The sequence below is a fragment of the Astatotilapia calliptera genome, chromosome 12 (genome assembly GCF_964374335.1).
Source record: "Astatotilapia calliptera chromosome 12, fAstCal68.1, whole genome shotgun sequence".
Lineage (NCBI taxonomy): Eukaryota > Metazoa > Chordata > Actinopteri > Cichliformes > Cichlidae > Astatotilapia > Astatotilapia calliptera.
In genome coordinates, this window is record NC_137433.1 from 2471371 (window position 1) to 2759728 (window position 288358).

The 288358-nt window shown below is 42.4% G+C and overlaps 4 protein-coding genes and 4 long non-coding RNA genes across 9 annotated transcripts in view; 3 read left to right on the forward strand and 5 right to left on the reverse strand.

Annotated features, from left to right (window-relative positions):
* The window catches only part of olfml2a (olfactomedin-like 2A), a 22094-nt gene extending 18831 nt beyond the window's left edge, over window positions 1-3263 (reverse strand). The window contains exon 1 of the mRNA XM_026187912.2: window positions 2979-3263. Coding sequence (XP_026043697.1) covers window positions 2979-3047 — 69 coding nt within the window. The 5' untranslated portion in view covers window positions 3048-3263. The remainder of the gene's footprint in view (window positions 1-2978) is intronic.
* Window positions 3264-9730: 6467 nt separating this feature from the next.
* On the forward strand, window positions 9731-133362 carry nr6a1a (nuclear receptor subfamily 6, group A, member 1a). Of its 2 annotated transcripts, XM_026186086.2 has the most exons (11): window positions 9731-10060; window positions 39708-39752; window positions 78675-78698; window positions 117132-117362; window positions 119809-119864; window positions 120764-120924; window positions 121570-121800; window positions 123042-123296; window positions 126716-126837; window positions 126918-127070; window positions 128203-133362. In XM_026186086.2, the coding sequence occupies exons 1-11, from the start codon at window positions 9994-9996 to the stop codon at window positions 128331-128333; spliced, it is 1476 nt and encodes a 491-aa protein (XP_026041871.1). In that variant the 5' UTR covers window positions 9731-9993; the 3' UTR covers window positions 128334-133362. The 2 variants fall into 2 exon arrangements, with proteins under 2 accessions (XP_026041871.1, XP_026041872.1); XM_026186087.2 differs by lacking the exons at window positions 9731-10060; window positions 39708-39752; window positions 78675-78698 and adding an exon at window positions 92576-92765.
* Window positions 47690-58969, reverse strand: LOC113032940 (uncharacterized). Its single transcript, XR_003273968.2, has 2 exons — window positions 58487-58969; window positions 47690-49926 (listed from the first exon to the last, which is right to left on the reverse strand). It is a non-coding gene; the product is annotated as an uncharacterized LOC113032940 (long non-coding RNA).
* LOC145432158 (uncharacterized) lies at window positions 73718-84278 on the reverse strand. Its single transcript, XR_013912437.1, has 2 exons — window positions 83715-84278; window positions 73718-81990 (listed from the first exon to the last, which is right to left on the reverse strand). It is a non-coding gene; the product is annotated as an uncharacterized LOC145432158 (long non-coding RNA).
* LOC145432157 (uncharacterized) lies at window positions 88374-108573 on the reverse strand. Its single transcript, XR_013912436.1, has 3 exons — window positions 108228-108573; window positions 102269-102444; window positions 88374-88534 (listed from the first exon to the last, which is right to left on the reverse strand). It is a non-coding gene; the product is annotated as an uncharacterized LOC145432157 (long non-coding RNA).
* Window positions 133363-175428: 42066 nt separating the features above from the next.
* LOC113033212 (nuclear receptor subfamily 5 group A member 2-like) lies at window positions 175429-194352 on the forward strand. Its single transcript, XM_026186750.2, has 7 exons — window positions 175429-175705; window positions 177108-177226; window positions 177565-177706; window positions 178245-178900; window positions 185812-185931; window positions 186765-186912; window positions 191097-194352. The coding sequence occupies exons 1-7, from the start codon at window positions 175684-175686 to the stop codon at window positions 191348-191350; spliced, it is 1461 nt and encodes a 486-aa protein (XP_026042535.2). The 5' UTR covers window positions 175429-175683; the 3' UTR covers window positions 191351-194352.
* On the reverse strand, window positions 194280-253575 carry adgrd2 (adhesion G protein-coupled receptor D2). The gene is made up of 25 exons (XM_026186752.2): window positions 253127-253575; window positions 252888-252945; window positions 252572-252796; window positions 251860-252489; window positions 250291-250413; window positions 244593-244687; window positions 243304-243585; window positions 239970-240081; window positions 235874-236008; window positions 235642-235750; window positions 225716-225821; window positions 225575-225630; window positions 225300-225426; window positions 225048-225151; window positions 224716-224818; window positions 220906-221059; window positions 218051-218184; window positions 216612-216727; window positions 214556-214676; window positions 206766-206807; window positions 206596-206649; window positions 206355-206502; window positions 198811-198869; window positions 198694-198724; window positions 194280-196399 (listed from the first exon to the last, which is right to left on the reverse strand). Exons 1-25 carry the CDS (start codon window positions 253169-253171, stop codon window positions 196392-196394), a joined length of 3177 nt encoding a protein of 1058 aa, XP_026042537.1. The 5' UTR covers window positions 253172-253575; the 3' UTR covers window positions 194280-196391.
* On the forward strand, window positions 245446-246280 carry LOC145432159 (uncharacterized). Its single transcript, XR_013912438.1, has 2 exons — window positions 245446-246026; window positions 246130-246280. It is a non-coding gene; the product is annotated as an uncharacterized LOC145432159 (long non-coding RNA).
* Window positions 253576-288358: the final 34783 nt, after the last annotated feature.

Sequence of the window (288358 nt, forward strand, 5' to 3'; positions counted from 1 at the left end):
GCAGGTCATGTACTAATCACAACGTTGCTGGTTCAGTACTTAGCTGCCCAAATGTGCATGCCAAATATCCTTGGGCAAGATACCAAGTTTCTCCCCGATGCATCCATCATAGTGTGAATGTTAGAAAGCACAGAAACAGTGCTTGTATGAATGGATGCATATTGCTATATAAGAATCAGTGCACTTACAATTTAATAACCTTACTTAGAGGATAAATCATAAAAATAAGTGCTACAAAAATCAAGGCGATGCTAAAAAAAACCTGCAATTCCTAAAGTGACCACTTGAGGCAGAGTGCATCCATCCATTCTCTTCCACCTATCAGTTTTTAGGACCGTGCAAACATTGGGTGGACATTCAAGTTCCACACAGAAAGGCACTGGTCAGACCAGCGCAAACTGGGTTTTTTTTTTTTTTGGGGGGGGGGGGGGGGAGAACAAAAAAAGTTCAGTATTAACAAACAGAGTGAAGTTACAAGAGGAAGAGGAAGAGGTGGGAACTTCTATATATGTGCCTGACCCCGTTGCATATATATTTCCAGGAGTTCCTTTCTCAAGGGGCAAAATATAGAGAGGGGAATATTTAAATCAAGTATGCAGTCTCATTTATTAACATTTGCATCACAGAATTTACTGCTAATTGCACCATAAAACAGCATGTCTTGCTTGTGCTTGATATTGGAATGAACTGACTGCACCTGTGTTAAGGAAATAGTGCAACGTCTGTAAATCGCCTGTAAAACTAACCCCACCTATTTGGGGGTTGGACTCACACACTATTTTGTGTATTTTAGCACTTATTAGTAGGTATCTGAGCATGTCTGAGGTACTCACACAGTCTATAAATGAATCTTGTTAATTAAGTGGAACAAACTCCCAGAAAGCCTCAGATCAGCTGAAACACTCAGTTTATTTAAATCCAGGTTGAAGACTCACCTGTTCTCAGCTGCATTTGAATAAAGCACCAAATCCACACTTTAAGCTTAAATTTCAAAACTTACATTTAACTACTGATTTTATCTACTGTTCTGATTTTATCTGTTTTGATTTTATATACTGTTGTTTGTTTGTTTGTTAATTAGTTAGTTAGTTTATTTGCTTGTTTTATTCAATTTTAAATCATGCTTTTTATTTGTTCTTGTTTCTAATGTCTCTGTAAAGCACTTTGAATCACCTTGTTGTTGAATTGTGCTATACAAATAAACTTGCCTTGCCTTGCCTAAGTGTTCTAGTGTTAGCTGATAACTTAGTAATCCATTCACATTTCTGGCTACAAAGAGCCACGGCCACAAAAACTCCAGGTTTGGAGGAGGTGAAGAAGGAAGTTCAAAAGCCAGTGTAATGTCACAGCACTACAGCGACCAGTTCCACTGTTACATCCAGTCGATCTTATCTTAAATGTTTATCATAAGTGGACAACACATTTTAAAGCCTCAACACCAACATTTTTTAAAATGTTTTCTGAACAAGCCTCGGGACATTTTTTTTCCAAGCCAGAAATTCCAATATTTAGATGCAGGGGACTAATAAAATACCAGAATTTCATTCACTAAAACTGAAGCACAGACTTGTTGGATGGTCAGTTCCATTAAAATGCTCCAAAGCACAAACATACGAGAGAAGACTGGCGGAGTGACTGAAATGATCCAAAGTAAGATTTAGCAGCGTTCACCTACAGATGCCTGTTGACACACCTCTCTATCAAAGTGACAATTTCCCTAACTTTGAGCCTTTGTATTAAAAAAGTGAGAAATGTCCCAGGCGTCAGACGTGTTCATGTGGTCAGTTCTGGTAGTCTATGGGGACTGGCTTACTTTTGGAACTAAACTCAAGTCCATTAGAGGAGCAGCGGGTTTGTGCTCTTCCTTATTGGCTGTTTTTCAGCCCCAGTGATTGCTCATTGGTTACTGACTTTTCACCAAGTACTGTGGGTTGTATCAGCTGTTACCTAATTTATACATTTTGCCACAAGTAAACAGACACCTGCTTATTCCACCTATATGTACTGTTGAAAGTTCCAAAATGAGTCCGCTGCTTTGGAGTTTCCACTCATCGAGTTGCAGGCATTTCTTCAGCTTTAAGGTCAACATGAAAGATTCAGACGTTATGCTTCAAATGTTAGACGAGTTCTTCGGTCAGCTGGGAAGAAAAACATGTTTATGTTCTGACTTTGTGTATTGAAATGGTGCAAAGGGACACAAAGTTGAAAGCACTGATGGCAACATTATCACTCCTCTTCACTGGAACTCAGGAAAGTGTTGCCAGTACTGCTACTCCCAGTGTTACACCCTGAACTGCTGCTATGCATGTACCACTTGTACTAATAATGGGTTTTACTCTTCACTGACCTACACTGGTGCTAAAGGGGCCACCCTGATAGAATCAGCAGCAGACGATTGTTGACAGTCTCTCTCACACACACACACACAGACAATCTAGCCTCTGGTCCACAGGCATATTGAACATATGCTATATCTTCTGGCAGGTGTGTGTGTGTGTGTGTGTGTGTGTGTGTGTGTGTGTGTGTGTGTGTGTGTGTGTGTGTGTGTGTGTGTGTGTGTATAGCTGGATTAAGCTGAGGGAGAGTGAGGGCTTACTGTAGTCCAGCAGCTGTACAAACACGGCAGCCAGATATTACCGTTCCCTCACTGAGTGCCATCTCTCCCACACTCTGCTGCCACAGTCCTGAGCGCACTGGAGGTGTCATTACAGGCACCTATGGTTACTGTTGTCGCACAAAAGCCCTCATTGGGAGGATTACCTCGAGTCACAAACAATGACACAGAACCCGAACCATCTGCACCTTAGACAGGAAATTTAAAGCCCCGGCTCGAGGGAGGTGTTCGGAGCCACTTATTTGTCTGTCTGAGAGCCTCCGTGAAATGGATCACAGTCAGAGGTGCGCATGAGTGAGCGCTGTTAGAGTTTGATTTGAAAACGCGCAGAAAAGTCCCACAAAGTAAAGTGGTCTGTTCTTACCTTGCTCTGTGAGGACGCATTTTTACACAGAATCAGCAGACAGGCCAGCAGCTTCGTATAGCTCCACATTTTCTCTCGTGCGTCAGTTTGTGCGCAATAAATTTAGAAATCCAAAGCGGGAGGTGCTGCGGGCATTCCAGAGCGCTGCGCCTATTTCAGCTCCATTTCCACTTTGCACAGAACACGTACAGTATGCGTGAGCCTGTGCGTGTGGATGTATGGATGGCTGGATGTTGGTGCGCACTCTGTGTTCAGCCAGGCGCGTAGTGTGCATCATCCGTCATCCGCTATCTTCCGCGGATGGGAGGGGTTTACACGCTAATACCCATAATGTGTGTGTGTGGTTGTGTGTGTTCACTGTGTAGAGGACGGATAGCTTCGGTTTAAAAATATGTGCTTAAAGAAAAAAAGTAGAAAGATTATTATCCATAGTCACTAAATTAAACTACTTTATAAGTGACTGTGATCTGGATTTGTAGCTTTCCATCCGTGCATTTAACTGTTCTCCGACACTGCGTCGCTCTTTGCAAGTTTAAAGGCGGTGATGAAAGTCGCATAGATTTTCACAAGACTAAGCTCTAGTATACACTTGAATGCCTGTGGCGCCACCGTCTGGACATTGATCCGCCGCATTGTTGAGTACTTCTGTGACTGTCGGGGTGACAGTCCCTACCTACCCGTGGTCTTGTAGCTCACCATCTTCAGAGGATTTTTTGTTAAGCCAATTAAATGAATCGTTCAAGCATACAACACATTTTGTGTGAAAACATATCAGGAAACCTCTGGGATGATTTTGTGCTGCTGACATGAAGCAAAAGACAAAGTTCTCAGACGAGCTTCAGTCTGGACGCTTCTGAGGCTGACGGTAGTTCACCTGCCTGATGCTTCAGCCTCCCGTGGAGGAGCAGTCAGCAGAGACATCTGCAGGACATGAGGGAAACAGCATGTTTAACAATAGCTGTAGATAGAGCCAATGCAGACTACTGATCCTTATTTAGGTTTCCTTTGAAAACAGCAGAAATGTCCCACTCTGTTTGAGGGGCAGGAAAACGAACTGTATGCACGTTTTTGTGTGTCTAACACAATTATTACAGCTTGTATTTTCAAATTACACTCAACAAAAATATAAACGCAACACCTTTGTTACTGCTCCCATTTCCCATGGGATGGACGTAGAGACCTAAAATTCATTCCAGATACACAATATAACCATCCCTCCCAAACAGTGGTCACAAATCAGTCCAAATGTGTGGTAGTGGGCACATCTGCTATATTGAGATAATCCATCCCACCTCACAGGTGTGCCACATCAGGATGCTGATCTGACATCATGAGTAGTGCACAGGTGTACCTCAGACTGCCCACAACAAAAGGCCACCCTGGAATGTGCAGTTTTTTGCGCTATTGGGGGTCTGGGGACCCAGAACCGGTCAGTATCTGGTGTGACCACCATTTGCCTCATGCAGTGCAACACATCGTCGCATGGAGTCTATCAGATTGTCAATTGTGGCCTGTGGAATGTTGGTCCACTCCACTTCAATGGCTGTGCGAGGTTGTTGGATATTCGTGGGAACTGGTACACGCTGTCGTATACGCCGGTCAAGCACATCCCGAACATGCTCAATGGGTGACATGTCCGGTGAGTATGCTGGCCATGCAAGAACTGGGACATTCTCAGCTGCCATCTGCCCTGAACAATGTGAACCATGATTCATCCGTGAAGCGCACACCTCTCCAACGTGCCAGACGCCATCGAATGTGAGCATTTGCCCACACAAGTCTGTTACGGCGACGAGCTGGAGTCAGGTCAAGACCCCGATGAGGACGACGGGCATGCAGTTGAGCGTCCCTGAGACGGTTTCTGACAGTTTGTGCAGAAATTGTTTGGTTTTGCAAACCAAATGTTCCAGCAGCTGTCTGGGTGGCTGGTCTCAGACGATCTTGGAGGTGAACCTGCTGGATGTGGAGGTCCTGGGCTGGTGTGGTTACACGAGGTCTGCGGTTGTGAGGCCGGTTGGATGTGCTGCCATATTCTCTGAAACGCCTGTGGAGACGGCTTATGGTTGAGAAATGAACATTCAATGCACGGGCGACAGATCTGGTTGACATTCCTGCTGTCAGCATGCCAGTTGCACGCTGCCTCATTGCTTGTGGCATCTGTGGCATTTTGCTGTGAGACAAAACTGCACATTCCAGGGTGGCCTTTTGTTGTGGGCAGTCTGAGGTACACCTGTGCACTACTCATGATGTCAGATCAGCATCCTGATGTGGCACACCTGTGAGGTGGGATGGATTATCTCAATATAGCAGATGTGCCCACTACCACACATTTGGACTGATTTGTGACCACTGTTTGGGAGGGATGGTTATATTGTGTATCTGGAATGAATTTTAGGTCTCTACGTCCATCCCATGGGGAATGGGAGCAGTAACAAAGGTGTTGCGTTTATATTTTTGTTGAGTGTAGTTGTTAGACTTTTTTTTTTCATGTCAGTTTACTTTCTGTTTCCAGAGCAGGTTTGCTGATTTCAGTGTAGTTTTTAAACGTTTCACTGTTAGCTTTAGTCTTTTTAATTATGATTGTATACGTCAGAGGCAAGATTAAGGACATCAGTGCAAGTAATGCAATGAAAATCATCTCTTTCAAAGCCACTGACTCACACACATCTCAATAAACACCTCCATCAAAGCCTAATCACTAACAGATATCATAACCTCCTTTTTTGTTTTTATTTTTTATTTTTGTTGCTTTCCAAGTTCAAAAAAATGTTTGTTTACTTTTTTTTCAAGACTCAAGTTTTTATTTTTATTGCAGTGAAAAAAAGTGTCCTTCACATCTAGCTTTGGTTAACTATGAGAAACTTGGTGTCTACATTTTTCCCGTCTGAGATCAGGTTGAAAAAACCTTAAAGAAAAACAAGTCTGTTCTCTGTTTAAAAGAACCTTTAAAGCCAGGAAGTATCCTGGGTACACAGATGAGTATGAGTACCAGTGCAGAAAAGGAAATGATAAAAGAAGATAAACAGGACCCACAGAATTCCAATATCCACTCGCCACTGGTTTCCTTGAAAACTTGGAAGAGTGTAATCAATCTTTCCCCCCATTTTAATTCAGTTTTAAGTTAATGTAAATTCTTTTGTGGGTTCTAAAATAATGAATTGTTCCAAAAGTGTTTGTTGAAACATTGTAATAAAGTACTACTGAGCACATCTTATTCCACACTATTGTTTCATGCTTGTTTTTGACAAACCTTGATCTGTTACCTGGAGGACTCTGATAGAAATCCTGTTGTGTGTGTGTGTGTGTGTGTGTGTGTGTGTGTGTGTGTGTGTGTGTGTGTGTGTGTGTGTGTGTGTGTGTGTGTGTGTGTGTGTGTCATATAAAACCCCTGATGATCAAAGCGGCTGAAACAATAGGAAACTAACACTGCACGGGGATTATCAAAAACAAGGCACAAAACCTGAATACTACTGTGCATCTAATCACACTCAATTCAGTTCACAACAGACTGTGTGTCAGGTGCAGCAATATTAGAGAGAAAACCCAAAGTGATGCGATCCTGTCTGAGCAGCACTTGATGGCGAGTGGAAGGCAAAGCTTTTTTATAAAAGAACCAAAAGTACAGACCAAAGTTACTGACATGTAGGAGTGGCAGTGGATTTATCACATCTGTTTCTACATCGTGATATTTTCAATTTAAGGTTAGTGGGACTTATAAAACATTATAAACATTAGAAAACAGGGTGCTGGCACTCAAAAAAAAAACCCACATATGAGGAGAATAACTTCCACTGGAAAAAAAAAGACAACAACAGCTCTGAGAAAGACAACAAACTTTAAGCTGTTTTTAATCCGTTTTGATTGGTGAAATGTGAAAATGCTCTTTATACATTTATACTTTTGTTGTCCCTCTTCCAACTGTTAAGGACACATTTTTTCTTTCAAACTGCAGTGGCTTTGCGCTATTATCACATAAACAGAGACTTTAAATGGTTGGTTGTAATAACATTGTTTTTGAGTCAGGTTAAATACGCCAAGTGACATACGTTTTAACGAGCTGCCAACAAAAACACGTCGGGTAATATTAAATGTTATTAATTAATTATTAAATAAAGCGTAGGTTAATTATTCGCATGAAGAAACGTTTCTCTGGTACGGTGGCTGGGAGCCTTTCAGCTAGCAAACCGCTTTTTCACACACAGAGACTTTGTAGAGAGACCATCAGAGGGCGCTGTAACCCCCAAATTATTCCTCGCCCTACCGTCTCCGCAGGATGGCAGCAGACCTTTAACTGGTGGGCAGGTCACTTTGCTCCTCCAAACAACAAAAGCGCTAGTGTTTAATTACAACAACGCGTAGTACACTCAGAGAAACGTAGCCAAGGTTAGAAAAGTGCAAACATATCTTTCTTAAATTGCAGATGCAAAGCCGGAGACACATTTGGATCAGTGAACTCACCACACACTAGGACAGTTTATTGTGAGCGCACAGTGTCCTCAACACGTTTTGTTTTTCAATTTTCGTGTAGCTAGCTAGCTAGCAGCAGAAGCTGATTAAAGCCCCGTTTTTAGTGTGAAATAGACCCGAGAGTCCCTACCCGAAGTCTGCTCTGCACAGGCCCGTCCACCCAGCCGCCTCCTCGGTCATGCTGGTTGTCACGGTTGCTACAGAAACGCTAAACTACTGTGAACCGATTACATTAAGCTCGCACTGCAGTGACTCGTGGCCACTATGAATGTTGGCGTTTTTAATAATTACCAAGCTGTATGATGCTGCATTAGTGCACCTTACAGCCGAGGGCACAGTGACTTTATTGGGCGAGCCTGGACCTTCGAGGCCCGCCCGAAACCCGACGCTGACTCAGCGAATGTGAAACATCTGTCTCTGGTTACTAACCGAACAGCTGTCCGGTAACTATGATTAGCATTATCATGCTAGTTTTCGTCTTGTCGTGGTAAACGCTGGCCTTCAATTTTACCAGACACCAGAAAAGGGCGGTTACGAAACTTCATGTCCCACAATTCCTTCAGACCAATAAGGCACGCTTGTTACGTAATATCTGTTGTGTGTTTGTGCTGCTTTCGTGTTATGTCGGAAAAACCACAATGCAAAATATTAAATAAACAAATCAGCAACAATGCTGAACAATCTAACGCTGAATAGTAATGAAAATAAAACGATTTATCTGTTTTCAATTAGCCTTAAAATAGATTTAATAATAAAGAGATCTCACCTCATACTGTGCTTTGGTATGTGTGAGAAAACAGTGATGTCTAATGTTTTCATTATGAAATAAACACACATAAGTAATTCATTTTGATTTGTTCAAAGGTCTAACAAAAACTGAGTTTATTTGAATTATTTAATGAGCATAGTGAAGATGATTTATTTCAGTTATTTAATTATTTGCTTAGGAAAGCAACTTTTGGGGCGTATTCTATCAAATCTGTGTCAGGCTTATGTTCTGGATGTTTTTCAAATTAGTAAAATGACCAGGAAGTATCTAAGTAACTTGACAAAAGCTGGTCAAATTCTCTAAGTGCCTGGAAAAGTTGATTTAGTGCTTCCTTTCTTGTGTTATTTTAGCAAGGATACACAGGACAACCCTTTACAAGAGAAGGAGATAATGCACTTGTGGCCTTTTCAGTCATATGTGCTGGGTTTCCTGTCACATAAGAAACAGGATTGTAATCTTGAACAGCCAGTTCATTTCACTTTTGTAACTGCTAGCCAATATGTCAGTGTTTTCACAGTTTGAATTTTCATTTTTTTGTAACTCTTTCCAATAAATATTTCTGAAATACTCAGAATGTTTTTGAGACCCTAAATACAAATCGATTACAGAACTGGTTAAAAAAAGATTGAAGAAGCACATAATGTGTTAGTAACTGTGCTTGGGCAACCGGACAGATGGACCTGGAGTAACACATCAATGTTTAAGTTGAGTCAAGCCTAACTACAGACAATCCAGCAACAGTCAGTTATCAATCACTTGGTTTCTCTGAGAATTATACTTCAAGGAGTTTAATCAGACATTCCTCCTCCTATCAGACGCACATTTTGGAAGCTGGTAGGTGAAAAATTCATTTTCTTGTAGTGAAGGTTGTCAGTCATCCAGGTCATCGTAGTCAAAGGAGCTTGCAAAGAAAAGAAGTCCAGACGCTTTTCTTTGCAACCACCTTTGACCATTTTCTTGTAGGTTTTACTTTCTGATAACTATGACATGACCTACTCTGCTCAGTTCCAACTCCACTCCTGAACTTTACTAGGATAGCTTAGCTATTTATCTTATACTGGGCCTTAGTACAGCATCCTCTCTTAATCAAGCTGTTTATTTCCTTTCCTCCTTCCTAATGATTGGCTGGCCCTAAAAATAAAACTTGTGGTAAGTGGGCTTCTGTTTACAGTTGGAGCTGTTTGCCTGAGAGGCCCATATTAGGGAGACCTGCTATCATCATAAAGTGTCTAAATTAGAAATAAAACTGCCTGAAACTGAGTGTTTAGAGCAGTGTGAAGTCTGAGTTTTTGCTTCTCAGATCTGCACTGACTTCATCACTTGAGCATCTGAAACTACACCACTAATGTAAAGAAATAATAAATCATAGATATGAAAAAATATTGTGTCGTTATTATGTGAAAGGATTTCAGTCATAAATATAAGATGATGTGACGTTTTGCATAGAAGCCTTTGTCCAAGACTCCCATCACCACTAATTGATTTAAGAAGCTGCCGTCCACCACCCTCCTCGACATCCTCAAACGCACCATCGGTGGGGGGTGTGGATCCAGCTATTCCTTGCTGACTGGAAGCAGGAGGGTCAAAGCATGGGTCCGCGGTTCGAGTACTGAGTCAGTCAAGCTAAACACGGCGACCAAAGCAGCGCCAGCTTCACTTTAGACCGAAGCGCCAGTGCTGTCATCCTGCCCCTTCACCCCCACGCGCGTGGTTCTTTCTCCGCGGCGCGAAGGGGCGACGTCGGACTCGAGCTGACTCGGGTTCAGTCCATGCAGGAGGATGGAGATACAGAAGAGGGCGACTGGGTTCGACTACCCGGAGAGAAACGACGCCAAGCCAGTAAACGGTAGGCAAACCTGGCGTGGAACAGCCTCCTTCGCGTCCGCACACGAGCACACGTAGCCCGGCTGCTGCTGTCCCGGGCACCGCTGCTCACCTCAAAACATGAGCGCGTGGCTGTGGCTGTGTGATCAGCGCCTCATCACTGCTGCTGCACGAGCCTTTCACGTGCACCGCAGCCTTTCTGAAGCGGCGCTGATGAAAACGCGCAAGTTTAAAAAAGGAGCAGCGGGACAGCCGCGTGATTTTATTTTTATTAGACTCGGAGACGTTGGTAACGAAGTTAGCAGTGTAGCACGGATGAGTTTGTTTCACTGGTGGATATGACTTAATCGTGTGTGTGTGTGTGTGTGTGTGTGTGTGTGTGAGACACACAGAGAGAGATGGCGCTGGGCTCGCTGGGAACTGAGGTCGGAATGTTTTTATTTGGAGGTGGTCAGTCAGGCTCGGGAAGATCGTAAAAGGTGAACTTTTGAACTTGGAGAATGCCCCGAAGCCTTTAGTCCTTTAAGTCCTCAAAATCCGGCACTTCACAGGATGGCAAGAAGGCCATAACAGAGGATGCAGAGGTCCACCCCCCTACTGCACCGGTCCCGCTGACTTTTGTTTACAGTGGCACGGTGCTGCTGGAAAGGCTTCTTATTCAGTGTGCCTGATACTCGTTTCTAATATTCTGTGATGCTGACCAGCTCCAGGCTCACACTAAGCCCACAATGCCTTGCAGCAGACTGTCCCAGGCGCCAGTCCCATATCGTGCCCCCGTGCGGGTGGCTGAAGATTTATTGACATTTCCAAGATTAAAATTCCTTTAACCCTGCCAGCCCTGAGGACCTCAACGTGACTTATGGATATCGGGGTGGACTTTGTGTTCTGATCCACTTAATAAGTCTCATTATGAAGATTTAAGACTGTTTAAGAAGCACGTTAGATTGAAATGTCCCCCTAAGAATTTCCCTTAGATTTCTTAATTTAATAGTAAAATTAATGCATAAATTTTTTAGGCTTAGTTTCATTTTAATACTGAAATTATTTCGTGAATGTACCCACAATTATTTATTAATTTTGATTAAACATGAATAATTTAATATTTTTTAAAGTATGTTTTGTGGTGGTGACTGCTGCGTGAGTCGTTTCAGGCGTTGTCTTTGTTTCACTGAAACACATCCTCTGTGGGTTCCAGCAATAATCAACAGAATAATCAATAATGACGACAACAGCCTGAGCAGTTCTACAGATTAAATCATTTTAATTTTTCAATCGTAGCATAAAAACACGAGTAAAGAAATACACCCCAAAAAATAAAAAGTATTTCGTAAAACGTTTTGAAATCATTTTAGGCTCGTTGATAATTCTCTAAATAATGTTTTCCCTGCATATTGTTAGAATATGTCTCGTCAAAATGTTTATTTCTTCATCATGTCTTAATTCATTAATACCTGGTCTTAAAATTCAGGATATGGCAGGAATTTCTAAACGCCACACATGACTGAAGGAAACTAATAAACACTTCAAATGCACAGATAACCGATTATTCCACGTTTCTGTGGTGGTCAAACACAAAAGTTGATGATTAAAAATGAACGTTCAGGCTTCAGCTGTCGTTCACACTGTAACACCAAGCTGTGAAACAAACAATACTTAATATTACCCATGAGTCAGTATCTTTAAAAAGACTGATAGCAGCTGATTCAATGGTCAGTGTTATCTTTGCAAACAAAACGGCTTATTTATCATTTCTAATTGTTTGCAGAGTAGAAAACAGTAGGTAAACAGAAATGACAAACAGGAGGAAATACATGAAAACAAAGTAACAGGCTGAGTATTTGTAACAGGATTTTACTTTGAATGGTTTTGGCCTGATGTCACTCAGCATCAGCTCGTATGTCCACACATCCCTACTTTCTCGTTTCATTTGAGATTTGATCTTGAAAGTGACCACTTTGATACTTTTTCATCAAAAGATGTTTAGCAGAGTGAATATTGTTGTTTACTTTAATGTGAGTTTATTTAGTAAAGTAATAGAAACCACTTTGAGATTTTAATCGAGTACTTCCAGCTCTTCACTGCAGTTTGTTGCTTTTCTGTGTCATATGGAACAGTAAGCAGCGCATGTGCCCCCCCCCCCCCCCCCCCCCCACACACACACACACACACACACACACACACGGGAAGATAGGTTTGATGCATGGGTGAAGTAGACTGGCATGAACTGGTTGAAACAAAGTGCTTTGTCAGCCCCTGCTCTGCTGGTACATTTGTTGTTGTGTGTGTTTTTCCCTTGGGGCAGAGTGAAGGGGGTAGCTGGCAGTGGGTGGGACAGGGACAGGATACAAACACCACCCCCGCCATCCCACCCCCGATTCTTGAATGAGCCAGGAGTACAGTAGAGGCATGTGGGGGTGGAGTGGAGTGTGGGGGTGACAGGAATGTAGATGTGATCCATCATGTTGTGTTTTTTTCTTAAGAACACTTCCTCTGCTGCCACAATATCAGTGTTAGCATCAGCAGCCACACACACACACACACACACACACACACACACACACACACACACACACACACACACACACACACACACACACGTTTTCATTCAAGTTAATCAAGAGAAGAAACAAAAATCATTGCAGCGCCTTCAGCATCATAGTGATTCTTGTCTTTCAGTCAAGCCTTTTTTGAACACACTCCCCACCAGGTGGTGTCGCGCTTGTTTTGTTGTTTAAAGAAAGGAAAAAAAGATAAATGTATCAGAGAGTGATAATACAAAACCAATATCATGTATGTTTCCGTTTCTAATGAAAAGCTCATTTTCCTCTGTGGTCTCTGTGGATGACAGACTTCACTGTGCTGTAAACTGAAGCTCAGCTTTCATGAAGCAGGACAATAATTTTCTCTGTTCGACTCGTGAAAAGCCTCGAGTGCACTTTTACTCTGTGGCTGTGAGTATTTTAACATTAGATGGTGAGCGTCCATATGGACGTCTGTTTTGTGACGTGTGGACTCGCCCATATTGACTTAACATCACAGCACACCGTCTGCACTCCAGGCGGTGGTTTATAAAGTGTAGCAAGAATGACTGCTTGGCTGTGGGTGTCTGCAGTGGAGTGTAACCAAAGCATCAGGTCTCTCACAGGTTCAACTCTGTAAGTCTTAACAAACGAAGATGTATTATCAGAAGATCCTGTAAGTGCTGCAATAAATGCACATCGCTGCAGCGAAAAACAAACAAATAAAGCAGGTGGCTTTATAATGTGACCCTGGTATAGATCAGCTTCATCACACAGGCCTGTGGTCAGTGAGTAGACAGATTTCTAAAATGATGGAGTAATACAAAAACCTACAAAAATGTCCTGTTGCAATTACATTACAAGTACATGTTTGGTTTTTAAAGTATATATTTGTTATTAAACATTCAGAATCTGTATTTATATTTATATATTTTTATTTTCTTTATATATCTGCAGCTGTGATCACTGTGATAGTGCCCTCAGTCGTGTCCAACGTAGAAATATCTCTAGATTTTCAGGTTTTCCTGTCTCGCTGCTGCGTCTCTCCTGATAATATGATAAGACTTTAGTAACAACATCAGGATCTGTTTGCTCTTTCATGATTATCCCACATACTGAGAGGACATCTGGCCTGATTGGTTTAACCTTCTATTTAGATGTCAGAGGTCATTACAGCTAATCTCAATTTGATTCTTGACCCAAGACAGCGTGCGTGGAGTACAATCTGATTACATCTTCTGCAAAATGTTTAGTATAACTCAGATACTTTTTTCACCCTTACAGGGAAACATTCACCTCCCTGATTTCATGTTAAGATGAGAGAAACTATTAAAGAGAAGTTAGTCGAGTATGAGCGGTGAAAACTGAGTCCTCATCAGTTCCAGAGGTCTAAATGCTGCAGTTCCTTCATGCTGATGGTGCTGTTTCCAGGCAACACATATTGCGGGTCAGCTGGTGATGGATGGGATGAAAGACAAATAATGGGGAGATTAATTAACACCATTTCAAAGGAACTAAAAGAACATGTTGGATGGATTAATTCAATTTTTAATAATGTTCTGGTTTGTTGTTCCAAAATGTTCCCCTGCAACAAGTGAAATATTTTAGTTTGGTGCTCAATTATTTCCATTTGCTTTCAGGCCCTTAAAAACATCTTGTCTCATAAAATCTTGATAAATATTTTTCCAGTTCCCTGTGATGGTCTAAGCCTTTTCCACTTCACTATGCTATTTTCAGTTCACAAACACTTCCAGGGTTTTCTTCGCCCTGAGCTCTGAATCTTCTCCTAAAGTTCTGCTTGTTGTTTTCTTCTTGTGTGTGCTGTGATGGACATGTTGGGGGAGGTGGCGGATGAGAGCTATGGGAACGGCAACCAGGGATGTTGCTCTTGAAGCATTAATGGCCCTGGTCTCTGCTGACCTCACCGTAACCCAGGAAAGTATTTACAACCTTCACTTGATCCATGAGGTATGGGGCTGGGACTGCTCTCTCACAGAAGTTTGCTGCCTTGATCCTGGCATAGGCTGAGCATCTAACAGCTGCTAATGAGCTGTGGGGGAGGATGACGAGGGAGGACATAGCATGCTGCTGTGAACCATATTTTGAGAGGGAATGTATTACAGTAAGTACAATTGGTCTGAGGCTGTTGGCAGTGCTTTTGCCAAGCTTCTGTTGTTTTTGACACGAAGCCTGGGCCAAAGGCTGTAAATGGCTTCAATTTGAGTTTGAATTTGGGTGGAAGATGAGTTTATAGGCAGCTGTAAAACACTGACCTTGGTATGCAGAGTAGGGATCCTGTAAAGCTGCAGTACTGAAGGATGCAGTTGTCTGGGAAGTTATAAAAGAGCAGCTGAGGAACTGCAATATTTCCATTTTAAAGGGGAAAAATAGGGGCTTCTGTTGCCACTCACTGCAGCTAGGTGTCACTTACTGGGATATCTGAATCAAAGATTTGCCTAAAGCAGCCGGTGACACCCTGGAAGTCTTTAGGGAAATATGGGTATTTCCTAACTGGTTGGCAGGTGTTTGCTGGAGGTTGCAAGCTGTCACTGGGTGAAACTAGTTGCAAACAGTGTGCTGCAAAAACCTTGTGTTCTCATTTCCAGCAGGTTGCTGTTTTCATCCGTAGTTCATATAATAGATCACAACTTGTCTACAAATGCTTGCTAATAAATCAGGGAGCATTAGTGAAAGTTTTTTTTTTTTTTTTTTTTAGTGTACAGATTTCTAGAGAGGTCCTCACAAACTGTGGGATAAAGTTTCTGTCCCAACTAAGTAGCAGAGGCATTACAGAATTAATAAGAGGCTTTGGTAAGGTCAGCTATGAGCTAGAGCTGGGCGATATATCGAGTTTTTAAAAAATATCGATATATTTTTATACGAGATATAAGATCTGACAATATCCTTTATATCGATATAGTCTATGTTACGTTATAATTATACTTGTGGAGCCGCAAGTTTGCCTCTCTTTCGTCCACTTTCGTCTTTACGCAACGTTACTTGGCCTCGCCTCTCCTTCACTGAACACAACTCCCCCTCCTCCCCCATCGCTTCACCTGCAGGAAGCGACAAGATGGACACGGCAAATCTCCGTTAACGAGTTACTGCGCATCGCCCCGTGCGTGGGGCGGGACGGCGTCAATGTGTTAGCTAGCTAACCACGCTAACGAGCTAACCACGCTAACGCCATGCAGCCCAGAGGTGCTGCACGGACTGAAATCCTTTCATTTTCTCAAAAGTTGACAGCGCGAACCGATTTTATGTGGAACACGGCGCTCAGGAATCTGTCACAAATGTTTGAGTACGACTTTGGTAAGCTACGGTGCTGCACCGCTTGATGGATTGTCGGAGCATTACGGCTGAGCCTCGCGGAGTGATACGTACTGTGCTTCAACGTAATATTACCCTACTGTGTATAAGGACCATAAATGGCACCTGTTAAGAGACGTGGTTGCGAAGCGGATTACAAACTCCAGGCTGTCAGTCACGCAGTACAAGTTGGGAACAGAGCAGCTGTGAAATCTGTCTTTGTTATTGTGCTCAGCGTCTTTTAGTTTACATTTTGACTGCACCATTGTGAGCTTTTTGTTATGCACAAAAACAACCTTGTTTTCTTTTATTTATGGAGCATTATTATTTAATAAATGCTCATAATTTATTTTTGAGTAAATTTTATGTACATCTGCTCTATGTTAATAAAAGTGCCTGTGTGACATCTGGGACACAGCTTTGACTAAGAACTCTCTTCTTGTTCTTACTTTATGGCTTTAAAAAAAAAAAAATCGAGATATATATCTTATATCGCCATCCAGCTAAAAAATATCGAGATATGAATTTTGGGTCATATCGCCCAGCCCTACTATGAGCTATATTTACCTGACAGCAAGAAAAAGAAACATAAGGTTTTCCACATTATCCTGTTACAGGAATTCTAGGTTCCAACACAAAGGTCCATGCAGCAGGTTAGGCAGCACTGTCTTTGTCAGGAGAAGAAGAGGGAGAACGGTTTTCCCCACAAACAAAGCAGAGCTGAGTTTAGTGTCTCTAACAAGTCTTCAGGCATCCCACCAGAAAAATCTAAGAACCCTTCTTTACAGTTGTTTCAGGAGGAGTCTGGTTTCACAACACAGGTGCAGCACAAAATACACCTGAGGGAAAATGTTCCAGCCTCCAGAAAGTTCTACAGAATTCCAGCTGCAGCTTGGGTAATTGAAAGATCAACAAATGGTGAAGCCTAGTTATGCTAGTCCTAAAAAAAGATGGATCAGTGTTCAACTTTTAGCCGTTTTCCACTAGTACCCACTGGGCTTAGCTCCGCTGACTCGACTTGACTTTTAGGTTTTTCCATTAGGTGGAAGTACCTGATACCAGGTATGTTTTTAATACCTACTCTGCCAGAATCCCAAGCCATCTGATTGGCCAGTTAGTGGTGTCACTCTTGAGTCCTGCACAAAAATTAAAACCAGCATTTTTGAAACCCAGCAAGAAGTGAAATGGCTCTCCAAAACCAACACTGTGGTCCAGCGACGGTGTGCAGTCCTGTACCAACAGTTTAGAAGCAGGTATCTCATCGCCTTGATGTCCACCATTGTTGTGTGGTTTGTGTTGCATTGACATTTTGGGACGTTCAGCTGAATCTGATTAGCCGAGTGGGTACTAGTGAAAAAAATTGGAATTAGTCTTCAAGTTTGATCCCTTACCTGATACCTCGCATTGACGAACTCTTGGAAAGGGTGATGAGAAGCTGTGGCCCCAGCACCAGAGACAAGGAAGGTGACAGCCTTCAAACTCCTTTTTGGACTGTTTCAGTTCAAGTTGCAGCAACCTTTCAGCATCTCATGGACCAGGTGTTGATGGATCTGTGTGTTCTCCACCTCAGATTTGCTGGCTTCACGAGCAGTCCTAATGAATGTAATCAGACACAGAGCCAGGTGGAGTACCTTGAATATGAGGTTGGACATGGACAAGTCAAGACTTTAAGTGGAGAAAGTGGAAGTCATTCATGCATACCCAGTGCCCACAACAAAGAGGAAGGTGCTGGCTTTTGTAGAACTAGTGGGGTGGAACACTAAGTTTATTCCCTACTTTGCAGAAAGGGCAGCACCTCCCTGGGATCGAACCACCAAGTTTTTGATTAGTACCTGACCTGAGACTCCTAAACTGCAGCCACCCCGTTCTCTTCTTTTTTTTTCTGAACAGCTCAGTAGTCCCCCCCCATGCTGGGAGTACTGGTCATAGGTGACTGGCAGTGGAACCATAGTCGGGTGAAGCTGAGCACAGGACACTGATTGTTTCACAGTCAACAGACAAGATACACACAGAGCTCTGTGCACATCGTCAGGAAAATGCTAAACGGTGACTCTTCTCATTACTTCAGCACACATGCAGTAAATGCTGCCTGTTTGGACACTTCAAGCTGGTGGTTATGAACGGACTCAAGAATGCGTACACTGTAGTAATGGAAATATTCTGAATGCAGTAACTTCCTGCTTTGCTTGTGTGAAACATTAAAGCAGTATTCAAATCAAATCAAATCACTTTTATTGTCACGTCACATGTGCAGGTACATTGGTACAGCACATGTGAGTGAAATTCTTGTGTGCGAGCTTCACAAGCAACAGAGTTGTGCACATGCAGAACGTACATGTATTCACATGCAGAACGTACATAAAATATGTAAGTTATTTCTTGTTAGATATTATTTTCACTCCTGAAATAGATGAATGTACTGCATTTTTTTCTAACTTAAAAGTGAACTAATGAAGAAAAACTTCAGACTCTTTGGCAGGACATTAACTCCGCTGCTACAGAAGTTTTATTTATTCAGCACAAAGTAAGAAAAGGCTGAAAAAGGCCAGTTTCCCAGCTAAAACTTTTTTTGTCATTTTAACATTAATTACGAGGACATATTATAGCCTGCACCAAATCCTGATTAATCTTGTTCCTGTTTGGTGTAAGGCCTTTCTTGAGAATACTGTAAAATGTTCTTAATGAAGAAGCAAAGTTTTAGCTTTTTCATTCCTGTTTTAAGCTCATTTATATTGCTGTTCAGCCTGTTTTTGTACCTGTAAATCAGCTAATGCCGATGGATTGGAATGGGACACATGAGCAAACTTAACAGTTGCAGGTTTTGGTTTTGTTCAGGGGTGGGCGTCGGCGTTGCAGCAGTGGTGGTGTTGAAATGTTCTGTCAGTTAACTGACAGACGACCACCGCAGCCAACTAACATGATGTTTATAGGTTTAGTTTCGTGCTGGTGTAACCGGACAATATCGCCTCATTTTTAGTGTAAAAATGTGAAAGTGCGACACATGTGGAGCATCCGTACAGTGCACACTGAACCTTGTGGCTCCATAAGCAGACTCAACTGTTTCTGCTGTTTTGTGAGATGATTATTATCAGATGGCTGCTGCAGGGCTTAGTTCGCACAGTGCTTGTACACTCACCGGCTGTATGAGGCAGTAAAACTCTAACCCCTGGTATGATGAAAGGGAAGTTGCTCCTTTGAGCATGTCAGCCCGCAGTGATGGTGCTCCCCCCCCCCGCCCTCTGACCACAGCCTGACCCCCAGCGTGACTGCCGTCGGGATTACCACAGATAAACACAACGGTCACCAGCTTCACGTGGATGAATGCTCTATGAAACATTTATCCCACTGTTTCATGTCTAAAGTGGGTAATCAATTCAGTCTAATTATATATTGATGAATAATAATAAAAATAATATCAAATGATAACATGTATTGAAATAAGTGGAAAAATACACACTGTTCAAAATAAGCAAGCCTGTTTCTGCACGTCTGTTCTCACCTCGACTTGAATGCTGCATTCGTTGCCTCCTGTGCAGACGACCTGTCGAACAGAACCAGTCTGCTTTTTCTTCTCAGACCTTTGACATCAGATGTTCTTTTATCAGCCAGTTCTCTTAGAGATGCTTTTGTGGGGAAGATCTGACTATATCCTCTGTTTCTGAAACACTCGGACCAGCCCGTGTGGCACCAGTAACCATGCCACCTTTACTGTCACCTTTCTCCCCAATTCTGAAGTTCTTTTTGAATTTCAGCAACCCCGTGTCTGTCTTTGTTCTTTAAACTGGGGTCCTCTACCAGAGGCCTGGGAGCTTGAGCGTCCTGCACAGCATCTTTGCTGTTCCTGGACAGAGATCTCGGTTGTCCTCTCTGGGATCTGCTGGACCCACTCTCCGAGTTTGGGAGTCACTATCCCAAGAGCTCCTATCCCCCCTTCAGCTTACACATCTTCTCTAGCTCCTCTCTCAGCACTTTGTGTTTCTCCAACTTCTCATGTTCCCTCTTCCTGAAATTGCCATCACTTGGTAAAAGTACGTCTATTACTACAACCTTCCTCCTCTGCTTGTCTACTAATACTGTGTGGGGTTGATTAGTCATCACCGCTTTGTCCATCTGTACCTGGAGGTACTACAGGACCTTAGCTGGTCACTCTCAACCATCCAAGTGGGCACTTTGACCTCAGGACATCAAGACCATACTCAGCACAGATGTTCCTCTATGCTATGCCAGCCACTCAGCTACAGCGTTATATGTCTGCCCTACCTACCAGCTTCTTGCACCCTGCTGTGATGAGCTGCATTTTCTCAGGGCCATCTTTGGTCTTGCATGGTGTGGTAGACCCCAGCCTCTATCAGTCTTGTGCTTAGAGGTTTTTCCTGTGCAGCCATGATTAGTGCCTCCAGCGTGGCTGGTGCATGCCGTGCAAAGGCCTGTGCTTCTGTGGCGACTGGCGCTCTTCTTTTTCGAGTTTCAGTGGCCCGAGTTATTCACCAAACTGTTGTGGTCATCTTCCCGATGTGCTTCTGGATCTTTGTTGTTTCATTCTGGATCGTGCTTCTGACACTCACTGGTCCTTCCTGGGTTTAGCATAGAGGCTGTTGAGCTCGGAGTGAGACCCTTCATACCTGATAAAGAGCTTTCTTATGTGTTTTAAGGCAATAAGATTACAGATATACAGCAACTATGTATATTAAAAAATCTATGTCAGTACGAAAGAGCTTACATAATATCACACCTACACAAAATGCTATTATGGTCTGCTCTACACATGAAAAGTCAAACATTTGTGGAAACTCCTAAAATATCTGGATCTTAACAGATCTATAGCCTGTGCAGCGCTCTTCTAGCTTTCAAAGCAGAGACCGTGTTACATTAAAATGCTGCTGGTATCTTCAAACTATGCAGTCAGGCACGGAGGAGAATCTGCTCTCCATCATTTCAGCCAAAGCATGTGCTGAGAAGTTGAGGGGCACTGGGACAGCAGCATCACACGGTCACGGAGAAGCAGCAGAGAGGACAGAGTAGATGCTCCTGTGTGCTGTGTTACACAACAAGGTCAAGGGTCATGGGTAGAGGTCAAAGGGATGACCGCCAAGCAGCCTGTGAAGGCAGCCCTTGAGTTCCTTCACAATCTGTCAAATCTAATGGAGCACTGAGCGCTCGGGCTGTCAGACTGAAAGTCAGATTACTGATTGTTTTTTGAAAGGCTGTGTTTGATTAAGAGTTGTACCTGTGGGGAGAAGTACGAGGGACTCTTGGATCAGGTTTTTATTTAATAAACTTGGAAAAAGCTGTTGAAAGCATCCTATTTATAACTCTGTCTGCCTTCACTCTTTATTTACCCGGAGTTAATAGAGGCCGCCTGGTCTTCTTTGGTAGGTTTAGTTCATTTATTTTATATTTACTGTGGAATGCAACAACGGTTTAAAGTGAAAAACACGATTCTTCAAGATTATAATGAAGTGAAAACTGATATTCAGCATCAACAAAATATCAGTAACAATCTGTGTGAAATATGAACTCTAATAACTGTGTGCAAAGTTTGTGAGCCTTGTGCTGTCCGTTTTCCATATATTGTCACTTTTATACAGAAACTGTCTGCTCCGCTCATATGGCCACAGCGTTTTAATTTTGAACTTCTTTAGGTGGCTGTAGCTGCCTTAGACTGTCCTTCGCTGCTGTTTGTGGGGGAAGTGATTGGTTGAAGCTGGGTGTCGGTGGGCAACCTGATGTCAACGAAGCCCCAAGTAGATGAGCACACGGGTCTTCCTGGAACTCCTGGCGAGCCCGCTGTTTCTGCTGGTGTTTGCCACATGATTCTTGGTGAATTATGAAGCTGTTGGTAACAGAAATGTCCAGGAAATAATGGTAAACTGTAATGTGCCGCCTCCTGGTTTTCCTGTGGACTGAGTGGCTCCTCAGCATCAGGCCTGATGTGTCCACTCCTCCCATGTAGTGGTTTGCTCAAGACAAACTTTATCCTTCATCCATGTCACTTTCCTTCTGTCTTTCACTTTTTCTGTCAATTGACAGTAAAAATGGTTCTTCACACCTGCCGCTCGCTGCTCTGTGTGTAGGGCTGCCACCATTAGTCGACTAGTCACGATTACGTCGACTATCAAAATCGTCAACGACTAAGTCGACGACTTTGAAGCTTTGTAAGATCCCAAAAGACGCAGGAATAAGTAGCAGGATTTAAGAGTGTAATAACAGACTGAAACAGAAGATGGCAGCACTGCATGTACAAGGATGCCAGCTGCCGTTAAACCCCGAAGAAGAAGCAGCAGTGTCCGGTATCGTAGCTGTGTCCAAATTCAGGAACCGCATCCTCCTGTGCCCACATTTGTAGGCCGATTACGTTACAGCTACACGACAAAGCCTGTCCAAATTCGAAGACTCCGACAAATGTGCCCTTCATTCCCCAGATTTGAAAGATGGGTCGGGTGTATACTTCGTGGTCCAAAGCTATCCCAGAATTCATAGCGCAGCCCAGCGCAGTTTCCAACAATGGCGGCAGCTAGTTAGTTTTAATATTACTCTTATTATTCTTTCTGGGTCACAAAATAAACGTTTAATATATTTTCAGGGAGAATGTAGCTGTGTAAACCTCAAATATCTGCTCAGTTTATCAGGACACCACATATTTTCAAAAGCGCTCCGACGTTTTCGGAGACGTCTGTTAGCCACTAGCTCGATAGCGAGCCGGAGGCTAGGCTAACTAGAGCCGTGAGAACACCGGACTCCCGGCAGATCGTTTTCAAACCCACCGCCGTCTTTCGCTACTCAGGTTAAACATGATATATGAGTCACTTAGATAACTTAACAATGTTATTGTTTGGCTTTTTTTAGTATTTTATTTGTTCCTGAGTAAATCGGTTTGGCTGAGATTAAAGTTATAGTTTTTACACAGCTGAATGAACGTCAAGCAGACAGCTGATTATCAGAAGTGTGAGATGCTCCAGAATTTACTCCGGTGTCCTGTTATATTTTAGATAGCAAGGAGTTTATTAAACTTCACCGAAACAATCTGCAAATTTCATTAAAATTTAATAAACTATCATCTTGTCTTTATTTTTAGTTAGCACAGACCTTAAACACTTAAAGCTGTAAGCTAATGATAGTTATATAAGAGCAGATGCTGCTGGTGCAATAAGCTGTAAGTTTTACGTCCAATGGATGATGATCTGATTAGTCAACTAATCGCAAAAATAATCGGTGACTAGTCGACTATCAGAATGATCGTTTGTGGCAGCCCTACCTGTGTGTCATTCATTCTTACCTGTGAGTGGACTATGGTGGCAGATGCATTGCTATGATGTTCTGTAAAGCTTGTCATTTGTGTGAACTGCACATGGTAAAATGTAGGCAGGGCTTATTTTTCTGTCTGTGTTCAGACAGCAGTAGCTTGTGAATGCTTTGTACTACCGTAATATGCCGAATATCCCTGTAAAGCTTCACTTCTTTCTGAAACTTCTTTTCTCTAGCACAAACGGTGACTGAGTTATGGTCATTTAAAGAGTGCTTGTAAAATGGGCCCTCCAGTGGGCCCATGGTAACAATGAACTTTTCCCAAGGACCAGCAACGTCAGCAAGATCTCTGCTTGGGTACAAGCAGGTCATGTGCTCACAGCAAATTATTTTGACTTCTATTTTACAAATCTGTAGCTCTATACGTCCCCCCCCCCCCCCCCCCAACCGTTATACAACATATAACATGGCTTCATTTTTGTTCTACAGTTTTGTGCAAAAAAGTAAAAACACTAAAAAAAAAGGCTTCACCGTTTCCGTGTCTTTTGCCTAATCTCAAGTTTTGTTTTTTTTGGGGTTTTTTTTGGTTTTTTTACTACAAAAAAAATGGAGATTTCTGAAGGAACTTTTATATTAACAACAACATCATTGGACTACAGTCTCTATTTCTACGTTTGTTTGCTGCTGTTGCTCTTAACCAGATTGACATCACAAGAAGATCAGTCTTCAACAGAGCTCGACAGACCACGTGACTTTCAGCAAAATCAAAACACTGCATCAAGCGCTAGTATTTCCAGCACCGGTAATCATTAATTCTGCGGTTTTAATCCCTACTTTCATTTTATTTGCCCCAAAAACAGTGATGTACAAAACGACAGAGAACACGGCAGGTCCGCACAAAGACAGACATAACGAGGAGGTAAAAAAAAAAGAGGAAAAAAATCAAAGGAGTGAAAGGGTCAGATCCACACGAGCACAGAGTGGGGTAAGGACATTAGTGTGCTGCCCAACTTTCATCACGCACATATTTATTATTATATGGTTCTAAGTTTTAGGGCATATGTTTAGTAACTTCAGATCCTGCAACAAGCCCAGGTCCAGTTTACTTTGGTGATTTGGACGATTCCATCTCACAGCTGCTGTTACAGGCCAACGCATCTACAGGGAGTGCAGAATTATTAGGCAAATGAGTATTTTGTCCACATCATCCTCTTCATGCATGTTGTCTTACTCCAAGCTGTATAGGCTAGAAAGCCTACTACCAATTAAGCATATTAGGTGATGTGCATCTCTGTAATGAGAAGGGGTGTGGTCTAATGACATCAACACCCTATATCAGGTGTGCATAATTATTAGGCAACGTCCTTTCCTTTGGCAAAATGGGTCAAAAGAAGGACTTGACAGGCTCAGAAAAGTCAAAAATAGTGAGATATCTTGCAGAGGGATGCAGCAGTCTCAAAATTGCAAAGCTTCTGAAGCGTGATCATCGAACAATCAAGCGTTTCATTCAAAATAGTCAACAGGGTCGCAAGAAGCGTGTGGAAAAACCAAGGCGCAAAATAACTGCCCATGAACTGAGAAAAGTCAAGCGTGCAGCTGCCAAGATGCCACTTGCCACCAGTTTGGCCATATTTCAGAGCTGCAACATCACTGGAGTGCCCAAAAGCACAAGGTGTGCAATACTCAGAGACATGGCCAAGGTAAGAAAGGCTGAAAGACGACCACCACTGAACAAGACACACAAGCTGAAACGTCAAGACTGGGCCAAGAAACATCTCAAGACTGGTTTTTCTAAGGTTTTATGGACTGATGAAATGAGAGTGAGTCTTGATGGGCCAGATGGATGGGCCCGTGGCTGGATTGGTAAAGGGCAGAGAGCTCCAGTCCGACTCAGACGCCAGCAAGGTGGAGGTGGAGTACTGGTTTGGGCTGGTATCATCAAAGATGAGCTTGTGGGGCCTTTTCGGGTTGAGGATGGAGTCAAGCTCAACTCCCAGTCCTACTGCCAGTTTCTGGAAGACACCTTCTTCAAGCAGTGGTACAGGAAGAAGTCTGCATCCTTCAAGAAAAACATGATTTTCATGCAGGACAATGCTCCATCACACGCGTCCAAGTACTCCACAGCGTGGCTGCAAGAAAGGGTATAAAAGAAGAAAAACTAATGACATGGCCTCCTTGTTCACCTGATCTGAACCCCATTGAGAACCTGTGGTCCATCATCAAATGTGAGATTTACAAGGAGGGAAAACAGTACACCTCTCTGAACAGTGTCTGGGAGGCTGTGGTTGCTGCTGCACGCAATGTTGATGGTGAACAGATCAAAACACTGACAGAATCCATGGATGGCAGGCTTTTGAGTGTCCTTGCAAAGAAAGGTGGCTATATTGGTCGCTGATTTGTTTTTGTTTTGTTTTTGAATGTCAGAAATGTATATTTGTGAATGTGGAGATGTTATATTGGTTTGACTGGTAAAAATAAATAATTGAAATGGGTATATATTTGTTTTCTGTTAAGTTGCCTAATAATTATGCACAGTAATAGTCACCTGCACACACAGATATCCCCCTAAAATAGCTCAAACTAAAAACAAACTAAAAACTACTTCCACAAACATTCAGCTTTGATGTTAATGAGTTTTTTGGGTTCACTGAGAACATGGTTGTTGTTCAATAATAAAATTATTCCTCAAAAATACAACTTGCCTAATAATTCTGCACTCCCTGTATTTGTCGTTTCAGGTTGTAGTGTTACACAACATTTTCAGATCTAATAGAAATAAAATGAGTGTTTCGTAATTCATTCAATTTGTCTTTATTTAGAACTGACATTATTGTTTCATTCTATTATAGAATCTTACAGGAAAGAGGCAACATTGTAAAAATCCATCGTGCTTTATTAGCTGCTTCAGTGAAAAACAAATCAACAATGCAAAAAAAAAAAAAAACATTGCAAAACAGCATACTGGAAAACAGTTATTCATCACTTGATTGCTTCAATACAACCCTTCGGCACATATATGCAGACGTTTCGTGACTGTTTTGATCTCGCTCTCTCTCTCTTAACCGATCAAACTGGCTGTGGTAGCAGCTTTCAACTCGGTATGACCCAGGTTGACAGAGGGGCCCAGTCTGGATCGCATTCCTGCATTTTGTAGGCTGGTTTTCCTACAAAACACAACAAACATTAGCCTGCAAAGCCACAGTGAACAAAGCAGCAAAGCGCAACGAATTCAATTCAAATCAATATAAGACTTATTTGTAACCTACATCAATAATTATGTTATGATAAATTACGTAATAACTACAACAGCAGACTGACCTTTGTGGAAATGCTTGGAGCAGACTAACATGTGAGCTGGAGTGTTCTGGGACGTTATATTTGGTCTTCGAATGGCAGCAATTCAGGCCATCCGTCACCTCTTTGTTACTTCGGAAACACGGCTCGAACAATTTCTCTTCAATGACGTAATCTGATAACAACTGGTCTCTTTACCCGTCAGCTTCCCGTAGCTGTCATGCGACCGGCTATTGCAGCTAATAATACAATAGCTTCTTGCCAATTTTTCTGTTTCTTTTTATTGCTGTGTGACTGTTTTCTTGTGAAAGCCTGCGAGCACTAGTACCGCTTGCCACTCGTTCCCAGAATCCTTTGCGGTTTTGACGTCACATTTTCGAGCTCTATCCGGTTGTTCAGTCTGACGTCACTAGCCGTGTCTGGGCCTAAACTCTGCTGCAGGTCCATATATCAAACGATCACTATGGCATTACTGAGAGTTGAAAAACTGTCTAAAGTCTTTCATCTTTAATAAAATGATCAGCGTTCTCCTCTACCAGGTGTAACAATTGAGTTTAACATCCAGGCATCCATGAAAACGGAATTTATGACATTTAACGGAGTTAGAAGTTAGCAGGAAGTTAGCTCGCTAGCTTCTATCTAAATACAATATAGCATGTCCTGACTGCGGGGTTTTGGAAACAAATTAAAACGTACAGCTCTGCTATCACTTCCAACATAAATGAAGACAGAAAACTAAACAGCAGTGACGTTTGTAGGGTTACTGAAGTTGGGCTAGCTGGTATATAACGATGTGCTACGTGACCACTAGCGACACAGCTATGTTAGCATAATATAAACAAGCTAACTTTTTTCCACTCGATAAAAGTTAACGTGAGTGTTCTCGGTGGTCAGGAACAAATGTAATCGCATGGCAGGATGCTGTAAAAGGACCAAACTTCAGCCAGGAGAACAACTGATCCATCCACAATACGAGGTTAGTCATTCATATACTGCTGCATGGGCTGGGCTGTAGTTACATCCTAAGGTTTTAAAAACTGAGCTTAAATAAATGATTAGCGGTAATAAAAGCCGAGGGAGGTCAACAGGGATCACTGACTGTTTTAGGAGCTTTTTGAGATCAAATAGAAGAAAATACAAAACATTAAACATGTTAACAACACAAAAGCCATATTAAACGCAGACTACTTTAGGCCCGGAAGTAGGATTCGTCACATCATCACTGAACAACCGGATTGTTGTATTTATGTAGATGACTGGGGAGATGCTGGGAAGCAATCATTTTGCACAAGCTTAAGTGTTCATTAAGGTGTTTGTCACATAGATACAAAATAAGCTCCGAGATTAAGCAGGTGTTAAACACAGGGTGCTTAGTTTATGTAAAACATGCAGTTTGTTGCTGTTTTGGTTTACGTGCTGAAAATGGTTTTATTTGTGTATATTCATGTGTTAGACTTGTACATAGTTAAACATGTATGGATCAAATAATGTTGAATTCTGGATTTGTAAGCAATGAAATTTGAAATAAGGGGGTAGGAACAGGACAAGCTCCTGTTCGAGCAGATGCATTCTGTACACATAGACATGAAAACGTGATGATTTTGAACGTTTGTTTTTTCTCTTGTTGTTTCAGTTATATTTGCATGCTTGAAATAAAAATCTATCTATATAAATTTTAAATTTCATTATTCTTATTATTTTTTTAATTCCAGTTCCAACAGTAAATAGTTTTGTCACTTGTCATTAAGTGTGATTAAAGTAGTAGTAGTAGTAGTAATAATAATAATAATAATAATAAATTTTATTTATGAGCGCCTTTCAAGTCACCCAAGGACACTTTACAATAGGATAAAACACCTAGTAAAACAATGGCAGAATAAGAACAATAAAATAAAAGCACAAGATAAAATGAACAAACAGTGGATTCACAGTGAATATGCAGATTTGAACAGATGAGTTTTGAGTTGGGATTTAAACTGGGGGAGAGAACCAGTGTTTCTTATTTCAGGGGGCAGAGAGCTCCACAGCCTGGGAGCAGAGCAGCTGAAAGCTCTGCTTCCCATGGTGCCAAAGTAAGTATCCACAGCTGGCCTGTGCAACAACCGATGCAGAGCCCATTAAAGATACTTGAAGCACTATTTTCGTAATTCTACTGTTTCAGTAACCCGGCCTTTTCACTGTTACTTTTGCAAACATTATGATGAACCTGGAGAAGTGTTTACCTTTGCTGACCGAGGCTAAAACGGCTTCATTTGATCCTACTTTGCTTTCTGCAGGGATAGGTTTGAGGGGTCATGCTTCTTTCTGATGCTGATGTTTATGGACTAGAATTTACATACATACCTGCACTCTGGATGTGTCGGGATGATACTTCAGTCTGAAGCCTGGAACACCTGGGGATCGAACCACAGACCTTCCACACCTCCCATCATGTACATTCTGCTTGTTCATTAGTGCTGCACGGTCGAATGATGCTCTCCTGTCTCCTTTTAGCCAGCAGGCATGTGGATATGAAGTTTATGACTATTCTGAATCTGCCTTATGATTCCTAAAAAGTAGCGCATGTAGACCTGCAAGCTGAATGTTTGTACTCTTAATTTCTTCCATCTTTTTAAGTTCATGATATGTTTGATGAAACGCTTGTTTTAACATGTTTACTACAGGTTTTCTATTAAGTTTACAAACACAGATTCAACAGGCTGTGCACGCACTGGAAGTACCTTTGACCCAGTGAATGTACAGTTAGACTTAATTAGCGGCCAGCTGGATAGGATGATTCCAGTAAGCAGCACGGCTAAAGCCAGGTGGTCGTATAACAGTGACAGCGTCTCCCCTCTCCGCTTGGTTATAACCCATCTGCTCCTTCAAGGCTATCTAAGGCAAGCTGAAACTCCTTACTGTTATGCATGGGTGTCTCTGCTGGAGGTGGGGTGGGAGATCAAGTGGTGCCCATGGGGTAAAGCAATCCTCTCTACTCTGACCTCTCAGCAAGCGCAGGATTCATTATGTCCTGCTGTTGTGGAGTGAAAACAATGGTCTATCTGTGGTCGGCACTTCCTCTCATCCATCTTCTAGTCAGGGTGGGTGATTGATTAAGCAGAGAGCCGACGTCACACAACCCACAACTGTATTGTTCATGTACATACCAAACGAGACAGTCATAACCTCGTCATAGCAACATGCTATTATAATCTTTGAGTTTCTGTAAATGTCCTGTAATCTTAGTTGTAGCGTCCTCAGTAAGTAAACCCATCACGCTCAGCCTGCAAGAGATACTGAGAGAAAGCAAGTTTTCATGAAATGGGTAAAATTACTGTCTGATATCTGTCAGCAGGATAATATGCAAGTAATACAGTTTTAATCTGCTGACAATTTAGAGTCAGTGTTGGAGTTGGGATACCTGTGTATATGGGATTTTCACCTCTTTGGAGTGTCCACGTTCCATAACATGTAGAAGTACATGTATGTAAGTGCACACTTGATTAAACGGGGAGCATCTTCTCATTTCTGAAACTACATTTGTTTAACATTTGGCTAAAATGCAGCCTAACCTCGAGTGTTCCTCCAGCAGCCTGGTAGATCTTTATGGCGTTATTTCCGTGCTTCTATTCTGAGCGCACGGAAAAAACATTTTGCAAGTACAAATGTTGCATTTTGAGGAGAAAATTATTTAGAGTGAAGAAAAGTTTAATTTGAGCGAACAAAATTCATTGCTGCGTGCAGGAAATGTTCAGTGTTTGCTGTTATCCACACAGTAACAGCCCCTCTCGCTCAGTTGTTGGCATTTGCCCTCAATAGAATAGAATAAGATGAACAGAACAACATACAAATGGTAAATGGCCTGTATTTATATAGCGCTTTACTAGTCCCTAAGGACCCCAAAGCGCTTTACATATCCAGTCATCCACCCATTCACACACACATTCACACACTGGTGATGAAGCTACATTTAGCCACAGCCACCCTGGGGCGCACTGACAGAGGCGAGGCTGCCGGACACTGGCGCCACCGGGCCCTCTGACCACCACCATACAATACAAGTACTAATAAGTAAGTAATTAATAAGTACTAATAAAATACTTTATTACATAGGAAAAAGTGCACTTGGTGCTGTTGCACATGGAGGAGACAATCATCCATTTTTATTTATTTATTTTTTCAAATTGCACAGAAAAACCAAACCAGTAGGACCACACATCATATTTATCAGGATCTCATGATATGTTTAATGGGCCGATGTGGTTGTGTTTGCAGTGATGCTAAAGAGCAACACATACTTAAATTCTAGTTCATTACTGCCGTCCCTGACCTAAAGTAACAGTTGTTACCACTGGAAATAATCTTCCTGTTTCGCTGCCTTTGAATGTAAAGTCACACTTGCTGACTTAATCAGGTGTGTTTGTTAGTAGCAGCCAGGTGATCAATCTTAAGGCCGTACTTTGTTTTCATAGGACTGCATAGAGTGATCCTCGATAAGCACGGTGCGTCTAAAATAGCTGTTAGGTAACAGTTGAGGTTTGTTTGAAATACCGACCAATGCCTGCCAATTAAAGAAAAAATGCCGCCATCTATCCTCCCTTTCTGTGATCACACAAAGAGTTAGGAATGAGCAGGCCATGTGTGCTGATGTAACCTTCCAGTGTTTTGTATGCATATGACAAACCATATATTTCAGTCTCCTGTCAAGTTGAAGGTTAACACTGTTTGCTGGCAAAACACTGAAATATTGACCAAAATCTTCTTTGCACTTGATGCAGTACCTGCAATAAAAACCCACAACGTTGACTTTAGGGCATCAAAAACTGAAAAAATTAGCCTTTTATGAGAAAATAAGTAGATGACAAGTGTAAAACACATTAAAAGGAAGGATGGAAACACTGGGAACCTAAGGCACTTAAAGAAGTGGCAAACAATGTGCTGTGAACTGTGTGTTATAGTGGCATGTGGGTCATTCAGAAAGCTGTGGATACTGTTGTTTGCACGTGTCTGATGAGACGTCTTCACACAGGGACTGACTTGGAGTGATGTGATGACATGATAGGAAAAAGTGACAATCAATGACTTGAAGCGATGATGGACAAATAACCGCGAGTGGGTCCCAACTCCAGCCTTTCAGCTCCTAGTGGAGCGACTAAGATGACTGTCAGTGACAACAAAGAATACAACTCATAGAAATATAAGGGTAAGTACTTTGGAAGGTTACCTAGGCAACTGGAGCTTGTAATGTCAACAAGGCTTAAATGTAACTTGACTGACCGTACAGTGGCCAGGAGACGCTGAATGACTTCATATTAGAGATGAGACATTCCCCAAGCCTTTTTACTGCGGTATTCTCATATAACAAAGTGTTTGCCTTTAAATATTAACATTAAAGTTGAACTGCCTGAGCGTCACGACAGACGGCGATCTGATAAAAGTGGTCAGTTTTGTCTTTATCAGCAGGAGGCTGCTGCAGTCAAAAGGGGGCAGGGATTATCCTGTTAATGGGCTTATTCGCGGTATTCAAAGAAACACTTGTGACCTCGCTCATGTGGCCAATGACGGGTTGCTCTGACATTATATACTCTCCCACTTTTCTACATGCCTGTCAGTCTTTCCCGTCTTTGCAATGTTCAGTCTTTTAAAGCGGCCGTTCCAGTTTAGCATGATGTCCCAGAATGCTGCTGGGTGGGTTTTTAGCAATGAAATCAGAATGTCGCTAGTCTGGTTGGCATGGCAGGTAGACACTAAACTACTCGGATAACAAACTGGCGTTGCCCTCCGCTGGCCATGTGGAACCCTAGCCCATCTGGGACAGAGGAGCTGGGATGCTGATGGACTGATAGAGTTGCTGCATGAGTGCTGTGAAACCCCGGGCAGTGTAGTGGCTTCAGGTTGAGGATTTCTGTAGGTTTAGGGGACTGGTGTATATTTAATATGGAGGAAATGTAAATCTTTGTGGTGTCATGAACAAACATGCCCAGCCTTCTCAGGATGGAACAGAGCTTATCTTGTATTGTAATAGACGTTTACAGTCCTGGCTTGGAATAGTGCTTGCTCACTGCAATACATAAGCAGTGAAATCATTACAAAGTGAGGCTTTCTTCTTTGTAACCACACTTTAGATTTTTGAGCCGTTTAGCCAGTAACTTAGATTACATGCAAGTAAGACTGGACAAAAAGACTGACGTATGTTACACTCAGTCATTGCTTGTTCTTATTTAGAGGTGTCAGGCTGGTATAACATTCATATATTTTAGCCTGTTGTTGTTTGCAAATGCAGAAAAATACATTTGCTCAATACAGCTCATAGCTGCCCGTTCTGATAGGCTGATGCAGTATTGAGCCACTTGTTATAAACCTTGCATTGAGCATGTCTCCATCCACAGGGGGACAGGAGGCCGTATGTTACTTTGATAGCGAGCTGATTAGCCCTGAAGTTGCAGAGGTTGCAGAGGTGAAAGGTTAAAGATGCAGCCTTTCATTGTCCGCACACAATGGGCCACGGCGGCGCAGGCTCTGCTGCATTGGCTGCTGCTGGAAGCCTTTCCAGCCTCAGGCTATCACGGTCAATAAGCCGTCATGAGGATTAGCAACAGAGACCACACACTGGAGAGCTCTGCTGCTGGTCTGTTATCGACAGACACGACAACCGAAACACGACTTGATCCCAGTTAGCGCTGGGCCAGATCATACCATTCACAGTAATACCGGTATAATGTTGGGCAACGATAACAAAATGAAATATGGCGATAGAATATGGGTAAAACGTGGCGGAAAAAGCATGGCGCCGATGGCGAATGAGAAGAGCGAAAGCGGATCGTTGAATGAAACAGATGAATCTGAACTGGTTTGTAAAAATGCTGCAGCTTCACTGGTGTGGATCTGGTTCAGCTTTCGTCCGTCAGATACACAACAAAGCACTATTTTTGGTAGCGCATGCTAGCGGGCCGTCGTTATTACCGTGTTGTTTGGAAAATACGACACACTTAAAATCAATCCTTTGATTGTTCTGAAAGTCGACAGAGCCCCTTATAATCCCGTGCGCCTTATGTATGAACTCTGGTTGTGTTTACTGACCTCGAAACGATTTTATGTGCACGGCGCTCGAAAATCTGTCAAATGTTTCAGTACGACTTTGCTGAGCTACGAAGCCGCACCGCTTGATGGATTGTCGGAGCATTACGGCTATCATAGGCGGAGCCTGGCGGAGTGATACGTACTGTTCTTCAACATAATATTACCGTATTGTGTGTGTATAAGCTCTTTTTAAGTTTTGTTGATGTTATACATGGTTATGCTGAGGATATGTCGGCCAGTTTCCACTGGAAATGCCTTTTGGTTAAACTGTCAGCGAGGAGTTTGCACTGTTACATTTTTATATAACTTTAATGCAAAAAACAGCTGCTTGTTTCAGTGAAAATACATTGATGGGGATTTTTGCACTACTAAAGTTGTGGAGTTGTAAAGTATTTTGTCTCGTGTCAATTATATCGTCAGTTATATCGTTATCACAAATTTTCAAATGTATATCGTGATAAATATTTTTGCTCTACTCCCAGTCACATAAACGTTGTTAAGAGCTGACGAGAGAGCAGAAAGAAAATTGGAAAATGATGTGTGGCAGGACCGCTGTGCTCTCAGCGTGGCCTCTTACACACACTGGCCGGATATTGAAAGAAGACTTTCCTGCAGCACATGGTAGTGTTTTAGATTTTAAATGTGTTGTTCTTGCTTCCAAACACCCACCATCTCCAATAATCTCATTCAAATCTGTAGTGTCTTATACTCAGACCTCTCGTACGGTCTGAGTATGAGTCTAATGGAAACAGAGTAGTAGTCAGCTATGCTTAGGGTTCCAGAAACAATGGTTATTCAGAAAGCAGTGAATACTGTGCCCTAAGACACGTCTTCACACAGGAATGGACTTGCAGCGATGTGCTGGGTGGACACCATAGAGGAGAAAAATCTAATTTAAAAAAATGAACGACTTCACGGTGGTGCTGGGTCCCAGGTTAATCTTTTCAGCTTCAAGGTGAGCGCCTAAACTGACTGTCAGTGACAATGAAGAATACACTGCTGTGTATGTAAAGAGGGATGAGTACTTTAAAAGGTTGCCTAGGCAACAGGAGCTCGGATTGTCAACAGTGGTTGTAGTGATGAACGATAGTCTGTGGACCACGCCGGCGCTCCAATCAGTGTTAGTTTTGCTCATCCCCCATTATTCATCATTATAATAATAATATGTTGATACGACACTCAAATCTTGCTTGTTATAGTTTTCATGTTGAATCTCCACACGTGACAGATGTGATGAGTGTGGCTGCATCTGCAGAGACTCACTGGGTGATTTTGTGGCCGTGTGTGATGAGGGCACGATGAAGTGCAGGAGACACAGGTGGGAATCTTTTGGAAGAAACAAACAAAAAAGCGACAAACCCTTTACTGTGGTATTCTCATATAACAGAGGGGGTGTTTTTAACCCTTTTAAAGCCGGTCGGAGCGGGCACGCTCCGTTTTGCTAACTATTTTTAAATCCCGGTAGCACTGCAACCACATAAGCTAGCGCCATAATTTTTTTTGCATATGAAACCGGAGGAGTTGTACTTACATCTTATGCCATCAGCTTGCCCTAAGTCAGTTTCCTTCCACATAAAGCTTTGAAAAACTGCATAAAAAGCGCTTGCAGGAACAAAAACATAATATTCCAGAAACACGCTTTGCCGATCCGATCAGCACGAACTCTCGCATGTCCTCCATGTCCTGCCCGAAACCGGAAGTGACGTCATTTTGCGGAAATGTAGTTTTTTGCCTTCAGGGCCTCATGAGCCTATACTGGTGTTTTTAAAAGTTATGTTTGACTTTATGACTTTCTGTGTCGTTTCTGGGATGCTGAGGACTCATATTGCACTGCTGGAAATAGTTTATTTTGATGCACATGCTGTTATTTTGCAAATTTGCATCATAATATTTATTTTCGTTTTTCCTGCAGTATATGAAAATTGGTGTATTTCAAAAATAAAACTATAAAGACACTCAAAATAAATTTCCTGTGGTGGGAAACTATTTTGTGCAACTTTTTTGTATTTACAGTTTTGAGGGATAAGCCTCTTAAATTTCTCTAACTAGAAATATATGTTAAAAAACAAAAACGATTTTCAATTTTTTTGTAGTTTATTGCACGTTTTTGAAATTTATGTAATTACTATGCACTTAATGCATGCATATTATTAAAATTTGGGCTATAATGGTTGTATTGATGTATAGCAACTTGAAATGCTCCCAAAAAAGACTCTACAGCCTGTAAAAATATAATATAAGCTCTGGCGGACTATGGCAGGTCTTAAAGGGTTAATTATTAACGTTGGTTTCTAACTGTAATAGGTCTCCTGCTTTTGTTACAATCTTATGGACGACACCAGTGGACGTGGAAACATTTGGCACTGACGCTGTGTCTGGATACAGCTTCACAGAGCTATAGTCGTGTTAATTGCTGTGAGCCTCACAAATGGAATCCCACTGACGCCCATTGTTGTGTGTGGGGGTGTGTGAGGAGTTAACACAAAGCACTTTTAACCAGGCTACTGTTAACCATCTTTAATAGATAGATGGTTTTTATTACTCATGTATGTTTTTGAAGTTTTGGATGCCAAAATACATTTTGTGTCAACGAAACTGTAAATGATAAATATATTTGTCCACAGTTCCATTCTCTGATTCGTGCTGATGTGGAGACAACATTTCAAAGCCTGAACCCTAAAGAGCAGTAATAAAAAAAACGTGACTTTTTTTAACAGGTTATCAGCGACTCGTTAATGATGAGGCTTATCTTAGGTACATCTGCCATACCTACACATGCCTCTTATAACTAAACTGTAATTGTAAGAGATGTAAGATAAAGACAGTTGGTGCAGTCACATAAAAGTAGGTTGTGGTCCTTCAGTCGACAAGTTCCAAATGCTTTGAGTCACATGGCAGATATAATGGCTGGAGGTGAACTTCTCTGCAGTTCGAGGTGACATCCAAACTTCTTGTCTCACTTCAAAGCTGCAGCTCCTCAGAACTGTGTGGAGGTGGGGAACTTGTTACATGGATGTTACATATGTAACGTATGTTTGTTCGGCTGACTGAGGCACGCGTGTGTTCGTGTGTGTGCTCCAGGGAGAACATATGCCCTGGTGTTGGAGGGGGGTTGGGAAGGAGGGGTCAGGTGCAGGCAGCTGGCGTGTGTCGGGTCAAGGGTCTACAGCTGTTGATAGCAGGGTGGTACACTGACACAGATGGGGGGGGGTTATGCACCAACATTCTGCACCAGTCTGGATGTGACTGATGGAGCTCGCTCGGTGCTATGTAAGTGAGAACCAGTCACTTGGTGGTTGCACAGATGGCCAGGCTGCTGCAGGAGGTGAGACGGGGAAAAAATGTGGGTCTAATAAAGCTGAGACAGCAAGTGGGTAACTAATATGAAGCAAACAGACTGTCGTGGGGTTAGGGGAGCCCGATGATGTGTCAGGCTGTGCATAAAAGATCCATAAAAATGTTTTCCCACTGTGTGGTCCAGCGCGGTCAGCTTTTACTGTTGCTACTAGTTTGGTGGAGACTTCGAGTCTTTGCGTACAACAGTTCTTCATACATGGACGCGGTGACACGTGAAGGAAACGTGCTGTAAAGTGCTTCCTACAGAAGCAGCATCAGATAGGAAGGTAGGGAGTATTCCCTGATCAGGGTTAGGGTTTGTTTCATAACTAATGACTGAAGCCTGGTCTCACAATAACCAAGTTAGCAAGTCAAAATGAATGATAGTGAAAACAAACGTGCACGAATGAACACACATAAGATAAGAAGGTAAGCTGTATTAAAACTACTCATGTTGTGTTAAGTGTTGGGGATTGATCAGAGTTATAATAATATTTTGGTTTATTTTTACTTTTTATAATGAAACTTTTTTAGCTTTAATGTTCTTAATGATATGGATGTTAGAGGTGAATGTGCGTGGCATTAAAGTTCAGATGTTGCAGCGCTCTGTGATGGCAGGTGACTCACAGGAAAGCACCCAAACTTCATCAGGTTGCTTGTGAAAACTAAATTGACCAAACTGAGATCAAACCAGAGAAATTTCCTCCACATTTTCATGCTAACACATTCCCCACATCACTACAGCTCCACCACCAGTCTGTAGTGCTGATACAAAGCAGGATGGATCCCCGCTTGGAGGATGTTTATGACCAATTCTGATGGTAACTGTCGGATTTTTTTTTTTCCCAGTAGAAATTGAGATGTCAGACTGGGCAACATGTTTCCAGTCTTCTATTGTCCAGCTTTGGTGAGCTTGTGCGAACTGTAGCCTGAGTGTGAACAATGATGGTGAGGTGGCTGTGGTCTGCTCTTAGGTCCACTCGGTTGCTGTTGTGTCACACCTCTTTGACACCACACACACACAGTGTAAGGTCTGAGTGGGTCTGCCCTTTATTACTCCATGTAACTGAGAGTGCTCTTTCTGTTTCAGATTTGTGAGTACTCTGTACTGCCTCAGTTACTTTGTTTTGTTGATTTTTATTTTGGTTCACTATTTTTTGACGTCTAGTTTTAGTTGACTTGGACGCCTTGTTGGTGATCATCGACTGCATGTAGCTTTCCAGTCTTACAGTGGGAGCCCCTTAAAACTGCATTCATCTTAAAGGCCAGCAGGGGGAGACTCCTCGAGCTGCCAGATGTATTAAAGAAGGGCCCTGCTTTTCCCCTGCCGGATGACCTCGCGTAACACTTTCCTGAGGAGTGCACGATCTTCATCATTAGTTTAAATGCAACATTATGCTTATATTGTAAAGTCTCAGTGGAGCCAACAGGTTGAATAAAGCAGTATATGCATTACTATATGATACTGCAACCTGTGCTGCTCCCCACATGCTACTTAGTTTACAATCACCAAGAGGATCAGAACGAGTTTCCTTAGAGGCTTCACGCTGAGTCTTTTATAATACAGCCTGTTGTGGTGGGATTTGTCACAGGGGTGAGCATGAGTCACCAACCAGAAGGAAATAAGAGATCATCTCAATCTATTTACATAAAAAACAACATAAAATGAAGGAGATCGATGCTGAGTTTGCTAAAGTAAGACATGAATTTTAGTGATGAGGTTACAGGTGAAAAGATGTTTAAGACACTGGACTGAAACATTCACACATCATGATGCGTGAATGACGTCACTGTCATTATATTAATGCTGCTATCCTGTATATATTGTACATACTATTGTTTGAGTACTTACGATTGTTTTTTTTGTACTTTTTATATTTTACATTTATATTTATTATTGAAACTTGCACCAAGGGAGTGGCACTCCAATTTCGTTGTACTCTGTACAATGACAATAAAGGCTATTCTATTCTATTCTATTCTATTCTATTCTATTCTATTCTATGCAAGTCTCCTTTTCCACTGTGAGATCTACGATCAGAAGATGGATAAGCTATCTTTAGAAAAGCATAATAGTCTTAAGCTGTGGTGTTTAAGCAATATTCTGTTGGCACTCAAAGGTGTGTGAAACCTGTACCACTGATATCAAACAGGATGGATCCACACTTTTATGTTGTTCATGTGAAATTATGTCTGATTGTTGCAGTATCAGACCTGGCAACATTTTGTGGTGAGCTTGTGCGACAGTTTCTTATGCTTAGCTGCCTGGTGTGTTCTTCTGATGTTGGGGGGGTTTCTCTGCATGCATCCTCATCAAGCCGTGTTCATATCTGCATAGGACACACTGTGATGGGACTTTGTGGCCACACTCCCCTGGCTTACAGACAATCTAGTTCAGGTAGACTACTCTCTCCTCTGGGCTCAGCATGTCTGCTCTGCTCACTGTTGTTCGCACTGGGCTGTAGCCTCCAGACTTCCAGCTTAAATGAATGGACTGGCCTTAAATGGCCTATGTGCTCTACCTGAGCACTCAAAGGGCTTTATGTAACTTGCCTCATTCGCCCAAGCTTTCTGTCTAACATTCACACACATTGGACATGTCCAGTACACCAGAGAGCAACGTGGGCTTGGTATATTTGGCGTGCAAACCAGAGCAGCTGTTAATAGACGACCTGCTCAGCTACCCTGAGCAGTAGCGTTGGTCAGTGTGGATGTGTGGGCTACAGGCACAACGCAAGTCTGACTGACTGAACTGCCAAACTAAAAGAAGCCAAACTTTGTGCTATAACTTTTGTGTCTTACAGCAGTTAATTGCACGTTGGAGTTTGAATCCTTTTTGTTAATATTATCATAATTGCCAGTACTCTGTAACAATTGGAGCACTAACCTCGCACCTCTTTTCTGCAGGTTTTTACAGCGATCATCAGCTTGAAACTGAGCACAACAACATGGGTAAGTTCATAAACCTGCACTTACCTCAGATTTCAATCTTACTTATCTTCCCTTACTTTTCTGTTTAAGTACTAATGAAAAATATTTAGTTACATTTGCCCCCAGTATCTGTTTACTCCAAAATACATGAACTTTTCTCTGGTCCAACAACGCTGAACCTCACTTTTAGTTTCTGATCTTGAAAATGATCTTTGGACAAAGATCTCCCTCTAGTGGTAAAGTGAAATGTGAAATTAATAAATGGGTTCTAGTTTCCAATCAAAACCACAAGAGGGGGGTATAAACCCAACGACAGCCGCTTCCATCCACACGAGCATGGAGAGAGAAATCCAACAAGTGGAAATGAAATGTCTAAACACATTTACACGTTTCATAAAGCAACGAGTCTTGATGGTCTGCTTCAGCGATGTGATCTCAGAGAACTTCAATAAATGAAAGTAATCGACGTCTTTGTTGTCTTCAACATCTCTGCGCGGTGGACGCAGTGCCGAGATGCAACACGAGCTGTAGAAATGTGTCGGGAAGACGTGACTCCTGGTTTCAGGGGAAGCTGGATGCAGGGGGACAGGGTGAGGCAGTGGTCCAATGTTAAGGTCCAGGTTCAGATGAAGTTCACTCAGGACTCCCCTGGCTGCCATTGCAGCGCCAGGTGGCACCATGGAGAGGGTCATAGGTCATGCACAGTTCAAAAAGCGCTGACCTCACCGTGACTCCACGCTGACCTGTTTGTGTGCAGCTCTGCTCTCATAGTTCCTCCATAAACCTGCAAGTGTGTGTGTGTGTGTGTGTGTGTGTGTGTGTGGGGAGGAGGGGTCACTAAGAAGTAGAAGGAAGCCGAGAGGAACTATTAAACCTGCGCACACACTGAATGGTGGGCATTGTCAGCGTGCTGCAGGAGAAGGCGTGGATTTATGAGCCCAGGCATGATTGGGTTGTAAACTTGACGAGGTGGGTTCGCTCTGTTAGCTCTATTCTCATCCCAGGATGCTGCAGTGCACGCACTGGGCAAGGGTGACGCAGAGGTCAAGGGGGGCTGCAGAAAGCCTCCTCCGGCTTGTAAATGCTGTGACAGGGCTGGGAATTCACAGACCTCCATTCAGTGACCAAAAAAAGCCAGGTCAGGGACCGAATAGCTGCGCTCGCAGCAGCTGTTTCCAACACGAGCCCAGTACATGAAGTCCTAATATCAACTCTGTTATCTCAGAAATGTTTTTTCTTCACTAGAATCTTAATCTCTGAAGGTGAATCGTGTTGTGGTCATGAAGCAGCAGATGGTCATTTATTGGAGATGGATTTGTGCACCACGGGGCTGTAAACCCACGACAGTGTGCTGTCCTGGCCACAGATGTTCAGAGCTCTTTGGGGAAGCGTAAAGAGATGAAGTCCATTTAAAAAAAGAAAGAGCTGCACACTTCATCACTCACACGTTCATCTCCATCAGCTGGAAGTTAACTGTTTAAAAGCCAAATTCATGCAGATCTCTTGAATTCGTGCGGCAGTGACATTTGATTTGATTCTGGGAATAACTGAGCGTGTCGGAGATGAACCTCGGGCCAAAAACACCGAGTGTGTTTGGATTAATAGAAGGTCATTCTGTCTTGAACAGGGAGCCAAAGTATTACTGGGAATAATATTTTCACATGCTGCATTTGAATGTCCTGAACTAGTTCTACTGAAAGTCCAGTGCAGTGTTACAATAATCTCACCTGCTTGTCATGAATGCAGGTCAGAGTCAGGTTTTTTAACTTGATATATTTTTCAAGTAATAGAAAGGAGGTCTGGTGGCCTTATTAATACGATCATCAGAACTTGAATCACAGAAATGGAAGTTAAATCTGATCAAATTTAGACAAAGAGAAAGTCTTTGACACATCTGCAGTTAATGTGAGTGCAGCTCATTGTGAACAGAGGTTAGAAGATCAGAGTAGAATGTAGCTCTGTATCATCTACATAAGAGCAGCAGGACACATTATGACTCTTCATATTATTACCAAAATACTACATCAAGGTTAAAGAGTAGTAGACCAAGGACAGACCCTTGAGGAACCCCTGACTGAAGCCTGTGCAGGTCTAAAGTCATCGATCGAAATATTAAAAGTTCGACCCTTTAGCTGTGATGTAATCCAACCAGGAAGCTGACCTGTTAAAGCAACTCATGAAGTCTTTGAATTAAAATGAAAGGGATCAAATAAAACCAGGACTGTGAGTCACTGCTGGTCCTCGGTGACTTTAGTAAGAGCTGTTACTGAAACCTTATTGGTCCTTATCATTACAGACTGTGAGAAGTTCTTCATACAGCTGTTTGTAAATGTGTTTTTTTCCAAATATTGAGCTGAGAAAACGGTTTAGAAACATCTGTAAATACTCATTTCCAATTTCATTGTACTACTGTACTATGTATGACTGTGCAATGACAATAAAGAGTTATCTTATCTTATCTTATCTTATCATGGCTCTGGAGTAGTGGAGTGATTACAGCACTTTTGAGAGAAACAGAGCTGGGTGGATGGGATCTAGATTTGTAGGTTAGCAGGTATGTGGACTCACAGCAGTAGTTTGATAAGAATGTGAAGCAGTGCTGGATAAACTAGAACAGCACACATGACCTCTAACACTACAACATTTGTTGTGGAAGAAAGAAGCGAATTCGTGACATTTATTTATTGAAAGAATTTTGGCGAATGTGGTTTTGGAGCCATTAAGTCGTTTAAAGATGGATAAAAATAAACGACTGAATTAGACTCGTTATTGTTAATCAGCTGGAAGCTGATTGGGTGATGGGCCATTTCTATAGGTTTCAAAATGAATTTGTAGTTTATGTATATTTTCCATTTTAAACATAGTTAATTTCGTGTTTTGAGCTCCACCTCCAGTCGCCCTGTGCTGACCCGGTCCTCATTCTTCTCTGACCCCCTCCCCTTCAGTGACCAATGGCTTATCAGTGTCCTTTGGTGATGGTCTGTGGTTTCGTGGTTAATCATTACCAGGTGGGGACGAGACTTTCTCTTCTCAACTTTGTCCCTGAGCAGTTGGACTGACTGGATCTGTGCACACAGTTTCCCACTCAGTCCTGTAACTGTTCTACTCAAACTAGAAACAAAGCAAAATAATGTAATATATGTATTTCATGTCCGTCTTAGTGCATGTGGACTGGTGGTATATAAAGAAAAAGAGGCCATGAAATAGTTTAAGAACATTTATTTCCTTTTGCATTTATCAGACTGGACCTGGTTGACCGCGAGCAGAAACTGATACATTTAGTTTGTTTATTGGTTTTGTTCCTTCAGTTATTATATCGAAGTTCATTCCCATAAATTGGTGTGACAAATAAATGGTTTACAAAGTCACTCTGTGTTTACTCATATGGAATATTTTTACCTCACGTTTGTTAATGAATCCGTGACCTCTGCAGTGGTGCACATTACAAATGATGACATGTAGGGCGGTTTCATGATATTTATAATATTCCAATAGTTGTTGCTTTGGCTCAGCTGTTGGAGGACAGTCCTGCGTGCAGTCCTTTCACTTCGTTGTTCTCATTGTTCGCTCTGATGTGCTAAAATATTTGCAAACAGTTACAGTGTGACAGTGAAATGAACGGTCATAGAATAGCAGAATACTGTGTGTTTACATTTGCTGCGGCCTTTATCTTCCTGGTGCTGCTGCCCATGCACGGGCAGTGTGGGAGCTGATCATCAGTAGTCTGGTATCAAGGACTGTTAGCAAATGAGAAGACGTGGAATACATTTCTGGAGTTGTCATCTGACAAAATAAACTCTTTACACAACGTCAAAGCTGCTTTTCATCTTTCTGTTTTACTAATAGTCACTACACAAAAAGTGTCACGAGTTAAAGGCTCTGAGGGAGCTGCAGACCAGCGCTGTGTTGCTGTTTCGGACGATGAGATGTGAGAACTTCAAAGCCGATGCAAGAGATGCGCCAAAGCAGCTGACCTGTAATGTAAACGTGCCTCGTGAATGCGACACTGCACGGCACACACCATAAGGGGGCAGTAGATCCCTGCTGGACTCCCACGTGACGTATGATCCCACGTGCCACCTGGACCCAGTGAACTCAGCACCCATATGGAAGTACTTGGCCTGTGCCCAGCACATGCTTCTCCTTTGTCCTCACATAACTGGGCTAACTTCATATGGCTGTGTCCAGAAGTCATTCAGGATCACCAGGTTTAGATTTTCCTGCGTGCTACGGAGCAGAGCAGTCAAACACTTGCCCTGCTTCAGATGCCTCCTCTTTATTCCCTTCAGCTCACATAAAGTGGATTTCACCGTTGGCGGGGCTCTGCTGCTGCCCTCTGTGCTTTCTCATCGTTTTAGCCTTTAATAATTTACGTTGAGCCTAGATTTCGTTCGCTGTGCCTTTTTTCTTCCTTCGCTTGATGCGAGCTGCGTTGGCGTTGGACTGCAGGTCAGCCTGCGGAGTGTTTCCAGGTCAGGGAGAAGTGGGTCACGCAGTTCCCAGTGTCAGTGCCTGTAACTTCACAGTGTATGATGACAAAGCCCGACACCACAGGGATAAACAAGCACAGTTTGTGTGGCCCTGATATAAGTAGCAAACGTGTCCATCCGCCGCGTGCAGGCCTCTGTAGATAGTCATTTCATTTACTCATTTATTTGTACATGAATCCCTCATTGAATGCCAGCACAGTTTACCTGGAGCTTTAGAATTGCAGCAGGCTTATCGTGGCTCCAGTTTATAGACGACGAGTGTTTTCTGCTGCAGCCGAATCCCAGATAAGAGGATTTCTTTAAAAAGGTCGACATTTAGATTTATCCTCTCTACGTTCATCTTCAGTTGTTTTTGTGCTCAGATCAAAGTATTTAACTTTTCAGTTCTTTCTTTCATAACATATCGTAATATTTTAAACACGGATATGTGCACAGAGTTTATGTTCCCTGATAATACACAGATATGTACACAAAATGGATCTGTGGCCCTCTGCTGCTTAGTAAACCAGTAAAGACCCAGGCTGCTCCTCAATGCCCCCCCAACACTTTCCCACTGTAAATGTAAAACACACACACACACACACACACACACACACACACACACACACACACACACACACACACACACTTTGGGGTCTACTCTGGCTGGAAAAACATCAGTGTGTTTGAAATTTCCCAGCATGTTAACATAACCTTACAGTTACAGCATTCCCACATGTCTGCGTCTCCTCCAGTGACATATGGAAATAAGGCTCAACCCTTAAAAAAGTGTATATATTTAATCATATTTAAGGTGATTATAAACTGAAGTCATAATATATTTGGGTGCTGGTTGTGTAATTACAAAAGCCCCCCACAGCAGCCATGTCCGTTCTGTCCCTGACAGGCTCGCTTCCAGCCTTGGAATTCCTGGAATGTCGTGAAGTATGACTGACTTTGTAGCTCGTTGTATTTCCAGCCTGGCTAAAGGAAACGAGGCGACATTAACAAACAGGAGCAGAAGTATCGCTGAGGCTTTCAGTTAGTAATGGAAAACTCGGGTTGTGGAATTCGGCGTCTGGATCGTGGTGGGAGGACCGCTTTAGGCGACACTCCGAGCCCCCTGCCTACGCTGTGACTGCCCGCACCGAGGGAACAGTCGCCACAACATAACAGTAATGCTAAATAAATGCAAAGCGGCGTCCTCGATGTTCACACAGAGCCAGGATTCAGGGAATCGCCAAACAATCAGATGAAGCCTGGAAAAAAGAAAAACCTGCTGTTAGTCATTGTCAGTGATGCATCAGTCACACGATACAGTGACACCAACAATAAACCAATGATACGATCGTACAGGGAGTGGCTATAATTCTTCCCTTCAATGACATGCTGTATTCTACGATATATTAATGTTCTTAGATTATCCCATGTCCGAGTCTTTGCTCGTGTCACTCTGCTCATTTATGGAAAACCAAGTTTCAGTAAAATTCCTTCTTCCTCACTTTTCTGAGCATTTATTCTCTGATGTTAAGAATTCTCCCCTCACATGTGAGCACGATTAAAACCCAGTGTTTGTACTCGCAGGTGCTGGGACTGTGACAGGCCCACTGTGGGGAAAACCGTCTTAAAATCTTGTCTGTTTGTGGGTTTTTTGTTATGCGTCTTTTCAGACTGTGATCCATTTGTAGAATGAAAGCATTGCTCAGAGGCCTGGAACAAACCTTCGCTTGCTCCCTGTGATCAACTTACATTTTGAATTTAATTGCCATAAAAAAGACAAAAAAGTAGTTTTGTAGATGCATTTGACTTTGATTTTCCCTTAAACCCCCCATCAAACCTCTGTTCATATCAGAACTTTTCTGCTTCAGTGAGACACCCTGATATGTATGCATAAATATATATGTATGATATGTATGCATAAAAAAGAATCTAGTAATGTTAAGTTATTATAGTGATAATAACTGATTCATTACTGCAGTAAGTCTAATAGCAGATGTTGTAACAACACACGGTGGATTTTTATGACTGTGATAAAAGTCAAAATGTGATATTGTGACAGTCCTTTTGTTAGAGATGTGCTGTTGTGTGGTGACAGTAATTGTACACTAACGGCTGCACAACAACAGTGGATAACAACGCATACAAACAGCCATGTGACGTGCTCGTTGTGCAGACGGTGCAGTATACATGCGGACATTCTTAATCCTGGCTTGGTATGCTTTCAGAATTGCGCAACAATTTAAACTAAGTGATGCACTACACATGTAATATGTGCATGAAGTTCTAGAACAAAGGTGTATGTGTTGTGTATACTGACTTCATCTGCCAAGGCAGCATTTGAAGAACTTGCTGCTGGGATCCAGCCACACAGAGTTTCAGGATTTATTAGTCCGGCTAATAAAAGGTTCTGAAATGGCATGTTTAAAATGACCGTACTCATCATTAGAGTCCTTGTTGCTCTGAATAGGTCTTATGAACAGAGGGCTGCTGGGTAATCAGCAGCTCAGGGTGTGTCGTGTCTCCGTTTAGCCAAAGAGCTCGTTCCTGTCATTACTGTGGAAGCGTCACAGCTGGATGTTATTTAAACCTGGGTGAAAATCATGACAAATCGTGGCTCTACACACCGCCAGCTGTTAACAGTAAACTGGTATATGTTTGAAAAGGTGTTCACAGGGCAGGGTCAGTGATGGCTATTTAAAATAAATCTTATGTACAGATGCATGCAGGGCTTCTGTGTGTGCATTCCAGTACATCCATTACTCCCATGTTACTGGGACTTAAAGTAGCATCTGCTGCTGCTTTGGCAATCTCAGACTTCATGTGTGTCACAATTACTTCTATGAACAATTATATTGCACAACATGAGCTCCCCTCCACAGGAGCCCTGCCCCGGTCACATTCATGGCTTTATTAACTGATCCGTTCCTTTGTTTGATGAACCCACCTTCTCTTCTGTCTTTTTCTTGGAGGCCTTCTACAAAAAAGCTTCTTCTTTAAACCCAGTCGTGGTGTTTGGGTAACGGGGTGTTTGAACCGCAGTCTGCATTCATTGATCAGTGAGTTATTCTGCTGCAAACCCACCGACAGCAATGAATGTTTATTGCAGCCTTTAAGAGTGAGCTCCTCCAGGGGTGCAGCTCCTCTGAGGTCTGTGCAGGAGACTCGATGGTGATCGGCTTGATCCAGAGTCCGTGTGCAGATGTGCAGACTGTTGTTTTGTTTCTTAAATGTTGCAGTTAATAAGAGCAGAACTAAAATGCATCATGGTAGAAAATCCAGAGTCATTTGTGCTGTGGTGTCCCTCAAGGTACAGTCAACGGTCGATGGTTTTCAGTCAGAGCTCAAACTCACCGACAGCGTTGAATGTTCCCCACGGGCACCAGAGAGTGACAACATTTGAATGTGTGTTGAGTTGTACAGTTGTACGAACCTGCAGATAGGACTGTCACGATACTTCGAACTTGATACTAATATTCAGTAAATACTTGATACGTGATGACATTTTTATTATCACAGACGGGGAAATGACAAACTTAAGAGATCATTTTCAAAATATAGATTAGAGTAACACTTGTCTGTCCAGATCTATTGAGCCACAGCTTTGTCATCATATTTTCATCCTGATCAAATACAGTCGCTCGCTGTTTCTGTCTGGTCCTCCGTAGCATTTTCTCTCTTTCAGTCGAGGACTTGAAGAGATGAATAACATTTTTAGACATGAATAGTTGTGAATTAACGCCGCCTTCAACTGAATAAGCTGAATTTATCTGAATCAATGTTGCTTTTTTGACTGTTAATGTTACAGAGTGTCAGTCTTTCAGTTTGTTTTGCTAATAGTCAGCAGAATACTTGAGAAGCTAGTTGCAATGTGTCAGCAAAATTAGCGTGTGTGCTGTTTCTTTGGTTAACTCTATCAATAAACATTGAGTTTATTAGCATTGCTTTCTTTTAAATGTTACTATATGCTAGCATTGCAGAAACGATAGCCATGAAGTTAGCTACTGTACTGTACTTCATTAGCCTGTGGTTGCTAGCTGAGTAGGTAAAATCATTGATAACAGATCTTCTGGGGAAACATTGTTTACCTGGGATGATATCGTTAGCTCATCAGACGGTGTATGTTGGGTCGTAGCTACTGCTAGCTCTGTAGATAATATTAGCTAATGAGTGAACAATTTCTAGCTAAATAAAAAGGCTGGAGTATCTGGTTATTACAAAGCTTATAGCTAACATAATTAGAATATGCGGCTTATCTCATCCGATTTAGGTCTTTGACAGACCTGACCTCACTGTAGTGGTTTCTTACAGTGGGCAGTTCTGCATTTATCTGATATTTATTTGTTTCAGCCTCGGATGATCCCGGAGACATTGTGTGGTTTATCTTCGTGCTATTTTGTCTGTGCTAAATGACTATAACTCGTATTTGCCAGGTAGAAACAGACCAGCTAGAGTCCAACCCTGACTCAGTGACAGGATGGACTTCTCCATCTCCATGTTTTGGTCTCGCACTCAGACTGCAACGCCCTGCGATGTCCCAGCAGCCAGAGGTTTGATCCTGGGACGTACACCTCCTGCCACAGCTCTGCACTGCTGCTGATGCATGAAATCCTGCAGCAAACTGTGGCCATGACAAACCTGCACGGGACTCACTCAGTGGGTTATGTGGACACAGACTAACTGCGTTTGTGTTAACAGGTCAAAAAATGAATCCGTTTAAATCTGCAGGGTGCTGCTGCGAGCCCCTCTCATCAGCGGTGTTACTTTTGCACGGACAGAAAGAGCAGAGCTGGCAGCAGCGCCGGAAGCTTCCATGCAAAGACCAGCCTGTGCGTTTGCTCCACCTCAGCTGGAGTCCCTCTTTAAAGGGTTAATATTGTAATAATATATGAAATGTTGCTGCCAATGACCTATCTCAAGAATCCTATACTACTTATTGAAATAATTTTAGTTTTAATAATAAACATCAGCAGCTGTACGGGTGTGCAAACATGCTGTTCTTTAAAGGGTTAAAATCCCAAAAGTATCATTAAATCCGAGTCGTTTTTAAAAAACTGATATTTTCACAGCTTTTTTGGGGAAGTTGCCGTTTTGTGGTCACGAGTGTCAGATGTCTTTTTTATTTTGACGTTAGATTATTTGCTGCAATCATACAGCAGTTTAAGGGAAGGTGTCTGTCGAAGCGCTCGAATTAAACTACCTCAAACTCTGAGCAGCTGGATAGTTACTGTCTGCTTATTGCAGCTCTTTAATGAGACATGCAGTACATGTTAAATTATTACCTGTCGGGTAGTAAAGAGCTTTTGAAAAATCCATATTTGTCTCACACAGAGACACGTCTTCCCTAAAACTGCTCTAACGTCAGGTGTGCCAGTCGTTTCTGTGTTATGTGGTTATAAAGGTGAGAAATATTAACTTTGAAGGTAATTTCCCACAAAAACGACAAGCTGTGCTGTTTCACAAGCCTCGGTGTCTGTCAGTGTGCGCTGCTGTGTTTGTCTTGGCCTGCGTGGAGCACCTCCATGCCAAAGCACGTTACCACCCTTGTTGGCGTGCAACCTCGAGTGACGAGAAGCCGGCAGGAGCGAGCGAGGAGAGGCGGTGATGCAAAGGTTGTGGTTTCCTTTAATAGCCCCGCAGACACGATGAGCGCCATCGTCTTCGTTTTCACTAAACTACCGAGAAAACTGGAGTGTCTGCGCTGAGCCGGCGCTGCTGTCACGTTCAGCCTGAAGCAGAAAAGAACACAAAAGGAAGCCGGGGTAAAAAATCAGACAAGTTGCAACTGAAAAGACAAAAGATAAGAGTCAGTCAGGCTGGTGGAAGGAGGCGAATGAGCGTGATCAGAGAATGCTGCCGTGCCCCACAGCTGAAACTAGTGCACTGCAGTGTTGAGCTAGTTAGAAATTACTGTTCCCTTTACCCTGCGCTGAACCTCAGCTACTGCTCTGGGAGTGCGCCTTCCTGTGTTCGCCTCTTTGAGGTTGGAAAATCATGCAGTCATGTTTTATTAATGCTCTCTGTGTGTCTGTCTCGCGCTCCGTCTTTCTCTCCCGTTTTGACTGCTTCCCCACAAAAGTGAAGAAGAGATTTGGAACAGCGTGTTTTATTTGTTCTGCATCCTCTTTTCACGTTGAATCGAGCCGCTTTATGTAGGTTGAGGTTTTGATTTGGAGGGGAACTGAAACCGGTTAGCGAGGTCGGGAATATATGATGCAACTCATTGTGCAGAGATTTGTTGCAGTTGTGCAGGATTAGTGTTGAGATGGTGGATGTGCACATTCTCCTGCTTTCTGCATAATGAATGATCACTTTGGGAAGAGAGGCACGATTCACTCTCTGCCACTTTGACACAGTTCACTGACCGTGGACGAGACATCACTGGAATTGAGTGTTGTCGCCCAAAATCATCGGAAACCTGGAATTCTGAAGATTATTTGTCCGTCAGAATTAAATAAAAGGGCCAACATGGCGTCACTCTGATAAATAGGTAAATACTTGTCTTTATTGGACCGTAGCCTGTGAGTCACTTGGTATTCCCACGTGAATTTATGAGCCGTGGTCAGGCAGACGAAACGGTTTCTTTTCACTGAATAAATTCTCCCTTGTCTACCTAATTTCCTGCAGTGTGTTTGCTCTCAGACGAGGTGGGAAGTAATAATTTTTCAGGCCCCTTGGCTCTGGCTTCAATGGCTTCCCCTCCTTGGCATTTGGACTTTTTGGCTGCGAGCCCGAGATGCACAAAAGCTTTCCCCCACTCGACTCCCACTTCCTGTGTGTTAAGGGGCTACGCATCCACGCCATCACCTCAAACCGATGACTTATTGAACAGTTTTAGGTGTGGTTGCACTTCCTTTTTTCCTTTGAATAACACTCCTACTGGTGTGGGTATTATCATAACTGAAAAAGTTTGCATAACTGACAAACTTTAAAAAGGTTTAGGATGTAAAAATAGCCGAGGGCGAGCATGAGAGGCTGACGGGGCCAGAGGGAAGAGTGCAACAGTGTGACTGAACCAGTGTGAACCCTGCGTCGTCAGCACATTCCTGGGGTTGGACAATGAGAAGCACACTGTGTACTGAGTGGCGCTGCCTGCATAGCTGGCTGCTGTGCAGCCAGGAGTACGTGCTGCCTGAAGTGAGGCCAATGCAACACAGATGCACAAAATTCTGCAAAATGCTCGATGAGCTGGGGAAAAGTGACCAGGGTGACTGTGGCACTGTCCCTTTGGTACCGTTAACCCTGCTGAAAAAGCCCGATGACCTAAACACTTGCTTAAATTGAAAAACGTGGTCTGTGTGGAAATCTGTTCTTAGAGTAGAACAACAGGCCGTGATTTTTATTGGACTCGTTCGATTTAAGGTAACTGATCCTGGATTAGAGGCTGAATGATTCCAAACTCCTGGAAACTCGCAGTATAAAATCTTCTTGTGCCCTTTTCACAAATGCAAGGACCCATAAAACCGAACGTATTTAGGAAACGTGTAGTATCGGTTCCTGCCGCTGACCATCCAAAACTGTCCTAACATGTGCGCGTTTCCTCTGACAGTACAAATGTTATGCACCTAGTGTAACTGTAGCCACAGTTAACCCAACACTCCCAGCACAGCTCCAGTGCTTGTTCAAAAATAGGCTACTCAGGCTGGGAGCCTGCCAGCATATGCTCTCACACACTTTCCCATTCCATCAAGCCTCTTGACAATGATCATTATACAGTCCACCGGCGCTGGGAGACATCTCCTAATGGAAGAGCACGAGGAGATTAAATCGCTAAAATCACTTGGGCTGCGAATGATCCTCTTGGTGGGCAAACTCAATCAAACCCAACAAATATGCCTTAATTGCTGTGTCAGTCGCAAAATAGGCTTAAAGTCAGATTGGACGTTTTAATATCTGCTCGATTAAGAAGTTTTATAATGAGATGCTGCAGTGCAGCGGGGTCACTCTGTATCACATTTAGCTGTCACGCGTTTCCAAAACGAGCTGTAATGCTGGCTTCATGCCGTGCATTCGGGATGATGTCACTGGATTGCTCTTATATTGAAAACCGACGGTTCAAGTTGCTTTGATTGGTAAGAAAAATGAGCAAATGACATTTTAAACATTATTTTTGGTATTAATTTGTCTGCTGGCAGCATCGCATTCAAAACACAGGTGCACAAACGATGCCAGAGAGTCTGTGTACAGCGTCTTATTAATGCATTTGGTTTTCGAATATCACATTTAACATGTTTGGGACGTCACAGTGAAGTTCAGTTTGAGTTGAGTCGGTCAGATCACAGTCGTCTCTGCACTACAGCATACCAACATCTACAAGCACTAATCTAAACTTTGTTATGTTGTTTTGGAAAAATGCAAACGTGTCGAGGTGGTGAGACACTCTGCAGCCTCGACTCTAGAAAAGCACACAAAGATGTCGTCATTTTGCATAATATTTAAACATTGATCGTCTGTGACAAAGGTTGGTGCTGCGTCTCAAAGCTCTGGGCTCGGCCGATTTCATGGTTCAGTGTTTGTCTACAAGTACAGGTTCTCAAAATATTTTCTGTGCATATTTCTGAGGATCTAGCAGACGTTTACAGTCGTTCAAAAGCATACTTGCTGAACTTGCAGCGTCCATGCCAGGCCCGCTCCAGTGCAGGGACTTCCTCAGGCGGAGTGCCAAGCCTTTCCAGAAACTCCCTGCCTCCACGTGCCATGGATCATCTCGTCATGGCTCCAGGGGTTTCAGCGCCTATTCCTGCTGCCAGTCCCTTCCTCGGCATTAACCCGTGACTCTTTCTTACCTCTCCCCCCATCTCCTTGTCAGTTCCTCGTCGCAGCAGGCTTGCATCCTCCCCTTTTCCCTGCTGATTGGCGTGCTTCTGTTTTCCCTCTCTCTGCCTCTGCACCTTTGAACCCGGCGTCGATGCACTTGATCGCGTCACGTCAGTCTGGCTGCGGCTGACTTATCCACTTCTGCAGCACGCCTGAGAGAACTGCACTGTATGTCACACTGCTCTCTCTTCTCCAAAGCTGTGTCGGCTCATTTCGGTCGTGAGCACCGAGGCTGATGAATATGTATCTGCGGCTCCTTCTCGCAGCAGTTTTGAGGATCTCTAACAAAGCGGGATGAGAGAGCCCTTTGTGGCTGTCTGCTGGATTTAACCGTGACATTTCTCTGTTGCCTGCTGCCACTTTTTATCTTCGACAGACTCTATTCCCAGGTCGCGCTCGCGCCCCCCTTTGAACGCTGCATTGTCAAAACTCAGACCCACAATCCGCATTTCAGCTATGATGTATATCGTTATTAGCGTCTCTTTGAGCCTTAGTTGAGTCAGAAATGTTTCACTAACAACACTGAAAGAAACCCAAAAAGCTCACTTATGGTACATAATCCATGTTTTTTAATATGTGGAGTCGCCGCAGTGCAGTGGCGGGAACTCGAGGATCAGCGTTTCCTCTGCACTCCAATTCGCTGCAGTAAATCGCAGCGAGCGGTGAACCAGGCCGTCGCCATCTTCGTCATTGTCATCGTCGTCGTCTTAAACCACCTTCTGCACCCACCCCACCCACAAACAGCGGCTCAGAGCGAGGCGAGCCAAAATTGTGATTTCATATTTGTGTTATCAGTGGGAGGCAGCAGGGGAATGACCTGGATACTGCTCAACCTTTACTCCCGCCCGTGCCGCCTTACAGCCAGGCGCTGGATGGAGCTCGCCCCGTGAGCAGAGCTGCTGTGGGACGCAGTGAAACACCTCGTTGTCACACCAGTGATGAGGGCGTCTTTACTCTGCCGTCCCTCTTTCCTGCACCACCCCGTCCTCCATGTTTAGCGCCGTTCTTCCTAAGCTAAACCGAGCCACCGCGCTCCGTCTGTATTTTGTCTTCGTTTTATTTCTATGAAGCCACGTTACCCGAACATCACAAAGCATTGCGCCCCGTCCCAGCAGGGGATTGTGGGGACACTGTGCCCTCAATGCGCTGCTCTGCGCTTTGTGCTCTGTTGACCCGATCAGCTCCGCCTAAGCCTGAGTTAAGCTCATCTTTTTTGTCCTACTGTATTTATGAAAGACGGGCGAGCGTCGAGCAGATATCGACGTTCGTCGGACGCTGCGGTATAACTCGGGGACGTCTGAGTTGGAACGCCGCAGAGGTCGGAGTCGGCTGATCCTCTGCGGTTTGACGGCAGAGTTGCCGAGGCCGCTGCTTTTCGGATAGTCGCTCGGGGACTTAACCTCCTCCTTTGGCACCTTCCCCCTCTCCCTGTGTCTCGCTCTCTCTAGCAGAGGAAAATCTCTGCTGAATTTGTGTCTCCTTTCAGATTTCTAAGAGGCGTTAAACCTTTCTGGATTAAAGAAGCTAATCTGACAGGCAGAAGATTGTATTAGCCTGAGTGTTGGCAGAGCTTTTAATTTCTCCTCTCCTTTCATCCCCCCCATCCCGACTGCCTCTCCTGCTGACCTGCTCGATGGTATTATTGTGTTTTTCCTTTTGAATTACAGCAAAAACATCCACATCTTCCCGCTAGTCACGCTCCTCTTTCCGTCTCGCACGCTCTCTATCCCACTCCTCCTTCCATATCTCGCCTTCCTACCTCTCTTTCTCTCCGGCTCTTCCAGCAGTGACAGCATACTTGCGTGAACCCATGATTTATCATTTGCTAATCCGTGCTGATTATGGAGCTTTCCACGCGGCCCTTATCTGTTGCTGAGCTCGCTTTTCACTCCGTAGCTGCCAATTATCTTTGAGGCAGCCTGCAAACAGACCTGTCTCTGTCAGCCAGCTGCACAAGCGCCACCGAGGCCTCTTACTCTGTATACACAAGTGTGCGTGCACCGGAGCGCTGCCGACAGCCTCCCTGGGCACATGTATTTTTGGTGCTTATTGAAATGTCAGCACTGAAAAAGCTCAATAAGGTCTCGCCAAGCCCCACTGCAGAGGGGAGGGACGGGAAGCTTGGAAAAGTAACCTCCATCGTGCACACTCAAAGCTGGAGCCCGAGACAAAGCCACTGCACCCTGAAGTTTGCGTGTTAGTGTATCAGCATCAAGGTCAGGAGGGATTCGTGCGAGCTGCCACCTACGCAGTCAGGATGGGAGAGCTGGGACGGCGATGCCTCGTCGTGACTCGCCCAACACTTCCTCTAGCTGAGCGGCGGCACGGCCAGCGTTGGCATTTGACAGCACGAGGTCATCGAGGGGAGCGAGGCCTTGCCCGCGGGGAGGGTATGCAGATCACGGCGGTGCTCAGCTGACGCGGCGTCCAACCGTCAGCGTAATGGGAAGTGACATGCACATCAGAGCAATGTGGGTCAGAGCTCCAGACGACCAGCCCACGGCCTGTATCTGCTCTGCCTGTCTAATCTGCTGCAGCTCGACCAGACGAGGCTCCCTAATCGACCTTGATATTCAGTGAGCACGCATTACCATCTCCCCTTGTGCTTCAAACACACTCACGCACACACGAAGGGACCATCTGAGACTTTTAAAAGAGTCAAATGTAGCGGGGTGCCGCGGTACGACGATAATTAATTGTCAGGGAGGAAGGAAACAAGCAAGCGCGGCACGCTTGGCCTCGGGCTCTGCAGCCGTACGCGACAGAGTCTGTTTGGACTCCACGATGTTCACGAACTCACCGAACGTGCGTTTATCCCACAGTCTCTGCTGCTGTTCCTTTGATGTGTTTAATCTCCACTTTTAAAATATTTATCTGAGAGGCGGGATTCAAATGCCGGGCCTGCAGTTTTTCTGCAGTGTGATGTGGACTGAGCTGTGTGTTTTCCTCCAGTGGCTGAAAATGGGTCGAATGGACACACAGCTTAACAGGATTCCCATGACACGGTTGGCGTCTGAAGGGAGGAAGAGGAAGGGAAAGGAAAGGCCAGGGAGGGGGCGTCAGTAGGAAGCAGCGGTGTGGGGAGGGGAAAATAGCAAACTTTTTTTGTGAGTGTTTGCTGAGCACCTGTGTACAGAAAACAACTCCATCCTAGCTGGAGGGTAATGACACATGTGTTGAGGGGGGGGCGGGCTTGAAGTGTTTTGACATTTTCAGCTCAAACAGGATTTTTTTTAAGCAGAGGGAAAAGGCCCAGAGGAGTTCAGCCTGCGCAAATCTGCCTCTGCCTCATCAAAGGCTGTAATTTCCTGTTCATTTCGGGCCCCCTTCCCCCAACCCCGAGCTCTCGTCTGCTAATCCCACCTCTGCAAAATGCCCCCACTGTCCCCCCCAATCCCGGGGCCCTCCTGCTGGTGTCCTGCCTGCCTACGCTTCAGCCTGCTCCGCTCCGGGCTGGGGTCTGGGGAGGCTATACGCTTTGTGTCAGCAGGCTTGTGGCAGAGCGTCAACAAATCCTCATTGTCCCGCGCGGGAGTGGTGACAGAGGAGGTGGATGGGAGGGGTGGAGGAGGCATCGCTGTCTGGTTTCTATTCAAAGCCACATATACACACATGTGTGTATGTATATCGCACACACGGGCCTGCGAGGGCACAGAGGGGTTTACACAGCTCCAAGCTTGGGACCAAAGTCCATCCAGAGCACAGGTCGCACTTACACAACCGCTGCCTTCCTGAACTGATCAGCCAATCAACAAGTGATAACCGGACTCGAAGCACCAAGAATCCTAAAAAACACAAAGAATCCCTCGAGTTCACGTTATCAGTCTGTCAGCACAGGACTCTGTAACATGCGATCCTGTAACAGTCAACAAAGTCCTCGCATGCAGACAAAACCCTTGTGTTAGCAGCTGCATGTGGGCCGAAGAGTGTAGTTTCCACTCAAAGCTCGTGTTGATTGGAGGCTACAGAGTGTACAACATCAGCTGCCGGTGGTGAGGGCTGAGATGTGTATCTGGCTAACAAGACTCTACATGTAGAGGCATTTCACAGAACGACTCTGTGCTCGTCCACTTCTGTATTTGAAATTAATCTTTTCCAGACCGCGACTGTTTTGTTGTCACCGTCGGTTTTAGCCCTAAAGCGATTACACTCGTCTGTAACAGCTGCTTTTTCTTTGTCATCACCAGCCCACACTTTATTTTAGCGTCTGTATGTGCGAGCTGGTGTTAAGCCCGTGTGAGGGCTGTGGATGTGTTTTCCTGCAGCAGCCATGATGCACATCTGTGATCCGGGGAGATGTTTTTGTCAGTTGTTGCTACCCCTCACGCACGTAGCTTTTTTTTTTTTTTTTTTTTTTTGCAGTGGATTAAAAGCTTTGGACAAAAGCAGACCGGGACAAAAAAAAACTGGGACGGCCTGCATTTCCTGTTACCAAATGCATTCCAAAACCAGCGACCCCCACGCGAGCTGGCGGGGGAACCAACGAAAAAGGGAATAGAAAAAACCAGCCTGTGTGAAATCGCAGTTTCTTTTATCCTTCCTCTTTTGTCAGCATCTATATTAAACCACCTCCTACATTTACTCTTCCTTTGCTGCCTTTCTTAACTTATTGACATTTTGAATTGGACAGCGTCAGTATTTCTTCTACACAAAGAGAACATTTAACTGTGACAGCACGGCAAATTATTTTTAGCTCATTCAACTGATGCATCCTCTGCCTGCTGAATGAGCAAAGCATTCTGGGGGTTTCTCAAAGCGGGAGAATTGCAAGGTGAGCACGCCGAGAGGCGGTCATGAAGCAAAGCGTGGACACCCCCTTAACCCCGACCACTCTAACCCTCGTGCTAAAGCCGGGGTGTCACCTCCCTTCCCCTCACGGAGCAGCAGCAGCAGCTGGCTGACCCGTCCCTCCACTGCAGCCTCTAATGGCTGACCTGCCCTGTCTGGCCGGCCTCTGCTTGCTTTTGTGCGCCGTCTGCCTCAGTTCCTCCCCACTCAAACACTGCTGACGAGCCCCGTATTCCCACAGAGCAAGCTGAGGTGAAGAAAAAGGAATATCCAGACAGACAGACACGCAGACGCTTCACAATTTGCACACTTTGTCCCGCACACATAATCCCTCTGCCCCCCCTAACACACACACACACACACACACACACACACACACACACACACACACACACACACACACACACACACACACACACACACAGCCTCTGTCTGCTTTCACAGTTTTGGACGAACCGTACCAAGCACCAGGTAAAGAGTGCTGCTTTAGCTGGAAATGAAAACATTTCTTTCTCTTGTTTTTACTAGTTTAACAATTGTTTAAATAAAATAGCAGCTGTTAGTTTGAGTGAGATTTTGAATGGACTCATGCTCCAATTTGAAAGTACAGCAGAAAGAGTGAAAACATGCTTGAATCCGTCACGCTGGAATTGAAAAAGACAGACGAAGAGTTCAAATACTTACGTCAAGTGCGACCAAAAGTTCAGCGGCAGCGTGAAACTGTGGCGACGTTAGGAGGGAAAAATCAAACGCGAGAGCAAAAAGCTTCCATATGTGAGGAGAAAGCTCGTTTAGACGGGCTGAGAATTCACTGCTGAAATGAGTTGAACGGGTTCCTCTCGCTCACTGTCTGCATGTCTCTCCCACACACACACACACACACTCCTGACACGCAGTCTTTCAGCGTGATCTCTCTGCCTCTAGTGGGAACTCAGCCAGTAGTTTGCAAATACAAGTGCCTTACAAATCTCTCCCCCTCTCTCACCCTCCCTACCTCCCGTTCCTTCCGTGCTTTTACACAGATAAACAAGCACATGCATTCCCACATGCATGCACCCCCACTTCCTTCACACACACACGCGCACACACAAGTCTGGCGACGACACAAGTTATTGAACTGCTCCACATTTTCTTGCATGCACTATATATGAGGCGGTTGACGGACAGCAGCACATAGTCATGTGTGCAGCCAGGGCTGCTGCGATTGGCTGGAGGCCTGGGAGCCGAGGGGGGGAGGCGGAGGATGGCTGCGATTGGTCCGAGCTCAAACCATTGAAAGCAGAAGATTTTCTCTGTTGAATGGCTGCTGCTCTGGGTGGAGCCTGAGTGACACTGCTTGGGGAAAAAACCTGCATCCGGAGAGTTTTGTGCCTTTACTGGAGTGTTAACAGCTGTGGATGAATGCTGTGGAAGTGTGTGTGCCACAGCTGGGACACTCAAACAAGGTGGTTTTGGACAGAAAAGACACGTCTGAAATGATTAATCAAACATTAGATAGTGCTCAGTTTAATTCACATGTTTTCTTTTGCATTAGTAAGCTTTCTAAACATGCATCTCATTCATTTTACCATATTTGAAAATGTGCTTTTACTTATTTGTTTTTACTGATCAAAGAAGGAAACAAAGCTGCCACATTAACGATTGGCTTTGGTCAACGCAATGTTAAGAATACATCGTTGATGGATAATGCTGGGGCTGCACCGGTATGTCTAATATCAGAAACGGTCAGTATTGACTTGGATTTTATTTATATGGTTTTTACACGGCTCGAGGTTCTGTGCTGAAGAGCTGAAAGTCATCACATTAAAGAGGGTTTGTTTCTTTAAGTGGGTTCAAATAGAACAAAAACAAATACAGGAAAAAGATGAGCATCAACACTTTTGTTATTGTTATTCCAGGTCAATGCACATCAAAGTAATAATATTTATCTGGCTGTCTTTCATTTACAGATGCAATGCTGTTGTATTTTTGAACCCTGACAAAAACAACAGAAGGAGGTCATGACGTATGATATTAATGAGCCCGATAATCCAGTGGCTCCCACATAAACAGGAAGATTAGGAGTTGTAAAGCCACCAGTCTCAAATGTGTGTGGTTATGTTGTAGTGTAGGTAGCTGTAGTGAGCCATCATGTGGAATGGCGCTGTGCTCTGGTGCGGCATTTATCAAACTGGCGGCTGCAGACTTATCAACATATGCGTCCTGCTGCCTTCAGATGGCTGCAGGGATTTTCTGAGCTGCAAAATTTTTAATGCACCATAACCAGCTGTGGTCATCACATACTCCAGAAATCACTGGCTGATGAATTCATACTGATTTACTATCATTCCTGCTTTGAGAACATTGAAAGTTTTGATGACAATTTCCAAACATCTTTTGGCAGAGGCATATTTTCTAGCATTAGGTCATTTACAGATTAAGCTTTATTCTGTTATTTCTGCTCCAACTGTTCAACTGAGATCATCAGAGTGGAAGCAAAGTCACATTGTCCCAGAGCCACAATATCTGTTTTCTCACAAGCACCAATTAAGATGACCTTCATTTGAATTACTTTGCACCTGTTTGTGCCTCTTCCCTCACCTGCACGCCGAGCTTGGAGCATCAGAGCGTCACACACGTGACTGCATCCAGTTTCAGGAATATCCTAAACTGTTACAGTGCTGCGTGTACTGGTCTTTGACTAAACACTAGCACAGCAGGAATCCATCCATTCCACGTATCCTTATCAGAGTCTCCACAGTAGGAATTTAAAACGCAATGTAGGTAACAAAGTCAAAGGTGTAAAACTATGTAGTGTTTCAGAATTGCATTCAAACTCTTTAGAACACTGAATGTAAATGGACGAGTTCTTATATCGACCTTTTCTACTATATCCGAGCACTCAAAGCGCTTTACATCACTGCATGTGTTTTGTAACATCTGTCATTGTTAGTGGAAAAACTTACCCCATGACTTACCCCAAGCAGACATATTGAAACTGTCGGTTTGTATCCTATGTGTGATTTTTGATCATACGTAACGAAGGAAAAATCTCTCGTAAAACCTTGTCATCCTGTGGATGAACTCCAGTTCTACTATTTATGTATATATGTATATACAGTGGGGCAAAAAAGTATTTAGTCAGCCACCGATTGTGCAAGTTCCCCCACCTAAAATGATGACAGAGGTCAGTAATTTGCACCAGAGGTACACTTCAACTGTGAGAGACAGAATGTGGAAAAAAATCCATGAATCCACATGGTAGGATTTGTAAAGAATTTATTGGTAAATTAGGGTGGAAAATAAGTATTTGGTCACCTCAAACAAGGAACATCTCTGGCTCTCACAGACCTGTAACGTCTTCTGTAAGAAGCTTTTCTGTCCCCACTCGTTACCTGTATGAATGGCACCTGTTTGAACTCATCATCTGTATAAAAGACACCTGTCCACAGCCTCAAACAGTCAGACTCCAAACTCCGCCATGGCCAAGACCAAAGAGCTTTCGAAGGACACCAGGAAAAGTATTGTAGACCTGCACCAGACTGGGAAGAGTGAATCTACAATAGGCAAGCAGCTTGGTGTGAAAAAATCAACTGTGGGAGCAATCATCAGAAAATGGAAGACATACAAGACCACTGATAATCTCCCTCGATCTGGGGCTCCACGCAAGATCTCATCCCGTGGGGTCAAAATGATCATGAGAACGGTGAGCAAAGATCCCAGAACCACACGGGGGGACCTGGTGAATGACCTGCAGAGAGCTGGGACCAAAGTAACAAAGGTCACCATCAGTAACACACTACAACGGCAGGGAATCAAATCCCGCAGTGCCAGACGTGTTCCGCTGCTGAAGCCAGTGCATGTCCAGGCCCGTCTGAAGTTTGCCAGAGAGCACATGGATGATACAGCAGAGGATTGGGAGAATGTCATGTGGTCAGACGAAACCAAAGTAGAACTTTTTGGTATAAACTCAACTCGTCGTGTTTGGAGGAAGAAGAATACTGAATTGCATCCCAAGAACACCATACCTACTGTGAAGCATGGGGGTGGAAACATCATGCTATGGGGCTGTTTTTCTGCCAAGGGGACAGGACGACTGATCCGTGTTAAGGACAGAATGAATGGGGCCATGTATCGTGAGATTTTGAGCCAAAACCTCCTTCCATCAGTGAGAACTTTGAAGATGAAACGAGGCTGGGTCTTCCAACATGACAATGATCCAAAACACACCGCCCGGGCAACAAAGGAGTGGCTCCGTAAGAAGCATTTGAAAGTCCTGGAGTGGCCTAGCCAGTCTCCAGACCTCAACCCCATAGAAAATCTGTGGCGGGAGTTGAAAGTCCGTGTTGCTCGGCGACAGCCCCAAAACATCACTGCTCTCGAGAAGATCTGCATGGAGGAATGGGCCAAAATACCAGCTACTGTGTGTGCAAACCTGGTAAAGACCTATAGTAAACGTTTGACCTCTGTTATTGCCAACAAAGGTTATGTTACAAAGTATTGAGTTGTATTTTTGTTATTGACCAAATACTTATTTTCCACCCTGATTTATGAATAAATTCTTTACAAATCCTACCATGTGGATTCATGGATTTTTTTTTCACATTCTGTCTCTCACAGTTGAAGTGTACCTCTGGTGCAAATTACTGACCTCTGTCATCATTTTAGGTGGGGGAACTTGCACAATCGGTGGCTGACTAAATACTTTTTTGCCCCACTGTATTAGGGGTGCAACGATACACAAAATTCACGGTTGGGTTCGGTTCGATACTTTTGTGTCACGGTTCGATATTTTCTCGATACAAAAAAAATGTTCATGCCTTTTTAAATTGTCATTTATTAAATTTTCACGGCACATTCTGCACCACATCTCTGTGCGTTCATCATTTGTTTGAAGCCAGCTCACCTCCTGCAACTACTTTTCTGAGAATACGCGCTTCTTTTGTGGTTCGGACTCCTTCTGACATTTGTTTGGAGGTGGAGGAACACCAAAGTAATTGCTTAAAGGAGCTTCTTCAACATCTTTAAGAGTTCTAAACAAATGTCTGTCCTCCTCCTGAAAATCTTATGTATGCAAACACCCGTTGCAACTTCTTATCTTGTGCGTGTTTTTTATTTTGACAGCGAATGCGCACCTGCGGACCACTTATGTGCACCCCTGGTTATTTAGCTCGTCATATTGCAGCCACAGAAATTATTTTGTCCATGAAACCATAAAGCTGCACTTTCTTTTTGCCTTATAGTCTGATTTGTCATAACTTCTCTGTTTTGTGGTAAGCTTTTCTTTGGCTGTCACTTCTTCACCCTGACCTGTCTTATTTGGCTCAGCAGAACTAAAATATATATCCTGCTGCTTTTACAGACGCACTCACATAAGCTCAGCGATTCTCTGCGCGATCAACCTCTCACATGTTTAAGCTGCGGGAGATTTCACTTGTCATGTTTGCATAGTAAGCTAACGATTAATAAGACGATGTCAGAGGAATTGGTGCACAAATTATCATCACTCACAGATCAGTGCTGTCGCTCTCTATACACAGTTCGCACGATTGCAAAGTGAAAGCAAAAAACAAGCGCAAATGCAAATGCCAATGACATAATTACCCAGCTACATTTCTGAAAGAATGCAAAAGCATTGACATATATTTTTCCTACAATAGCCGGACGGGAAGGGAAGAGATAGATTTTGGTAGCCCGACTGAAAAAATCGCTAGCCCCGGGACGTCGGGCTAGCGATTTTGCGAGCCCTGTGTCTGATTGAGGAATCACTCATCTTTGGAAAAGAGAGTTTATTACAGAGAAATGTCTCTTTCCAAAATAAAAGCTATACTATCTGCTTCTTCTGGGCTATATTCTCAGCAGCATAAGGAGAATCATGTGCTAACAGCTGTCTAAATGACTCGGCTAAAGTTAGTAGCATGCTTGTTGTTTTTGTCTTTGCACTAGGATGATGTCGGAGTAAATGTGCAGTCATATTCGTTGTGTTCCCGCTAGTGCTTTCAGGTTAATCTCGTTGAAATGACCTTAACGCCACAACACGGCAAATCTCCGTTAACGAGCTACCGCCGATCGCCCCGTGCGTGGGGCTGGACGGCCAACACGTTAACGAGCTAACTGCGCTAACACACTAGTTCCCACCCATGTAATTGAGCATTGCATGGCACATCCAACATACTGTTTTACTTTAGTCCATGACGCGCTTACCTTCAGGGTCATACATCACATGAAAACCAAAATAGTTCCAAACGCCAGATCTGAATGAGGTTCAATTTGCCATGTTGCAAGGAGAGCTTAACTTCTGTCTCGCTAGCTTGCCCTGCGCTCAGTGAATCTGTGTTCAACTACTCTGCCTAGGCTGCACTGTCGAGCGCAGATTCACTGAGCGCTCAACACAGACAGCATCGTCAGAAGGAAAGTTGATAAAATAAATTAAAAATTTTGTATTGTTCGATACATATGCGTACCGAACCGAAAGCACTGTATCGAACGGTTCAATATCGATACGAGTATCGTTGCACCCCTAATAAATAAATAAATAATAAATATATATATATTTATTATTTATTTATTTATAAATATATATATATTTATTTATTTATTAAATATAAAAAAAAAACACCAACCGGACATAGTGGTGGTAGACAAACAGAAGAAGACGGCCGTAGTGATCGATGTAGCGGTTCCGAATGACAGCAATATCAGGAAGAAGGAACACGAGAAGCTGGAGAAATACCAAGGGCTCAGAGAAGAGCTCGAGAGGATGTGGAGGGTGAAGGTAACGGTGGTCCCCGTGGTAATCGGAGCACTAGGTGCGGTGACTCCCAAGCTAGGCGAGTGGCTCCAGCAGATCCCGGGAACAACATCGGAGATCTCTGTCCTGAAGAGCACAGTCCTGGGAACAGCTAAGATACTGCAGGACCCTCAAGCTCCCAGGCCTCTGGTAGAGGACCCGAGCTTGAATTATAGAGCACCCGCAGGGGCGAGATGGGAATTTTCTTTTTGAATTTATATAATGTGTATAAATATAGTTGCTTTAGTAAACCAGCCTTATAAACACTGAAGCACGCAGCATGAAAGATAACGGGCCTTTCTTAAACTCTTTCTGAAGCTGGATGTTGTGTGTTTGTGGCTGTTTTGACTTTTTAAATCAGGAATGATTTCGCTCGAACAAACGTGCCGGATACACAAACTCTTATCAAGGTTTTGCTGTTACTCAGAGTGAGAAGGACATTTGTTTGAGTGGCAGATTCATTTGTTGTAATGAACTCAGTTCTTTCATTGTTTTCACCATTTCTTTCTTTCTTTTCTTTTTTTTTTGCTGACTACATTTTTACAGCTGGAGCAGAGTTTTTGAAGTTGTTCTTTTTTTGTGGATGTTTGCGTAAATTAAAATTTCATGCTATGCACTTATTATGGTTTGAAAAGGATTGGGATGAGTTCATTGCCAAAATGCTCGCTGTAGTGGAGGTGGTTAAGGAAGATCTGGAGTTTATTTAGCCTGAGCTGGTTTTTGCCCATACAGCATTTGGTATCCTGAGGTTTTTGAGAAAATGTGAGTTTTTGCAAGAAGGAACAGAGCTCGGTTTGTTACGGAGCTGGATTTCCTGAAAGCAGTTTCTTTGAAGGACATGACAGATTTCTCCGTTTGTCTCTCCTGGTGACTCTGTGGTTTCAGTCTTTGGCACATTTGTGTGGCTGTGTTTCACCATCTGATGGATGTTGTTCTGTGACGTGAAGCTTGGTGATTGGTGTGTTTTCTGAATCTCGCTTTGGCCACACAGAAGGGAGAAGACAAGAGGAGAGTGTTTGACTCTCTAAGTTTGGGTTTGGGCAGGCTGTAGTGATGTTAGGAAAGGTCAGATCCTTATTTAGGCACAGGTGGGTCGTATTGGGGTCTTCAATGTTCCAGCTAGCTGAAGTAAGTTTGCCACTATCCATCCATCCATCCATCCATTCGCTTCTCCTTTTCAGGGTCGCGGGGGGTGCTGGAGCCTATCCCAGCTGTCATAGGGTGAGAGGCGGGGTACACCCTGGACAGGTCGCCAGTCTGTCGCAGGGCCGACACACAGGGACAGACAACCATTCACACTCACATTCACACCTAGTGGCAATTTGAATTATCCAATTAACCTATCCCCACAAGCTGCATGTCTTTGGACGGTGGGAGGAAGCCGGAGTACCCGGAGGGAACCCACGCAAACACGGGGAGAACATGCAAACTCCACACAGAAAGACCCCGGCCTGATGGTGGAATTGAACTCAGGACCTTCTTGCTGTGCGGCAACAGTGCTAACCACCGTGCCCAAGTTTGCCACTATTTCACCCAAAGCAAAGAAACCATCTCTGAGGTAGCCGTCACATTAACTTGTCCAAACTCTTCTTTTAGCGTCTGCTCTGTGTGTTTGTGGCTCATTTTGATTTCTCTTATATTTTTAAATCTTAGCTGGTAGATCTGTTTGCATTATTTCTTCCACTTTATTTTTGGTTCATTTAGTTGATGTTTGAGTTTATGTTTAGAGTGAGGACACCACATCCCTCAGCCGTGTCGCTGGATTCAGTTCCCCTCCTTTTGTTTACTTTGGTAAACGGCCCTGCTGACGTGTTTGTTCGTGGTTATTTATTCATTTTTTCCATTTAGCAGACTCTATAGGTATATTTATGAAATGCATTTTTGCATCGATGTGTCCTCGCTCTCGTAGCAAAGCAAGTGTGCGTGTGTGTACGTGTGTTTTCGCCTTCCTCCTGAGTGATGACGGCATAGCGCGGCCTGGAGCGCAGCCAAGTGCTTTCATTCACACATGATTAGATCACTCTGACCTGGATAACACGCAGAGCTCCACACTCGGCAACACGCTGCTGCATAAGCCTTTTGTTTGGCTTTAACAAAATACCTCCCCGGCTTCACTCGCCTCCCAGTCACACCCGAGTGATATTAAAGCGTCAGGACGACAGAGTCGATCCACCGATCCACTTCCCTGTCATCTAAATAACGTGCGTGCCGTTTCCTCACCTGAGCTGCGTCCTTACCCGGCCGTACGTAGACCCCAGAGATTCTGTTTTTACTTGGGTCATGTTACGTTTGAGTCACAAAACACAGCTTTGTTGTCATTCTTGTGTCTTGTTGTTTTGTTGTTGGCTTGATGCTGTCTGGAGATGTTAGGATGCGTCACTGTGCTAGAAGTTTTTGAAGCGTCTCGAATAGGGCTGCCACAAACCATTATTGTGATAGTCGAATCATTAAAATTTAATAAACTATCATCTTGTCTTTATTTTTAGTTAGCACAGACCTTAAACACTTAAAGCTGTAAGCTAATGATAGTTATATAAGAGCAGATGCTGCTGGTGCAATAAGCTGTACGTGTTACGTCCATGATCTGACTAGTCGACTTTCACATAATGGTTTGTGGCAGCCCTAATAGACAGATATAGATATAGACAGATATTGTTGTGATTGATAAGTTGTTAGTCCTGTACAGGCTCTTGGTAAATGCATTGAGGAAATCAATGACTGGTTGTGCCACAATTTTCTCCAGCTAAACAAAAACAAAACTGAGGTAATAGTCTTTGGCGCCAAAGAAAAACGATTACAGGTCACCAGAGAACTTCAATCTATACATCTAAAAACCACAAACCAGGCGAGAAATTTGGGTGTAGTGATGGATGCAGACCTAAACTTAGAAAAACACATTAAGACAATAACAAAGTCAGCTTACTATCACCTCAAGAATATTTCAAGGATAAAAGATCTGATGTCTCAACAGGACCTGGAAAAACTAGTCCATGCATTCATCTTTAGTAGGCTTGATTACTGTAACAGCATCTTTACAGGTCTACCTAAAAAATCAGTCAGACAACTACAGCTCATTCAGAACTCTGCTGCTCGAGTCCTCACTAAGACCAAAAAAGTGGACCACATCAGTCCAGCTCTGAGGTCCTTACACTGGCTGCCTGTCCGTCAGAGGATAGACTTTAAAGTTCTGATGCTGGCCTATAAAGCTCTGAATGGTTTAGGACCAAAATACATCAGTGACCTCCTGACCCAGTATGAACCTTCCAGATCCCTCAGGTCATCTGGATCCGGTCTTTTATCAGTTCCCAGAGTCAGAACCAGACACGGAGAAGCTGCATTCAGCTTTTATGCTCCTTATATCTGGAACAAACTCCCAGAAAGCCTCAGATCAGCTGAAACACTCAGTTTATTTAAATCCAGGTTGAAGACTCACCTGTTCTCAGCTGCATTTGAATAAAGCACCAAATCCACACTTTAAGCTTAAATTTCAAAACTTACATTTAACTACTGATTTTATCTACTGTTCTGATTTTATCTGTTTTGATTTTATATACTGTTGTTTGTTTGTTTGTTTGTTTGTTAATTAGTTAGTTTATTTGCTTGTTTTAATCAATTTTAAATCATGCTTTTTATTTGTTCTTGTTTCTAATGTCTCTGTAAAGCACTTTGAATCACCTTGTTGTTGAATTGTGCTGTACAAATAAACTTGCCTTGCCTTAGTCGTTAGTGCTCGAGTGTGCAGTTTCACAGCATCAAGGTAGTGCTGGTGAAAACTCATCCTGAGACTTCATGACGGGACTTCAGTGAGTGATGCTGGCTGGTTCACGTGTTCTGTGCTGTCCATGGCTCTAAGATACAAAGTTTCTTCCGTTCAGACCAAAGTGTGCTGCTCTGTTCACTGAGTAGGAGGCAGAGGACAGTTAGTGAATGGACTAATACACTCTTTTCTATGAAATTAACAACTTTCTGGTAATTTCAGAGTTGGAATAGCCTTGAATTCAAAAACACGTGCATGGCTTTAAGAGGAAAGCTTTTATTCAGAGCATCAGTACGAGCCAGAATATCCTTCAGCTGTGCTAACAGGCTGGATAAGCCTTTAACACGAACACGTCAGGTTGGGTTAAAAGATGTGCTGCTAGAATACAGTCGAGACATGCGCTGAAAATGTATTCAAAAAATACTTTAATCTTTAAGTTTTATGAGTGTTTGTTTTCATTAATAGCTGATATTTACATTTGTGATAAACTTGATGTTTAATAGAAATGTTTCTTTCTTCAAAAGTGATTTTAAAGCTTTGAGTGGTATGGATATTCAAACTGTTGTCCTGCACTCACACGTAGAGAGTCGGGAAGCTACAGCGTACCACGAGAACAGACACGTGGATGCTTTAAAAAATATTTTCTTCTGCTTATCTTTCAGAATTTAACATATGATAGTAATGATTATTTAATACATTATAATAGTTGCTCTGGTCATTTTGGTAAATGCCATTTAACACAGTAGAGACACAACAGAGAGACGTGCGGCACTTTGCGGACGAGCTATTTCAGCCGCTCCTTTGATCGTCACCTTCAGTCTGAAACGGTGGAAGTGTGTCGTCATGACAGCGTCTCTTATCTTTTCCATTCTTTCTTGGCTTCAGTTTCCAGTGTTTGTGCTAAGCTAGCTTAAAAACATCCTGCTGAAAGTTTTAAAGTTATGCTAATGGTATGAAAACTGCAATTTCACAGTGACGTTTTCCTTTTTTATACGTGACAACGGCTCAGTTTGCATCTCCTCCTTTAGCAGTCGACACTACGCCTTCACATTAGCATGTTTTTCTGTATCGAACACAGCATCTTTTTAAGGGATCAGTTAATTACCCTGCCGGGCCTGTCTCTGAAACACCTCTTTGTTGTGCTAATACGCTCTCTATGATAGCATCGCCATCCTTAACCTTCTCCATGTGTACAGATAACCCAGAGGGGGTGGAGTGGAATATGTAGGGTGCTGGGAGTTGGGTAGTGGGGGTCGGAGGGGCGTCGTTGCAGCACGTCCTCCAGCTGTGCCTGTGCGATGACAAGCCCGTCCTCAGCCAGACTAAACAGAACACGCAGCTTCACCTGCAGGGCTTCCTCGATGCCTTTTCCTTTCCTTTTTGTGCTTCCTCTTGTCTTGTGACTTTGGTGAGGATTTGGGGCGATGCGGGATCACAGGCACACGTCTGCATTGCAAGCTGTAGTTAAAGCAGCTGCTGTTCCCTGCTGCAGTGCGATTGGTAGGTTGGTCTCTCACCAATGTGCACTGGCCTGGCTGAATGCACTGAACCAGGTTTTTTGTGCCCATAGCAGTTTCAAGGGAGTCATGCTTGATCTTTCTGGGCCACATGGAAACTAGGTCAGTGTGCTGCGCTGTCAGTCATGTCTCACTCGTGTGTGTGTGTGTGTGTGTGTGTGTGTGTGTGTGTGTGTGTGTGTGTGTGTGTGTGTGTGTGTGTGTGTGTGTGCAGAATAAAACTGTAAAATAGGGCTTTTACATAAGGATGGGATGGCTTCCACAGATATGCAGTGTTGCTATTATGGAGATTCTCTCAAACTGCAGCACAACTTCCTCAGCCCCCTCCGTACGCTGCCACATAGGGAGTGAGCAAGATAGAAAGAAACAGAGGGTGGGGGGGGGGATGAAATTCTCCTGCTTGGTTCAGATCCCTAAGAATGCTTGGGAAAGCAGGATCTTATTATCACAGCAAATTTGCAATGTGCAGAGTGGAGGAGATTAGATGCGTCTTGCCTTTGAAGTGTATTTTCCAACCATTGTGTGATGGCAAATTCCATCAAGTGTTGGAGGCAGCCATGATAAGAGGCACGGGTTATGAATGCTGCGCCATTAAAAGCTGTCATTTGAGCAATAAGATGAAACACTCCCAAACTCCTGCTAAATGGAAAAAAATCTCGCCTCATTTGGGCTCTGTCATTCATAACTGTCTCAGATACTAAAATAACAAGGTGCCTCGATGGCCTGGATGAATGTGTCAGAGTGTGTGGACTGTGGATTATAGTGTATATAAATGAGTGGGTATTGGCTTGTGAATAGGGGATATTTTCCTCTCAATCAACTCTGTTTATTTATTTATTTGTTTACAAAGGACTGACTGAGGGCTTATGTTTCCAGAGATCCTACTGGACTTTGATCAGGCTGCCTTGGTATGACCTCAACTCTTTGACCTTCACTTTGAGCACTGCGGCGTCTGGGAGTTTGGTGTCAGGACATGCCCAGAGTCACCAAAATAAGTTCCTTCCTCCCAGACGCACTCCTTTGCTCCTCAGGGGCTGCAGAGTGAAACGCTGCCTGAAGAAACCTGCCTTAGGAGTGATATCAGCCCGGGCCTCAGATACTGTTGCAGCCTCAGACCAAACACAAACAGCACAGAGCTGCAGGAGGTGTCTGAACATGCACGTGTACATACTTCCAGCACAGTTGGTCTACTTTGTCTTTGACATCAAAATTGTGGCGTTCTGAGTTTGCAAAGTGCAGAATAATAATTGATTAAATCCTTTTATTGTTCATTCTTTCAGCTTTTAGCGCTCGCTGGTGGTGATCCTTCAGCTTATTAGTGGCTGTGAACGATGGATAACTTCTGATTCCCCTGGAAACAAATCTTTTGTATGATTGAAATATTTGATCCAAACTGAAATCTCACAGGAACTGAATGATCAAGTTTTTACAGTTAAGTCTAAGATTTGTTGGGCAAAAACATATATTTTAAAAAATGTTCCTCTGTGTACAACCCCAGTAGGTTTTAAAACAAAGAATTTTAAAACAAAAGTTGAGCATCAACATTTTAGGAATTACAGCTGTTTTCGTGAGGCTCAAAAATTAGACAACGTGGCCAAGTGAGGCCTGTCTCCTGATTATTCCAGGACACTTTGGGCAGATGACACATCTGGAGCTGATGCCATGATCCAACTCACGTTCATTATGTTGCCACTGACATCACTGACAATATGATGTCCAAAGAGATGTTGGGGCAACTAAAGGAGGCTGTTATTTAGCTTAAAACCCAAATCAACCTCAGAGAGGCAGAGACAAATCCAAAATCTGCTACCTTCTTTAAAAAGAGGTTTGGAGCGGATAACTGTGCAGCACTGAAAGCTCTGGAAGACCACAGGAAAAACTAAGAAAAACCCCTTTACAACATTTAGCCAAGTCAAGTACAACAACTGCATCTGCTGTGCAACCAGCTCCCAGTTTGGACTCGTTAGACTACTTTCCTTTATGATAAAGCATATAATGGATCAGGTGGCTCATCGTCCTTCCTTAGTTACGCTGCTGGACGCCTAGTAGGGGTGGGGAAAAATCGATACTGTGTAGCATCGTGATATTTTGTTTGCTAATAATGTATCGATACAGGGACAGCAGAAATCGATATTTTGTTACAAAAAAGGGTTTTTGTGCTCTGACTTCAGAGCATGTTGATCCTTTTTCTGAGCAAGAATCCTGACATTCCTTCACTGTCCAAATGTGTTTAACATGTTTTTTGGCAGCAATAAACATGACAGTTTACTTATTTTAATTTAAGACACGTTTTATTTTAATTAAGTTTAAAACTTTTTTATTTAATGTAAAATTATATTTTGTTTTAATTTACTTTCAAATTCTTCAGTTGCTGAAGGGGCTGCATAGTTTCCATAAATTGCATAGTTCAGAATAGCTGTAATTGTACCAGATGGTTGCATTCAGTTAAGTTGGACTAGACTGTAATACAAACCGTTCAGTTTGTCAACAATAAAACTGAACTGAGAGAAAGACTGAGTGTGAGACTTTGATATTAGATAAAATGAATATTGATAAAGTTTACCTTTATGTACAGAATCTGAATATCGCAAAATATTTAAAAAAATTGCAATAATATCGTATCGTGGGATGTATGGTGATTCCCACCTCTAATGCCTAGCCTGCTGGATGCTTCCCATGAAGCATTCAAAAAGTGCTTTGAGGGCTCAGGTAGAGTAGAAGAGCACGATACTCACCATCTTCAAGTCTGACGTGAACAATTCAGCGTCACGTGTGATGTCAGAGGACTTCACACACACTCAAATAACAACGTTTAAAAATCAGTGGTGGATGAAAACTAGGATTGAGAATTCATAAGAATTTAGCAATTCCATTATCGATATCACTTCGTTATCAGTTAGGTTCCTTATCGATTCTCATTGGCTCTTCTATGAGCATCACCAAGTATCATGTCAATTCATTGCCTGCTGTATGGCCAAAGCTTTGTTCATGTTGAGGTCATTACTCAAAGAAGTCAGAATTACACATGTTACACAGAACACTTTCCCTAAAAGTAATGCAGTGTGCTACTTAATTACTTCCAAGAGAAAGTAATTGATTATATCACTCGTTATTTTACTGTCATGTTTCTCTTCATAGAACATAAAGCCGACAGCTTGAAAACCAGCACAGACTTTACAACGACCCCCACAGCGCTGTTCTACTCTGAGCGCTCAAAGCTTTAGACAACTTTATACAGTCACACAAGCACTTTTTCTGAGCTGTTAAGTGCTTAACTATCTAACATTCATACACATGGGTTAGTGCCTTGCCCAAGGATATTTGGCATGCAGACTGGAGCAGCCTGCGATCGACCCACCAACCTTCCACTTCGTAGCTGACCTGCTCTGCCTCTGAGCTACAATCACTCCATGATTCTACTTTAGAATCATGAACAGGTAGAAACACATGATGTTTTCATACCTGTTGAAGTTCAGGATCTGGCTGCCTGGCTGAGGTCGGGGTTCACTCTGGGTTCTTGTTTAGCTTAGCGTTAGCATGCTCTCTGTGCAGGTGCTTGCAAAGAGCCAAAGTTGTGTTAGCAACATATTGCAGTTTATTGTCTCGGATGCTTGGATTCTGTTTTTTATGTAACAAAAATAAAAGTAACGTGCACGTGCATGCTTTACACCGCGTTCCAAATTATTATGCAAATTATATTTTTCTCAGATTTTCCTAAATAGTCGATTCAAATGACAGTCGGCATAGTTTTGCAGTCATCAGCCATTAGAGTATAATTCATATGTTACTCATCAAAGCTGCCAATGAAAACAGTATGTTTGTCAAAAATAAAAAACTTAAAACGCTCTGTTCCAAATTATTACACACACAGAGTTACAAAACGTTTTATAGGTTGTAGAGAATTGAAAATGGTCATTTGTTAAATTTGCAGCATTAGGGGAACATAGTCACTGAAATCAAAAACATCTAAACAGGTCAACTTGCATATTAACACAGGACCCCTTTTACAATTCTTGCATCCATGGAACTTGTGAGTCTTTGGAAAGTTTCTGCTTGAATGTCTTTGCAGGATGTCAGAATAGCCTCCCGGAGCTGCTGTTTGGATGTGAACGGCCTCCCACCCTCTTATTTGTTTGCTTGAGGATGCTCCAAAGGTTCCCAATAGGATTGAGGTCAGGGAAGAATGGGGACCACACCATGAGTTCCTCTCCTTTTATGCCGATAGCAGCCAATGATGCAGAGGTGTTCCTTGTAGCATGAGGTGGTGCATTGTCTTGCATGAAGATTGTTGTGTTGCAGAAGGCACAGTTCTTCTCTTTCTACCATGGAAGAAAGTGGTCAGTCAGAAACTCCACATACCTTGCAGAGGTCATTTTTACACCTTCAGGGACCCAAAGAGGCCAACGAGCTCTCTCCCCGTGATTCTGGCTCAAACATGACTCCACCACCTCACTGCTGATGTTGCCGCCTTGTTGGGACATGGTGGCCGTCCACCAACCATCCACCACTGCATCCATCTGGACCATCCAGGGCTGCGCTGCACTCATCAGTGAACAACACTGTTTGAAAATGAGTCTTCTTGTAGTTCTGGTTAGAGGTGGTTTATGCACAACTGCAGGTCTCTGGAGGATCCTACAGCTTGATGTTTGCAGCAGCTTCACATATGTGTTTGCTGCTTTGTGATGGCCTTTTAGCAGCTGCTCTCTTAATCGGATGTATTTGTCTGAAACCTTCATCATTGTGCCTTTACCTGCACGAACCCGTGTGTGCTCTGACTCAGCCACAAATCTCTTACATTATGGTGATCACGCTTAAGTTTTCGTGAAATATCTGAGGTTTTCATTACATGTCCAAGGCATTCAACTATTTCATGCTTTTCAGCAGCAGAGATCATTTTTCATTCCTATATTGCTTGAAAACGGTGACCTGCTTAATAATGTGGAACATCCTTCTTTAGTAGTTTGTCCTTTAATTGGACTCACCTGGCAAACTAATGCTACAGGTGTCCGAGATTGTTTTCAGTGATACAAAGAGTCCCGAGACACAATTTCATCCATGGGTTTAATTGAAAAACAACTTATTTCATCTGTATGACACTTAAACACAATAATAATTAGGAACGCGGTGTAGACTGTGACGCTGTTCCTGCAACACACAACTGAAATCAGCTGATTGTAGCGCAGCTGCAAGAACTGATAGGCAGGCTCAATAGACAGGTTGACTAACAATTGTAGGGAATTGGACTCCCACTTAATTCCCATTCCTAATGAAAGCCAGTGTTGAAATCTTTTATTTAAATTGTCGTATCTGTGGAGGAGGTCAGGAGAGAGGTGCAGCAGGGAGTGTCTGCAGCCCTGTCACAGTGTGGGGTTTCAGTTCTGTGTGAAGATCCTCTGTCACTAAGTTGCAAAGATTGTTTAACATTTGCTTTAAAAAAATCTATTTTTGCACATCAAAATCCATGTTTGTGCTGTTTCTTCACATACTGTGTGTATGTATAATGTGTGCTGCAGCAACAGTCTAGGGTCCTCCCCCTACTCTGGCTGTGAGCTGCACATGTGTGACACACTGTGTCTCTTCATTGAAAGTTCAAATTGACTTGATCAAAGTAACCCGATACTATGAAGACTACGTATGTTGGTGTGGCCTCAACCGAAGCCTCAGAAAAGAGTACTCCCCCACATACTTGTGCTAAAATATTGAGGTGGTTTTTGGGGAAACCTTCCCACCGAGCTCAGCTTCGGTATTTTTAGACTAAGTAGAGGTCTGAGAAACAACACTCGCGATCCCCCACCCTTCTCCTTTTTCCCGTTTCTCGTCTCTGGAGGGACTCGTCTGTTCCCTGCTGGATGTTTTTCTTTCTAAGCGGATGAATATGAGGATGATGTATAGAGTTTCCTCAACCATGTGGTGTAAATACGGTGTCTGCATCATTAAAGGCTTTATGAACTGTTTTCTGTTTTAATGTCTCCACACTGACAGCTAACGGATTTGTCCCAGGTGTCTCCATCGCTGCTCCCATATGTGTGCGTATGGAAAAATGGCCCGTTCCTTCTGTTTTCTTGTTGAAGTGGAACTATCGCAGTGCTGTATGCACATCCGAGGGCCCGCATGCACAGAATAATTCATTTGATGCTTTGATACGCGATAATGGACCCAGTAAGGTATTATTCATACGCCCCAGATCTCTTTGGAGAGTATGGCTTCTACAAAGTGTCCCGCTATCTTCCTGAGTGCCCCCCTCCCCTCTTTTAAGACTCTCTCGTCATTTATTATTTAAATCCCTCCATAATTCATCCAGCGCCCGCCAATACCCCCTTCTTTGCTCATTCTTCATTTAGTGCAAATTAGCACGAGCTCTGAATGTGCATTTGTGGAAAAGCAAACGGAAAGAAATGGCAGCGGGTCGGTCCGGTGGATACAACTCGATGCTTATTTCCTCAGTCCTGCCTGTGATGTGATGCCATGTGACATATTGAGTCTAATTTGTAGCCTAAAGAAGCAAACAGCTGTGGCCTATTTTGTTTAGCTGTTGTTCGGGTGATGTCACCGTTTGTGCCCCGTAAGGCTGCCTTGCTTTTGGCAGTTGGTGTGAAGATGTCAGGAGAATTTTGTTAAGCTGCTGATGAAGAGGACAGGGGTTGTGTAGCCTTTAGATAAATCTGATAAGTCAACCAAGGCGGTTGTGTGCAGTTTGGAAGACATCTATTAACCAGTGTCACAGATTCACACACACATTGTTGCTATATTTTCCTATGTTGGACCGTTGGGACGTTCATAGAAGCCACAACAGTTTTAGCCCAGGAGGTTGCTGCCGGCATATAAACGTGGATGACCACGAAACTGAAGCTAACCCGAGCCAGCCTTCACATCTGTGACCCCGATGCTGTTGTCGTTTACTTTCACTAAACAAACGAATCACTCAAAACTCCTGCAGCTGTTTAGCACCCACAATACTTCCTGTTTAGAACGTTCTAGGTAGCGTGTATAATGAGCTCATCAGCAAAACTAGAAACACTTTTGGACACTGCTGTCATTTTGCAGTTAATTTCTGGTGGAGCGACATCAGAGACTGCGCTGCATGCAGTGGTGAACTCACGATATACTGTATATTTTTGGTCTCCACCTAACCGGTTGCAGCAGATGGTTGCCCCTCTCTGTTGAGGAGAGCTCTTCCTGTTAAAACGGAGTTCTTCCTCCCCACAGTGCCCGAGTGCTCCTCATTAAGGAGCGTCTGATTGTTGGGTCTTTGCTCTAATGTTGCGGGTGAGGTGGCTGTAGTGCTGCTCGATATAACGATATATATCGGGTGTCGATATAAAAACATCTGTCGTTTCATTTCACGCTATCGTTTGTTTTGTGGTGTCCCAAAATAAACTGTTTACAGCAATATTTTTTCATGGTTCTGATGTCACTATAGTGACTTTATTAATTTCTTAAAGTTCTCTCTTTGTCTTATTTTTTAATATAACCACACTACGGACAGAGACGCGGCTGTTTTTATGCGTTGTGGTTAGCAACAACGACGGCAAAACCATCGCGTGTCCGCTGGTTTCGTTTCCACATAAACCTTTCACAATAAAGTTCAAGATCCTGTTGAGACTTTTCAAAATAAACTGAATCACGTGAAAGAGGCAGAGTATTTACGGATGAGAATTAAAAAAGAGCCGCCAGGTGCTAAAAAAGAAACCTTAGACTCAAACGTTAGAACAGGCTTTTCCCCGCAGCACGCCGTGTAAGAAATGCTCGCAAAGAAAACGGCGCCGTTACAACTTATGTCTAAAAATGTATCGTTTCATGCATCGTTAAAACAGCGGTCCCCAACCCCCGGGCCTCGGACCGGTACCGGTCCGTGAGTCGTTTGGTACCGGGCCGCGAGAGTTGAGGCTCAGGTGTGAAATGTCTGGTTTTCAGGGTTTTTATCGGTTTTCAGCGTTATTTTGTTATCGTTTTTATCGTTTACTCTGGTTTCCTGGGTCTTTCACGTGTGTTATGAATAAATCTTCTTTTTTTCGGTACCGGTACTAGTTTTATTTTGTTGTATTTATCCGCGACACCTTAAAGGCCGGTCCGTGAAAATATTGTCGGGCATAAACTGGTCCGTGGCGCAAAAAAGGTTGGAGACCGCTGTGTTAAAACCCTCGACTCCAGGTACGCGACGCCCAGCTGGAAACACTTCACCAAGTCGAGCTGCCCGAGATTCACAGAATTTACAGAAAATGTTACATTCTTGTGATTTATATGGTTATCGGACGATAGATGTCTAATATCAGGATATGAGATTTTGGTCATATCGCACAGCCCTAGGTGACTGTTGCTGTAAATTATAAAATTGTATTTAAAAGTTGAAATGAACACTGAGCAGTATCAGAGCCAGGGCTGCACATCAGTTGATTATTGAAGAATGTGAATAATAGTTTAAGGGGATCTTAAACGTGGCATTACAGCGTTTAACTGATTGTGTTTCATTTGCTCGCAGAGAAATGAAGAGTCTGTTTTGTTGTAGTAGTTTCATTTTAAAGGAAAGAGACAATATCGATCAAAAATCCAGAATTTAAAAAAACTTCTGGCAAACTTTAAATCATTATTTCCGTCTCTGCACTGAAGCACATATGTGACTTAACTGCACAGCAGCGAACTGCTGAACTGGGTTCAATATTCATACCTGCTCCTTCCTCCTGTGCAGGTCTCAGCACGTCAGCCTGCGTCCCTGCTTAGACATAACATTACTGCTGAAAAAGCCGACAGTCTCACTGCCTAAATATGCACTGACGGTCTATATCTGTTGATCATGCATATTGATAAGAGTTTTGTTTTCTGTGTCCACAGATGCAGTCGGGGAAAATAACCTGGGTAAGTGGAACATTTTGGGAGAATTCAGATACGCTGTACTGAAAGTTACTGTAAAGATAACACGTCAAATATCAAACGACTGAAATACTGTGGTTGGTTTTTCCACTCCTACTGCCAGTGTTATTACTACAGCCAGCATTAATGCTGGTACTAGTATTGATACGTGGCATTAATTCACCTTATACAGCACACATCGTGTTGGACCGTGTAGCTGCCTTAAATAATAATTTTCAATAAAGTCGTCCAGTTACACTCTTTTCTAGCCTTTGGCATCACGTCTGCCCGGTGACACATTCACCGGCTCACACTCTTCTGTTAGTATTATTGGACATTAACTCAGCTCAGACTCAGGTACCTGGTCCATGCTTGATGGGGGCTCACTTTGCTGAGATGTCCAACACTGATCAGTGTAGAGCTCTGTCACTTTCTCTCTTTGGTTATTTATTTGAGAAAAGATCACATTTAATTTTGAAGTGAACATTTCCTTAATGAGAGATGTGAGTTTGCTGTTTTTGAACGACGTCACTTTGGACTACAAAAAGAGAGGCTGATGCAGAATGTAGAGTTTTTAACAACACATGGATTTCTAAATATGTGTTTATTTAAATCAGAGGTAAATGTGCTCAGTTATGGGAGAGCAGCCATGTTTAAAAATTACGATTTGAATGGTCATTATGAGACATGCACAGAAACGCTGGCTGATGCAGAACAGGAAGAGACGTCTGAGCTTTTGACCGAGCGTTACATCCAAGAATGGAGCAGCCACAAAAACAATAAAACATTTTGTAAATGGGAGTTAATCAAAGAGTCGGCCACGCTTATATAGCCTGTGCAAAATAAACATTTGAGAATATGCCATGCAAACTGTAATAAGACGTAGACGGGACTGTGGGAAATGTGGAGCTTAGTCGAAAAACAATGTGGACAAATTTGACTTGTTCTCCTTGACTGTGGACGAGAGCTGAGATGCTGGTGACGCAGCCCAGGTCACCTCTGCATGTCAGATATCGAAGAGTTTAACGTTACAGAAGAGCTAGCAGCAATGCTCCGAAAGGAGGATGACAAGGAGTGATTTGGGAATAAAGGAAAACTGCAGATGAAGAATTTGAACTGCAAGCAAACTAGCATAGCGCTTTGTATAAAAATAGGATTCGTTTTTGTTTAAATGTTAAATAATGATAACGTGATGGCCTGTTTCACATTTTCATCGCCTAATTGTAACGTCTACTCTTCTGCTTCTACTAAGCAGTTTATAAAGAGATAAACGGAATGGAGTCCAGCTGATTGGTGCCACAACTGTACCAATCAGGTCCAAACTGATCCAAAGCAAAGGCCAGCATAGGTGGGGTGGGGGGCGGAGACCAGTGTCAGGGGTGAATTGTGACAGAAGGATGGCAGCAAGAGTGAAGGAGAAACCTGCTGTGATAGATGGTCCTAACAAAGACACGGAGCTGCCTGGGAGGAGGTCCATGCTCATGGATTGGTGTGGTACAAGAGGAGGCTGGAGATGACGTAAGTGGACGTACTGTATTTTCCGGACCATAAGGCGCGCTGTCGATGAACGGGTCTGTTCATACATAAGGCACCCTGGATTAAAAGGCGCATGAAGTGAAACCAAACAGTCAGATAAGTCAAACACTGCTCAACTCATTCTTCTTGCTTCCTCCACTTCCGTACCATCGATTCATTAATGTTGAGCTAGCGAGCTAACTTCCTGCTAACTTCTACCTCCGTTGAATTTAATAAATCTGTTTTCATGGATGCCTGGATGTTAAACTTCATTGTTACACCTGGTAAAGCAGCAACGCTGATCATTTTATTACAGATGGAAGACTTTAGACAGTTTGTAACTCTCAGTGATGCTGCAGCGTTCGTTTGACTTTAGGACCTGAAGCAGACGGAGTTTAGGACCCAGACTCCTGACTACAGCAGCCGTAATGCTCCGACTATCCAGCATGCGGTGCGGCTTCCTAGCTTAGCAAAGTCGTACCAAAATAGTTTTGGACAGATTTCTGAGCGCCGTGTAGCACATAAAATCAGCTCAGTGAGCACAACCAGAATTCATACATACGGAGCACCGGATTATAAGGTACACAAGCTCATATGTATAAGGTACACTGTCGATTTGTGAGAGAATTAAAGGCTTTCAAGTTCACCTTATAGCGCGGAAAATACAGTACATAGAAAATAAACAAATAAAAAAGAAATACATATAGAAAATGAATCAAAGACAATAAAAACTCACATAATGTAAAATACATATACATACTCCCATTAAGCTGTGTCTAAAAATACATAAAATAAAAAAGCAAAATTCAATTGTAGTAATAATGTCAAGTACAGTTTTATGTGAAATGCAGATGTTTATTGACAGCTATAGTGTAAAGTACCAGGAAATAGACCTGCTCAAAGCTCAGTTACCTGAGTGGTTACTATCCTCTGTGGGTCACATATGCTGTGGGTTTGGCCATTACTTCATTTAACTAACTCAGACTTTTAAAACCATCTTTGCATGAGATGATTCACATTCATCAGCACTCAGTGGTGACACGTACAACATGGGACATCTGTGATCGTAAATCCACAGAAGGTTATGCACATTATGTAATGTGTGGTGTGTCAGAGCTGCAGGTACAGCTATTTAAATATTAAAAGCGTCACTTCAGACCTCTTCTGTGCAAGTAGGCAGCAAAGTGGAGCTAACTTTGGCATCTGGAGGAGCAGCATTAGCACAAAGCAGCTGAATATTCGGTTAGTTGGGTAGATGAGTTCAGCTTTCCATATGTAAGAGCACAGTCTTGGTACTGATCAGCCGTCCATGTGCTCATGAACAGCTGATTATATCCCTGAACTAAGAAGCATGCTGATGATGACATGTGTCCAGTGTCTAAAGGACTTTAGAGTTGGTCACTGCTATACTTGTGTGTAGTTTGCTAGTAACAGCACCTACTTCCAGCACGCTGTGTCCACACTGCTGCTGTTTAGGAAACATCCACTGGTTTGTAGTTGCAGGTTGGCTTTGGTTAGGTTTCTCAGATTAGATCATGGTTCTAGCTCAAATCCAGCCTTTCAATTACATTATCCATTTCTTAGAAAGCATGTCTGCCAAAAAAAGCACAAGAACAACAATGTTTACTGCCGGTACCAGTTCCCATCACGTCCCCTGAGAGCTGCATGCAGGGCTCCTAAAGGCCGAGGTGAGGCGCAGCCAGCCCGTTGCCTCTTTGTCTCCACGCTGAATCCAGCGAGACCGGCGTCTCCTGGTGTCTCTGCCTTTCTGATTAGAGATCTCCTTGGGGAGTAATGACAGAATTGTGCTCCTGTCAGTTCCTGCTGCTCAGAGTGGGCTAATAGTCATGTTAGCGCATGCAGCATGTCATTAGCTTTGCCCTAGTAGCCCAACGAGGGGCGAGTCTGTCATTTTGAGGCTAAATCACAGGGCGGGTAGGCCTGAGATCACAGTCACAGCGGTTCTCTGTAGCTCCAGTGTTTCCGCCCACCCTCCTCTGCCTCGCTTAATATGCACCGACTTACACATACTGTATTAACTCTGAGGAATTACTGCGACGTGGGCTGGAGAAGGCAAATGGAAGTCAAAGAGAGCCACTCTGATGGCTGCTGATACAGCGATCATTCAATCAAAATCCTAATTTGAAACACACTGCTTATTTCTGACTGTGATTGGATGATTCATGGTTATCACTCGGATGATTAGCAGGCTTGCGTAGCATCTATCAGAGCATGGGCTAATCTGCTTTGATTATTAGCCTCTAAGCCTTCCTTCCACGCTGGGCTTGTCGGGTACGGAGTGATGAGAAATTGCGCTCTCCTCGTGTTTGTATTAATCTATCTGCGCTCACTCGCTAAACTGATAATTGCACGGCCCAGGCTTCAGATCAGCCCCTCCCCCGAGGAATGTTTTCCTGTAGCCTTAAACATGCAAACATTCCTTTGCACTCGTGTGTAACGTTCCAGCGTATCAATCAGTTTTTACAGAGTAGATAAAATTTGCACATTCTTACCGTGACAAACAAAATCTCCACCCCTGTTGGGTTACATTAGTTTCAGGTGTTTGGGTTTGTTCTGCCCGAGGGATGCTAGTCTGGTTTGGCTCTTCCCCTCTGCGGTTTCTACTGACCATCAGTGGACGTGTGCACCGTCAAACCTGAAGAAAGTCTGCTGACGCTTCAGCGTGCAAATCAGCCGTCTGCATGGAGCGTCTGTTACATGTATGTATGCCATGGCAGAATGCTTCTATGCACAATAAAAACTTCTGCACATTTTCCAGCTCATTGGTCACAGTGGGCTTTTAATGCTAAGCACAACTTGCCCCGCAGCTGAAACTTTATGGGGAATAAGCTGAGCATGATATATTTAAAAAAACGTTGAAGCCCGTGGCTCCATAAGAAGATAAGAAGTGGATCTGTTTTTTGATCCACGTGAGGCAGATCTTAGCAAAGCCGTGGGTTGATCCGTGAGTCTGTGGGACGAGCTGATAATTGCGAGCGAGCGTGACCGTGTTATACAACACGCGCGCATCTTCACTCGGCGCCGTGACCTTCTCCGCTGAGATTTGCGTCCGCCTAACTGCCCTTTTGCTGGGGCATGTTGTGTAAGTGAAGGGGCCACGACGTGAATAACATTGGTATTTGTGCAACATCCTGTGTGCTGAGTGGAGAACTAACTGGAGCAGGAGAATGGCGCTGTTCGGCGAGGTTCACGGCTGTTATTCCTACAGGCCATGAGCGTGAAAGCAGCTAATGACATCTGACAGTTCTGGAGCAAGAAGAGGAGGGCTGGACAGAAGGGGGTGGGGGGAGGTTGGGGGGGTTAAGAGATAGAGGGGGTGGCTGTGGGAGAGTATGGGGGGGTGAGAGAAATAAGGGATGAGCTCGGTGTGGACAAAGCAGGGATGAGGGATACGGGAGGGGAAGGGCTAAAGAGGCGAAACTGTTGGGACCTATTGTTAGCCACTGTAGAGGACGGCCTCCCAGTGCCGCCACTGTGGGCTTTTACCTCTATCAGCATGAGATGTCCAAATATTCTGCCCAGATGTCGTCCAGACCTCAGAGCTGAAGGTTGCCAGTCTTTAAATCTTCGATGTCCACATCCAGACTCCTCCCTGAGTTCATGCAATGGCTGCCATTTTGAAATGTGCCTTTGAGGGAATTCCAGAAACGCTCTCAAAGCATCCAACACGCTTACGTCCTCGCAGATATGTTTAGCCCCCCGCCTCCTCCAAAAATACCCCCCAAAAATCACCAAAGTGAGTTACCAAACCCCCAAAACAGACAAAAGATTGGGTGTAGAGGTGGGGGGTGAGGATTGGGGCGTGACAGATGGAGGGAAGAGGGAGACGAGTTGGGATCCCACTGTAACGTGACAGACCCCGGTCCCACCCGAGCTTCAGCACCACTGCTTTTGAAGAAGGCGTAGCAGGCGTCCTGCTGCCAGACTCACCTGTGAACCCGACATCTTATTGTCTCGTCCTCCTTCAAAATAAAGGCGTGAGGTTTACGTCTGCTCGCCGCTTCGTGGCATTCAGACAGACACGTGTCTGCGTTCGAGTTGCACAGCGGGTGTTGGGTGCCCCCAGCTGTTTTGTACAGTGAAGTCTGGGGTGGGGTCTCCACTCGAAACCCCGACTGTAGGTTGTACGTTTGGGCTTGTCTGCATTGGTTTGAGCTGTGTGAGTATTTTTATTTTGCTAAACTTTCACAAAGCTGCTACAGAGAACTGTGAAAATCATTTTCAGTCTCCAAAGCAAACGAATTATGTAAACGGGCTTTTGACAGCCTCGTACAAATATCTGTACTTTGATCCAAAGCAGTCGTCCACCAGTGGAAAAGAAAGCGCTTCTGGTAAGAGAAAGCAAACATCAAAGGTGGCGCTGGCTGTTTGGCTGTGGATGAGACGAGCAGCAGGCGAAGCAGCCCTCAGCACCCTCGAAGCTGCTGGCCCACATCTATACATTGTGATGGCTGCGGTCACACGCTGCTCTGCAGATTGTTGATATCTGTGAGTGAACAAGTCACCTCATGCTGCTGACTTATCGGGCTCTTTGTCTCCTGAGCTCAGAGGGGCTCTGGGTCTGTGTGTGACCACCCTCTGCTGGGGGATTGTGGTACAGCACCTCCATCACCACTATAGCCTGACGATGATGTGATGGTGCGACAGAATGTTTTGTTTTAACGAGGTAACATCTTTCAGTGCTTTGGTGAAATGATACACACGTGTGCTTTGTTTCCCACTGGGCTTAAAGGCAGCATGAAACCAAAGTTTGGCACTAAGCTGGGATTGAACACTTCATGCAGCTGCTTGCATGAACGCTGTCCTTCAAAATATTCCACAGTGTATTAACAACGGGAACAAGTGACTGTGTGGTTACCAAGGTTACTGCTGTAATGTAAAACAACATCATTCAACATCATTGGCATCGTCACTGCTTGTGTCTTAAGGCAAGTGATCACATTAGTTACTCCTGATGTATATGTATGTAAACATGATGGCAGAACAAAATCAGAAGAAGAGAATCTGTAATAACTGCTCACAGCATGGTGATATCACATGTGCTTTACAGCAGAACACACAGCAGCTGAGTTTCACACCGGGAAGGATTAACATGTAATTTTAATGACTTTGCTATCAAATTATTGCCAACTCATCAAAACAGAGAGAGAGAGGGCGTCAGTCAAACAGGGGTGTGTTGTCACTTCTGGGAAACTCACTGTGGAAAAATCAACAGGGCATGGGGGGGGGGGGGGGGAGTCCCTCCTCCTCCTCCTGTCCTCAAGCTTGTGACGAAGCCATGATTTCACCTTTGACCTTTTGTCATGCTGACTTGGCCCACTGTTCCCACAGCTTGAGCATGAAAACTGGTCAATATTCATTGTTTCAAAAGCTAAATGAAGGAAGAGCAGACTGGTGATTAGGTTTTTGGTTTCACGTGACATAAAAAGACTGAGTGAGCACTCGCTGTGAGTGCCTTTGATTTTTTTAATTTAAACTTTACAGAGTTAAAAATGTTACAGAAACTCTAAGTGTCCCGTGACAAACACTTAAGGTCACCTGAAGGAACAGAAACGGATGCAGCACTCTGTCAAAATATAAGCTAATAAATATAAAGAGTCACATGTCGTGTTAATAGGCTTGTTCAAAGGGCAGGCAGTTCAGAAAGCAGTTTCATTTCATGGTGTACTTTTGTTTTAATTATATAAAAAATTAAAACGTCAAAGATGAAGCAGCTTGAATCAGTCTGCAGAAATGCTGAGTGCCTTGCTGGGTTACATGCAGTCCGCTGTTCCTCTGCACGTCTGTCTTTAGCCACGTGCAGCTGTCCTGTCAATATGTTAACATCTGCAGTCCCACCTGACAGCCGTGCCGACACAGTGATGGCACCAAAGGAAACCACGAAGCTTCATATTTATGAGTCATCCTGGGTAATGATTAAGATCAGCCTCCATCAACATGACTGCGTCTTTTTGAAATTCTGGGTTACTTTGTTCTAGTAAGCTGACTTTTAGCAGAAAGTAGAATTACATGAATGAACAGCTTCTCGTATAAAGTAGCTGTTAGACATTGAACTTTGATGTTTTAACCTTCCATGTGTTTAATGACAGGTTGGCATAATGATGGAAACGCCTACTTTGACTTCCCGGTGCAAGAATATCTGAATATGTGTGTGAAACAGAGGTGTTGCACTTCACCTTGCTTGAACGTTAAAGGCTCCTCCTGTGTGTAACGGGCACATTGCAGCTCTGAGTTTGAGACCATTAAATGCCAACATCAGGGTTTTGTCTCTGACAGTTCAACAGCTTGTTGTGCAGTTGCTGGTGCATCCATCCAGCAGTCCTACAGAGAGATTTCTATTAAAGCAGAGCTACAGAGAGACCACAGGCCAGTGTTAGTGGGGTATTTTAATCGGGATCAAAGGAATTCTGGGAAACTGGTCACAGATGAGGTAGCGGATGAGGAGAGTATTAAAACACTCGATCTTCAGGTGGGCAGGAAGAAGATCTGCACTGAAGGTTACGCTGTTGTTTGACATGCAGCCTCATTTGGACTTGTTAGAGTGAGTGTTAGTGTTACAGCCAGTAATATTACTGTTAGATGGATGTGTGAAAGGCTGTGAGATACTGAGCTCAAATCACACTGGGATTCTTTGTTTTCCTGCTGGCTGCAGGCAGATGTTACGCAACCTGCTGGCTTTTTCTTTCATTGTCTTATTGTTTCTTTTGCCACATTTTTGATTCATTATTTGCTTTGTTTTTATATGAATTTACTTAATTTATATTTCATTTACTACTAAAAACTGACCCGTGGTTTAGACGTTTTAATGCAAGGAAGCAAACTAAAGCTAAGCAGAGCGTGGTGACTGCACAGGAATGGACGCACAGCGATGTGGCAACCAGAGCTCGAGGAATGTCAGCAACCTGGAGCAACGACTGGAAAAACACCGAGTTACTCAGAGTGGGAAAGGCCCAAGTTAATGTTATGTGGAAATGTAAAATAATCCAGAGAAAGTGGCTGCTAAACATTTATCGCAGGCAGAGCTGACCTGAAGATGGTCTTTAAGCGAATAGTCTGGACGTCATCATCTGTCATTTTCCTGTGATTTGAAGTCAAATATTTAAAATGTGACTTTCAGCTTTCATTCACAGTGTTAACAAGAATATTCCCGTTTATGAATGACAGCTATTTTTATACATCGTCAGTCGTTTTCAGAAGCCCAAACATAACTGGGAGAACTGGTTGCAGCTCTGGGGCTGGCCCTGCTTTGTTGTTTAATGCTTTACATTATGGGACTTGATTTTCTTCCCCACGTTGCTTCCATAAACAGATCCCATGAGATGGTTTATATTAGCATCAACATACACTGATCGATGCAAACAACATAAAATTAGCATGTTTCGTATTTTGCGAGCTGCATTCTGCGCTTTATTCAAATTGAATGTGATGAGCCCCACGCTGTCCAAACCCCGGACTACACTCTGACCAGCAGATGATTCGACCTGTTTTTATATGGCTGAAATGTTTAGAAATGGATGTAAAATAAATTGCAAACATAACTCAATTCATGACGACTGGCTTGTGTGATTGGCTGTTTTTGGGCTCGCTCAGTGAAATCTGGAGACCAGGTCACCTCAGTTTTACCGTTTCTGCCTTTGGAGCGTCCAGCGAGAGAGCAGCCGCATGGATCCACTCATCACCCAGTGATTACCCCCCACACTGGTATTAATCATGAATATAAGCGTCTATTCCACTGGCTTCCAAGGTTTTTCAGCCTCCTATAGAAAATGAACTCCTTGTTATCACATGGAGATCTGACTGACCGAAGGTTACACTGAGACTGATTCATATTTAATAAGAAAGCCAACAAACCATCAGCAGTTCGGCTCGTCTGTCAGTACAATATTACAGTATTAGTAGTGTTAGAAACCCAGATGTTGATGATCTGAACATCAGGAAACGTTGGCTGTAATCTGACACTGTCCTTATAGAACAGTAAACCTGAGGTGACCTGTTTTTAAACGTTATTATTGAATACATCGAGACGAAGCGCTGTTATTCAGCCTTTTGTGTTAGGTGTGTGGGTCCAAAATAAAATTGTGTGTAACTCATGAAAATCCCACCCTTGATGTGGTCTCATTCATGTGCGACCAAAAGACGCATGGATTTACCAAAACACAAGAGAAGGCTTTTATTTGGCCTCTGAACATTCATCATTGAGAACAACTTTGCTCTTAGGAGGAGTTTGTGAGGGTTTCTGTGCTGGCCTTTGGCAGGGGGAGGCGGCTCGTTCCAGGTTTCAGTCCGTAGATCAGCACCTCAAAGCTCTGAAGGGAAAAGAATGAAAGCTAAGTGTTAACAACAGTCAGAAATAAAGAGCTGTGGGTTTACCCGTCTGTGTTTCAGTGTAGAGCTCAAATGCTAGAATGGATGGATGCTGCCGATTGCTTTGGGAAATGGTGTGTATGTTTGCAGGAGAGCGAGAGCCGTGCCGCCTGTTTTTCTTGAAGCTCTTTGTCTGAAGAGTGGAGAGGTTTGTGACAGTGTGGAGAGGGGGAAGGGAGCTCAACCAGAGCAATGCCCTTTGTTACCCAAATGTTCAGGGAAATCCAGCAAACAAGCCACAAAACGGCTCTTTCCAGCTGACTTTGTAGCACATCAGCGTTTAGGAACAGAACTTTGATTTGTTTTCAAAATGTTATGCAAACATACAGCATTTTAGCCTCTCATGAAACATGCAGTTGTGATACTAAGAACTTGTCTTTTTCATCATGTGAAAATCATGCATAACCCATGCATAGTGTTTGATGATTTGATTGTTTCCCCTGGTCTCAGAGCTGTGAGAGGAAGCCTGATATCGACATCCTTTGACCCTACACTGCAAGCTTCCACACATTCACTGGCTGCTGACTGCATTGACCCGACATGAAGTTAAAGTTAAAGGGATTTCATACAGTGACAGCATAGCCAACAGCCCAGGGCCAGGATAGAGAACAGGCCTCCCATCTTCTCACATACATCTTATATACATACTCTGACTTTAGCTGTAGTAAGTTGAAGCGTGAGTCTATTACATGTCACATCGTTTTATAGTATTTATGGCACAGTGTGTGATGACAACACTTTGTGTCCTAATGCCGCAGACAAAAGCAGGAAGATCTTTGATTTTAGCTATGCTGTTATGCAGCCGTAGCCAAGGTAACTGCCTCCTCTGAGTTAGGTGTGTAACCTGGCAACAGCTCTGACATGTAACAGTAAGTGTACTGTGATAATGAAGCACCATTATGACAGCGCTGTGATCCTGTGAACACATTTATTGAAGTGTTGCTGAAGATGATAGTTTTCCTTCATCCAGCTGCTGCCCAACCTGTGCATTGTTGCCTTTGCAACCGTGGCTGCTCGTTCACGTCGTATATCGCTTCAGTTTTATCTTCATAGTGCACATAAGCAGCTGACTTGGCAAGAGTGGGAAGGAAAAACTCCAAAACAGACTCATTAAAGGAAGTGTTTGAGGCTGCTGAACAAAAGAGTACAGGCAGTGCAGGACTTAACAACGTGAGACTTAAACTGTATTTGCAACAACATAAATACTAAATACTCTGTAATAGTGGATTCACAAAAGCTCTTTAAGAGCACGTCTGTGTAAAGACCCAGATTGTTATCAAAGAAAGTTGATAACACTAAATAAATCACTAAACCCTTCCTCAGATCACCTGTTCAAGTTTGTAGCTGCACCCATGCACTGTCAGTTTAACACAGGCTCAAAGGTAAAGTTAAATAAGTGCACATGCAGACAAACCCTTCTTACTACACTTATTATGTACCGCAACTTTAACCTCGACTCAGATCCAGACATGGGAGACAGGGGCGTGTTTGCTATTTGCCCTATGAGCAACAGACATGTTGCGTTTGTGTCTCAGCAGTGAGCCTGTGAGGTGTTCAGTAGGCAAAGAGTGAAACTGCATCACGGATGCATCACAAAAGCTACACAACTGTCAGAGATGCACATGTGATACAGGCACTTCTAATGTTTTGCATGTCTGTGTTCGTTTGGCTGTGCAGTCAGTCTGTGCTCGGTTCCACTCGGTGTGATTTGAGTTATATATTTAATAAAAATGTGAGCGTGGCGCACGTTCAGTGCCAAGCAGCATAGATATGTGTGGTCTGTGTCAAAGACAGTCTGGACCTCTGAGGGGCAGAAAAACCAGAAACTGTTAAATAAAAAATAAATAAATAAGATCTAAAAACACATTTTTGCTGATTATTATTTATCTGTTTAAGAAAAGAGATTTTATAGAAGAATGATCATCAGCTGTACACACACACACACACACACACAGTCTCCCAGGCCCATCCCAGGTAGCGCCTCCCTCCCCGTGACCACAGATAGGGCGCTCGGCGCTGTTTTGTCTCCCATTGACTTCAAGGTTAAAGGCAACAGGGGTCATTATGCTGTGGGAGGATAACTGCTAAGGTCAAGGGTGACACGTGGTACATCCCTCCCCCACTGCACGGCGCAGGTTTGATTTGTCATCAGTATCGAGCTGATTCCACTTGGAGTAAAAATATTGTGTACCAACACAGCAACACAGCCTGTGTCTGTTAGCATTAAAGTTCTTCTTCCTGCCGAGGAGACGCTGTGTGCTGCTGTGTTTCCTGTGCGTAACCTTTGAAAATGTCTCTTAAGCAGGACTATAAAAGTAAATAAAGGGTTGCTATGAGAACAAAGGTTTTATCTTGTCAGCTCCACAAAATCTGCACGTGTAAAATTTGCAGGTTAAGGATGGTTTTCTCTACGTTTGTCCCCTGGTGAAGAATTTTAATCCTCGAACGTGCATGGACAAATATACTGGTCAGGTGCACAGCTATGTTTGATATCCAGCAGACGACACACTTTTAGGTTTTCTCTCTCTCTTCTTGACAGATTCAGTTAGATTTTGGGTTTGTTGCCCAACCACTGTTACTGTAACACACAGATATTCTTACACATTATCAAACTGTGTAGTGATTCAGTTGATGGAACCATGAATTCTGCTCTCTGAAGGGAGAAGTTTGGGCGTCAGTTCCGCTCGTTCACCTCTGACTAACTGAAGCGTTTGGAGCGCTGGTATCAGTGTCTGGACTTGAATCAGACTGAGATGCTTTGCGATGAATTTTACAGGCCCTCCAGCTGCATCAGTCACAGTTACTTTTTCACACCTTAGAATAACTTAAAATAAAAACTGCATTTTGTTTTTACTCTGGTTATTTCTAACGTTACAATTTGTTTGATGATCTGAAACATTTAGGTTCAACAAATATGCAGAGAAATAAATCATCACGAGGCAAATGCTCCTTTTTGGTTCACAGATCAGCAGATTCTGAAATACTCAGAGCAACAATTAAGTAACACGTTGTGATGCTTGAACTTCAGCAGGTCATCCAGAGAAGAAGAGCTCAGCCCACAGTGGATTTTGGGGCTGATAACAGGGAAGGATGCGTTAGGGCTCCTGTGATATTGGGCGTATACTTCATGAGAGCAGTGGTCCTATTATTAGGATATCTATAGAAGATTTGGAGAGGAAAATGCAAGAATGAAAAAACATCTGTAAATGTTTTACTTTTTCCCAAATGAATTAAATTCTAAAAACAAATTTTAAATGATCGATTACTGTCGCCCGTGCTTTCTCTTTGGACAGCTCCAGTTAATCTAACTGGTTTTCAGTGCTGCTAACATGGTTTGGTTGACTTCTAATGGTAAGGAAGGCCAACATGGAGCTGGGATGTTGCAGCTCTCACCAGGGTGTTTGTTTAAACTCCTGCTGACCCTGCTAAATGACTCATAATCAGATAATAAATATTTCCACCGTGTTGTGAAATCAGTAAGCAGAACCTGGCTCCTGGTTACCATCCTTACTCTAATCCACGCAGCATTAGTGAGGTTTAGAGGTCGGACGGGCAGCTTCAGCATGAAAACATGTGGAAGGTGGGAACGTGCAGGAGCACAAAGTGTCTCCGTGCGCTGCTGTTTGGCTTCCTGCTGTGCTCACTTTGTAACCAAGCAAGGTGTGAATCTTTAACCTGCTTCCCCTGTTTCGCTGAGCGCTTCAGTTAGTTAATGTCATTGTGTTTTGCCAGCTTGAACCTGTGTTTATGCTAGGGCATGCACGTCCTCCTCCCAAGTGCCAGAGGGGAGTTAAAGGGGAGGCTAATTTGGGTGTGAGGGCTGGGAAGAAAGGGCGGGGGCAGCATTGTTGAACGCCAGTGAAAATAGGACTATCATTTCCACTCAGATAACCCCTGGCTGTCATTGGACCACAAGCCAAGCGGTGACCCCGGGGGCTTGAACTCTTGCCGGTCATGTGACCAGGCAGTAAAGTGACCAGTGCTGATCTCTCTGCGGTCAGAGAGGGGCAGGCTGTCGAGGAAAGAGGTTGGTGGGGGAGAGAACAGAGGAGCCGGGCAAAGAAACCGAGAGCAATGTGGAGAGCAGGCCCAGTGGCTTTTTCCTTTAGCAGAGTCCATGCTTGAATGGGGTCCAGGCAGACTGGGAGAAGCATGAAATGGATACATGGGAAGGTAAGCAAGGATCACTTTCTTTTCTGAATGCGTCCCACGTACAAGTAGTGCAACTACATCTGAGTGGAACTGAGAATATATTTGAAATGTATGAATGAAACTCAAACTGCAGCACTGTTGATCGTCACTGTTGGTTTCTGTCTAATATTTCGAGTCTGAATGAACAGTGTGATGCGTACTGCTTGTGTGCAGGTTGGCAGGATAAGGCCTTTATGCTGTAATTAGTTAATGATTTTCAGGCCGGGCTAATGAGCAGAGAAAGCCCAGCTTGTCAGAGCCTCGCTGGCTTCCAGCACTTTGTTTATGTGCTGCTTGTGACGTAGCTGCAGCTGCACGGTGCCCCTCCATATGTGCTGCTCACTTGATATGTTTTTCTTCCTTTTGGCTGTTTTATGCAAATGGTGTTGTGTGCTGGGACAAGAGGAAATGTCAAAAACAACAAACTGGTTTTTGGCACTTTCCACACTTTAATTCCGCCCACCACACCACCGCTGCTCCTCCCTTCCTCCTTCCCTTCCTTGTATCACAGGAATTTGGAATGGGGTCCATTCTCACTCTTAATATCAGCCCCACGTGAGAGGGTGTCTTTTTGGGCTTCGGTCACATAACGTTTCAGCTCAGCTTGGGACAAATTGGACGGAGGTCCACAGACACAGCGCTTTCTGGCCCTTCGATCGATGTTTTCCTTTAAGGACTTTGGTTTGGCATGTGGAGGGAGCATGCTACTGTACTGATCCCCTCCCCCTCCTTTAATCCCCTCAGCCTGGTTGGTTTGTGCTCAAGCTGAATTAGGGTTAAATAGCACTGCTGCACCTCAACACCAACACCTTCTGTTTGGCAGTAGTTCTGTGTGTGAGGAGGATTGTATTAAGCCCAAACTAATCATGAAGGAGAAAGCAAGCATAAGAGGTTGTTTATGTGGATGAAGGGGGCAGAGGCTGTGTGAAGATCAATAGTAACAGTGGGGGGAGGTCAGGGACTGCTGTGACTCTGTAATGCTCATCTATAACACGGCTAAAGACGCTTCTCAATGCAACCACTGCTTTTCCCCTAATTTCACTGTGAGATATCCGCCGTCTCTCCCTGGCCACGTGAAGCCAAACGCCAGCTCCATCACGCTGTGCATCTTTGCTTTCTTGTTGTTTTGCAAGGGTGTGTTATTTCAACTGCCCCTGCACCCTTCCCCCAGGACAAACACAGACACACACTCCAACAGGATAAAACTTATCTGATGATTTGCAAATGCAGTTTTTGCCTCTGGGATTATTTACAGAGAGCGATGTGTTTACTTCAAACGAGGCAAAACTGGCAACTGATTTTTAATGCAGGCAAATTTACAATGTTTTGGCCCCTTTTCTGTGTTATATGGGAGCGGGAGGTCATCCTACTGTGTTTAGGAGGTCCCGTATTTTAATACACAGCAGATTTAGCACTTTTATGCAATTGTGTATCGCAGGGCATGGGCTGTGAAACTTCCCACATGGTTTGCATCAGCATGAACTGGCAAGTTAGACCTGTCATTAAAAAAAAGAAGCTCAGGGCCAAACAAGCTGAGCTTCAATGCTCTGCAACACAAATGAGAGAGGAACAAGGTGCATCTGAGACTCCAACAAATCATTCCTCCGGTGCATTTCTGGATACTTTTCCACAAAACCTTTTAGAAAAATGTATCAAATTATCACAAGTGTTAGCAAATTCCTGAGATGGCACAAACTGTCCAGACATGAGGGAATATAGGAAGAAGTGGGAAAAGCACGAGGAATAAATGTGTTTTTAAATAACAAGTCTTAGCAGTTTATGGACTCACATGTAGAACAGGTCACCAGGTTATCAACATCATCACGTCTAAACGCTGGGCTCAGTCTGCGTGGCTCAGCGGTCACATGGTGGATGTTTCCATGTACTTAGCAGCAACATTTGAACATCGGTCGCACATTTAATGGCAACAAAGATAACAATGTTTGTTTCCAACACACAGCTCCTTTTACATAAAAAAAGAAAATAAGAGCGGCTGAGGGAAATATTCAGTCGGACACGAGTTTCCTGGTTATTCTGTGCGGTTCATGACTGTAATAACTGGGAGCTTGTAAGACTTCCAATGATTCCTCCTTCTGTGAGAAAGCAGCCCGTCAGTGTTGTTTTTGTGCAGCATTAAGCAGCTGCATAATAAAGGACTTGATAGTGAAACACTGTTGATATTTACCTGATGTTTCATTAATACAGAGATAAAATAAGACGTCTGTATTCCTGGTGTTACAGTTTTTCTGTTAGAATCTTTCAAACAGGTCAAACTTTCTTAATATTCACCATATTACAGGGTTAGGATTGTTTGTGAATATGTAATTAAAAACAATTTTTCTGTTAAGTTAAATTCTTAAAGCTCGTTAAACCATAGAAGGCTTATCAGTAGTTCAGTTGGTAAGCTTAAGTAGAGTATTGCCAGCCTTTTACTAACATGCATATATGTTTTAAAAAACATAACACCAGCACACTTTACACGGAGACACAAGACCTTATGTGGAATTAACATTTGCCAAATAAACATTTCAAATCTCTTTCAGATGAAAACAAAGCCGAGACAATGAGTCAGACTCCTGTGGTCTCTTCCCCACAGAATGTAACAGAGTGGCATTACATGCTCCTGACATTAGCATTACATTAATATGGAGCCTAACTTTGGTGTGGTATTACTCAATGCTAATGACGTAACCTCTGAGTGTGGGTGTATATTATCAAGACAGCAATGTCAACAGGTCAGTATTGTTCTCGCTGATGAGCTCAATCTGCAACTGCATGCACATCGCTTTCAAGATTAGCATCACAGTGTCGGCCGCCAGGAATGTCAGATCAGAGTCCCAAAGGGTCTTGGCATGCCTTTAACCTCTGTGAATGTGGTCATGTACATTCCTGTCATAGTCGCGGGACACATCCTCCCCTCCTTCGAGCCCCAGGTAGGAGAGATAAGCTCGAGAAGAAAAAGAGATACGAAGAGGAAAATGAGAGGCTGAGGGACGGGAGAGAGGGAGGGCGGCGGAAAAGTACAGCAGATTCCTGCAACCCCCGATCCCTGTCTCAGCTGGGCATGATTGTGATGGAAAGCCTGAGACAAAAACCTGAAGAGAAAACCCTTCATTGGCAGGCACTGCTCTGTCAGCCTCTCAAAAGGCTGCTTTACACTATACATCAGCCTTTGTGTCTGTGGGATGTGGACAAAAGGGAGATTTGGCCACGATACATCTCTGTTCCCAGCATGATGCAGCTCAAAGAGGGTCAAACCTGGGGACCTTCCTGCAGGAATCCACCATTCTTACTGAAAAAGCCCCGTTCGTGCACATTCAGCTCATTCGCTCAGACTCTTTATATTTATTACAGTGGACGTTTCCTGGAACTCACGGGGAGCAGTGAGGAGATGCAGGTGATGCTTGTTTAACACTGAACAGGGCTACAATGTTTGACTTGCATCTCCTGGTTTGCGTTAAAGTTTGGAATGAAACCCAGGCTGACCCCTGGGAAACAATGCAGCCTTTAATGAGCCCTGGGGGGTTGGGGGTGACTGTGTTTGACACAGAGCATTGGGGGTTCTTGTAACCAAGAAGAGAGAGGGTGGAGTTCAAGATGAAGCAGTGCTTTTATGACTCCTTATCGTCACCTCGGGGGGAAATTTATCGTCACCTCGCCTTTTATGACCTTGTGATAACCTGAACATTTCTGAAAAGAGCCTTTGAGAGGATGAGAAATATTGCACTTCAACTGCAGAAGGCTTTAATCTCATGCAAAACCTCACTGTTACACCAATACGTCTCTGCTGTGTCACTTTTCTCCACAACGGTTTGTCTAATCAAGCCTCGAACACAAAACGGTTATCAAGCTGTCGTTGTGTACATGTGTGGAGATGATGGCAGCTTCTATTGGAGTTAAAGTCCAGCGTGATGTTTGCTAGCGTGCCAGCATTAGTGTCAAACTCAAAAGTATGTTCTACACACTGCGTTTCCCACACTGCAACCGCAAGCCACAGCTTTTCCCTGCCCCTCCCTCTGCTGGCCCAGTCTCTTAACATGCACCAGGAGCACTTAACAGTAGGATCGTGTTGCATTATAAGCAAAAGATAAAAAAGCACATTTTCACAAACACGTGTATACATTTTTTGTCAGCTTATTATTGTAGGTTTTCAATTTAGTCGTGCTAAATAAATCATAAAGTTAAAAAGTCCATCCACCCGTTATAAATGACTTTGGCCCATCTGCGGCTCGTGGACACACTTGTTGAATCGCTGTCACTTCACACTTATATCATTCCTCCGTAGAGCACCTACACCTTTACCCAAAATCTTAAAATGACTTCTGAGAACTATGAAAATATTCCTACAGGACAAAAGCACTTTTAGTTTGATTGTTTATCAGAACGAGATTAAAAGCTGAGGTCAGATTATCTAAGCACTGTCTGATTTTCTGAAACGCTCTTGTTAAGAATTTTTAGTAGATCTGGACTAAAACTAGGGCTGCCACAAACCATTATTGTGATAGTCGACTAGTCAGATCATCATCCATTGGACGTAAAACGTACAGCTTATTGCACCAGCAGCATCTGCTCTTATATAACTATCATTAGCTTACAGCTTTAAGTGTTTAAGGTCTGTGCTAACTAAAAATAAAGACAAGATGATAGTTTATTAAATTTTAATGACATTTGCAGATTGTTTCGGTGAAGTTTAATAAACTCCTTGCTATCTAAAATATAACAGGACACCGGAGTAAATTCCGAGCATCTCACACTTCTGATAATCAGCTGTCTGCTTGACGTTTATTCAGCTGTGTAAAAACTATAACTTTAATCTCAGCCAAACTGATTTACTCAGGAACAAATAAAATACTAAAAAAAGCCAAACAATAACATTTTTAAGTTATCTAAGTGACTCATATATCATGTTTAATGAAAGACGGCGGTGGGTTTGAAAACGATTTGCCGGGAGTCCGGTGTTCTCACGGCGCTAGTGAGCCTAGCCCCCGGCTCGCTATCGAGCTAGTGGGTAACAGACGTCTCCGAAAACGTCGGAGCGCTTTTGAAAATATGTGGTGTCCTGATAAACTGAGCAGATATTTGAGGTTTACACAGCTACATTCTCGCCTGAAAATATGTTAAACGTTTATTTTGTGACCCAGAAAGAATAATAAGAGTAATATTAAAACTAACTAGCTGCCGCCATTGTTGGAAACTGAGCAGGGTCGCGCTATGAATTCTGGGATAGGTTGGGCCACGAAGCAACCCATCCTTCAAATCTGGGGAAATAAAGGACGCATTTGTCGGCCGCATTTGTCGGAGTCTTCGAATGTGGACAGTCTTCGTCGTGTTGCTGTAACGTAATCGGCCTACAAAAGTAGGCACAGGAGGATGCAGTTCCTGAATTTGGACACAGCTACGATACCGGACACTGCAGCTTCTTCTTCGGGGTTTAACGGCAGCTGGCATCCTTGTACATGCAGTGCTGCCATCTTCTGTTTCAGTCCGTTATTACACTCTTAAATCCTGCTACTTATTCCTGCGTCTTTTGGGATCTTACAAAGCTTCAAATGACGCGTCGACTATTAAATCAGTCGTCGACGATTTTGATAGTTGACGTAATCGTGACTAGTTGACTAATCGTGGCAGCCCTAAATAAAAACCAAATAAACAGACAGCGAGCCACCAAGATAAAGCTAACATCAGTTTCTCTTGAGCCGAACATGGATAATCCACATAAATGAAAATTCATCAACCAAAGTAACATTTTGCTTGCTGAAAAATTCCTTGTCACAGTCAAAAGATATGAAATCCCTAATAAAGTTCAAAAATGGTCCTCAGACATTCAAAAACATTTTGTTTGTCCTTCACTCTATCTTCTAATAAAACACCTGGCATAATACTCAACGATATTATCTTTTTAGTTTATCTTTTTCTTTTTTCTTATTTTTACTTGAATGTTTTTTTCCTGGAAAGCAATCGGAAACTGTAAGAAAATTTTTTTTTTTTTTTGCGTCTATAAAGAAACACTGAACACATTTGGTTGGTAATGTGAGCGAGCTTTATGATAGAAGACGTCAGTTTTACTGTTATGTGCATGCACTTACAGGCATTTTTGGTTTTACATGCTTTTACTTTGAAAGGCGGATTTTTTTCAGTACCTGTTGCTTTTATGTCTGTTTTCGCTTTCAGTTGAGACCTGAGCCATGAGGGAAGAGTTCAGTCGCATGTCAGAAATGTCAGGGTCAACTATTATATTTAGAAAGTCATGAATATTTAACTTCAGTCATCTGCTGGCAGAAGGAGGAGGAGCCATATGATGTGACATGCGAGATCAATTGTGTGAAGGTGTGAATCGCTCTGTTTTATATGGCGGCCATGCACTTGAAAGAGGGTGAGAGATTTGGCAAATAAGCCTGAATGAAGGCAGCTAATAGCTATTGTGTTCCTAGCTCAGTGAAGGAAGTTGGGTGTTTCACGTGGGGTGGCCAGTGAAATATGTGGTTTCAATGTGTTCTCTTAACGGGCGCTCGGGCTGACAAATGGCTGGCCGAGGAGGTGACGACACATACGTTACACTGTGAGGTATTTGATCTGCCACATTTTATGGCGCCACAGTACAGTAGAAGGATTTATTTTCTTTTTCTTTGGGCTGAATTTGTGCTGCTGCTGTTAGAAGAACAACAGTTCGTTGGGTCTTTATTCTTCACGAAGGTGTCGCTCTGCGGCGCTCATCAGCTGTGAAGCTCTTTCTATTCAGACTGAAGTTTGCCTGAACCGCCCATCACTTCACACCTGAGTCATCTCAGCAAAGTTTATTCAGTTTTTCTATGCAGACGCTTCAAACATCGTAGTAAGATTTCATATAGTCGTTCAGTAATCCAAGTTTCAGTGTGGAACACACACTTGTTTTTTGTGTGTGTCGATACCGAGCAGCAGAATAAGTTCACTGTGAGAGACTAGAGTCATCGTTTTATGTGTAACATCACACCAAAAAACTAACAAATAGATTTAGCCAAGAATTTATTTATATATATATATATATATATATATACATACATACATACATACATACATACATACATACATACAGTGGGGCAAAAAAGTATTTAGTCAGCCACTGATTGTGCAAGTTCCCCCACTTAAAATGATGACAGAGGTCAGTAATTTGCACCAGAGGTACACTTCAACTGTGAGAGACAGAATGTGAAAAAAAAATCCATGAATCCACATGGTAGGATTTGTAAAGAATTTATTGGTAAATCAGGGTGGAAAATAAGTATTTGGTCACCTCAAACAAGGAAAATCTCTGGCTCTCACAGACCTGTAACGTCTTCTGTAAGAAGCTTTTCTGTCCCCCACTCGTTACCTGTATGAATGGCACCTGTTTGAACTCATCATCTGTATAAAAGACACCTGTCCACAGCCTCAAACAGTCAGACTCCAAACTCCGCCATGGCCAAGACCAAAGAGCTTTCGAAGGACACCAGGAAAAGTATTGTAGACCTGCACCAGACTGGGAAGAGTGAATCTACAATAGGCAAGCAGCTTGGTGTGAAAAAATCAACTGTGGGAGCAATCATCAGAAAATGGAAGACATACAAGACCACTGATAATCTCCCTCGATCTGGGGCTCCACGCAAGATCTCATCCCGTGGGGTCAAAATGATCATGAGAACGGTGAGCAAAGATCCCAGAACCACACGGGGGGACCTGGTGAATGACCTGCAGAGAGCTGGGACCAAAGTAACAAAGGTCACCATCAGTAACACACTACAACGGCAGGGAATCAAATCCCGCAGTGCCAGACGTGTTCCGCTGCTGAAGCCAGTGCATGTCCAGGCCCGTCTGAAGTTTGCCAGAGAGCACATGGATGATACAGCAGAGGATTGGGAGAATGTCATGTGGTCAGATGAAACCAAAGTAGAACTTTTTGGTATAAACTCAACTCGTCGTGTTTGGAGGAAGAAGAATACTGAGTTGCATCCCAAGAACACCATACCTACTGTGAAGCATGGGGGTGGAAACATCATGCTATGGGGCCGTTTTTCTGCCAAGGGGACAGGACGACTGATCCGTGTTAAGGACAGAATGAATGGGGCCATGTATCGTGAGATTTTGAGCCAAAACCTCCTTCCATCAGTGAGAACTTTGAAGATGAAACGAGGCTGGGTCTTCCAACATGACAATGATCCAAAACACACCGCCCGGGCAACAAAGGAGTGGCTCCGTAAGAAGCATTTGAAAGTCCTGGAGTGGCCTAGCCAGTCTCCAGACCTCAACCCCATAGAAAATCTGTGGCGGGAGTTGAAAGTCCGTGTTGCTCGGCGACAGCCCCAAAACATCACTGCTCTCGAGAAGATCTGCATGGAGGAATGGGCCAAAATACCAGCTACTGTGTGTGCAAACCTGGTAAAGACCTATAGTAAACGTTTGACCTCTGTTATTGCCAACAAAGGTTATGTTACAAAGTATTGAGTTGTATTTTTGTTATTGACCAAATACTTATTTTCCACCCTGATTTACCAATAAATTCTTTACAAATCCTACCATGTGGATTCATGGATTTTTTTTTTCACATTCTGTCTCTCACAGTTGAAGTGTACCTCTGGTGGAAATTACTGACCTCTGTCATCATTTTAGGTGGGGGAACTTGCACAATCGGTGGCTGACTAAATACTTTTTTGCCCCACTGTGTGTGTGTGTATATATATATATATATATATATATATATATATATATATATATATATATATATATATATATATATATATATATATATATTAAAAAAAATAAATAAATAAAAATCTGGTTTTTGTAAATTCAAAGAAAATATTTGTATTCTAAATAGGAAAAACATGAACTTTCCTGTCATTTATATATTTCCTCACTAATTTGGTGGAGATGAGTTTAGACTTTTCTAAATAGGAAAAGCTGCAAAACCTGGATATTGTCCAGGTTTTGCAGCACCATTCAAAGTTCAAACTTTCGTGACATTTTCAAACACTTCCAGCTGGCCACATGTAGCGCTGTTCGATATAATGATATGTGTCAGATGACGATATGTAGACATCTATTGTTTCATACTATGCTATTGTTTGTGATCGACACTATTCTCAAACATCAAATTTCTGAATATGCATCAAACAAATCACCTCAGATAAAAACATGAGGTAACTATAAATGGCACTTACAATCGACGCCCAGCTGAAAACACGTCACACAAGTCGAGTTGCCTGAGATTCACTGCATTTACAGAAAAGAAACTATTTTGTGATGTATATGTTATCGGGATAAGAAATGTCATATCGCGATATGACATTATGGTCATATCGCGCAGCCCTGGCCACATGGGAGTCTTTGTTGTGCTGGTTCTGGCCCCCGTGCCTTATGTTAGACACCTTTAGTGTAAGCTTTTACCCTTTAATTTGTATATTTGCTAGTATTTTGTTATCATAAACTATCCGTCATCGATATTCATCCGAGTCTTAACTTCCTGGTAGTACCTGGGAGAATGGTTGGTTGCAGTGAGTTTGTGTTCCTGGCTCACACTGTGCTCACTGTCCTGGAAACACTTTGGAACGCTGTGGGCTTCCGACTCGGACAGCAGTGTTTTGGTTACTTCTGTCACATTTTCTGCTGCTTTCCTGCCTCCATGTTTCCGCCCTCCACACCATGTTTCCTTACAGAAGTAATGTAAAGCCCTTTGTTTAGATCCTGATCTGCTAACATCGTCATGGTGATACAAACAGGATAGGCAGGTACGCACGTTTAATGAATCCAGTGTTCATTTTATGTACGCACTCGATTTTTTTGCACTTATAATAATGAGTAAGACTGTTTGAGATTAAGAGTAAGGAGATGTTAGGACAGCATGTTTGCTCTGAGTGTGTCCATATTGTGTTAGCTTGTCACCTTGCAACAGGTGCACTGCTGCTGACAACATAGAACTGAAGTGAAAAGATCCGCCCTGTGTCACAGCACATGTACATTTGGTGCATCACTCTTGAACATCCACTTACTTAACAGCCAGTTTGTGCCTGACGGCTTTAAATGAACCTCTTTATAAACCAGTGCTCCATCCAGTAACACTCAGCAGCTCACCCAGTCACTGTGCTCGTCTCCCCATAAAGAGAGTTAATGAAACTGAGGAGCGGCTACATTCACTTGGAGTAATAGTAGACGTTTTGATTTGAGCTGTTAGGAAAAGAAAAAAAATTATAATCAGTTTTTTGAAGATTATCAAGTTTTAATGAATTAGCAGTTAAAAGTTGTTTTATTCTGTTTTTGCACTGATTATCTGAAAGTATGAACATTTTGCAGTTCATTCAGGTTCACTGGCACTTATGTGTTAATGCTTTAATATGTTGAACGTCAGTGAAAGGTCACAGTGTCTGTTATGAACCTGAATTGCAGGACTTTTCATGTAAAGCCTATAACAGGATTATTGTTTGTTAATGTTAATATTTCAGAGCCAGTGTTTCTGTTTCTGTGCTGTTTCTTCCTCTTTATCTTTGAGGTCAGTTATGATCATATCATAGCTTCCCATTTCAAAACTTTTCAACCAATCAGATCCAGAGGATCCAAATGTGTTAGTCTGCAAAAGCAACTAAAAGTACAGCAAAACTATAGTAGTAAAACAAACAAACAGTGAACAGTTTACCCTGCCTGGGATAGGGTTACCGGGGCCCCGCCCTGGAGCCAGGCCCGGGGAGGGTGCCCGAGGTCGAGCGTCTGGTGGCCGGGCCTTAGTCCATGGGGCCCGGCCAGGCACAGCCCGAAGAGGAGACATGGGCCCATCCTCCCGCAGGCCCACCACCCGCAGGAGGCGCCATAGGGGTCGCGTGCATTGTGTGCCGGGTGGCGGCCAGGAGCGGAGGCCCTGGCGGACTGATCCCCGGCTGCCAAGACTGGCAATTGGGACATGGAATGTCACCTCTCTGGTGGGGAAGGAGCCTGAGTTAGTGCGTGAGGTTGAGAGGTACCGGCTAGATATAGTCGGGCTCACCTCTACGCATGGCTTGGGCTCTGGAACCAGTCTCCTGGAGAGGGGCTGGACTCTGTCTCAGTCTGGAGTTGCCCCTGGTGAGAGGCGGCAGGCTGGGGTGGGTATTCTAATATCCCCTCGGCTTGCTGCCGGTACGTTGGGGTTTTTCCCGGTGGATGAGAGGGTTTGTTCCCTGCGCCTTAGGGTCGGGGAACGGGTCCTGACTGTCATCTGCGCTTATGCGCCGAGTGGCAGTTCGGAGTATCCAGCCTTCTTCGAGTCCCTGGGGGGGTGCTGGAAGGTGCTCCACCTGGAGACTCTGTTATCCTGCTGGGAGACTTCAATGCTCACGTGGGTAACGACAGCGAGACCTGGAGGGGCATGATTGGGAGGAATGGCCTCCCTTATCTGAACCCGAGCGGTGCTTTGTTATTAGAGATGGACCGATCCGATATTACGTATCGGTATCGGTCCGATACTGACCTAAATTACTGGATCGGATATCGGAGAAAAATAAAAAATGTAATCCGATCCATTAAATATCACGAAAGCACCTCACAAAACTTGCAACACGCCGTAACTCACCTCAGAACGTTAGCACTCGGAGCAGTATGCATCACGTGATAGAGCGGCTGTGGCATGCGGGACCTGTCGGTGGTCTGGATAGCATTTGGAGCTTCGCTAGCAACCCGGCATTTCATCTCCGACAAAGTTATCCCCGAGAGAAGTAAAGCAAGTGTGTAAGTCCATCTCTGAATGTTTGTAAAGCATTCCTGCGTTAAGCTTAACAAGCGATATATGGAGCGACTGCCTCTCGCTCTCCGGCTGCTACTTCAATCATGAAACTGCTTAACGATCAGCTGATCGGCTTTTCTGTCGCGAGTCCGTCTCTCTTGTTTGCTTTTGGCCCACTTTGCACCAGAAAGAGGAAACCAGCGGCTGAACAACAGCAGCACGTTTAAGCTTGATAAGCTGTTGTTAGAATGTATTTAATATTACTTTCTACTCAAGGATCTTTTTCTACGTAGCTGACGGCTGGTAACTGTGCAGGGGCGGATCTAGCAAAGTTTAGCCAGGGGGGCCGATAGGGCATGAACAGGGAAAAGGGGCACAAAGACACACTTTTCTTTATTCTCATTTAAAATGTCTAGCTTTTAATAAATAATTATCCGAATCTTACACCCAAAGTTTTAATTTGATGTAAAAGGAATAGAAGTCCATTACTGTATATAGTAACTATTAAGTCTACGGTAATATATATACCCTAGTAAGCTATAGTACTTTTTCCTTTGGGAAGGTACCATCTGTGCAGTCTGCAATTTTGCTGAAGAAAGATGTTGAATCTATTTAATATTTCTTGAAAAATAATTGATTTCTGTGCATTTTTTTTCACACTGCATCAAATTAAGGTTGATTACGTCGATTAAGCATCATGAGGTGGAGCGTGAGGGGTGGTTCCCTATTTTTTATTTATTTATTTTTGTTGTTGCTGGGAGTTGGAACCCTATTAGTTAGGTTGCTTAATATTTACGCTAAGTACTCTTTAAAATACCAGAATAGGGAGGATGGTGTAGGTTTAAGTTTATTAGATTGATCAGTATTGCTGAACTATGAAATATTTTTTTTTGCATACAGGTATAACAGAATAGCTTTAGTGTAGTTGTTGTTTTAAACTTGAGTATGAACTTATACAAAATTCAGCAAGATATTTAAAAAAAAAAACAGTTTTGTTGATTAAAAAACACTATATCGGATTCATATCGGTATCGGCAGATATCCAAATTTATGATATCGGTATCGGTATCGGACATAAAAAAGTGGTATCGTGCCATCTCTATTTGTTATTGGACTTCTGTGCTAATCACAGTTTGGCCATAACGAACACCCTGTTCGAACATAAGAGTGTCCATAAGTGCACGTGGCACCAGGACGCTCTAGGCCGTAGGTCGATGATCGATTTTGTAATCGTATCACCAGACTTGCGACCATATGTTCTGGACACTCGGGTAAAGAGAGGGGCTGAGCTGTCAAATGATCACCACCTGGTGGTGAGTTGGATCAGGTGGCGGGGGAGGACGCTGGACAGACCTGGTGCACCTAAACGTGTAGTGAGGGTGTGCTGGGAACGTCTAGCAGAGGCCCCAGTCCGCGAGATCTTCAACACACACCTCTGGCAGAGCTTCAACAGCATTCCAAGGGAGACTGGGGACATTGAGTCCGAATGGACCATGTTCAGCGTCTCCATTGCCGAAGCTGCTGCATTGAGCTGCGGCCGCAAGGTGGTAATCCCCGAACCAAATGGTGGACACCAGAGGTGAAGGGAGCCACCAGGCTGAAGAAGGAGTCCTATCGGGCTTGGTTAGCCTGTGGGACTCCGGAGGCAGCCGACAGGTATCGACAGGCCAAGCGGAATGCGGCTCGGGCAGTGGCTGAAGCAAAAACTCGGGTGTGGGAGGAGTTCGGAGAGGCCATGGAAAAAGACTTTCGGACTGCCTCGAAGAGATTCTTGCAAACCGTCAGGCGCCTCAGGAGGGGAAAACGGTGCTCTACCTGCACTGTGTATAGTGCTGGCGGAGCACTGCTGACTTCGACTGAGAAAATTGTTAGGCGGTCGAAGGAATACTTCGAGGACCTCCTTAATCCCACTGACACGTCTTCCGAGGAGGAAGCAGAGTCTGGGGATGAGTGGAATGACCCGCCAATTTCCAGGGGCGAGGTCACTGAGGCAGTTAAACAACTCCTTGGTGGCAGAGCCCCTGGTGTTGATGAGGTCCACGCCGAGTTCCTGAAGGCTCTGGACGTTGTTGGGCTGTCCTGGTTGACACGCCTCTGCAATGTTGCGTGGAGATCAGGGGCAGTACCTGTGGACTGGCAGACCGGGGTGGTGGTCCCCATCTTTAAGAAGAGGGACCAGAGGGTGTGTTCCAACTACAGGGGGATCACACTCCTCAGCCTCCCTGGGAAAGTCTATGCCAGGGTGCTGGAATGGAGAGTTCGTCTGCTAGTCGAACCTCGGATACAGGAGGAACAATGCGGTTTTTGTCCTGGTCGCGGAACACTGGACCAGCTCTTTATCCTCTCGAGGATACTTGAGGGTGCATGGGAGTTTGCCCAACCAGTCTACATGTGTTTTGTGGACTTGGAGAAGGCATTCGACCGTGTCCCTCGGGGTGTCCTGTGGGAGGTGTTGTGGGAGTATGGGGTGTTTGGCCCATTGCTACGGCCCATTCGATCCCTATACAACCGTTGTAAGAGCTTGGTTCGCATTGCCGGCAATAAGTCGGACTCGTTCCCGGTGGGTGATGGGCTCCGCCAGGGCTGCCCTTTGTCTCCGGTTCTGTTCATATGGACAGGATTTCTAGGCGCAGCCAAGTGGCGGAGGGCTTTCGCTTTGGTGGCCTCAGAATCTCATCTCTGATTTTTGCGGATGATGTGGTTCTGTTGGCTTCATCGGGTGAGGGCCTCCAGCTCGCACTGGAACGGTTTGCGGCCGAGTGTGAAGCAGCGGGAATGAGGATCAGCACCTCCAAATCTGAGGCCATGGTTCTCAGCCGGAAAAGGGTGGAGTGCCCACTCCGGGTCGGGGATGAGTTCCTGCCCCAAGTGGAGGAGTTCAAGTATCTCGGGGTCTTGTTCGCGAGTGATGGGAGAAGGGAGCCAGAGATCGACAGACGGATTGGGGCTGCAGCTGCAGTAATGCGGACGCTGCACCGGTCCGTCGTGGTGAAGAGGGAGCTGAGTGTAAAAGAGAAGCTCTCAATTTACTGGTCGATCTACGTCCCTACCCTCACCTATGGCCACGAGCTGTGGGTAGTGACCGAAAGAATGAGATCGTGGATACAAGCGGCAGAAATGAGCTTCCTCTGAAGGGTGGCTGGCCTCTCCCTTAGAGATAGGGTGAGAAGTTCGGCCATCCGGGAGGGGCTCAGAGTAGAGCAGCTGCTGCTCCACATCGAAAGGAGCCAGCTGAGGTGGTTCGGGCGTCTGACAAGGATGCCCCCTGGGCGCCTCCTGGGTGAGGTGTTCCAGGCATGTCCCACCGGGAGGAGGCCCCGGGGCAGACCCAGGACACGCTGGACAGATTATATCTCTCGGCTGGCCTGGGAACGCCTTGGTGTTCCCCCGGATAAGCTGGAGGAGGTGGCTGGGGAGAGGGAGGTCTGGGCCTCGTTGCTTAGGCTGCTGCCCCTGCGACCCGGCCTCGGATAAAGCGGATGAAGATGGATGGATGGGATGGATGTATGAAAGCAAATGATGTGTGGAGCCAGTTATACAGTGTGTTTGAACATTTTTCATTTTTAATGGTTTGGAAACGTAAAAATGCTCAAAATAAAGTTTTAAAGGTCAGATCTGAATCGGTAATATTAAGGACAATGATGAAGATTATCATTTGTTTTTATCATTTTATACTCAGGAACATAAGCTCAAAAACTGAATCGAATAAAACATTAGCATTGCATTAATCATGTTTCACTTACATTGCTCTTAAGAAAATGATCAAACGAGGCAGCGCCAGGCGATGCTTCTCTAACTGCTGGGCTTCCTCTCAGACTCGACTTAACCTGTGTACCGTAGAGAGTTAATAAGCAGAAGAGTTCAATTCTAATCCCAGGACGGGCTCGCCGTGTGACGGCCCATTGTCTCGTACAGTATAGCTGCCCCTGCAGTCTTCAGCAGGCAGCAAACTTAAACCTCACACCATTTAAATGGTAATCTGTCTCTGGGCTTTAGAAGTCCTCTATTCACCATCCTGGGAGAGGCTTTATGCCACACACCCCCACCCCCCTCTGCCTCCTTCTAATTACTTTTAGTACATGAGCCCGGCAGCCTGCTTATCCAGGCCCCTCCCCTCTCTGGGAGGCTTAGCTCTCACCTCAGTCACATATCTCTTTCTGATGAGCTGCCCTTTCAAATTATACACGCACAAAAGTTTAATCCCGCTCATTTGAATAATAAAGATTATGTTACTGTGGTCTGTTTGTTGTCAAAACACTGAGCCTTCTAATCAGGAAGGCATGACTGGGTCAACCATTTACAACAGCCACAGTATCAGGTTTCCCCAAGTGTGTGTGTGTGTGTGTGTGTGTGTGTGTGTGTGTGTGTGTGTGTGGGATTCTTCTGCTGATTTAGCCACACACACACACACAACAGGTTCAAAAGTCATGTTCTTCAGTGTGTGATTTTTGTCTAGCGCACAGGTGGGTCTAATGTTCAGACTCACCAGGTGAACCTTCCCAGGATGAAGTAGAAACTTTATTAAATCACTACCAGCTCATTTTGTCGTTATTCCAAAGTCGGTTGATTCTTTTGCTTAAATGCAGGCTGATTCTGGCAAACTGTTTATTTAAAGACAGGATGTGAAACTGTGTTCGAGGCAGCGTATAACAATAATAGTTTCATTTAAAAATGCCTGAATGACTTCAGTTAAGAAATACTGAGGGTTTAACTTTAACTGCACTATTTTATAGTTAGAAGGATTCAGATGGTGAGTACAGGACATAAAGATACATCAACAAGCTCTAGAAGCCTTCATGCAGTCAGTCTCAGGAAACATGTCTGTCACCATTGTTGGCTTTCCCGCCACAGAGTCCCACCTGTGTGCGGTGCATTAGACATTAGTTATCTGCATTAGACACGAGTCTTACATTAATAAGATCTACAGGTTAATCTTCACGCTCAGCAGGCAGCATTAACCTACCGAGCAGCAGCCTCCTTCTGACTTGTTGGTAATGGCTGTAGCCCTTTGTCATCACAGCCACTGGTACCAGCAGAACAAACAGACAAAAAAAAGAAAACCTAAAACTCATTTTTAAAACACAGCATACAAACAAACATTAGAAGGTTGTATCACAACTCAGAGAATACTGTAAACCTGCAGATTGGCTGGCAGGCAGCGCCTTCGTTCTTAATAGGACTGGTGTTACACGAAGTCTATGACAAAATGACCCTGCACTAGAGCTGGGCGATACAAGATTTGTTCATATCACGATATGTTTTTTTCATTTCAGGCGATAACGATATCTATCACGATATAAGCCAAATAACTATATTTGTAAGATTTAAATGTGCCGTTGCTCACAAGTAAAATGTGAAATAATCAGCAGCTTGTTTTTATTTAAATATTTATTTCCCATAATAAGTTCAACAGGGTAGATGTACTTAAGGAACATGAGACTTTTTCAGATAGATAAAGGCAAATATTGCAAACTACACAAAAGGCAGCCGCTAAAGCGTTTAAGTTTCAAAATAGAACAAACGAAACAGACTAAATTCCACTTAGAAACAAAATATTAATTCTAAAAATAAATCTTAGTTTGTTTTACAGAAGAACAGACAAAACTGACTAACTTTTGTCAATATCAAATAAACTGAGAACTAAAAGGAAATTCTCAATCTCTCCTTGTTGTATAGCTGAGCTTTTCAAACAGTTTTAACAGTTACGTTAGTCTGACAAAAGCCGAATGACGAATTAGCGCTTCCAGTCAGAGACTGAGCTGCACCGCTTTATTGTATTTCCAGACCTGCTTTACAGTGCACGCTACTCTGTTTTTTGTCAGACTTGAAATAGCCGAAATACCTTCACACTACGGAGCTTCTATGGCTCTTCTGTTTGACAATCTCTCCGGCGTTTGAGCCGTCATCTGTTTTCTCTTCGGTAACCTTCGGTCACGCTCTCGGTGGATTTTTCTCTAGTCGGCACACTCATTTCCTCCATTACCCGGGCGGCACGGCGTCTGGCTGCTTCCCAAATACACATGTGCGGCTTGGCACTTGTGCTGTACGTAACAAGTCACGTGACATGACGCTCCGGCTGTGATTGGTTCGGCTCTGCGCTAGTTAATTTGGATTGGCTGTTCTTCTTCTTCTTCTTCTTCTTTTTTTTAAGAGGACAAGAGAGATGAGGTCTATCGCAATATTTAACTTTTCTATTGAGAAAAAGTTATTTCGCAATACGTATCGTTATCGTTCTATCGCCCAGCTCTACCCTGCACCCATTTAATGGATGATGTTAGTTAACATTCAAATTCAAATTCAAATTTTATTTGTCACGTACACAGTCATACACAGTACGATATGTAGTGAAATGCTTGGACAACTGCTCGTGACCTAAAGAAAACAAAAAAGGAAAAGGCTATGAATAAGATAGGAAATAAATATGAAAAATTAAAAAGGGTAAATTTAACTAGGAAGGAATAAAATATAAATTAAGGTTAAAAATTAAATAACTGTACAACACAAATTAGAATGAAGGGTAAATTTAACTGGGAAAGAATAAGATAAAATATATAAATTAAAGTTGAAAATAAAATAACTGTACAACAAAATACACAATATAGAACTATATAAGAATGTATGAAGAAATATAAATAAATATATACACAATAACAGCAGCATATACACAATAACAGCAGCGTGATTTAAGTAATGAAGTGAAACAATGTCCAGAAAGTCCAGTGTGTGTGTAAGAACTGTATGTGTGGGTCAGTACTGTGTGGTGGTGTGATTGAGAGACCGTATCGCCTGCGGGAAGAAGCTCCTCCTCAGTCTCTCTGTGTTGGTCTTCAGGGAGCGGAATCGCTTTCCTGACCTCAACAGAGAGAACAGTCTGTTGTTGGGATGGCTGAGGTCCTTCACCATCTTCCTGGCCTTGGTCCAGCACCGCCTGCTGTAGATTGAGTGCAGGTCAGGGAGCTCGGAGCGGATGGTGCGCTCAGCTGACCGCACAACCCTCTGTAGAGCTCGTCTGTCCTGCATGGTGCTGTTCCCGAACCAGGTTAAGATGTTTCCCGTCAGGATGCTCTCTATGGTGCAGGAGTAAAAGTTCCTGAGCACCTTGGAGGGCAGTTGGAAGTCTCTCAAGCGTCTGAGGTGGTAGAGACGCTGTCGGGCCTTTTTCACCACGGTGTTGATGTGACAGGACCATGACAGGTCCTGCGTGATGTGAACTCCGAGGTATTTGAAGCTGTCCACTCTCTCCACTGGGCACTCGTTGATGACGGGGGTCTGGTAGTTCCTCTCCTGCTTAGTGCTGAAGTCCACTATCAGCTCCTTTGTCTTACTGACGTTTAGAAGGAGGTTGTTCCTCTGGCACCAGTTCTCCAGATTCCTAATCTCCTTCAGGTAGGCCGTCTCGTTGTTATCAGAGATCAGGCCCACCACGACGGTGTCGTCAGCAAACTTGATGATGGTGGTGGAGATGGTAGTGGCCACACAGTCATATGTGTACAAAGAGTACAGCAGGGGGCTCAGAACACACCCCTGGGGGGCTCCAGTGCTGAGAGTGGTGGAGGCTGAGACATGTCCGCCCATCCTTACTGCCTGTGGTCTGCCAGTTAGGAAGTTGGAGATCCACAGACACATAGATGAGCTGAGTCCCAGATGCTCCAGCTTGGTGGTGAGTGTGGAGGGAATTATGGTGTTAAATGCAGAGCTGTAGTCTATGAAGAGCATTTTAACATAATTCCCCCTTCTAGTGTCCAAGTGAGTGAGTGATGTGTGGAGGAGATGAGAGATGGCATCGTCTGTGGAACGATTTGGACGGTAAGCGAACTGTAGTGGGTCCAGTGTGTCTGGTAGTGAAGAAATGATGAAGTCTCTGACCAGGCGTTCAAAGCACTTCATCACTACTGAGGTGAGGGCTACAGCGCGATAGTCATTGAGAGAAGCAGGGTGGGGTTTCTTCGGGACAGGAACAATGATGGACTCTTTGAAGCATGTGGGGATCACCGACTGAGATAAAGAGATGTTGAATATCTCAGTGAACACAGGAGCTAGCTGGTATGCGCAGTCTCTGAGGATACGACCTGGGATGCCGTCTGGTCCTGCTGCTTTCCTGGTGTTCACTCTCTTGAAGGCTCTCCTTACTTCATGCTCGGAGATGACGAGCACGTTTCCGGTGCTGGCAGTATCTTCCTGTCTGCAGCCGTTAGCGCCGCTAACACTAGCATTGTTGGAGTCCTTAGCTGCACCCTCGAAGCGAGCATAGAAAGTGTTCAGCTCGTCTGCCAGAGTCACGGCCGCGTTCGTCATACCGGTTGTTGGTGCTTTATAGTCCGTTATTGTCCTTAGTCCCCGCCACAGGCTCCTAGAGTCACTCTGTTGGAGTTGTGACTCTAGTTTCCTCCCGTAGCGCTGCTTCGCCTCTTTCACTGCCCTCCGCACGTTATATGACGCGGCTTTGTACGGGTCCATGTCCCCCGTCATGAGTCCCGTGTTGTAGGCAGCGGTGCGGGATCTCAGAGCGTCGCGGATGGTTTTATCCACCCACGGCTTCTGGTTGGGAAACGTTGTGATAGTCTTTGTCTCCACGGTATCATCCGCTAGTTTCCCGATGAATCCCACAACCGCTTCCGTAAACACGTTGACATCATCATCGGAGCTGTTTCTGAACACCCAGTCGAGTGCGTCCTCTAACGCGGCCACCGATTGATCCGTCCAGCGCGCGACCTTCCTCTGAATCGGAACTTCCTGTTTCAGCCTTTGTTTGTATTTTGGGATGAGGAAGATGGCGGCGTGATCAGATTTGCCAAAAGGAGGGCGGGATTGTGCCTTGTAGCCGTCCTTGACCGTAGTGTAGCAGTGGTCCAGTGTCCTTTCACCTCTGGTGGGGCAGGAGATGTGTTGATAAAAGTTCGGCGCTGCGCGTTTGAGGTTGGCGCTATTAAAGTCCCCCGTCACAATAAGCGCAGCGTCCCGGTGTTGTGTCTGGTGCTGTGTGAGTGCCTCATGCAGCTCGCATAAGGCGGTGACCGTGTCCGCTTGTGGTGGAATATAAACGGCACTTACAATGACCGATGTAAATTCCCGAGGTAGATAAAAAGGACGGCACATGATGGACAGTAGTTCCAGATTTGGTGTGCAGGAGCGTGTGAGAGGAACAACGTTCGCACTGTTGCACCAGTTGTTGTTCACCATTAAACACACGCCGCCTCCCCTTGACTTCCCCGAGTCCCGTGTCCTGTCCATGCGGTGAACCGAGAAGAACTCGGCCGGCTGGATGGCGTGGTCCGGCACCGCTGGGTTCAGCCATGTCTCGGTGAAGCAGAGGAGATTGCAGTCCCGAATGTCTCTCTGGAACTTTACCCTGGCCCTGAGGTCGTCAAGCTTGTTCTCCAGTGACTGGACGTTGGCGAGCAGGATGCTAGGCAGAGGTGTGCGGTGTGCACGAGCTCTCAGCCTGTTCCTGACGCCGGCTCGCTTCCCTCTAGGCCGCCGCCGCTTCCCTTTGTTCTCCCTCAAGATCTCACTCGGCCAGCTCGGATCCGGAGTTAAAAACTTCGAATTGTGAGTACATTGTAAACCAATAGAAACAAGAGTGTCACTGTCATACCTAATGTACCCAATGGTGGTGATTTTGCCGATTTAGAAACGCTGAAAACTAACTTAAAAAACAAAGACAAAGAAAAAGTGGTCGGAGCAGTCGTGACGGCAGCCGACCTCACCGGCGCCATCTTTTTCTTCCTGATAAGTTTATGGTTTCAGTCGCTAATTTAAAGTCTTATTAAATATCAGACAGTGGTTTGAAAATCTCTGCACACCCGAATGAATGACGGGCGCATCGGACCAAGATCTGTTTTTATCTAATAGTTAGAATCTGTTTTTATTGAGTCACAACATTTCGGCCCAAATAACCTTCCAGTATCATCCATCCCTCTTCCGCTTATCCCGAACGTGGTTGTGGGGGCAGCAGCCTAAGCAGAGAGCCCAGATCTCCCTCTCCCAGCCACCTCCTCCAGCGTGTCCTGGGTCTGTCCCGCCCAGGACGCATCCTTGTCAGCTCACCTCAGCTGGCTCCTTTCGATGTGGAGGAGCAGCAGCTCTACTCTGAGCCCCTCCCGGAAGGCTGAACTCCTCACCCTATCTCTAAGGGAGAGGCCAGCCGGCCTTCGGAGGAAGCTTCCGCCGCTGTTATCTTTAATATCGTTGTTTTGGTCACTACCCAAAGCTCATGATAGGTGAGGGTAGAGACTGCAGCTGCAGCACCACTCCGTCTGTCGGTCTCCCGCTCCTCTCTCTCCTCACTTGTGAACAACCACCAGATACTTAAACTCCTCAACTTGGGCCGGAACTCGTCCATGACCCAGACTGGGTGACCCTCCTGTTTCTGGGTGAGGACCACGGCTCAGGTGCCAGAGGTCACCTACTAATCAGAAGGTTGATGGTTCGATCCCTGTCTGTTCCTGTGTATGTGATAAATATCCTTGGGCAAGATGAAAACCTCCTTTAGAAAATATTTGCAAAATTAGAATTAAAGATGATATTTTCCAAATCTGTGTTCAGACTGTAAATGCTCAGCACAGACACTGAGCACTGCAGTGGAGAAACGGAGGCCCGACCCTGCACATGTGGACGAACAGGGCGAGATAAAACAGACAAAACAATAAATACCCAAACCTCAGGTGGATGATCAATGATGGGAGCTTCCATCCCCGTCCTGCAGAACTGATCCTGCAAATTCCTGAAACAGAACCAACTTGGAGTAAGACGGGTGGCATTTTGTGACGTTTGATCTGTCAGAGGGTGACCAACTTCCTGGTACAACATCACAACGAGAACTTTTTCAAAATTACTTTCTGTTCAAAGTTGATGCTAAAGTTTTATACTTGTCAGATCCAAATAATCCCAAAGATGAAAGAGAAAAATAAATGAATAAGAAATCAAATTCGGTTTTTCCTGTTATGAAAAACAGGTTGATTGTCTGGATTTTTAGCAGGTGTAGCTCCTGTGGGTGCAGCGATTGTTCGACTGTTCGAGAAGCCTGACGTCAAACTGCATTATGTTAAAAACTAAACTTCACACACGGTGCTTGATGCTGGTCTGTTTTCAGCTCAGAATAAACGTGTGCGCTTGTTAAGCTAGAAATGAAGTCAAATGATTAGTCTTTGCCTTGAGACGTGGCAGTTAGTACAAGGGATGAACTGACAGCTGTTATTTTACAAGAATCTGTTTCAAAAGTTATTAATTATTAAATTAGTAACATTATTCCTAATTCATTTTTAGAAATCCATTTACTTCTCTTTTTTTGTTGCATTTTTAAAAGATTGTCAAAATCATTTTTTTAATTCTGAGAATTTAAAAACATTTTCCACTAAGTTTTCAAATTTAGAATAATGTTATTGTCAAAATACAAAAGAAAGTATTTGTCGCACAATTAACAGTAAGTAACAAAATGACTCGTATTTCGATGTGCGTGGCTCTCCTGGTCCTTCATGGAGGAGGGTGGAGAACAGCTTTTTGGGGGTGTGTGTGTGTGTGTGTGTCTGTGTGTGTGCGTGTGTGTGTCTGTGTGTGTGCGTGTGTGTGTCTGTGTGCGCGTGTGTGTCTGTGTGTGCGCGTGTGTGTCTGTGTGTGTGCGTGTGTCTGTGTGTGTGCGTGTGTCTGTGTGTGTGCGTGTGTGTGTGTGTGTGTGTGTGTGTGTGTGTGTGTGTGTGTGTGTGTGTGTGTGTGTGATGAGGCTTAACTCTGCGAGCAGCCGAGAACACGCGCTGTAACTTAAGCTTCATTATGTGCGTTCTGTGGCCTGGAGGTAGATGGAGGATTAAGGGAAGATTTTCAGCAGCTTCCTCAAATTGCTGTCTTTCCAGTTTGAGAGTAGCTCTGTGATTAACAAAGTGTAGCTTCACAAGGATGGTCCTGTGTTGGCTCTTTCATCCTCTTCCCCTCCTTCATGCTGTATTCCTCGTTTCCCTCACTCCTGGTCAGCCAGCTGCCACACCAGGCTTACAAACACTCATTGGTATCATTTTAACTTTGATTTTACATCATTTTATCCAGAACATCAAATACGTGTGAGCCCTTTCCCCACAGGTTCCTACCACCTCCCTTCCTAACTGCTTTTCATTGTTTGAAGCAATCAGCTGAAACTGCGCTCTTTAAGGAAACAGAATGAAGGTTAATGATTGAGGGGCCGCCTGTGTGGAACATCTGTGCTAACACTAAGGATGCAACAGGTGCTGGGTACAGTAATACTGTCACATATTGTTACCTGAAGCAGGTTTTGTGAAATGTGTTATTTTAGCGTCAGGTGTCTTGTAAGAGAAGCGTTTTTATCAGACACTGCTGTGGGGAAGAGGAGAGAAAGGACGCGCTGCAAACAAACCAGCTGTGTCCTCATTCAGACCTGCAGACGTTTCTCTCATCGTACTGCCTGTTATACCTCCACTTTCACTAAATGAGAGTTGGAGCTTAAGAATCCTTTGGATTATCCGGTGCCTGGCTAGCACTTAAGCCCCAGCCACCCTCGTGATTTCAATTAAAAATGTGTGCCTTCAGCAAGGTTTTTGCTCCCACTCCCTTTTTTAAGCTTTAGATGAATTACTGTAAAGACGCTGATGGAAATGGCTCTAAACCCTCTCCTGTGCCCACTCTCCTTCCATCTGCAGATGATCCAACTGACCAGCGTACTTGCCTTATCTGTGGAGATCGCGCCACAGGCCTGCACTATGGCATCATCTCCTGCGAGGGCTGCAAGGGCTTCTTCAAGCGCAGCATCTGCAACAAGCGCGTGTACCGCTGCAGCCGGGACAAAAACTGCGAGATGTCACGCAAGCAGCGCAACCGCTGCCAGTACTGCCGCCTGCTTAAGTGCCTTCAGATGGGAATGAACCGTAAAGGTAAAGTAGATGTTTCAAGCCACCAGAAACAGACGTTTGTTTGGTAATAAATGTCTGACTCATCGAGTTGCGGTAACAATGAAGCATCAATGACAAAAGAATCAGTACCCAGACCAGAAAAGAGTCAGAGGTACTACGGTTGAAGGTCGTGTCTGGAGAGTGACTGGCCTCTTAAATGAAACGTCTTCACAAACTTTCAGTCACCTTGTTTTTCTGCTTTTAACAGTTTTTCAGCACAGTGCACTGTCAGTATGACTCTGAAACCAACGGTAGGTGAACTGATCATCTTGTTACAGGGTAAACGGTTCTTGTATAACGCTTTTCTGCTCAGAGGACTCAAAGCAATTTTGCCTCATTCACACGAGTTTTTTCTATCCTCTGTTTCATACTCTGATGCATCCATCGGAGTGTCTTGACCAACGATATTTGGCATGCAGACTTTGGCGAGCACGCGGGGATCGAACCACCAAACTTCCAATTAGTAGGTGACCGGCTGTACTTCCTGAGCTGCAGGCAACCTTTGATTTAAGCATTCATGTGGACTTCACTGTGCCACTTAAACACTGTTGAAGATGCAGCACTTCCCCTGAATGTCCACAGCAAGCCTGAGTCAATGAGGCGTTTAAACCATCCACACCTAAAGGATGGACGGACAGATGCTGTTCCCTGGCTCGAGCCTATCCCAACCATCATGGGGGAGTTTGGGATTGGCCACATGAATGCTTAAATGAAAGGTTTCCTGTAAGTAGAGCCGGTCACCTATTAACTGGAAGTTTGGTAGTTCGATCCCACCGCTCTGTCACAGCGCTGACAGACCGGTGGGACTGTGGTGGCGTGGGTGAAGGTGTGTTATTAACCCTCTGGGGTCGATGGACACGCCGGTGCCCGCAAGTCATGTGACCGGTTTAAGATGACATAGTAACAAGATGCGACTCTGCTGAGTCTCTGTTTAACTTATGGTTAAAGTTAAACTACATGGCAGTTTTTACATGTTGCTGATAGGCCAGGTTACACCAGAGTTATGATAAAACATCCACACACTGCTTTTTTCTAAATACTATATGTTTAGTGCAGGAAGGAACAGTGAACATGGCCGCGCTAACAACAACACACCAAGGAAAAATGCCTCCCCTTTCCTATTGGTGGAAAAATGCACCAATCCAAAAACGATATGGCTGAATGTGACCTTTGTTGTTTAGGAAGAGGTCAAAGTTGTGGGAGAGAGTCGGGATATCGATGGGAGAGATTTGAGATGTTTAGCGTGTCTGGAGTGTGTAGTTAGTGTGTAGTTGTTTTGTTCTGTCCACCGCTGAGTGTCACAGTCAAAGGCTGCAGTGTAAACGCTGCGTCCAGGTGGAAGACGCCTCCTGCTGTCTCGTGGTGGACACAAACTATTTTTTGGAGTTGCACAATCATTTGTGTGGCGTCTTACTGTGACACCTAACACTTCCTAATTTTTCAACTTCAAGTTATGTTTCTTGACTGATTTTTAGATCATTGTGTGAATGCAGTAAGTCACCATGAATAAAGAACTTTATTTATTCAAGACGAGCTAAACGGTTTTTAAAGGTGAAATACAAAGTAGTCAAAAACAGCCTGAAAGATGAGGTTTAAGTTTTTGGTAAAACTGTGTTCACAGTGCAGATTTGTGTAAATGTAAGCACGTAACAGAACCTCACGTGGAGTAGCTTCTAGATCCACCTGCTTATTTATGAAAAGGTTCTACAGTACAAAGTATATGGGTAAATGAGGAGGTTACAGACTGTGTGTATATGAACCGTGTATAGATCCGCCCCTGTAATTTAGATGTGTCAAAATCAGGTTTTTAAGATGCTGAGTGGCCAGAGCTGCTTCTGTCGGGACTTTGCTCCGTTTATCTGTGAGCCAAACAAACAGCTGCTCGCAAAGTCTCTGAAAACCTGGAAACGCTTGAATGTGTCAATTCTACCAATAAATCTGTTTCTCCCTCCTGGACACACACACACACACACACACACACACACACACACACACACACACACACACACACACACACACACACACACACACTCACACACACACACACACAATCTAAGCTGCAGTTTTCCTTCCACAGACATGTGCTGCCCCCATGTGGCTAAAACTTGTAAGTGACTGTCCTCATGGCCTTATTCTTCAAGTGCCTGTCTTAGAATGGAGATGAGACTGGGACTCACCCAGTCAGACACTAATCACAGCGATTTTATCTACACTGCAGAAACACTCACACACACTAAGACTATGAGATGAAATGTACTTTGCTTGTAAGTGTACCAAAACAATATGACTGCCCGCCAGCAGCAGCTGTGTTTGGAGCTGGATGGTGGGACAGTTTTGCCTGATGTGCTTTAGCCACTAGGGAGAGCTGTGACACCGATCATGTTTGGTTAACGGAACAAATGACTTTTCCCTGTTTTTTGACATGTAGCAATCAGAGAGGACGGCATGCCTGGAGGGAGGAACAAAAGCATTGGACCTGTGCAGGTAAATGGACTGAAGGATTGTGTTGTTTGTGGTGCGCACTGACCTTTCCCCACCTCCCAGCCAGCCTGAGCATCATCGCTGTGGCTCAGCCTCTGAGGAATTGTGCTTACAGTAAACCCACTCAGATCACAAGCCATTAAATAACACAGAGCTGGAGTGCTGCAGTGCTACTCTTCGGGATGCTCATAATGAGAGCGAGCCCTGACCTTGTTATATCATCTGTATAATTGTGTAGCAGCTGATTAGTCCCCATTCAGCGGTGCCTTTATTATTAACGTGAAGCGAGGGAACAAATGGTCAGAAAAATGTGTGACATGAGGATAAGTACCACTGAGCCGCTATTCACGGGGAGGGAGGCGCTCGATTCATTCGGGCTCAATTGAACGAGTCAAAACAGAGAAACACGGCTTCCATTAAGAACCAGCGCCCTTAATGAAAGCAGGAGCTTTCTGTCATGAATATGGAATGAAAACGCCTGTTACAGTGTTTGGGATGAACTGATAGAAATGAAAGTGACTTGACCTCCCTCAGACATGAGACGTGGTATGTGCAGGCGTGCTGAAGCCTTTCAGAATGGCTTTTGTCTGCGTTTTCTGCTCGTGCTGACCTGCACAGATCTTATTATTTTACGTGTGTGAATCATCCAATCAAACGCGCACACACACACGCGCCTCTTTTCTTTCTGTGTCATTATGTGATTGTGTCCTTGCTCCTCAGCATTTTAATGAAAAGCCGTGTGCTGTTAGTTGGTGCTAATCAATTGAACTGATGCACATGCATGGATGTGCTGTAAGCTCCAAACCTCCCTGTGTGTGTGTGTGTGTGTGTGTGTGTGTGTGTGTGTGTGTGTGTGTGTGTGTGTGTGTGTGTGTGTGTGTGTGTGTGTGTGTGTGTTCTAGATAACAGAGGAGGAGATCGAGCGGATCATGTCGGGCCAGGAGTTCAAGGAGGACGCCCCGGAGCACACCTGGGGCAACAACGGCGACAGCGACCACAGCTCGCCAAGCAACGGCGCCTCGGAGGGCAACCAGCCGTCACCTGCCTCCACTCTGTCGTCCAAGTGAGTCGTCGATCTCATCCGCTCAGCTACGCGCCTCTGACACTCGCCCCATCTTTGAGATAATGAGCCGGCCCTGACAGTCTAACACCTCGTTCCCATCTCACCCAGACTTTAGTTAAAGTATTCATCGGCCAAAGAATGCCTGAATATGCAGCCACTCAGGCTCGCTGATCGCAACCAAACACAAAGAGCTCACCGCACTATCTGCTGTTCTTGCTTGGAGACGAGCATATTGTCTATCTGCACTCATCAAGGACAAATATTGTCTAGGTACTTGCATGATGGCATTTATTTTAGTCTCAGTTTGTGTAAACATCAGGTTTTATCTCAGCAGCCTGAAAACTATTCAGGGGATGGCTTTTCTTTTTTTATGAGATGGAATTAAACCTTGCCAGAAATGAACAGCAAATAGAAAGCCTGCGTCGCATGCGCTCGTGCACATGCCCAGAATGCAAAGTTTAGTCTGCAAGTTTGTGAAAAAATGCAAAGAGTTTGATTGGGGATGAAGCTCAGCACATCAGGGTGAGGTTAAAGGAGGGTTTGCCTGAGAAATGCAAACCCCGACGTGTGAGCCAGTGTGTTTTTGTCCCCGCAATACTAATAAAATCTGCATTACTGTAACCTTTGACCTTTGTGTGCTTCCAGTCGCTCCGCTGAAATGAACGGCTACACGGCAGCCCTGCGGGACCAGTACATTAACACCTCCATGCCCACGCATTACCAGCTCTTGCCTCACCTGTTCAGCTACGCCGCCCAGTCTGGCCTGCTGGCCTCTCAGCCCCGCAACCTCTACCCACAGCCCCACCCTCTGGTGCAGCAGCTGGTGGCTGCTGAAGAGCTGGCCCCCCTGACCACTCCAATGCTTATAGAAGAAGAGTGAGTTCATACTCAGCATCGTGCGTTGTGTAGAGGCGCGGCCAAATGAAAGGAGTGCAGCTGGTTTCAGAAAGCAAAATTCTCAGTTAGATACTCATTTTGTAGCAAACAGTCCTTCCCAGTAAACCAAACTTGTTAGTCTTTTTCTAATTGTATGTCGTGAACGTTGCCATTTACCTCGGTAAGTGAGATGCAGGTGTGTTGGAATAGGAATTAGGCTCTTGAACCTCTATGTTAATATTTTGAGAGCCTGGCGCTCTCACAAGCGCTCCAACAGGAGGATATTCTCTGAATATCAAGTTCATCATGTTTTTGGTCGTTGATGCTGACTGTGTGAGGTTTCTTCATCATTTCTTCCACTTCCACATACACTGAAGCATCCCCACAGCATTCATTCCCACCATCAGTGTTCTTAGGGTTGCCTTTTCTTCCTGTGTACAAACACTAGCAGTGTCGCGGTGACCAAACAACTCTGGTTTAGTGTTATTTGACCAAAGGACAAAGAATTGTCCTCAGCATTCTTGCCTTGAAGGAGTCTCTTCTGCTAACGTGGAGCTACTCCTGTGAGCTCGTTGCTTCATTAGTTTCTCCCCTCCAAGTCTAAAGTGATTTGTTTTTGGCTTGATGCATTTTCATGTGGCAGCTCAAACTGCTGCCAACGTTTCTATACTACGTGTAAACTGGAAGATAAAACACGGCAGCGTTTGTGCTGTGGCTCAATGAAAAGCTCTGTTGCTCAGTGGGATAATAATACTGACCATGATCAGCGTTTTATCCCAAACTAGAATTAGTTTGAAATGCTCTGTTGACATTTCTTTCTCAAAATTAGAAAGGTTTGTGATTTTGAAAGTGCAGGAACTTTCTGATCACATCTTGATTTTTTCAGCATTACATTATTTTAAAGATTCTTTTAAATACATTTTGTGTGATTGTTTATTTTTTCCTCATTATTTTACATTTATTCCTCAGATAAATTCAGGGAAATGCTTTAGGAAATGGCCTGAAGTCAGCTGCTCTCTGTTGGTAACAGAGGTTAGAATTAGCTGAAGGCTAAGCAGATCTGCTCTGTGAAATGAGGAGAATATAGAGGGACAGGAAGTCAGACGGTGAGGGACGTGAAGGCTGCTGAAAGCTGTTTGTTGTGGAGTGGGATGCTGATTTGAGCCACGTCAGGCCCATTTTGACATGATGAGAGTTTTCCTGCCCACCACACATCTGTCTCGTTGTTGTTTGCTCACTAGGTACAAGGTAACACAAGTGGAGCTGTTTGCTCTGCTGTGCCGTCTGGCAGACGAGCTGCTCTTCCGCCAGATCTCCTGGATCAAGAAGCTGCCCTTCTTCTGTGAGCTCTCCATAGAGGACTACACCTGCCTGCTCAGCTCCACCTGGCAGGAGCTCATCCTGCTCTCCTGCCTCACTATCTACAGTGGCCAGATCTTTGGAGAGCTGGCCGACATCACAGCAAAGTACACGCCATCTGACGACGAGCTTCAGGGGTGAGTGGCGAGTGCTTAAAGAGCAAAAGGAGAGAACAATTGGGGTGTTTTGTTTATGAGCTTTAGAATAACTTGAATTATTGAGGAGCCAAAAAGCACCCACATTTACTCCATTTAGTTTATAACTATTACATACCTCCCCTGAGTTTCTTAGAGGTGCACAGAAGAAACGATATGATAGACACTGTGACGTCGTCCACTGGTTTCTGAGCTCTAGTTTGTTTTACCATCATCACTGTGGTTTAAAAAACAAGCAGACAACAATTACTTGTCACGAGGACGGGCAGGTCTGCTTGCTCATTGGCTAATCAATGTCATTAGCCAATGAGCAAGCAGAACCAAGTTGAACCCTCCTTGTTGAAGCATAGAATTACTTATATTTCCAAAAGAGACATTATTTTTGTATTCAATAAAGGCCAAAAAAACTCATCAGGAAAGTGTTTACAGAGGTCAAGTCTTTTTGCAGCTACAGCTATTGCCATCTGGTGGCCGTTATGGCATTTCTGCATTAACGTCCTTTTACCAAACTAGAACCTGCAGTCAGCTGTGCTTCACTTAGGGGAGACCGGGGATAGTTGTAACGTGGGTCAGTTGTAACACTTCCAATTTCTCCAATCAGGGCTAAGTTTCAAATGATGTGACTCATCCTGTGCATGCCCAACTCAGTTCTGCTATCACATGTGAAAAATCAGCACATTTTGCCAAACACAGACAATTTAACACGAAAAAAAGTAATTTGTATGCCAAAAAGTACGTTTTTCTACTTTATTTCAATTTCTAATAGCATTATCTGCTTTGCAGCTAAACTCATCAAACTTAAATTATGTTATTTGTTTGTCTATGGGGATATATTCTGTGTAGGTCTTTAGTGCTAATGTTTTAGCCGTTGGCTGTAATGTTAGCTAGTTCATGGCTATAGGAGTCTGGGTCAGTTGTAACAGCAACAGTCTGGGTTAGTTGTAACAATAATGCAGATGTTACCACACTATTACTTTAACTTACATTAAACAAGTTGGGGCAACGACATCAGCAGAGAGAGGTTCACTGGTTGCTTTTGTATATGCGGTTAATGCCATTGGCAACACAATTCCTCCACTGTTTGTGTTCCCACACATACATTATGCAGACCACTGTGTCAGAGATGGACCAGTAGGAAGTACTGGTAGTGGAAATAAATCAGGATGGGTGCAAGAAACAGATTTCCTCATCTTTCTGAAGCACTTTGCAAACCACACCAAGGTAAGCCATGATAAAAAGTAATGGAATTGCGATGCTGGTGCACAACTACATTTTTTCAGCTTCATTGTTATGTTCAAAATTGGTGCAAGAGTTGTGGGTTATAATGCCCACTGAGCCAATGAGGCCAAACTCAAGGAAGACCAACCAAAATTAATGAAATATTCAGTTGCAGAAAATTCCATAACTTTTTTGGGGGGCTGGAATATGTTCAAAAGCTAGATTTCTGCATTCTGTCACACACACACACACACAGCTACATAAATGGCTCTAAGTGCATTCATGTGTTGAATAAACAAAGATTACATGTAAATGTTTTGTTAGTACCCTTATTTCATTGTGTTACATTTCACCCCAGGATATGTTACAACTAACCCAGACTATGGGGTTAATTGTAACATTTCACTCTTTGTGTTTGAGGCCATACCATGCAATGGGTAATTGTGCTGCAGAGAAAATAGCTGCACTATTTAATAGCAGAGACATGTAAATACTTTGCATTACATTTTGAATCCACTACCTTAAAAGAGCTTCAATTTACAGACAGAAATGTCAAAAATGTTACAACTATCCCCGGTCTCCCCTACTGCTCTCAGAAACCTCGTTTCAGCCACGGCTGTTTTCTCTTTTTAGGGAAAGAGCTATACGTTTACCCACTAGCAGACAACTGATAGAGTTAGCAACTAGCTAACTTCTAAAGCAGATCTTTAAGCAAAGTCAAAGGCAAGACAATAGGGCTCCGAATGATGGCTTGCATTGCTATTTGTGTGCTGGTATTATAACAAGACAGCTGTTTGTAACTTTGTAACTGTAATTCAAATCATTTATTCATATAGCACCAAATCACGACAGCAGCTGTAAAAACTCTACAATAATAGTTTTTTTGTAAAACCTTCTGCGAATGTTACAGTTACACTTTACTGGGTTAGCAACATAAATCAGTTATTACTATTACCATTAATATTGGATATTGAGCTGGCATATTTTGTACATATTATGTTAGCTAGGCAGCTGGCACAGACAATGACCTTTAGATTGTTTTCATATTGTTTTCTATCATCAATAATCAAAATATTATCCAGCAGTTAAGGAGTTGTTAAGGAGGCTAACCGTTTAGGCGACAGTGCAGAAACAGCCAAGGCTAACTTCTATGCTAGCTTTTAGCAGTAGAGAGCTTCTGAATTACTATATTGTAATTTTGTAACAGAGACTACTTTAAAAGTAACCTTTCCAGACACTAAAGTTAAGTAGCTCAAGCAAGAACAACAACAAGTGATCTTATTCTATAGTCATGATATTGATACGTAGCAGAAAGAAACTGCCTTCATTCGTTCTGTTTTGGTAATTCAGCCTCACCCACAGCAGTCACAGTGGGGCTGTTTCACTATAAGATATTAAATGTTTCTTTTTAGTCTCTGGGAGCTGTGCTAATTCAGTATTTCAGTAGAAATGAGAACAGCAATCAGGAATTCAACATTCCCTCTGCACAGCCAAGCTGTTTCACTTTGTGAGCTCATCATCTCTAAAAGGGCTTAATATTTTTCTCCAAGTGTTATTGCTGGGTGAGGCCCAGTGAAGTGGTCCGTGAACAGGAGGCCTCCTCAGAGCTGAGCTGTGGCTAGCACTGTCTGGCATGTGTACTATAGACGCTTGTTTCACTTGAAGTAGAAAAGGATGCGTGGGGGAAGAGGGGGAGTGTTCCTGTGTAAATCAAACATGTATAATTTGACCTTCTGACACATTCTCCTAATATAACTCTGCTGCTTCAGTCAATTTGCCCACAGTTTAGTGGTTTTAGACGTGGACGTTTGATTTACAGTGGCATTGTTGAAGTTTGTGAAAGAGATTAGAAGTGCAAGGCAGAAAATTGATGTTTAAAACGTGGAATGAACTTATGAATCTTCTCTTCAAAAAGCTGTGGAATCAGCAGGACGCTTTAAGCACTTTTAATAGATCTGACATATTTCCTCCCTCATTTTCTTTGCCTTGTCCATTGAAGCATGGAAGCTTAAGATAGCGGTGCTGGGGGGATTTTTGTCTTCTTTTTTTATGTGGATTGTAGTGAGGACAGCAAACCTACAAAAGTCTATATCATGGTTTGAGTTGGAGCCTTAAAGGCACCGTCTGGCTTCATAGAGCTGCAGTTTTCAGCTTAACTGACGGGTCTGTGTGTGATTCCTCAGATTCAGCGAGGATGGGATGGAAGTAATGGAGAGGTTGATCATTCTGTTTCGCAAACTCCACCAGTTAAAGATCAGCAATGAGGAGTACGCCTGTATGAAAACCATCAACTTCCTCAATCAAGGTAACAACAAAGTCTCCAGCGTGTTGACTTTTTGCCATCGCGACCTTCCCGGCTTGACTGTGATAGTTTCTGCTCCACAGATATCAGAGGACTGTCCAGCATCTCCCAGCTTGAGCAGCTGAATAAACGCTACTGGTGTGTGTGTCAGGACTACATTGAGTCCAAGTACCCACTGCAGCCTAAACGCTTCCCTGAGATCATGATGTGCCTGCCGGACATCCGCTGCATCTCAAGTAAGGCCTCAAAGAACTGTTTAGGCTGTTGTTGAAGACTGACTTTAGAAATGCACTCAGATACTCATACGTTAGTTTGTTTGAGCTACAAAAATGTGATACTACCCAGTGTATTGTGCCACAGCGATTTATGTTCAGCCATGAAAGTTTCAGTTTGTGCCCTTACGACCTGTGTTGTTCCCCGCCCTCTACAGTGCCTTGTCTTTGGGGAAAAACACTGAAAATACAAAAACCGTTGCAAAATTTTATGTTTAATGAATTATTTGGTTAAATTATTTGAGCTAATGGGATAAAAGAAAGCATGGCTTTTGTCATTAAGACAAACTATAATAAGTGCATTAACCCTGTAAGACCCAACCCATCAAAAAATAGCCAGAAAATTCAGATTTTTGGAGCTGAAATGTTTAATAACCCTTAATACACAAATTTTATTTTGCTATATCATGTTGCTTACGATTTATTGTTTGTATTCCATTTGATACATTTGGCTTTTTCTTTTTAACACCAATGTTAATTTTAAAAAGCTGTCCATAACATTTTGAAATTATGGCAAGTATTGATCATGTTGATGGGTTAAAGCTTGAATCACAATCTAGTTACTTTTGTGGTTTTAGCTTATCAATTAAATCAAACACAATCAACTGTTCATTTTTCTGGTAATAAATAAAATCATGGCCAAACCTTTGGATAAATAGAGACACTTTGCATACATTTCTTTTATTTACCAACTCTTTGAAACTTAAGAATGATTGGTTGAAACAAGTAATCTAAATAAAAACTGTGAAATAAATGCTACTGCCAGTAATTTTGACTAACTAGACGTAACTGAACCGAAATCAGCTTCATAAGTTCTAAAAAAGTAAATGGCCTCAGTGAAAATTGTGTCAAAGAAAGGTCGTTAGATTTTGTACACGTAACCTGTCCAAATTAGACCGTTTAACACGAGCTGGGCACACTGCTGGAGCCAGCCTCTAGTGGCCGCCAGAGGAACTGCAGCATTCGGCACTTGGGTTGGCTTCATTTGTCTCGCAGGTTGCCTCCTGGACACGACTGTGACCAATGAAAATGTCGGCTGTACAGAAGCTAAGCTAATCATGAACTAAAGTGCCGTGTGTCTCGGGTTTCTTCTCAGCAAAGCTGGTGAACGTCCCTCTGGAGCAGCTCCCCCTGCTGTTCAAAGCAGTCTTGCACTCCTGCAAATCCAGCCTGACCAGCTACAGGACCGGCCCGTCGCCCTGCGTGACCGCCTCCACCGGAAACTAAACCCTCCCCGACACCCGAGTCGAGGACTGGTCTCCCCTCTCGTGAATGTGACAAGCAGCTAGTTTGTTTTTTGTAACTTTTTTCTTTATATATTTATTACACGACAGAGCTGAATGTATGCTGATTTACACTGTGCACATGCTTCTGTACAAAACAAATGCTCGTAGATGCATTGGTCTTTGGAGTTTACAAGCGTGTATCCATTTTGCTCCATGTGTCAGTGTTGCCATTGTTAGAGCTAGACTTTAAAAGAGTTTATTTTATACAGATGGGGCGCCTTGGCACGCGCGACGAGTGTTTTGAGACTACCTCAGGAAGATGTTGTTGCTATTTTCAGGTACCTTTTCTTACTGTTAAATGAAGAGTTGCCCAGTCTAAACCAAAACCCTGTGGATGCTTTGGTACCTCAATCAGAGATGAATGTTCAAAGAAGCTGCATAAATCAGTCTGAAAAACAGTTTTTTGTTACGCTGAAAATGCAAAATGAATTAGCAAAAGTACTCAGACATCCTGCTTTTAGGAGGCGGTCTTGTCAATTTAACATTCCATGAGTTAAGGTGGCTGTTGTTGGATCTGTGGGATCATCGAATAGGAGCATACGGGTATTTTTTAACAATCATAGACTAGGGATGTATGGCTTTATTGCAGGGGAAGGGGCGGATAGCTAGGTTTGCTGTTTTTCTTTTTATTATGTTTCTCTCTTGACCAAAGTGTTATGCAAAGATTATATCAAGCGCCCGCTGATGGGTAGGGAGCTGACAGCTCAACAAAACCCTTTTCTTATCCATGAAGGACGAGGATAAGAAATGAATCGGTCTGTTTCAGAGGCAAGACGCTCTGCAGGGCAGAAAAGTTCCACGTTTCATTGCAAACATGCGCGTTTTGTCGCGTGCACACATATGCACAGAGCAGACACGATGGCTCTCATTTTGTGCTCTTCATTGCCAAAGAAGATGGTGCGTTTTCGCCTGCTCTCGACACAGCTGGGTATATGTGATTAAAAATGTGCGAGCTTCACGGGTGACACACACCGATCAGCCACAACGTTGAAATATCGGGGAGGTTTCTGATGTGTTGGCACATTTGGGTCTGTCAGCTCGTCTGTGCTCTCTGGCAGTGGGTCGCGTCACGGATAACACTTCCTGCAGGTTGAATTTTGAGCTTGATTCAATTTGAGGACTTTGGAGAGCAGGTGAACAAACCACGCTTTCCCCTAGTCCTGAGGGAGACCGCTGGTACTGGGGCACGCCATCATTTTTAACAAACACCACATTACTGATTACCAAGGTTAGGGTTGGGTTTTTGCTTTACTCACAATGGAAACGGGCCCATAAATTTTCATTTGAACACATTTTAGCCCTGGGGAAGGATTTTTATTTGGGTGGTTGGATGTTATTGTAACCCTAACCCTATATGTGTTGGCCCCAGCACGCTCAAGCTCTCCCAGCAGAGCTTTGCATAGTAACAAGGTAACGATTACTGGTCACTTCACCTGTCCGGGGTTTTGATGTTGTGGCTGCTTGGTGTTGCCCATCTTAGTGGAACCCACTGAAACCAGCCATTTAAAAGAATCAGTGTTTATTGATCCGTCCGTTTTGCTTAAGAGTTCATTTCGATTTTTCAAAACAGTTGTTGAATTTCAAAGTTCTATCGGCCAGTTTTGAAGGGCAATCAAACGTTTTTAGATGTAGAATGTAAATCAGACCACACTTGGTTTCCACGGGCATCAGGCCACGTGGACATCCAGGTACGGTCCGACTGTTTTTAAATGAGATGAAAGTGAAAATATCATTTATGCAGAATTGGCTTAAAGTTGAACGTCTAATCGCTTTAATCCAGCCGTAAGTGGACTCTGTGTGATCGGCTAGGGCTTTACCTCAATCAGTTTAGGCCAGGTTTGGAGAATTTTAGGGGCTATACCCCTGGCTTGCATACCCACAGATATGCACGCCGTTTTAAAAAGTGTAGCCACAGAGAAATGGTCTTTATTTTTAAAGTGTGAGATTATCATTTCTGACCACTTGAAGTGTCTTTTCTGGCCATTTCACCATTTGCGTCATTTGAAATGCAGACAAAGTGCAGTCCCCGCAACCACTCCCTTTTTTGCACACGACAGTGAGGTTTGGAGACCTTAACCCTTGTTCTTGGCCACTGCCCACCCAATGTGTTCCTCTCTCAGGTCCCTGCTGACCTGGATATATACAGGGTAAAGTGAGTGTTATGTATTGCATTCAGGAGTTCGTCAGTGACCACACTGATGTACTTGTAGTATTAGTAGATGTAGCTTCCAGGACATTGTAGGTCCTGTTGTAGAAAGGTGTTTTTGTTTTTTGTTGTTTCAACTTTATTTCCCTCACCGTCCCCACCCCACCCACACTCCCCTTCAGTGAAAGTGGAATTAGTTTGCAGGGCAGGTTTTCTAAAGCTCTCGGCATTGATGACGGACGAAGCAAAAGGCAGCGGCATCTTTCCGATGTCACGGCTTCCCTCCCGTCGTGCGCAGCCTAACGAAACCACAGCCCAATCCAGCGTTCCTTGTAATGCTTCAGTTAGCCTCTTTTGATTTTTTTGAATGCTTTAATGTACCTTTTGTAGTTTATAATTAAGAATGTCTTTTTAGCTTTTTTGGGTTTGATTTGGAGTGAAGACAACACCTATCATTTTCTAAACTGATTTCTTCATTGTTGTTGTTGATGTTCACTTGTTCACTGTGTTCATTAAAGAAAGTGTTACTCAGGCTTTGTCAGCAATGCTTTACGTGCACGCTGCTGACATTTTGGATCGGTTTGCGTAATCTTGGAATAAGTTTAAACCTCAAATGTTGTGCTGTGGCGCCGTCTCTGGAGACAAAAGCCTCGTGTTCATCCATCAGGTGACCAGCACACCACACGGGGGCAGGGTTACGTTTGAGCCACGTGCCCGACGAGCACAGTTTGATAAACTCTTAGGTTTCAAAGTTAATCTTTGGGTGGAATAGATGTGAACCTCACCGTTACCATGGTAACCAGGTTACCATGCACGCGATCACCAGTGAACCACTTGGGTCCACATTTTCAGAAAGTCTAAGATGTTTAAATTCTTCAGTTTTGTTTCAGGTTGTATAAAAACAGCTCGACCGAACCCTGATCCTCCTCGCGTCGCTGGCTAACTGCTGGATGTTCAGATTTTGCAGAGATGAACAAAACCATTTAATGCTGCCTTTAGCGGCGCTGAAAGGTTTGGCTTTTAGCTTGAGATAGCTGCCTCCCTCCCAAACAACTGATAGTGTTATGTTTTTAAAAAACATACATGTAGAGGCAGCATTCCTCCACATGTATTAACTGAAAACATTAAACCAAACTATCTGACAAGATTACATTATCATGTCGTTTTGGTGAACCGACCCTTTAGATCACAGTATCTCAGGACACTTCTGTGTACCGAAGGTCTCACTGTGATGAAGCGGTTCAGATCCCCTCAAACGCTGCTCGGAGACCCTGTCAGGCTGTCCCGTGTCTGTGCAGCACTGCCAGAAAAACAGCAAAATGACTGGAGGAATGCACTGAACATCACACTGAGATCTGACAGCGCAGCAGGATCTGAGGGGTTTCTCCTTTAATGTGATGCCAAACTGTCTGCTTATCAGCGGTGAATCCCACCTTTGCTGGCAGCACTCGCACTTGTTCAACGTTACAGTTTGATACACACACGCTGGTGTCTTTTTTTCACTTCCTGTTTGTATTGGTTGTGTGCAGACAAAGGGATGTGTCATTCCTAAACTACCTCTGTATTTTTCACACCGTTACTAATGTTCATTACACCAATGTTTTTTATGAGTTGACCTTACATGTGAACCACCAACACTTGTTTTCTTCTTCGTAGCCTTGTATTCCTCTCTACCTCAGGTACTTTTAGGGACCCTCTTCCTCCTTTGTTTCCTTAATGTGCTGTTTCATGTTAAATTAGCATCATCTTATATTTCACTCCTACCCTGTTATCAAAAATCACATACCAAAGATGAACGAATGTCAATGACAATGTCAGTGCACTGATTAAGCATTCATGTGTTATGTTCTGGCTGAAGTTAACCAGTGTTGCATTTTTCCATGTTGACCTTATCCAAATATGCCTCATTATCTGTTGAATTTGCTGTATTCGCCATACCATGATAATCCTGTGTGTGTGTGTGTGTGTGTGTGTGTGTGCGCGCGCATGCACGTGCGTGTTTGTTGTTCGTTGGTGAAGCAGAGAACACACTCAGTATTATCCCACAGCAGCCGGTGCTGCATGTGATCAGTTGTCAATCGCAGGATGTAACTGTGCTCAGGCTGACTCTTCCTCCGGTTTGCTCACTCGTGTAACCGTAACACTGTGACCACAGATGGACAGACGGCTGTGGTGTGAGCACTGGGGCTGGACACACACACAGGCTCCGCCTTTAAAGTCGCTGTCCTGCTGTTAAACCTTTAACGCCATCAACTTATTTGTAAGTGAGATGTTCAAAAGACTCATGTTCCTACAGAAACAGCTTGTATTCACCACACTTTCTATATAACGCTCGTCCACTCCCTTTAGTTTTCATCTGAGAACAGCCAGTGGGTGTGGCTTCTAAACCAGAGCCAGAGATGACCATATTAGGGATTCCTGTTCAAACTGACTTCATACATGTTGGTGGGCCTGGAGCATTGTGTTTTTATGCAGACGCACACACAAATAGACATTTAGGCCCATATTGCTTGTCCTGGATGGAGCTCCATCCCCTAATTCCCTGTAACTGACAACACTATAGACGGAACAGCAGGTGTCCAGCTGTCAGAGCTTTGTTACAGGCACACGAGGAGCACACCGGCAACATATCTCAGGGAACAAACAGATTCATACACGGTCATCAGAAACTGAAACGCCATTTCTGTCTTTTCTCTTCAGAAATCTCTTGTCTGCTCTTGTTACTTTAACTACCTGTGAAGAATGTGATCCATTATGTGTTAAAAGCATGTTTAGAATGTGTTAGGACTTGAAACAAAATAAATGTGAACATTATGCAAGTGCACTCGGCTAACTTCCAGTTTCTCGCTGTCCAACTCTTGGCTTTTCTACGGGGAAGATGATAGAAACTAATGAGACCGTGTTCCTTTCAGTCACTGATAGGCAGAAGGTCTGCCGTTAAAAGCTGAGGGACCGGAATTTGGATGCGTTTGTCCCTGACCTTCTGCTTCGTGTACTCCAGTGTGTTGTTCACAGCGAGATAGTATTATTAGGATAAACACAAAATGTGTTTGAGCCTGGAAAGGAAACATGCCAGGTCTGCTCATTTACTGCAAGTCATGGCAACAAATAAACTTATTTTTTAAACACTCTTCAAATATAATGTGCTGATGACAATAATTTGCCTGCCGTTGTTTCATAAATGCAGCTTTAAAATATTTCTTATCCATCCGGGTGCTCTAAACAGCTGGAAATTTAAAAAAGCGTTCTGGATAATAACTGACCCCCCTAACTTTAGGGGGGTGCGCACTGAGACTCACCTGAACCCTGCACATATAGAAACAGACTCGGTGCAGTTTTCATCCCACATTCACCATCCAGCTGCTGTTTTTTTTTTGTTTTTTTTTTTGCCTGTCCCGTTTGGCTCTTTTGCATCAGAATTGTTGTCTAAAGGCAAAGAAAGATGCCCAACGGATTTACTTTACCAAACTGACCATCCCAGCCTTGCCATAATGGTCCATTTGATTCACCTTTTATTGTTTATTTTATTTTCACTTACTGAATACGGGACAGACTTGACTGGGAGAAAGAAGGGGAGAAAGAAAGAGGGAAAGAGAAACAGCTGAGAAGAGGGACGGGGGAGAAGGGCAAAAGACAAAAACCAACAGAACGGGCAGAGAAAAAAAATGCATATATCAATCACCTGGATCACCTGCTGAGAAAGAAAAAAGAAAACAAGCAGAAGAGAACAAGAGTAATAGAATAAACAACATCACAATGATATATGTGAATATGACAGTAAATACTAAATATTAAACATTATTGTGCAGCACATAAGATCAACAGAACACAGTGTGCTTTGAGGTAGGAGCCAAAAAGGGTGTAGTTTGTGGGTGTGAGCACCCGTGTGTACACCTGTGAGCATGGACACGCTTGTTTTTTGTTTTTTAAAAGGTTCCTTCATGTAATAATCTGCTAGAGGGTGTGGGGGGGCCACAGCCCCGTCCTCCAGGGCGTGAAGCAGGTATGGAGGAGATCAAAACTCCAGACATCCAGAGGCCCCCAGAACACAAGAGACCAAGGAAGACCAACAGAGGGGCAGCCGCGCCACTGTCCCAGTAAGAGCTGAGGAGAGTCCCAGATGAGGGCTCACTCAGCAGCCGCGGAGCAGAAGCCAGGGGGAGTTGCAGTGACGCGCCCGTGATCTCCGCCGGCCGCCAGCCGTGCCTGAGTGACCGAGCCCCAGGCCGAGAGGCCGGGGGCACCCCGCCTCCGAAGTGGCCCGAGCGAGCCCCAGGCTCCAGGCCCCGATAAGCGGCCGCCAAGGAGTGAGCCGGTGTGTACCTGGACGCCCACCCCCGGACACAAAGAACCACCAACGCACCGATGTCTGAGGGAGTCCGCCACTGGCAGGGGAAGTGGTGGTAGGGGGAGATAGGCCTCCAAACCTTGGAGGGCCTGAGGTGTCCCCAGAGAGGTGGCGCCTGACACCCAACCTGACATATAGACACAGACATACAGGCACACACAGATACAAACATCCATTCCCACCCTCATGCTCTCATATGCACTTACTCCACACTCAACCAACGTGGAGACAGACATAAAGAGACGCTGTACACACGATCACACTCCCCAAGCGTACTCTACAAACCGGGTCTAGGTGCCCCCGCCCCTGGAGGGGGGAACTGCACCCAGACCCAGGTGGTGTTTCCCTTTTCCCTGCGGTGGGGGGAGGCAGACCGCCCCGACTCCGCAGCAGCAGGGAGGCCCCACACTCCAGACCGCAGTCGGACGGCCAACTCCTCCTCCTAGCCCCCCTGCTCCAGCAGGTCGCAGAGAATGGGGGTGAGAGAAGACTCCAAACCTCCCTCCACCCGCTCATTGTAATGTTGATGCATATGTGTTCTAAGGTGCATTTAAAACCCAGGAGGGCATGGAGCTACCTGCCAAGGAGCAGCAGGTACGCGCATGGTCCCTCCTGCTAGCCCTCAATGTCTACGTGTATTTAAAATCCATCCAGCTGCTGTTTGAGTAACAACTGCTAAAACTGCAGTACCCAGGTCAGTGGTGCGTCATCATTCCAGATGAGTTTATGGTCTCAGTCACTAGTTTCATGTGTTACTGAAGAAAATATTAGATCTTTGAAATGAGGTGACTTTTGTTGTGATTTGGCACTATATAAAGAAAATTGAATTGAAATGAATTGAATGTTCCCCACCGGAGTCGGTAATATTTAATGATTGTGTACTACAGTGTCACAGTCAGAGCCGTGCCATTCATGAAGTGTGGTTTCAGATGGTGATGACCAAAGCTCATAGTTTGAGCCTGAGCGTGCTGATCGTGCTCCGTTTCACTAAAGTTCGACTCTCATTACCACACAGCACTGGAGTGTTGAAAGAAATGATTTTAAATACTAATCTGTCACAACATCAGTTCTGAACCATCGTGGCAAAAACATGGCGATGTGGATTTTGACAGACTGTCCTGGGTTACAGCAAAGGTCCCCAACCACCGGGCCGAGGACCGGCATCCGGCTGCGGGTCATTTTGTACCGAGCTGCAAAGAAATAATACGTTTGTTTCAAAAAGGGTTTTATTTTCATTCGTCTTTGGGGTTCTTTAGTTTACAGTGTACACAGACACACACACACTCAGGGCCTCTCAGCCAGGCTTGTTCCTCACATTTGAGTTTGTGGTTCCTGAGCTGTTGGTTTACACAGTATGTTAGACAAAGAGTGTAGTACAAAACATAAATTATGGTCCAACTAAAAGTTTCATACAGTACAGATATAAAATATAAACTGCTGTTGACTGGTATAGACATTGTAACAAACGGGCCTCAGTGGAAGAAGCATACACAGCCACAAATTTTGATACAGGCACAATCTGGGTTACCAGAAGATCACAACAACTGGCAAGTTTTTCATCCTTACAAATGTAGCAACAGGCTTTCCAGCTGTACAGGATTTATTGTTGCAACAATGATCAAACCCAAATGTTCTTACTTTCTTTGCTAGGCTTAGTAGACGTCTACAATCTTATACCAGGTTATATTAGACTGAAAAAATAGCTCACAGGATACCAGCATTAATGTTTCTATTTAAAATGTATCATCACTTATAGTGACATTTGCAACACTTTATGGAATCAAAGTAATGTAAAATACAGCAGTTTATTATATTCACCTTCATCACTCAGAAATCACATTTTTAAAAGTATAATATTACATTAGGTTTCTCTGTAAATTGATGGGTTACAAACAAACCTCAATAACTCCTGCAGTATTTTACTTGATCTTATTTGATCGTACTGTTCCTTCATGATTGTCTAATGATGGGAAATAAAGACCCAGTGTTGGCTCATAATAAATCCCTCGTATCGTGACTTGGGCTACATCTTATGTAAACTGTACAGCAGGAGCAACCACGTGGTCAGATGTGGTTTGATTACAGTTTATGGTGTAGTTTTCATCTAGGCCAACAGATGATCCTGTAATTACCTGCATCATCCTCTAAGCTCAGTGGTACTATCTAAAGAGCTGTGGTGATGTCATTTGGTATATCACAACACTGCATTGCCAAAATTGTTCACTCATCCATCCAAATAATGAAATTCAGGTATTCCAATCATTTCCATGGCCACAGGTGTATAAAATCAAGCACACAGGCGTGCAGACTGCATGAATGAGTCGCTCTCAGGAGCTCAGTGAATTCCAGTGTGGTACCGTGACAGGATGCCACCTGTGCAACAAGTCCAGAAATTTCCTCGCTACCAAATATTCCACAGTCATACTGCAGTTATAACAAAGTGGGAATGTTTGGGAATGTTCTCTGGGTACCTCAGCTTTGTGCCACTGCTCACAGACATGCATGTTACACTAATCGCCATCTCTCTATGGTGACCCTGTGAGAGACTGGCAACCCATCCAGGATGTACCTTGCTTCTTGTCCCATATTAGCTGTAACAGGCTCTAGTCACCATTCTTACCCTGAAATGACAAAGGGTCAAATAATTCAGCAAGGAAAGTGTGCAGAATCCATCCATACACATCCAGTGCAGCAAGATGCGGGTGCTTCTCAGCATGTATGAAAGAATAAACGATTTAAAAGAAGAGGGCCTCGTCCAGCAGATGGACACAGGGTTTGGTATATTATCTACCACCCAGCCCTCCTCTGTAAACTGACTGGTGCTTGTACCTTTGTACTCAGCTGATCATTCAAAGGACTTGCTACTAAGTCCCATTCACACAGTGCCCAAGCAGTTTGTAATTCTTCTCTGGGGTTCATTACGCTGCCCAAGAAGTTAGGGATCGATTCACCGACCTAACGCTTTACATTCAACCTACTTTCAAAATATTCTTACTGTTTTGTCCCTGAATCGGGCACATGTTAAAGTGCACACAGGTCAGTGAGTGATGGTTCTAAGTGGGGCTGCTGATTGCATCATGAGCGCAGAGCAGGCTGGAGGTCCAGGAGACATCGCTTTATCTCCTCAAGGCTGATGGAGTGGCTTTTAACAGGTTGTCCTAACCCTCCTGCCCCCAACCGCCCGCCACCCCAACTAGCCTCTAATCAGATCACAGCTAGTCAAGGCTGCTGATTCCCTTGGGCACAACACCACCACTGACAGATGGAGGGCTAGGGTGGTGGGGGTGTGACAGGATGGATTTCAGACACGATTATGTAAGAGCCCAGAACCTGAGGCTTACTATCTGCAGGAGATAACCATCTTGCTGCGAAAGCGTGTTTATTTGCCTCGTGTGTTGGTGTTTCTGGTCTCACCTTGGCACACAGCATCACACGCTGCCCTTCACAAATGCTAGCCACTGAGATTGTGTTATCTCTACCACAGTCCAACATCCTCTCTCTTTGATAAAACACATAGATGTTTTACACAGTGATAAGATTCCTGGCCTGGACCCCTCAGTTGTACAGGACAACCAATGCTTCACAACTTCAGGATGGAATCTAAACAGTCAGGATTTTTCTCTTTCCGTTCTTTATCTCATTTAAGCTTCACAATTATAATTAAACGTTCTCTAAAGAAGCACTTTTTTCATCTAATGAGTCTTAAATCTACAAAATGAAATAATTTATTCAGTAAAAAGACTCAAACCAGTCAAAGTCAGGTGAAGTAAGTTAATAGTGATCAGTAGTAGTTTTTATGGCTACCTCACGACAAGACTCTCGGGTTCTGTTTCCAACCACACACCATGTCAGTAAGTTCAGGTAATCTTGGTGCACCATGGAAATAAAGCTTACACCCGAAAGGGAATCCACCCATCCAAGGTTTGTTGTCATTATCCATCCTCTTTCATTGTAGTGGAAACAAAACTCCACGGCAGATGGTGATTTCTCTCTGTGATATTGTGAAGTCGTGACTTTTCTTTCTTATGTGCCACGAGATGTCTTATGATTTGGTAAATATATAAGTCAGATGAATGTTACATTTATAATGTGGCAACTCCAAACACAGCATGAATCTAAATCAACTGCGTATGCGCTCAAGGTCATGTGATGTATTGAGTGTAGGCTGTATGTAAAGGATGGACATGGTCACCTGGTCTGAACAATGAAGCCCATGATGCACGTTTAAGTTGAATGTTCACACACCTGCGAGGTTTTAATGCATGTTTAGTGTGATACCCACAACATGCTCAGTGAACACTAAAGCTAAATATTTTGGCGATAACTTTAAAAGCATTTGAGCACTATTAAATATATTCGAGCACTGCAATTCAGATTTTAAATGTTTAGCATCAATCCTTCATGTTTAAGGAAGCGTTAAAAAGAGGTGATGATGTCCAGGTAGGTAGCTGAGAGACTTTCAGCAGGCTGTGTGTGTTTGGTGCTTACTGACGTAACACCTGATCTATTTTTCTTTTACAACAACTTTGTCAGAAAAAATTCCAACTGACCAGCCTAGAGGAACAGTTTCTTAGTATCACAGGACATTTTTAGGTTTGGCCACAGATGGAAAAACGTGGTCTGACATGTCCTGGTCAAAAATGACTCCAGAACTAGTCCTGGAAGCCATGATGATGCCATCCACTGACGTACCTGGTTAGACGCCATGTTTCTGAGGGTTTTAGCTTCAGATCCAAGAACTTCAGACATTTATGACTTTTAGATAAGAAATTCATTTTGAGTATAGTTTGGTTAAATGTATTTCATCCCACTAAACTATGATGTCATTGTTTCACGTGCTGCTTTAACCAAAATATTTTCTGCTTATATTCCAAGAAGCGCTTTGTCAGCATTCAGAGATTCTCCTCAGGTGTGCTTCACTGATAACACAGCTCTCAAGTCTGTGAACTGCACAAAAGCACAAAGCATTGATTCAGTCAGTGAAGTTGTTACTTTTGTGCACAGATATCAGATGTGCTGCTGCATAAATCTTTCAAGCATGCGTCCCAGTTAAGGTGAAGGACTTCCTGAGGACATTTATTTTGACTAATGATGGTACAATAAACACAAAATTCTCAAATGCAGATTCAGGTTCGACCAAAAGTTTCGCCATGTTATTTGTATGTGTAGTAGAAGTCACTACCAGAACTATAGCATGCTGTGTAAAAGTCTCAAGCCCAATAGCAAACATACATGGGAATAAAACCTATGGGATAGTCGGTATGACCGTCTTTATCATGTAATAAAACCTGAGCAGGAAACAGCTGCACTACTCTGCTAACCCAACAGTCATATGACCCCCTATGAACAAGCGCTTTGGTGACAGAGGGAAGGAAAAACTCCCTTTCAACAGGAAGAAACGTCCAGGAGGATTCAGGGTCACCTGATCCGGCCCCAGCTGCATGCTAAATCAGAAAGGAAAGTTTCAAGCTTTTGGATGTTGTCACTTCTATTTCTGAGCACCATTAAAGCACAGGAAGCTCTCCTGAATGAAAGGTGTCGCCACTCAGACTAGACAACTGCATAAGCACCGATAAAGAAGGAAAAGCTGAGACAGAGGAAGTTTCCTAATTGTGTAAGAACGATCATAGTGAAAGAAAATCTCATCATCCTGTAATTAGTGTCATTTAACCAAACTGTAGTTTTGTGGGAAAATTTAGAACAAATAAAGAAAAAGCAACAGCAGAACTTTGAAATGATTGTGTGTAAAGACAGACATAATGCTGTATTAGAGCTGTATTATATGAATTAGAGGGAGCCTCCTCAGTGAGTTTGATAAAATGCAGGTTTCATGCTAATGAAGAGCGTTTCCTCTCAGACGTACATGTTCAGTGGTGCCTTACAGCTGTGTGTGCTGAACATGACGAAAGGCCATCGACACTCGGAGGAGATTAAACGGTTCATTTTTGCTGTGTAAGGAACAAAGAATGAGAATAAATAAAATACTGTTTTAAGATGTTCATGTACGTTCTCTCTTTGTATTCTCTACATCCACCTACACATTAATTTAGTTTTGGTCGACTTTATTTGCGTCACTTGAGAGATGTGTCAAGGTTAGAACTGCTTTACTAAACTCCGCCTGTTTTAGCATCTTCTGGCGCGCACACTCCACCACGCTCCCGAAGCGTGCCTTCACCTGGTGTGGTCCTCCTCTGGCCCTCCTTCGTACGCTGTTCCTCTCATCTTGTTCCCCTTGACCCTGACATGCTGTGACCTGAGGCTGATAACGGGACAGCAGACCGCCATTCCTCACCCTTTGCCAGCTGACATGCTTCCAGCAGGAAGGAATAACCTTGTTCCCTCACATTTTTCTCTGTGCTCCTGAATCTAATCCCTGGTTGTCTCTCTTTTTGCTTTCATTCACTTTTAGTGATGCAGCTGCTTTAAAGCCATACAAATAAAACTAGTTATGAACACTGAAAAGCTTCTTTCAGATTCTGGGTTTTTCACGTGTCGATAACTGGGACAGAATTATATTCCAATGATATGGAGGGAAAAAGAAATGACGTTCTTTATGTCGGTGCATTTGTCTTCATGGGCATAAAGACTTTTTCTGTTAAAATGTTATTTATCCAAACTGGCAAATATCATACAAAGAGAGTTGGTTTAATGGGAGCCTACACACGACCTGAACCCCGAACCTGCTCGCTGGTCACTCGGGGACCGTGGCATTTATGGAAGACCACACACATCGAAATAAAGATTTCTGTGGTTACATCATGAACTGTACAATAAATTATGCATCTGTAAATTCATTCACAAACTCATTTTGTATTATTTTATTAGTAATTTATTATTTAATAATTACATTTTAAACAAAAACTATTTTTAAATCTATTTGTTCCACGTGAATTATTAATTGATAATGAATTATAAATCCAAAATGAGTTTCACAACAAAAGAGTTAACTTCTCAATCAAAACTTCCTTTTACAAACATTTTACAATTCCAAATTAGAAAACAGATTTTTCAAAATCGTTTTTAAAACACAATAAAAAAGAGAAATAATTGTTTTCAAAAATCAAAGATTTATTTCTCATATTTAAAACGGTGATTCTACTCCTCATTTCAAAATCTCATTTCTGAAATCCTGACGCAGAGCGAATCAGCCCCACGGTGCGATGCTTGTGCACTACATTGTTATAAACTGTATATTCCACTCAGTCATGGATGTCAGTGATAAATCAGCAGTGATTCACCTGCAAGTAGGTAAAACCATCGCATGTCCGCTTGTTTATTTTCCACTTAAACCTTTCACAATAAAGCTCAAGATCCTGTTGAGACTTTTCAAAATAAACTGAATCACGTGAAAGGATATGCAGAGTGTTTACGGATGAGAAGCAAAAAAGAGCCGTCAGGTGCTAAAAAATCAACCTTAGACTCAAACGTTCGAACAGGCTTTTCCCCGCAGCACGCCGTGGAATAAATACAAAGAAAATGGCAGCCGTTACAACGTATGTCTAAAAATGTATCGTTTCATATACTTCACGCAAGTCGAGCTGCCCGAGATTCACAGAATTTACAGAAAATGTTACATTTTTGCGATTTATATCGTTATCGGGACGATAGATGTCTTATATTGGGATATGAGATTTTGGTCATATCCCACAGCCCTACTTGAACCTGTTCCAAACAGGTTCACCACCAATCTTAGAAATATGGTATCTAAGCAGATTCTTACTCTGGATGGCATTACCTTGGCCTCCAGTAACGCTGTGAGGAACCTTGGAGTCATTTTTGACCAGGACATTAAACAAATATGTAAGACTGCTTTCTTCCATTTGTGCAACATCTCTAAAGTTAGAAATATCCTGTCTCAGAGTGACGCTGAAAAACTAGTTCATGCATTTATTACTTCCAGGCTGGACGACTGTAATTCATTATTATCAGGAAGTCCTAAAAACTCCCTGAAAAGCCTTCAGCTGATCCAAAATGCTGCAGCAAGAGTCCTGACAGGGACTAGAAAGAGAGAGCAGATTTCTCCTTGCTCATAGGCGGTCATATGATTGTTGGGTTTTTCTCTGTATCTATTATTGTACTACTGTGCAATATAAAGCACCTTGAGGTGAGGTGAGGTTGTGATTTGGTACTGTATAAATAAAATTGAATTGAATGTTTTTTTTCTGGCTCCCAAATCTGAGGAAAGTAGCCCTGTACATCTTGACCATGTTTGGCTCCACATACAGCTGTGAGGCAGCTTTCTCCACAATGAACATAATAAAAACTAAATATTGTTCCAGGCTCACCAATGCGCACCTACACATGTGTATGAGAATGGCCCTGACACCATTCCAGCCCAGATTTACAATCCTGGTAGGGAAACGTAAAGCTCAATTCTCTCACTGAACAACAGAAAGTAGGAAGTGGAATATAAGGGGGAAGAAAGAGAAACTGTAAAATTGATACAGGGCAGTGATACAAGGAATGAGAGAACGGAAGAGCACAGCAGCTTACAAAACACGTAGCCATGTTAGCACGTTACCTTCAACAGGTGGTCAGGCTGAGTCCCCAGGTGCACGCTGGGAAGTCCAGCTCTACCTTTCAGTGCAGAGCCTCTTCAGTCGTCACATATCCGTGTCGAGTGTAAATCCCGAGGATGAACGGCCTTTGTGCAAGCAAACATACAATTCTTAGCAGTGCAAAACTACGACCACAAACAGTGTAGCAAAACCCAGGCAGCCAGCAGCCTGCGTCTGTCCAACCAATCAGAGGGGTCCATGCACCGCATTGCTTCGGGATTTCAGAAATCCTGTTAGCTTATGGATTACCTATTATATTAACTTTTTCCCCAAACCTTTATTTAAACATCAGTACAATACAAAGTGGAATTAAACAGTACTACATTAAAGGTGTTGTACTTACAAAAATTGTAAACCATAAACAAACAAATAAACATTATTCAGAACCTACAATATACATATGCTAGGGGGAGAAGTTTAGCTGATTAAGCCAAAGAGTAAAGTGATTGAAGGATCTTCTGTTTTTCACATACAACCATAGTTTTTATAGCTTTTGGGTTAGTACTATTCTGAAATAAAGATCTGATAGATTTATTGTTGCTTTTAGAATTCTTAGAAAAGCAAATCTTATCAACGAAAGTGTGTACTGGAGATGCCAACGACCTTTGGTATGAAGCGATATTAGGTACATTCTTAAAAAGCATACAAACCCCTAATGGTATTGAGCCAAATACTTTAGTATAATCATTATAATTTATAGCTAAATTGAAATGTAGACAAAATTCTTCCATCCATCCATCTTTATCCGAGGCCGGGTCGCGGGGGCAGCAGCCTAAGCAGAGAGGCCCAGACCTCCCTCTCCCCAGCCACCCTTCGGAGGAAGCTCATTTCTGCCGCTTGTGTCCGCGATCTCGTTCTTTCGGTCACTACCCACAGCTCGTGGCCATAGGTGAGGGTAGGGACGTAGATCAACCCGCTGCTTCACACTCGGCTGCAAACGGTTCCAAGGTAAGCTGGAGGCCATCACCCGATGAAGCCAACAGAACCACATCATCCGCGAAAAGCAGAGATGAGATTCTGAGGCCACCGAAGCGAAAGCCCTCCGCCACTTGGCTGCACCTAGAAATCCTGTCCATAAAAATTATGAACAGAATCGGTGACAAAGGGCAGCCCTGGCGAAGCCCATCACCCACCAGGAACGAGTCCGGCAATGCGGACCAAGCTCTTGCAACGGTTGTATAGGGATCGAATGGCCCGTAGCAATGGGCCAAACACCCCATACTCCTGCAACACCTCCCACAGGACACCCCGAGGGACACGGTCGAATGCCTTCTCCAAGTCCACAAAACACATGTAGACTGGTTGGGCAAACTCCCATGCACCCTCAAGTATCCTGGAGAGGATAAAGAGCTGGTCCAGTGTTCCGCGACCAGGACGAAAACCGCATTGTTCCTCCTGTATCCGAGGTTCGACTAACGGACGAACTCTCCTTTCCAGCACCCTGGCATAGACTTTCCCAAAATTCTTCATAGGAGAAAAGCGTACCATTTGAATCGAATAACTGGTTGGCTAAAACAATGTTATTCCTAAACCACCTAAGAAGAGAGATTTTCTTTTAAATAGGATATCGCTGTTATTCCAGATACTGTGTGGACTAAAGTTATGTTTGTAAACAAGAGTCCAAAAAGCTTGACGATGAAAAGCAGAGATGTTTATAGGGATTTTATCAATATCAAAATTACAAGGAAAAATTCAGTGCCACCTAACTTAGAAAACATGAACACAGGTGTAGTATTCCAAATGGAAGTAGGATTATTAATTACATTATTTTGAATGTGTTATTTAGAGTGTTCAAATCTAACACATTAAGTCCTCCATTGACATAGGAGTTCATAAGAACTGTTTTTTTATTTAGTGTGTCCTATTTTTCCAGATAAAGTTGAAAAGTAACTTATCAGCCTCTTTTATGAGTTTATTATCAAGGTGCAATGCCAATGCTGCGTATGTAAGACGAGAGATGCCTTCTGCTTTAGTTATTAATACTCTGCCTTTTAATGATAAATCTCTTAAGAGCCACTGAGTAAATCTGTGTTTGAGTTTCTCTAGAATAGGATAAAAATGTTGTGTGATTCTTCTTTCCTGGTTTTTGGTTATTATGATACCTAAATAACGAACTTCTTGTTTTATTGGAATGTTACACAAAGTTGTTTTCAAACATTCTTTTATCGCCATAAGTTCACATTTAGGAACAATCAAGTACAATTCAATCCAGAAGCTTTGGAAAATGTGGAGATTGTTTCAATAGCAATAGAGATTTGATATTCATGTTTTAGGAATAATGTAGTGTCATCCGCTAACTGTGTTATGATTAAATCTTTGCCAATTAGCGATATACCTTTTACATTGTTTGACTTCATATGGTGAGACAATAGTTGGGCAATTAATAACAATTAACTTGTCTTATCCCTCTTTGTGTAGCAGGAGACTACTGTACCCATACGGCTGTGGGGGGGAGCTTCTGGTAACGAAGTAAAGTTGGGAAACTTCACCCGAACGTGCTGAGTCCAGTGTCCTCATTATACATGGTGTCAGAAGTGCGAACGGCGGGTCTCCACGGTATTTTCGAGTACAGTACAGTTAACTTGCGAGAGAAGTTTTTGCATGGGTGACCCGAAAAAGACCGGCATGCAGGTGAAATGTGGCCGAGGCAGTTAACAGTGCTAGCAACAAGACGCACGTGCTCGGTCGAGCACGAGCCTCACATGTCGGAGGAAGGAGACGGGGTCGGCGCACCGGAAAGCTTGGATTCTGAACGCGAAGAAGCCAGGGATCCACACATCACGATGGCGACCACGGTACAAATAACTCCCCCAGAAACATTTGACTTTTCTCGTCCTGCCGACTGGCCAAAGTGGATCAGAAGGTTTGAAAGATTTCGCATTGCAACTGCTCTCGACAATAAATCAGATGAGTATCAGGTTAACTCACTCCTGTACGCTATGGGAGATGCTGCTGATGACGTTTTGGCAGTGTTACCACTGTGCGATGCAGATAAAAAGAAATATGCAACTCTCAAAGAGGCATTTGACAAACATTACGTAGGAAAACACAACATAATTTTTGAAAGAGCACAGTTTAACTCCAGACGGCAACAGGAAGGGGAAAGTACAGAGTTGTTCATCACTGCTGTGCACAAACTTGCAGAAAATTGTGTATTTGGAGCACTCAAAGACGAACTCATAAGGGACAGAATTGTGGTTGGCATAAAAGACAAAAGACTGTCCGAGCAGCTGCAAATGGACTCAGAGTTGACTCTTGCTAAAGCCATTGAGAAAGTTAGGCAGAGTGAAACGGTAAAGACACAACAATCAATACTTCACAGCAGCGCGGCAGTGGAGAAAACAATGAACATGGACACAATACGGACAAATACAAAACGTGGGAAAAACGCAGACGTGGCAGAAGAAAGAACAAAAGCCAATCAAGCAAAGTGAAAATGTGGCCGCTGTGGTCGCAAGAACAAACACTCATGGAAAGAATGTCCAGCCAAAGAGGTCCAGTGTCGAAAATGTCAGAAGAAAGGACACTTCGCTGTGGTCTGTCGCAGTAGTGAAGCTGCAGTAGTGAAGCTGCAGTAGTGAAGCTGCAGTAGTGAAGCTGCAGTAGTGAAGCTGCAGTAGTGAAGCTGCAGTAGTGAAGCTGCAGTAGTGAAGCTGCAGCGCTACACGAAGTGACAGAAAATCAGAAAGATGCAGACAGCGAGGATGTGTGTTCTTGGGTGAAGTAGGGACTGAGAGGTCACAGCCCTGGGTGCGAAAGGTCAAGTTAAATGGGGAAAATGTATATTTTAAGCTCGACACAGGGCGGATGTTACGTCTATTCCAGAGGGTTTGTACAGTCCAGACAGGGATGGTAAGCTGCAGAGACCCAGAAAGAAGTTACTCGGGCCGGGCAGTTGCCCACTCAATGTTAAAGGCAGCTTCGAGGCACAGCTAGCAGTGAAAGGGCGCGGTGTTTCTCAAGACGTCTACCTTGTGTCAGGTTTAGTACAGCCACTGCTAAGCAGGCCAGCGTGTGAGGCTCTGGGTCTTGTGTGCAGAGTAACGGAATTGGTGACAGATTTCAGGGCAGCATACCCCGATGTTTTTAAAGGTTTGGGCATGCTGAAGGAGCCTTACCACATCGAGCTAGAACAAGGAGCTGTAGCCCTATCCGCCCCAAGACCTGTTCCTCTTCCCCTCAGAGATGCCGTGAGAAACGCGCTGCACAGAATGGAAGAAATGGGAGTTATCTCCAAAGTCACTGAGCCTACAGAGTGGTGTTCAGGCGTGGTATAACATCGGCGCCGGAACATTTCCAAAGGAGAATGTCACAGATGCTGGAAGATTTTGAAGGGGTGATTTGTCACGCCAATGATGTTCTTGTATACAGCAGAGACAGACAGGAGCACGACCAGAGGTTGCACTGTGTGCTCCAAATGTTTCAGAAGGAGGGTCTCACTCTGAATGAGAAGTGTGAGTTTGCTAAATGTCAAATAATCTTTGTGGGAAACAGAGTGTCAGCAAACGGCATTGAGGCTGATCCCAACAAGGTAACAGCAATCCAGCAGCTGCCGCAGCCTCAGAGTGTGGAAGATGTGCGCCATCTCATGGGCATGGCCAACTATCTTGCCAAGTTTATGCCACAACTAGCCACATTCACCACACCATTAAAGGAACTGGGGCGACCGTGGCTCAGGGGGTTGGGAATCGCATCTGTAACCGGAAAGTCGCCGGTTCGATCCCTGGGCTCTCTGTCCTGGTCGTTGTGTCCTTGGGCAAGACACTTTACCCTACTTTCCTACTGGTGTTGGCCAGAGGGATGGTAAGCTGCAGAGACCCAGAAAGAAGTTACTCGGGCCGGGCAGTTGCCCACTCAATGTTAAAGGCAGCTTCGAGGCACAGCTAGCAGTGAAAGGGCGCGGTGCCATATCGCTGCCGATGGTGCGATATGGCAGCCTCGCTTCTGTCAGTCTGCCCCAGGGCAGCTGTGGCTACAACCGTAGCTGCCTCCACCAGTGTGTGAATGTGAGAGTGACTGAATAGTGGCATTGTAAAGCGCTTTGGGTGCCTTGAAAAGCGCTATATAAATGCAATCCATTATTATTATTAACTGCTAAAAGACAGAAACGAGTGGATATGGGCGGAGCCACAGGAAACAGCGTTTCAGAGACTAAAGGGGATATTAAGCTCTCCAGAAGTGCTCGCTCAGTACTCCAACTCAGCAGATACACGAGTCGCTGCAGATGCATCGCCATACGGTATTGGAGCTGTTCTCACTCAGAAACAGTCTGACAACTCCTGGCGACCGGTCACATACATCTCAAGAGGTCTCACAGACACGGAGAGACGCTACGCGCAGATAGAAAAGGAGGCGCTCGCTGTAACGTGGGCGTGTGAAAGACTGTCATCTTACCTCATGGGCCTACAGTTCACTCTAATCACAGATCACAAAGCCCTGGTCCCTCTTCTGAGCACAAGAGGCCTGGACGACCTGCCTCCACGCATCCTGAGATTCCTCCTCAGGCTGCTGCGCTTTTCTTTCACCATTGTCCATGTTCCAGGGAAGAACCTCGTCACCGCTGATGTCCTCTCACGAGCACCGCTGGCGGGGCCTCCTTCTGCTGAGGAAAAGCTGGAAAAAGAGGTGGAGGTTTTCATGGACTGTGTAGTTTCCCATCTCCCAGCCACAGATAAAAGGCTGGAGGAGATTAAGTTGGTTGATTCAATGCAGAGAGGTCTATTAACACATAGTGAGTGAGAAACGTGACTAAAGAGGAAATACTCAATGCATCATGGGAATCCCCCGGCAGCCTACACCTACTGCAGCATAATTAAGGGAGGATTCAGGGTCACCTGGTCCAGCCCTAACTATATGCTTTAGCAAAAAGGGAAGTTTGAAGCCTGATCTTGAAAGTAGAGATAGTGTCTGTCTCCTGAATCCAAACTGGAAGCTAAAATTAAAGCAAATACTTAACAATCGTTATCTAATAAGCCAATTGGTCTCCAATTATCAATCATTAATAGTTAATTAATATCAATCATCGTGGTCAAACTTTGACTCATTGAACTGGGAAGTTGTTGGTTTCCTATGCTTTCTGCAAAAACCTCAAGAAGAAAGGGAGACAACTCTTCAGAAAAAGTTTGATATAATTCTGCAGTAAGACCATCGGTGCCTGGAGATTTATTATTTTTTAATAGCCCAATTGCATCTTTGACTTCTTCTAATGAGATGGGTTGATCACATAATACAGAATCTTCTTTAACATTACAATCACTTTTAACATTCAGTGATTCTAAGAGGTGATCTGAAGCTTCCTGAAAAAAATGTAGAGCTATAAAGTTCCTTATAAAAACAGTGTTTAGAGATTAATCTGTAATCCTCTGTTATAACCCCATTTATCTTTAATTTTCTAGTATTATTTATGCTTGAGTGTTTCTTTTCTAAGCTGATGAAATAATGAGAATTACGCTCACCTTCTTCAAGTCATTTAGATCTGGATCTGATAAAAGCTCCTTTTGCTTTGTCTGAGTAAAGGCGATCTAATTTATCTTGTAATTTAGCAAAGTTCAATATATCCTCTTCAGTTAAAGTGTCAATTTGTTTATTAGATAACTGTGTAATTTGAGAGATTGTATTTTCTTCCTCTAATCTTTTTGATTTCGCATTAAGGCTGCCAGCCTTCCTTAAATATTTGCCAATTTCAAATTTTAGTAATTCCCAGTTATTTCCATACTTTAAATCTTCTTGAGCTATAGACCAATCGTTTGAGATCAGTTCTTTAAGATCCTTTTTCACGTCGTCTTTCTGTAATAATGAGCTGTTGAGTTTCCAATATGTAGATTTAACAACAGAAGATTTAGGGAAGGAAGTTACATTTATTTTCATATATATGGCTTTATGATCTGTTGCTGGAGAAGGCCATGCACCTACATCTATGCTGTCGCTATCAAAACATTCTGAATCTAACCAAAAGTCTGTCCTTGAATGTCTTGAGTTGGAATTGTTGCACCAAGTAAACATTTTGGTATGAGCATATTTAAATCTCCTGTCTATGAGCTTAAGGCGTAGCATAACAGCTTTCAATGTAGTATTAATTCTGTTCGAATGTCCTGGAGGAAACGTATAAGATAATAATATATAAATAAATATATAATATAAAATAATTTGGCATTTGGAAATTTATTTAACCAGCTAGATTGTTTTTTTCAATCTTCAAAAATAAATTATCATTTTCTAGCTTCGTGTTAAACCCATATATGTTAGTTACAACTAAAACTAAATCGTTATATTTTATGACGACATATGTAATGACCTGCAGAATCACATTCTGTATGTAAAACATCCCCATTATATCTGTTTGTCAGGACTGATACCCCTGCTGATCGTTCCGTTCCATGAGAAAACCATATCGAATTTCCCCATTGAGAAAAACTAACATCATTGAGAATAGAGTGAGATTCTCATAAAGAACACGTTGTAAACAAACCTAAGAACTGAGATTCAGGGAACATTTTATTTTGCTTTCTTTATAATGGGCCACAGCTTCAGTCTGTTTTCTTTGTCCTCTCTCGTCAGGTCTTCAGTTAACCGCAGATGATTATTCTGAAGGAAAGGATTGTTCTTGGCAGCTTTCCACACCGCATCATGAATTCTCCTTGAGATGAACCGGATGATGATCCCTCTGGGTCTCGGGTCATTTTGTTTAGGTTTCCCCACTCGATGAGCGACGTCTAAGATCCCTGCAAGCTTTTCCCTTTCTGCTGGCAGAATCATTTGGTATATGTCAATCGCCTTCTTCTTTCTCCAGCTCTGGTACCCCATACAGTCTCAGGTTCCAACGGCGGTTGTAGCGTTCAACTTTAGAAATGCGTTCGTCACATTTCTGTGTAAGTGTTTCGTTCTTCTCAACCCTCTTCTCAATGTCCATAATCTTATCACTTATATCCTTTAGCTCTGTACGAACTGTTCCTACCATTTCTTCTATGGTGTCGCTCCTGGTGTTGATCAGATTGATCAGGGTGTTGACAGCATTAGCTTTCAGGGAGTCACCATCAGAGTGACTGGTAGATAATGTTGGTTTTTTAGCCACTGGTGGCTTGGAAGGTGTTACTGGTAGTGGTGGAAATTCTTCCTCAACCAACTGCTGACAATCCATTTCTTTCAGGTAGTTATGGTCGCTAGCTAGCATGCTAGTTGCATGTGGTTTGCTCGAGTTGCTCAACCTTTTCTGAGCAGATTTCGACATGTTGTTATTAAATTTGGTTTCAGATTTATCAGGTTTAATACGCTGATCTTCAAAAAAGTCTTGGAAGCTAGAAAGACGTCAAATAGGTGCTAAAAATCTGCTTTCTTATATTCTAGTGCTGAGCGCTCGAAAAAATCCTCCTCTTCATGCCGACATCTTGCCCGCTCCTATTATATTAACTACTGGATTAACTAGTTAATAGCTGATCTGTGAGCTAACAGGAAAGGGAAATGAATTTCGAAATGAGGAGTAGAATCACCATTTTAAATGTCAGAAATAAATTTTTGATTTTTTTAAAAACATTTACTTATTTCTTTTTTTTTTTTATTGTGTTTTTAAAATTTTTTCTAAATCAGTTTTTTTAATTTGGAATTGGAAAATTACAGAGCCCCGCAAGGGAGATTGGAGAAAAAAATAAAGAACTTTTGCGAGATCTCGCAAAAGTTTTGCGAGATATGAGATAGAAGTTTTGCGCAACATAGGGCGCATGCTTCGCAGGTCGCATTTGAAGGCCGTGTCACTAGCTGATCCATGCCACGCATGTGTGAAAGGCGTCTACTTCCGCTCAAAGCATTTTACGATAGTTACGGGTCAGAGTATCTGTTAAGATGTTAACAATAATATGGATCTCTTATAATGTTTGCAGCAATGAAACATTTCAGTATAATGTACACAAAAAACGAAAAAAAAAGAACGAGTTCCGCCCCGGCGACAGAAAGGAGGAGAGAGCGAGTGGAAGTGAGAGAGAAAGATAGAAACCTCCTCCTGGCCGTGACAGATGATGATGTCCGCTATCACTGTCAATTGTCAGTAAACACTTCATCTGGCTGACGAATCTTCACGTGACACATTACTAAGTCTATATTATTAAGTCTGTAATTAGGTGCCATTCTTCTTATTTTACAGCGCTGTTGTTCAATCGGGGGAAGATCTCCATTGAGGAGAAAAGCATGAATTTGTTTGTATACGAAGGTCGAAAAAGAGGCAGATCTGTTGAGAAATGCTAGGAGCTAACTGGGCGCTAAACATGTCATTCAAATATATTAACTGTCGCAATGTTGGCAAGCAAAGAGAAGAAGTGACGTAAGATTTGCGCATGCGCGGTGCGGATCGGGTTTCCGGTAGGGATCGGGTAGTGACAGGCCGAGTCTATCCTTCGTGGCCCAACCTTTCAAAGCGCGGCCCAGTATCCAACAATGGAGGCAGCTACTTAGTTATAATATTAGTCTTTATGGGTCGCAAAATAAACTTTTAATATATTTTCAGGTGTGAATGTAGCTGTGTAAATTTAAAATATCTGCTCGGTTTATCAAGACTAGGGATGGGTATCGTTTAGGTTTTATCCAATACCGGTGCCAAACCGGTACTTTTGAAACGGTGCCGGTGCTTAAAGAATGGAGAACACACACTTTGTCCAAAAACCTCCTATGTTTTTATTTTTAGCAGTCTCTTTCTTTTTCTGCAACACGTGACATGTAACACATGTAACTACGACGGTGTTTGCTAGTTCACCTTACATGCATTAATGTAATAACGTGGTTAGCCTACTCAACGTAAATTACACACCAACAACATTAAGCTACTCATGCAGAGAAGAACGGCTGCTGCTGCCATCATCATCCTCATCATTTCTGCTACACTGGCAGGGCTAGGGGCCAGGACTCTCCTCTTCGGGTTCTTGGGGGATGTTGCTAACTCCGGGTCCGATAACAGGCACCACACCCGCAGTAGATGTGCTCGGTGTGAGGTCTCGCAGCAAGCTATCAAATACGGCGCATTTCTCGGCTTTTAACAAAATGCTATACGTCGCCAGGTGTTTCATCGGATTCGAGGAGTTACCTCGAATTATAAATTACAGTATCACAGTATCAGCTTAAAGCACTTGTTGCTGCTGAGTTTGCATCTTTTGCTGTGAAGTACAGCCAGACTTTTGACCGCTTCGCCTTGGACATTTTTAATCTGTAGCTCTGCTCTAAAAGAACGTACGTACCTGGACCCGCCTACTATCCTCGGAAAGGTAAAATGATTGGCTAGAATCCAAAGTGTATCACAGCTCAGGAAAAGAAAGCACTGAAATAAAGCACCGAAATGTGCGCTGCTTTTCGGTTTGGTTACTACCGTTTATGTCAGAACCGGTGCCATCATGGCACCAGATACCGGTACCCATCCCTACTCAAGACATCACATATTTGTAAAAGTTCGGAGACGTCTGTTACCCACCAGCTCAAAGCTGACCTGGAGGTCGAGGCCCACTAGAGCCGGGGGGAACACCGCACTCCCGGCACATTATGGCTCGACCTCCCGGTCAGCTTCGTGGCGGCCTGCAAAGGATGCGGCCTATTTTGCGAGATCTCGCAAAAGTTCATCTTCAATTTTTTTTCCCCTAAGGTCTCTTGCGGGGCTCCGTATGTTTCAATCTACTTTATATTATGTAAAACTTATTAGTTTTAGTTGGTTTTGTCCTACTAAACACTGGACATTGGATAGATGTGGCCAATTCTTGACATCTATAGAAAGTCTCCATTTTTCTGACCATTGCACCATTTCCCTCTGTGTAATATATGAATGTCTGAGCCTCTGTATTGATATTTCATTAACATGTCTGTAAAAACTGACATGATCAAGCACTAGTGTTGTCAATCTAGCGGCGGTGGCAACAACACAACGTGCATCGGCACCGAAACATCGGCCTGCACCAGAACTTGTGACTTCAATTTCATCACATGGCTCAGGCTGACAGGAGATGAATGGTAAGCGTAAAAGTGCCAGACTTAAGAGGGTTCATGTAAATGTCTTTTCACACTTAGTTTTATCTTTGCTATAATAGACTCAATTCCTATATGGCTAAACTGCTTTCTCAGTTTCAAAGAAAACTGATTTTTCTCTCCCACATCTGCTGAGGCGGTTCTTAAATAGTATTGTTGTTATTCAGCGATAACACACAGACTCACAATGAAGACTCCATTTGGAGGAAAGCCGGTTAAAGTTTTAGAGTTCTTCATCTTTTTAGTGAAGTTGTGAAAATTCTTCAGATGTATTCATTAGTATTTTTCCTTTTTATTGTCACATGCTGCACTCCATGTGCCATCTTCCACCTCAGTGAAGTATGCTGTCAAATACAAGGACATTTCCAAGAAAGTTCAACATAGTTTTGCTCTAATCAGAAAGAAATCGTAGAATGTTTATATTAGCATACCGTTTTTCATATTCAATTTGTGAAGAAAAAATGCAATAATGTGTAGTGAAGTGGAAAAAAGGCTTAAAATGTGGTTTCTACAATGCATTCACCACTGGGAAAATATATATAATTTAAACACACACACAGACAGTCTGAGTCTGCAGGACTGTGGGGTAAAGACTGGTAAAGGGAGCTGGTGTGATGGAGAAAAGCAAAGTAAATATACTGAAGAGTTGCTGTGATAAAAAAAAAGGAAAAGGTTTACAGTGAGTTGTATGTGAGGCTGACACTGAGGAAGAAGACTTTCACTGTACTGACTGGCTCCACCCTCTCTCTATTTTTAAGGCTGGGCTGCAGTTTTTCCTTTTTGCTAACCCTGATCGTTAGCGTTGGATCAGGTGAGCCTGAGTCCTCCCTCAGTCACGCTGCAATCAGGCTGATGGAGAGTGTTTTTTCTTCGCTTACCTCTTTTGACTCTTGATGTTTTACAGACCATTTAGCATTTAATTATTAGTTATTAATATTACCTGGCTCTCTTCCACAGTGTGTCTTTAGTCCCGTCTCCTCTCACCTACAGATGGTCGCGCCCGATGGTCGCCCCTCCCTGACCCTATTTCTGCTGGAGGTTTGTTCATCACAACAATGTGATTGCTCTCAGGGGCTCATTTAACTGTTAGGTTCTCTGTATTATTGTTGGGTCTTCACCTTACTTAAAGCGCTTAGAGGTGAGTGTTGTTGTGGTTTGTTGCTATATAAATAAAACTGAATTAACTTAAATTGAAATTAAACTGAGCTGGAAAGGAGTTGCAGCACTTTAGGCTCATTGTCTGTTGTCAAGCTCTGTTTTGCATTTTATGTATTTTATGACTATTGTTCCTTTTATTAATTTTGTTCTTTGTAAGGTGACCTTGGGTTTCTGAAAGGCGCCCTCAAATAAAATGCATTATTATTATTATTATTATTATTATTATTATTATAAGGGTGGTACAAGACATGTATGAGGACAGCAAGACAGTGGTGACATGTGCAGTAGGAGTGATTGGCTGATTCAAGGTGGGAATGGGATTACATTAGAGATCTGCTCTGAGCCCCTTCTTGATTGTGGTGGTGATCACAGGCTGACAGATGAGGCAGGCAGGAGTCTCAGTGCAACTATGATGTTTGGGGATCGCATTGTGATCTGTAGTGAGAGTAGGGAGCAGGTGGAAGAGAGCCTGGAGAGGTGGTTATGCACTGGAGAGAAGAAGAATGCCAAGACAGACAGAATACATGTGCAAGAGAGGCAACTGTGAGATGATCTGGAGATGGCAGAGGAAGGATAGTTGAGATATTGGACAAACAATGTTGAGTATGGAGTTGCCAGGCATGGAGAAATGAGGATGGCCTCAAAGAAGCTTCGTGGATGCAGTGAGGAACGATATGCAGAGGGTTGGTGGAGAAAGGATGATGCACCAGAAAAGTAGGATGGGGTGCACGCAGAGGATCTGCTGTGAGAACACATTTAAAGAGAGAATGATTTCAAGTATCATACTGTTACTATTATATACACCTTACTGCATAAATGTTCTCAATTAAACACAAAGAGTTTTCTTTATTTGCAAATTTGAAATGTCTAATTTGATCTTGATGCATGCATTACACAAATGCATTGTCAGTCATGCATTGATCCATGCACTTATGTAAACTGCAGCTTGCAACATGACATGACACTCTCATGTGTCCATTTAGACAAATTCAATTATAGAAAAAAGCAGAACAACAAAAACTAACACACGAACCAAAAACTAACTTGTGAACAATGCACGGGCATGCAGGATTGAATGCAATGTGAGGGTCACAGTGTTCTACGTGTAAGAGACGAGCCTTTGCAAACCTGGCCTCTGCTGTTCACCACAGGAGAAGTTTCCTCCACGGTTAGCCTCAGACCCTCACCTTTCACTCGACTGTGTTAACTGTCATTAAAAACCATATGCAACACTGTGAAACCATATCAATCAGCCAAATAGATATACAAGTGTACTAATATCAATGTGTTCCACACAGTAACACATGAGCCTGCCCTGTTTGAAAGGAACACACGGTTACTGTGCTGTCAAAGATTTGTAGGCATTCACAGAAACAGTATGTGTACCTTTGAATGTAGCATAATTACTCAGGGGCATCTGGACCATCACATGCCCCTGAGCGGCATTGGAACTAACAACGAAAGCGACTCCATTGATTTTAATTGAGTTCACATTTTGCCACTCTGTTTTGTAAGTAAGTGCATTCAGAACTGCCTTTCTCGCTTCAGTGTTTTGCTTGTTCTTGAGTCTGATGTCCATGGTTTTTCAGAAGCATCTTTTATGGCGGCTAATTACCAACCACCCTGTCACGGCCTTGAAAATGAATGTAATTCTGGATAAATCTACACTTGAACATCTGGTGTCCAGATAATAACATTTCTCTGCACTGCTCTCATACTGCAATAAAAAAATAATGTTTAGCATTAGCGATGCTGGAAATGGTGATTGTGTGGTGAGGAGGACGGATTTTAAAGGAATCAAAGCCAATAGGCATCATCTTCAATTTGCAGTTGATTATATCCATAAATATATATGAAAAAACAACAAACAAAAACACTCTCGCTGCAGAAAGGGAGCACGAGGCATTTTAAAAATGTTAGGAATGGTTCACAGAGAACGGCTGTAAACATTCTCATAGAGAGGAGCTGAAGAAGCTCCTGCACACGTTCAGCAGTTTGGCTTACTTGGTGGATCCCTCCCTTTGAGCCATGCGTGCTCCAAGGATCAACATGGTTAAGTAGTTTTGTTGTCCAAATAAAAAGTCTTTTATCCTGTAAAGCTCTTTAACATTTCAGATAATGTCAGAAAATGTTAAAAAATGTTAAAAAAAACTGCAGTGAGTGGCTGCGTTTGCTTTTCTTTACATATGCATGTGGAGCGTTGATAAATGGCAGGTTGTGTGAACTCCTGTGATGCATGTTTTGTATTTGATCTCACTTATTGTACTTTAATGCAAAGCAGCTCACATGAAGGTTGGTTAATTGGTGAATGTAAGTTGGTCATAATTGTGTATTTGAGTTTAAATGATTATTAGCTCTATGATGAGAGGATCGTGGGTACTTCTCTTCCCTCCCTCCAGGACATCTACTACACCCTCCCTCTGCATTACAGGTGACTCCACTCATCCATCCAACAGCTTCTTCAGTTGCTGCCATTGGGAAGGAGACTGAAGAGTCTTTGTCCATCAGGCTGTCAGGATGCTGAAGTCTCTCCGTGCTCTGTCTCTCTTGACTCTCACAAACACCACCTCTTCCCTCTGGACACCCCCTCTGAACCTCCACCATCGCCCTTTCACTGACTCCCCCACCTTACTTGCCCACAAGCACTCAGATTGTGTTGGACACTCTTGTTTATATAGGATTGTACTGTGTTGTGCCATTTAGTCAAAACCACTGGAATACCGGAGATGCAAGGTGTCCTTTAGTGGTGTTTCTGTGATGCACTTCATGTAACTGGTCTCACTGTTTCTGTTCCTGAACCAAACCAAAGCAACATGCTGGTGAAAAACTAAACACGAAACTATGAGTGAAACAAACCAAACTGAGATCCTCAATCAGTCTTAACAGTAAATAACTATTAGCTCTTGTCTAATTCACTATCACATTGCCTTTTAACTATTTACTAAAATGATAAATTAGTATTTATAAATGATGATAAATTACTATTATTACAAAATGCCTCTTTTTGTCTGTCTTTCTGTGTTAGCCATGCGTCACACTGGTGACACAGTGTTCCCCTGCACCATAGTTGCTGGGATAGACTCCAAGACCCCGAAACGGGAGGTTGAGTCAAATCACACAAACAAAATATTTTGTTGTGAGAATGAGTGAAGAAAAGCAAGAAACTGATCAAATCAGTCCCGCTGCCTGCCTTTTGTTGATGGCCAAAGATGGCCAAACAGAGCAGAAAGACAAGGCCGGATGCTGGAAAGTACTCGGAGATATACACAATTTGGAATTTCATGTAATTTGTTGCCAGCAGTCATAACAGACGAGAACACCGGGCTCATCTAGGTGTGCAGCTTTTCTGGAACTACACAAGCATTGATGTCGTTGATAGTCGTGTTTATAATGCTCAATAGATACATAGATAGATTAAAATCAACATTTTCACATTTGATGCAACCCATTATCATACTGAGTGAGTGGTTTGGTGCTTAAACCCAGTAAAAACAGCACAAGCTGAAAGTCAAAGGAGTGATCTCTCCTTTTGTTTGTGAGGTGCCTTTCTTTCCCATCTGCCTTAATGATATATTCATGTATCGTATGTTGATCGCACAACATACACACAACACCACAGACGGACAGATAATGATGAGAAATGCTTTATTTACCCCACACCTGTGCAGTTCTGTGAGCCTCAGTAAGTGATGGTCAGGATTATTAATGATTAACAGTTTATTCATTATGTCTTCTACACTGTAGCTTCCAGAGCATCCGTTTACTGCGACTGCATTCAAATCAAATCTGTTCGGTGTTTGGGTTACAATATTTGAATGTGTGTGAAAAGTGATATTAAAGCAGTGCAGTGATGAGATGCAGATTAATGCTTGTTTGACTGAACATCAAGTTGACTCATAAATCACTGATTCAGTTTGTAGAATTATTAATAAATGAACGTTATCATTAATATAACTTCTCATTCATTTTCTGAAGTGTTTTGTAAGTAAAAGGTAAATAAGGTGAAGAGCCACGTGGTCAGGATGTGAAAGGATGGTGATTTACTGTTTTTGTGTCCGTTTGTCTTATTGTGCGTTTTCTATTGAGCCACGGCAGCTTATATAAATAAATAAATCCTTTGAAAGTTATGATTTGATTCGGTATTATTATATAAACTGTTTTCTCCCCAATAGTCGATTTACCCTCAAACAAAGTAAAATGCCTGGGTAATATTACTAGATTATTAGTAATCACATTTGCTTCATAGGTAAATGTTTCTTTCCTCATTATTTCTCTTTGTTAATGAGATGTGCTGCAGATTCCAGTGGAAATAGAGGCAAGCAGCGATAGTGACACAGTGATTTAAAAGGCTGATGCAGACACTGCACGAGCTTAATTACAGCTTTATGCTGTTTGAGATGAAAAACAACATTTTCATTGGGGTTTATTTTTAGTTTTCCCTTGACAACGACAGCTTTCCTTGCTTGGCTGTTGTATTAAAGAAAGTCATTTCTTACATACCTGTTAGTATAATGGGTTTAGCTTTATTGCTAAATTGTCTGTTGGTAACATGGCCACCATTTGTAGTTTATTCGATGCCGAACAATTCTTACATATATCTTATAGAGCTTTTCTATTTTATACAACAATCCTCATTCAAACAGGACTTTTTTCTACAGCTAAGTGCTTTCTGTCTAATGTTTCATGCACATTCACACTCCAACGAACACATCAGGAGCAGCTCAGGGTTCAATGACTCGCCCAAGAATACTTTGGCATACAGACTGAAGCAACCAAGGATCGAACAACTCACCTTCCAGTTAGCAGAGGTCTGGTTCTGTGTCCTAACAAAACTATTGTGTATTCATTTAAATTTTATTGATAACTATTTGTATAATATATGACCATGTTCCATAAAGCCTAACAATGCACTGGCAACGTACCCAGAGTGTTATCCAATAGGCTCCTGTATCTACATGAGTCTGAATTAGTTGGTTAAGAATTCGAATGAATGGATGTTTTACATAAATTCCCCCATTAGTGGGTTCATTTTAAATAACACCATTTCCAACTGCTTCACATGGGAATTCAAGGAAGTGGTTCATTACACAGTTTCTGCCAGCTGTGATGGATTACTATACGGGAGATATATTTAAGTGCAATCAAGGTTGCAGTTCAGCCTTAGCTAACAATGTTTTTCTATTGTTAACAGAACACAAAAGCCAACTTCACAGAGAAGCGCGGCTAAGAATAGGACTGTTTCAAAATCACGAACATTATCAAGGGCAGAAAGTGGTGATTTACTATCCCCCCACCCCGTCCACAAGCCCACAGACACATGCAGAGAAACCTCAGTCTTTGTACTGTGTGCCAAACGTGGAACGTACAACACTGAGATGATGTTATTGGGCTGTGGAAAAAAGTGAGTTAGAATTTTACCTTTCAAAGACATTTAAACAATTCTTCATAGAATAATTTATGGCAATGAAATTACAGTCAAAGTTTTGCCACAGTAAAAATGATTTCACGTATAAATTCTTGCTTATGTGTCTATAAACCCCACTGACGTATCTAGTTTTTGAAAGATAACTAAAGTCATACATTTGAAACAGTGATTTCTGGATGCTTGATCATCATGTGATGAAGCGCTCGGCTGCAAATTATTACAAGTTGACACAAAGAGAAAAAACTTTTTGGTAGTTAGTGGTGAAACACATCACATTTTAAACATTAAAATCACAAAATCAAGTTCAGTGTACTTGCTGCCATCGGGAAGGAGACGGTAGAGCCTGCAGACCAGAGCAGCAGACTGAGAGACAGCTTGGTCCATCAGGCTGTCAACTAACAAGGTCAACACAAACAAGGACATCGGGGTCAAGCGCATGATTGCTTCAGGTGTGTGGAGGCAGAAGACAAGCCCCTTTTCTACCAGAACACACACCTGTACACACACACCTGTACACACACACCTGTACACACACACACACACACACACACACACACACACACACACACACACACACACACACACACACACACACACACCTATATTAGAAAGACAGAGGAGAGGGAAAGGTTCGTACGAGACATTTTATGCTCAAATATACGCATACTGCATTATTTATCTAGAAACCATCAGTACTGACTTAGTGCCACGTTAGTGCCACTTAGTCCCCCACATGATTTGTGCAATACCCAAGTCTATCTTTGTAACCTGTAGTTTTCCTGAGCCAGGTGAAGAGTACCCCATTAAGAAAAAAGGAACAAAGGCCAAAAACTTTCAAATGCTCTGTTCTCTCAGGCATCAGGCCTACGTCAGGGGTGTAGCTCAGGAGGTAGAGCAGGTCATCGACTGATCGGAAGGCTGGTGGCTCAATCCCTGGCTCCCCCAGTCTGCATGCCAAATATCTTTAGGCAAGATATTAACCTCAAGTTGGTCTCCGATGCATCCATCAAGCCCCACTAGAGTGTGGATGGTAGTTAGTGGGCAGAGAAGATAGTGAATGTGGCATGTTGTATAGAGCGCTTTGAGTACTCTGGGAGCAAAGCTTCATATAAGAATCAGACATTTTACACAAAAGCAGTGTAACAACAATGTGAACACTGAGTTGGACTGCACTGAGGAGTCCACTCGTGTTTATTTTTGGGTGGAAGTATACACCTAGTATTGTGGCTTCAGGCTGTTTGTAACTCTGGTTACATGCATTATTAACTGATAGATGCATTATTTGGGGTCCCTTTAAATCAACCAGAATTCAATTATTAGGTTCTTAAAATTATGCTTATGTAATATGCTGTATGTTGTGAAAGACGTCAGGCAGTGGTTAAAATAAACCAACAGGGGGCACACGTCAGCCAGACAAGTCAGCAACTATTAGCAAGCAATCACTATTTTCCTTTTTAATGAACAAACCATTTAATGCAACATTTGTGCAGGTGAATCTGGAGTAAATTTAAAGAAGAGCTGTGGTTCATTGTATGGAGCACAGAGATATATTAGGGCTTTTTGTTTTGACCTTGTAGGACAACACTGCGGAAAAACCCTGCCAAGTTTGCTTGCTTTCCTTGCTATTGTAGTCATTCTATTTAATTTCCCTTTTCTAAGTGGCTTGTTGTGGTTGTGCCCCGACTTGGTCAAGGACAAACACGAGGACACTGAATGTGGGCTGTTTAGCACAAAATCCCACTCCTCGTCTTTTCTTATCGTGCAACACGAAGCCCTGATGCTCTCACCTGTTCACCAAGCTGTCAACTCAGCTATAGATTACCCAATTTACTTATATGAACTTGATTAAATGAAAAGGCTAATGGTATTTGGTAATGTGCTCTGTAAGACCAGGTCACTTGTATGGAAGAGGAACATTGTCAAAAAAAAATCTGTGAAAACTTGAGGGATAAATTTGTATCAAAAGCCCATTTTTGAAGCTAACTCAGTGCCTAACTATCACAGTTTTATACACAGTGTGTGGTTTCAGCTGAAGCACTGTCGATCAGTCTGTGCAGGCAGATTTAGTCACTTCATAGAAAATAGCCCTGATTTACAGCATGGATGAATGCATGGCAATAAGACTTCTTGTGAATACTGAGCAGTTAAATTAACAGTCACAAGGAATTTTGAGTCCATGTGTGCTTTAAAAGCAAAGCTCATGGATTCCTAAGAGATGAGGACCTGGCCTCTCATGACCTTTGGACAAATCCAGTGAACAGTTGAAACTTTCACTGTAAAAGCGTCACACAGAAACAGAACGTCTGCTCTTGTGTTTATACAAAGTGAAGGACAGTCTGAAGACTGTGCCGCTGTTGACACTCCTGTGTTCTCTGACTTTGATAAAATGTTTGATTTTCTTGTGGTAATAGGCCATTAGCAAAGAAAAGTACTGTCTGGTAAATTGTATATACTTTCAAATATCATCCTTCCAGTCTAACAGAAAAAATCTAATACACAGAAGTCGAGCTGCACTGGTGCAGTAGCTGATCATCTAAGCACACCCTGATGCTTAAAGCAACATTTGTGAGTGCAGATGATAAATATAGATGATAGGCAAATAAATAAATAACCAATACTTTTTTTTTTTTCTAGTGCAATGAACAGTGCATTTATTTACAGTGGGGGTAAATGTACACCACGCAATAGGTCTCCAGAGTGCTCCCTCAACTCCTGTGTTGTGCCTTCTCCCAAGTGCTGGTATTCCGTGCTCTCTGCTCCCGTGCCTGCGCACAGCCTGTGCGTCCTGCAGTCCCGTGTTCCGCTCTCATGGAGTCTAACTCAACGATCCTGCACCGGAGGAAGCTCCATCGCTATGTTAAGTAGCTCCCCCGACGAGCCTGATCAGAAGCAGGTGTGTGAGAACCTAGGCGTGACCGGCAGCCGGCAGGGCCACGCCCATCAGGTCTGCAGGTGGCTGTCCTTCATCCTTCAGCCACACCCGCAGACACCCACACGTACACACACCAACATGGAACACAAGAGCACAGTGCAGCAAACATACATCCAATACAATAATAATAACAATAATGGTCCACACTGTTCACGGACCTCGAGTCCCCGGAACCGGGTCCGTGACACATGTGCTACGTGCATCGGGACTAAGCAACCCAGCTCTGTGACTTCACATGTTCTGCAACTTTGTCAATGAGTTGTTGAGGTTGAGTTTATCATAGAATATCTAGGAGGGAAGAAATTTCATAAACTGACATTACTTTATATTACAGTACCAGTGGGCTCTTTAGGAAGGCCCATTTTTTTACAAATGTTTGTCGAGGCAGACGCCATGGCTAGGAGCTTGATTTTACACACCCGTGGCAATGCGACTGATTGAAACATTTGGATTTAACAATTACACAAAAGTGTGGTTTAATACTTTTATCCATACAGTGTAACTGTCAATGAATATGTGACAACCCCACACATCCTCAACAAGTTACAGCAACTTGTGTGTTGTTCCTGATTGCTAATACTAATTTCTCAGGATCAAATCGGTCTATTACTTTTTTCACAGCAGAAGCAACTGAAGCCCATTATAACCTATTTCATCTTTCACCAGGGATTCAGAAGTTATGCTTTTTGGTAAAAAATGCTACCATCTGAAATATTATTTATGTTGGTTCACCAAAAACAGATTAGTGACAAACAAAACCCTTACTGTCTAATTGAAACTTTGTCCTCAACCTAGGCAATATGCTTGTGCATGCAAGTCCATTTTGAACAACTGTGCTCTGTACAGCCGTGTATGGTAACCCCTTCCTGTAATAATCAGCAATTATGCAGTCTTTTCCATGGTTGTGGTATATCTTGAGAGAGAAGGATTATGGAGATTCAAAGGGAGAAGTTATTTTTTTTGGGCCTGGGGCTCGGTCACTCAGGCACAGCTGGCGGCCGGCGGCCGGTCACTGCAACCCCCCCTGGCTTCTGCTCCGCGGCTGCTGAGTGAGCTCTCATCTGGGACTCTCCTCAGCTCTTACTGGGACAGTGGCGCGGCTGCCCCTCTGTTGGTCTTCCATGGTCTCTTGTATTCTGGGGGCCTCTGGATGTCTGGAGTTTTGATCTCCTCCATACCCGCTTCACACCCTGGAGGACGGGGCTGTGGCCCCCCCACACTCCCTAGCAGATCGTTACATGGAGAAACCTTTGGAATACAAGCGCGCTGATCCACACAGGTGTACACACGGGTGTTCACTGCTCGTAGACCCAAATTACACCTTTCTTGGCTGCTACTTCGAAGCACATCTGTCCTGCGTGCTGCACAACAACATTGAATATTTAGTATTTACTGCTGTTTACACTTAGCTAGATTAATGCGATGGTGTTGTGTTTAGTATGTTGCTTTGTTTCTTTTTTTTGTCTTTTTTTGCTTGTTTTCTATTCTTCTCTCAACAGGTGATCCAGGAGATTTTTTTTTCTCCCCCCCTTTCTCACTGTCCCTCTCCCCTTCTGTTTTTCCTTTCCTTCCTCTTTCTTTCTCCCTTTCCTATCCCTCACTCATGTCTGTCCCGTCTGTAACATCTGAAAATTGTATTGTATCTTTATTTGTTTCAGACATATAAAACAAAAAACAATATATACACACTACATATATTTTCATTTACAGATACGAATATATATGTAGATATACACACACACACGTATGTGTTCAGATAAACAAAAAATATATAATGAAATAAAACAAAATCGTCTGACATAATGTAACAATGTTTGGTCTGAAAAATATAATAAATAATAAAAACAAAGATCGACCAAATGGACCAATACGGCAATGCCACGATGATCCATTTGGCAAAGTAAATCCATTGGGTATCCTTGTTGGTCTTCAGACAACAATTCTGACGGCTAAAGAACCAAATGGGACAGGCGAGGAAAAAAATAAAATAAAATAAAATAAATAAATAAAATAAATAACCAATACTGATGCAAACAAACTACAACTAAGGCAAAATGATGCAACAGAATATATAAACACTACTTTGTTGAATTATCTCCACCAAGGAGTTTCTGTTGTTTTGTCATGTTTGCATGTGTGAGTCTGTGAACACAACAGCATGAATTCTCATGAAAATCTGTAGAGGTCTAGAGTGGGCTCCTATTAACAATACAATAACTCAGTCTGGCTCATATCCACCAAGGTCTCGAAGCCTCACACCTTAGAAACTGTGAGTCTTATGAGTGTGGTGCGTACGCTCAGCGTTTAGAAAGAGCATCGTCACATTTGACCTCTGATCTTAATTTTACACTTCAGACCGATACTTCAAGTTGACCCAAAAACACATTATTTTTTCTTCAGTATGTTTAAAAACAAAACAACTTTAATACAAACAAAATTCAGTTCCCATAAAAGTAAATACTGCTGAGAGAGTACAGCATTGCATGGACATATTGAAGTGTTGTACTGCACTGATGCAGGTTTGCACTCTCACAGTGCTTTCTTGTTGTTCATATTCTACATACCCCATGCATGTGATATTCCTGAGTTTGTGCAGCATGTTGGAGACTGTAGTGTCTGTAAATGACGTGCAAAACTTTCCATATTTCCAAAAAGAAAAGACGTTTACGGGTCAAACTGCAACAGTCAATAATTGTAAACACTGTCACGTCGTGTCCATGACAGGAAACAAATTCAGTGGTTCCCCTCAAATCTTTTTTATTTTTCAGTACTTGTGAATATTTTACATGTTACACCATATTTCATAAAATGATGAAGTTGCAGAAATGAAAATGAAACCGATCACATACCAGATCCAGTTTTCTGCCAGTCATACAAAGCTTTGGCTGCAGCTGACCTGATGATGGTGCGGTGTGAGCTTTTAGCCCAGGGACGCTTCTTAACCTAAGTCATCATCAGTAATGACCTTCACACGCATGCTAACCCTGTGAATTTGTCATTTTTGCTTAAAGATTACTCTTCAAAATCTTGGAAATAAGAGGACAAAGAAAAGGACATGATTCTAAGATATACACATCAAAAGTCTTTTACATTTTTTCCCATGACTGCCTGCTGTTTGCTGTCCTGATTTAAAGCAGAAGAGAGACAGATGAAGAGAAGAAAACATTAGGCTGCTTCATTTAAAGACAACTTTTTAAAAAAAATATTGAAGTAAGTGCAGTAAAAACTTTCCATCCAACACCAAGGTGGTACACAAAAACACCAAATACTGCAAAACTTTTTTCAAACTGCACATTGATGTTGATGCTGGAAGCTCTTTCATTTCAGGGGCTCTTTCTGCCCCCGAAGGGCGAGAGCTGGACTAAACTGTTGATGCTTTGTGCTGATGTCAGCAGTGGTAATATGGAAGTGGAGCGTAGTATAGTAATCTTTTTGTGTCACTGTGATGTCATATAATGTTGTGTAGAGAAAATAATGAGCTCCAACAAAGAAAGTGCCAACGTCCACTAAAATGAAATCTGTCATTGGTTTCACACACAATTTGAAAATGAAATGTTGAAGACTGTGCAACAAACTTCAATTCAGTTTTATTTATGCAGCGCTTCATCACAACAACAGTCACCTGAAGGCAGTAGTTTGTTTTTCCTCATGTGGACAAAGAACGTAAAAAGATCACAACATCCACTAAGATCCATCGTGTCCCTGGAAAATTGTCCAGCGTTAGACACACGATGCTTAAAATGCACAAAAAATAAGAAGAATGACCTGTTCAATAAAGTTATCCACATTCTGGCTTTATAGTGTTTCCATTAAGAGCTTTCCTATTTGGGTCGTACAAACAGGAGATAGTCCTACAACCTATGACCTCCTGACCCAGTATGAACCTTCCAGATCCCTCAGGTCATCTGGATCCGGTCTTTTATCAGTTCCCAGAGTCAGAACCAGACACGGAGAAGCTGCATTCAGCTTTTATGCTCCTTATATCTGGAACAAACTCCCAGAAAGCCTCAGATCAGCTGAAACACTCAGTTTATTTAAATCCAGGTTGAAGACTCACCTGTTCTCAGCTGCATTTGAATAAAGCACCAAATCCACACTTTAAGCTTAAATTTCAAAACTTACATTTAACTACTGATTTTATCTACTGTTCTGATTTTATCTGTTTTGATTTTATCTACTGTTCTGATTTTATCTGTTTTGATTTTATATACTGTTGTTTGTTTGTTTGTTTGTTAATTAGTTAGTTAGTTTATTTGCTTGTTTTAATCAATTTTAAATCCTGCTTTTTATTTGTTCTTGTTTCTAATGTCTCTGTAAAGCACTTTGAATCACCTTGTTGTTGAATTGTGCTGTACAAATAAACTTGCCTTGCCTATAAAAGAGGTGGATGTTAACCCAAACAGGTCTCAGCTGACTCTGTGAAAGTTAAAAAGATTAAGTTTGTTATTTAACACATCAAACTGACTGCATATCTACTTACAGTGTGTTTTTGCCTGCCGTCAGTGTTGAGCTTGCTGTGCATCATAATGAGGAGGGTCCATGTCCCAGCTCATGTTTGTAGCACACACGGATGCCTCATTAAAACAACCAAAGTTAGGTTGCAGTGAAATGTGTTTGATCTGCAGAGTTAATTAATACAAACATCTTTTCCTCCACATTAATGGAGGAAGTCAATGACTGACATGTCTTAATGAGTTGAGTAGTATTGAATTACACAGTAATATGTAGAAAACAGAGTCCACCACCTGCTGCCCGCACTGTGGCAGCATGTTGAAAGTAAAATGTCTTTCCAATATAGAAGCTGCAGAATGAAACTGAGTCAGTCCATTTAACCAGCCCTTTGAGCTCCTTCCAAATGGTCTGTGGACTGCTGGTTATGGGAACGTAACATTTCTCGTGGCGATGATACAGAATGAATCAGAGCAACTGAGCTGTTCATCGTCACAGTAATAGTTTCACTTCTGGGGATCATAGCCAACACAACTCTCAGCGCTCAAGTACTGTTTATATTGCTAATCTGAAAACCTTGAAGCTATTCTGACATAGTGATTACAACCTCTTCAGCTCACTGCTTTATCACGTAGTGATGCAGGGAAAACAAAATCCCCTCACTGGTATTTACATAAACCCAATCTTACTCATTTTGTTTCCAACTTTCCAGATCCCACTAACACAGATACGTATTTGGACACACTTGTTGTCCTGACAGAGCAAAACGAATGTTTCCTGATCAGCAGTTTAACTTCTTCATTGAGTAGCCTCTAAATTTGGAAGCTGTGCTTCGGTTTGTGTCTTTCTAACGTGTTTACAGTCCCTCCTCCAATGACGAAGAAAAATGTTAGCTTAAAGAAAATGAACCAACCGCAGTCGTAACCCTGGGCAACCAGAATATGTCGTTTAAAAAAGAAAAAAAGAAAACTTTTGTTTTGTCAGTCAGTGAAACAAAGAAATAATTGTTATAACTAATAAACATCAAAAATATTTTTAAATATAAAAATGGCCAAAGTTTCCCCAAAGGACAGGTTGAGGGAAGAGTTAAAATGATCTATACCTGTAATGTTTGAGACTCTAAGCATTATTTTGACATGTTGGTAGAAGGAAGTCAGGCTCAGACCACCAACACTTACAGAAAGTTCAAGCCAAGCTTAGCATTTGTTCAGAAATAAGGAGATTTGTAATCTGCCTGCTTTTCTGCATCTTTATCTTGATCACAGATGGGCCTGAGTCCTGTCAGCGATGGGATTTCATTCTGCTTTGATGGCTCATTGGAGTCTAATCATCACATTGAATATCTCAATAAAACATGTTCAAGTCATTCGACAGTGCTGTCCTTGCTGAAATAGATATATATAGGATAGGAAAGTTTTGTCAAAGTATCAAAAGAGTTTCTTTTCTTTTCTTTTCTTTTCTTTTCTTTTCTTTTCTTTTCTTTTCTTTTCTTTTCTTTTCTTTTCTTTTCTTTTCTTTTCTTTTCTTTTGGGTGGAAACACACAGACCACACCAGCACAGAGAGCCAGTCTTTCACCTTTTAAAGTCTACTGCTGACTCCTCTGATTCAGGGTTGTGTTTCCTTTCCTTAGAACTTTTGGAAATAATTTTACCAGAAAAACTGTTCTTCATGCTAACATGTGCGAGCCTTCATTTCAGATGTGTCATTTCCTCTAATTTCTGAAAATGTTTGTAACTAAAACTAAAAGCAACCCCAGACCAGTCGACAGTGGACGATAGCAGACTAACTCTCCAGGATTTCTTCTTAAACAATCACAGTCAGACCCACAGTCTGATTTTCTTTCGCACTTGCAGCAAAGTTGCATTAAATTCTTCAAATACATGATGGTAGAGTAAAACTACAAATATGAGATGGAGGGTAGCCTTGAAAGCACGGCAGCTGAGAAATCTTTCCAAGAATTGAACCCATTTCAGTTTGTAATATTGTTGTGTAATGTATACTTGTGAGTGACATACAAAGAGACCCATTCATTATAGTTCAGATGATTTTGCTTTAATTATTTTTTAACAACCAAGTCCTGTAAAAGAGAATCAATAAGCTGACAATCTGAAATCTTACAAACTATCTTTAAATTGCTGCCACTTTCACCCAGTGATTGCAAAGCAATCTGCTTTTATCCACAAAGATCCTGCAACTGTAGCACAAAACAGCTGTGTGTGTGTGTGTGTGTGTGTGTGTGTGTGTGTGTGTGTGTGTGTGTGTGTGTGTGTGTGTGTGTGTGTGTGTGTGTGTGTGTGACTGTGGGAAGTGGGGGTGGGGGGTAGATGAACAAATAAAAGGGTGAAGTCAAAACACCAGCCAGGCCGTAGCTCTTCTCATTTATTTGTTGTACAAATATATCTGGGAGACAGAGACAGAGTTGTCGGATGCTTAGCTCACTGACCTGTAGCCACAGCACACTTGCAAAACAAAATCATGCCAGAGACAAACAGGAGATAGGCCATATTTCTTGGTCCCTGTGACAGAAGGGTGAGGTGAGGTGCTGGGATGGGGGTCTCCTCCTGCCAGCTTGTCTGGGTAGGTGCCCTGTGCTCCCTAATAATCGGAGCTGCAGATATAGGCCAAGGCAGGACCTTGTTGTGAGGTCAGAAGGGAAGCACAGTGATCGATAGAAGCGGTCTCCCTGAGCAAACACTTCAGTGGTAGATATGTGCTGTGGTTAGCTTAATGGTCTTTGCATTAAGCAGTTAGACATAACTCATCAATGTCCACCAACAAACTAGGGAAAGGGCAGCAATGATTAATGGTCTATATGTTTAAATGTATCCCGACATCCTGAGCACACTGAAAAGTCAGAAACTCATTTTTCCCAAACCCCAAATTAAATTGGAGACACTACAGTTACCGAAAGATCTGGGCGGGTGGGGAGTGCCAAACATAGAAAATTATGTTCTCTCAATGCAAGCGAGGATTCATGAACATTCTGGGCTGCCACGGCTAAATATTGAGGAAGTATTATGTAAACCATCCTCACCTGTTAGCTTTCTAGGGAAACGCCTAAATGACTTACCTCACGTAACAAAGCACAACCCACTGATATATAATGCTATGTGGACGTGGGGAAAACTGAGAAAACTTTTTAACAGTAGTCATCCGTTTAATATTTTGTCAATGCTTATAAATAATCCAGACCTTCTGACATAGTGTTGAGCTTTGTGGGATGGCATAAAGTAGGTGTAAAGAGGTTTTAAGACCTCTTTAAACATGGTGAGTTTAAATCATTTGAATCCCTGAAGTCCCAGTATTCTGTGTCAAAGACTGAGTTTTATAAGTATTCGCAATTGAGACAATATGTGTTAAAAAATGCTAAATCATTACAAATCTCAACAGCCTCTTCTCGGTTGGAGAAGTTTTTCTGGATAAAAGGGAGCATAAACATTTTGTATCAAAGTTTGATTCAGAGATTTATGCCCTAATTGTGGATAAATTGGCATGGTTGAGAAAATCTTGGGGGACGTTGCTTAAATGTGAAATAGATATACAGGCATGGGACAAAATCCTGCTCCTTCCATCTAAAATCTCTGTTTGTAACCGATTTAAAGAACTGCAGCACAAAATTTTGCACAATGTGTATATTTCTCTGTATATTTATAGTAAGTATAATATGGGAACATCTCCAAATTGTCTCCAGTGTAAGGCTGGAGTGGGCACTAGATTTCATTGCTTGTGAGAATGTGCTATTATCCAGTCACTTTGGAAAGAGGTCTGCGCCAATGTTAGTACAGCCATTGGTCATCAGGTGACAGAAAACCCATTAATGTGTTTATTGGGATATATTCCTGTCTCACTGGTACAACATGAGCATGTGATTCAGTCACTGTTAATGTTGGCCAGGAAAAGCATTATGTTGAGATGGGAGGGGGCTGAGCCTCCCTCCATTCCTCTATGGAAGTCGCTCATCATTGATGTTATGACTCTGATCAGGCCGGGACATCATATTGATGGGAGCTCCCGAATTTTTGTGGACAAATGGAAGAAACCACTGGAAACACTGGGAGCAACCTGTAAACTGGATTCTAATGGACAACAATTATGGACATAATTTATCACAAGTTCTCTGTGGACTCTGGACAATGTGTAATATTCTAGTGCTGTGCAGTGTTACTATCTTGGATGTGAAGCAGTCTTGTATTTGTTGGGGAAAAAAAGTTAAATAAAAGTAAAAAAAAAAAGAAGAAAAAAAAGAGAAACTCACTTTTTCTTTTTTCATTGTACCGATAAAGGAAAACAAAAAGTGGACCCTAGTGTGTTTGTTACCATGACGCTTATAAAATATCCATTTATTCTGATGCCAGGTGAAGGCCAGCCACAGACACAACGTGCTGCTGCAGTGTGCCTCACAGAGGAAAACTAAACATTACAAAAACATTTTAAACGTATAAAATTCAATATGTGAAATCAGATTTATGATGCAGTTGTTCTTGTTCCCATGCTACCACTAGGGGGTGCCAAATTTAAAGGACTCCAAATCAATACACTGCCTTTGAAATCTCATCAAGCTGTGTTTTATTGTCATCAGGTTTCATGTCCTGGTCCTGGGTCGGTGACCCAGCGCTTTGTGTTTACTGTTATTATGTTCTAGTTTATTCTGTTTTGTATTTGTTCGTAGGGTTTGAGTCGTGTGTTTACTGCTCCGATCATCCCTACCTGTGTCTGTACCGAGTCTGAATCCTGCATTTTGGGTCCACCACAGGAAACCAGAGTTTTTGTTTTTGTCTGGATATAGTAAACTGCTGCAACACACATACTGTGGAAAAAACAAGGCCAGGAGCACTGAAGGTGCAATCAAGCTCTTTAACTATGGTGTAGACACGAAAACAAGTGGAGCAGTAGTATGTAAAAGTATGTGAACAGCACTGTGGAGAGAAACAGAGTGCCAGACAGGATTCTCCAATGCTGGAGAATGGAGAAGTGCACTGGTACTGAATTTCAAGAACAAGGGTGATGTGAGGAACACCTAGAAGGTCAGTAAGAATCTCACTGCATCCAAGAGAAGAACTGTGGTGCTGTAGGAGAAAGTGACAGAGAAGTACTGACAGTGGTGCATGAAATGCATTCGGACAGCAAAACAGTTGTGAGATGGGTTCAAGGTGGAGATGGGATTACATCAGGCAGCTCTGAGCCTTTTCTTGTTTGCAGTGCGGATAGACAGATGATAGACAGATGCTTAGGAGTTTTCCTAAGCAAGATGTTTGCACACATTACTGTGAGTGAGAGTGGGCGGGTGGAAGAGAGCCGGGATAGCTGAAGGTATACGCTGGAGAGAAGACGAATGAAAAACAGAATATATGTGTGTGAATGAGAAGGAGACAGGTGGAAACAAACATGTGCAGAGGAGGGTTAGAGGATAGACTGGACAAAGTATGGAGCCTCCAGGCAGAAGGAAACAAAGAAGAGCTCAGTGGAGGTTCATGAAGGTGGATGTTCAAAGGGTGGCAGAGGAGGATCCCAGGGATGAAACTGTAACTGTGTGTAACTGTATTGTTGCAGTTTTATTGTGGAACAGGTGTCTTATGTAAATGAGACCTTGAGTCTCAGTGGGCTGAAGGTAATGAAGGTTAGATAAATAAATAAAATGGAAACAGATGATCTGCTGTGGCGGCAAATAAAACAAGAACCCAGAAGAAGTGTGATAAGCAGCAGACACTCAAATTTCATTTCACCAAATCTGAAGTAAAAAGTCCTTGTAGGTCATAACATAATATACTTTTACTCTGACAGTCCATTAGAAATGTTAGTAAAGGCACCAAAAGCAAAGCATGGCAGAAATGCTGCACCAGGGAAACTGTCCAAAGAGGTCAAAAGTGTCTTTCATCCCAGGCTGTAAATGCTGCAGTTTGTGGGACTTCATTTTTCCGCTCTGGATTTTGTCCTCTGGTAATACTGTCTTTATTACATCACTGGACCTGTTTTCTTGTAAACTGAAGAAACACAAAACAAACAGGCCCACCTCCTCAAGGACAGTCAGCGGTCTATGAAACTGTTCTGATATGAATGAATGTGAGAGTTTTGCAGCACAACTGCAGTCACCATTGTGTTCATCCGGTCTTTAAAAATCACACTGGGGGCCTAACAGTTGAGGACTCTCAGCTTTGTCCGTCTCACAGTGACCCCCAGCACCCTGACGGATCTTCAGGAGCCACCCACGGCTTCCTGCATCAGCTAACAATAGGCAGTTGGACTTTTTCTTTGCGCTTACCAAGCAAAATGACTTGTCAGAGTCAATTATTATTAATGGCGATCTGTATCGTTTTGCTGAAACACCCTCTTATGTGCTGGCACCACTCTGTAGTATGTAATCAATCAGCAAGTGCAGATAAATATAGCAATCTGCCTCATGAAGTAGCAAACATGGTCTCAACAGCCAGTGTAACAATAAGCTGATAGACTTACTAAGCAATATCTATATGTAGGCCTATAAGGAGTTAGCCTGTAGCATAATTAGGTTTAGGGTTTTTAGGCTTATACGATTAAACATAAACTCATTTTTAAAATCTCTTCTGATTACATGAAATGTGCAACACACTCACATAAAAACTAACAAAACTACAGTAACAATATCTTTTAGAGTAATCGTACAGAAATACGCTAAAACACTAAAACAGCCTGTTTCGTTTTTCCCAGTTATTATTATTAACGTTAAATTGTTTTAAGCCTACCAGAGTTGAAACATTTCTTTTTCTACTGTAATGCAACCATGTGGATCATTCAAATGATGAAAGAAGAAAACAAAGATCGAAAGAAAACACGCGTGTTTTATTCTCTAAACGTCGAAAGCTGAGCGCTTTTCTAATCTTCTCTGACAATTTATTCATTCACTTGCACGTTTAGTGCGTCTCCTCCATCGGCTCGGCTCTTCTGTCCAGGCATTTTTCTGTGGCTGCGGAGAGCATCTGTCACATGACTCGGCATCCACCAATAGCAGCGTGGCAGCCTAACTTTGGCGATAAGGGAATCGCAGTAAAGAGCGAGCGAAGGAAAGGAGTTTCACTCTGAGCTCGTGAATGGTCATCATCGTACTACACTTTCTATTGGCCCTTCTGGCTCCTAAAGCATCCCGATATAGACAGCACTCACCCGGAATTCTGTTGGCCTTTCTTTCTTTCTTTCTTTCTTTTTTATTTTGCTCTCCTCTGCAGCCCATGCAAGGCTGCTGCAACACCTACATCCAGGTTTTAATCATCAGACAATCATCACTGCCTGCCTGCTGTCTGCTGCTCAAATGTTGGGAGACAAGGCTCACGGTAAGTGCCTCCGTTTTCCTACATGGCCTTCTACACTCCAGCTTCTGTCACCTTCACAGCTGTGACTTTTTATTTTAACCAAATGCTTGTCAAGAAACAAAAATCAGCGACATGCAGTCAGAAAAATCTTCAAAGAAACACACAAGCTCCAAAGAGCCACAACGCGTCGTTTAATTATTAAGTTAATTCAGACTGTTTGAAAATAAGACGGCAGCATTTTTTCCTCAATGCAAATTTCAATTAACTGAAACAATCATCAGTCCAGGAAAACATCTGTCATTTTTTTTTACTTTGTTTTAAAATCTTGAAATATTGCTGCTCTGTGAAAAATAAAGAAAAAAATATGATATTGCTTATGATCTAATAATAATACTACCCGTCAAACTGCGAGGCCTCCACACTTCACTGTTCAGCGGCCTTCATTTCGTTTTACCGCCGATGTGTGCGGACAGTTTCTACAGAAACGTCAAAGACAAACAAACAAAAACGGTAAAAATAAAAAACTAAAAGTAAACATTTGGCCGGATAATCAGTCACCGCCGCGTGTGTCTGTAGGTTCATGAACGACGTCAGCTTAGAGACTGAACCACGAGACTCAGCAGCGGAGTCAGATCAGGTGAAAGCAACAAAACCACAACAACAAACTGCAGACACATTTCGTTGTTAAGAATAGTCTGTCAGTTATTTCATAATGCAATAGAGAGAGTCTCATTGATGCCGATAGTGGCTGTATGTAGATTCATTTTTATTTGACTTTTCTTAATTTAAAATAAAAAAATAAAAAACAGGTAGATATACGCATAACGTTTTTCTGCGGTATGCCTCCGTAGAGATGAGCTTCTCTAACAACACACAAAATTAAAGCTTAAATTTACTTAAATAACCTTTCGGGCAAAAGTCTTTAAATACATCCGCTCTTGTGTTTTTCATCTAATTTGTTTTTATTTATTTTTTATTTTTATGTATTTAAAAAAATATAATTTATTCATTTAAAATCTTACATAACCCAATAATTCCACTCCTACATAACATTTATTTAACTGTATGATGTAAACACATTTCATAATTTACATCTAGAAATGCCTGTAAAAAAATTAAATGATTTATTGCAATTTATGTATTTAAACTTCTATTAGAAAAAAAACACATTATCGTTATTTCATATCACATTCACATGAAAACAAACTGTCAAAGGTTGAGATGAAACTACAATAAATTGTAGGAAAATGATTAAGTGCCGAAAAGTAAAAAGTCATGTTTGTTGGAATAATGCACAATATTACGCGAATCTGTATTTTTTTTTAATTCGTTTTTTATAATTGATAATTCTTTTAAAAAACACGGCAGAAATAATTATCAGAGGCGATTTGCATGGTAGACTCACTGTGCGTGTGTGTGGCAGGTGTGACTTTAAAGGTGATGGAGTACACATACGACGAGGACCTGGAAGAGCTGTGTCCTGTGTGCGGAGACAAAGTGTCTGGATATCACTACGGCCTGCTCACCTGTGAGAGCTGCAAGGTACGCAAACGGTAGCCATGCGCGAGGACATGCGCGAGGACATGGTTTTTTTATTTATTTGAAAATGAGCGCTAACCACAAACCTGCTGCTAATTATTGCTTCTCCAGCTGTTAGAAATAACTGCTGAACTTGTCTGAATTTAATGTCCGTGAAACATAAATGCAGCGAAAAATGGACACTTACGTTATCCCAATTTAGCTAACGTGTGAAGGCTTTAATGTTAATGAAATGTGCTTCGAAATAATTAAATCTAAATACAAAAACGGCAGTCGCTCTCGACCTTTTATTTTGAAATCTAAACCCAGTCGTTTGATACCAGTGTGTCGCTCGTTTTCAGGGCTTCTTCAAGAGGACAGTGCAGAACAACAAGAGGTACACGTGTGCGGAAAACCAGGAGTGTAAAATAGACAAGACCCAGAGGAAAAGATGTCCCTTCTGTCGGTTCCAGAAATGCCTCAGTGTTGGGATGCGGCTGGAAGGTAAACTACTACAATAATAATAATAATAATAATAATAATAATAATAATTATAATAATAATAATAATGAAACAGGGACATTTTGCCTGTGATTTGCCACCATTTATTTTAATATGATAAAATAAATCTAATAAATAATATTAAAGTCTATCTGAGGCCACTTCTTTATGCGATGGTGCTGGCTATCATGCAGTGTTTCCTGCACACATGGGATGGGATTGATTCCCAGACAGCAATGCAAAGGAAAGCACCTGCTTCCGTAGCAGAAAAACGACACATTCTTGTCTTGCTGATAAAATTCTGGAGACTCCCCGGGGAAGAAGGAGTAAAGCTGCACAGACTCCTCGGGGATTCTTCTCAGCCCTAAAAAGGGAAGCAAAAAAAAAAAAAAAGACAGACAAGGCTGTTAATTACTTTGTAGGAATACTGTGAACAAGAGTTTAGTGCTCATAAAGCTCAGCACGTCTGCACAGTGTAAGAGGCAGTCGATGGTTTTTGGGTCTGTAAACCTGTTTTCTCCTTTTGTCTCATGTGTGACAGCGGTGCGTGCAGACCGCATGCGTGGGGGTAGGAATAAATTTGGCCCCATGTACAAGAGAGACAGGGCCTTGAAACAGCAGAAGAAAGCTTTGATACGATCCAACGGTTTCAAGTTGGAGAGCACGGCTCCTCCGCCAGCCTCTCCTCTGCAGGCAGACTACGGCTTCACTGGCACCTTGCACACCCTTCCCACCATCTCTAAAAGCCTGCTCCCCTCCACCCCGAGCTCCATCACTCCCACAGACTACGAGGCTAATCTCTACGGACCCCCGTCTTTGGGTATGGCCATGCAGTCACACATGCCCCTCACCACCCAGTACCAGTACACAGCCTTTCCCGGAAGGGCGATTAAAGCCGAGTGTCCCGACTACACCAGCTCCCCTGAGACTCTTACAGGATACCCTTACCCAGACATGTACCCCTCAGCCTCACCGCAACCCCCCAGCCTGCCGCCACTGGTTCTGGAGCTGCTGCGCTGTGACCCGGACGAGCTGGTCGTCCAGAACAAGATTGTGACTCACCTGCAACAGGAGCAAAACGGCCGGGGTCGGCTGGAAAAGCCCAGCACCTTCAGCCTCATGTGTCGGATGGCAGACCAGACTCTGTTCTCCATAGTGGAGTGGGCTCGGAGCTGCATCTTCTTTAAGGAGCTGAGGGTGAGTAGCAAACTCTTTACCGTGTTGAGTGTTTGAAATGAACCGTACATGGTTTCACTTGCAAAACATGTGACAAAGACACAATACATGTACATACAGGCTCCATGCAGTATTTTAGTAAACCTGAGATCTACCAGAAAATGCTTCATAACCCAAAATTAGAATTTTCATGTGGCGCATTCACCCAAAAAGAATCTGTCGGTTTAGATTTGAGGGATGTTTTCTCAGACTCAGCCGCTTGAGTCACACATTTGGTTTTCCAAGAATTCACAAATAAAAACTGAAATAAAAGATACGAAAGAAAACACATATTGATCCAGTGACAATCAAGCAGTAAAAGCCGAACATTTCTGAAGATCTTTTATGGTTATGTCTAAAATATGCAGAAGTGAAAAAATAAAAGTTCATCACGCTCACAAAAGCTTTTTACAAGGACGGCTGAATCCATTCTTCCTTTGTTTCTGTTTGCTGTTTGTCAGAAAAAGGGAGCACGGTGCCGCGATGTTACTGTTTCTGAAAAGGATTAAGACGATGGCTTGTTTTAAGTCTGTATTAATAAGTTCACAGGCTTTCAGACCCAACAAACACATGAATGCAATTCAAATGTGATGAAGCTGGCGCCCACGGCTGACTCACAATCCACTCGCAGTCCATTCAGAAAGTGTTCCCAGCACGACTGCTGCTGCTATCACGTTCTCATAGAGGCTCTCACTTGCTTGAATTCATGTGAATGCTATTTCTGATTTCACATTTCTCAAATGTCCCGTTAATTTTTACTGCAGAGGAGAATTTCTTTTTCATAACTCTTAAAATATGTTTTTTTCCTCTAAACGAACAGAAAGAAGTGCTCTATTAAACTTCAATAATTATGATGTATGACAGTAATGACAGATTAAAGCGAAAACAAGGGTCTTTCTAAGGTGTTGAGCAACCAGAACAGCTTTAATTCTTCAAATCTCTCTAAATCTGCTGAAGGGAGAAACACCATTCTGCCAAAAAAATCTTCTCTTATTTGGTCGAGTATGCTGGTGACAAATCAGACAGGTAACACAACAAAGACGAAAATGTCACCTTCTTCAATAAGTCATGATATGATGTGTCTGTGCTGACGAACAATCATCTGTCAACCAGCCATGGCCAAAGGGATTCTACCAATTAAACAGTTTAACTAGCAACAAAAGGTTGATGCTGTCCTTGGTGTGATTTGGTCCTTGGTGTCTTTTCATCAGATGCAGTTTATTTACTGAGGTACAGTCAGAGCAGTTCTGCTCCTTTCCTGCTTCACACGCAGTCACGTCTAGATATTTACTCCTGGGTCTTGGATGTGAGGAGCCAGTGGTTCATATTCTTGCATGTGAAAAGCATTGAGTGGTTTCCTTATGACTGGATTTACTGCTTGCAGCAAAAAGATCATGCATACAGCAATTTATGCAGTCAAGTCAAAAACTAATCATGCAAAATTACCAAAAAAAGAAAACACAAGAAAACCTACAATGATCGTCAGATAAACCTTTCTGTGAGTCCAACCTGCATGCAGGGAGATGGAATTTGAATTGTAACAGTTCTTCCCATTGAGCTCAGTTTTTCTTTCTCCAGTGACAAACACTAACCCCCACCCCTCTCTCCCCCATTGTCAGAGGCCGAACAGTTTTTTAAAATGTTAAATATAAGAATGTTTTTCCAAAATCCTTCATGGGTTTTGCTCTGGTCTACAGATCCGATGAATTTTAACATCTAATAAGACTAATAAGACGTAACATCTTATTAGTTTCAAACATTAAACACAGTATTAGGCCCTCTGATGTTTTTGTACGATTTTGTAAGCTCTTTGTGTGTGTGTGTGTGTGTGTGTGTGTGTGTGTGTGTGTGTGTTTGGAAAGCTTTATTGAGTAAGTGTAGCTCACAGCTTCCAGATTTTATAACATTTTATTCGAGCTCACTGTCCTGCTCAAATAGCAACTCAAAGTATGAACTGAATGGACTAAAAATGATTATTTGTTTCTGAGAACATCGATGCATGCTGATTAATTTATTTTATTGTTACTTATTTATTGTTATTTTATTGTTACTTTGTCTGTTTATTGTCGCAGAGACAAAGCTCCCATTGTGGGGATGATGGTTTTTTTGGTTGCATCTTCTCACACTAACACAACGAGGTATCTTTATACTGCGTCTGTGCCTGTGTGAGGGGATACTTGGCCAAACTGCTGCTCAGTCTCAGCAGCACAGGAGGAACACACAGCAGCTCATCATATTTTGTTATCAACAAATATCATCAGAATATACAGTAAATTTTAATATCTGATCATTTTAATCCAGCTGCAGACATTTAATTCTTTCTACTGATAATGTACAAAGTGTGTGTTGGTATACAGTCGACACAAGCACAGTACAAAGTTTTGGGATAAATGGGATAAATATCCTCTCAGTTTTAGTTAAAAAGATGTTCTAGTGTTTGGTCCTGACAGCTCCTCTAAGGAGGTCAGGACCTTGGCCTCCTCACCAGTAACATCAAATCATCTGCTTGGGATCATCTTTGACCAACATCTAAATATTGAATCTGACTAAGCTCGCTAAGCTCATCCAGTCTCGTTTCCTTCATCGAAGATATATCCCCCCAAAATCAAATCTTTACTGTCATTCAATCATCTGGAACTTTAACTGCTGCTCCTGCTTAGCCAGTTTCCTGTTGGTGCAGAATACAGCAGCAAGTCAACAGCTACTCAGGACTCACATATCATACCTATTTGCGCTTTCCAGTTTGGCTGAATCTGTGGTTTGTTTTATACAACTGCTGAAAAGTCATTTTTAAAAATCTTTCCCTCTATATTGCATCTATTTGTAGGTATAGAAGTGTGTTGGAATTAATGTTGGACCGCATGGTTGACAATGCGTCTGCATGTTGGAACATGCATGCTTATACATTTGAGCTGAGGAGCACTTTTAACTCTGTGATGCACAAATACATTTATATTAATTATAATTATTATTACTACTTCACTTTATGTGAAGCAACAGTAGAGCATTATGCTCGGCCTATCTCTTCAGTGATTGTCAGAAACCCACTGCACTCATGGTGTCACAGAGTCACAAAACCAAAATGTAAATTTTGTGGAAGAAACACAAAAAACAACACATTATGACAAAATATGCACACGCTGGAACATTCCACAACATGCCCATTCCCAGTTATTAATTTACAGCTAGAAACATAATAATGGTCATTTATTCTCACCAATTATCAGTGATATTTAAAATAATGTAAATGGAGAAGGTATTACTGGGGGGGGGGGATACACCTCTGAAGATTAGCATGGGTTACACAAATACTTCATGTTAGTCTTCAAATAATGCAAACTAATTAAAAACTGAATATAAGATACAAAGGTGATTTTCTTTTTGCTAATATCAAATTATTTACTCGTACATATATATAACCCGGCAGCAGGAAATCAATGAGAGCTAACCTTAGCCTTCTGTAACCTTAGGCTTTGTTATTTAATATAAAACATTTTAATCAGACTTAGAAATAGTTGTAATTACAGCATATAATTTGTAGCTTTCATTTAAAAGAGCACATTATTATAATTAGTAGTAGTCATAGTACTAGTAGCAGGACTGCTAGTACATGCTGCACAATTATTTTTCCTGCTTGGACAAACAGACATAATCAATCACGACAGAACAATAATAAATACGAGTGCTTCTTTTTTTAACCCATTGCTTGGTAGTTGGAAGGCAACGTGATGGTATTATAATATCTGATATATATAACATTCTTAGTAAGATATGTTGTAAATGCATTTTCAAGCAAGTATTGCTGCTATAGAGAAACCTAAATCTGACAAACAACAGATTTACTTTGGACTGGTTTGGTTCTCACGGACTTCATGAAATGTCTAATTCTAGATGTCAGACTAAACAACAGCTTTTAAAACATAATTATATCGCTTCAGATTTGAAATATGTTCTAATTTGCATTAATGTCTAATTCCCCGTTCATAAAAGTTTTGTCAGGCCATGAACCAAAATACGGAAAAAGATGAATAATGCTGGTTTTCCTCTTATATCCTTATTTTGAAGTGACAGCTTTTCTCACAAGTTTCATTTCCCTGCCAGGAGTCTCCTTTTATACACATCCAATGTACTTGTGCTGACATTTACCCCAACCGGTCGTCTCACCCCAACCGGTCGCAGCAGATGGCCGCCCCTCCCTGAGCCTGGTTCTGCCGGAGGTTTCTTCCTGTTAAAAGGGAGTTTTTCCTTCCCACTGTCGCCAAAGTGCTTGCTCATAGGGGGTCATATGATTGTTGGGTTTTTCTCTGTATCTATGAAGCGCCTTGAGGCGACTTTTGTTGTGATTTGGCGCTATATAAATAAAATTGAATTGAATTGAATTGAATTGAATTGAATTTACACCATTTTTATGCACAGTGGACAGCCAACATGGACAGTGAGAACAAAGCTGTGCATATTTTGCCAAGAAAGCCTCCCGCTGAAAGAGCCGTTTCCCTGGGCTGGATAATTACATTCCATGCAGACGATAACGGGGGAATGTCAGCTCTCCATCGCAGCTCTTCTCTGCGCTTGCCTACATTGTTACTAAATTATTTGCAGAATGAAAGCTATCGATTGCTGCAATTTCCCCAGAGGTGGCCTTTGTCTGTCATATGTTTGACCTTCTGCTCACCTGGTGATGATGGAAAACGTGGCTGAGATGCACACAATGAACACAAACGCTACTAAAGGCTGGAAATTTTACTTAAAATACACGTTATTCATGAAAATATGGACAGAAGGCAAAAACTGCATTTTGGAATGACTGCAGGGTCAAACTTATTAAAGATCACATCTAAATATTAAATCAAAAACTTTGGATTAGTTGAATGTTGCTTTCTGGTCATGAATTATTGCTTGTGTTCTTTGCTCCCCAGAGTGTGTGATATATTAGTGAACGTGCACTCAGAGTGTTACCGCAGTACTCCAAGTGTTTCGCTAGTTACTAAACACAGGTGCACAGAAAGCAAACAACCCCCAGGTTTGTTTGAAAAACTGTCATATCACTTCTCTATCAAAGCTCAGAAGATAAATAACTGACTGATTGGCATGCAAGAAGCTCTGCTGCTATATTCCCATGCTTGCACTGGTGCTGCATGCACATTTCTGTTCCCAAGTTGCCACTTTGACCAGAACTGTCAAAACTAATATATTTTCTTAAAAGTCACTAACACCATATTTGTTAGCTGGCAGGGCCAGGTCCAGCCTCTGCAACTCAAAATGTAATAGCTGTCTTTGGAAGATCAAGGCTGGAAACAGACCTAGAAGGAATGGTGAAGTACATTCATCATTCTCTACCTCGAGAATAAAGCTGTGTTCATATCAGATCATTCTGCCTTGCAGTACTTGGGCCAGTATAGTTGCTGGAACGCTTTTGGAACCCTGAACAGTTAAAACAAGGGTTCAGCTGATAGCTGGAATCAAGTTAAAGTGTTTTGAGATATAATCAATAAGTCCTCTGATTTAGATTTTTTTGTAGCCCTGTTCTTTTGTTCTGTTGTCATTACAAAAAAGCAAACTTCAATCATATAGCTGTGGCTGTCCAATAAGAAGAAAGTAGCAAGAAGCCCAAATTATTACACCAAAGTTTAACCAGACTTTATTTTATCAATGTGAAAACCAACTGATGACCAAATGAAGCCATCTGTGAGGTTACTGCTGACACAACAAAGCATAGAAATAGAATTAGGGGTTGTTTTTGCTACATTCAGAATCTAGAAAATTTGCTTACAGCTTTTTTAACCAAATAGGTGATGATTTTTAAAAATTCCTGAACTGCCAACCCACCCATCGGTGACCTTTTCCACATGCAACACAGATATCGCTTGGGAAATATCATCACGGTTGGCTGCTCTGCAGAGGAATGGATACAGTATCAGTGTGCGGTTGCGATGTCAGTAAAGGCAGTAGACTATGACAGACAACATTTACAGTTTCCTGTCATTTCATAAAATATGGCCCTCACAGGTAATATGACACTTAACACGTATATACCTGACATATCAGTTTCAACCCAGCAGAGACACAAACATTAAGAATCCATGTGGCAAATGAAAGAAATGCCTTCCTTCTACACTCAGCCTGCTATTTCTGAGCTTTTTTTTGTGGGCCGCAGCTGAGTGTCCAACTTCTCTTGGAGAGGAAGCAAAGGAGGTCGCCGAGACCTCTTGCTTCCTTAACCCCTTCCTTTATCACTGCACGCCCAGACCCCCACCACTGCACCGGTGCAGATGAGTGTTGTGGCAAGACTGCAACCTCTGTGACTGATATATAGCTTCATTCAGATGGACTGTAATTCTGTCAGCTCCATGTCAGATGAATGGGGTCTGGGCCTATTAGCAGCTGCGACCGCAAAATTACTGACTGCTGTGTCCTTCACTTTACAGACAATATTGTGGCAGCAGGATTATGGGTGTGATACAGTCGGGTGGGGGGAAACACATATGCACCCATCCCCCAGAGCAGAGCAGAAAAGGGAAAGGTGGGGGTGCTGGGGAGAGGTGAGGAGGCTGGAGAGGTCCTAGGTGTTGCTGGGCCAGTATGAAAGGAGAGTACACACACACACACACACACACACACACACACACACACACACACACACACACACACACACACACACACACACACACACACAGATGTTTTGCTATTAAAAGCCTAATTTTTCCCCCCATAGTCCTTTTATTTTTAAACTAATTGGTGACAGTGGTGTAAATATTTTTCGTCTTTCTGGTCAGAAACGAGCTCAATGTGAGAGCGAGTTTATCAAACAATATGAGATGTCTTTTGTTTTCCACTGAGTTCATCTTTGTTCTTTGTCTGCTTTTCTTGCGTCTGTCTGTCTGCGTTTCCTGAAGGTGGGAGATCAAATGAAGCTGCTTCATAACTGCTGGTCTGAACTGCTCGTCCTGGATCACATTTTCAGACAAGTGCAACACGCAAAGGAAGACAGCATTCTGCTGGTGACCGGCCAGGAGGTAACAACTCCCTCGCACAACTTCCCATCAGCACACCACCCAGTGTGCTCCACACATTGCACCCAATCCAGAGGAGTTTTGTTTTTACTGTTTTCGTATAAAAATATATATACACTATGTTTAGCAGTATTCATTTATATTTCACTGGCTGTTGATATCTGTACTAACATATTCTGATCCTAACAGTAGTTCAAATTCTAATGCAAAATCTCCATGCTCTAAACTAAATATAGAGAGACATATGTGTCTCATCAAAAAAAACATATAGTTTTTTTTATTTGCCAACAATTATTAGTGAAATAAACTTAACAGACATATAGAAAAAAAGGGAAACTCTGGAAAGGCCGTTTATCCAATAAATCTCTCAAAGTCCAGTTTAGTGTTAAAGTTAAGGCTATTTATGTTTCTTTGTCTTTATTTAATTCACCTTACATCAGTGTTTGCAAGCATATATAATTCTGGTGGTTAGACTGTCATCACTGTGAGGTGCAGGGACTCTGGAATTTCCCCGGGATCGATATTCTCTACAAAATGGGTGCAGTTAACCTTGGGGAACAAGTAAGCTTTAGTGTTTGGAAAGTCAAATACTTAACATGACACTGTGGAAAAAAAATAAAATGTCACACTTATGTACTCAGAGGTGATCCAAGCCTTTGGGTTTTGAATGTAATCGTGTCCCCCGCTCACTGCTGCCCCATCCAGGGGGAGTGGATTTGTTAGCCATGTGCTAAACAGGCAAAAAATCCTCCAACGCACTAACCCGGGATATTTGTCTTTGCTAAAGTCTCATGAATATAAGGGGCAAAGGAAATAACCAGTAGCCCGTGTTGCAGGTGGAGCTGTCATCCATCCTGTCTCAGGCTGAGGGGACACTCTCCAGTCTGGTCCAAAGAGGTCAGGAGCTGGCAGCGAGGCTGCGGGTGCTGCAGGTCGACCGCAGAGAGATCGCCTGTCTGAAATTCCTCCTCCTTTTCAACCCAAGTGAGTCATCTTGTTTGTGCATCATTGCTGCAATACAATGAGGGGATGCATTATGACGGCAAATAACTAGCATCCGGCACCGTTACCGTTGCTTCCATCCAACTTACTACGATGTTTTTACAAACTGCTGATAAGTTTCTCAGCTTAGAGGCTGAAGGAGGAGACACAATACAGACATTTCAGATAGAAAGTCTCTTCTTCTAAAAATGATTATTTAAGTACAGTAAGAGGGAACCTTTTGACCTTTTTTGCAAATAAAACTGTTTTGAAAAGTGTGGACTTATGTGTGTGGTCTGTAAATCACGCATTTTTTAAAGGCTAGCAGATGCAAAAATCAATCAACTTCATGGAGCTGCACGGCCATACTGGTGCTGTCTTTTCTCAGATTGCGAATAGCAACACTGACATCCTAATGAAAAAAATGTCACAATTGCAGATAATCTGCAGGAGCCTTTTTATCTATGAGGTTACAAGTGTTTTCCAAACTGGCCTTTTTCCCTCCAATAAATTCACTTAATTAAATTTCTAGGCTTGACAAAAGCTGATATTAACAAAGACATCCTCCTCCATTGTCCACTAATGGCATTCAAAAGAAGCGTAATGGATGGGTCTATCATTTGATAGCAGGGCCGGCATTCATGTAGCGGCTTGTGCAGATGGAGAGAGCATAAATGTGGCTCGAACAGATTCCCTGAAGTGTTTGCTGTTTAGCGCTGGCAAAGCAGGGAACAAAGAGCTTTTTGAATGAGGAGAGCACTTGTCATAGGCAGAAAATATTTGCTGCCTTTGGCAGTGGCTCCTTTGCTTGCTCTGTTGCTTTCCCTCATCTTCAGAGTCAGGTTTGTCAGGGGTAATTTAATTGCCCTTAAGCAGTTTGAAAAGATGATTCAGAACATTGATTCAAAACATTTAATTACTGCGTGAATGGATTCTCAACGATGAGCTCAGCTGATGCTGAATGCCAGTCCACCAGAGGGCTCGGCTATTGTCTCACATGCACCGCGCACGCATAAAAACACACACGCAGCCACCCACACGCATTCACCTTACTAAATACATAAAGTATAGGTACATCATACACATAAAGCTAGTACTGAAAAAAGGCCATGTGGACATTGGTTGCACACAACTGTTTTTCTTTGGCAGAAACTTAAACAACTGAGTTAAACCAACACAACTTATTCATATTCAATAAGCCTGTGCATGTTGTGTTGATAAAACGCGACTGAAACATGTTCAGATGAAGTAAGTTGAGCTCTTGGAATATTTTAATTCTTCGCAATTTTGTCATTTTATTTGAACATTACTCAATAACCTTTACCCCAATACTACTTGGTCACTTAAATACTACATGTTGACTTCATATTACATAATGTTCAACAAAGTCTAGAGTGTGGTTAACATAAAAGCTGAATGGATCTACAATGACTACCATCCTCTTTATCCGGGTTGCAGGGGTATAACCCTGAACTGACAGCTCTATCACATAGAGACAAACAACCATTTGCACTCACATTCACGGTAATTAAGAATCACAAATTAACTTAACTCTAATAACTGCACGACTTTTAACTGTGGGAGGAAATCAGAGCACCCAGAGAGAAACCACTGCAAACTAGGCAGATTGTGGATTTGAACCCAGAACCTTCTTGCTATGAGGCAACAGCACTAACCACCAATCCAGAATTAACAAAAGCAGGAAAGCTGTGATTTCAAGGCTTGATGCAGAATTTTCTGTACGTTTTTGTCCTTGACAAGTTAAACCACAATAAATAGCGATAGCATGCACGGTGTGTGTGCAGTTGTCTGCCTCCTATAACTCCACTGATTTTACTGCAGCTTGAAATCTCGTGTGATCTTGTGAATTTCATGAGTCCAGCAACTAACCACTCTCACTAGATTGTATCAGGTCATCTCAACAAGAACAAATTAAACAGATCCTGCATGATTTAATTACATTCAAGAAAGAAACATGAACTTTTTGTGTTCAAATTACAAGGAAGCCTTTTTTAATGTAACAACCACCCAATTTACTGTTTTCGGTAAACTGAAAAAAGTAGAGGCGGCTGCTCGACTTGCCTGAGATGGATGCCTTCCTCAAACCACGATCCAAAGAGTGCGAGACTGGAATCCCGTGCAGGGTCGCGAGATTTAACGTTGCTATATTATTGACTTACTTCAATCAAACATGATATGAACAATTTAATCTACCCTCTCTGCATATCATGTAGCTTCTACACTATATAGTTACACTTAACTTTAAAGCATGAGGCACTTGTGTTAAATACACGCAAGATGCTTACGTAAATCCAAGAGATGGCCAATCCCTTTTTTTTCAGTGTATTTATCCCTCAAATGAATGATTTATGAGCGCTTTTAAACCGATTTTGAAATAAAGCCTTGAGTCCTGCTGCACCTTTTGCTCTGAGAGGGAAAAATGTTCTTTTCTTGGCCAGTTCTGGTTGGTCAGTAATGGTAACCTTTACGTCCAAATTTGGCTAAAAAGTGAAGCCGACTTTTCATAATTAAAAAAAAATGTTAAAATTGAATATAGATCAGACCAGGTCATTGTGTGTTGCACGTAGAGCTTGTATGGCCCTCAAATCACTTGCAACACACATCTTTGTGTGCTACATTTTTGCCAGCCCTTCCCAACCTCCACCCATCCATGGCCCATAATGGCCCCCACCTGTGTCTGGCTCTGCTGGAGGTCTCTTCCCGTTAAAAGGGCTTTATTTCTCCACCACTATTTAAAATGTTGGGTTGAATCGCTGCTATATAAGTAAACTGTTATACTTGGTAGTGGAGTGGTTAGCACTGATATGGAGAAAGGTCTGGATTCAAATCTGCTGTGTTTGAGGAATGCACACGTGTTCAGCGCTCTTCCTTTGAACCTGAGGTGACGTTCGTTGTTGTCAAAAGCGTCTTTTTAACTTATTTTTGCTGGGTGGGAACAGATTACAAACACCAACCACAAAGCCTGTAGAACCTTCATACCGGTGGCTTAACGAGCTGTTCATGTTACTGATAACGCAGCCTTCAAACTGGGCTGAAATGAACCTTCAGCATCATCAAACAGCTAATAATATTGTTCATTCATCGTTTTGTGCTCATCACAACCAGGCCCCGCCCTTCGAGTTAACAGGATTGTTTTGTTTGGGTCTGCACGATATGACTCTGCCTCAGTTTGTGTTTCTGATGCTGTTGGTACAACTGCAATTCCAAGGTGAAAATGTGCAGCTGTGGTGAAGATGAAAAACCCTGTGTATATATATATATATATATATATATATATATATATATATACATGTAAAGCCAAGGTTAACTGACATAGCAGAACAATAGTTAGATACTTAGAAATGTTTCTAAATGAAAATGGTCTTTACACAGAGCGCTGCCGGCTATGATCAGTGTGAATCGCTCCATAAGCCTTTACAGAGGTAACTAATTTTCACATTGGTGTGAAAAACATACCTGCAAATCTTTTCTGAAGCAGCTCCCAGTCCTCTCTGGTCCATAGTTAACTTTTGATAATAAAACTTTAGTCTCAAGAAGACAGAAATGTGCAGAACAAATTATAACAAGTTATTTTACTTCAAATGGCTAAATGGTGCTGAGTCAACGCTCATCACTGTGGTGACCCATGCAGGGTTTAGTCTGGGGCGTGGTTGTTTGTTAAGCCACTGACATAAAAAGACGAGTTTGTGAAAAAGGAAACATCTGATGTCTTGTTCCAGCTCCACACTGTGCTGATGTACTTCATCCCCAAGTTCACAAAACATTTAAACAGCTTTGATGTTTGTTGGCTTGAATTCCTATTTTTTGACTTTGGAGATGTGCATTTTATACACAACATCCTCCATGTGTGACATTCATGGTGATGGGTAGGGTTTAACATTCTTTATAGAATTTGTTCTGTTGTCTGAACAGGCTGCCAATGTCAAATTTTATATATGAGACAGACTTTGCACAACATCTGCTAGAAAAGCCACATTTCTACTGCAAAAATGTGTCTGTTTACATATGACTTCAAACCCAGCATTAACCAAACCGACCTTGGTCTCCACCTTGGACAGCTCACCGGTGATGTGGCGCATATTAATAAATGAATGATTTCTTTCTGCACTCGTCAGCCAGTTTGTAATTGCTCACACATTAACCTGAACTAACTTTGCTCTCTTTAGATGTAAAATTGCTGGAGAACCAGGCGTTTGTGGAGGGCGTCCAGGAGCAGGTGAACGCTGCTCTGCTGGAGTACACCCTGTCTGCCTACCCTCAGTTCCAAGAGAAGTTCAGCCAGCTGCTGGTACGGTTGCCGGAGCTGCGCTCCCTCAGCACGCAGGCCGAGGACTACCTATGCTACATGCATGTGAGTGGAGAGGTGCCCTGCAACAACCTGCTGATCGAGATGCTGCACGCTAAGAGGGCGTGTGTGTGAGGAGCGTGAGCAGGACGCTCCGCCACCATATATTATTTGTCTAGGTGAGAGTGTGTGTGGACGGAAAAGAGCGAGTGACGAAAATGTTGAATGACACTAGACAGGTTCCCCCGGGTCACCTTTGTGGCACTTTTTATGTTTTGAGTTGGATGGAAAAAAAGTTCCTTAAAGTTTGGAATTATAAAGCTGCGTGTGTGCTCACCGGTAGTTTGGAGATTTTGAATATTAATGTTTTCATGTCCTGCAGAGCTACATTAACGTGACCTTATACCTATAAACTGGATTTTCTAACTTGTTTTCAAGCATCTAAAGTTCGACCTGCGTATAGAGTTACATTCTATCTATTTTGAGCAAATATAACATGAATTCCACAGAGCTGCCCATCAAACAGTTACTCTTTAGATACACGTCATTCATTGCCACCTTTTTCAATCTGTAACATTCACACTCAAAATATCTTTGTCGTATCGCTACCAAATTTTGACAAGGCCTTCAGCGTGAAATTTGCAGTCACATCACTGGATGGAGGTATTTGCTGGATGAGCAAATGTTTACTTTTTACAGCAAATATTTGTTTTCTCTTTCCAAAGTAATATTTTAATATCTGAATGAGACGTTTTTGATCCCAGTATCTGATGCTACATCCTAGATGCTTATCCTAGATTATCTTTATTATTTTGATGATGTCATGTCGTCAGACTAGAGTAGCACTGCTAGAGAAGCCCAACAGACATAAATAAAGTTTAGTTTAAATCTATCTAGATGTTAATATATAAATGCCAAGGCAGTATTGAGAAAAACACATTAAGTGTTTTATCAAACAACAAGAAGAGAAAGTGAGAGAGAGGCAGAGAAGAGAGAGACAAACAACGCAGGAGATAAAAGAGAGAAACTGTACACAGCGAAGCTTTGGAGCTGACAGGAGCTACAATAGACGCATCAATGTGCACTTGGTAATGACAATGACAGCAAACACGTGAGAAGCACGTCTGTAATGTTTGTCCTTCGGCTCAGTCCGTAAAGATGCAGGGAAGTAAAAGGTGCATCTGGTCACATTTGGCTCATCCATGCGAGTCACGTGCTCATTCACACTGGTGTCACTTTTCAACACATCGGGCTGCACGCCATCCAGGAGTGATGCGTCTCACGCGGATTTTGATCAGATGATCCAAACTTGTTGCTTTCAGTAAGTTCCTTTGTTTTCAGAAAATTACAAAAGGAGGTGAAAACCCACATCTCAGTAGCCCTCGACTGCTTTGTGCTTCTGAACTGAGGTTTAAAGAGTTTCAGTTTTCCTTGAAAAAACATGATTTGAGCAAACACACAAAACAAATTTGTGAGGACTATTTTCAGCCACCATTGTCCATGTGGTGGACGGTAGCAGGACAGGGGACTGTTATGTGACATGTTAAAAGGAATGTTTGTGTCCTGTGTCACGCTTAAAGGGGACCTGTTCTGTTCACTTAGAGAGTAGCTTTAATTACAGTTACAAGTTAAAATACATTACCCTACTGGATACACTCAAGCTCGTTTAGCCCCGCCCCCTTTAAATGGTGGGTGGAGCTTCTGTGGTCACAGCCAGGTGACCATGTTTGGGATGCACACGTTCAAACGTATTAATAACTGAATTATTGGCAGCTTCTAAAAACAAAACACTGAAGTATAATATTGTATTATTGTTGTACCTTGATTTGGTGCTACATAAATAAAACTGAAGTGAAACATAAGAGAAGGATATTAATGAATCTGGTTAAGCTCATTTCAGCTTCACTTAACATGCTTGAATAAATAATTACAGACGTATACGTGTGTGTGATGTCTCCTGTAACAGCGTCCAGTCAGAGGGAAAACATTCAGGCTCACAGGGATTTCTCTTTATTTGACTTCATTATTTGAATGTTTAATATGAACATCCACCTCTGTAACAGGACACAAGACTAAATATAAAATTGGAAACTCCACTACAGATTCCCTTTAAGTGACAGCAATATTTAGAGATATCTGATGACTTTGCTGATGCATTTGCTTGTTTGTTTGTTTTTAAAATTATGTACATAAACAAAAATCAGGTGTTATTCTCATTTGTTGAAATTTGACCTCCAATTTTCAGGATAAATAGTTCATTTGTTTATTCAGCCTTAAGAATGTTAGAAGTTATTTATCTTCATTCTCCGCCCACTGCTCCATTCTGATGACATCATCACGGATGTTGGTGACAGTGCTAGCTTACAACAAGCTGTACAGCTGACCTGTGGTTGTTGACGTGTTGCTTAGTGGGCATTTCTCTTCAGATTTAGCGAGCACTACGTGAAAGAGCAACGTGTGCAACGACTCGCGGAGCCAAACTTTGTACCACAAAGAATAATGACAGCGTGCTTTAAACCGAGGCAGTCGAGCATCCACTGCATCGCAGCACTGAAGTCTGTGTTTGCAGCATCATCTGTGGCACTTCCTTTGTTCTGTCCCACGCTGGGTTAGGGTCTCACACAGTCAGAGTGACAGTGAGAGTTAAAAACAGTCAAATGTTTTAATGTTGTGCAGCTGTTTAAGATCATTTGTTATTGGTCCACTGATGTGGGCGTCGACAATCACTCCTCCAGCCTTACCTTTACGTCTGTCACACCACCTGCACACACGCACACACACGCACACACACACTTAGTGTTCCAATTGAGATAGTTATGTGTAATCACTCTGTATAGTATATTTATGTTGTGAAGTGAATATCTGCTGCAAGATAAAGATACATTTCAGCACAAAAACGTTCTCTGCTTTATGTTGAGGTCAAATTGCTACTACTGTGGAGCTGATTCTCTTGTTTTCACTTTCTTTGTTCTGGTCTTGGTTCTCTCTTCTTTCCTGTGAGTTGAGCGTCTGTCCTGTCTTAAACTGAAGTGCTTTTCTCCTCAAAGAGAGAGTGACCAAAATCTTTTTTTGTTTTTTAAATATATTTTATTGTAACAGCATCAAACCAATAAAAAAAAATCAATGAAGTAAAGCTCGATTGGTGTGTTGGCTGTTTTTACACAACATTCATCAGCTTTGCACTAAAGGCACAGAGCGTTGTTTCACTGTGGAAATATTCCCGTCAGTTATGTTATGTTGTACAACACGAGTGACATCCTGACAGGAATGTCAGTGGTTTGAAATATACAACAGTTATACTGACAGTTCTTCCAAAGGGTAGCATGTCTTTTAAAGATGTTTTTATTTATGCATTTAAAAAATATTTTTAACCTCCCAACATCTACCAGCTGATCAGTGACCTGTCTAGGGTTTGTTTGTTAGCCACATGCTAAACAGGCAGACTAGACAAACAACATGTTTCTGTCTAAAGCTTCTGTTGGCGTTTCAAATAAAATTCTATTTAAAGGTGTAGATGTTAATTTAATCACAGACAGGTCGCCAATGATCTGGTGGATATTAAGCGATTAAGGATGCCAGAACAGAAACTGTCTTCCTCTACTGTCCAACTACATAATCTCTAAATATGCACGATTTATAAAAACATGTCAAATTCTTACTTTGATATCTGAACAGTATTTTGATCATTTCCCCTCCACATACTGAGACCGTTGTTGCTGTAGAACAAATTACACGAGCACACAGTTACTGTGGCAAATAACACGAGCCAGATACATCCGATTTCAGGCACAAACATACTCATTGCTCCACTTGTTTGTTGAGATCTGGTCAGTACAAATCTGTGTTTTACACTCCACATGTTGAACTGTACGTCTACAGTCTTACTTTATGAACATTAAACCCACATTAATAATCTGAGTGGTCCGCTGAATCTGTTCCTTTTTCTCATCTTTAATGCTAAGCTGGATTCGGAGCTATTTCCACTGAACTTGTGGGCAGGAGGAAGCCGAATGAAGCCTGGCATTTATTGTGCATGAGATTTAAACGAATGAGAGAGCAACATGTCTAAATGTGTCTAAATGGGAAATATGATTAGATAACCATCCCATATACAAAGACACTTGCACATGGTTGTATTAGAAATTCATTATGGCAGCAGCTTCCAGTTGTTCCTGTTGTTTCCTGAATATGATGCAGAATTCCCTGGAACAGTTTTCAGGGAGGTACTTTAGATCTGCAATCACAGAAACCTGGAAAAAGCTCTAACTGACTGACAACAGGAGCACCGCGAAACACCTCCGAGCTGATGTTATTTGGGTGAAGTGAGGGTGAAGGTTACTGTGACAAAATATTTCTACAGACATTTAAACAAGTGGCCACAAACTCAAAGGTCTCCCGAGAAAAAAAACGAAACATCACTAATTTGTGTCGGATTATATGCACCTGTATATAAAAGATGGACACGCTTCCTCGTGTTTTCTGGACTCAGTATATTTTGCAGCCTGAATGTTTCGGGTGGGATCGTGCTGGTGTTCTGTGCAGGCCCGATCCACAGATATGCGCTAATTAGTGCTTAGCTGAAGACAGACTAATTAATGCGACCAAAATGGAGCACACTGCCCCACGCAGTATTTGTCAGATAACGCTGATGGGGGAGGAGTTAGCACACACCTGTTGGTTACAGGTGCCTGTCAGGAAAAGCAGCATCAGGCTGTAAACATGCTTTTTAATGCTGTCGAGTTTACGGGGACTGATTTGGATTTGGCATCGCACTTGTGCCCCTTTCTCTAATTAACAAAAGATGGAATGATAGAATCTATCGCTGCGCTGCGGGTCACCTGTGGGACATTGGATTTGCTCACAGTTAAGTGTGAGGTCGTAAAACCTGCTTCTGATTTTGCACTTTGAACTGAAAAACATGGGCACATTGTTCTGGAGCAACAACAGTGAACAGAGCACATTTTTGTGTGTGGACTGCGTGTCCTGGGATTTAAAAGCCTCTTCAGTCCAACATTTGCCAGACATCAAATGAGTAAACTATCAGACGGATTCTGATGAGATCTGAGAAGAGGACAGTGACGGCATTGGGGCTTCATCTTCATCCATTTTTCAGCGTCATGACGATGATGAAGATGCGTGTGTAGATACTGAGTATAGGTTCCACTCCATTTGTAGTTCAACAACCTGCGTTGAAATAGCAAAGTGAAAGGCATTAGCTATGACTCCCGGCTCCGTCTGACATTTAATGTTGTCTGCGTTACGGGAGTGAGAGCATGTTTGTGTACAAAAGAGAAGAGGGGGACCGAGAGGAATGAAAGGCTGAGCGAGAGAGAGCAGGTGCTGGAGTGGTTAATGGCTGACAGCATGAATGGCCAGCGCTGAATTTTTCTGATTAAGGGAATGAACTTCTGCTTTGTCTCTGCTGTCAACAATGAACGCCCGCAGCACTCCAAACCGTCCTCCTAGGCGCCTAAACATTTAATGAATCTATTCCAAACTTCCTTCTCTCTACCGGCGGCCAATTTGGAGCCATTGAAGACAACCTAGCCCTCTGGAAATATGGGGACCATCTGTTGTGTGTGTCTGCACATTCATCTTTATGAAAGACAGCTATGCGGCCTAATGCTACACGCTAAGCAGGAAATAGAGACAATGGGAGAAAAGGTAACCTGCCCCTCCTTAATTTTTGCACCCCAGCTCTCTCTATTAAATGTGGATTTTCTTCACACCATTGGAAGGAATCTCATCATCCTAAGTGAAAAATTACAGCTACTATGTTTTCTTCTGCTCTTTGTGCAACAAGCATTGAAATTACTCTAAAAACAGCATTCCACATTCTAACAGCATTATACCGCTCTTATACTATTAAAAGATAATATCAACAAAAGCCCACTGAAGTATATGAGTCACTTCATTCAGCCAACTCAAATGTCAAATGAGGAATTTGAATGAGCATAATTGCAGATGCTTATTTCTATTTTGTTCTCAAGGCTTTTTTGAATACGCCATGTAGTGTAGTTTGAAGGCAGATAAAGAAGAAACAGGTAGGATTCGAAGCACTCCTAACACTGGAATCTGTGAAGGCACAGAGGCCACAGATGGATATTAAAACGGTAGAGGCAGCCAACAGCACGCAGTCATTTTCAGAAACCTATAGGTGATGGCATTGACCAAACTCATCTCACAAAGAGTGAATAAACGCAGCTCTGCCATCAGAGGTTCTCTGATCAGAATGATCACAGAAGTATGGAGCACCCACCATCAGGCCAGGGTTAAGGTTTCATGTGCACATAGAAACAAAGGTTTAATTACACACTCTTTCTACACGTCCGGTCAGTGTAATGGTCGGCAGACTTGTACCGACCGCTCAAGCTGCTTTAACTTTACACACCAATTACATTTCGGGCTTCAGTATCTTGCCCAAGGACACTTAAAACTGCACACTGGAGGAACAAGGGGCAGGTTGTCCCCACATCAGGTAGTGCAGGGACAACCTGAACCAACTGATGAGCCACAGCTGTCCATAATTCTAAGCCACAAGGACAGTTGTTGGCTACTATACAACAACTGGATATTAAGTGGTCAACAATGCGATTTACTTCTCTGGTACACAGCAAAATCTCCAGTGTTAAATTAACACTAGAGAGTGTCTATATGGGTCCACACCTCTGAGTGTTAAATTAACACTTTTGACAGTGTTATATGTTTAAAAGTAACCTAGTCAGTTTTGAAGATTAACAATGACTAACACTGAGCAGTGCTGATTTTCTAACACTGGAAAATAACTCAAAATGTTAGAAATATTCCAGTGTTAGAAAATCAGCACTGCTGTGGACCCATATAGACACTCTCTAGTGTTAATTTAACACTGGAGATTTTGCTGTGTACTGACGCCGACAATGAGCTGACAGGATTTCACAGATTTCATTTATTTTATGACCCCCTGAAATCCTGTGATTGTCTGATTTTTGCACACTGTGATACATCCAGTTTGCCCGTCTGAAATGGAGAGCACCAAGTAAGGCTTGTGAGCGAGTCCAGCAACAGACTTCAAATCAATTCAATGCAAAAATATTCATATTTTCAACAACTGCTGTTTGTTGTTTTTTTCAGAGAGGGTGTCTCTGTGTGAAGAAGAGCTCCTGCTGCTGTTTACTGTGCAGTTCAGTCACTGCTGCTCACATCAGACCAAAACAACTCGTGGCCTTTAATTCAGTCGTTCCACTTCACTGTTCACCGGCTGCCCTGCATTGCTGTGTTTGCTGTCAGTTTGTAATTATTTATTGCTGCTTCTCCTTAATTCTGACTTTCAGCTCGGTGCCACTATTTCAGCTCATCATGTTTGATACTTTCTTCTTTTCCTCACAAGTTCTCTTTGCATCATTTTCTCTGTTCTGCTGTTGAACTTGTGGTGTGAACGTAAAGCAACACATTCCCAACCAACTCAAACACAGTATCGGGGGATTTTAGCTCTGTACCTGATGGCTTGAACCCCGTCAGCTGTACCACCTGTTAACGACAAAAACACGATACATTCTTAGTCAGCAGATGTAATAGAAAACATTATGTATTGATAACGCATACACATGACTTACTTGGTTTCCGGATCCTGGGTTCAAAAAGAAACTCACAAAGCTCTCCTTTCTGAAACTCTCTGCAAGCACAAAATACACCTAATTGCATTTAAACTTTGCATTTGTCTTTGAGGACACACACAGTTGCTTATGCAAGGCCAAAGTAGTCTTATAAGCACATCACAGTACAAAGGAAGCTTTATAAAACACGGAGAGAATGAAAAATGCAAACAATTTGAATGACAAAAGAGCATTATGAGAATTTTCATGGAGAACTTTTTTCTTTTGTTTCTGCCTCTGTTTATTAACAATGAAGCGTTTAATCACTGCTTATGTCAGCAGGACAGATGGGATCAACTCATCTATGAAAAGAGCCGAGTCTGAAGCACACTATTAAAACGTATCATTCATTCAATCATCATGGCCAGGGGTCGGCAACCTTTCTGATGAGGCAAGGCAAGTTTATTTGTACAGCACAATTCAACAACAAGGTGATTCAAAGTGCTTTACAGAGACATTAGAAACAAGAACAAATAAAAAGCATGATTTAAAATTGAATAAAACAAGCAAATAAACTAACTAACTAATTAACAAACAAACAAACAACAGTATATAAAATCAAAACAGATAAAATCAGAACAGTAGATAAAATCAGTAGTTAAATGTAAGTTTTGAAATTTAAGCTTAAAGTGTGGATTTGGTGCTTTATTCAAATGCAGCTGAGAACAGGTGAGTCTTCAACCTGGATTTAAATAAACTGAGTGTTTCAGCTGATCTGAGGCTTTCTGGGAGTTTGTTCCAGATATAAGGAGCATAAAAGCTGAATGCAGCTTCTCCGTGTCTGGTTCTGACTCTGGGAACTGATAAAAGACCGGATCCAGATGACCTGAGGGATCTGGAAGGTTCATACTGGGTCAGGAGGTCATTGATGTATTTTGGTCCTAAACCATTCAGAGCTTTATAGGCCAGCATCAGAACTTTAAAGTCTATCCTCTGACGGACAGGCAGCCAGTGTAAAGACCTCAGAGCTGGACTGATGTGGTCCACTTTTTTGGTCTTAGTGAGGACTCGAGCAGCAGAGTTCTGAATGAGCTGTAGTTGTCTGACTGATTTTTTAGGTAGACCTGTAAAGATGCTGTTACAGTAATCAAGCCTACTAAAGATGAATGCATGGACTAGTTTTTCCAGGTCCTGTTGAGACATCAGATCTTTGATCCTTGAAATATTCTTGAGGTGATAGTAAGCTGACTTTGTTATTGTCTTAATGTGTTTTTGAGGAGTGCATCTAAAATTCCCCCAGAGGTCAGTGTGCCATATGATTGCATTAGCAATAAATTTAATAATGCTCTATACTAACAGTTACTCACTCTATAGAACCACTTTATAGAATTGTATTTGTTCGCAGATGTTGGCAGCTGTCAGCGAACAGTTATCAGCTATATGAAACAAATCCATAACAAGAACTCCATAACAGCAAATGAACTGTACAACAGAAAATGCAAATGCTATTTATGGCCTCCTCACAACAATGATAAGAAAAATAAACTGGGCCAATATGGCATGTTTGTTAATACAGAGACACACATGTTAATGTGATCGCTGGTCTCCGAGTGTCCAGCGTTCAGACGGCTACCTGAGGACTCGTGTGAGAGAAAATCTGCTCACACAGACATGTAGAGCCAAATACTGTCAGTAAGGCCTCTGCAATGTTCTGAAGACAGTTAAACCTGTCAGGTAGTGATGTCCAGCAGGTGAACATGCAGCTCCATGAACACACACAGCTGTGGATTCCAGCTGTGCTCGTAGTTCTGCAAACTTTGACCCCACAGAGTCGAGCTTTTCAGTTCAATCAGCTGCATTTCGATGTCCTCTGTGTCCAACCAGTTAACGAGAGACAAATCCAGCTGCTCATTAAAGCTTTCTGGTTTGAATGGCTTGAATCTGGTAGTTGGGGTTGTTAGCTAACATACTGTCATTAAGAAGCAGCACAACTAATGTGTCTATGCGAGCTAATTTGCGATGTGCAAAGTGACAAACAAACAAGAGAGTAAAGCTGATCAGCTGATCATTGATCAGTTTCATGATTGAAGTAGCAACAGTAGAGGGAGGGGGGATATGGAGGACCACAAGAGCCTCGAAATAAAGAATTCTGTGCTTAAATAATGAATTGTACAATTCTGCATTTGTAAATTCATTTTTGAATTCCAATTTAATAAACTTCATTTCAAAAACCATTTTCGAATTGCACTTTAATATTAAGTGATTTTCAAAATGCTTCAATTTCCCTTTCCTGTTTGCTCAGGGATTAATTTTTGGATTAGCAGTTGGATTAACAACTTCATTTTAAAAATCCTGCTGCTATTCAAATTAGCCACACCGTGGGATGTAAGGAGCTCTCTGATTGGTTGGTCAGACACAGGCTGTCTGCCTGGACTTTTGTAGCTCATAGCTTTGCCCTGCTAAGAAGCGTGTGTGCTCGTGCAAAGGCCGTCCAACCTCGGGATTTACACTCGGCTCTACACGGATAAATGAAGAATGAAGGAACCCTGCAGCGAAACGGAGAGCCCAACCTCTGACTGAGTGCCTGTTTATGCAGTCTGACCACCTGTGAAGGTAACTTGCTAACATGGCTAACGCTAGCATCACCGCACGTAGCCCCGTTATTTTAAGGTCATCTTAGCTTAGCTTCTTCACAAATAAAGCTGGAAGCAGCTCAGACTGTTAGAACCAGCACTGAGGCCTGTTACATTTATACAGTGTTAGAGCGACGGCCTTTAAACTAGCGATTAAAATGCTGACAGTAAACCCGTCAGTCCAGATGTTACCACATTACTTTGTGATACTTAAGAGTTAAAACAACTGAGACAGGCTGATTAAAACTGGAGATCACACTACTGGTTTCAGTTCATTTAATATGTGAGTGCACTGATTCATTCTCAACTGGACATAAACGATGATCAAAGGTTGTATGTATGAGGAATTCATCCAATCCCAGCCTCTAACACAGTGCGCTGAATCTTAGCTTTGAATGTCCAATATATTCTAATCAGTGCAATGTAAGCATTCACTGAACCCACAGTATCTACACCTGTGTGGCAAATGTGTGGTAAAGACACAGATAATGAAATTTAATTATTAATACAATATACATCATGAGAAACAAAAGCTGAAATTGATTCAGCTCAGTACTTTTCTCTGTATGCTGTGATTATAAAGGCCTTAAATTCTGTGATATATACTGTAAATGATTTTCACAGAGGTCTTAAAGTAGTTAAATCACTGCTGATAGTCTGGTTGTTCATATTTTCACGTTTTTGTGTCTGTAGGGCTGTTTGATGACGATGTGGACTCCTCTGGGACATGAGGACACACCCACATCTGTTCCATACTGCAGCCATTAGGGCTGCCACGATTAGTCGACTAGTCACGATTACGTCGACTATCAAAATCGTCGACGACTGATTTAATAGTCGAAGCTTCGTTTGAAGCTTTGTAAGATCACAAAAGACGCAGGAATAATAGCAGGATTTAAGAGTGTAATAACGGACTGAAACAGAAGATGGCAGCACTGCATGTACAAGGATGCCAGCTGCCGTTAAACCCCGAAGAAGAACAAGCTGTGTCCCAGAATTCATAGCGCAGCCCAGCTCAGTTTCCACCAATGGTGGCAGCTGTTAGTTTTAATATTACTTATTATTCTTTCTGGGTCACAAAATAAACGTTTAACATATTTTCAGGCTTGAATGTAGCTGTGTAAACCTCAAATATCTGCTCAGTTTATCAAGACACCACATATTTTCAAAAGCGCTCCGACGTTTTCAGAGACGTCTGTTACCCACTAGCTCGATAGCGAGCCGGGGGCTAGGCTCACTAGAGCCGTGAGAACACCGGACTCCCGGCCGTCACTTAGATAACTTTAAAATGTTATTGTTTGGCTTTTTTTAGTATTTTATTTGTTCCTGAGTAAATCAGTTTGTCTGAGATTAAAGTTATAGTTTTTACTCAGCTGAATAAACATCAAACAGACAGCTGATTATCAGAAGTGTGAGATGCTCCAGAATATACTCCGGTGTCCTGTTATATTTTAGATAGCAAGGAGTTTATTAAACTTCACTGAAACAATCTGCAAGTTTAATTAAAATTTAATAAACTATCATCTTGTCTTTATTTTTAGTTAGCACAGACCTTAAACACTTAAAGCTGTAAGCTAATGATAGTTATATAAGAGCAGATGCTGCTGGTGCAATAAGCTGTACTTTTACGTCCAATGGATGATGATCTGATTAGTCGACTAATCGCAAAAATAATCGGTGACTAGTCGACTATCAGAATAATCGTTTGTGGCAGCCCTAGCAGCCATTGATGCTGTTACGGGTGTGAGTCAGCTTTGGGGCCTCAGACGCACACACTGGAAAACCAGCACCTGGACTTCATGCAGGAGAGACTGCATGAAGTTTTTATCTGATGTCAAATGTATAGAAATCATACATATACCAACAAGACTGTACATCACTGTCACCACAGCGTTTGTTTTCATTCAAAGGCTTCATGGCTTTAATACCTGGGGGGCCGGTCTCTAGGCCGATGTTCTGTCCCAGTCCAGCCCTGCGCACGACACGCAGTGAATTAATCTGAGAAGGTGCTTTAAAAAATAAATGGCCGGGCCAGCGCTGCACATCGCAAATTAGCTCGCATAGACACATTAGTTATGCCGCTTCTTAATGACGGTATCTTAGCTAACAACCCCAACTACCAGATTCAACTTGTAATTGGCTAAAAATAACTTCGCCTACCGGTGAGAGGGACGTTGCTAGCTGACAGTTTTTTCAAGTGATGTTGAAATTTCCACGTTCCAACACTTCAAATGCTTCAGCAGCTGTTCGCTCAGCGCAGCATCAGCACTGCGGAAATACACGGATACATCCGTAGACTCGAGACAGATAAAACCAGAAAGCTTTAATGAGCAGCTGGATTTGTCTCGCATTAACTGGCTGGACACAGAGGACATGCGCGTGGCTCTTGTGGTCCTCCATAGGGGGAGAGAATGAGAGGAGAAGAAACAGCTGTGCAGCAAAGACACAGAATAAATCCAGCTTTGCGTCTTTTTCCATTGTAGCTGAAGTCCGGGACAAACTGTGTTCCTTTTCAGCTCAATACGAAACGCGTAATATTTTCTCTGAATACGAGACAGGTTGGCAACTCTAATAACTAACCTTATGAATAAAATAAAGTTCACTATCAGTAACATCATAGCACCACCCAGCTGTATAGAAACTCTGTCATGCTAGCTCACGCAGTACGAGTTATTGCAACTGACTGTAAAAAGTCAGCACAACGAAAATAAACTCCACCTAAACGTGGTTCATATCTGACCCAGATAGACTGCAGCTCATAACTTCTCACCTGAAGTTCAGTTCACCTGACACTCGGACCGGCAGCCGCCCCGGGTCTCTCCTCCTCCTGCCTCCCCTTTCCCTCATCCACCTGCTGGCCTCTGTGGAAGCTCCGCCACAGCCACCACCAAATAACTGAGTTATTTTTCACATCGGCCAGCATCTGCCCAATCCACCACCTTTTGTTTATACCGTTACAAAACAAAAAAAATCATCGGCCCATAAAAACGAAAAATCACGGCCAGTCCAACTATGGTCGTGCCATCAGTTAACCCTTCGCGTGCCCAGGGTTGCCGACCCCCGATCATGGCTAATGACTTCTGAGGGAAGTCTTGTTCAGAGATGACGATCTTTCAGTGACCTGAAATATGGAGAATAGATTTTTCTTGTTTTTAATGACCTGCTGAAGGTTGGTCCAGCATCCCTGTCAGGACTGTTTGAAAGTGTTGTTTTAGATGATTTACATCACAAACATTACAGAACATATTCTTTGGCACTGATATAGTGATGCAGCTGTCACAGCAATGTGAGCAGTTGTCTTTTAACCCAACATGTTCATAAATGATGCTGACTCAGTGCATTTAAATACGCTGCTGAGGTGTCCTTCACAAACATCGACGTAACAATCTGGGCAAGAGACTCAGCGTTTCACATCACAGACAGCTCGTCATCTCTAATAGAATATTTGAAGCAAACATGCTGTTTTTCTTGACCTTAACTCAAGTTAGTTTTTATTTATATAGCTCAATTTCCAAACAACAACCATCTCAATCATCATAGCAGGGAGGAAGAACTCCACTGAACCAAGCACATAAGGAAGTTATCATGCTTCTACAGGTTGATGGTCCCCTTATTTAGCCCTAACAGGGGACCATGTTAGGGATTGGGTTAGCTGACCAGAGGGGCCGATGGCGCGATATGGCAGCCTTGCTTCTGTCAGTCTGCCCCAGGGCAGCTGTGGCTACAACCGTAGCTGCCTCCACCAGTGTGTGAATGTGAGAGTGAATGAATAGTGGCATTGTAAAGCGCTTTTCGGGGCCCTCAAAGCGCTATATAAATGCAATCCATTATCATTATAACAATAAGTTCTATGATAACAAACTCACTCATATTCACGCCTGGGTGAGTTTTCCAGAATCATTTTGATATGAAATGTTTCTAAATGTCACAGTGTTGTTACTGAGTTTGTGCCTTCGTCCAAATACTGAACTAAGTCACCTGACTAACCTTCTAGTTTGCTTAATGTGTGCATTAAAGTACATATCTTGGTTATAAATCAGACTCCATGGTTCTCACTATTCTTCTAGAGGTGAAAAATAACTCGTGCAAGACTTTTTGTCTTCAAAACATGCCTTTAGTTTAACTGAAGGATTTGCAGATAAATATAACTGCACCACAATAATACTTCATTCAATGTTTTCTTATGATAATATTCACAATGGCCAAAAGTCAGTTGATGATGGCTGCATCACATCCACAGCATCTGATAAGTCTGAAGGATGGCTGATTTATTATAGTTCCCACAATAACAGTTTTTGTAACTCACAAAGACTCATAACACTGAAGCTGGATCAAGGTGATGTTTTCTTGCTGTCTCCAGAGGAGGCAGCCGCTGTGTAGTGTTCACAGAAACATCATTCAGCTACACTGCAGTGGGATTGCTTCATCAGGTAGGGTCATAATCAGATTCATTTTGTGTTTTGCATTGGGTGATAAACCTGTTGAGTCATAAATGTATAAAGTGTGATCAAACATTATCATAAAAAAACTTTTTAATCAGCCAAAGCCCAACAATAAGACGATTATGGTGATTGTGAGGCAAATATACAGGCGGGTCTATGTGCATTTAGATAACCAGGGCTACAGAACCTGAAAACATGTAGATGCTAATAATCACTGTCTGTTTCATGGAGTTTGCAAAAAGTTTTTTTGAGATTGCTCCGCCCACCTCACCCACCTCCCTATTCAGTTTTGTTCTCAGTGTTGGGGTGAGAGCAGGCTGGGCAGTTTGCTCTGGGTCATTACTTATTGCACTGTACATCTGACCAGTGCTGCAGCGTTTGGCTGAATCTGAGCCTTCTTCTAACAGCAGACACATGATCAGTAAACTCCAATCAGTGTTCTTAACAAAATGTGTGATATTTGAGTGAGGAGCACATCACGTCAGCTCACCGTTCTTGATGACCATGGATGTGGAAGTAGTGCCGGCAGGTACAGACGTCTCACTGGTCTCAGGGCTGGAGGTCGTCGGTAGGCTGTGGCCCCAGGAAGTGATCGGGGTCCTCTGAGAAGGTAGGAAGCTGGTTGGCTGGGAGCAGTTCTGCCAAAACATCACAATCCAGTCCATATTTCAGTCCACTTTTCTGAAGAGGGAATTTATTTTCTGTCCCGATGGATCCTTCTGCCCACTCACCGTGAAAGATAAGGCCTTTCTCTTTTCTTTGATCCTCTTTATGGCATTCCTCACCTAAATGAGAAGCAGTCTTTACACCCACTGATTTGTCCAAAAGGCTGGCAGCCTCACATAATGCACAAGGATGTGCTCTGATTTTGCAGGACAAAAGCTGGACTGAATGCATTTACCTCACTGTTGTAAACAGCATAGACTAAGAAGATGTACAGACCCTGTGGAGAGAAGAGAGGTGCACTAAGAAGCACGTATGAAGACAGAAAAGAATCATCTCCATTCATACTGACTATATGGATTTCACTGCTCTGTTTTGTAACCTCGCTCAAACAAAGCTTTCATACTGTGGTACCGTCATTCGATGTGGTTTTCTACTCCTGACAAGAGCTGCAGTTAGAGTCAGCAAATTTCAGCTTCAGCTCAACTGAACGCAATACTACAAATTTTAGAGCTGCATTTCATGGCTCCCCAAAAAGCTGATTCTGTTCATGTGGACGTAGAAACGATTCATCACTCATCCAAGTGACTTCATCAGTCTCAGCTGCAGGTTTCCTCAACCTGATAATCAGAGCACTGTTCATTGATCAGTGCCCATGAGTACCATTCACAGAGAGTTGGAAAGTAATCAGATGTTGTGCTAATAATGTAGGTAAAATATAATAATTACATGTAAAATACTTAAGGCTGTATAGAAATACTTACTGAGATGTGTGACCACTAACCATGTCATATATCAACTTGTCCAAGTGACCCCAGTCACATAGCCCTAGATTGTCAGTGACAGCTGGTCACCACCTGTGTATTACCCAGCTGGCACAACCCTTTTTGTGATTGCTTTGGTTGCTCCAATAGTGCTGCAATTGTAGTTTGAATGGAAGCGATGGACTCTACAAACACTGTCCAGGTTCTCTCAGTCGTAGTGAAACTTTGAAAAATGTGACACAAACTGGAAATGGAGATTAATCGCCTTCAAAGTAAAAGCTGTATCTTCTGAAAAATGGCTGCAAAGGCAAAGCTTCTCCATCTTCAGTCTGTGCCACACTTTTTCAGTTGCATTGCTGCTCAGCTAGTGTTTGCAGACAAACATGCATCTATGGGGAATGAGCCAGCAATCAGAACAATAGCTATGAAGGTTTTTACTGCAGCAGCTTGCTTTCACCCAGCAAAGACAGCACCCTCCAGAAACCACTGCCAAGCAGTAACCAGTATTAGTATCACATCCACTATGGCAGACAACTACTGATGATGTGATGTGAGAACTGAACAGGCTGGATTCACAGATTTTGAATTCTGTCAGAATGAGGCTGTCAGACGCCCAAATCAGAAATAAAATAAAATCCTCAGCAAAGAATTCCTCTTCTTCATAATAACTCCACTTTATAAGCATTTTGAATGTAAGCATTCATCCTGTGTGCAACACACCCACCACCCCTCCTCTTCAAATATCCAGCCTTGCGTGTCTCTTACTTTGTCTGAGCTCACAGACTCATTTCTAATTGCGTCCCTTATTACTCCCAAAGACAATGTTAGCATCTCCCATCTTTTTGTTGTGCAACTCTGCCAGACGTTGACTGATCTCACTAGCATGTTGTGACGCTCTCCTTGCACTCTTCCTCCACCTTCATTACCTCTGCTTCTTGCATCTTCACCGTTACACCTGTTGCCTTCCCATTCACACATATATATCCTGTCTTCTGCTCTCGACATACATTCCCCTTCTCTACAGAGCATACCTCCACATTTCCAGGTTTCCCCCACCTGCTCCCTACTCTCACTGCAGATCAGTGTTGTCTAATAACATCATTATCACAAAGAGTCTCCTGCCTGACCTCATCTGTCAGCTTGTCCAGCAACATTTAATCTTTGCCCTCACTTGCTGCTTCTTCTTTAATCCCTTTTTGATGCAAACCTCCCAGTTTCTCCAGGCCTGGGACCAGCATTGAGAGTACACTGGTTTGTGGTTCCCCATGGCTGGCTTCTGTTATGCTAGGTCTTTATTATTGTTAATATTTGGTTATAAATAAGCATGTTCTGTGTGACATAGCTCTTACTAAAGCCTCTGTGTTCTTACTAGTATTTTAAGTACATATATCCAACATGTCTTTAGTTCTTAATTCTTTTGATTATGAAAACAAATGTAATTTTACTAAAAATTAAAAATATATTTTTTTCATTATTAAGTTACTTTTGTTCTCGGGTCATAGTTAAAAACTACAGTGTGTAAAATGAATGATAAATGTAAACAGATGTCGTGAAACATTTAAATACTGCAGTCAGTTCATTGTATGATTAATAGGTAACTGGCTTGAATGGTTCAACTACTGAACTGGACAGTGTGTGAACATTTATTAATTCATCAGCGTTATTTGTTTTCCAACACATGTTATGTCTTTTCCTGGAGTAACACTTTTAATTTCAGACTTTGCTGAAGGTGCAGAAGACATGCAGTCTCATAAATGCTCATGTAAATACAAGAGATGGGACTATAGTAGCTATGCTGTACTATAGCTACTGTACCCCCCTCCACCATAACCTGCAGTGTGTCTAACCTCAAATGATATGTTATTATTCTTTCTCTCTACACCCTTGTTTTTTCTTTTTTGTGGAAAGAAGAAGAAGACAGGCTGGCCCAGCATCCTCCTCCTACCTACATGAGGAAAAACTCCTACTGTAGTGTTATCTGCCCTCAGCTGGACACTGGCAGTAAATCTAAATTAACTAGCAGCTCTCTGAGGGTCACCCAGGGGCTAGCTCATTTTGATTAATTAAAGACCTGGGAAGGGCAAAGAGGGGTGGGAGGTTTAGGAAAGGACAAGAGAAGAAGGAAGGAGGCAGAGAGGGAGAGATGCACAGAAAGCTACAAGAATAACAGAGCCAGTGTGTGGAAAGAGGGACGTAAGGATGAATGTGAGAGAGGAACTGAGTCCTGTGTTATCAGGAGAGCTCGAAGTAGATGTGGTATGACCTGTGGTTCAAAGTACTGACTGCCACCTCCCACACACACACACACACACACACACGCACATAAACAGAACACAAAGACATATTAAAGTATTTTGTGGTGAACTGCTGCAGCTTGGCGGTGGTGCACTTTTAGAGCTCAAGTCAGTGATGTCACTTCCTGCATCGTCATGATCATCATCAGATAAACAAAACTTGTCTTCTGTCAGCACTCAGATATATGAACATCTGCCAAAAGTTCTTCAAACCAACTACTTATTGAAGTTTAGTGATATAGGAGGTGTCTCCAGCATCTCTCACACACACACACACACACACACACACACACACACACACACACACACACACACACACACACACACACACACACACACACACACACACAAAACAACAGCAGATATCACAGCAAAAAATAAAAAATCATATTACTGCTAAAATACTGATACTAATGACTACTGAGAGAAAGTTGTTCATTGTGACCTGGTGAATGTTGAAAGATTAAAATATGCCCATATGGAAAAGATATTTATAGGTCTTATAAAGTTTGTATCTGTCTTGTGTGAAACTTGTATGAAAAGCATACAAGAATGAAAACAGATATAAGATCCCTTGAAAAATGATATAAATGAAACTTGTATCTTTTGGATATTTACTAAAACAATATATGAAAGTGGCCACTTTCATGAGTGAATCATATCAGCCTTATATGAGTCACTATATGAAGAAGGCCACATCTGATGCAAGTCTTTTATAAGTTTATTCTATTTCTTTTCCATATGGGGAGCAACTCAGTGGCACCATGATCCTGTATGCACTGTTTTTATGTATTTATTTTTTCCATGCATCTCGAAAACTACTCTGTTAAACAACGCTGCAGATGCTTTACATTCTGTAAAGGCCTGTGCTGGAGATGTGTCTGTGGCTGCATTCTCTTATGAAAGCTGGTATTTGAGGTATAACTGGGGTTAATCTTATTAGATATAAGTCCCTGTAGCAGTAATGAAGAAATGGAGCCTGCAATGCTGTTTTTTCTTCTTTCTCCCATAGTGTGGATGTTTTCTGTCTCCTTACAACCTTCTTCTCTTTTCCCTTCTCTTCCCTTTACTCCTAATGGCTGCTCCACCATTAGCCTGGTTCTGCCGGATGTTTTTTCCTGGTGCTTGCTCATAGGTAATTATCTGATTGTTGGTGTGTCTCCCTAATTTTGTTGAGTCATGAATTGGCTTGAACTGAAAGGCAGCCTGATTGCTCATCTCTGTTGCAGGTACTTGTTGGCTTTGGTTGGCATACAGTCAGTTTTAATGCCATACTGCTTTTTATTGCTACAAACTGTGTGTTAGGTTATTGTCTAAATGACTGAAGAATGTACGTATAAGGACATCACTGTATCAATAATGTGATTGTAATGTGATTTCACATTACACAATACTTCTGACATTTCATACGTATGCTGTCTTTGGGAGTAGTGTTAAAAAGATGGCATACATTGTCATTGCTATGCAGATCATATCCAGCTTTATTTATTCAGACATGTCTGCAGTAATCATGTTATCGCCTGGATTTCAGTCCCGCCTTCAATAGAAGGTTATTCTCATTAGATCCCCGCCTGCTTATGAGTCTGCATGTGGCGTTCTCATTTATCATCAAACCTGACAATCGCCCTAAAACTCCTTCACTTCATGCAGAACACTGCAGGCTTACATGTGCTTCCTACAGTTTCCTAAAGTACAATGAGAGGCTTCAGCTATCAGGACCCTCTACTATGGAACCAGCCCCCAGTTTGAATTATAGTTGTATTATTGTTCATGAATACAAGTGAATTGAATTGAGTTGAATTGGATTTGAACTTTAGGATTAAAATGAGTCTTTTTGATCAAGCTTATAATTGAAGTGAAACTGAATCCCCTGGTGTGGTGCAATAGACTTCTGAGAGGCTTCCCATGATGCACTGAGCATTTCTTCTTCACTCATCACTTTTCAGGCTCTGTGTGTTTATACACCACTACTGTACTGAATTTTAATAGAGGTGGTATTCTCCAGAGGTGGGACCAAGTCATTGTTTTGCAAGTCTCAAGTAAGTCTCAAGTCTTTATCCTCAAGTCTCAAGTCAAGTCTCAAGTAATGTCAGGCCAGTCAGAGTCGAGTCTCAAGTCACTGGTGTAAAAGTCCGAGTCAAGTCACAAGTCTGAAACTTTGAATTTCAAGTCCTTTCGAGTCTTTAAAAAAAACAAAACGAAAAAATAATGTTGCAGTTATGCTAAATGTAAATATTAGACCATGTAATTTTAAAATCTGTGTTTTTCTCAACACATGACAAAATAGTGAACTTAGAAAATATACACAAATTGTGAAATTGCACCTCTTTAAAATGCAGCTCAATTAAACCTAGCTCCAAGAATAATTTTCACCGACAGTTCTGAGATAAGCTGCATGTTATTCTTGGATGCGGTTGTAGGACCAGCTTTAAAATCGCATGACAAAAATATCATACACATTAAAAAAAACTGTATCACCAACATAGCCTGGAAAACATTTGCTAGTTAGATGAAGTCAGCTATCTCATCTTAGCATATTTATATGCATATTTATAATCATACGGTTCTTGGAGTGAGTGCATACACTCATGAAGTTTAGTAACTTCAGGTCACTGCAACAAGCCCAGGTACAGTTTACCGACGGATGGGTGCAGGACCTTGAAATGCACCGTGTAGAACGAAAGACCATCGTACGTATCATAAGTTTACCAGTCTCACAAATTGTCGTCATAAATACACATTCGTTAACCGTTTATTAATAGGACATTTGAGCTCAACGGTAATTAATTAGTAGTGGAAATAATTTCTGGTACCCATCACAGAAATGTAGCAGTGACAATAATACTGTATGCTGTAATCGTACTGGACAATTAGTGATACAAAAAACCTGTTTTATCCTGTGAATAAAAGCATATGTTTTTGTCAATGTACCATAATAACAGAAGCGAAACACAATATTGTGTCAGGACAATTCACTATTTATGCTCAATAAATAAAGGAGCATAGCGCGACAATTTCTGTTCAGCGCCAGACTTGCTTGTAACCTATATCACCAATTATGTTAAGAAAAATGACGCATTAACTACAACAGCAGACTGACCTTCGTGTAAATGCTTGGAGCAGACTAACCTGTGAGCTGGAGGGTTCTGGGACGTTATATTTGATCTTTGAATGGCTGCAATCCAGTCGCCTCTTTGTTACTTCGGAAACATGGCTCGAACAATTTCTCTTCAACGACGTAATCCGATAACAACCGATCTCTTTACCCGTCGGCTTCCCGTGGCTGTCATGCGACCGGCTATTGCAGTTAATAATACAACAGCTTCTTGACATTTTTGTGTTTCTTTTTATCGCTGTGTAACTGATTTTAATTGAAAGCCTGCGTGCGCTAGTACCGCTTGCCACGAGTTCCCAGAATCCTTTGCGGTTCTACCCGTGAATGACGTCACATTTTCAATCTCTATATAATATGCATGTTAAATTTTATATTTGGGGTAAAATATCAAGTCTTTTCAAGTAAACCGGTTCAAGTCCAATTCAAGTCCCAAGTCATTGGTGTAAAAGTCCAAGTCAAGTCACAAGTCTTAGAACATTTTTTCAAGTCAAGTCTAAAGTCATAAAATTAATGACTCGAGTCTGACTCGAGTCCAAGTCATGTGACTCGAGTCCACACCTCTGGTATTCTCCGCTGTTGTGCTGGTTACACTAACATGTATCGTCACAACATCACAGCACTGGATACACTTCACTATGCAGCTGCTAACCAAGAAGGTGGAGGAAGACTGAACCACTGGAAGAGGCTGGGGTTCTTTGTTTCCCTCTTTACAACAAAAGTGCAAAATGCTTTAAACCTTTTTTAATACATTTCATCATTTTAACAATAAACCTTTTTGACAAAAGTAACCAAGTAATTGATTGCTTGAATACCTAATTCAACCCATTCAAGTGAAAAGGCCGCCCGAATGAGCCAATGGGAGATTCTTAAACATTTATTGGGTGTTCAAAGACTTTCCACGCTACACAACACATTCACCAATTCACGAACACATCCATATTGCACTTTATTCTATGCACTTTTTAAATTTTTTGAATCACACCCACTCACTGACTGATGCACCTGGAGCTACTCTCAGTATAGAATTGTTCCCTTGAAAAGCCGAGGTTAAAAGCACTGACATTCCAGTTAGTAGATAACCCCCAATACATAAGCAACTGTAATGTTGCAGTAATTATGATTAATAAAACACAAATGTTACTTTTCACAAGACAGTCTACAGTTACACCTCTGCTTTCTAACCATACAAAACAACCAATACTTGTTATTGTCTCTTTGTTGTATCATTTGAAGTATGCGGTTATCTGAGAGCATCTCATTGGGCAGTTACCTTCAGGGAGTCCTCTGTGCTGTTTGGTCCAAAGACCTCTGTGGTGTGTTTTATTAATGTTTCATCACGCTGAGCTTGTGTATTATATGTTTCTGTATGCCATTTACTCATTTAAGAGCCTCTCCTGTAGATGACATGTGCACGTCATAAAGCCAGAAGTGTGGCTTTTGGCATCAAAAGTCTAAATGAATGATGTAATTTGAATTCTCCTCTCTGAGTAAATGAAGAAGAAAGATTATATATCACATCGACACATTGTCTAAATCAGGGCTGCCCAATCCCAGTCCTCGAGAGCTACTATCCTGCAGCTTTTAGATGCATCCCTACTCCAACACAGCTGAATCAAATGAATGGCTTGTTATCAGGCCTTTGCCAAACACGATGGCATGCTGAAGAGGTAATCAAACCATTTGATTCAGCTGTGTTGGAGTAGGGATGCATCTAAAAGCTGCAGGATAGTAGCTCTCGAGGACTGGGATTGGGCAGCCCTGGTCTAAATGAACACAATTCAGCTGCTGTTTTGTTTCCTTTTGCAAGTAACCACTAATATTACAGCAATATGCAAAGAGCTGGGGCTTTGCTTACCTGGAAGGAGTTGAGAGCAATGAAAATATAGGCAACTACCACAGACAGATGGACAAGCACGCCACACAGCCAGGTCAGACCCAGGACAGGCAGCAGGATCAGAACTGGACGGGTCACAGCCCTGCAAGCACACATGTACATGAAACATCCATGAACACCGGGTGTGTGCAAAGATGAGCTCGAGGTCTCACACCTATGAAAGAAAATTCACCTTGTGTTGATTCCTGAGTACTTTTCTTTCTCTTTGTTAACCCTGTTATAAAACTTGAGGACAGACAGAAGGAACAAGCAGAGCGGAGTTTTCAAGTTATTTTGATGACATTTTCTTCTCAGATATTTCCTCCTTGAATTCTCATCAAAGATCTCTCCATAGCTAAAGATTTTACCGCCTACCACAGTCATGCTCCTGTTCCTTTGCAATCTTTCTTTCAATGATCCCGGTGCTTATACGGCCAATAACCATTTCATGGGGCAAGGCAGAAGAGGTTGCCTTTGTTCAAACCACTATTGTTGTCACACTGCTGCACCTGGGTAGAGAGATTGAGTTTTCAGACTACACTGTGTCTGCAAGGACAAAGCCAACACTCTCTTCCCTTTTATTTTTGAAAGTCGTTTTCCCTCTAATCTCTTCAATTGACGTAACACTGGCACAGACTTTCAGTCTGTTTGTGAGGGAACGAAGAGACAGCGAGAGCGAGAGGGGGAAACAGCTTTGGGCTGAGATAAAAAGGAAGAGAGCTGCTTGATGCTGGGTTGAAGCATTTTGTTTACCTGAATCTGAAATTATCATCAGGTAAAATATGTGAGATCCCAGTTTCTCCTTCAGACAGCAAGACTTTCTAATTGTAATATTTTGACCTGTGCATTATCCTCTGACAAGCACATTACTGAAGAATGCCCACACATTCTACATATAAAATATCTACAGGTACATGTAGATGTGCATTAAATAATAATTTCTTCCCTACCTGTAATGATTTTAACATCTTAACCACTTTTTAAAGAATATCTGCTTAATTGGAAGCAGAAAACTAACATTTATAGGATGTAATGGGAAATATATTTGCACGGTTTAAAAAAGTAACGTTTATTTGGGCCTAAAACAAAAGACACACCTTAAACCGGTCGATGATGAAAGAGTGGATATTAAGGGGGTAAACATCAAATGGTTTGGATTCATTTTGTCCAGAAAATGAAAACTCGACTGTGTCTGAAATAATATTTACGTAAAAAACAACAAAAACTCACCACAGATCTGCATTTTAACAGGAAAAGAAAAAAGCATATCGTAGCAGAGCTACTAAGTTTAACTGTAGCACTGCAACAGAACTGGGTGGAAGTCGTGTTTGCTGCTCAGCATTTGGAAGACTAATACATTTTTACATGTATGTAATTAACAGTTAGTGTAGCAGGACAACAACACTTTGTTGTTTCTGCCACAACTTTAAGGGCAACAATGACTGTTACATAAAACGAACAAACACCGTACTGTACGACATCTACAGAGAGCGTTTGGCTGTCCTCTTCCTCTGTGCCTCTTCCAATCCTGGTGGGGAACTCATTTTTTCAGGTATCCTAATTTTAAGAGGACTTGATAGGAACAGAAATGCTAAATAGGAGAAGGGAACAATCCGGTCCTTTAATGTGAGGAGAAATTCTAAAGAAAAGTGCTTTAAAGAATAACAGTTGTAGCAAAGTTGTAGCAACCGCACGCACACACACGCACGCACGCACGCACGCACGCACGCACGCACGCACGCACGCACGCACGCACACACACACACACACACACAGAAACAATTGTGCAGGGCCCAGGTGTTAAGCTGATAAGCACTTACAACTCCCACAGTAAACTCCCCGTCTCTCACACTGTCTCTATTCATCATGGGTTGCTCAACCAAAAAGAAAATAGCAAGCTTGTGTGTATCTGTGTGAAGAGAGAGAGAGGCAGAGCGAGTTTGGCCAGACAACAGAAGAAAAAAAATCGTAGGAGAGCACAGAAAAAGCAGGAGGAGAGGGAGTGACAGAGAGTGCTACAAACTTTATTGTATCTCACCAGGTAAGGTCATAGGTTTGCATCTTTGATGCTGAGCTTGGACTGAGCATCTTAGCACGGCGACGAGCGCTGGAAACAGTCACCATGACAACCCGACACAGCACAACCGCATTGACCTGCAGGCAGAGGACAACAGCATCAACACGGCCTCCGGCAAACACAAGACGTGCCACTGCAGAACCACTTGGCCTCCAGCTCACATGAGGAGGAGGGAGATGTTCCCCTTCTGCTCAGGCTGCAGGAAATCAAATCACAGCAAACAGCATTCAGTGAATGCAGTGTACGTGATTTCAGTTTGCACAGCTCCTCGCCTCTGTCAGGTGGAGGGAACAGAATATACAAATTAAGGAAACACTCACTGTTATGATTCTGCAACAAATCCAGAATGACCTGATACTCTCATTAAGACATCCAGGTATTTGTTTATATATTTGTATTTCTATTAGTAAAATTTACCGTATGAATAGGCAAACCAAATAAATGCATTTTGTCATAAAGCATTTTTAATAATCTTTTAAAAATATAAAATTTGCATTTTTTGCCCCCACATTTGAGTAGCAGGTTCTTTGCAGCTCCTTGTTGATGCATTGTGATGTCATTTTTGTCTACTCTCCAGTTTGTGTTTGGTTTGGTGACTCTGTGTTTCCCTCCCTGAGCCTGGATCTGTTGAAGTCTTCCCATTAAAAGCGGGTTCTTCCTTCCCACTGTCTCATAGGGAATCATTTGATCTTTTGGATGATAATATTCTCCTCTAATATTGCGGTGTTTTAACCTTATAAAATGAAGTGATTGAAAAGAATGGGAACTTATATGTAACACATTTAAATATTCTTAAAAAACATAAAAAACACCACACAAACAGACACATAAGACAAAGTGTAAAGTCTCTTCATCAGGATATAAGTGGCTACAAATAAAAATGTTATTTTTTGTAAACTTTCTTTTCAATCTCACATCACGTGAACCTTCTACTGTTAAAAACGACTCTGTTAGTAACAATAGATGATCTCTAATTTTTTAGTATAAGGATAGTTACTTATGTGGTTACTGTTGGCTTAATTATGGCAACAGCATTCTGTCAGATTATGTCTAAGATTTATTACATCATGGTGATGGTGGTGGTCAGAGGGCCCGGTGGTGCCAGTGTCCGGCAGCCTCGCCTCTGTCAGTGCGCCCCAGGGTGGCTGTGGCTACAATGTAGCTGCCATCACCAGTGTGTGAATGTGTGTGTGAATGGGTGGATGACTGAATGTAGTGTGAAGCGCTTTGGGGTCCTACGGACTAGAAAAGCGCTATATAAATGCAGGCCATTTACCATCTATAAACTTTCATGAAATTTGGAACAAAATGTGCGACATGAAATTTTGTTTGCTTGGCCAATAAAGATACTGAATAGAATGAAAATCAGCGACAGATACAGCAAAAATAAGATTACATACTGTCAAGACAAATATCACAGGTCCCACAAAGGCCCAGATTGTATCGGTCTTCACATTGAGCCAGCAATGATCGTCTGCTTTGTATTTGTCCATGGATATCACCAGGGTTACCCCAACAACCAGAACAGGCACACCTGAAAACAGTTTAATAACAGAACAACTGCATATCAAATAATACTATGAGTTATAGTTATAGTTCTATATTTTTACTTCATTTACAGTTTTTTGTGCTTATTAAATTGGTTTTGGGATTTTTGTCTCAGTTTGGTGTGGTATATTACATTATTAGTATGTTAGTGTTCGGTTTTTAAATACATCATTTTTATTATAATGTGTGCATTTTTCAAGGAAATTTTATAAGAAGTTATAAAAGACACAACAGATGTCACGTCTCATCCTCAATGTGCGCCAAGGCTCTCTCACGCCAGTTCTTCACACAAAGACCAAATCCAAAGATATTTCCTCTAATTTTAAATTATTTACTTTTGTAATTCCATAATATGAAAGTTTTGTTTCTAAAGTTCTGTTTTTACTTGTAGTTTTTAGTTTATCGTGCTGAACTATACCAGCCTTGCTGTGCTGGTGTCACAGAGGCGACACGTTTAAAGACGTTGCTTCAACAGAGGAGCGCTATGAAGCCTGTCCCACTGAATGTCTCCTCTGAAGGGTAACTCTGCACATCTGCATGGAGAGATGAGAGGAACACCTGAAAACTGTTTGTGCTTCACTTCTCATCATATGACAAAACACGCAGACTCACAGATGGATCTGGGAAGTTTGAAAGTCAGGTGCAGGAAACTTGTTTTGTTTGGTTTGTTTGCTATTTAGTAGGAATCATGTCTAGAATATAAAAGAGTTCATCTGCAGTTTGACTGATTAACTACTGTAAGCATGTGTAACATGTGGCTTTAGACAACATCAGGGCTCGCCATCATTCTGCTTCTGCACATCTTTCACAGTTTCACTGGCCACCAGTACCAGCTGAGCCAAGCTACAGATCAAAACACAGTTTGGTTGTTGGATGACTTCTGTGCCGTAGTGGTATCTAGTGACAGCAGACATGAGCACATGTTTGAAAGGAATGAAAGTTGGACAAAGAAACATAAGCAGAACTACTTAGTGGCCACTATGTGCTACAGTGACGTCTACATTTTACACTTTTAATGTAGCAGCATCTTCTCTAGACTCAAAGTAAAGCTAGTTAACTCAGTCTTCTTCCCAATCATTGTCTTATTCTTGTAGCAGCTGAACTACGTAATGTAGCTTTAAAAGTGACCTTGTCAGGGATTTGTGAACGCACAGAAACAATAAACGTGTACTCTCTCTGTGGTTAGATTATCTGTATCCTTTGAGGAACCACTTTATAGACAGAATAATTTGACACTGTTGTTAAAGCAGCTGTACCTATTTTTGTTGTTAATACAAATTTCGTCAAAATGTCATTCAGACTGCTGAAAGACTGTGACGGACTTTGCAGTTATTACATTTAAATAATGCACAAATAGCCCAAAAGGTGAGTTTGTAAGGAGAGCCAACCAAACCAAAACTAACTGTCTGTTTAACATACACGACCATTCTTGTTGTATTTATGCTGCTAAATGTTGTTTATGCTACACTGAGCCCACTCAACAAAGTGAACACTTTACTATCATTAAGGCCACTTTGGTGAATATTAGTGATGTGCACAAAAGCATCGGCTCTTTGTATTAACTGTCTTCCCACATCCATCACACACAGCATCACTTCTATGCTGAACGTAAACGCAGCTATGATCTGTGAACAAGTCAAGACTGTGTGTTTTGTGCTCTAATGTTTTGTGACTCGGGTTTCTCATTGGCTCCCACTCTTGCGGAGGCGTAGCACGCACATGAATGAGAGGCGGGAGGCGATTGTAGTTCCTATTAACAGGGTGTTTCCGACTATCCCGCTAATTGCAGAGTTTACTTTTGTCTGGATGTCATATTTACGATTAAAAACAAATTTAATCAAGATAGATATTTACATTTTCATATAGGAATTGATCCTGAAACATGAAACGCTGGTAACGGAAGTATAAATATTTCAGGATTGCGTCACTACCCCTCAGTCAGTGAGTGAGACGAGGACAGCGGTGAGGAGGAGAGTGCAAGTGCATCGCAGAAACACATACATATAACTGACAGCAGCAAATGAAGCAGCATCTGGCTGCAGTTTAAAGAAGCAGATACTAAGAGGAGAAATCACATCAGCCCATCCAAGCTGAGGCTTCTGAGTTTTCTGAATGTCAGCCTGCACTGAGGACAGACTGCTGAGTTTGTTCTGCTTCTGTTCAGTGGATTTGTAAGAATCCTGCTTTTGAAACAGAACAAATACACTAAATTAGGCAATTATAAGGCTTCTCATAAAAACGCTAAATGCAAAAGGGTTTATCAACACACAAAGCATTCATATTTGCCAAATAAAGCTAAAATATGAGGCTACAGATGATAACAAATTAAGAGCCATTTGGGAGCCAAAAGAGCCGGCTCTTCTTTGGGAGCCGTGCCACAAGAGCCGGCTCTCTGAAGAGAGCCAAACTTCCCATAACTAGTAAATATTTGAAGATTTGGGAAGATGAAGAGTCTTTCTGCCATTATCAGGAGTTTATTTGAGAATTAACTGTTATAAAGTTTTGTGATATTGTAAAGTTGATTTGAAAAGATTTTATTTAAAGATGATGAAATGGAATTAATCCTTGTTGGACTTGTTGCCACTCACTCAATGGCGACACTCTGAGTTTCTAATCTGATATTAAGTTTTTAGAATGAATGTTTCTTTCTGAATGTCATAAACCAGACTGAAACTTGACAAGCTGCTTCAGTGAGATTAGAGTTTACCCCAGCCAATGGCATAGTAGACTTTCATCCTGCGGTCCTCGCTGATATTGACAGACACGACTTTACTCCACAGTAGCAAGCCCTCCACCAGCATCCAGGAAAAAGAAGCCATGAATAAGAGATGAAGTAGTGCAGTCACCAGGAAGCATGCTGTCTGCAGGATTTAAGGAATACAAAAGCAAAGGTGAGCTGTGGGCTGAGCTGCATTGTTAATTACCTCCCTGAATCATGGATGAAAACGATTTTGTTGGTCATGTCTTTGCAGATTTTCATAAAACATAGCCATTAATTACTGGTTAATGATTATACTTAAAAATTGTGCTAATGACACATGGCTGTATATTTCTGCTATGCTCACAGACTACTCACAGCATGAAGTCATAACATGCACTTATATCATTTACTGCAGTGCACTTTCTCTGCTGAGTCACTGATCAGACTATAAATAGATCCAGGCAGATCCAGGTAGCAATCAACTGGCCCGCACATATGATTAGCCAGGGGCGGAGCGGGGGTGTGGCTTAATGGGCTTAAGCCCGGGTTGTTTTGTCAGAAGCCCGGGGTCTTTTGGAGTGTAATTTTTTCATAGTTAGATGCCTGGCTGACAACTGTATAAAGCAAAAACTACACACAATATTCGAAGCACGTAGTGCACACTGTGGGAATTTACGACTGTGCGTGAATCCCCCCTGATATTGGTATGATCCGAGCTCAGACAGACTGAGCGAGGGGGCGGGGCAGCTGCTGCCTGTGAGTGCGCTGTTGGAGAAACGCAGCCAGGCAGACAGAGAACTGAAGTTCGACCAGGTACCAAAGCAAATCATTCGTACTGTACAAATAATGTAAATATGACGGTGAATCACGAAAGATTGATATCAAACTGATCACTTGACCAATATTACGTTACTCGCTCTTCAAGTGAATCAACAAACGGCGAAATGAAAAGCTGAACAACAACAAAGCTGTTTCTTTAGAGAGTCTCAGCTTACATGTGTTTATTTCATATTTTCAGTTGTTTCCCTCCACGGCTAAACAAAGCGTTTCAGTAATGCACTGATATACAAGAATGGACATAAGGGGCTTCTTTCAAAGAAAAACTCTGGTAGATGTTATTTTATATATTATGCTTTGTATGTTGTTCAGTATATTTCTATGCAAAACAAGAGGAACTTCAACACACAGCAGTATATTCACAGCTGAAACCAGATATTTACACTTTATGGAAAACACAAGAACAGTTTTTTTACTGTACAACATCAATTTAAAGTAAACTTGTTTTGTTTTGGATAAATAAATATTGAAATATCTTTCGAATTAGTTAAATGTCAGAATAAAGAGAGACAGAGCTTCTATTTTTATCACTTTCAAATTTAGGAGTACATGTACACTAAGTTTATTGTTAATTAATAAGAAAACTGCAGACGATTCCATTCTGAGCTGAAGAAGCTTCTGATTGGTTCGTAGAGTCCATGTGAGTAAACTGGTGGCACAGCTGTGGATGCATATAAGGCAAAACACAGAGCCTGTTTCTGTGACATGGGAACATCAAGAGATGTCAACCAAAACACCAGGAAGAGAACTGTGGAGCTCCATAAGTGTGGCTCAGAATAAAGTTAACAAACATGTTTTTTATATTTATCAATCTAAAAAAATTAACATTTAGTCTGATTTGATGTTACAATTAAAAAAGTGTTTTTATCTGAAGAGTAAATATCTGGTTTCAACTGTATATTTAATGATTTTCAGCACAAAGAGGGAGAGAGAGGAACAGAGATGAACAAGAGCAGGTGAGACACACATGTTAGTCAAATGGTTGTTTACCAGAAGTATCACCGTATCACAGGACCTCATGTATCTCGTACCTAGTGTTTCTTTTTAGGTTTACTATTTTTCAAATTCTATATTTATTAAGTTCTGCAGGCTTGTTTGCACAACAAGGATAAATAATTATATAAACTTTTCTCAATCTAAATATTGTACTTTGGTAGAATTAAAAAATAAGTGTAGTGCAGGTCTATGATGATTTTTAGTGCTGCTATCATCTAGTTCTGATTCTGGTTCTGTCTTGGTTAAGTCCTCAGTAGTCCTGATTTTGAACTGTTGTAGTCCTGTTTTAATTCCGGATCAGTTAGCTGTGTTTTTACTCACAGACCCGACTCTTGGAACGTCAGACCCGATGCCCTTTTCTGTCAGTTCTTGCCCTTGGATGCCTCTGCAGAGGAGACCACTATATTATCGCCGCCTGTATCGCTGGATTTCTGATGTGGGAGAGCGAGTCCCAGGTTCCCTGATCCAGGTAACGACCCATCCTCAGTTTGATCCCAGGTCATCCATTGGTGGCATGCGGCCAGGTTCACGTGCTATCCAGACTTGGACTGCATGATAATTTTCCTGCAATGTTTGTTTTGGTGGCCTTCCCTCAAAAAGGATGACCGGGAGTATGTGTCAGCTTGTCAGGCGTGTGTCCAAAGTAAGGCTTCCAGTTCCATGCCCGCAGGATTCCTCTGGGGGCATTGGACCCACATGTCTCTGGACTTCATCACCGCCCTTCCTCCTTCAGCAGGTAACATAATTATCCTCACTACTGTTGACCACTTTTCTAAACAACCCATTTTATCACCCAAAGTGCCATCCGCACTGGAGATGGCCCAGCTAATGACTGATGATGGGCTCCAGCTGCATCGTGTCAGACTGTGGCTCTCACTTTGCCTCACAGGTGAGGAAAGAGTTCTGCTCCATTCTGGGAGCCCAGATTTCACCCAGAGACTAATGGTCAGGTGCAGAGGACAAATCAGGAGCTGCAGGCCTCTCTTCAATACACCTGGAGTTCCCAGGTGGAACTCCAGGTTGGCCTGGGTCGAGTATGCGCATAACTCCCTGACATCCTCAGCGACTGGGCTCCCGCTATTGATAGGCTATCAGTGATTCTTGTTGCCCTCTGTGGAAGGTGAGTGTTTGGTACCACCTGTTTAACACCATCTCGGCAGGTGTTGGCAACTCAGGAGGGCGACACAAACAGCCCTTCTCTGGACGAAAGAGCAGAATAAACAATGTGCGCATCGCGGTAGGACACTTGAACCGCGTTACTCACCTGGTCAAAAGGTTTGGCTTTCCAGCAAGCGTTTTAGGTACAGACTGAATCCCGCAAACTCTCTCCTAATCACATCGGAACATTTGAGATCGACTTTCTAATTAACCCTGTCACAGTTTGTTTGTTTGCAACATGTGCATCCATGTTCCACGTCTCTCAGCTCAAGCCCACCGTTTCCAGCCACTGTAAATAAGTTCACCAAACTTCATTCTGAGTCCGCGATTGAGTCTTTTAGACTCTGACATAAAAGGAATACAAACTGAAACATAACCACATGACAAACATCATTTTATTCATTTAAATATGAAATGTAGTGAAAAAAATCTTCGTTATTTGCATATTCTTCACACTTAAATGTTTCAGATAAAGCAATTATCAATAAACAATTAATAATAAATTATCAATTTATTAAGAGCAAAAAGCTTTTTACAAAATCCACATTCTGATAGCGTAGGATTAGGATCAACACTGATGCTGATATCGCTCTAAATGACCTATAAAAATTCAGATATTTTCCACTTGGGTGTCCAAACAGGATTTTTCTTTGTTTTTAAATGGGGGATATTCATTTGCTCTTCCTTAAACCCCAGCTGGGTTTGCCAGTAAATATTAAGAACATAAAGTTACAAAGTTCTCAGGATTTAGAAATTGCTTGATTTAATTTCATGTATTTTTATTTTTAAAACACTTGATGTGTTCAATTATATGCAAAGACTCACCTCGTTTTCAGAAGCCCAACTGCTGCACATCAACAGCAGCTCAGCCACTCCCAGAGCAACTATAAGGTTCTTATGGACAGTTGTGCGGTCTGATTTAGGGACACTGTACAAACACACACACGCAAGGACACACAGTAAAAATATGTGAGCAAAGCTCTTACAGCAGTTCTCGGGATTAAAAAAGTTTTACTGCGATGCTGTTCACACATCTACAGAGCACAATGTTCTGCTTTTTTCCGCTCCATTTATTGATGGGAATCTAGCAGGGTTATATGAAATGCTTTTCACCCTTGATGCTTTACAGAGTGCACTCTGTGACGTTTGTGACTCACCCCACGGAGATGAAGAGGATGAAGGTGAAGAGGAGGCCACACAGAGACACTCCACAGCCAATGAACGTCAGCACCTGCAGAGCTTTTTCATTCTCTGGGCTCCTCTGACACAGTAACACACATTTACAGACACACACACACACACGCACACACACACAGAGCAAATGTTGTATTAATAGCTCATAGTGAAGATGAAAGCACAAATAAAATCCAGAGTACCACAGCCGTGACAGCTGAGTAGAGGAATATTACCTGGGCTTCATACACCTGCAGCAGTAATGCAAAGTTGGTGGTGTGGTTGCAGTAGCACACAGTATATCCATACTGCTTGGACACTATTTCACAGCCCTTGGTATTCCACCACCCACCAGCGTCTGGGCTAATAAGACACAATTTATTCAACAAACACAATTTACATATGTACATCCCCATTTTTGATTAAAAAATTACATTTATTCTGGTTTTATGGGGAATTTAAAGAAATTCAAAATACAAATCCTTAAAAAAAACCTGTAATTTTTACTTACGTTAGATTAAAATCCCAGAAGGCACACACGGGATCATACACAGTACCATCTGGATTCTGTAGAACATATGAGAAATATGAATATAGTTATAAAAAATGGTAGACATGTACAGTTAGCAGAAAATAGAGAGATTTTGTTGACCTGTACTCTATGTTGGAGCTGGAAGCGAACTGCCATGCTAACTGGTTGGTCATCTCCCAGTACTGTGGTAGAAATGACTGAAGAACCCAAGATGGTGCCTAAATACCTGGTTTGGCACAAAAGATTGTGAATTCTCACAGTGAAAGCACACAAGGTAGAACCAAGTATAAAGAACAGGCACCAAAACCTTTTATCTGAAACAAATACTGATGAATCTTTGTACGTTTGTAAGGTCTTTACCTCACAAGATAAATCTACTGCTGTTGTGATTTGGTGCTGTACAAAAAAAAAAACTGAATTAAATAACCTGAGGATGAAATTTCAACAGAACAGTATGTAGAAATGTTGGGCGATCGTGGCTCAAGATTTGGGAGTTCGCCTTGTAATCGGAAGGTTGCCGGTTTGAGCCCCGGCTCCGACAGCCATCTCTAGACCCAGCAGTCTTAGCTAATTATAGGCCAACCTTCCTTTCATATCAAACATCCTTGAAAGAGTAGTTGTCAAACAGCTAACAGATCATCTGCAGAGGCTTATTTGAAGAGTTTCAGTCAGGTTTCAGAGCTCATCACAGCACAGAAACAGCTTTAGTGAAGGTTACAAATGATCTTCTTATGGCCTCTGACAGTGGACTCATCTCTGTGCTTGTCCTGCTAGACCTCAGTGCAGCGTTCGATACTGTCGACCATAATATCCTATTAGAGCGATTAGAACATGCTGTAGGTATTACAGGTACTGTGCTGCAGTGGTTTGTATCATATCTATCTAATAGACTCCAGTTTGTGCATGTAAATGGAGAGTCCTCTTCACACACTGAGGTTAATTATGGAGTTCCACAGGGTTCAGTGCTAGGACCAATTCTGTTTACATTATACATGCTTCCCTTAGGCAGCATCATTAGAAGACATAGCATACATTTACACTGCTATGCTGATGACACCCAGCTCTATCTGTCCATGAAGCCAGATAACACACACCAATGAGTTAAACTGCAGGAATGTCTTAAAGACATAAAGACCTGGATGGCCGCTAACTTTCTGCTTCTTAATTCAGATCAAACTGAGGTTATTGTACTCAGCCCTGAAAAGCCTAGAAATATGGTATCTAAGCAGATTCTTACTCTGGATGGCATTACCTTGGCCTCCAGTAACACTGTGAGGAACCCTGGAGTCATTTTTGACCAGGACATGTCCTTCAATGCACATATTAAACAAATATGTAAGACTGCGTTCTTCCATTTGTGCAACATCTCTAAAGTTAGAAATATCCTGTCTCAGAGTGACGCTGAAAAACTAGTTTATGCATTTATTACTTCCAGGCTGGACGACTGTAATTCATTATTATCAGGATGTCCTAAAAACTCCCTGAAAAGCCTTCAGCTGATCCAAAATGCTGCAGCAAGAGTCCTGACAGGGACTAGAAAGAGAGAGCAGATTTCTCCTGTTTTGGCTTCCTGTTAAATCCAGAATTCAAAATCCTGCTCCTCACATACAAGGTCTTAAATAATCAGGCCCCATCTTATCTTAATGACCTTGTAGTACCATATCACCCTATTAGAGCACTTCGCTCTCGCTCTGCAGGCCTACTTGTTGTTCCTAGAGTATTTAAAAGTAGAATGGGAGGCAGAGCCTTCAGTTTTCAGGCCCCTCTTCTGTGGAACCAGCTTCCAGTTTGGATTCAGGAGACAGACACTATCTCTACTTTCAAGATTAGGCTTAAAACTTTCCTTTTTGCTAAAGCATATAGTTAGGGCTGGACCAGGTGACCCTGAATCCTCCCTTAGTTATGCTGCAGTAGACGTAGGCTGCCGGGGGATTCCCATGATGCATTGAGTTTTTCCTTTCCAGTCACCTTTCTCACTCACTATGTATTAACAGACCTCTCTGCATTGAATCATATCTGTTATTAACCTCTGTCTCTCTTCCACAGCATGTCTTTATCCTGTCTTCCTTCTCTCACCCCAACCGGTCGCAGCAGATGGCCCCGCCCCTCCCTGAGCCTGGTTCTGCTGGAGGTTTCTTCCTGTTAAAAGGGAGTTTTTCCTTCCCACTGTCGCCAAAGTGCTGCTCATAGGGGGTCACGTGATTGTTGGGTTTTTCTCTGTATCTATGAAGCGCCTTGAGGTGACTTTTGTTGTGATTTGGCGCTATATAAATAAAATTGAATTGAATTGAATTGAATTGACAGTCTCGGTCGTTGTGTCCTTGGGCAAGACACTTCACCCGTTGCCTACTGGTGGTGGTCAGAGGGCCCGGTGGCGCTAGTGTCCGGCAGCCTCGCCTCTGTCAGTGCACCCCAGGGCAGCTGTGGCTACAATGTAGCTGCCATCACCAGTGTGTGAATGTGTGTGTGAATGGGTGGATGTGTAAAGCGCTTTGGGGTCCTTAGGGACTAAGTAAAGCGCTATACAAATACAGACCATTTACCATTTAGAAATGCTGCCATGTTCTGTCAGTTACTCTGGGAATGTTACTGTTGAAATGCTTCTGAATGCAGCGCATTTTTAAAATAAAAGTGTATTATATATTATTATACAGATTATTTCATATAGATTTTCTGCTATTTTGCAATGCATTCAAGCAGATAAGGACTCTTTTTTTGGAGCCTTTTCTGGTCTTCTTAACTATAAAGAGAGAGCTACACCTTTTAATATGATGTTTTTTCTGTTTTTGACTATCATGACTATTTACATTTTAGATTCTAACTGAAGGCATCAAAACTATGAATGAACACATATGTATGTATTAAACAAAAAGTGTGAAATAACATGAAAAAACATGTTTTATATTTTAGATTCTTCAAAATAGCCGCCCTGTTGCTTTGACTACTGCTTTGCACGCTCTCGATGAGCTTCATGAGGTCGTCACCTGAAATGGTTTCCAACAGTCTTGAAGGAGTTCCCAGAGATGCTGAGCACCTGTTGGCCCTTTTGCCTTCACTCTGCAGTCCATCTCATCCCAAACCATCTCCACTGGAATTAGGTCTGGTGACGGGAGGCCAGGCTATGTGGCGCAGCACTCCATCACTCTTCTTCTTGGTCAGGATGCTGTGGTAGCTATGATGGTTCAGTGTGCCTTCAATGTTGAAGGCACAGTGTGTCAACAGTGTCACCAGCAAAGCACCATCATAATAACATTCCTCCTCCTCCATGCTTCATGATGGGAGCCATGCATGTGTCACAGGGTGGAAAGGGACAAGTCATCTAAGTTTTTCTACTATGCATGTTTTGCTGCGTTTTACCTTTTTAATATTTTAATATTGTACACTGGTTTATTTTTATGAGTTTTACTGCATGTTTTAATTGTATTTATTTGATGACTTGTCCTGGAAAGACTCCGCCCCTACCTGATAATAGACTGTTCACACCTGCGAGAGATCCCAGAGAGGCCAATAAGAGGGCCTGGCAGACCAAAGGAAGCAGTTCGACCGAGAGGCTAGAATGACGGCCAGGAGTAAGTGGTGCCAGGCGGCGGCGGCGCCTGCAAGCCGAAGGGGCTGGTGGAGCTGGGCGTTAAGAGGACGGACAGCACCAGCGACTAGGGACGCGGAGCGAACAGGCGGACGGCAGTAGTAACGAGAGCCCAGCTTGTGCACTGCGGGAGAGCAGAGGCGGCGAGACAGCTGGTGCCGACTTGCAGTTTAAAGAAGCGGCGGGCGGAGTTGAGAGCTCTGCCCCCCCGGGGTAAGTCTTAGACTTAGCCCCTTTTATTGAATGAAAATTGCCGACAAGAATAGTGACTGCCGCTCCCTCCCTTTCTTCAGCGTACCAGGACGCGGAATGCGGGGAGGAAGGCGAGGACTCCGCTGGGTTTCCCTTTTACATCACTTCGCTGGACTTTTTTAGTTCTTTGTGACTTTTATATCGTGGCGGATGCCACTGGACTTTTAACGTTGTGTTTTATTGCTTTTTATTGTGTTATCCCTTGGCCAAGGTTGTTTTAATTTATCTTACATTTTTAACTATTTAAATATAATAAATTATATTTTTAATCTTACAGTTTAAATTGTGTGCTTTCCCTTGGCGGCTCCACTGCTCTGCCCGTTTTTAGGAAGGTCTCCTTCCTTTTAAAAACACAAAAACAACGTGGAAATAAAATCAGCCTTTCCGCTCCGTTACATAAATGGCGTTGTCGACAGGATACAGAGCCAGAGCAGTTGGGGTAGCTGGGGGAATAGCAAAGATGATGTATGTGTATTCTGGTGCCCCGGTATGTTTGAAGTTTAAAGGGTTGGACAAAAGAAGAAGATGGAGGATGGCTTGTTGGAGCCAAAGCTAAGGACCCTTGAGCAGATGAGTATGGACAGTGTGCACAAGTATAAGTGTTGGCCACACCAAGAATGAATGAAGAACGTCAACCGAGGTTGTCATGGGAGGCCAGCTGCAGGCTTGCGGGAGGTGGGGCAGCAGTGCTTGGGATTAAGCACGAGATCCAGGTTAGGCCTGGAAGTATCCCCACGGTAGCAGCCGGGTGCAGTGTTGGACCTTATGGCTTCCAGGTAGCTATGCTACGAGGACGTGAGAGTGATTGCTCGTTGGTGGCCTTGGACTGAATGGTGCACTTTGTTATATTTTTGCTTGGGGGTAGAAGACGTGAACCGGACTCAAGAAAGCTTCATGACTGGAAGCTGGGTTTTTAGCAGGGACTGCTAATCTTTCAGTGTGGGGGGATGTCACAGGGTGGAAAGGGACAAGTCATCTAAGTTTTTCTACTATGCATGTTTTGCTGCGTTTTACCTTTTTAATATTTTAATATTGTACACTGGTTTATTTTTATGAGTTTTACTGCATGTTTTAATTGTATTTATTTGATGACTTGTCCTGGAAAGACTCCGCCCCTACCTGATAATAGACTGTTCACACCTGCGAGAGATCCCAGAGAGGCCAATAAGAGGGCCTGGCAGACCAAAGGAAGCAGTTCGACCGAGAGGCTAGAATGACGGCCAGGAGTAAGTGGTGCCAGGCGGCGGCGGCGCCTGCAAGCCGAAGGGGCTGGTGGAGCTGGGCGTTAAGAGGACGGACAGCACCAGCGACTAGGGACGCGGAGCGAACAGGCGGACGGCAGTAGTAACGAGAGCCCAGCTTGTGCACTGCGGGAGAGCAGAGGCGGCGAGACAGCTGGTGCCGACTTGCAGTTTAAAGAAGCGGCGGGCGGAGTTGAGAGCTCTGCCCCCCCGGGGTAAGTCTTAGACTTAGCCCCTTTTATTGAATGAAAATTGCCGACAAGAATAGTGACTGCCGCTCCCTCCCTTTCTTCAGCGTACCAGGACGCGGAATGCGGGGAGGAAGGCGAGGACTCCGCTGGGTTTCCCTTTTACATCACTTCGCTGGACTTTTTTAGTTCTTTGTGACTTTTATATCGTGGCGGATGCCACTGGACTTTTAACGTTGTGTTTTATTGCTTTTTATTGTGTTATCCCTTGGCCAAGGTTGTTTTAATTTATCTTACATTTTTAACTATTTAAATATAATAAATTATATTTTTAATCTTACAGTTTAAATTGTGTGCTTTCCCTTGGCGGCTCCACTGCTCTGCCCGTTTTTAGGAAGGTCTCCTTCCTTTTAAAAACACAAAAACAACGTGGAAATAAAATCAGCCTTTCCGCTCCGTTACACATGTAGAGATCATCCATTTCCCCGTTTCTGTGTCACACAGGTGGAACCAAAGAGCTCAAATTTGGACTCATCAGACCAAAGCACAGATGTCCACAGGTCTAATATCCATTTCTTGTGTTTCTTGGCCCAAACAAATCTCTTCTACTTGTTGCTTTTCCTTAGTCGTGGTTTCTCAGCAGCTATTTGACCATAAAGGCCTGATTCACACAGTCTGCTCTGAACAGCTGATGTAGAGATGTGTCTGCTACTGGAACTCTGTGTGGCATTAATCTGAGGTGCCGTTAACTTGTGATTTCTGAGGCTGGTGACTCGGAAGAACGTATCCTCAGCAGCAGAGGGACTCTGGGTCTTCCTTTCCTGCAGCGGTCCTCATGTGAGCCAGTTTTGTCATAGTGCTTGATGGTTTTTGCGACTGCACTTGGGGACATATTCAAAGTTTTAGCAATTTTTCGACTCACTGACCTTCAGTTGTTAAAGTGATGATGGACTGTCCTTTTTTTACGTAGCTGATTGGTTCTTGCCATAATATGAATTCTAACAGTTGTCAAATACAACACAACTGATGGTCCCAGCTCCATTAAGAAGGCAACAACTAAACCCTCACAAGGCACACCTGTGAAGTGAAATCGAGTTCAGGTGACTACGTCATGAAGCTCATTGAGAGAAGGCCAAGGGTTTGTACCGCTGTCAACAAAGCAAAGGGCAGCTACTTTCAGAAATCTAAAATATAAGACATATTTAGAGTTATTCATCAATTGTTTCTTTGCTACATAATTCCATATATCTTGCTTCATATAGTTGATGTCTTTGGTATGTATCTACAATGTAGAAAGTAATTCAAATAAAGAAAAAACAATAAATGAGAAAATATAGCAGATCCCGGGAATAACATCGGAGATCTCTGTCCAGAAGAGCGCAGTCCTGGGAACAGCTAAGATACTGCGCAGGACCCTCAAGCTCCCAGGCCTCTGGTAGAGGACCCGAGCTTGAAGGATAAACCGCCCGCAGGGGCGTGCTGGGTGTTTTGTTTTTTTTTGTATATATATATATATATATATATATATATATATCCTCAGATACTCAACTAATCAAAGTGATGTCATGACAAAAATGAATGACCAACAAAACATTTTTTCTCCTTCATTTCTGTCAAACACAGCTGTATGAGACGTTTCTCGCGGTTAGTATCATGGTTGCTAGGCAACCTGAACAGCGCTACGTAGGCTAGACCGTCCCATTTCACAAGCCTCTCACTTCCGCACTTCTCGTACTTATAGTATGCACCGTACGTAGTACGCGTAGTGCGCGTACTTCAAGCGTGCAGACCCTGAATTGGGACACAGCCAGAGACTAAATACACATAAGAGATGATCAAGGGAAGTGGAAACACATGAGGGGGAACAGCTGATACACATGAACCTAATGACAGGACAGGGAAAGTGAAACTACATACACTGACATTAGACACAGACTTTCAAAGTAAAACAGGAAACATGGGGATTAGACGTGACCTGAACTGAACATAACCACACACACATGACACATGACAGGTAGACGCATGAACCAGGAGGAGATGACATAAACAACTAAGAAACAAAGGACTGAACTGCAACCTTGAAATTAACTAGATGAACTAAACTAGGGCACAAATGAATACCAAAATATATAAAAACTCAAACACTGGACCCAGCCCATGACAAAAAATGAATGTACTCCCTAAACTTTTTGGAATGTAAAGTATCACACAGATTTTCTCCATGAAGTTATTATTGTACTTAACACATGTGAGTAATAAGCGTCAAACTAAGAGTGAATTGCTTATGAGAGTGAGCCTACTGGACAGTTTCAACTACGCCTTTTTCTTTGTAACTCAACTTCAAAAGCCAGGATTCTGGGGTTGCCTCAGTACTGTTAATGCTGAGTCCGTGTTTTGAGGGTACCATTCAATAAAACTTGATGTTGAGCCATCTGTTTGTTTAAAAATTACTGAAATCATTGATCTGAATTCACATTTTTACCCAAATTTGAGCCAGCACACCGGGCTTCTCTGAGAAGTCAGAAATTAATCACCTTTATTATAAAATAGTAGATTTGACTAGAACGTAATTGTTCAGTATTTAGCACGTTGCTTCAGAGAAAGGAGGCTATCTGATTGAATTGCCCGGTCAGCTGGGACCTCTCTGCATGGAGTTTGCATCTCCCTGTGCCTGTGTGGGTTCATATGCGTGTTAGGTTAATTGCTGATTCTAAATTGGCTATGGATGTGAGGTATATAAATTTCAAAGAAAACAGCAAGTTGACTGTTATTCTAAACCATTCTGAGTCATCATTAATTTGTTGTCTCCTCCTGCAGAGTAGTTCACCCGCCGTGTCTTCGTGCAACGCAGAAACAGTAAATGGATGGTCTCTACATGCATGGTTTCCATCATGAAGGATGGAGGAGGAGGATTGTTGTTATGATGTTATGAACACACACTGAGCCAGCATGGCTAACACAAAATCTTGCAGCAACATGCCATCCTGGTTTGCGTTTAGTTGGACCATCATTTATTTTTGAAAAGGTCAGTGACCCCAAACAGGCCGTGTACGTGTTATTTGACCAAGAATCGAATTTGAGTCCTTACATTACATTGAGGACCTCATGAAGCTCATCAAGAATGTCAATGTGTGTGTGTGTGTGTGTGTGTGTGTGCATGTTCTCTCTATTTTTATATTATAATAATAAATGAACCAGTGTTTTAATATTATTTTAATCAAACTTGAATCAAGATAAATGGTGTACTTTTGTAAGGGATGTAATTATTTTTACATCTGTGTACAGTGTGAAATTCTTAAAATAAAAAAATAGGTTATAAGGTGAAAAAAACTTGATGCAGTCTAGCAATACATTTTTTATATAATAATGTAATACCAGCCAGGTTTTCTTTTTTCAACTAGAGCATTAAAATGTCTATAGCACACTGGATTAGTGTATCCTGTATCACTTTGAAATTCCTTGATGTCTTGGTTCCCAACATTAAAAAAGTATTTGGTGTATTATTAAAACAGGAAAATAGTCATTTACAACCTCAGCAAAAAGCTAACTGACTAAGCTATAACCATTTCTGTACTGAAATAAACAGAGAAATTTTACAATGCACAAGTTCACTGGTTTCTCCAGCTTCTCACTCTGAAGCCAATAACTGTATCTTTAGTTTTCATGAAAAAGTTTACATAAATATACAGCTGTAATTTTTCATTTTGACAGATAAAGCTAAAACCTTGAGTAATAACTGATTGTAATTTGGTGGTTTTCAAGCATGGGAGGTGGAGATACTGTATACCTGTATACTGGTGTTGTGGGCAACATGGGGAAATGCCTCAACTACTAATAAGTCACAGGTTAGCTGACCTGCTGCTGCTGTTCTGAGCTTTACTTCTTTATTCAGCTGAATTGAAATTATACAGTTTATAAGCTGATATTTGATGAGCCACGATGGCTATTCTTCAGCTCCGAGTCAGTATAAAGCTTTCAAATCATTAAATTGGACTTTAGCAAGAATCATAATATTAAATGGTAAATGGTAAATGGCCTGTATTTATATAGCGCTTTACTAGTCCCTAAGGACCCCAAAGCGCTTTACATATCCAGTCATCCACCCGTTCACGCACACATTCACACACTGGTGATGGCAAGCTACATATATTAGATTGAAATCAAGAAGCAAGTCATGCTGAAATGCATCTAGGCCAGGCATTCTCATAGTGAAGAGTGCTGCGGCTCACTTAAAACCACAGTGTTTTAATGCTTTGATGTCATCAACAAAATATGTGGCATATTGTCTAAAGTCTTAGATTTTGTCTTAAATCTTCACACTAATCAAAATATAAGAGAAAGTAATGTATTTTCTTTGAAACTTTATCCAAAAATGATCAACAATACAGACTGTTGGCTATAAACAGCTAATGCAAGCCAGTGATATGCAGAGTGTTAAATGGGAATAAATGATCCAGGTGCTTATTGGGACAGTTGCTTTGAAACATGGTCTAAATTAACTGCAATTTCATTAAAAACTATATGCACCAAATACCCAGTCGAAATTCATCTAAAAGAATTATTTCAACAAATCAGGTTTTAAAGCCTTTTGCCCGGGAGTTACTTCTCTCACATAACTCCAGAATAATCCTCCATATAAACGTGAACATAAACTGCAGTGCTGTAAATTATATTGAAATTTTCATTTTATCAAATGTCAATGTTTGCTGAAAAGTCCCATCTTTTTACATCACAGTCACAACTTTATGGATAACACATGACAGTGGGTTAAACTTTTACCTTTGGCTGCCATCAGTGACGGTGGGCTCCATGGTGATGTTCTCCTCAGGATTGAAAAAAGGCCGCAGAGAGCCGTACCACATGTTGACCAGCGTGAGCTTATGGAAACCTGCACATGTGATAAAATACGATGGCAAAGGTTTGTCAGGTTGAACCAAGAAAAAGAACATGTTTTGTTTTTGCTTGCTTGAAGAGCAAGACAGGGAAGATGGTTTTTGTAGCAATCTCCAACCATTGTTATGGAGATCCTGCATCTTCTGATGTGGGACTGAAATACAGTCTAGGATGGTTGGCGTCTCTGTTTCAGGTCCACAGAAACTCGATCCTCTGAATACTTCCTGCAGCTTCTGCTGCTGCACCACCAATTCTACGAACAGGAGTAAAAAGGTTTAGATACATTATTCATCATTTTAATGCTTATAGTACATATTACAACTCGTGTTATATTCATTTAGTAACACACGTTTACACTTTTTCAGTAGCAGGTTTAAACCAAAGTCTCAAAACAATGACAATAATGTGAATTACAAAGACTGAAAACATCTTAGCAGAAAGCTAAGATACAGAGGTGGGAAGTAATGAAGTACAAATACTTTGTTACTGCATGTCAGCAGCACTTTCAGTTATCTGTACTTTACATGAATATTATTTTTTCTGACAACTTTTTACTTTTACTCCCAACATTTTTAACACAGATCTGTACTTTCTACTCCTTACATTTTCAAAGCAGGCCCGTTACTTCAGGCTCAGCAGTATCATTTATAGCGTTTATACTTAGCAGGTAAAACTGGGCCGAGTGCATGTGTCCATATGTTGTAGTCGAGCTTCTAGAGGAATAAACATGAGTAATGTTTCTACACAACGTAACATTTGTACACATTTTCACCCAGCCCAACAAACATCAGCAAACACACAAACTGTTTGTGTGCAGTTAATATCACATATAGTATAATCTTACAATAAAATATTAGTCATTCTCCCTGTGAATAATACGTTTTACTTTGAGTACATTTCAGAGACTGTACCTTTTCACTTTTACTTGAGTAAAGAAGTAGAATCAGTACTGCAACTTTTACTGGAGTATTTTTTAACTCAAATATCTGTACTTCTACATAAATACAAAAATGTCTGTACCTTTGCCACCTCAGCAAGATAGAACATCTTCCGTAGCAACATTATTTCTATACTGCACCAAACCAGGACTTTAATCTAATAATAGACAGTTTCTTGTTGCAGAGGTGCTTCAAGCTTTATAAGTTTTACAATTTTGTATTTTTACATAACTCAAACATCATCAGAAATTTAAAAAAGTCCTGAAAGCAAATAAAACAAACCAGACAAAGAAATGAGACCAGAATATTAGATTGTAATTATTACATATCTGTGAGTGGGAGATCACATTTGCGGCCTTTTGCTTTTAGTATCAGTGACTTTCAGACTAAATATTATGTTATTATTAATGTTATTATTAGTGATAAGTTCAAACTAAAGATGTCACCCAGAAGCTACACAGTTGCCATTTTCTTAATAATTTTTCCACCAGAACTCTGAAGTGATAACAGGAAACTGAACACGACCTTGTGTTGTGAGGTTTTGTTGTCATGTAGTTTTGTCTCAGACTCTCTATAATTCAATTACAATTCAATTCAATTAATTACACAAACTCACAACAGTCACCTTGAGGTGCTTTATATTGTAAGGTAGACCCTACAATAATACACACAGGGAAAAACTGGGGGGGTCATATGATTGTTGGGTTGGGGGTCAGCTGCTTTATGGTGTGGGTAATAAAGTTCAGAGAATTTGTTAGTGACCATGTTTACATTTGGCTCAGGGAAGTTTGGACTTTACTCTCATATTTTATTTTTTATTTTCTCCATGTTTTATTTTTCAAGGCTAAGAGTGAGCATTGTTTACATGCTTATTGTTTTTCCATCGTGTTTTTTAATTGCTACGACCAATGCTGCATTCATGTGTTCATCCAGTCAGTATATATTAAAAAAATACTATGTTATTTTATCCCAAGACCCAGACCGCATGCAGTGTTTGTTATTGATTCTTTGGAATTGAACTGAATTGTATTCAGTCTGAGAGCATCTGAGTTTTGTTACTTATGTTTCTAGTTTTGGTTCTTGTTTGCTTTCATCTCTGTTCCATTTTTCATGTCCAGTCTGTCTTTGTCTCGTCTCTGTGTCCTGCCTCCATCTGTCTGATCTGTGCTTTGTCCTTTTTCTTCCCAGTCTGTCATGTCTCCATCACTGTTTATTCCCCAGTTGGTTAAATCAAATGAAGAATTGAATTTATTTCTTCTCCTCATATACAAGGTCTTGAATATTCATGTCCCATCACAACTTAAACACCTCACAGTACCTTATCGCCCCAACAGAGCACTTCCCCCTCAGACTGCATCCTATTTGTGGTTCCTGGGTTTTTAAAAGGAGAACAGGAAACAGCTGTCATGCCATCAGCTGTCAGGACCCCTGTCTTGTAGAACCAATTCCCAATCTGGATTCAGGAAACAGACCATCTTTCTACGTTTAAGATTAGGCTTTAAATTTTCCTTTAAAAAAAAAAAAAAAGCTTATAGTTATGCCTGGATCAGGTGACCTTGAATACATCCTTAGTGATGGTGCAATAAGCCTAGGCTGCTGTCGGCTTCCCATGATGCACCGAGTCTTTCTCCTTCACTCACCTCTTTTCACTACCTCTCTGTGTTTATCCACCACTTTGCATTCAATTGTTTGTTATAATTAATCCCTGGCTCTCTTTAACAGTCTGTGTTCTGTCCTGCTCTTTCTCCTCATCCCAAACCGATCGTGGCAGATGTCTGTCCCCCAGTTCTTTCTTCCTGTTTTTCACCCGATTGTTGGGGTTTTCTCTGTATTTTCGTAGGGTCGTTAATATAAAGCAACCTTACAATATAAAGCGTCTTGAGGAGATTGTTGTGATCTGATGATAGTAGATGACAGCAACGGACAGGCTGTAACAGGCTGAGCGAGTTAAAATGATGTCACTCTGCAGTGATTCTTCATATTCTTCTTTTCCATTGTCAGCCAGTGCTTGTTCGTGGGTGGGGGGGTCATCTGATTGTTGGAGGCTTCTCTGTATGGGACTTAATCCAGTCTCATCCTTGTCTTTGGACTTACTGTAAGACTTTGTTTTGATGGTGTTGATTTATAGCGGGCCAATAGTGATTTGATTGGTAATGTTATTTTAATGGAGAAAGACAGAATATAAATTAAATATCTATATGAATACAGATCCATCCATAGACAGACATGCAGCCAAGTGATACACCCAGCATATCTACACAGCAAAAACTCCAGAGTTAAATTAACACTGGAGAGTGTCTATATGGGTCCACACCTCTGAGTGTTAAATTAACACTTTTGACAGTGTTATATGTTTAAAAGTAACCTAGTCAGTTTTGAAGATTAACAATGACTAACACTGAGCAGTGCTGATCTTCTAACACTGGAAAATAACTCAAAATGTTAGAAATATTCCAGTGTTAGAAAATCAGCACTGCTCAGTTTCCTCAGATATTGTGTCATATTAAGTTAGTGTCACATAGTGAAGAAAGGTGAAAAATTACTATACAAAGTGACCATCAGCAGACGAGAAGGCATATACTTAACTTTAAAATAAACACAGGTACACAGGTGTGCATTGTTTGTTTGTGGAGAATTTGTTAAAGCAGTAGCCAATCAGCTTTAATTGTCATAGTTGCACTAAGGACATCAAAATCCACAGGACAATGGCAGATTTTACCATTTGAGCAGTGCAATAAGGAAGTGTCTAACAGATCAGTTTAAACATCGTTTGGATACAGTTTAATCCATCAGTGTCTGAATAATAACAGTGGATTTCATTAAAAACCATCCTTATAGCTCAAATGATACTTGTCAACTGAACTGGCTGCAGTTCCTAAACAGCTAATTCAATAGTTTTGTTAAACAGTGTCTTATGATCCATGTTCATGAATACACGCTGGAAAAAAGGTCTACGATCTTAAAATTAAAGCTAAGATACATTCTGCAGTTAGTCATAGTATATCATTTTGTTAAACGTGTATTTGATTATCAGTACAAAACTCCTTTTTATGTTCTATTATTGTGTTTCTGTCATCACTGGTGAATAGATCTCATCTTTCTGAAGGTCATTTGTTACATAATTGCATTTTTTCAGAAGCTTTCTAAAACTGCTTGATGATGAAGCCAGAGCCTGTATCTGTTATACCTTTGTGTCCAAATTCCTCTGCTCTATTTTCACATTTAAGCCATTCTAATGTGTGTGTGTGTGTGTGTCAGAGAGAGAGATAGACTCACTGATGTTGGGGCTGCGGATGGTTAGGTGATTGGTCTCTGCCATTAAGCGAGGGCTCAGGCTGGTCACCATGTGGTCAATGCGTTTGACCACATCCATGGGGCCGTTCACCACCTCAAACACAGACCACGAGCAGGTTAGCAGCAGTGACACGTGCCCACTATGGCCTGCTCACGGCAGTCATCAAACCAAAGAAGGCAGATCTCAAAATGGCCATTCATACAGTACTTTTATCCTCTTAACTGTTTCCCACACTGTTGCAGCAGAACTGGGCACGTACACACCTCAGTGGATGGGCCTATAATGCAGCGCACAATCAGAGATTTCCTGTTGTCTGTATTGAAAACCTGCATTCTGATTTCAATTTGCCCATTGAAGAACTGAGCCTTGGAGACAGCTGGGAGCAGAGCAAGAGAGGGAGGTTTATGGATGAGCACATGCACAGCTTTTTTAAATGGCTCATCATTGAGTCTGCGTTGAGTTGGCCTTGGAGCACTGCGAGTTCTGAGGGGGAAGGGAGGCAAAGTGCTGAGAGAAACACTTGTCATAAGGCAACCTTTATACAGATCCATACACATCAATAGTGCAGAAGCAGAGGAGGAAAAAATAACAGAGTCTGGTGACAGAGATGAGGGAAAACACAGTGCAGCGAGTGTGAACAGGGTTACATGGATGCTTTTACTCAATAATTAGAGAAAATTTGGGAAAATCTGGATGACTAAGCAATGACTTGGAGGCAGACTTTAAATTTATCAGCTCTGTTCTTCATCACTGAAGCTGATGTTGAGCTCTTGGAACAACACAAACCATAGAAGCATACTGTCCTCTGGTGGATTTGAAGGAAAATAACACCTATGTTCCTACAAAACCAGTCACTGGAGCGTAAGTGGGACAACAGCCTTTCTCTTGGTCCTCACACTTCCTCACATCTTTTGATACTGAGCAGTGATTAGACCAGTGCTCTCTTCACCAAATTATAAAGGTTGGGCAAAGCCAATCTAACATGTAGCATCTTTTATTTAGCATCTGACGAAGAAAAGAAACATCACCAATCCTGGATCAATCAAGAGTCAGCTGTCTCATTCTGGAAAGTGCAGCAGGCAGGGAACCACTTGTACAATTAATTAGTTCTCAAAGTTTAAAAAGTTATTTTAGCATAAAGCAGCTTCGCAAATTAGGGAATGTAGTCACAGGTGTTTACGTAGCAGTGAGGTTGTAATGCCTGGGTCCTGAAAGTGTGGCCCATGGACCATCAATATAAATATAATATGATGACCATAAATAATAGAAAGTGTACCAACAGTTATGAGATTCAGCAAAGCATAGTGACATCTAGAACAATTTCTACACGTCTTTAGTACATTTCAGTTTTCAGGTACAAGCACTCTCCTTTCTTGCCATTATCCCCTCGTTGAACCTGGGATTGGGTCATGTGACATGGACTGGGTTTTATAGCACTTTTCTACTCTGAGCACTCAAAGATTGTACGAAAGCTGCCTCATTCACATAAGCACTTTTTTTTTTTACACGAGTCCTTTCTATACTCTGACGGATGCATCGGGTTAGTACCCTGCCCGAGGACAATTGGCACGTAGGGGCTTAAGTTGCAGTGCCATTTAGCAGCGTTATGGCTTGAGTGTAAACATTCCTCCTCATTCGTTCTGTCCTGGCAGCCGCACATGGCAGCTTGTTATTAAGGTGGCTGGTTCCCCTGCTGTCCTCCTGGCTGCAGATGCGTAACGTTTGCTGTCTGTCCTACAGATTCAGGAGGTTAAACTAGCTGAATGAGCTACCTTCCTGAGGACCAAATGGTTCCATCAGATGTGTTTCTACTTCCAGGAGGTGATGCTCCAACTCAGGATGCAAGGGTAGACGTTCCTGAGCACCCTGGGTGGGAGTTTGAAGCCCTTTAATCATCTGAGGTACTCATCAGGACTATATCCCTGAAACTAATTTTATGTTAATTGCATATAAAATTCAATACATTTTCAATAGGCTTAACAAAAGGTTTGCAAATCTATATTTAACTGTTTATATTTAGGGATGCGACTTCTGTGGATGATACAAGTGTTACGTCTGTGTGTTTTTGGTGCTTTCTAAAGGTTAGTACTTCATACCTCAAATACTTACAAACAAAGGAAATACCAGAATTCGATCTGTGTGTGCATCATAGAAGAGGACAGTGAATTCATTTTTGCTTCTAAATGTATTTTGAATTTATCAGGATCAGCTCTTGAATAGAGAACCACACACACACTCTTAAATCCACTCCCACGGTGAATTTACAGATCACCAGTGAACCCACTATTTTGTTAGTTACTTTAACTCAAGTTACTTTAAATACATGTAGCAAAGGTTTAATTCCAAATATAGAGAGTACTAAACATCAAAACAAACAGAATAATCAGCGATGAGTTAAGCAGACGTTTCCTGCCTTGCCTCCATTTTAGCCACGTTGAGCGAGAGAGCAGGAGTTTGTGCAGCAGTTCTTCAGCATATACAAAGAATAATGACCCTTAAAGACTTGTTTCCCATTTAGAAGCTGCCATTATTCCATTTATTTGAAAATCTATTCCTACTACTTGAGCTTCGGATCCTTAAAGGAAGAGTGGGTTAAGGCTGACAACTACATTCTTCTGTCTGACTGTACAATAGTAATCAGGTCAGATGTAGAGTTATATATTGCACACATTTGGAAACAAAATATGCATTAATTCCCTGAGAGATGGAACATGATCCCTAAAGTTTAGAATAACTGTCGTAGGCTATGGTTTGGGCCACATCCCATTTTTCCTGGCTGTATCTTAATTGGCCCGTGGGGATAAATAAGGTCTTTCTGATTCTGATTCTGGCAAACTAGAAAAAGTATCCTGAACAATCCTGAAAGTAATCATTTGGCATCTTCTACCTTTACGTTTATTCTAATAACAAAAAGAGGGAAAGATTTTTTGGTCTTAGAGGAACTGGCTGTTCAAACAGAAGATGCTGAAGAGAATGATGACTGTGTTTATTTGTGAATGAGGGTAAATGAAGCTTTGAGTACTCAAGTAGAGTAAAAAAGTACTATGTAAGAATCAGTCCATTTACCCTTTATCCATCAGTTTCCTTCTGTTCACCCAATCCTGGAGTGCGGGCTTGCTGCAGCCTCTCCCAGCTATCACAGGCTGACAGGCCGGTACACCCTGACCAGGACTGCCACAGGGCAGGAAAACAAGGAACTCTAAGCACTTCTGGTACAGTCTGAATGACAAGTTGAGGTTGTGTAAAAACTTCTGATATTGCGACACTGCAGGTAAAAACACACAGTCAGTATCAGAGTCACTCCGTGTGAACTACCTCTTTGATGGCTTGCCACTTTAAGGTGTCTTCTTCACTGATGATGCTGTCAGCCAAGCTGATGAAGTGCTGGCTGAGCTCCTGTATGTTGTCCTGGCTGTAGTTAGTGTCATGGGTAAATGGCTGTGAGGGGACGTCTGCAGTTAGAGACAGAAGCTGTATGAGGGACATCATGTCTGCTGGCTGCAGTCCCTCGTCCCGGGTGTCCTCCAGGGCCTGGACAGAGACGTCAAGCAGGGCAGATGCCTGGGCCAGGCTGCTCAGCCCTGATGGCAGCATCAGCTAGGAGAGGACACAGCGACGCTGAGTTTTTAGTGTGATTAATATTTACTAATAACTTTCTGTGACATCAGGTTGAGTTCATGTGTTTTTATTGGTGTTTTCCTGTTGGAAAGTGGAAAAGGCCTGATAAAGAATAAGAAATCAAATTTAAAAAGTCTGGATACAGTCTGGACACAATTATTGTCACAATTATCATAAATAGCACAATAACAATATGATCACAATGTGTTTAGGAGGTGAAAAATAACAGTTGTGTTATTAGTCAGCGTCATCTCAGATTTATTTTTCATTTAAAAAAAATGCAGATTCATGTAGTTGGCAGGAGACACTAACTGCACAAAAGCATACAAAAAGAAAAAACAGTCTGATTTCCTAATGATAGCATGACCTGTATATCACTGACACACTATCAATATTTCATTTTCATATGTTGCAGTTACCCCTCCGTGAATCGCTCCCTTATCGTGGTGGAGGGGTTTGTGGTAGCGTCTCCCTACCAGGGGAGACCAGACAAAGAGTCATTCAGACCCACTATGAGCAGAGATCAAGGGAATTGTCTGCCTGCCTGGGGTAGGGTTACCGGGGCCCTGTCCTGGAGCCAGGCCCGGGTAGGGTGTGTGTCTGGTAGCAAGCCATTAGTCCGGGTACAGCCTGAAAAAGGGACATGAGCCCACCCTCTTGTAGACCCACCACCCTCAGGGGGCGCATTAGGGGTTGGGTGCAATGTGTTCTGGGCCAGGGGAGGCTAGGGGCAGAGACCCTGGCGGACCGATCCTTGTCTACCAGAACTAGCAATTGTTACATGCAATGTCACCTCTCTGGTGTGGAAGGAGCCTGAGTTAGTGCAGTTGAAAGGTCCCAGCTAGATAAAGTCCACCTCAACCCACGGTGTGGGCTCTGGAACCAGTCTCCTGATACTTTTCAATGCAAAGTATGTTACTAGATTTAAATAAAGATATAAAAAATGCAGTGCAGTTATAAAACATATAAAACATGTAGAAGTGTACCTGGCTCTGGTTGGAGAGCTTCATCAGCTGGCTCATGAAAGCAGTGGGCTGAGAGCTCTGAGAGTCACTCATCTGCTTCATCTTCAGGTAACGCTCTGTGCCAAAAACAATATGACATGAATGTAGGTGATATATAGTAAGAGCAGCATGCACTGCTGCTCACAGATCATTACTCAGTCCTGGGCCTGCTGCAACCTCCGAGAGTACAACACTAAACCCAAATCAAAAGTGACCTCCCGTACTTAGAGCTCAGATAGTGTGATTTAGTTACAGGAGGCAAAGAACTGAGACTTTATTACTCAGTATTAATGCTCAGTCGAGGACTGTAACTCCAGCAACCTTGCTTGAAACCATTTTTTTTTTTACCATAGATCAATTCTTTTGATCAACATTTAGAAGAAACTTGGGGGGGATACAGTGTAGGAAGTCAGTGTAGAAAACATGGAGGATCATTTTCATGGTCATCATGGTTTTGTTTTGTTTTTTGAAGGAGTACAGCATCAACTCCTCTAACAAAGCATCTTTACAGCTCATGTGTCAAAATGTTTCCAACACAGCTGAAAGTTGCATGCAAACAGGAAAGATGTGACCCTGACCTGATTTCAACGCTCAAATTTACAGTTTGTTCTGATGGCTTGAGCACATTTTTTGTAACTATTGGCTATTTTTGCAAAACTCTACACACAAATAAGAAAACTCTTCACCCAATCAGCAAAACATTGTAGTTTTCTTGTAAAAGTGAACAACCCTGCTTACAGTTTTTTCTGAATGCTTAAACCCTAACTGTGATTCCTGTAGCACAATCTCTAAAACTATTAATACTTGTAGCAAAACCACTCACTGAGTTTGCAAAACTAAAAGCACAAAAACTGCTTTGCACTCAGTTTGCAATTTTGTAACACACACTTTGCAAAACTGTAGGCACAATTCACTGCACAACACTCAATTACCAAATTTCCAACACACTCCTAGCAAAAGTATACACATGTATGGCTATCATTAACACTAATTTGCCAACTGTCTGGCACACTTTCACATGTGAAAACTTTTTTAGATAATTAGTTCACTTTGCAATCAGCCTAAGCACTATAATACAGGTAAGCTGTGTGTGCGGAGTACAATGGAGGGAGCAGAAAGAGTGAGAAGTAGAGGAGGCCGAGGAAGAGGACGTGGAGGTGAAGAAGTAGGATGAAGAGGACGACAAGGACAAGGAGGAGCAAGAGGAAGACGAGAAGGAGGGAGAGGAAGATGAGGAGGGGGGAGAGGAAGGGTAGGAAGAGTAAGAAATAGAATTGCTGATGACATCAGAGCTACAATAGTGGACCATGTCATCAACCGTGGAATGACCCTGAGGGTAGCTGGCCAACGGGTCCAGCCTAACTCGAGCCGCTACACTGTAGCAAGCACCATAAGGACATCTTGAAATGAGAATCGGTGAGTACAGTCACTTCGCACTAAGATTTGTAGCACTGCCATATGCCAATGAGAAACACACCAATACCATTGATGTAAAAATACTGAAATTGTTACTTTACAGAATTGCTAGATGACCAGATGCTGGGGCAGAGGAAGCATGTTCACTGCAGACCAAGTAACCCATATAGTCATTATGGCGATTGCAAATAATCCTATACTTGGAAATAAACACTTGTGTTTGTTTTGATGTGTTTGAATAAACACCAGTACTTGAAGTTTGGATCCCTCTATGCTTATGGATCTATGACAGCAGTATGAGCTCAAACTGACATAGCCTACCTTGTGCACAGAGAAAGCAAAAGCCAGATGTGTTTTGTATTCATACCATCAGTGTGCAGTTGGCGCATTGTGTGCTTAGTAGATGATGGCTTGTGTGTACTGTTTGATACGGAAACACCATTTTTACGAAGGTGTGGAGAGTTAATCTAGCTGTGTTTGCTTTTGCAAGAGAACTACAATGTTTTGATGATTGGGTGACAGGTTTTCTTATTTGTGTGAAGAGTTTTGCAAAATTAGCCAATAGTTACAAAAAATGTGCTTACAGTTTTTGCCCGTTGCTTGAACACCATGAACCCATGCCTAGACTAAAGTAACACAACGTGAAGCTGTTGTTACCATACCTCAAACACATGTACCCCTACCTTAAACAAAAGCGCTGCTTTGCACCCCAGTACCAATTATGCAACACACCTACTCCTTTATGCAACACACATGGTCCTGCATACTACACTCCATTTCATACATAAGACACTTCGCTCACAAAATGAAATTTCAGGGTGCCATTTGGAAAACACATGTATCCAAAATACAAAACACATGGGGTAATTGCAACCACTCAAATACACACCTGAAGGCACTTACTTGCAAAACCAAACACCAATTAGCCAACTACAAAAAGCCCTCAGCGTAGCCATTTCAAGAACTTTGCAAGCATGGATGGAGGGAGAGCAAGAGGAAGAGGAAGAGGAGGAGGAGGAGGCCGAAGAGGCCATGCACGGACCCATATTTCTGATGAAATAAGAGCAACTTTGGTGGACCATGTCATCAACCATGGCCTGACTATGAGGGAAGCTGGGCAGAGAGTCCACCCACATCTAAGCCGCTTCACAGTGGCATCTGTAATACGAACATTCCGACTAGAAAGCAGGTCTGTCTTCATCTCCATACCTTCTGCTCTACTCAGATGGTTCCATAGCACTGTTCTACAGTATATCACATTACCATATCAAGTGTACGGGGTGCTAATGCTCCTTTTGCAGCCAAAGTGGCTGATTCCTTATATTGAAGTACAGTGCTGTACAGTGGATGACACAGTACATACAGTAAAGTACTGTAAGAAAAATAAGCAAACCGATGACAATATGTGGTTGTATTTCTCCAGAATGACTCGAAGACCTTCTGGGGGAGGACGCCAACGCCTGTTCACACAACAGCAGGAACTTGCTGTTGTGGACCTAGTGAGGGCAGACAATGCCATCCGTCTCCACCAGCTACGACGGAAAATACTTGCAGACAGGCGAGTGTTCAGCAACATAGACCATGTGAGCATCACCACCATCAGACGCATCTTGGGTAAACACAGCATCACCATGAAGCAGCTCTACAGAGTCCCATTCGAGAGGACCAGTGACAGGGTCAAAGGACTTCGAGCTGAATATGTACGGGTACGTGTAACTGTCCCTTACATTTACAATAGAGTATTGGTGAAGTCCAGTAGCAGCTGAATATGTACCATATCAGTACCACATGGATCTATTCTGAGAGCTACACAGGTACCTGTGTGATGGGGTGAGGGTTCTGTATGTGTAGCACTGTAGTACAGTGATATGTTCCCCTTTTTTTCAGAGAATCTTGGCCATGGATGGAGCTGCACAGCCTCATGAATACATTTTCATTGATGAAGCTGGATTCGACCTGAGCAAAACAAGACGACGGGGTCGTAATGTAATTGGCCAAAGGGCAATTGTGCACGTCCCAGGGCAGCGCGGGGGAAACATCACATTATGTGCCGCCATATGCCTTCGAGGGCTTCTGCACCATCATGCAATACTAGGTCCATACAATAGCCAACACATACTCACATTTCTAGATGCTCTCCATGATATAGTTGTACAGAACAGACCAGATCAGCCCAGGTTTGTGGTGATATGGGATAATGTCAGTTTCCATCGGGCTGCTCTGGTCCAGGCCTGGTTCTCCAACCACAATCAATTTGAAGTGGTATGCTTGCCCCCTTACTCACCATTTTTGAACCCTATAGAGGAATTTTTTTTTCGGCTTGGAGATGGCGAGTATATGACCGCCAACCACATGCCCGCATGCCTCTTCTGCAGGCAATGGAACAGGCCTGCGGCGACATTCAGGTGACAGCAATCCATGGATGGTTTCGACATGCAGGAGGATATTTTCCCCGGTGCCTAGCGGGAGAGGACATTGCTTGCGATGTTGATGAGGTCCTGTGGCCAGACCCCAACAGACGGCGGGATCCATGAGCCCACTTATGCACAATTGTCATGGTTTTTTGTGTTTACAGTATAGTGTTTTTTCTATTGCAGTATTATTGTGTTGTTGTTGTTTTTTTTGCTTTATCTGAATTCATGGTACTGCAATGTACAATATTGGGTAGGTCTATTTGCTTTTTTGGTTGTTTGAAAATGTGTCTCCTGTAAATGTGCCTTCTGAATAAACAATGGAAATCAAAGACTGCAGTGTTTTATATAAAGAAGACTAGTGTGTTCCCCCTGCTCTGTAAGTGTTTGCATATGATGCAAGTATGTGTCATTTTGTCAACAGAGTTACATTTTGACAAAGGAATGTCAGGTTTTGACAGCAGAGTTTAGGTTTTGGGAGTAGAGTTTCAATTTGGTGCAGATGTGAATGGTATATTTCCCAGTGTTGTGTCATGTGTACTTGTGTGTACAGTTTTGGCACAGAGAGCGGAGTTTTGCAAAATGTGTTCAAGCAGTGGGCAAAAACTGTAACTCTCCACACCTTTGTAAAAATGGTATTTTCGTATCCAACAGTTAACACAAGCCATCACATTAATAAGCACACAATGCACCAACTGCACACTGATGGTATGAATAAAAAACACATCTGGCTTTTGCTTTCTCTGTGCACAAGGTAGGCTATGTCAGTTGGAGCTCATACTTCTGTCATAGATCCATAAGCATAGAGGGATCCAAACTTCAAGTACTGGTGTTTATTCACACACATCAAAACAAACACAAGTGTTTATTTCCAAGTATAGGATTATTTGCAATCGCCATAATGACTATATGGGTTACTTGGTCTGCAGTGAACATGCTTCCTCTGCCCCAGCATCTGCTCATCTAGCAATTCTGTAAAGTAACAATTTCAGTATTTTTACATCAATGGTATTGGTGTGTTTCTCATTAGCATACGGCAGTGCTACAGATCTTAGTGCAAAGTGACTGTACTAACCGATTCTCATTTCAAGATGTCCTTATGGTGCTTGCTACAGTGTAGCGGCTCAAGTTAGGCTGGACCCGTTGGCCAGCTTCCCTCAGGGTCATTCCACGGTTGATTACATGGTCCACTATTGTAGCTCTGATGTCATCAGCAATTCTATTTCTTACTCTTCCTACCCTTCCTCTCCCCCCTCCTCGTCCTCCTCTTGCTCCTCCTTGTCCTTGTCGTCCTCTTCGTCCTACTTCTTCACCTCCACGTCCTCTTCCTCGGCCTCCTCTACTTCTCACTCTTCCTGCTGCCTCCATTGTACTCCGCACACACAGCTTACCTGTATTATAGTGCTTAGGCTGATTGCAAAGTGAACTAATTATCTAAAACAGTTTCCACATGTGGCAGTGTGCCAGACAGTTGGCAAAATACTGTAAATAATGGCCGTAAATGTGTACAGTTTTGCTAGGAGTGTGTTGATCATTTGGGAATCGAGTGTAAAGCAGTGAGTTGTGTTTACAGTTCTGCAAAGAGAGTGCTGTGCAGTGGATTGTAGCTACAGGTTTGCAAAGTGTGTGTTACAAAATGGCAAACTGAGTGCAAAGCAGTGTTTGTGCTTTTAGTTTTGCAAACTCAGTCAGTGGTTTTGCTACAAGTATTAATAGTTTTAGAAATTGTGCTGTAAGAATCACAGTTAGGGTTTAAGCATTCAGAAAAAACTGTAAATGGCTTAAACTGGTGGAAGGTTAAATAAGTCACATCATGTACCAGACCTCTGCAGCGTACAGCCTGTGAGGCTCACCTCTGCTGCTCCTGCAGATGAAAGGCAGGAGATCCAGGCAGTCCGTCAGACCCAACTGTGGAAGCTCAGCTGACCAGCCCTGCAATGTTCTGCAGCCCTGTAGCTCCACCTGCTGGTGCACTGCTGCAAACACGTACCAATGGTCACACAAGACAAGAGTTAGTATGAAAAAAATATCTGAAGCCTTGTTAGGTGAGAATTAATGGACAGGGTATGACATTTGATTAAAGCAGAAAACTGAATAATGGTTTTCAATTATATCAAATTGCATCTGGGTAATGTGCAAACACAAATGAAACCTATCTTAGTGCTGATAAGAAAAAAAACTGCTCAGATCTAGTAAGAGGAAATATGGGGGAGTAGTCAACACTGCTAGGAGCTGTTCCTTCCCAAGCCGCCCCCCCACACACTGACTGAGCTCTGGGAATCCCCTGCAGTCATCCAGCCCTCCCTGCACACTTTCTTTCTGCTCGTTCTGGAAGCATCCCAGACTTTTCCTGTATAAATTTAATTCTTTGGTTTTATACTAAAGTAAGAATGTGACAGAAAGGCTTTTCTGTGATGCTTTGTGTAAGAACACATGAAAGAGTTATAAAGATTTTCTTTTTTGTGTAGACAGTACAGTTAGAATCAGTTCCTCCATAGTTAGAATAACAGGATGTAATTATTTTTCATAGTTTAATTTTACTGGTGACTATACATCAGTGAAATTTTAACTGTTTACTGTTATTTTACACAAGTATTTTTTGTCGCATTCTTAAAAAAGTAACTATTTCAGCCCCTTGACTGTTTTATCCAATGACTACCTTTTACATGGGTTACTGTCAGCTCAACTGTTTATTTGTTCTTGTAAGCTAGGCTGTCAGCCTGGTGGCCAAACCAGGTTGACTTTTGTTGTGAATTGCCACTAAGTAGATCAAACTGAATGAAGTGGATTCAGCTTTATTTCTGTGTTACACGTGGCCAGCTTAACCTTTACATAATTACTTTTTAGTCATTATTTTAGCTTTTGCAGTTCTTTAATAAAATGCACAGATTACGTTTAGCTGTCCTATTAACCTTAAATTTACTTACTCATCACAGCTGTTTAGCTGTTACAATTATTTAACATTTTTAACTATTTATTCATAATTTATTTGTCTTTCAGTTGCTTGTATGTTATTCTGTTTTAGCTGTGACATTTTGTTTATCTGTTACTTCTAACTAACCTACAATAATTTTAAATATTTACCAGTTTTAGATCAAATCTTTATAGTTTACTGGATAGTTTGCGCTACCTGGGACTATTTTATATTTCATTTTTTATTTTTTTAGTTGTCATTCATTTTTAAATTTGAACACTGTCTAATTATTACACTTCTCTGCTAGCTTTCAAGGCAGTTTGACTTTAACCGTCTGACATTGTGCATATTTTTAAAAAATCTACTTTACTTTGTATTCCTCCTTCATAAAGTAGAGCAAAAATCATCAAAGCAAGGTTGACAAGGCCAACAAAGTATACCAACATACAACAGCTCTTATTAGCAGAGAATAAATTTAAGTTATAGATTTTAAAAGGAGTCATCTTACCCGGGCAAAACAATCGGGCCTGCACCTCTTTGACCACAGGGTGGCTACTAAGGAGCTCAAGGTTCCAACTGAAAAGCAGGTCCTGGGTGACTGGTGAACATTCATTTAGCAGACGGACATGGTGTGATTCCAAAGACATGTTCCAGACATTTAGGTCAGTTATATTTCCAAAGAAAGGCTCTGTAAAATTCCCGCCAAAAGAGTCTTGGTCCTGCCCCAGGATCAGAATCCCATCACCGTAGATATCCCTGGAAGTGTCTGTGTCTGAGCCTGTGTCTTTCCTGTCTCCGTCCACATAGGTAGCCCAGTGGCCACCACTCTGCTGCCATGTGACACAGATTTGATGCCACGCACCATCATTTGGGAAGGATGCCTTGTATGGTAGGTGCTTCCCATGGATGATGAGCGCCAGCAAAATGCGACCCTGCATGTCTGCTTGGCCTCGCAGCTGGAACTCATTGGTAAAGACAGGTGCAGCGTAGGAAAATATGGTCGACACCTCACTCCACCATGGGTCCCACTGAACTCGAACACAAACACTGACAGATGAGAGGGCTGGGAAGGACTTGTTGACGTGTGCAAAGCCGTCACGCGACTCCTTTGGAAACTTTAGAGCTGAGAACTGCAAATCTGAAAGATGAGACCAAAAAGGTGTTTCACGTAAAACAAAACAAAACAAAAATCTGCAGCTTAAAACTGCGTTTTCACTCACACTGCTGGGAGAGCGCCACAGGCTTGGAGGCTACTCTGCTGGAATCCCTGACCCAGACGGAGGAATGAAGTCCAGCCTGCCGAAGCAGCTCCAGAACTTCCTTCTGGTCTGAGGTGATGAGAGAGCTAAACCGCCCTCTGCAGAAGCTGTCGGCCCTAGAGAAGGACAGCGAGTCATTGACCAGCTGGAAAGCCCAGTGTGGTGTCAGATACACCAGTGTTTCTCCTAGAAAGTCAGACATATACATGAAGTTTCATTAAACATGGATAATATAGAGATTTTATTTAGCCTTTAGTGGAGAAGCCAGAATTCTCACCATTTGAGCCCTCTACTCTTTCTGGCACGGCATGTGTCGGCTCACTTTCACATCCCACCTACAGGACAAAGGAAACCAGTTCACCAAAATACCAAATTAAAATAATTTGGATTTCCATGTTTTAAATGTTTGTTTGGGGTTTTTGTTTTTACATAAAAAAGGTAACAACAATGAAAAAATCACACATCAAATAATTTGTATCAATTTAAATCATTATGGAAAAATGAGAAGGTTATTACCTCAAACAGGAAGAGTATGAGTCCAGTAAGCAGGGTTCCCATCATCTCTAAGCCAGTGTAGCGTTCTGCTGTAATAAACCATTCAGGTCACCAGTGCAATTATGAATTATATTTCTGCTAAATCTAGATAAACGCCACTGATTATGAGCATTTAAGCCATAAACATTTCAGATGCTGCTGTGAGCAGTGCATGACAGTGCTGGTGGCAAGCATGTGTCACTCTTCCACAGCTGGTTCGCAAATATTCAATTTTTTCCCAGTTTATGGGAGATGTTAAATCCCTTCTTTCCTCCAACCAGTACAAAAAGTAGTGTGAGGTAATATGGGAACAAGATCCAGCTACTCCGGATAATGGAACCCAAATCCAGACGAGTACCGCTAATACCTCAACCACAGTGTTCGATATACCCTGCAGTGCAGTCTGATCTCCTGACTGGGAGAGAGCTGGCGATCCCAGTGCATCTGTCCAACAATCCCAGTCTGTCCTGCCTCCTCTTTGCGACAGACTCAAACTCCTCCCTCTCCTTCTGCCCTCCACCCTGAAACCATCGGGCTTTGTCATGCAAATAGAGCCATTTTTAAAAGAAGCCTATTTACGTAAGCAGTGTCAAGCATTTGCCAGAGAGAGTTCAGCAGCAGCAGCAGGGTGGCAGACATTTTTACTGTATGGGCCTTATTTATGTTTACTACAGAACACTTTGTGTTAAGTGGGGCATCTGTTTCATTATTGTACTTCAAAGTTAGTAAAACATTAGTGCTACTCATGTAATCCACCCACAAAGTTTGTCTTTGTAGACAGATTTCATCAGGTGGCTTCGTGCATCATGTCAGCGAGCTTTTACAAGCATCAAGCATCTCCTCACCTTCACAGTACACTTCCTGCATCAAACAGGCATCTTCTGCTCTGAGGTTTATCCAGTGGCATTGCACTGACTATGTGTCAACAGCAAAAAGGAAGGGCAAGAAACATACACTGCATTTTACAGGTTGTAAGCAAACCACTGGTTAAACTGGAACTTATATAGCACTTTTCTAGTCTTCTTGGCTGCTCAAAGCATATTAAACTACAAGTCACATTCACCCATTCACATTGTGTACTCTTCAAACACTACATTTACTGTACCTGTACAATTAACCTGACACACATGGACTGTTGGAGGCAGCCAGAAGAAAACCAAATGAGTTATTTCTATTGTGTCATCCTGCGAGGTGGTGCTTGTGTAACAAAGGCTGCTAAAATCACTAACCAACAACAAGAAATCCAGCCAGCAGTCGTACATTACAACGACTTTATGTCTGACAGTTTTAAGTACATGGCGTAGTAAAAGTATTTTCCAAAGACTGCGATTATTGTCTTATTCTGCAGTAGTACTGATACTGCAGTAGTACTGTGCTAAAGCTATTTCCTCCAGTCAGACGCACAGTTGAGGTGAGGTTCTCAAAGATGCAGAAAGTCTGGTTACTCCTGTGTTCATGTGCCTTCCCCTCACAAGAACCTGTAATTCAGTTTGCTAATGCCAAAAAATATCTTTTCATCTAATAGAGCAACAGCAAGTTCAGTCAGAACACACTTCATAATTTTTTTTAACTGATTTACATGACACTGAGTGAAATAAGTATTTTATCCCTGAGCCAGAATTGTCAAGTAGGGCAGTCGTCTACAGCAACTGGTTGGGCTGAGGCGAGGAAGACCAGTGTTGGTCAAGTTACTTGAAAAAAGTAATCAGTAACTAATTACAGATTACTTCCCCCCAAAAGTAATCCCGTTACTTTACTGATTACTTATTTTCAAAAGTAATTAATTACTTAGTTACTTAGTTACTTTTTAAAAACACGATTTACAAGCTGAAGAGGTGATAAAGCGATAGATCTTTCAGCCCAATTCTACTTTTTCTGCATAATCCATCATACAAAATGTAATCAAATGGAAAAGTCTCTTTTTTTAACTTGTTTTATCAGTTTTAATCTTTTAACTTTATGCATCAAGCAAAAATTTAATTATCTGCAACATTCACTGACTGGAAGAAATTAGTTTAACATTTAAACCTATTTTCTGCACATTCCAGCACATAAAATAAAATATTTTTTGTGTTTACACTCACTCTTTCAAATAGATGCAAGTAAAACACAGCAGAACATAAATAAAGTCAAAGACTCAGCGGTCCTGTTGCTCTATTTTCACCTGTAAAGCAGGAGTGGGGCAGGCGGAGGTTTACCCTGGTGCAGGTGTGCCGCGGTCAGTGGAAGAATCCGCGAGTTTCTCTGTGAGTTTCCCATTACGTCGTAGCTACTCGGTGCTTGTTTGGAAGTTTAGGGGTTTTTTTTCACTGTAAAAAGAAGTTTTCTTCCCACGCACAGCGGACACTAATGTTTTTGTCACTTTGTATGGAATCAAACTCAAAGTAAGGTCAGTACTTCCACGCTTTAAATGCTGCACGCTCATACTCTCTCTGCAATCGATATATGATCCATTGTTGATCTGCACACAGCTGTTGTCACGAACGTCGCACTCGCTTACGTCACTGTCATGAGACATTCTCGCAAAAAATCACGGTTTTAGTAACGCAGTAACGCAGCGTTCCTACGGGAAAGTAACAGTAATCTAATTACCGTTTTTGCGATAGTAATCCCTTACTTTACTCGTTACCTGTAACGCGTTACTGCCCATCTCTGAGGAAGACAGCCAGAGATTACTAACAGCTAATGATTAAATGCAGAAAGCACATAGAGAAATGAAAAAGGTGTCGAAGAATTTTACTATTCTAGGCAAGACTGTAGATCTGCACAAGGCTGGAATGATTATTAAATTAGGCAAGGGGCCAGTTGCATTAAGAGACTTGACTGGGCAATACAATGTCAGTAATGAAAATAAATGACTGGACTGCTGTCAACGCTTATAGGGCTGATGCACAATGGCCCTTCAATTGACTTATTAACCCAAAATCCTGTCAGCTCACCAGGCTAATGCCCAGTATGATTCAGTAAAAGGACTAGCTGTTATAGTCCCTGATGATGCATTGCTTTAAATGGAGAGAATCTTGAGGGATGGCTGTTATGAGGAAAGGCAGCCCAGAAACTTTACCAGCAGCACATACCGACAACAAAGGAGCAGCTAAAGTCCGGTCAAAAATTTGTGGAGGGAGCTGAAGTTTTGAGATGCCAAGTGGCAGCCAAGAAACCGAAATGATGTAGACGGTGTTTGTAAAGAGGAATCGGCTGGAATACCTCCTGAGACAAATCAAATTCACATTTTATTTGTCACATACACAGTCATACACAGTACGATATGCAGTGAAATGCTTAGACAACTGCTCGTGACCTAAAGAAAAAAAGAAAAGGCTATGATTAAGATAGGAAATAAATATGAAAAATTAAAAAGGGTAAATTTAACAAGGAAGGAATAAAACAAAATATAAAAATTAAAGTTAAAAATGAAATAACTGTACAACAAAATACACAATTGTTAAGAGAATTTTTATTTATAGTTAAATCATTAAAGTATAATCAAGTAGAAACAAGTATGCCTTATAATCAAGTGTTTATATATTTTCACACGGTAAAGCTTACTGTTGAAAAGAACACAATGTATTCCTTGCTTAAGTGTGTGAGATGTTTGACAAAGACAGGATATACATGCATTCTTTACTTCAGTGTCTGCGATGTCAGATAAGCATGAATACTGCTGTGTCGTTGTTTTTCAGTTTGTGTGCAGAAGTTAGATAGCTAAGACAATGCCTGAGCTCTCCCCTCTTCAGTTGAAAGAGGAAGTACTATGTAACCCATTTTGCCTTATAAATAAAGCGAGTAAACGGTGCTCGGTGTGTTAGTCTGCTCAGAGACTCTCACCCGTGCGCACGTCTTTGAAACTCTGAGTCGGTCTGCCAGTGTCTCATTTCTCTCTTACTGTGCTTTTACAAATGTCAACCCCTGACAACAATACACAGTATAGAACTATATAAGAATGTATGACGAAATATAAATATATATATACACAATAACAGCAGCTGTACAAGTATTAAATGGAAATGAAGAATATAGTGACCAGTGTTGTGCAATCCACATTATGTCTTGTGCAGTGCAAATATGCTTAAAGTAATGAAGTGAAACAAAGTCCAGAAAGTCCAGTGTGTGTAAGAACTGTATGTGTGGGTCAGTACTGTGTGGTGGTGTGATTGAGAGACCGTATCGCCTGCGGGAAGAAGCTCCTCCTCAGTCTCTCTGTGTTGGTCTTCAGGGAGCGGAATCGCTTTCCTGACCTCAGCAGAGAGAACAGTCTGTTGTTGGGATGGCTGAGGTCCTTCACCATCTTCCTGGCCTTGGTCCAGCACCGCCTGCTGTAGATTGAGTGCAGGTCAGGGAGCTCGGAGCGGATGGTGCGCTCAGCTGACCGCACAACCCTCTGTAGAGCTCGTCTGTCCTGCATGGTGCTGTTCCCGAACCAGGTTAAGATGTTTCCCGTCAGGATGCTCTCTATGGTGCACGAGTAAAAGTTCCTGAGCACCTTGGAGGGCAGTTGGAAGTCTCTCAAGCGTCTGAGGTGGTAGAGACGCTGTCGGGCCTTTTTCACCACGGTGTTGATGTGACAGGACCATGACAGGTCCTGCGTGATGTGAACTCCGAGGTATTTGAAGCTGTCCACTCTCTCCACTGGGCACTCGTTGATGACGGGGGTCTGGTAGTTCCTCTCCTGCTTAGTGCTGAAGTCCACTATCAGCTCCTTTGTCTTACTGACGTTTAGAAGGAGGTTGTTCCTCTGGCACCAGTTCTCCAGATTCCTAATCTCCTTCAGGTAGGCCGTCTCGTTGTTATCAGAGATCAGGCCCACCACGACGGTGTCGTCAGCAAACTTGATGATGGTGGTGGAGCTGGTAGTGGCCACACAGTCATATGTGTACAAAGAGTACAGCAGGGGGCTCAGAACACACCCCTGGGGGGCTCCAGTGCTGAGAGTGGTGGAGGCTGAGACATGTCCGCCCATCCTTACTGCCTGTGGTCTGCCAGTTAGGAAGTTGGAGATCCACAGACACATAGATGAGCTGAGTCCCAGATGCTCCAGCTTGGTGGTGAGTGTGGAGGGAATTATGGTATTAAATGCAGAGCTGTAGTCTATGAAGAGCATTTTAACATAATTCCCCCTTCTAGTGTCCAAGTGAGTGAGTGATGTGTGGAGGAGATGAGAGATGGCATCGTCTGTGGAACGATTTGGACGGTAAGCGAACTGTAGTGGGTCCAGTGTGTCTGGTAGTGAAGAAATGATGAAGTCTCTGACCAGGCGTTCAAAGCACTTCATCACTACTGAGGTGAGGGCTACAGGGCGATAGTCATTGAGAGAAGCAGGGTGGGGTTTCTTCGGGACAGGAACAATGATGGACTCTTTGAAGCATGTGGGGATCACCGACTGAGATAAAGAGATGTTGAATATCTCAGTGAACACAGGAGCTAGCTGGTATGCGCAGTCTCTGAGGATACGACCTGGGATGCCGTCTGGTCCTGCTGCTTTCCTGGTGTTCACTCTCTTGAAGGCTCTCCTTACTTCATGCTCGGAGATGACGAGCACGTTTCCGGTGCTGGCAGTATCTTCCTGTCTGCAGCCGTTAGCGCCGCTAGCACTAGCATCGTTGGAGTCCTTAGCTGCAGCCTCGAAGCGAGCATAGAAAGTGTTCAGCTCGTCTGCCAGAGTCACGGCCGCGTTCGTCATACCGCGGCCGTGAGACGTGTCTAAATCTGGTGACCAACCACAAGTGCCTTACTGCTATATTTGCTAAGAAGTGTTTCTCCACCAAGTACTAACTCATATAATTTTCTTGGGGATCAAATACTCATTTCACTTACTGACATGCAAATCAGTGCATAACTTTTATGTCATGTGTTTTTGGTTTTGGCTGATATTCTCTCTCTCAGTGAAAATGAAACTACCATAAAAGAGACGTCTCATTTCTTTGTAAGTGAAAAACATACAGATTCAGCAGAGGATCAAATAATTATTTCCTCCACTTGTCACGGTTCTGGGTCAGTTTCTACCCAGTATTTTGAGTTTATTATGTTTTGCTTTAATTTTGCATCAGGGATTGTTTTCTTGTTCTCTTGTTGTGTTAATGATTATGATGATTATGATGTTTATTATTAGAGTTTCATGTTTCTGTTTATTTGTGTTTAGGATTTGTTCTTCGGTTGTGTCTGCTTAGTATATGTCTAGTTCCATGTGTCGTTTTCTGTCTCTCTGTGTTGGGTCCGTGTCTCTGAGTTGTGATTCATGCTTCCTGTTTTGTTGTGGAGGTCTTTGTCTTGTGTTGGTGTGTGCAGCTTTGTTCCCCCTGTCTCGTTGGCCCTGGTCTCTCCCAGCTGTGTCTCCCTCCTGTTGTCGATTCCCCCGTTGTTGCCCTGTGTTTTCCCATGCTCGGTGTCGCGTCGTATCCTCAGATTATGCCTGTGTGTTTTCGTGTCAGTGTTTCACGTTCATTGCCATTGCTCAGTTTATGTTTTGTTTTATGCCAGCAATAAAGCTGAGGTTTTGAGTTACAGTTCAGATTTCCGTGACTGTTTTAATGCAGTACTGCCTGAGGGCCTGAAGATCACACGCATCTAATATTGATTTTAAGCCCTGTCCCTTATGCAGAGAGATTTCTCCAGATTCTCACAATCATTTGATGGTGTTATGTACAGTACGTAATGAGATATTCATAATATGTTTGTAGGTGTTTATTTTATTTATGCATTGCACATTGGTGAACCTCTGTCTAACCTTACTTCTGAGGAACTCCCTCTCTCTTTTTGTACCCAATCACGTTGGGAACTGACCAAATTAATTAAAAAAATTATTTTTTCATCTGATTGGCCAATGTCATGTCAATCACAAATTTAACTATCCAATCAGAGAACAGGTGGGTTTGGCTATTGGAGGGGTGCATTATGGAGCTTCAGGTCCTTGAAGGGAATAAATGCCCTTTTAGATGCCAGCCCAGCGTTTTCCTTCATCACCACGAAGGAGAACAGTCTGTGGTGGTCTGAGTTTTTGTGGGGGGGTGGGCAGTGTTGTTGAAATGACAGTCTTCATTAGTGAGGATACTTACAAAGCTTTCTCCGTTAACATGTTTTTATTGAATATTTGAAGAACCAGCAAAAAAACCCAGAAACTCTTGTAGAGGACATAAAGTCAGAGATAGAAACAACAAGGAGCAAGTGCATCTAGTACAGGTAGAGCTGCTGCAAAAACCCACAGAGCCCAGCAGCCAGCGCAACAAATTCTGGATCCTTGGCTTTTAGTTAGCAGTTAGCATTAGCAGCACATGTGATGTGAAAGGACCTTTATGCTGCACACTGTGACTCACAGCAATGGTCCCGGGTCAGCCCTGACTTTGTGTTAAACTAATACTAAAGTAATAATGGTATTTCTAACCACTGATATACCACAACTTTATCCTTTCAACAGCTGCTGAAAGTTAGGGGACCTAGCTGCTATCGGATATTTACACAGAGATCTTCCAGCTTCAAACTGTATTACCCTTCCAGGACCTGCAGTTCAAAAAAGCGCCCCTCTGACAGCCAAACCCATCTGTTCTCTGATTGTATAGTTAAATTTGTGATTGACATGACATTGGCCAATCAGATGAAAGAAAAAGAAAAACAGGGTCAAAATTCGTACTTGTAACTTGAAACTTGAGTGCAGAGTTTCACACATATTTTTTGGCTAAGTCCACACACAAATTCTTTTTGCACATACAAATCCTGATTTACAAGAACAAAACTGATTTACAAGTACAAAATATTTATGACCACAATTTGAGCCCATATTCACAGGCATGTGTAAAACTGTGGGAATAAGAACTGGCACCTTCACGTCTGAGGCCATGATTTTCAGGAGGAAAGGATGGAATTCCCACTCCAGGTCAAGGACGAGTAGATATCTTTAAGTATCTCAGAGTTTGTTGTGGTAAAGAGAGATAAGCAAAGCTGATGATTCACTGGTTCCTACCTTTACCTGTGGTAATTAGATCACAGATACGTGCTTTCTCCAAAGGATGGTTAGAGATAGGAGGAGGAATTCAGTCATTCGAGAAGGAGCTCCTGGTCGTCCTCATTGAAGGGTCCCAGCTGAGGTGGTTATGGCATGTCCTACTGGGAGGAGGCTCCAGAGCAGATCAAGGCCCAGGATAGACCCTGGTAAAAATCAAGAAAGAATTAGACTGTAAAGGCACTCTCTCAGAAAGACTTTGTACTAATTTTCAGTGACTATTCCCCAGATTTAAACCATGATAGGAAAACACTGACCATAAAACAATAGAGCCACCTGATCCCCTCAATGTAGGGGTCAAATATTGCACTGGTTCATGTGTAGCTACTAATTGCTTCGTGATGTAATTTAACTGAACATTTATTAATGATATTAAAAAACTTAGAGTGGTGCCTCTGAGTCAAGTTCTGAAGCTTATTTTTGAAATCTAAGTAGAGTTTGACATGTTTATTTGCATATATTTTCCTGCTGAATGTCTCTTTCAGACCACATCTTATAGTGCAATTTCACAAGGTTAAAAAAGTAAAAAATACTAGAATACCCAAGCTTTACAAAAAGGCAGGAAAGAAGCAAACTTATATTCCTCTAGTTATAGTGTAGCAAATTCCTAGTAAACTGGCAGCTGGCGAAAACAGAGAGTGGGTCAGCTGCAACCCAGCAAACTGGGTCATAAAACCAGTGGCAGTCTACAGAAATGCAGAGCAAGAGATACTAAGGCATATCTTTGTGCATCCCAGAGCAATACCACATGATAAAAGCAACCCTGACCTGCTTTACAACAATAAAAGATTATTTTTAACAAAAAGACAAAATCACACTTAACCTTTCAAATATATATTCTCCTACCATATGTGCAGACATAATTGCAACCTATCTGGAGGCTGGAGTGAGAGCACTTAGTGTGTTTGTGCATACAGAGTGTTTTCTTTACACTATGAGCTCAGTGTGTAAATAGTTGTTCACAGCTCGTTTTACCAGAGCCAAATCAACACAATAGTGCAAGAAATTGCACTTCAAAAGAGAAGCATTCAGGAAAGGGCTATTTGGGTTCTGCTTTAGTAAAGCCACATAAATCTAACGTCATACCGCGTGACTGTCTCTAAGAGCTGAACCCCAGTTTTTGGGTTTTTCCAAGTTACTTTTTTCCTGAAGCCAACAACATCTCTAGTCAGAGCGCTCTTCATCAACAGGCCAGCAGAGGCTCACAAAAGAGGCCCGGACTAATTGACCTCCTCCCACTGCTCACTCTTTCCTCCACTGTAACTTTGCTGCTGCTGCCCCCAGTGCATTTCCATGACAACCCACAGAATGTAAGAGAGGTATGGAAACGCCAAACACTTGGTGGAAGCACAACGTCACACACAAAAGGCCAACGACCTACATATGGAGCGAAGATGAAGGCTGTTCCCAGAAGAACAGGCCCAGCAGAGGAAGGACAGAAATGCTGTGACAACCCCCTCAAGCTCCTTCTGTTTTAATCTCATCCACCTGCTCTGGGATGAAGATGACTCCAGACTGTAAACCTGCACCTCGTAAGAGAAATTAGTGAAAATAGAGCAGGCTGTGAAGGGAAGACCCTTTTACGAATAAACAAAAGAGAGCTCTGTTTGTACTTTATGGTGCTTCTATTCAAATGAAACAGCATAAACGTAGTGTGAAACAGCACAAGCCCACATGTGAGGCTCAGGCGACACATATTCGTAAATCTGCAGACTGAAGATGGCGGAATTTTCCATAGTAAACACTTCTGGCTGGTTAGTAGCCATGTTTGTCTGGGCTAATCTGGCAACGGCAGATAGCCTTTATGGCCACCTACTGGCTATCAATCAGACACACTACTGATGAGCAGCAGCAGGGGTCACGCCGTCGCCACGGAGACTGTCTTTAAAAGCAGCCATATAAATGATAGAGGGTGTTGGCAAGATACAAAAAGAATGATAGAGGCAGAGAGGAATGAGCGACTCTGGAGTTAGTTGTGTTGTCTTTGGACTGAAATGGACTTCAGCTCACAGGGGACAGTGCTGAGCTGTACCAACCTCTATCCACCCAGAACAAGAAAGTGAGCTGCACACTGGTAACATCAGTTTGCCAAAATGAAACATTAGTATTTACTTTCATCTTGCATCTGAGAAATAGTGTTAGAACATGACTGTTCTGAGCAATCGCAACTTAGAACAGTTGTGATTGCTTAGAATTACAACTGTTTGGAAGTTGGCTTTGTAGGCCAACTTCCAAAAGTAGGAACCAAATACACACTAACATAAACCTAAAAATAAATCGAAAATCATTCCGAATCAAAACTTTGCATTTAACCTTCTCAATAAAGTTGCAGTGAATGAACAATTACCAGTTAATCTAACCCCACATCTTTGGGCTCTGAGATGAATCACCCAGAAAGAATCCACAGAGACACGGGCAGAACATGCAGTGTCCGCACAGAAAGAACCAGAGCTAATTATTGCACCACCACCACCACAGTTTTCTGTCATTTCATAAAGTCTAGCAGATAATAACATGAAGCTTTCGTATATAAATGTTGACACTTTGTGACTCAGACCAGAACAGACTGTTACCACCCTGGACGTTAGATTTTGGGGAAATAGATGTGACACTGGTCATTCTGGGGGACATAACCTAACCATTACTGCCCTGGCTTATGAAGCTATTTCCATCAGCTACACAAGTTGTAGATTATGGAAGTTGTTGACAAGTTGCTGTGTACCACATAACTTTTTGTGAGACTCACAATCAACAGTTTGCTGAGAGGGACGAGAAATAGGCTGAGGAAGCTGATGAAGGGAACAACTATGAACATTTTTAACACACTGGAGAAATCATGCATACTCTTCAAGGATATGACCTCATAATCATTGCAAAAACAAATAAATAAAAATAAATAAATGCTTCTGAAAAAAACCTTTAACTGAAACACCTTTTATTGTATTGCCAAAGACAGCCATCAGTTTATTTTACTAACCTGTATAGTTATATGTTCATTATGTTAACCACATGCCATATTTTTTGGACCAGAAGGCACATTAAGCAAAACAAAACAGTCAGATAAGTCAAACTTTACTCAGCTCATTCTTCTTGCTTCCTGCTCTACCATTGATTCATTATTGCTGAATTCTCTGGCAGCTGCTCTATTCCCATGTTGTTGCAGTATATTAATGACTAACCTCGTATTCAATGTTCCCTCTAAGCTGCGCACTGCTGGCACGGTCTCTGCGCACAGAAAATCTGTGTTGTGCACAAAAAAAATCTCACCTGAATTGAAATTAAGATTAAAACTTTAACAATTCTGTTCTGCAGTGTTAGTCAGTGACTGGCTGCTCCAGTATGGGATCAGAACGATGCCACCTTATCCCACAGTCCAGCCAATGATGCAATTCACATTCATATATACGCAGCTAATCAACGTCGTTGACAGGCTATGACAGCGTCCTTATGTGCCGACACCGGTGTTTTAGCGAGCAAAGCGGCTGATGAGGAGTGAAGCCACGTTAATGACAACGTGTACAACCACTGGAGATGTGAGCAGGACAGACGGAACAACTGACGGAAAAAGTGTGGACTTTATACCAGTTTTTAAATTGTGTTGATCGGCCACATAAAACCAGAGTTATGATAAAATATCTGCAATGTTTGGTTTTCTTCCTGAATACTGTCGTTGTTTATATTTACTGCGGGAAGAAACGGTAAAAACAGCATTTTAAGATAAGATAACATAAGAAGAGGTTTATTTATCTCGAGGGAAATTCTTTTGTCATACACATGCTCAGTGCAGCAAGAGAGGCAGAGGAACAGAGTAATAAGATATACAATATGTACAATAGAATACAAGTATACAGTAATATACAGTAGGATAGTGCAAATTATAAGATCAAATAACTGTAACGAGGAACAATATAACTGTATCCTGAGAAATAATAAATAGCTTAGCTTAGCTATCAGTGCAGGTGATTCTAAAGTGACATAGTATTGTCCAAATGGATAAAAGAGTAGCAGCATATGATGGGGAGATGAAACAAACATTCAATGAAAAACTGTTGGTGCACGGTCTGAATGACAGAATAGCTTTGTTATTAATCCTCAGGAAAATCACCTACAGAGTGAGGAGGAGTTGTACAGTTTTATTGCCACCGGCACAAAGGATTTCCTGTGGCGGTCAGTTCTGCATTTCGGGGCAATGAGTCTTTTGCTGCGTGTGCCCTGATGGTCCATCATGGAGGCGTGCATGGAGTGGGCGGGGTTGTCCATGATACAAAGAAGCTTTTTTAGCATTCTCCTCACGGACACCTCCTCTAGGTCCAGTCTGACACCCAGGACAGAACCACCCTTTTTAATCGGTTTGTTCAGCCTGTTGGCATCGGCTGTCTTCACCCCACTGCCCCAGCACACAGCTGCAAAGAACACAACACTCTTTACCACAGAGTGATAAACATGGTCAGCATTTTCCTACAAGCATTAAAGGACCTGAGCCGCCTCAGTAGGAAAAGCCGACTCTGCCCTTTTTTAAAGACAGCGTTGGTGTTCTTGGTCCAGTCCAGTTTACAGTCCAAGTGTACCCCCAGGTACCAGTAGTCCTCCAGGATCTCTACATCAGCCCCTCTGATGGTGACAGGGGGAGGAGGAGGAGCCTGCTTCCTAAAGTCCATGATCAGTTCCTTTGTCTTTGTGATGTTAAGTTGTAGATGGTTTAGCTCACACCACTCAACAAAGCTGTCCACCACACTCCTGCACTCCTCCTCCTGTCCGTCTGATGCAGCCCACAATGGCAGAGTCATCAGAGAGTTTCTGCAGATGGCATGACTGAAACTTGGACCTGAAGTCAGACGTGTAGAGGGTGAAGAGGGAGGGTGATAGGACCGTCCCCTGCGGCGCCCCCGTGCTGCTCAGGATGTTGTCCGAGCAGCAGCCCTTCAGCCGAACATGCTGTGGTCAACTTGTTAAGTAGTCTGTGATGCAAGCTACCAGTGGGGCATCCACCTGCATTTCTGTGAGCTTATTCCCCAGCAGTGATGGTCTGATTGTGTTAAAAGCACTAGAGAAGTCAAAGAACATGACCCTCACAGTGCTCCCAACAATGTCCAGGTGAGAATAAGCCTGGTCCAGCAGGTAGATGATGGGGTTGATAAGCAAACTGTAGGGGGTCCAGCCAAGGCTCCACCAGCAGACGCAGATGTCTCAGGATGAGTCTCTCCAGCGTCTTCATGACATGTGAAGTCAGAGCCACTGGCCTGCAGTCACTGGGGGTCGACGGGTTAATCTTTTTAGGGACAGGAACCAGGCAGGATGTCTTCCAGAGTGATGGGACCCTCTGCAGTTTCAGACTCATGTTGAAGATCCGATGCAGAACTCCAGACAGCTGCGAAGCACAGCACCTGAGGGCCCTGGGACTGACACCGTCAGGGCCAGCAGCTTTACTGGAGTGGAGTCTGCCCAATTCTTGATGTCATCTTCTGAGAAGGACAGGGTGAGACAGGCTGAGGGGGCAGGAGAGGGGGGAGGAGAATGGAGTAGATGGAGAAGATGAGAAGAGCTGGGTGTGGAGACAGGAGACGCAGGGCAGTCGAACCTATTGAAGTGTAGATTTAGGTTGTTTGCACTTTCGATGTCCCCATCCATCCCAACACCTCTCTTTTGTTTCAGGCCAGTAATGGCCAACATTCCATTCCACACCTCCCTGGTGTTGTTTTCCAGCCTCCTCCTGTAGGACTCTTTTCCCCCTGCAATCATGGCTTTCAGCTCCTTCTGCACCGTTTTCAACTGATCTCTGTCACCGTTCCTGAAAGCTCTTTTTTTCTTGTTCAGAGTCGCTTTGATGTTCTTGGTTACCCATGGTTTATTATTGGGGAAGCAAAGAATGTTCTTTTGGGAACCACAGTATCCACACAGAAGTTGATGTAGTCTGTAAGTCTGTTTTTCTATAAGGAAAATGCTCAAAAGCACTCTCCGCCTGTGAGCAAAAACAGCCCCCCTCCCAACCCCCCCAGCCTTTCCTATTGGTGGAAAAATGTACCATGTTGACCAATCAAAACTGATATGGCAACATGGCATTTAGTTGTTTAGGAAGGGGGAAGTTTTAGGAGTGACGGCAGTGTTTTGAGATGTGAGAGATTTGCGACGTTTAGCGCAAATATTGTGTAGTTAGTGTGTAGTGTAGTTAATAGTTTTGCTGTGTGAGGCGACTGCTGAATGTTACAGGTGTTACAGCAGTGATACATCTGCTGTTGTCAGGCCTGCGGGTATCAGGCTGTTGTTCTCCTTCATCTCATAGTGGACAGAAATTAATTTTTGGAGTGGCACAAATAATTTTGTGTGGCATCAAATTTGATGCAGAACAGCTGATTGTTCTGTAAATAGTTTGAAATATTTATTTTAAAAAACGCCTTGGCTGCATTTTTAGGTAAACAGCTGCAAAACACTTAGTTGTTTGCAAAACTCAGTTACTTTTTTGAAGAAGTAACTATATAATTAATTGCCCAACATTGGTCATTATTTACTGTATTTTGCAGACAAAGAGTTACAGACTCTCTCCCAGACCACAGACTCATAATACAGTCAGAACTTTATAAAAAAAAAAAAAGAGATGTGTTTTCAAAATTGGAGTTCAAGTTATTTTTACTTCCAATGGTGTTAACATACTACACAGGTCATGAACAAGATTTTTAAAATTTTCATTGTAAGTGAGCTAAAGGAGTTAATTAAATGTAGTCTAACATAAATGTAAATGCTGTAATTTGATTATTTTAATAAACCATGTAACTTGGATGGATTCGATGCTGGTGTGACCACAGTGCACACGTCTGCTGTTGCTCACAGTGGTCCAAGTGTCCGCTCAGGGAGTTTGTGTGTTCGCTCAGACACGTGAAAAATTAGAGGGAACATTGTTCGTATTGTGGATGGATTATCTCAGTTGTTCTCCTGGCTGAAGTTTGGTCCGTTTACAGCATCCTGCCATGCGATTACATTTGTCCCTAACCATCAGGAACCCTCAGCACATCATTATATACCAGCTAGCCCATCTTCAGTAACCCTACAAACGTCACTGCTGTTTAGTTTTCTGTCTTCATTTATGTTGAAAGTGATAACAGAGCTGTACGTTTGAATTTGGTTCAGAAATCTCTCAGTCAGAACATGCTATATCATGTTTAGCTAACTAGCGAGCTAACTTCCTGCTAACTTCTACCTCCGTTAAATTTAATAAATTCTGTTTTCATGGATGCCTGGATGTTAAACTTCATTGTTACACCTGGTAAAGCAGCAATGCTGATCGTTTTATTAAAGATGAAAGAATTTAGACAGTTTTTAACTCTCAGTGATGCTGCAGAGTTTGTGTGACTTTGGGACCTGAAGCGGACGGAGTTTTGGACCCAGATTACTCTGCGAGGCTCCTGACTATGGCAGCCGTAACGCTACGACAATCCATCAAGTGTTGCAACTTTGTAGTTTACCAAAGTCGTACTAAAACATTTTTTGAGAGATTTTTGAGCGCCGTGTACCACATAAAATCGGTTCGAGGTCAGTAAACACAACCAGAATTCATACATAAGGTGCACCGGATTATAAGGTTCACTGTCGATTTTTGAGAAAATCAAAGGATTTTAAGTGCGCCTTATAGTGCGGAAAATACGGTACTTGAGATGTAACTGAGTCCTAAAAAGTAAATAAGTTAGACACTTCCAGGAAAACTGTAACAAAATTTAAAATCCTACGTCACCTTGTTTTGAAATAGACTATAGGGGTGTCCAAATTCAGAAAGTAAACGGTTGTGAAATTGGACGGTCTAGCCTTCCGATTTGCGTCACCGCTGTCTCGGTGGAGTCTAATAAACTTGCTCCTTGCTATCTAAAATATAACAAGACACTGGAGTAAATTCTCGACCGTCTCACACTTCTGTTTAATCAGTTTTCTGTTTGACGTTTATTCAGCTGTGCGAAAAACACCCAAGAGATTAATAAAGTTTTATTTTATCTAATCTAATCTAACAACTTTAATCTCAGCCAAACTGATTTACTCATGAACAAATAAAACACTGAAAAAGCCAAACAATAACATTTTAGGTTGTCTAAGTGACTCATATATTACGTTTAACCTGAGTAGCGAAAGTCCGCGGTGATCTGAAAATGATGTGCCGGGAGTTTGCCGTTCTCACCAGTTCTGGTGACCCTTGAGCTCCCGGCTAGCTATCGAGCTGGTGGGTAACAGACGTCTCCGAAAACGTCGGAGCACTTTTGCAAATATGCGATATCTTGATTGACTGAGCAGATATTTGAGGTTTACACATTCTCGCCTGAAAATATCTTAAATGTGACCCACAAAGAGTAATAAAAGTAATATTAAATCTTAGTAGCGGCCCCAATTGTTGAAAACTGGAATTGGCTGGCCCGTGCTATGAATTCTGGGATATGGTGGGCCACGAAGGACACATCCGACCCATCCTTCAAATTCGGAGAAAAGGAGGACGCATTTGCCGGCTGCATTCGGAGAAGTCTACGAATTTGGACAGCCTTCGTGGCATCGCTGTGACGTAATCGGTCTACAAATGCGGCCTCAGGAGGATACAGCCCATGAATTTAGACACCCCCTATGTGCACCTTAGCATATGCTACTTCCGGTGGGGAAACTCCTGTAGATCGCTTTGTTTCCGGTGTGATATTCGTACCTTGTTTACGGTCGGGTTTTCCAAAACAAGTCAACCAAATGCATGAATCAAGTGGTGATTTACATTTCTCAAGATGTCCTGGGCATTTACCGAATATATCTGTAGATGATGTTCATCGTTTTGTCGATATTTTTCCCCCGCCTCAGAGCAAAAGAGAGAAAGGATTTAAATTTTATATTTCTCAGTATTTGTATACAGTGGTCCCTCGTTTATCGTCAGTGTTATGATCTAAAAATAACCAGCGTATAGCACTTCAGAGTCACACTGCTAGCGATCGATGTAGCGATTCTGTACTGTACAGGAGAGAGGGCACGGAGGACATCGACATTGACCTACAGCTGATCAGGACGCAGGACACAATGCGCTGAAAAACTGCGAGGCCGCGAAAAGTGAACCGTGTCATAGCGAAGGACCGCTGTAATTTTGAAGGTACGTCACAACATACCAGTTGTAAATACTAATATATAGAGACTCTTACCAGCAATCATTCATTAAATTTTTTCTGTGGCTTTTTTTCATGTACTTGACTAGCCGATATCAACATAACAGGGGAAACATCTGGCCTTGACTATTGTTCACTTGTAGTTTGAATGCTGAACATTTGCCTGTTTAAATCATAAGAACAGTCACTATACAGAGATGTGCTTCTGAATGTGGACGATGTGTCTTCTGATTTTGTAATGCAGTTCTGCTTGTGTTAAGTGATGTAAACAACTGATCGATCTACACTCTTCAAACGTTAAAATTGATCATTTGATTTGTTTATGAAACAGTAATGGTGAGTGTTCCCAGCTTCAGCTCTTTGTAACTTAATGCGATCTTTCCGTTTTCGTGTTTTGGACTTTTTTGAGTCCACCTTCGCAGTAGCAATTGACAGCAAAATAAAGCTAAATGTACAACCCTACATCCGGTCTTAAAACAGGAAGTTAGCATTTTCTTGTGCACAGGGTCTATTATTGCAGTCACACGATTTTCAAAAAAACACTGACCTTTGGGTCGAGGTCACTGCAATTACAAGCTGCCCGAGATTTTGAGTAGATGCACCTGTGGTATCCATTTGAAGCTACGCTGCCTCGTTCTCGATTCATTGCCTTTATTGTAAATGTCGACAAAGCCCTCCTGCTGATCTGGTGGGGTGACGACAACACCCCATCACAACATGTTTATTGATAAGGTAACAATACCTTCATTTCACAATGCATCTCAAACACAAATGTTACATTAACAGATAATCAAGATTTCTTTGTTTTTACAATATTTTTTACAATATTTGTTTTAGTGCAGTTAAAGTGCAAAGTAAAAAATATACCACATTTGTTAAAGTAAAAAAAAAGAAGTCTGAATTATCCAGGGACGTTTGCTTCACCGGGGAAACTGCTGTAAAATCATCACGTTTCATTTCACAAAATGTTTTTAAGAACACATCAAAACATGTGTGACAAAATGTTAACAAAGGCTTTTTTTTTGTTTAACAAGTGAAAGTTGTTTCAAACTATCATCGGTGCTTTGAATCCGCTCTGTGTGAAATATAACCAGAGGTGGCAAAAGTACAGACATTCTTTATTCATGCTGAAGTAGTGATTCAACTTTTTTACTCAAGTAAAAGCAAAAAAGTGCTTTTAAATGTACTTAAAGTTAGAAAGAAAGGACAGTTTACCAGCTATTTCTGTGCAAACTGAACCTTGTAATAATGATTGTAATACATGGGGTTACAAACCTCTTTTGTCGTTTCCTCCTCACCTAAACAGAACAGTGAGTACAGTTGGGGGTTGTAGTGGCTCAGGGTGGGAAATTACCACAATAATTTCTATTGTCAGCTTCTGTAGATTTTCTGTGGTCACTCACTTTGCTCAGCTGACCTGTGCTGGTGCTATTCTGACTTTAACTGGTCTCAGTTTTTACTGAGTTTTTGTGGATTTACACAACTGCATTTGTGTGTTGTGTCCTTGGGCAAGACACTTCACCTACCGCCTGCTGGTGATGGCCAGAGGGGCCGATGGTGCGATATGGCAGCCTCGCTTCTGTCAGTCTGCCCCAGGGCAGCTGTGGCTACAACTGTAGCTGCCTCCACCAGTGTGTGAATGTGAGAGTGAATGAATAGTGGAATTGTAAAGCGCTTTGAGGGTCTCAAAAAGCGCTATATAAATGCAATCCATTATTATTATTATCTAAAATTCCCTCAAAAGTCAGTGTGCCATATGATTGCATTAGCAATAAATTTAATAACGCTCTATATTAACAGTTACACACTATATAGAACCACTTTATAAAATTATATTTGTTCTCAGATGTTGGCAGCTGTCAGCGAATAGTTATCAGCTATTTTGAAACAAAAAAAGACTTTTTATCCATAACAGCAAATGAACTGTACAACAGAAAATACAAATGCTATTTATGGCCTCCTCACAACAATGATAAGAAAAATAAACTGGGCCAATATGGCATGTTTGTTAATACAGAGACACACATGTTAATGTGATCTCTGGTCTCCCACTCAGAGACACAGGTCTCCGAGTGTCCAGCATTCAGACGGATACCTGAGGACTCATGTGAGAGAAAATCTGCTCACACAGACATGTAGAGCCAAACACTGTCAATAAGGCCTCTGCAATGTTCTGAAGACAGTTAAACCTGTCAGGTAGTGACGTCCAGCAGGTGAACATGCAGCTCCATGAACACGCACAGCTTTGGATTCCAGCTGCTTCGTAGTTCTGCGAACTTTGATAAGATAAGATAAGATAACTCTTTATTGTCATTGCACAGTCATACATAGTACAGTAGTACAATGAAATTGGAAAAACTGTCCTACGTCGGCACTACATATAACACAACACGACACGATATGACACATCACAACGTAACAAACAACACAACACAGTATATTAACTTAGTATAAAAAAGAAGAATAAGTGTATGTGTATTGCACACTGTTATTATTGCACATTAATTATTATTGCACCTTGTTATAAATATAAATATTATTGTTATCGTTTTAAACATTGTTACCTCCCCCTAAAAAGTCCAGGGAGGTATCCAGACCCCACAGAGTCGAGCTTTCAGTTCAATCAGCTGCATTTCGATGTCCTCTGTGTCCAACCAGTTAACGAGAGACAAATCCAGCTGCTCATTAAAGCTTTCTGGTTTGATCAGAAAGAAAACATTGGTCCAAACACCTGAAAGTCCCAAAAACACATTGTGAATTCTGTCCTGAGTCTACGGATGTATCCGTGTATTTCCGTGGTGCTGATGCTGAGCGAACAGCTGCTGAAGCATTTGAAGTGTCTGAATGTGGAAATTTCAACATCGCTTGAAAAAACTGTCAGCTAGCAACGTCCCTCTCACCGGTAGGCGAAGTTATTTTTAGCCAATTACAAGTTGAATCTGGTAGTTGGGGTTGTTAGCTAAGATACCGTCATTAAGAAGCGGCACAACTAATGTGTGTATGCGAGCTAATTTGCGATGTGCAGCGCTGGCCCGGCCATTTATTTTTGAATGCACCTTCTCAGATTAATTCACTGCGTGTCGTGCGCAGGGCTGGACTGGGACAGAACATCGGCCTAGAGACCGGCCCACCAGGTATTACAGCCATAAAGCCTTTGAATTAGGGATGCAACGATACCAATTTTTTCAAACCGATACGATACCGATACTTGGATCTGAGTACTTGCCGATACAGAGTACAAAAACCGATACTTCTACCACACACACAGACAAATGCAATGAATTGGAAGAGAGGTTTTATTTTATTCTCTGCCGATAATAAATAATATCTTAATAAAAAAGACCACAAAAAAATTTCAAGTGAAAAATAAGCACTTCTGTTAAATTATTGCAGAGTCTCCACATTGTAATTTAACAAAATATCACTGAACTATTGGCACTGTCTCGAGCTTTCGGAATAATAAATAAACACTTCTGTTTGGAATAAAATAAATACAAATTAGGTTTGAGAATAAAATAAACTTTTAAATTATTGCAGAGTGTCCATATTGTAAACAAACAAACAAAATAACGAAAGTATTTGGCATTGACGAACGAACTCCCCATCTGCCCGTGGATCATCAGTCCACTGTGCCGTTAAATCAAGGACTGACATCGCGCACACACTGCTTGTCTTTACCTCTTTAGAGAGTTTTGGCACCATTATCTCCCTGATGTGTGGGCGGCTGGGAATTTCATATCGCAGCTCGAGTGTGCTGAGAAGAATCCTATGTTTTCCACGGCCGGCATTGGCTGGTCATCCAGAGCGATAAAATGAGTCAGAGCCTCTGTTGTTTTAACTGCCCGTGGATTTTCTCTTGACATTTTTCATCGCTTTTCCAAAACCTGAGTTAAAGTTGGCTGTTCCGGTCCACACTGCTGACATTTTGTTTAGCCTAGCTACAGCAGCCTCCAGTTTCTCTTTTTTTATCTGGAGCTGCCAGTCTGACTCATCTAACCCTGTGCCTGTTTAGCGCGGGATGTCCCCCTAGTGGCCAATCTAAAAAACTACAACAGAAATGACATGCCACCCTCTGATTAATGAAATAAGTTAGTATCGGTTCATGGTATCGGTTAACTGTTACGAGTATGAGTGCACACACATTTTACAGTATCGGCCCCGATACCCGATACCAGTATCGGTATCGGTGCATCCCTACTTTGAATGAAAACAGTCGATGTGGTGACAGTGATGCACAGTCTTGTTGGTATATGTATGATTTCTATACATGTTACATCAATTAAAAACTTTGGTTGTAAGATTCAGATAATTATTTAATAAAAGCGAGAAATTTTAAATTAAAAGTATTTCTTTGTGCCCCCCTCTCCCTGTTAATGCCCTACCTGCCCCCCTGGCAAAGCTTTGCTAGACCCGCCCCTGCACAGTTACCAGCTGTCAGCTACTTAGAAAAGGATCCTGGTGTTATTTGTGTCTCAGAAACAGTTCATAACTTCAACTCATTCATGTCACCTAAAAGGTAAACCTGTTTCTCCATCACAGCTCTGATGATTCAGTAAGGACATCTCCTGGTTTCATCTTCATGTTTCCCTCTCACCAGATAACCAAACCATATCATAACCAGCAGCTTTACAGCTGTGGCTCCAGCAAACATCAGCTGATACTAGAAATTAATATTAAATAAATTCTAACAACAGCTGATCAAGCTTAAACGTGCTGCTGTTGTTTAGCGCGACATCCGCTGGTTTCCTCTTTCTGACGCAAAGTGGGCGATAAACAAACAAGAGAGACGATCAGCTGATCATTGATCAGTTTCATGATTGAAGTAGCAACAGGAGAGGGAGGGGGAGAATGAGAGGAGAAGAGGCAGCTGTGCAGCAAAGACACAGAATAACTCCAGCTTTGTGCCTTTTTTCATTCTAGCTGAAGAATGTTGAGCTGAAAAGGAACTGTATTCCTTTTCAGCTCAACATGAAACGCATAATATTTTTTCTGAATACGAGACGATTCCGTTTTTACGGGACGGTTGGCAACTCTAATAACTAACCTTATGAATAAAATAAAGTTCACCATTAGTAACATCATAGCACCACCCAGCTGTATAGAAACTCCGTCATGCTAGCTAGCACGCAGTATGAGTTGTTGTAACTGACGGTAAAAAGTCAGCACAAGGAAAATAAACTCCACCTAAACTTGGTTCATATCTGACCCAGACAGACTGCAGGTCATAACTTCTTACCTGAAGTTCAGTTCACCTGACGCTCGGACCGCCGGCCGCCTCGGGTCTCTCCTCCTCCTGCCTCCCCTTTCTCTCATCCACCTGCTGGCCTCTGTGGAAGCTCCGCCACAGCCACCACCAAACAACTGACTTACTTTTACATATCTGCCAGCATCCACCACCTTTCATTATTTATACTGTTACAAAAAAAATAAAAAATAAAAATTATCGGCCCATCCAACTACGGTCGTGCCATCACGCATGCCCAGGGTTGCCGACCCCTGATGTAGCCTAACTCTGACCATGAACACAGATTTACTGTAAAGTCACCACAGTACAGTGAGCTAAAATGGTTATGCTGCACTAAACTGTTGTGTATCTTAATGGCAACTTTGAATAACACAAACCTTTTATATTTTTTTCACAATATGAAAAAAACACAACTATTAAAAAAACACAACTTACACATCATACACAGACCCAATATCTGATTAAAAATGAACAGATTACATGTAAGCTTTAAATTTCCAGTTTATCACATGCCACTGAGCAGTCTTTACCTTTAAATGTAACCTCTCTGCTTCCTCTCCTTTCCTGCCTTTTCTTACATTTTTCTCCATCTCTGAGTGAAATACAGCAGCTGTACCTTTACGTCTCTTTGTATGTGATCAGGATGTATTTTTATGAATCATTGTTCCCTTCATTTAGGTTCACATCGGTCTGACGTCTCTCTGATCACACTTGCAGACTGAGGTTCAGTCATTTACACATTGCTGTATCATGAAAGACACAGCAATGAATATTCAAAGGTGTTATTATTTATTGTCTCACATCCACATGTATGCCTCCACTGACTCAAATCATTATTAATTCATTTTGTTTCACAGCCAACTTAAAATGTGAATTTGATCAAATTAGTTGTCATATATCAAATTAAAAGTAAAATAAATATAAGTTTAATGCATTTGTCTAAGCAATTTTTGAAAATAGTGTTATGCATAAAGTGGACACTGATCAACTTGTCAAACTGTGTGTGTGTGTGTGTGTGTGTGTGTGTGTGTGTGTGCCACAGTGCCACCATGTGGTAAACCATGGTAAAAATGTGTATTTGCATGTCTAATGTAATATCTGTATCTCTCGCTCTAATGCTTTTTTTTTGCATTTAATAATTGAAGCAGTTATACACAGTTTTGTGCAAATACCTACACATATCTTTGTAACTGTATTTGTGTTGTTTGTGGTTTTTTAAAAATATCTGGACATTTTCAGTGTACTGTGCATGTGAGTGAAGACCGTTTTCCAAAAATATGCTTTTGATGGCCCTTGTTACATGTAACTGTTTACATTTTTAATTTTTTGTAATAGAACTTTTAAAACAACAACTAAAAGAAAGTCATTTAGATCATAACAAGATGTACAGCGGTAGTTCATAAAATGCTATACAACATTATGACTGCAGTTCTGAACAGCTCTGGCAGCCTATCCAGAGTTTACCCACCTCTCCCCCAGTGACGGCAGGAACTGGATGGATAAAAATACATTTATGAAGAGAAGTGTTCTTAGTGGTTCACTGGCTCTGTCAATGTTGCTTTAGTACAGAAAATATAAGCCAAAAATTAGTTAATGAGACAAAGGAGAGGAGGAAAGGTGAGTATTTGTGTCAGAAAGAGGGCAAGAGGGATAGATGGAAAGCCATCAGCCACTAGGTGGTGCTCTGGTGTAAGACTTGAGCATCTCCAGCCACACTCAGTGTGTGTCTCTGTTTCTGTGTATGTGTGTCTGTGCCCAGGAGAAGCTGTCAAAACATCCATCCCAGTTTTCCCTGCCTGTCTCTGCTGATGAGAGAGCAGACAGGTTTCCTGGTCTCGTTTCACCCGCAGTCACCTGCAGCCGGCCTCTGCAGAGATGACTGAAGAGGAGGCAATTACAGGAGCAAGCAACGGAAAACAGATGTGCAATTATGAGAACAGAGGTTTGCACTTAGCCTGCTCATTGCCCCAGCGTCATCGCTGCAATTCACAATGCAATCTGTGTCAGCCAGATCCACAAACAGCTAATTAAGTCCTCATCATACCTAGAGAGCTACAAGCACTGATCATCACAAACACAACTCAGAGTCAAATCTGCTGTTCGTCACGGCGTGCTCAAGCAAAATAAGCATCACCTTTCATTACCCTGATAAATTCTGAGGCCTGGAAACGGAATTAAAATATGCTTTCAGCACACTCCCGAGGTAGTAATGGGTCAGTCAGCTGCTGTGAATTAAATCAAGCACTCACAGTTTTATATATATATATATATATATATTTATATATTTATATATGTGTGTGTGTGTGTGTGTGTGTTACTTACACGTTTCCTTGCATCTGAAAAGCATTTCTGATGTGTGATGATTCTGATTTGTGGATGTCACACTTGTCTGATGTACATCTGAGGCACCATGAAGTAGGATTTTGGGTTTACTTCAGGTTTTCCCCGGAGTTTCAGGTGGTTCATATCCTACCTGGATACATCACAGTGGCATTAACCTACTCTGGAGTAAGTCATATTTATAGTGTAACACAATGCAAAATCCAGCACAGGTCAGGCATTGCTGGTTGCTGAAAGTCACAAGTTGAAGTGTGTCTGTCCCTCTGCTGCAATAAAGCATGAGAGTATTATGCACTACATCACAAGTGCTGACAGTTCATTTAGTCTTTGAGCACTCAGCACCCAAAACACTTTTCATTACTTTATTGAGTTGAGCACACCTGTTTTTTTTTTTTGGTTGTTTTTTTTTTTTGACATTTTCATATCCATGTGGCAAAAAAGCCTTTGGAATATTTTACACTATTACACGGGCACTCTCTTCTTAAATGTGTTTATTCGTTTGTTACACAAGTGAACTGTAAAAAGAGACCAGCTTTCTGATTTCAGTTGCTGGACATGATCTCTGGTTCCATTAATGCTTAACTGTTCTACAGCCGTGCTGAATGAAGCCAGTACGGGAATGTTTAAAAGTTCCTGTGGTAGTAGTACGGTGTAAAACTGTGTTTTGGGTGCTTTTTAAAATAACTAAACCATTTGAACTTTAGGCAGGAGCTTACCTAATTTGACTGACATGTTTGGTGACATATCTGTTTGCTATGCTGAACTTCTCAAATGTGTTTGTGTGTCGATGATATGTTTTACTTTTGTTACTCCGCCCTAAGTAGCTTGTAAACATGTCTGTATGATGCACTCGTACAGTACTGATGTAGCTCTTGTTAAGTGGACTTCCAGCACTTCTCTACTCTACATGAGCACTCACAGCGCTTTACACAACTTGCCTCATTCGCCCATTTGCAAAAAGCCCTTTTTTCTATGTAAGTGCTTCTATCTAACATTCATATTAGAGCAACTTGGAGTTATTATCTTGCCCAACGTTATTTAATGTGCACACTGGAGCAGACGGGGCTCAAACCACCAACCTTCCCAGTAGCAGGAGAGCCGCACCACCTCCTGAGCTACAGCCACCCGCTGATAGTTACCAGTGTTACCTGTGTTAGCAGGCTTTACAAAAAACCCCAAAACAAAATATGGCAGCAGCCAAAGCTGCTAAATTCACTGAGTTGTAAAAGGAAAATAAGAGACTATTTTTAAAAATCTAACACAGAAAACACATAAAGAGGACACAGCTTTCACTTTGACCATTTCCCTGGAAAGTCTTTCCTTGCTAGGAAACGTGATCTCATTGGTGATTTCAGTGAGTCTGTACGTTGGATTGATATGCTGACAGACTTGCTTTAATGACTATCAGAGTGGATGTTGCACGACTTACATAAGGAACCACGGCACTGTTTTTCTTGGCCTTCATGCATTAATTACACTGCAGTCTGTGAGGCCTTTTCAAGGTGCTGAAAAAGTCAGGAGTGTTGGTTTGTGGTGATGACACGCAGCACTCTGTATATTCTTTTTTTTTGTTTCTGGTAACGTCACTTACACTAAAGTATTTACAACCAACAGATAATGAACAAAGACAAATGCACCGCCTCACCTTTGGCTATGCCAGATAATAATATTTCTCTCATGTGGCAGCACGGTGGATGCCTCACAGCAAGAAGGTCCTGAGTTCAGTTCCACCATCAGGCCCGGGTCGAGTTGGCGTGTTCTCTCTGGGTACTCTGGCTTCCTCCCACAGTCCAAAGACATGTAGTTAGTGGGGATAGGTTAATTTGAAACTCTAAAATTGCCCATAGGTGTGAATGGTTGTGTTAGCCCTGCGACAGACTGGTAACCTGTCCAGGGTGTACCCTCTCACCCTCACTAAGACAGCTGGGATAGGCCCCCTATGACCCTGAAAAGGGGGCCTATAAGTGAATGGATGGATGTCTGATTTACTCGTTCATACCAGTTCAGGAAACTTCAAGTGTGGTGCTGGGAAGAGCTGTGATTGGCTCATATTTGGTCAGGTGCACACTTTGAGAGTGCTTGATTTGTTTTTGATTGCATTTTAAATATCACGCTCATTTAATTGTCAGAAGCCCAAATGAACATTTGATGAACTTTGCAGCTTTACTATGTGACATATTTTAAAATGACTAGTAGATAAAACTGTGCTTTTTTAAGTGGAAGTGTGAAGCACGAATCCACTTGCTTTACTTCTCTGTCACGCCTAGTGTGCTGTCTCTTATTAATAAAAGTGCTGACAGAGAATGAAGTAGAAAAAAAAAGGTTTAGCACACTGAAAAGGACAGCTTAGCTGTGACCCAGCTCTCGTTGCCAGAATGAGGAAGCATTCCTGATTTTATTTTTGCTTATTATTGTTAGAGAATCATCACGTGCATCCATGTGCTGTAAAAGGAGGCAAAATAATCTCTCTGTACACCTGCGACACCACAACGTCTGAATGGCAACAGATCAGATGGAAGCAACAACCTGAGGAAATCTTGACACCCAAATTATTGGTACAGCCCAAACAGAATAGCTTTCATCATTATTAATCATTTTCACTGATAGCTTTCTCTTGTTGTCTGTTACACAAAGCTGTGAGGAGGACAGGACTCCTGAGAAGACAAACAAAATGTCATCATAAGAAATATATTTCCATTAAGGTAGTAGCAGTTCAGAAAACACACGAAATGCTGATGCTCAGTAGCTTCTTAATGTTAATGTTTCTTTACAAAGAAAAAGAAAAACCTGTCCAGAGTAGGATTAATGAGACTCTAGATTTACATGTACTGTACTTTTCCAATGCATACACTTAATGTGGTGGAGAGTACAATACATTTAAATTCAATTACTGTATTAGTGATAAAAAAAACCCCCTATATATAGTCTGACAGCAAATACTGAAACGTGTCTTCATTTATCTAATTTCCTGTAACATAAATGGTTTACTGGGCTTCACATGATGCTTCTGAACTCGCACCAATGAGAAACGTTACTGTAGCCAAAGGATTTATCAACCAGTGCATTGATGGTTCCATAAATATGACAAATTAAATAAATAAGTATATAAAACACTAATTAATTAAATAAACAAATAAATACATGAACAGTGGCGATTCAGGAATACGAGCATGACATCATCCTCTGTTGTGCTTTGATGTTATTTTACACAGAACATCATTTCTCAGGAGAAACACCACTTGAGCCCAGAAGTCTCTCTGGGAAGCTTCACGAGCTCTGGTGACATCAACATGGCAGTGTGTGAAATATATAACGTTAGTGCAGCTGGCTAAGCTGACAGGTTAGTCAAGGTCATACTAACATGTGACCTGCGGAGCGCTTCAAGTTTATCGCTTCAATGTTCAAACCGGGAATTTCTGAATGGAACGTTGCACAAAGTGTCAGCCTCGGCGTTCCTGCGTCCACTGTCTCTTTGATCTCTCTGCAAGAGCCGCTTTTCTTCGGCACTGCACAGCTCCAGAAAGTCACTCCCTTCAAGCATTCATGGCGTTGCATTCAAATGAATTAGAAATGGAGAGCTCCTAGTGTTGCACATCGTGGGACGCACACTGAAGCCTTTTCCAGTCAGTTCCATGGAGCTCTCTGTATGTTTGAATTAATGGCTAATTTCTTTGATAGTGTTTGTGACTGCGTTCCTGACTGTGCAAAACTCAAGACTTCCACATGAGGCAGCATTCGAAGACTTCCTATCAACAGTGTGACTGCCAGTCCTGTCGGCTATTTATACGCTGACACACCTGAACTTTCCCCTCTCCTTTTGACTTATGTATGCCCCTGCTGACTGATGAAAACACAGAGGCCATGCGGAATGAGCTGCGCCTCTGCTGATGAGGGAAAGATTGAAGGACCCAAATGCGTTTCCTGTGTCTCTCCGGGCTTCTGAGGAGATATGCTGCTTACTCAGGAGTGAAAGCCTCAAATTAAAGTGTGTGTGCTGACAAAGGACAAATGGGATTTTTCCTTTGCGCAAACGGTGCAGGATTGTGTTGGCTTGCTCAAAGTGCCAGGGAAAAATGTCTCCTGGTCGACACCTCTAATGAAACATGCGCATGAAATTAAGGTCTGCATATTGCTGCTGATGTTTTGGTTGTACATGTATAAAGAGGTAGAGGAAAAAAGGGGGAATATATAGAGGAAGGGAACAAACAGAGAATGAGAGATGCCGCTCTTCTCTCCTGTGTATAGACGTCTCTTTCGTACCCTTGAAGCAGGAGTAAACTGAATATTCATGAGTGAGCGTGAATAAGTGCGCTGTCATCCGGCAATGTCACTGATAAATGAGAGGTGGATCTGCATGGCGCTCCAACGGCCATCCGCGATCCATGGAAAACCACAGAGGCAAGGGTGCATCAGGTACAAGGAAGGCTTGCCCTGGAAGCAAGCGAGATGAAAGGGTTAACTCCAATCTGTGCATACATTAAACTTTAGAAGGCCATACCACAGGCAGGCGGGGTCGGGTTGAGTCTTCCTCCACACAGTCTCAGAGCAGTTTGCAAGAAACTCATGAGTGGTACTCGTCTAAAATCACCTCTCTTTCATTACATTTTGCCTGGAAGATGGGAAACAGGTGCAATGATTTATTAAAACACATGCAAACACATGGAAATACTCTATAAAAGGCAAAGTCAGAGTTTAATTCCATGGAGCTTGAAAGTCAATATTTGGTATGACCTGCTTTTTTCAAAACAACTTGAACCCTCTAAAGAAAGCTTTGGAATAACTCTTCTTTGGATGCTGGCTGCCTTTGGTTCTGTCTTCTGTGAGGATGATCCCACATTGTTTCAGTAATGTTAAGGTCAAACCTCTGAGACAGCTACTGTGTGTTTTTCTATTCAGGTATGCATCCAGTGGGATCTTTGGAAACTGAAGATGATGCCAGTTGAATGCTTTGCACACAGTATTGGATGGTGGAAAAATACTCTGAGCACTTTTCTCTGCTCCTAATTTTGAATTAATTTTGAAAAGAGCCCTGAAATGGGCCCCATTCCATTATAGAGCTTCTACTGTATTTCTAATATGGCTGTAGACACTGTTATACTGTTGTACCTGTCTCTTGACAGCACTCCAGTCCCGAAGTCTGACATCATTAGCCGTTTCTGGGTCCAAACTCCGCTTCAGGTCCTAAGGTCAAATGAACACTGCGGCATCACTGAAAGTTAAAAACTGTCTAAATCCTTTCATCTTTAATAAAATGATCAGTGTTGCTGCTTTACCAGGTGTAACAATTAAGTTAATCATCCAGGCATCCATGAAAACAGAATTTATGAAGTTTTAACAGAGATAGAAGTTAGCAGGAAGTTAGCTCGCTAGCTTCCACCTAAACATGTTCTGACTGAGAGATTGCTGACAAAATTCAAACGTACAGCTCTGCTATCACTTCCAACATAAATGAAGACAGAAAACTAAACAGCAGTGACGTTTGTAGGGTTACTGAGGTCGGCTTGCTGGTATATAATGATGTGCTATGTGATCGCTAGCAACACAGCTATGTTAGCATAATATAAACAGTGAAGCTGGAGGATGAATGCTAACTTTTTTCCACTCGACAAAAGGTAACATGAGGGCAGTGATGCCAACTCCTCAGTAAGGAAAATCGCTATTGGTTGTCCTAAAAGTGCTAGAAGTTGCTAAATGACGTCATCGCCTAATTTGCATAATATGTCATGCTAATGTAATTGTAACCTATGTTGTTGGAGAGAGAAATAACATCGTGGAAGAGACATAAAGTCAGTAAAAAACGTCCTAAATGCATTTAGTGTTTATTTAGAGCTACAAATTAAATTTCTTTTAGCAATTATTGTTTTTTTTTAATGTCACAATTCCAACCCTGCTCCTTTACCCGGGCTTGGACCGGCAAAAGTGACCTGAAATAGGCACTCTGGTGGAGTTACTTTGTGTGTGTGTTTATAAGTAGTTTTCCACGCTAACCTGTGACTGTGGCGCTACAAATGATGAATACATTATATGGCCTATTTAGCCTCTTTTATTCCATTGTATGCAGTAACCTGGTGACTAATACACCTTTACGACATTAATGTGTTGCTGTTTAGACTCAAATCAGTTTGAAGATCTGCGGCGACCTGAAATTATTATGCTCGTCACATATTTCAAATCAAAAGTAACGAGCCTGGTTTGAGTGGAAAAAACAGACATTTGTGTTAAAATGTAGGGTGTAAGAATAAAATGCTTTCATAAAAATAAATACCAAATTTTCTTAGACATCCAAATACCACAAATCCAAGTACAGGCTAAGGAAACCTTCCCTTTGTACAATTTACCCAGTGAACAAGGAAAGAAATGAATAAAAACGAGTATAAAGAGTAGTATTCATACTATTCACAGACTGTAACCAGTCTATGAAATTCAAAGTAAAATTATTATTTTTTGATGTAATGTTAACTAGATAGTGAAAGTTGCTCATTTATGAAACATCAAAGATTTATAAGACCTAATGTCAAGAGCATTAAATTATTGCAGGGTTCTTAAAAGCAGTAACTCGCAGGTTGACCAAATCAAGCCTAAACCAGGCTACTATATTAAATCTCAAATAAAAATTAATTCATTAAATTAAAAATATAATGATACCGTTTTTTCAACATGCAGCTTTACTCCTGGAAAAGTTTAACACATACCTTTAAATTCCACCAAATTGGATCAGACTATCCTTAGAATTCTGGAAAGTTTGGGTTGTATCTTTAAGGTAGATGTTACTTTGATGTGCAACACCTGCTAGATCCCTTCTATTTTGTCTTATTCATGAGGTTCAACTCAAAGTCTTTTTTATGGGTGCCTTAAAAAGACACAAAAATAACTTCATAAAAAAGGGCAAAAGAGATTCTTTTCCTTTCACACATGGTTTGACGAAAGTCTGGGGGTCTCTTCTCTGATTCCTGTTTTGCAGTCAGTGAGTCCACGGTCCAGAAAGCCCCTCTCATTTCCACTGACAAGTTCTTACAGTTGCTTCTCAATCCCCTGTGTCTATCTCCTCCTCCTCTTCTTCTTCCTCCTCCTCCCCCTCCACGAGAGAAGGAGGCCGACAAAAATGGATAATTTCACCACTGATATTTTGATATGATAATTTTATTCATGATGCCACTCCTCAGGCCGCCGTGCAGCTCGTCTGTACAAGTGTAAATGAGGAGTGTTCCAAATGTAAAATGTTCTGCTGAGGGTGATCAACTAGGCTCTGTGGCCAAAACAAGGCAATATACAGAGCGAGTTGTGTTCCAGTCATAGACTTGTCTGGCCCACACCATCTCCAGTCGGCTTGCCTGGCTCCACCAACATAGACCAGATGGCCTCATCCTCAGGCGGGGAGAAAGACAGAGAGAGAAATAAACACAAAGTGAGACTGAGTGAGAGAAAGCACTGGTGCTTGACATGTCCCAGAGGTGCCAGGCTCAGTTATATCCAACACTGGGTCTAGATGCTACTGGAGCTCATCTAATGTTAAGTCTAACTAACTGGAAAAGCCTAAATCCCACAAAACTGTCATAGTAGGTCACTATTTTCCCCTATTGCTATCTCATCCTGTCTTATTACACATGAGGGCCTCCTGTGCAGAATCAGCCAAACAAAGCGAACCCTTAAAGCAACTTTTAGTAAATTTCACTATTTGCCGGAAATGTGTTTCAACTCTTATTCTTCAGTGTGCTTTTAAGAATGTAGATGTGAAGGCTGTATTTAATGTTTTAAGGGAATATTTTAGTATTACACTTCCACAGTGTTTGGGGGAGTGGCTAATTCATGGTCTGTTTTTATATCTCTTTGTGTGGAATGCTTTAACCTGAATGTGATAGGGGTATGCACAGGTCGAGGGCCGGTTGGTCAAAAACAGGCTTGAACACAAAAATAACTCAACCACAAGAAGAAGAAGCAAGAAAAAACATAAACGATTAAAAAAACACCTTAGAAGCACAACACTTCGTTTCCACTGAAATAAAAATGTTTGTTGTTCACCGTGTTGCGGATGAACACAACAAAATAAAATGATACGACCAAGACAACAACTGTGGTATTTTGTGAATATAATAAGAAACGTGAATTCACTGTGTAATTGTGTAACTTTATTAGCAGCGTCCTCCTGAAATGACAACACTGAGAGTAACATCCTCCTCTCTGTCCCTTATTGCTCTCTGGTCGCTATGGTAACGCGTGAATATTTCTTTCAAAATAAGACGCACAACTACAACACGGGAAAAGACCAAGGAAAATTGAGTTAATGATAAAAACTCTGAAAACCATAATTTTCACACCCGAGCCTCAACTCTCGGTCTGTGGCCTGGGGCTTGGGGACCGCTGCCCCTGAACTCTAAGGTGGAAAGCTACTCTTTGACATGTATCCACCAGATCATCATGGCTAGTTTCCAACCCTTAGCCATGTGGAATTTGGTAAGTATTTGGCATTTACAGTTGTGGTTATAAGTTTACATACACTCATCTTGGGTGTGAATATCTTAATGATTTATTTTGATCTTTTTTCAGGATGGAAGGATAAAGCACACACCTTTAATGATTTGAGGAAAACAAGAGTTTGGCACACATATTTTGGACCTTGACTTAACGACAGAGCATCGCAATTTTATATACAGGCTCAAAAATATACACACAGCTCCACTTATAGTTGATAAATGTCTCTCAGCAATTTCTGCCTGGACCACACTGTAGCCATCAAAAAGCTTCTGAGATAATTCTTACTTGACCAGTCGTCTTAGCAGAATTGGTTCATTTAAGTTGATCCCAGCATGGACCTGACTTATAAGCACAGCCTTTATGTTGGTCTGCTCTATCCATCCACAAACTTTTGATGTGTGTTTGGAGTCATTGTCATGTTGGAACACTCAGTTATGTCAAATTTGGCGATGCACTGATGTAAATCTCTTTTTTGTGAGGTGGAGGAGACAGGACAAAAGACACACTGTGGAAGAGAGCACGAGTTTAATAACTAAGGATTAAATGCAGATGTAACCCTGTTCCTAAAATCATCTTAAACAAAAAAGAAGAAAAAGTAAAAGATTTTATGTTCATTGTTTCTGTTCTTACTGTCCTTGTTTAATGAAAGTGAAACGAGATCAAAATATTTATTAAAAAAAAAGGGGGGGACACAGATTTATATATTTGTTCTGATTAAACAAGGGTTAAGTTTCTCCAAGGATTGATGAGCTCTGATGAGATGAGCCTATTGTTTTACTCCTCCTCGCGTGTCAACCAATCGGTGAAGCTCTAGGCAGCTCTTGTCCCTCCTCAGTACCAGCTCCAGTTTTCAGTCTCTTGCTTCTACAGCCGAACAGAGCAGGCAGGCTAAAACTTTGTTATCGGTAAGCTGGAGAAATTAATCTCTAACAAGTTTAAAAAAACCCGGAAGGTTTACTGAGCTGTGGCTTCACGAGCTGTGGCTTACCTTGGTTATTATCCATTGGTACTGTATATAACTCCACGTAAGTGCTACACAAAGCTGCATATAAACACATAAAGTGTCATAGAGCAGCTGTGTGGAAGGCAGAATACATTTAAAAATCAGCTCTAATGCCACGTAAAATACAACAGATACAGGGCAGGGCCAGAGAAAGTGAAAACCAGGAGCACGGAGCAGGGAGACATACAATCATGTGGTATAATGCAACATTGATGCTGCTGGTGGTATGGCCGGAGATCAATGTGATGGAAAACCTTAGGTAAGCTTGGCTGAAGATGGTCACATGTGGAAACCACAAAAACGATTTTATCAGTTGAAAAACAAAATATAGACTCTCACTGGCTCAGAAACACAAAATGCAGTCTTTACGTTGGCAAGCTCATGAACAAAAAACACAGAAACTAAAGCTCAGGAATAAAAACGATCACTTCCCAGTTCAAAATCAGAATACTGAATTTACTTATATGCAAACTTGAGTCAGACTTATTCAGGTCTTAAACCCACAAACTGATTGAGGCTGATGTAGATGATGTACTAGGCAGGGATAGCTCAGTAGGTAGAGTGGTGGCCCCATGATCGGAAGGTCGGGAGTTCGACTCCACTGAACGGCTACCCTGAGGTACCCCTGAGCAAGGTACCGTCCCTACACACTGCTCCCCGGGCGCTGCACTGGCGGCTGCCCACTGCTCCACTGGGTGAATTGGTTAAATGCAGAGGAACTATTTCCCTATGGGGACTAACACACACACTTTAGATTACAAGGGAATAAGACAGTTTTACTCACTGTGGCACTAATGTCAGGTGGCCCGGTGTCAGGAGATGTGGCCTGACATGCAGGTTTGAATGAGGGCTGCGTAGGCTACCCAGCGCTGGCAGACTGGGGCTGCTGAGTCTGCAGTTGGGGGCCACACTTTTTATTGTGGGGACATGGACGTGGCCCCATCAATGAGCTGTAAGGCTGCAGTGGCAATGGGGGATGTTGGGATGCAGCAGTCACAATGTGGCAGTGGATTAAAAGAGTGGGGAGGAAGCTCACGCCTGAACTACTCAT

Excerpts from the sequence above, each read along its gene's own strand:
- nr6a1a (XM_026186086.2), top strand. The coding sequence starts at position 9,994 with ATGGAGATACAGAAGAGGGCGACTGGGTTCGACTACCCGGAGAGAAAC. Across the intron at positions 117,363-119,808 it reads GATGGGAATGAACCGTAAAG|CAATCAGAGAGGACGGCATG; the intron begins GTAAAGTAGATG and ends TTTGACATGTAG. Across the intron at positions 121,801-123,041 it reads CCAATGCTTATAGAAGAAGA|GTACAAGGTAACACAAGTGG; the intron begins GTGAGTTCATAC and ends TTTGCTCACTAG.
- LOC113033212 (XM_026186750.2), top strand. The coding sequence starts at position 175,684 with ATGTTGGGAGACAAGGCTCACG. Across the intron at positions 177,707-178,244 it reads TGTTGGGATGCGGCTGGAAG|CGGTGCGTGCAGACCGCATG; the intron begins GTAAACTACTAC and ends CATGTGTGACAG. Across the intron at positions 186,913-191,096 it reads CCTCCTCCTTTTCAACCCAA|ATGTAAAATTGCTGGAGAAC; the intron begins GTGAGTCATCTT and ends TGCTCTCTTTAG.
- adgrd2 (XM_026186752.2), bottom strand. The coding sequence starts at position 253,171 with ATGATGGGAACCCTGCTTACTGGACTCATACTCTTCCTGTTTGAG. Across the intron at positions 244,688-250,290 it reads CATCTGCAGGAGCAGCAGAG|AGCGTTACCTGAAGATGAAG; the intron begins GTGAGCCTCACA and ends TTTTTGGCACAG. Across the intron at positions 214,677-216,611 it reads CAAACCTATGACCTTACCTG|GGCTGTGACCCGTCCAGTTC; the intron begins GTGAGATACAAT and ends GTGTGCTTGCAG.